Source organism: Equus asinus, chromosome 3, assembly GCF_041296235.1.
Source record: "Equus asinus isolate D_3611 breed Donkey chromosome 3, EquAss-T2T_v2, whole genome shotgun sequence".
Lineage (NCBI taxonomy): Eukaryota > Metazoa > Chordata > Mammalia > Perissodactyla > Equidae > Equus > Equus asinus.
Genome location: NC_091792.1, coordinates 51,589,959 through 51,878,316, shown reverse-complemented (window position 1 = coordinate 51,878,316; position 288,358 = coordinate 51,589,959). Strand labels below are relative to the sequence as shown.

At 35.4% G+C, this 288,358-nt stretch overlaps 1 protein-coding gene across 4 annotated transcripts; it reads right to left on the bottom strand.

Annotated features, from left to right (window-relative positions):
• Window positions 1-64,305: 64,305 nt before the first annotated feature.
• On the bottom strand, window positions 64,306-256,502 carry TLL1 (tolloid like 1). Of its 4 annotated transcripts, none has more exons than XM_044767001.2 (22): window positions 255,826-255,964; window positions 223,843-223,948; window positions 170,258-170,368; window positions 167,112-167,192; window positions 165,439-165,591; window positions 164,781-164,898; window positions 159,196-159,374; window positions 153,392-153,497; window positions 146,800-146,924; window positions 135,542-135,657; window positions 120,701-120,803; window positions 118,125-118,241; window positions 116,814-116,959; window positions 106,361-106,556; window positions 104,618-104,743; window positions 102,428-102,588; window positions 99,051-99,231; window positions 91,185-91,310; window positions 88,484-88,611; window positions 75,950-76,163; window positions 68,681-68,931; window positions 64,306-67,480 (listed from the first exon to the last, which is right to left on the bottom strand). In XM_044767001.2, the coding sequence occupies exons 2-22, from the start codon at window positions 223,862-223,864 to the stop codon at window positions 67,346-67,348; spliced, it is 2,895 nt and encodes a 964-aa protein (XP_044622936.1). In that variant the 5' UTR covers window positions 223,865-223,948; window positions 255,826-255,964; the 3' UTR covers window positions 64,306-67,345. The 4 variants fall into 4 exon arrangements, with proteins under 4 accessions (XP_044622936.1, XP_070361131.1, XP_014706929.2 ...); XM_070505030.1 differs by lacking the exon at window positions 255,826-255,964 and adding an exon at window positions 254,662-254,986; XM_014851443.3 differs by lacking the exon at window positions 223,843-223,948 and having other exon boundaries at window positions 255,826-256,502.
• Window positions 256,503-288,358: the final 31,856 nt, after the last annotated feature.

Sequence of the window (288,358 nt, the reverse complement as noted above, 5' to 3'; positions counted from 1 at the left end):
TCTGTTCCTCTACATAAACACGTTACTAGAAATCAATTCCTGAGACCTTTCCTCCTACAACTCTTTATTAGCGATGACTACAGGATGATATAGTTACAAATAGATAATACTTTCTTGCCTTTGAATGACTTTTTGTGTGTTTTTGACAAATGAATCTCGATTAGTAAGTAGTTATTACTGAGATTAACACTATTGAAGATGCAGTAAGATGTCTGACTTGCATGACTTCATTATTCTTGTGCTTTACCAACCTCATTCATTATCAACTTTTAAAGATTTTTCTTTCCAGTTAAGGAAAATTATTTCACATGACACAAAATATAACATTTCTTAACCTAAGTTAGATAAGTCGCGCTAAGACGTAGAATTAACACCACCACCTGATGTGTGGGGGGAAAATGTGAAAGCTAACATATGAGACAAGGGTCTCACACTTGCTTCCTTTTACACAGCTGGCTATCCACAGGCACAAGAGCATGAACCAAACTGATGGATCTGAGCCTTTCCTGGTAGTAAATTGAATCACAGATGACTGTAAAATTTACATCAGTGTATATACACTGATGACTTTTTTTAAAAAACTACGTTAGAACAATTGATTATGGATTTATAAGAATTTCAAAAGCATGAACAGACTGGAGAATAACTTATCCTAAATAAAGGGAAATTATATTTAAGGAGTGAAAGAAACCAAATTATTCAACGTAAAAAGTTATTTGTAAGCAACGTGTTAAAATTTGGAGAATTAAAATTACAGTTCTAGCAGTATATCAGCCTAGACAGTTTAAAGGGTGCTAATTTTGCAACAAAGTAAACAATATCCTCGAATAAAGTTTTTTACTGCATTCTCAGGCTCATAGGAAGTAAGAGAGAGAGAGAATGTGAACTGGAGCTTGACCTGAACTTCAAGCTGTCAGCCAAAAGGAGTAGGTTTACCCTGAGAAAGGAAGGCAGAAGCCAGATGAGGGAACTGAGCCTGACCCTGAAAAAGGACTAAAATCACACCAGGTTGGTAGCATCCTCTTACAAGCAAAAGCATACACAAATTCTCCATATCATAAATTTAGGTCCTCAGGTTTTTCACTAAGAACCGACAAATGTGAAAATTCCATTTCCAGCAATGAGGATTATTTTGTTGCAAAAAATGAACTCTCTTGCAGGTAACAATCACAAACTCTGGGAAAAGTGCAAAGCAATTTTCTGAAGGAAGTGTGGAGGGACTAAAACAAGGCAGAAACTGGAGAGGGGAGTCAACACCAGAAATAAAGTTCCAGTGCTTTCTTCTTTTGATGGCTCTTTCATTCAGGGCAGAGCCCAGTCTTACTGGCTTGAAAAATCAGAGGACAGAGTTCAGGGCTACCATAGCAGCTGGAAGCAGAGGAGAAAATTTCAGAAATGACACAGACACAGAGGGAAATGTAAGCATGCAGATCGAATCTCCCCAAATTTCTGAACGACCCTTGCGTACACATGTATGGAGCAGATCGAGCAGCTCAGTTAAGGGTAAAATTGAACAGAAATTTTCACAGCTGCCAAACTCAGAGGAGACAGATTTTGGATTTCTAATTCAGCCAAATTAACAGCTTAAAAAAAATCAACACGCTTAAGAAGAACGGAACCAATCCATAGCCACTACATGTAACACTCAAAATGTCCAGAATATAATACCAAATTACTATTCACAAAATGAAACAGGAAAATGATACCCATACTCAAGAGACAAGGAAATCAATGGAAATCAACTTCAAGATGGCCCAGTGGCTGGAATTAGTAGACAAGGATTTTAAAGCAGCTATTTTATATACATTTATATATATTTAAGTACATAAAATAAAATATGTTCATAATGAATGAATATGCAGAAAATATAAGGCAAAATAAAAACTATATTTAAAAGTGAAAATTCAAGACAAAATAAGCAATATTTGAAATAAAAATTCTATTGAATCAGGTTAAGAGCAAACTGAGTTCAACAAGAACAAGTCAGTGTACTTGAAGATAGTTCAATAAAAATAGTACAATCTGAAGAGAGAGAACAAGGTTAAAAAAATAAAATAATTGACAGATAGTTCATTATCAGACAAGACTAGCCTGTTCATCACACAGAGGGTTCTGGATAAACCCCATCAAGGCAGACAGCAGGTTAAGGAGTTAGCTAATATTCCCATTTCCTCCAGTTGGCTCTGAACTCTGTGATTGCAATGATTTTATTTAAAATGTCATGACTTAACAGATTATCAATAAATATAAATGACATATTCCAAAGTCAAACAGAAGTGTTTTTCTTATCTTCATTGCTCTTCCTCTACTCATATCAGGAATGAATTTTGAAATTCATTTGTCAAAAATTACTGTGTCACTTATGGAAAAGAGCCATTACATGTGAACTATCAAAGCTCTTATCTTAGTGATTTACCACATTACCTTTGAAGAGATAACCCTTCTTCTCCAAAACTAGGATTGACTTAATCTTTTAAAATAGGAACCACTTTTCCTTGTAGCCTAGTGTTTTCCAGTAATTTATAACCTTTTTCTTAAAAGGAACTGCTGTAAACAGTTCCTTTATTTTTACTTTTTACTTTTTTAATTTTTAAAATTTTTTTTTCTTTTTTAAAGATTGGCACCTGAGCTAACAACTGTTGCCAATCTTCTCTCTTTTTTTTTCTTTCTGCTTTTTTCTCCCCAAATCCCCCCAGTACATAGTTGTATATTTTTTTTTTAGTTGTGGGTCCTTCTAGTTGTGGCATGTGGGACGCCGCCTCAGCGTGGCCTGATGAGTGGTGCCATGTCTGCGTCCAGGATCCGAACCAGTGAAACCCTAGGCTGCCGCAGCGGAGCACGTGAAATTAACCACTCAGCCGCAGAGCCGGTCCCCTTTTATTTATTTTTTTAAAGATTGGCACCTGAGCTAACATCTGTTCCCGGTCTTTTCCTTCTTTCTTTCTTCTTCTTCTCCCCAAAGCCCCCCCAGTACATAGTTGTATATTCTAGTTGTAGGTCCTTCCGGTTGTGTAATTTATAATCTTATCTAGAAGAGATATTTAGTTTTGCTATTCAGAATGACTGATACATCAATTTTGGTCAATTATTTCCATTCTAAATAATTTAAGCTGTAAATCTCTGGAATGAATACTTCTTCCCCAGCTCCCAGATCTGCGAGGGTCTGCAAGGTTTGTAAAGTCCCCTGATGTTTGCCTCTTGTGTAGTTTCCACATCATTGTAACAAAACTAAGAAATTAATCTAATTAAAATCTAGTTCAGATGTGGGAAGTATTCCTAAATTTGGCAGACACTTGAAGAATTTGTTTAGAGAGAAAATTTAAAAAATGAAAATGAAACATTTAAGATCTTTCCAAGTAATATATCTTAAATAAATTCACTAAAACATAAAATATGGTTGGCTTAACAATTACTACTTGCCAATTTTTCTCTAAATGGCGTATAAAAATTAACTGTGTAACTTTTTCAGTTTTATTGATGAGGTCATTCAAGTCCAGAGAAGTTTAGTAACCTGCCGGGGATCACACAGCTAATTAAGGCCAGTACCAGAATCTGAATTCAGGCACTCTAACCTCAAAGGCTGAGCTACTTCACATCCTAATAGGCTCCTTTTGGTACTAATGCATGAGGACATGACATTGGATCGTAGGTAGAATAATGTTTGCATATTTCCTTCAAAAAATAATTTCACCGTGTGCCTTCCCACAATTCCTGAGTAGGAATCTAAGCCTCTTGTTTACTTTAATCTTGATTGCTCTCACTTTTGACAGATGTTTGTTGAGATCTCTCAGAAAACACACATGAGCTTTACAGTTTTGTTATCAGCATAATTTTCTGTTCATCCTGGTTATAAAATTTGCAGCTTTTTCCATGACTTTTTAAGGCCTCTTAGAGGAAAGCACATAGATGATTAGAAACTTAACATGGAGTGAAGTTCAGGCGTGATCAGACAGAAGCTAACCAGGATATTGATAAAATTATTTTTAAGTTGGATCCCATTGTCTCTGCTGGTAGTTGAGTTTTATCTGGCAATTCTGAAGATAATAAATTGAATAAGGGAATTTGAGGCAAATTAATTAGAAGAGTATATTTTATATTTATCTTACACATTTATGCTCTATTTTTATCATTTCTTGATATCAGATTTTTTTTAAATACTTAGTTCTTTTTATTTTCAAATGGTACGTTCAGATGTATTTATTTTGGTTGTTCTCTTCTTTCACCTTGCCTCTTATCTGGAATATGAGGGAAAGCAAGAAATACAGCACAAAAAAGGAGAATGAGGTTAAAAAAAGAAAGCCAACGAATCCAGCACTTCTCTGTCTTTCATTCTGTAACAATGTCTCTCTTCAGCTTCCAGCAGTGGGCACAAAGTGCACCACCCACCAAAGTGAACCACAGAGCCCCAAAGAGGAGGAACATACAAATGAAGTGAAGTAGAAAGACAGAAATCCCTTACGGATTTTCATTCCTATAAAAGGAAAGTGACATATTTGAGTGAATTCCATTGAGGTTCTTATAAGTGTTCAGAACTTTGGAATCCGTCTCTAGTATGTAAATCCATTCAATAAACAGACATACGGGAAAAATCAGATAAATGGATAATTTATAATAGCAAATAATTAAGATCATTTTACTTCCCTTTGGAACATACCTTATGTTATATTTATATACCGTATGCCGCTGTGTTGCAAATTCACATTTTTAAACAAAATGAAGTCATCACACTATACAGAACAGTGGAGGGAAGCAAAAACAATATCTAACTTCTTTCTGGTGTACCTCAAACTCATCCTTTTCCCTCTGCCTACAGGGATAGCTCCTGGAAAGGGTAAGGTTGAAAACCTTCAGAATGCCAATTGGGCTATTCTGTACCATCTCCCTCTCTTCTCGACAACGGTCTCTTTTATATCACTGAATTTCTTATATTACTGGAGAAAAATAAAGTGGAAACATAAAATCCAGAATAGAAAGGACTTCAGAGAATAGTTGAACTTTAATATTCTATTAAAAATTCCTATCATGGCCTGGCGGGTCATGTAACTGACTGATGCAGTAGGATTGTGGGAAAATAGAGAGCTCACGTTCCATCTGAAGGAGTCAATTCACTGCTGAAGTCCTGGCAATCAACTGGCTTGAAGAATACCAAATCAATAATGCTAAATCTTCATATTTTTCAATTAAAACTATAAATCCATAATTTTATATGAAGTGTTTCAAGTATTTTAAACTAGTTTAATTTATTTCAACAATATCAACACTGAGGATCAGAAAAAAACACGTGGGGGAAGTATAACTGTCCTCAAGATTCCCAATTTGTGGGGCCAGCGCTGTGGTGTAGCAGTTAGGTTTGCACACTCCACTTCAGGGGCCCAGGGTTCACTGGTTCAGATCCTGGGTATGGACCTACACACCACTTATCAAGCCACACTGTGGCAGCATCCCACATATAAAATAGAGGAAGATGGGCACAGATGTTAGCCCAGGGCTGATCTTCCTCAGCAAAAAGAGAAGGATTGGTGGCAGATATTAGCTCAGGGTTAATCGTCCTCAAAAAAAAAAAACAAAAAAAAAAAAATAAAGCTAAAAAGATTGCCAATTTGTGGGGCTGGCCCCGTGGCTGAGTGGTTAAATTCGTGGGCTCTGCTGCAGGCGGCCCAGTGTTTCCTTGGTTCAAATCCTTGGCGTGGACATGGCACTGCTCATCAAACCACACTGAGGCAGAGTCCCACATGCCACAACTAGAAGGACCCACAACGAAGAATATACAACTATGTACCGGGAGGGCTTTGGGGAGAAAAAGGAAAAAATAAAATCTTTAAAAAAAAAAAAAAAAAGATTACCAGTTTGTGAACTCTGTTCCATGTCTTTACACTTATTTTATAGATGACGAAACTGATTCCAAAGAGACAAAGAGACACACTGAGTTCAAATAGTGGGTTAGATGGAGAGCTGAAATAAGAATCTCAGTATTCCTCACCCCCGATTTTAGTATCTTTTCTTATACCTTATCGCATGACCTACTTGTTCTCTGCAGCACATCATCAGAAACATGACACATGCATAAAGGCTTAGAATAAAATACTAACTCCTTACAATAGCTTAGTAGCTGAGAGTACAGGCTCTGCTGTCAAAATAACTTAATCTTTCCTTCAGCAGCACCGGCTTCCATTAGCTCATGCTAGGGAAGTTACTTAAACTCTCTGTAACCCAGTTCCCTCATCTATAAAGTAGGGAAAAAAATGCTATCCTGTTCATTGAGTTGTTGTGAAAATTCAGTGATGGACATGTAAAGTGTTTATAAAACTGCCTGGCATATATTAAATCTCAAGAAATGTTCTCTCTTATGATTATCCAGTTCATCATCATCATCATTGTCACAAACTCTCCATGATCTCAATCCTGAAATGCTCCAGAACTGATCTGCTGTGACTTTATTCTAATTTATGACACTCATGCTGCAAAGCCCTTCTCAATTACAGCGTTTATTTCCTCTTTAAAGTATATGATATTTGCTGTTCTCTAGCTTATAATACTTGGCTCACTGCCTCGCTTCGTTCACGGCTAGGTTCGAATGTCACCTTCACTTTCATGCCTTCCAAGACTACCTGTGTTAAACTAATTCCACTATGTGATGCCCCAACATTTGGCTTTTCCTTTCTTAATGAAACTTCAAATTCCTGAGATTATTTAATATGCTTATTTCTATACTTTTTTTTGTCACTCTCCATCCCTTCACCCTTCAATGCAATCTCCATGAAAACGGTAATATTGTTTGTCTTGTTCATTACCGTAGCCCCAATGCCTAGAACCCTGCAGAGAATATAACAGGCATTCAATAAACAATTTGCTGAATGAATTAACAAGGGAATGAATGATTGAACAAATAAGTGCTAAATGAAAACTTGCTGATAGAAGCAAACGAATGGCAAAAACCCTAGAAAAATTTAGCCCCTAAGCAAGTCATACTTCTATGAGAGGCTGAATCTGCCGGATAGTGACCATGTGGCTCCAGATACAAGGCATAGGTGACTTTTGTTTCAAGATATTCTGGGGTTGATATTGCTTTCTGCCAAAGACAAATATTTAAATATAGTTTTCTGATCCACAAGCTTTCTCAAAGATCCACAGTATAAATGAGACAATATAAACAAAAAATATACGTAAGTTTAAAAATATTTGCTACACAATGCTTTCTTGAATGCTGTAACTTATATTAAATCTGCTCTTTATTCACCAAGTTTTCAAGGATGTTTGGCATTTTTAGCTATATTTGAAAGTGATTAGCGCTAATTGCATTTCATAATATTGGTATTGTTAACAAGGCCTTGACAAATACCTCTTTATTTTTTCTATTCTTTTTATTTTCCCTTTTATTCTTCCACAAAAATATTGCTTTTTACAGAAGAAAAATAGTAATCACAGTAACTTTAAACAACAGGAACTATATCATAGCAAGTCAGAGAGTACATGGCAAGTACCATCTCAGTAAAAGAGTCTGTGACTGAATAATTTTCGTCTGTAGAATGTTCTGTCTATAAGACAGAACAGGCTATGACATCATGCCCGAAGGCCATTTGTTTGAAAGCAAAAGAGCAATGCTGACATCTAGTGTTCATGAGTTATAAGACAAGGGTTGATGCCTTCCTTTAGCAGCATGAATTCTAAGAACCTGAATCACAATGAGGAGAAAGACAATGACATCTGGGCTACAGACAAGTGAAATGATCAGCTTCAATTCACAGCCCAACCTCTGAGTCATCTAACAGAGTGTTTATATTCGTGAGAAAGACCAGAGTTTGAAATGACTGTTTATTGCTGACAATAAAATAACTAGATTTCCATAATCACTTTGTGTGGATTCAGACTTCCTGCCAAGTGAAGACAGCCAGTCACTGAAAAAAAGAGAAAGAGAACCTAAGGAAATGGTGGCAGAAGCTGTGATATGCACATTCATTTAAAAGCCCTGGCGTGGTAGACAGCCCTAGGATGCTAACTGCTGATGCCAGTGAGGATAAAATACTACAAAAGCCCACAAACGCTGACTGTGGGTACTCCTCTACTCATTGCAGCTGGCTCCCAACTCTACCCTTCAAAGGATTAAAGAACTTGTCTTAGGAGCCATACTTGCTGTGGGAAAACCCTCAAGCAGAAGTTTGCCCTACCTTCCAGACCCTATCCCATAGTAGCACATTCCCACAAAATTCCAGAATTTGTCAGGAGGCATTTGGATATTGTCATCGACTGTAACTATCTTGGTCAGCCAACAGAGAGAAACCACTGGCCAGGTTATCATGTAAACGAGGCCACGAGACTGCATAATCTGAAGATACTCAGCAACATCTGTTTCACCCATTTTAAATATTTCTAGAGACAGCTACAAAAAAATATTGTGATTTAAGGAGAAAAATGTCTCTAAATTTATTTCCTCTAGCTCTGGTTTTATTGAGGGGTATATCTACCGTGGGTATCAGATGTCATTAAGGGTACCAGAAGGAGGCTCCAGAACCAGAGCTATGCCCCACTGCCTCGAAAATACATGTAAATCCTCATATTAGTCTATACTGACCTTGAAAATATAGAGAGAGAATTTCCACTCTAACTTAGGCAGCTATAAACCAAATGACAAATGAGACCTATGCATGGAAAACAAATAGCAAATTGCTCTGTGGTAGGGAAAGTTTTACATGTTTCCTTAATAATTCGACTTATTTGATCATAATGAACATGGGTAATTTTTGGCTCATGAACATTTTTTTCCTTGAAATCTACTGTGTCTTCCATGGTTGCAATTTAACAATTGAAGGAACAACTCTTACCTTATGAATCAGATAACATGGTAAGGTGATCTTTACCAATTGCTCACAAAAGTTTTCTTAAGGAATTCCTCCTAACAGTTTGGTGTATCTACAGAGCTACAGCATCTCTGATCAAAAGGTATATAAAATATGTATCTGGGAAGAAAAGTATGATTTAGTATTCAATCCAATACCCGCCATCATATACTTTGGATCATCAACAAGCAGTCGTATGCCACTTAAGAACTTAGAGTTTGGAGACAGACTGCCTGGTTCAAAATTTGCTTTTACCATTTACTAACACATTATCAATATTTGATCTTGCTGCGTCTCAGTTTCCTCATCTGTTGTCTTAGTCAATTTGAGCTGCTAAACAAAGTACCACAATTTGGGCTGCTATAACAGTGTACCACAGACTGTGTGGCTTATAGATAACAGAAATTTATTTCTCATCATTCTGGAGGCTGGAAGTGCAAGATCAGGGTGCCAGCATGGTGGGTTCTGGTGAGAGCTCTCTTCCAGGTTGCAGACTGCAAACTTTTCCTTGTATCCTCACATGGCAGAGATTGGAAAGAGGAAGCAAGCTCTCTGGTGACTCTTATAAGGACACTAATCCCATTCATGAGGGCTCTATCTTCAGGAACTCATCTAATTCTTATTACTTCCCAAAGATCTTACCTCCTAATACCATCACATTGGAGGAAAGTGTCACAACATATGAAGTTTGAGGGGACACAAACATTCAGGTCATAAAATCTGTAAAAGAGAAGAATCGTAGGGTCTTCCTCATGAGTGGAGAAGAATAATTAATTCTTGTAATCCATGAAAAATAATCCCTGATATGTAGTAAGTCTCAATAAATATTATCTAATATATTTTCTTCAATTTTTAAAAATAAATGCCTGGCACACAGAATGTTCTCAATAAATCTTAACAGCCATTATTTCCGAGACCTTCTTTGGGTAATAAAATATAAACAGTTACAACGATTATGTGTTTTCATGGAAAAGGAGCATGAAAATAGAAAATCTCCAAGGAGAATATGACTTAAAGTATAACTGTGGCCCTGAGGATAGAGGAACAAGATGCTGCAGGCTTCGGCTGCTCTACCAATAAAGTCTTGGAAAGAGGTATTTATCGTCTCAATCAAAGAGATACATCCATCTAGCATATTCTTTTACAGAATAAGGCATGAGGGACAGTATGTGAACACCCAGAACAATCTACTAGAGAAACAAACATCCCACTAGGCAATAAACAGCTAGGCAGGTCACCTGATAAAGCACATTTTAGAAGCAAGAAGTTACTGGGAAAATTTCAAAGATAGGAAGACCACACACACACACACACACACACATGCACATGCAAAGTACAAGCATAGAGTTTACTATTTGCAAGGCTCCTTTGGCACATGTGTGTTAAGTAAAGTTTAAGTGGGGATGTAGGATAAGGAAGTTCTTAAAACTAAGCAAATTTTCCATAAAAGAGCAGAAAATATTGAGATAAAAATACCCAAAATATTAAAACCTAGGTGAAATTATTTTTTAGGACTCAAGAGAAATATAACATTAAGTGCCTGCATTGCATTTACATTTATATGTGATTTCACAAGCAAATTCGGTGATGTTGAAAAAAGAAATAGAGTCAAGGGTAAGAGGAAGACACAGACTTAACCAGGAATTCTTAGTGAAAAACACAGGGTTTCTCTATAAAACTCCACTGCAACCTCTTTTCTCACCTCATTAAAATGAAGCTAACAGCGAAACACATGCAGCATAATGACTACATCCTATTTGCACAGGTTCAAAGATTCTGTTTTGTAATTTGTGTTCTATCTCCGATTAGCCGAGAGTTGACAGAATCAAACAATAAATTAATGAAAAGCTCAGGCTGAGTCTCTTTATTTATGCTGAACAATGCCTAGTACCTTTCTGGACAAAATTAACTACCTAATAATGTTTGACGACAAATGCAGAGAAAATGTACAATTCCATCTCTAAAATAAATATAGTGATGATGCACTTTTTAAAAAAGGGTTTACATTAAAGCATTTATAAGTAAAATTTTATGTTTGAATATTAATGGAAACTACCTATTTTATTTTTCATACCTGGAAATAAGAACAGCTCCTTGTTTCATTTTCAATTTTAAATCAGACACACAGCCATTTTTATAGTCCACCAGGAATAGGAGGTTTAAAAATGATAGCATGTTATGTATCAGTACTTTCACTTTGAGAACAGCTAAATGATAAAGATGTCGATTTCTGGTCCTCCCTTAGGAAAGTTTGTCAAGCAAGTCTGAGTGGTCAGCATGTATTTGCAAAGGCTTATCACAGAACATGCAAACCAATGGATGGGGGAATTTGCTCGTAGAAACTTGTCATTACCCTTGTTATGAGTTAAATGTGTCCCTGTAAATATATGTTCAGGTTCTAAGCTCTAGCACCTCAAAAGCAACCTTACTTGGAAATAAGATAATTGCATACATAATTAAGATGAGGTCATACCACAGTAGGGTGGGCCCTTAATCTGATACACCTGGTGTCCTCATAAGAAAAGGAGAAAAGACGCACACATATACACACATGCACCACCCCACAATGTGACAAAGATGGCAGAGTTTGAAGTGCTGCAGCTGCAAGCCAAGGAATGCCATGGGTTGCCAGCAAACAACCAGAAGCTTGGAAGAAGCAAGGAAGGATTCTATCCTACAGGTTTTAGAGGAATTCTGGCTTTACCAACCCCTTAATTTTGGACTTTCAGCCTCCAGAGCTATAAGATAAGAAATTTCTGTTCTTTTAAGCCACTTCATTTGTGGTATTTTGTTATGGCAGCTCCAGGAAACTAATAAAACCCTTAACATTAAAAGATTTAAAACTTGGAAGACCCCAAAGAACTTTTTTTGGGGGGGGGGCGGGGGTGAGGAAGATTGGCCCTGAGCCAACATCTGTTGCCAATCTTCCTTTTTTGGCTTGAGAAGATTGTCACTGAGCTAACATCTGTGCCAATCTTCCTCCATTTTATATGTGGGATGCCACCACAGCCCGGCCTGATGAGTAGTGTGTAGGTGCATGCCTGGGATCCAAACCTGTGAACCCCAGGCCACTGAAGAGGAAAGTGCGACTTTAACTGCTATGCCATCAGGCTGGCCTCCCAAAGGACTTCTTTTTTTTTTTTTTTTGAGGAAGACTAGCCCTAGGCTAACATCTACTGCCAATCCTCCTCTTTTTCCTGAGGAAGACTGGCCCTGAGCTAACATCCATGCCCATCTTCCTCTACTTTATTTGCAGGATGCCTACCATAGCATGGCTTGCCAAGCAGTGTCATGTCCATACCTGGCATCCAAACAGGCTGTAACCCTGGGCCGCCAAGCAGAACGTGCGAACTTAACCACTGCACCACTGGGCTGGCCTCCCAAAGGACTTCTTATGAAACAATAATAATACAAGAAGAATTATTCTTATGAAACAATACTAGAGGTATTATTAATAAACAATAATAATACAAGAAGAAAATCTACACCTAAAGAAAAACTAAGACTAAAAATTGGTGTGAAAGTCAGACTGCCAGAGAAGAGTGATATTTAGTGACAAGATCCAAGTTCAGTGGAAGTCATGGATGCCTCTTTAATATGTGTAATTAGGTCACTGAATCCATGTGTTCATTAAGAATATAGGACTGGAAGTCTTCAGCCCTTGTTTACAACATATTCACCTCAGTTATTAAGCAATGATATTTGATTTTACTTTCATGTAGATTGCTTAATTTGATAGAAGAATAATCTAATACAAAGATGGTATGTCTAAAAATATTTCCATGTTTGAATAATAACTTACATTTATTGAATTTTCACTATGCGCTATGTACTTTCCCAAGAGCTCTGCTCACAATATTTACTTCAGTTCTCTCAACAACCCTCACAGGTAGGTGTATTAACATCATTCCCATTTTCCTGAGGGCAAACTGAAGCACTGAAGATCCAAACAAAATGCTCAAGGTCACACAACTAACAAATCTCAGAGGTGGCATCTGAGCATAGTCCCTAAGGGCCTGGGGTCTTGATGCCTGTATTATATTCCTCCTTATTTGGAAACAATTTTATATAAACCTGCTTTCCAGCCACTTATTATAAATTGCAAACCACATCAATGAAGCAGAAAAGGACCTGTGCATCTGTTTTAACTAATAAACTAATAAAATTTTGTTCTTCTAAATCTGAGAGAGCAAGTTGAAACATAAACTAAAACAAAAAAACTTAAGGTAATCTCTTTGGTTTTCACATCAGAAAATTAAGAAAGGGAACAGCTAAATGACTTACACATCTAGTACATTATATAACTCATGTCCCATGTCCAGCACTTCCACTCGCTGATCTTGGAGGCAGGCAGAGCTGGGTTTTAATACTGGATCTTAGTTGTAGGATATTGATCTAATTAATTAATTAATTAATTAACTTGTTCCTCACTTTTTCATTTATAAAATGGGGATAATAACACCTACCTTGCAGTGCTGTTACAGATATATGCTATCAATGGAAAACCCTCGTTATGCTATATGCACATCATGAATGTTCAACAAATGGTAGGTAGTAATTATGGTCCTGCTGAAGGGGTCCTGGTATCATTAAAAAAAATCCTTTTGAGAACAAGAATATATCATTCTTTTATCAGACCAATCGAAACAAAATACATAGTGGAAGAAATAACAGAGTAAATAAAGCAATAAAGTGGTGACTATTTACCCCGTTGACTAAATTAGCAGCTGCATACAAATTTTGTATTTTATAATTATGTGGGTTAAGGTAATATAGAGAGAGATATTTATTAGCCAGTTCATCTCACTCGTCTTTTGTTCTCTCAGTTTTTTATTTTTCCCTCTTTTCTCCCACAAGTTAAATAGAAAAATAGAATTCACATATATAGCTCAGGGCCAGTCTTCCCCAGCAAAAAGAGGAGGATTGGCAGTAGTTAGCTCAGGGCTAATCTTCCTCAAAAAAAAAATATTCTCTCTGTAAAAAGAAATTCATGTTTTTTCTTGATGTAAAGTATACAATCTAGCATTTAAGATAAGATGTTCAGTTTTTTTCTGTTTGACTTTTTGTATACAAATTCAAAAATGAAAAAGAAGTCACATTTATAGCAGCTTTTCTCATAATCACCAAAATCTGGAAACAATCATCCCCCAACAGGCAAAAGGAAAAACAATGGAATCCTGCTCAGCAATAAAATGGAGTGAACTGTTGACACGTGCAACAAGAGATGAATCTCAAAGGCATCATGCTAAGTCAAAGAAGCCAGACTCAAAAAGCTACTGTATGCTCCCATTCCTTCTGGAAAAGCAAAACCATAGTGATGGAGAGCAAATCAATTAGGGTTTGCTGGTGTTAGGCAGGGGAGGAGATCACTGCAAAGGGACATGAAAGAACTTTCTGGGGTGATGGAACTGGTCCACATCGTGACACAGTGGTGGCTGCATGACTCTTTATGTTCATCAAACTCAATGAACTCTACATCTCAAGAGGATGAATTTTACTCTAGTCACTATAATTCAATAAACCTAATCTTTAAGAAAAAATGAATTGCACAAAATATATACCCTGGTGAGTTGTTATAGGATACATACTGCTGTAATTACCCCCTAGGCCAAAAAGTAGAACTTTCTGATCAAATACCAGCAAGTCCAGAACCCCACCCTCACCTCGCAATGCTCCAAACCAATCACAGCCTCCTCGCTCCCTCCAAATGTAAATTCTAACTGACTTTTTTTAATTAGTAGATTTTATTTTTTAGACCAGTTTCAGGTTTACAGAAAAACTGAATGGAAATTGGAGTTCCCATATACACCCTCAGCCCCTCCCCACACATAGTTTCCCTTGTTATTAATATCCTGACGATAGATACTGCTAACCACACTAATGATGCAATTGGCGTGTTCCTCTGACCTCTGTATTTCCTGCAAATATATAGCTGGATTCAGAGACTGAATTAGATATTTGTTCTATCCCTTTGGCAAGACTATTGGTGATGGTGCATTCTTTCAGCAGGTGGCACACAACGTCTGTTTCTTACACTTTATTGATGTTAGCAGCCATTGTTTCTCAAAGCTTAGATCCATTGATCTATTGAAGGTTTCAAAGTGGTGATATACTAATTCTACCATTTTGCTTACATACATTAGCTGGAATAATTTTATAAGGTGATGCTTTGTATCGGTAGAATAGTTAATATAGAAAAAAAGGATAAATGCTTGATTCTTTCTGTTTATACAACATAGCCGGTTTTCAAAATAATGACTTGATTACTTGTCTTCTCAGAAGGTTATCATTTATTGATGATTTTTAACTTCATTAAAAATTCATGGATGTAAATATATTTTATGAGTTGCAATTCATTACAATTTTTATCACTAATGAAACTCAAATTGATTCAGTTTTAGCCAGTGAGTACATCTTCAAACCAATTCCTAACTTTTTTTGAGATGACCTTAGTTGTCTGATACCTCCCTGATTATCTGATTTAGCAAGATGTTCCAAGTTTATCTTACTTACACATTTCCTGCCAAGAGCTGGAATCAGAACGAGCCACTTCAAAAATTTTTGGTCTCTTTTAATGGAAAATAGTATTTAAGCTCACAATTGGCATTCTAAGGATGCTCTTTACTCTTCGGTAGGCCATTATTTCTAGGTCTTCTCAGTGGACAGAGTTAGAAAATAACTCATGAGCTCTTACTTTTATTTCCAATTCAAGTTTAGCACTATAACATCTTCTACTTAACATCTTCTATATTATGTGTATCTTCTTTTATTCACACCAAGAATCCTCATTAAGAACAAAGAGAGTGCCAAGTTAGAATATCCCTATGCATTCATCTGCTTTAAACTGTAGTACATACAGAACAGTATTCTAATACTAACACTGTTTTGATTAATGAAAATAGTTAAATCTTGAATACGCTATCCTGATTTTTAGTGTTTATTTTATATTCCCCGTCATCAGATATATTGCTATTATGTATTACTGTCTCTCCCTTTCATCCCTCATTCATTCTTAATTCTACAAGTAACTATCTAGTGAGGCAGTGCTAACCCCCATCATGATTTGATGACTCTCTGCTCATTTTGGTTACCGGAAGCTCATTTTCTAGTAGATTCCCTAGAAAAGTCACATTTGAAAAATACTCTGAATTACTGCGTGTCAACAGTTATTGCATGCTAACACGACTTTATCTTTTTCCAATAGGGATCAGTTTTGCTGGATATAAATTTTTTTTGCTCCCATTTTCTTTACTTGAGAATCTGAAATATATTACTCCATTTTTTTCTCTCATAAAATATGGTTGAAAAATCTGATGCTAATTTTATTTTGGTTTTCCTATAAATCACGTATTCTTTGTACTTAGACACCCACAGGATGTCTTTCTATATATTCTTTCAATATGCTATTTCACATCCTTTTTTTTTTCCGGGACAAATTCCTTCCCCTAATGAAAGATTTCCTTTGGGTTTTTTTTTTTTTTTTTTTGGTTCTCTTATTTTGGTTTTCTTGTCGAGATTACCTGTCTCTATCTCTTGGATCTTCTCTGCCAATTTTTAATACTTGACACTTTTTCTTGAATCCTTTGTATCACCTTCTTTATTTCATTTTGAATTTTAAAAGTTCTCCTTTTCACCTTTTGTTGCTTTGAAGAACTTTTTTTTAAAAATTTTGTTCTTGGGTTTCTTCTACTGCAGTCTTAATTTCTAAATTTTTTTCATTTCTAATCTTTTCTTGAGTTTTATTATCTCATTTCTGAGTTTGTAATTCTGATCTATGTTATGCTTTCATATTCTGTATCTTTTTTTAGTATCTCAGTTTGTTTTGAATTGTTTGGGGAGATTTTCTTTTTACAACTTCTCTTTTATATTTTTCTATTATAGTAGCCTAAATTGAGTTTTGTCTTTGATTTTTTAAAAATCTTTTATGTTGTTTCTCTCCGTGTGAATTTCTTTTTTCTGAATCTTAGAGGGAGGTTTGGTTCAGACAGCTTTTCCAGCTTCACAAAGCTCCCTCCTCTGTTGTATTCATGTAGTGTTAAAAAATATGATGTATCGTTTTCTGACATTCCCTGGCTCTGTAACCTGCTCCTACTTTTAACTGGACCTTCTGCTTCCTTTGTCCTCTCCTCCATGTGGAGGCCCTGCTCTGGAAGTAACGTATGGTGGCTCAGTGTCACCAGTTCAGAGCAGCTAGATTACTCCTGTCCCTTTAGATATTACTAAGAGCCCCTTGCATTTACCCACTAACACAGTAGCCAAAATCCCTCCTGGTCTCATCAGCTCTTCTAAAGTTAGACCGCTTATAACGCAGTGAATATTCATTAGACACTTAGGGATTCTCTGCTTCTCATCTTCTGTCAGATGCCTAATTGTTTCCATTGGCTTTTTCTAGAGCAGATGCTAAAAACATATAGGTCTTGGGGTTGTTAGTGGTTTTCCCTCCCGTTAGTATTTTGGGATATCCTGTCACCTAGCTTCATTGTAAATATTCTCCATATGTTTTTGGAGTTTGTTCTCTAGTTACGCTGCATATTTTAAGTGAGCATTTAGGTAGATCCAAAATTATATGGCCGATGCCACTGTGCTTTTATCGGTTTCTCTCAGATTTGATTTTAACAGTGTTAATTCATTTTTTTCCCCCAAATCCCCTTTGGGTTGTCTGTTTAATTTTACTTCATCTCAATGTTTATGCAGAGGTTAAATCATGTTTGACAGGGTTTGCACTTAGGCAGTTTGGTAAGACATCGAATTCTGTGTAAGTGTGTGAGAGCTCAGATCTTATCTCCAGCTAAATAGTTTCACGTTTTCTTCCATTTCTAGTGTGGACCTACCAAAGTGTGTACCCTGAATTAGCATCACTGTGGTCTTTATTATACATGTAAATTCTTACTTCTCTGTGTTATCTTCCTCTTATTTTGAATGCAATTGTTTCTATTAGAAAAAGTCAGGCTCTTTGGCAGCATTTTTTAACTTTTTTGAAGTCATCTGCAAGTCTAGTCTTTAAGTTTTGCTCTACAATTTGCACATAACTGACATTTTCACTTTCATATTTATTTGTCACATAGTGAAGCTGTCATCATAAGGCATAAATAAAAAAATCTAAGAAAAAATGTGAAGAAATAAAGATGGAGAAGATTGACATTAAAAGGAAAAGATAAAGTAAGAAAACAAGAAAAACTTATGAATAAGAGAAGAAATTTTGTGGACTGGTCCTGGTGGCCTAGTGGTTAAATTCAGCACCCTCCACTTTGGCAGCTTGGATTCCGTTCCCGGGTGCAGACCTACACTGCTCTGTAAGCAGTCATGCTGTACTGGCAGCACACATACTAAAAAATAGAGGAAGAGTGGCACAGACGTTAGCTCAGGATGAATCTTCCTCAGCAAAAAGAAGAGAAATTTCGTGATTTTATTAGTGTTACATTGATGATTACATGATAAATCAGTAATCCTGCTTTTGCACAAACAGTACTATTTCCCATAAAACACATCCATAAACGTTTAATAATTGCTTATTGTAGAGTATAACTTATTTACTCAGCTGATAAATTTAGGACAAAAATTTCCTCAAGGAGAAAACCATCCCTAATGTGATATTTCATTTGTACTGACATAGAAAAGTTCTAAAACTCCAGGGAGGTTTCTAATTTATGCAAACATCTGTAATGGCTATCATATGCTTTATCACAATCCTCTAGTTGCAAATCTTCCACCTCTTCTACTTGTCTTTGATTATTTCCACTTGTCTCAGAAATTACTCCCTTAGTGCATTCCTCTAAGAGTTATTATGCAACCTGACTGCTTCACTGATTCCTTGAAAAATTCTCTGTGGTTTACTTTGTGTTATAAACTTGTCTTCCTGGAAGAAGTATAACTGTACACGATTTCTGGGAGAGAGAAGCAGTGTACAAATGATAAGACAAATTGACAAAAAGCTGAAGACTTGCAAATGAACAGAAAAACCCCAATTTGGGTGCATGTTTAAATATACTTCTCCAGATCACTACATAATTCAGCATTATTCAATAGTTTTCTTGTTTTAAGTTTTACATGGTTGGATTTGTTTAGGTAAATTAGACCCTTGTTTATTTATAGTCCCAAGTTAATCATGTTTTGTTTCTCTTAATTTATTCCAAGTGAATCAAAATAAATGCACATATTTTGGCAGAGATAAGATGCTCCTGTTGCTGTCTCCTCATTCTCTCATACAGTTAAGAATTTCCAGACCGTTTATGCTTTAAATGCTCATGATACTATGTCATGACTCACCCCATGTCTACCAAAGGCTTGAGAAGTCAAATTGAGAAAGAGGTTATTATTAGATCATAATTAGAACTTCTGCAAATAATATTGGAATAATCCCAACACATGTTATAAAGCTGTTTACCACAGACACTAATGGAAGACTTCCATTTCATCCATTAACACAAGGATTCTTATCCCCCTATACTGTGAACCCCATCTCCCTACATATCTGAAGTTACGGTTGGACCACATGAACTCCGAATTGGCCTTCAGCAAAATATTCTACATCTTGAAGATATTCTCTCAACATCTCTATCTCTATCTGAAACCAGTTTACTCCTGGAGGGCATAATTTACCCTGCAATACTGTCAACATATGGCACAGTTTTTATCCTCCCATACTGCTATAACAGAGTGAAAGTGGATAATATCCAAACTTATTGAACAATCGCTATGTGTTAGGCATATACATCAATTTGACTCACTTAATCCTTAAATCAACCCTATGAGATAGAAATATCATTTCCACTTTACCAAGGAGGAAAGTGAGATCCTAAGAAGTTATGTTACTTATCCAAGGTCATCACATTTACTAAGTGGTAGAAGTTAATTGGGTTCCAAGATCATGCTGTTAATCACTTTGATTTGATACCTCCCCAAGATAATAGATATCCTCATTGAACTTCATTGCATATTCCAGAACATTTACTTTCCTCTTTTTTTCAAAAAACATAGCTCCTTGAAGCCCAAACCACTAGACAATATCACTCCCTCTCTTTGTTAAAGTCAACTATTTATCTCCTTGTCACTCTTCTTCATTTGATTCAGTACTACACTGATAGTTCTTTTCAGCAACATTCACATCATCATTCTGGGTGATTTCTATATCTGTGTAAAAGATCAATTCCAGAGCCACTCAATGGCCATTCCATGGCCTATCATTCCTGATTTCTGCACATCTCCCATTCTGACTGTAGCTTCCTATCTTCCCAGCTTGCTTGTTCTAGTAATCCAGTGGAACAATTCCTTGATTCCGTAAACATCTCTAATCCATTAACCTTAACTTTCTGATTTCACACCATCTGACTCTCTACCTGACCTTTAGCACTAACTGGGAATCCTACTACATTTTCCTAGTCAATTCACGCTTCCATTCTTCATGATGATTATTTCATTATTATCCTCTCTATTCAAATTTTCAACACCCACTCTTCTTTCTCGCTTTCACAAGATGACTTTGCCTCTTATTTCACTGGGGAAATAGAATCACTCAGCATAGACTTCCCCATCTTCCCATCACCACATGCAAGAACTTGTCTACATTTATACTCATTTATTTTCATTTTCTTACTGTTGAAAGACAGATTGTGCATTTAACTTATTCTTATCTAAGGCCAACTCTTTTTTATTTGTGCACCAGACTTTCCCATCTCTTTTCAGTCACTCAACTAAGGCTTCTGTGTCCACTAGTCTGTCCACTGAATCTGTTCTGACTAGGATCCAGTAACTTTTATCTTTCCAGTCCCAATGGTCAGACTTCTGTCTTTCCTGTCCCACTAGGTTCAGTCCCAATGGTCAGTCACTTGATTCTACCTCTCTGTAGCACTGGGCACAGTAAATTAATCCTTTCTTTTAAAGCACTTACTTCTCACACACTCTACCATGCTGATTTTCCTCTTTCTTCAAAATTTCTCAATATCCTTTTCTGGATTTTAAGGTAAACAGGGCATATTATTAAGAAGAGTAGAAGAATCAGAAAATATTTCAAAAATCATGTAAATATTACATACCCACATTTTGTTTACTGTTTAGCAAGACAACTATTTTTAAGAAGCTGAAGCTACAGGTGAGCATTTTCACCGAAATGCCATATATACCAAAATGGGAGAAAGTTTCCCCATCACTAGTGATTAATTTAGAAATCACCCATGAACTCAAGACATGTATAAAATTTCCCAGAGATTTTGTTGAACTACTGTCAGACATATAATATTTAGGTTTCATAATGTGTACAGGAAAAAAGTTAGAAACCATTTTCATGGGGGCTGCAGGGAAAACAAAATGCCATCACTCTTTAGACAACCATGGAAAATTTTATTATTCCATGTACTTAAGCTTCCAAGAATTTAAGTGAAAATCTGTGGGAAATATGCAGCGTCTGCCTAGAGGAAATGTGAAAGAGATGGAGGACGCTTATCCAAAATATTTGAAAAGTTTAAACCTTACTCCATCATAGTTGAAAAGCACCTTCCCCATTGCAAAGTTCATTTAAAATATTCTGCACTTATTTCTAGGATCCATTATTGAAGACTCCTTTTAAGTAGATGGATAAAAACCCACGCTCCCAAAGCCGCACTATTTTAGTTAAAGAAAGCTTTTGCTGTTCAGTCAAGGTGTAATATTTAAAAATTAGATTTGATTTTGAAAAGCTATAAACATAAAAGAGATTCTTCCTTTTCTCCTCATCTTCCTTGAACTTGTGTATTTCTCCTCCTGGGAGCTGGCCTCACACTGAAAAACCCTGGTAGGGCAGAGAGAAGTTGTGTCAGCAGCTTTCTTGGCCACCCACACACTGACACAGCGTGGCTGTGTATTAAATCCATGTTTAATAATTCATTCCCAAGACAAACTCGTGAGCCAAACCGACAAAGGAGGAGCACATATTAATGCCATAGGCAGATTGCTCTTGAGTAAAGCATCAAGGTCAGCTCGTTATTGCTAACTTTGTTTTCTCTTTTCTGGGAAAAATTCACTGTGATACTAATTGCTTTTTAAATTACACAAAGAGTTGTCCAACCATTGAGATCGAAACTGTGCCTGCTCAGATTCTCTTGCATGAGCTGATGCAAAACCATAGTGTTTTCCATTTTTATATAGAACGTAAAAATTAGAGGTAACTACTGCATTAGGCTGTAATGCTGTGTGTTGTCTACACCGCCTTATTTGAACTGATATTACATCTGCCTGGCAACAGCAGCGTTTTCTACTGTACATCATGTACACTCTTTGCTCCATTCACTTGTCTCCCCTACAGACACACCCCATGCAGGCTTAGCTAATTAGATTTGCATCATTGTTCCAGAAACTTTTAAGCTTCCTCTATTAAATAGTTGCATCTAACTAGTTGAAAGAGGCTAAGTTATTTTAGATATGTCAATGTGCCCGGGCCACATATCCTGTGCCATACAGTGTAACTTGTGACCGAGCTAGAAAAGGCGGTTCCCCTCCAACATTCATTGTTTGAAGTATATTATGTCTTTTCTCTCTCTAATTTTGAGTACTTATAAAGGTAAAAATTAATATTTTCAATTCTAAGAGAGATTCTATACTTCAGTCAATTAATCCCGAATGTATTATTTTCTTTGAACAATTTGCTAAGAAATGGTTTTTTTCCTATTGCTATACAACTTCACCAACACTTGGTATTGTAGACTTTAATATTTGATATATATAGGTATGAAATCTTGTAATTTAAATATTCATTTCCCCAAGTACTAATGGTATTGAGTGTCTTTTAAAATGAGTGCAAGCTATTTGAATTTGGCCCTTTTGTGAAATGCCTGTATATATATTTTGCTCATTTTTTCCATTGGCAGTTTTACTGTTTTTGAGTTCTTTAGATGTTCTGAATATGCATCCTTTGTTGTTTCTATGTGTTGCAAATATCTTCTCCTAGTTTTTGGCTTGTCCTTTGGTTTACTTTATGATATCTTTTGATGAGCAGAAATTCCAATTTTATTTAGTACAATTTATCAAACTTTTAAAAAATGATTGTGGCGCTGGCCTAGTGGCATGGTGGTTGGGTTCACACACTCAGTGGCCTGGGGTTTGCAGGTTTGGCTCCTGGGCGCAGACCTGTGCACCACTGGTTGAGCTAGGCTGTGGTGATGTCCCACATGAGTAGATCCCTGTTTCTGCTTTTTATTTTTATCGCGTTAGTCCACTTAGCTCTGTAACAATGACACACATTTTAAATACTACAGTTTTTTAACATCTTGTTTTTTTCTAAATCCCTCAAATATTCTACTTGAGGAGCATGCTAGCAAATTTTGGATCCTCACTTTCTCTATGCATTTTAGAATCCACTTATCAAGTTCCATATTTGATATATAACATTATATTAGTTTCAAGTGTACAAGATAGTGGTTTGAGAGAGAGAGAGAAATGGTCATCACAATAGTTCTAGTTAATACAATTATCATTAATAATACTCTATTATATATTTGAAGGTTGCTAATGGAGTAAATCTTAAAAGTTCTCATCACAAGAAAAAAAAATTTGTAACAATGGGTAATGATCAATGTTAACTAGAAATAATTTTTAATACAATTTCTTTGACTTAACACTAACTCTACATTTCATACTAAAGGAAAATTTCTTTAAAAAAAGAGAAAATGATATAAAAATGAACATAATCATATTTTAAAAGACTCCATTTTTTACGCAGTCTAGTACTTTTAACAGAATTCTAATGCAATTTCTTAAACTATTTTGTGAAACACAAAACACTTTGAAATGAGAACAAGATGTTCCAGGGAGAAGTGTTCCCTGACTAAATAATGTAGGAAAATTGCCTACGCTCTATACATTACCTAAAGAGTCACAATGCATATAGTTATATTAAATTCTGATTTGATCCATAGAGAAGAAACAAATTAACTGTTGATTCTAAAGCAATTGACTGCGGGACTTTTCCTTAGAAAACCTATTAACATCTATTAAGATATAATTTAGCCAACAGTCTAATGAGATAAGAATATAAGCAGTCAATTCTTTTTCCTTTTAAAATAAATAATAATTAATTTCTAATGACTTAGTAGTAAATTGAGAGGAATTTATAGAAAACTATTTCTTCAGACCCTCAATAACCAATAAAAAATATTTCAAAAGTATTTTAAATAGGCCTGTGGAAGTAGATGAGTGCTTAGATGACAGACCAATACTGTGACCAATAAACACTATCTTGTATAAAGTAGAAAAAAATAAAAACTAGTGTACCAAAAGATTTTCATATAGTTATCTCATTTCTTTCACACACCAAACAATTTTAGGTTCTCTAACCCTAATCTGTGCATATACCAATCATTTAGTAATAGTTTTTGGAGATAAAGTCACCACAATGTTTTTCCTTACAAAGTTTGCTTTCCAGGAGTCAGGGGTTTCTCAAGACATGCGGTCAAGTGACTCTCAGGCTGGAATTCTACCGGTTGGCAGTGACCATCTCTCTTTGATAGTCAAGACTCTCCTTTCTAGGGGCCAATCCAAGTAGCCTCCAGGCTTCATTTGGCCTGCCTCCTTCTTGGGTCTAGTTAGAGTGTGGTCTGCTAAGAACTTTATCTGTATATTTTGGAGACCTGGGCCAGATCAGGATTTGAGCTTCATGTATTATCCCACTCCTCTTATTCTTCCCCAACCCAATGAGCGTTAATGGTGTTCCTCTGAATACTCTTTCCCTTTACGCCCTTGTTGGGATATCCATCCCTTAATGGAGTCACTTATTAAGAAATCAAGTCTGGTTTATGCAAGGCATCCAATCCCATTTTAACACTAACCAAATTGCTTTTTACTTTTATTTTATTCTTTGAGTCATTTCACTGAAGTTTGGAAAAGCACAAGATATAAGCACATATGTCCATAACATCTTGAGCTAGAAATATATTCCATTTAATAGCTGCTTTTATTTGTTTTGGTTTTACAAATGAATGATTTAGCTTTGTTTGTTTCCAGGAAGTGTGAGTAGTCACAACTATCAAATACCCTGCATCTGTTAGCAATGAAACCGAAGGTTATAGTCACATTCCTACTATGAATACTAAAAGCTAAGGTATGAATCACCTCAAAAATCCTGAAAATATATAAATATTTACCATGGATGTGTTTTTAAGTGACAAAATACTATATAATAGTCATAACAAATCTGAAGAACTCAGAAATGTGCAATATAAATTTTGAACCTCTTCCCCATCTCCTGTCCCGTTCACGGTAAACAACAACTGTTCATGCACCAGTTTAGTATTATTCCCGTTTTTTTCTATTTCTCATATCTATCCATTTATCACAGGAGTTTTCCTGTTTATTTTTTAAAATTGCATTCTCCTCTACATATAGCTGAGTATCACATAGAAGACTGTGAAAAGCTTGCTATTGTTTTCTAGCTGCTTCTTCACTCTAATGAATCGGAAGCGTTTTATTGTGGTAGTAGATATAAGCATTTTTTATTATTTAGACTGTTGCATATCATTTTTTGGACAGACTATTTTACTTATTTATGAATATTTAGCTCATTTTCATAGTTTGTCTAAAAATTTCTGCAAAAGGAATCGTTTTTCACCTTTTTGAGGATATCTTTATTAGATAGAATCATAGAAGTGACAATGTTGGTTAATTGGCATGCAAATTTTATATTTTGCAAGGAATTGCTAAATTGCTCCCCCCAAAAAAATGGACCAATTTACACTCCCGTCAACAATTGGTGCTGATTTCTCCCTCCACACAGCCACCTCCAGTGGATGTCACCAATCTATTTTACATTTTGCATCAGTCAAAATAATGTCAGGGTGTCACAAAAAGTTAAATAAATGCATAATTCCTAAATCCCAGTGGTTTAACACAACCAAAATTTTGTCTACCAACAAAATTCTCTCTTCTAATCTTATAACTAAGCCATCCGGAACCAATGTTATCGAAGGTTGCTGCAACAGGAGAAAAGACACTATTTTTAAACATCTAAATCCAATAGTGACACATATTACTTCCTCTTGCCACCCATTGGCACTCATCACCTGCCCCATCTAATTGCAAGGGGTTTGGGAAACATAACACTCTGATGTGCTGAGAAGAAGGGAGCAATGATTATGAGTGAGTACCAGAAGTTATTATCTTACTGTTACTAATGTAGTGTGTGAAAAATGGTGGCTCATTATAGTTTTAGTTTTCTTTCTCTCTTGTGATCTTTCCACCTTGTTGTTGCTTTTTAAATTAAACACTTTAATTTTCATTATCAATTTATAGGAGCTCACAATGTATTCTGCATAATAACTTTTCATTCTATATATTACAAATGTTTTCTCTCAGGCTTTCTACTCTTAATTGTAATTGCAACATGTTTAATAAATGACCTTCCCTCTGAAAATCATCAGTTTTAAATCAGTGACACGCTATCCCATTTGGGTCTTTTATTAACACAAACCAAATCTCTTTCAAGTTACAAGGCTAAAGAGACATACACATTTAAATGTGTCATATTTCATGTGTAAAAGTGAAGATAGTGATACTGCATTATTTCAGCATAGCTTTTGGGTTATTTTTCTAATCTTCCCACCAGTATCTTTTTTTTTTAACCAAAGCTCAGAATTCTTGAGATACTGCCCATGATTGGGGTCTGTCATTCTAAGATATGAAAAGCACAAGAAGAGGCCTCATGAAGAAAACCAGGCCCGAAAGTCTAATAAATAAGAATAATGCCTCACACACAGCAGTTCTGAACAAGCCAGAAAGGGCTGTTAGCAGAGTTACACTAATACTTCAAAACATACACAAATGATGCAAAGACGTATTTGGAGGGACATTTCCAAATTTGGAAAATTAGCAAAACGAGCAAGTAAACAATGGTTTTGAAATCAATAACTCAGACTCAGAGTCCAGGAAATCCATATACAAATGACAGTATCAAGCAGACCTTGTAAACTCGCTCAAGGCAAGGGCTACCTGTTTGTGGCCCTAGATTATGCTCCCTCCTGAGGGGAAGTGAAAAGAGCTTCGACAGGCCTAATTTTGATTGGCTTGAATAACCACTAACCACAAAACGTATAAAACTGCCAACTTTCTCCATATGCTTTTAAATTTCTTTACCCTTCAGACAAATCTTTCTTTAAAACAAGAAATAATGGTCCTTTTCCAAGTGAGCATTTCTGGTCTTTTGAAAACAAGAATGGCTATTAGAGGAGAAGGTTCTGAAGGAGAAACTTCTTATCACAGCTGCCACAGTAGATGCCAACATGGCAATTCCTCCTCCAGGAAATGTGCCACAAAGCATTGTGCAGACACGCTCACTCTCTTGGGTAACCTGAAACAGACATCCTATCAGAGCCCACAAATGATGACAAATACAACAGGATAGTGAACACACTTTACATACCACTACAGCTATGGCTGTTTTATCATCACTTCGGTAGTGAAATACGTTTCTCCAGACTCCAAATCACGTTAGCCATAAACTATGTTCCAGGCTGGAACCTGGAAGATAGTGTTGTGACTGGGCGCAATGTGTTTAAGCCAAGTGTCAAAAGATTCGGGGTTACTCAGTTGTAAACAAGACAGAAATCCAATCGCTTTATGATTAACATAGTAATTTAATCCCAAAAAGGTTTTCTATTTTTAAACCATCCTTTTCAAGGCATTCACCCAGGACATAGAATTTACAATCCCTGCTTTTTGTAACTCACTGTCCATCGTACTACCTGATGCCAAAAGTTTCCTGACGTGAGGATGAAAACTTAAATGCGAAAGACTGAATCCAAAAATTACTGAGATGACGGCATACCAAAATGTAATTCAAAATTGAAGTTTCCCACAAATTCAAGTTCTCTTTTTTTCAGTAACATTACAAACTGAGAGTTTCGAAGGTTATTTTTTTCCTTGTATGCATCAGTGTCTTATATGGACTAACTGGGTGGCTTGGTCATCTCTGGGGACAGAGGTATGGTCCTGAAGGAGAGTAGAAAGGCCTCTGAGACTCGGGCCCTGTCATTCCCCACCCTACCACACCATCACACTGCTGTAGTGAGTAACAAGCACTAAATGACATTACTTGTTTACATTATACTCCGTCACAGTCACAAATTCCATTTACTCAGGGGTCATCAGTATGACACAAATAAGTGGAAAGGGCCAGATGAAACACAATGGGGAGAGTGGTTAGGTATGAGATGAATTATCCCAGAGCATACCTGCACTGACTAAAGACTAATTTTGAAAAGAAATTTAATAGCATGTCAGTTAAAAATAACAAAATATACATAAATGTTTCTGAACAACATCTGTTAAAATGTGTCCTTCTCAAAGATGATGCTAAGCCATAATGTGTCTTTGTACCCTAGGGTCTAGTGCAGAATCTAGTACTGAGTTTTGTGATGATTATTTGTTTAATTGAATTGAATCATTGCTCTTGAAAGAGCTGTGATTAGAGAGGGCTTTCAGGCTCCCATCTTATCCCCTCCCAACCTTTCTGAAGCCAGATGGGGACAGTGGGAAGGTTTAGAGACACTATTGGACAAGCAGGGCACATGGGCATGGCTGTGTCGTGGAAGAAAGAAAGCAAAACAGCAGGAAAACTGAACATCTCCCTCTGGACCTCCAGAAGCCTCTGGGATGCCCTCCTGGGATATCTCTTCCTTGCTCAGTGCCCTACAATTGCTCCATCAAAAAAATCAAAGGCTATTTGAACTTAAAATGAATAATCTGTTAACTCAAAATATATGGGCTAGTGATAGAACTTTAATAAATGATCTAAAGCTATATGAAAAGTGGAAAATACTACCAGAATTATTAAAACCACTCTATGGAGATGAACTCTTACAAGAACTACATATAAACAGAGACATGGTCCAGGAATTCAGTTGTACTACAGTCAGAAAAGAATGTAGAGGCTATTTAGTCCTATCTGGCTCTTTTACAGATAGAACGACTCAGATCCAAAAGAGTCATGTCCTTTTCACAAGACACATAGTATCTCAACAACAGAGCCAGCACTATAAGTCAAGTACTGTGATTCTTAATATAATCCTGGTGCCTTCTACCACATCATACATGCTCCTGGTCAAAGCAAATCTATCACAGTAGACCACTCCATTTCAACAGTGGCAGGAAGACAGGGAAGCAAAAGACAGCCTGCAAAAAAAGGAAAGGCCACTCTCCTGAGGTCTCAGGGTTAGGGGGAGAGCAAGAGAAATATTATGGTCTTGTGGAGAATCAAATACACCTCAAATGTGTCAGGGTGCAACAAAGCTGTAGTAAATGTCATTCTATTAAAAAGAATAAATCCAGCAGTCAGTGCCATAGCATAGTGGTTGAGTTCGGCATGCTCTGCTCCAGCAGCCAGGGTTCACGGGCCCTGCTTTGGGGATTTGGATCCAAGATGCAGACCTACACCACTCTTCAGCCATGCTATGGCAGCAACCCGCATACAAAATAGAGGAAGATTAGCACAGATGTTAGCTCAGGGCTAAACTTCATCAAGCAAAAAAAAGAGGAAGATTGGCAACAGATGTTAGCTCAGAGAGAATTTTCCTCACCAAGAAAAAAAAAAGAATAAATCTAGTAATTCAAAAGAAAAAACTATAATTGGCATATCCACCTTCTTAGCAAAGTTCCAAATCAAGCTATGATTTATTCAAGTTAACATTTTCAAAAGTTCACTAGGTTCTGCCCTATACAAAGCATTATGAGTAGGTTAACAAAGAAAAAATAAGAATTGAAAGGCCAATAGCTTTTGTACAGAATGACACAAATTCCACTAAAATCTAGTTTATTTCAAAGAATTTCCATTTGAAATAAATACTGACACCTTGTTTCCCTCATTTTGAAAAGTTTTATATAATTTTGCTTATACTTTGAGCTTTCTTTCCTGTCTTTGCAGTGATATATATGTATATGGATAGCTTCCACAAAGTATTTCTTATTTAATTAAGTGGTGTCCTGCCCATATCAAAGAGGCCCACAAGATACTCACATTCCACACCTGGTTCCATGACATCAAGCCAAGCTTTTTACCAATTACAAGTTGGGAAAGGCTGAGATCATTTCAGCCTCAAGACAACCTCTAGTCAGTTCCTTTACCACATAGAATTGTGTGGTTCAGATGAATGCCACAGATGTCCTGATATTTGGGAGGGAATCAGCTACCAGATGGTTCAATTGGCCTTTTTCCCTTCTAATGAGGTAGGATGACTGATTTGTGTATCAGGATGAATCCACATCTTCACAGGAGAATCCTCTGGCTTGCCCTGCCCAGGCATAGCTTCCATCTTTTGGTTCTTACTTCATGCATTCCTGGTGTGCCTCCACCTGAAGGTCCACCTGCGTGGCTGGTGATGCCTTGGGATCCCACCTTTGCGAACAAGTGACCCCTGCCTTCACTTTTATTGTGCTAAGGGCTTCTGAAAAACACTTGTCCATCTCTCAGGACTGACTGACTCCTGTTCAACTGTTGTTCACATAAAAGCATAAAAAGCCACTTCTGCCTTCAAAGTTCTAATTTGGATATTTGCTCCACCACCAAGATCTGTACATGCACCTATGAGGGCTCCACCACCATGGCTCTCCTATGTGTAGAGCTTTGGGGAGTATGGGGTTGTTTCTACCCCCTTTCTTCTAGGGCATCCACTGCCTCAAAGGCCAGGTATGGGCCTAAAGTACCAGCCACATCCGTTTTCAGAAACACTCTTGTCCTTCCACAATACCCAAATTAGTTAATCTGTTCTGTCATTAAACTAGTATCTATTTAATGCTATTGTGTGTCAGTCATTGCTTATGCTGGAAACATGACTGTAAACATGACATTGTCCTATCCCTCAGGGAGTTCATTGTCTCAGAATGAACTTCTTGTATCTTCCCAAGGCTGATAATCTTTAACATGTCCCTGTCCTTCACCTAATATCTATCTAGTCCTTCTCATTCTATTACTTCCTGACTTCCTCTAAACAGGAGAAAACATTCATTTTCTTGGTCTATAATTTCCTTCTTGAAATTATGTCTTCCACCTTAGAGAAACTATCCAGCTGACGCCTTGTAAGGAACAATCCTATGGAAAAAAGTGATCCACCTCGCTGGCCAAGAAAAATTAGAGCAGGGTTAAAATAATAAATCTTGTGGTAAGCTTTATTACTTTATCTTCCCTGGAAATTTGGCAAGTAGGCAGAGCTGATTGGCAGAGAGACTCAGGAAGGAAAACCCAGAAAGACACAGCTAACCATGCAGAGATGTGCAGGAGAGTGACAGATTTCCTACATCCAGTACCAGACCTTGTGAGGCTCCAAGTTCTGTAGAATCAATCTGCTTTCTTATAAGAATCCTCTTTAAATTACTCTTTAGTAACCAGGAGTGGGTTTCTGTTTCCTGCCACCAAGTGATGCTCAACAAAATCCTTTGCTTTCCAAGCTCAAAAAGCGCCACCATCATTCAGGCCACCATCATCTCTTACAGGGCCTACTGCAATAGTGTTCTTAGTAGTTTCTGGTCTAATACACTCCTAACATGGTCTATAGTGGTATCAGGCTAAAATTTATACTATTCATGGCACGCTTTGCTACAATCTTCGAAATGCCCTCATTGTCTACAAAATGAAGTCTATATGCCTTAGTATACCATTCCAGGCTCTGTATAATCTGCACCCACCCTAAGTGGGCTGGCTTTTCCTACATTCACAACAATCCTCGGTTGAATACTTGCCATTTTCCTGAAACCACATTAATTGATGTGCACATTTACCTCACGTTTTATCTTTTTCCATGAATCCTCTTCTTTCCATAGGCAATTATCTACATCTGATCATCCTTCATGGTCCAACTCAACTGATACTGCCTTGATGAATACTTTGACAATTAACATTTTCATTATTTTCCTCGCACCCCACAAGACTAAAAATTGATATTTCATTTTTACAACATCCCAAGAAAGTTTAATCAACCCTGCAAACCTCAATGAAAGTACTATATTCATAATCATAGTGTCCAATAACAAAGATAGTATTCAAGTAAGATCAGATTCCACTGTTTGCTCTTCCCACTATAATAATTTTCCCAGTGTTACCTGTTACCATGAAAGTTTTCTTTTCTAGGTCAATAATTGTCATATCATGCCATGAATAATATACATACATTTATTAAAAAGATCAAGAAGTGATCAATAACTTAAGAGAAATTTAAATTTTTATTTCCCCAGGATCTAGAATAATTTCACATAGTTTAGATTTTAATAACTGTTTTTGAAGTACAGAGACACAATCCAAGTCCTAAAGCTTACATTCATAAGACAATAGCCACAGGTCTGTTTTTGTTTTTTATCAAAGGAGAAAAGGTTTTGGGAAAAGAGCAAAGTCATGTTAGGACTCAAAGATGGTTGATTACAATCGACTCATAAAGGAATGTTTAAGAAGCTATTCTTTCGAAATTCACTCTTTCTCAAGATTTATTTTTAACCCTAAGAAGAAAGGATTAATTTTAGATCAAAATCCACAGAAAAACACAAGGGTTTTTTTGTGACATAATCCAATTACTTTTTGACATTAAGTGCAAATATATTCTTAGAAAAATCTCTAGTTTATGACTTGATATGTTTCTCAAAACAGTAAAAAAATATATAAAATTTCAATCTAAAATCAATTCTGTTAAATTGTCTAGTGACTAATTCAAGTATGTATTAAATTTACATCATATGAGAACAGTCTTTTTACAGAATTAAATGAATTAATGGAATTGTGTACTGGGTAAACCTGAACTTAATACTGATTCAGGAAAACTTAGGCATTAGTTCCTTATGATTTGCACATGAAATTTGAAATCAACTATACAGTCCTAAGCCAGGAGGGCTGGTGGGGAAATGTTCATTTGAAACCTTTTTAAAATATAACATGATACACAAAGAATGAGACCTCTGTTAAAGTATCTTATTTCTTTTGATGATAAAAAAGATCTTTTTCCCATATATTTAATCTTCTAATTCTTATTTATCCTCATATGAGAGTCAGGATTTACTTTGAACAATTTTTCTTAAAGTATGTTCTGTAGTACAGTAATCAAGTAGATGTAAAACCGTTGCTTAATATATCTCTCTCTTGAAGACTCATAATACATAAATTATAATAAAAACTCTGTGGAGAATTACAATAAAGTAGACTAATATTATTTAGCTCATTTAGTAAACTTTTTTGAACATAGCAACTATTATTTGATATGGTATTTTTTGGTAACAGTGGGAACAGTTTCCCTTGGCACATCTTTGGGAATATCTTGTTGTGCTGAGGGAATCCCTGTAGTCCTTGTAATTCTGTATGAAACACAGAAGAACACCCCTGCAGAAGCTATTCAGTTTTCCAGGTAAGAGAATGCCCTAAACGGAGAACATGGAACAATAGCTGAAGGAAGATATATTTGTCCCTCTCTGAAGGGGTCTTCAATGAAAAAGTGGGCTATGGTGAAACAGACCAAGAACGCCATATATATCACCAATAGGGAGATCACTATATCAATAGGGCCGTCAGGAGCAGACTGAACCAGCTGGACCCAAAGTAACACCAAGGACATGAAGCCCCATGGCTCATGTAGCCTCCCCACCCCACCTGCATAATTTACTCCTTAAACACCTGGACCTAGACAAGGAAAGCGTGAAGGAGATGACTCAGAGCCCACTGGGAAGCCCTTCCTTCTTACTACCAGCTGACAAATCAATCCTAAGGCTAGCAGATGTGACGATATAAAATCCATTTGAGGTCAGATTTTTATTGGACATTTTATAACAAAGTTATCACAAAAATTTGAGATCTTCTCAAGTAGTCTTTGTGAGATAAGAAATAGGGATTTGACATAGCACGGTGGGGAGTACTGACCGGAAAAAAGAGGAATTTTATATTGATGTCACACTGATTTGAAAATCCTCAAAAAAATATGTCTTTCTCCTCCACTACTCCTTGAAAGGCTGTGTTGTAAGTCATTTATCATTTATCTCAACCTCAAGTGTATAGTACAGGCTTCAGTTGTGAGGGTTAAATGAAGAATGTGTAGCAGAGAAATTAGTAAAATAACATAAAATCCAAAATCTATATATCCAAAAACTTTCATGGTTAAATTCTCCTACGTATGTATATTACCTATATTTCTTCAAGTTAAACAATGAACAAATATACAAAAATATGTATATTACAGAAAGAGAATATCCTAGTTATGGTTTTAAAGATGGGTCTAAGTGGGTAGAATATCTGAGTAGAAGATCAGTAGGAACAGTCTTTTAATAGTGAATCATTTCTTTTCTTACAGCCAAAGTCACGGATTTTACCAGTTTTTCTAAAGATTGGCACCTGAGCTAACATAAGTTGCCAATCTTCCTTTTTTCTTTTTTCCTGATTTTTCTCCCCAAATCCCCCCAGTTCATAGTTGTATATTTTAGTTTTGGGTCCTTGTAGTTGTGGCATGTGGGACACTGCCTCAACACGGCCTAATGAGCAGTGCCATGTCCTCGCCCAGGATCAGAACCCTGGGCCGCCGAAGGGGAGCGCACGAACTTAACCACTTGGCCATGGGGCCGGCCCCTAGTTTTTCAATATGACAATATTCACATGACTGTATGATGTTTTCAAACCACTTACTTAATTTCTTATATACATGTGTGACTAAATTAGGATCTAGGAAGAAGCCTTCATATATATACATATATTTGTCCTGGTAGATATGTAGTCTTAAACAAATGACAAGAAAGGATGGTGAGAAAAGTAAAGTTTCATGCAAAAGTCAATGAGTGTTGCTAGATGTTTGCCTTAAAATGCATGGCCTATCTGGTATAGTATTGCTTTTTATTTGAAAAGTCACTTTTTAGAAGGTGGGGTAGGTTGCACCTCTGGGAAGGTGGAGCAATAGTATATAATCGTATCCATTTATTTTAACATAGGTAATAGCATAATAGAAAGAGGGCCTCCCGAAGAAAAGACTTCCAACAATTCTAGAGAAACTAAAGCTGCAGATAAAGGTCCTTATGGGACGTCACACACATCATGCCCAGTAGCTTGATATTTACCTTACAGGAAATAGGGATCAAACAAAATAATTTGAGATGGAATTGCATGGTCAGATTTTAGTTTTAAATTAATCCCTTCAGTTGCTCAAAGGGCTGTGGAATCTAGAAGCATGGTCTCAATGCAAGGAGACTATTTAGGAAACTGCTGCCATAATCCAAACAAAAGATGATGAGAATTGAGACCAGGGCTGTTTTAGTAAAGATGAAAAACTAGGGACTGATTAAAAAACTGTTTAGGGAGTCAAATGAACAGTCCATGGTGATTTGATTAAAGGCGGAATATGAGAAAGGGGTGAAAAACAAAGAGAACTCCTAGGTTTGTAGTGTGGGTGACTGGCTGGATGAAAATGAGATGATCTGGGTTAGAGCACAGAAGAAACAGGGGATTCAAGAAGCAAGTGACAGCACAACAACTTTTAGTGAAAGATTTGACTTTAACGAGACATGAAGCATCAATTCAAAACTGAAGAAGACGTAATTCCTATAACTTGACAGTTATGTGCCTTTAAATTAAAGCACGTCTCAATGATAGAGTACAAATTAGTTCTACTTCCTGTGTAGTTCAGAGAAACATGACACAAAGGAGCCTGACAAACCACTCACCCTGACTCTAGCTCTGAAATGATATAATAATGTAAGCAAACAATCGGTTTTGTATTGCTCTGGTTTTTCATTGATGATTTTTGTGAGTACTAGGGATATAACTGAGTAAAATGTCAATCATATATAATTCCATGTTCTCCTTTTCAATATACGTCAGACCTTAAAACTAGTTTTGTGTATAACAGATGTTATAACTTTAGGCTTTTATAGGTTGAAAGAATCTTTCTATTACTAAATGATTGTTGGCATATCGAGAAAGCCAGTGGGTAGCTGTAATTCACTTTGGATCTCAACACTTCCTAATGACGAGCTGATAGCCTCAAGCTCTCAGGAGTTCTGATAGCATGAGAACAAAAGGGAGGAGGTAGCAACCCCAAAAAGGCAATAGAGGAAATAATCTGAACATTGCCTCTGGTAACCGATAATTCTAACACATAATGTAACATCTTCCGATCTCATTTAACTTGAAAGAGCTTGAGAACGTCTCATTTCTTCTAACAGGAACAGGTGGGCACAGATTATTCCCATCTAAAACATTTCATGCAACAGCTTCCTTGTTCCCACATGGCTTGCACATTCTTCTACTGTTTGTTCATATATTTTATAAAATGTCCAAAAGAATACTAACACCAAATATTAAGAGTTGCTTCAGGGAAAGGTCGTTCATTCTACCTGCTTCTGATTTTATGGGTATTATTAATATCACAGAGCTCCTAAGGCCTAGTCCCTGTGCTCATCAAAATAAACAAATGTTTCACTGTTATACTACAGAGGGTATGCTTGGATAATGGGATTTGTGATTTTTTTCTCCATTAATTTTAATTCAAGCCTACAAAGTCACATCAGCCAATAAATAAGTATACTGTAATAAATTCCCTCTAAATAAGTATAACGCACTTCAAATTTGGTTTTCAAATAGGGTGTAGCATTTTCCCAATTCTTAAAAATTTATTTTAGTGTCTTTTAATATTTTTCAAAATAAATCTTTCAGTCAATTTTTAAATTATTATGTTAAAACGCCCATCTATTTTTCATAATGATATTTTCTTGGGGAAAGAAATATCCAGAGAATAGTACAGAGTGGTTTGTCAAACTAGAATGACGTTGACTCCCTTTTCTATAGAGTGTAAATTACTTAATTCCACAACTGAGGGAGTCCAGCATCCCTGATGTCACATTCACACATCTCTATCTTGGGAGAGATTCTGCCCTCAAACACGACTTCGAACAATAAGATTTCAGTGAGATATGTCCTCCGCGTAGACAAGGAGGTGCTCTATTTACTCTTTGTGCTTGTAATGGCCAATTCTCACCAAAAAAAATAATAAAAGAAAGAAAACATACAAAAATGTATATAGTTACAATTATTTGCATGTCCATTAGTTTTTCTTTGTTTGCTTCATTTGGCTCAGCTACAGGAAAAAAACATCATGAGATGAAGGCAGAAAAACTAGATGTCTTTCTGAATTGCCACAATCTTCCCTCTCCATCCCATTTACCTAACTCAGAGCTTGAAATTGCTTGTGTTCCTCTGCGTCTTACATCTGCTCACGAAGTAACAAGACTTCTTTAGGCAAAATGGCAGGAATGCTTAGCAAGACACTTTCCTCTCTATCTGCCAGGCTTTTTGGCTTTGATTGCCTGTATTCTCCAAAATCAAACTTATTTAAAATATTCAATGAACCACACGGCATCATTGTCCAGTTCTTGTATTCTTACTTTTAGACGTATGTACACCTTAAAGAAATTTAGTCTGTACATGAATCAAGAAGCACCAGAGAAAAATATGCTGTAAGGTGACCCATGTTGAATTCTTTCCAAGGGGCCCAGCTCTATAATTGTTGGAAAAAGTACTTCCCAAGATGGTCTGATCCATGACAGGTCCACAGTGGATCTTGAAAACGTTCCAATAACTCCTCCAAAGCACTTTTTAAGAGAGCTGTAGGTAGCCAAGCATATTATGAGGATTTTTAAGCTTATTTTCTCTGAAGCAAGAAATGAACATGTGCCACGAGCACAGAGGATTTAAATCAAACTGCAACAAACGGAACCAGCCCTAAAACAGACTGTGTGAGTTTTCTCCTCCTCAGGAGTGGGGAAAAGAAAGAACCAAATAAATGCCATAGAATCAACTTGAGAGACGCGTGTTATTCCCTGGCATCTTTCTCACAGAGCTTATTTTGTTTGGGAGAAATTACACTGAGGTGTGGCTGTTCTCCACATCCTTCCTCAGTCTTACAAACTGTTATTGCTAATAGAAAGAAGCTAGTGATTCCTAACCCGACTAGCTGTGCCAGAAATGAAATAAAGTGGATGTGTTGCAAAACTTTGTATCTCTGCTATAACTCATAATTTTTATGAAACTCGTCTGTTGAAAAGTGGTAGTTTTTCTAGTTATTTGGCCATCAAACGTAACTTTGCATCTAAAAAATTTAAATTAAATTAATTTATTTTGTATTTGAAAATTTCAAACATCTATAACTGCCTACTATTGAAACCTGCCAGTATGTATAGCCTCATACTAGAGAATGGGTCCTGCTCTGGATTAAAACCAGGTCTCTAATCCCTAGGGAAGAAATATATGCCAAACTCATTTTAAAAACACATGCAATGTAACGCTGAATTGGATTTGTAATAACTTTTTACATAGATTTATGAACCAGCTAACAGACAGGAATAATAAGATTTCAGATATTTTACTCTAAAGTATTCAGTTATCCCACACTTTAATACAGTAGCAAATAATATATATATAAAATGTACTATGCTTTGTGAAGCAGCAACCTCAAAATTTTTTTTACTTGAACCCTGACCAATATTAATTTTAAGATGTACTTATTTAAAACTATGTGTAGCTCTGTGCCAATTTAATATCTCAAGTAGAGTTAGAGAGAAATACTTAGCATGTCTGGCCCCACATACCATCTGCTGTGTCAGAGAAGCCTTCTATCCATATAATTTCCCTGTTTTCCTTATTGTCTTTCTTTACTATCTTCTCTTCAATAACAGCCTGGTGTCTAACCTCAACACTTCAGATCACAATGTTCCATCCTTTACGAATGCCTCTCTTTTACTTAGGAACCTATTCTATTCCTTTTTATGATTTAAACACTTGCTCAAACCCTATGACCACTCAGTCTGAAAAAATTGCTCCTTTCTCCTCATTTTTATATTGTTTGTTATCTGTGCACCAGCCAGAGACAGCAATCCTACACTACCTGCTGTTTCTTCCACTTTTCTGTTATACAGTCAGTTAGCTTTCTGGTCTCTTATTTTTAATATTTTCATCCCATTTCATAAGCTCCTTGAATATAATCTGTGTCTTTAATTTCATTCTGTCCTCTAAACTACGCTGCAGAAGGCCTTGCAGATATTAGCTTCCAATAAATAATTGTTGCCTTGGTTTGAATGACAGTATATTTCTACTAAAATTCTGAGCTCGGTGTTTTTCTACAGAAATTGCAACAAAACTATTACTTCGACAAAATGTCAACAAATCTGATATTTGTTTTGTAATACATCATTGCTTCTGTGAGGCCAGCCAAATAATGTGTCATATTTACACAATAATGTTCTATTTGTTTGACATCACATATCTTTGAAGGATTTTTTAAAAAAATCTGTGCCTCATTTCAGGGGATTCATTTGGGGAGATGAAACTGGTAAGAACCCATCCAAATGCACTGGCTAAGAACAGAGCTATAGTGTTAGCACCCACACATTGGCGCTCACACAATTACAAGAATAAGTCTCCAAAGAAACTAATGCCAGACTTCATTGTAATTCTAGCAAATGGTTTTAATTTCTTAAAAGATTGATAGTAACAAAAGTTAGTGGCCAAGATATATCTGGGGAAGACAGTAAAATGTACCACTTAAGCAGTTTTTAAGAGTTACAAATTGTTCTTAGTGGACAAGGACAAGCAAGTACACAACTTAACTATATGGCAATTTTTAAGCAGCATCAATTGTACAGAAAAATGTTTAATTCTGCTGTCTATAATAGTTACAAATATAGTTTGTATTTATATATGAACAAGGCAGAAATTAACTCAGAAACTTCATTTATTAATATCAATATTGTTAATACTTAGGTTTACTGAAGTTTTGGTATACCCCAAATACTTTGCTTCAGATTTCACGCAAATTATCTCATTTTATTCTTCCTAAATTTTGAAAGAAAAGTTGCAATCGTTAGTCTCATTATATAAATGACAAAGTTGAGACCTAAATAGTGGAACTGAATTGAATTGCAGATTGTCTGACTCTAAAACACTTGTGTCTAATCACCAAACTCTACGCAAGATTGACCATATTTTCTTCATAAGAGTTAAAAAATGATGTTATAAAGTCCTTCAGGAGCTGAAATTAACACTGAGCGCATCCATATTATATCATACACTTTTTATTGTTTTAGTGCTTAATATATTTCTGTCCAATTAAGACAGCTCTATATTTACTTACATCTTGCCAAATGAGAGGGAATGTAGTGATAATGACGTGTTTCACTTTTAAAATTAATCCTTATTGTAGTCATTACAGTTTTGCTTTGGTCAGGAAACATTTTATTTCACTGGTGGCACATGATGATCATCTGTTCTCAGTGGAATTACGTATTGACAGTTGCTAAAAGACAAGAAAACTGGGGAGAAGTAAGGGAGTGACACGTTCAATATGGGTGAAAAAAGTGAGCTTTAAGTTTCAAATTTTTGTTAAGTAAATATAAAAGGAGGCTCTGAAAGAGAGATGGACCGCACACACTCACACTAGTTTTATCCTCATCAAAGTCCACAGGAATTAAGCCACGCTCCCTCCATGTAGAACAAAATGGATAAATGTCATGAGCTTTCTTACTTAAATTGTTGGGAACTCACTCTCTTATAAAAGAAAGAAAAATATGTTCAAATCTATTCAAGTTTAATTGTGTAAATAGCAATTGCTGTAACAATAGCAATCATTACATTGGATTAGACTTCTCTTGCTCATATAAAAGATCTTATAAACTTCAGATCCAACAAGAGAAAAGTTAGAACTGAATTTCTTTAGACTCTTCCAAGATCAAAATAATACATAGGTCTTATTCTGCAAACTCATATTTTTCCTTGTCAGTATCTTGGTCTACTGTTTCCCTTTGCATGTGGAAGGAGCCCAGAAGCTTATATTTTGGCAAATGGCCCAATGTTAAAGAAGAGTTCTTACCACAATATTAATAACAGGCAGAATAGTATAAGCAGAGCATATATCTTCTTTTCTTTCATCTCCTAGCCGCTTTGGATCTCAAGTGAGCAGTGAAGGAAATGTGGCACAGAATTGAGGCAGATTCCAGGAAATTGATTATGTAAACAAGGCCTTTATAATGGGTCCAAGAACTTGGCAAAATGTTCACAAGACTTCAAATGAGCCGTGGACTTTTCATTCAGTAGATATATAATCATGACATGCGTACTAAACGTTGAAGAAAGTGAGAAGTTGATGTTTAGAGAATTAGAGCCCCTTTATGCTTTAATATTGAAGTAAATGCTCAACTAGAATGATCTCATTTGAAAATATTTTGAAATGATGGAAATATAATAGCTGCAATACCTTAATGTTTCAGAAAGTCAATAAAGCAAAGAGCTAAAGTAGCAGAGTGAGAAGAACTTTAAATTGAGAGCTATGACCTTGGGCAAGTCACTTAGAAATCTAATTGCCTCTTCCTTTCTCTAAAATGAAATGGCCAAACTGAATTATCTGTGAGCGCCTTAAACCTCTAAAATGACATAGTTCTAAGAAGAAATACACATATGAAAAAGTGTTCCTGATATAAGCACCTTTGAGGAAAAAGATTTTATTTTATATATTCTGAGAGGTGACATACAGAAATGACAGGAAAGTGAAGCAATTAATAGGGAAAATAGTTACTTGAATATGAGAGACACAGCGGATAGAAATACCCAAAACAAAAGCTAACTTCTTGAAAAATTTAATAATAAATTTTGCCAGTTTTGCAATGATCAACTCTTATAATAAGAAAAATTTCACTGTATAATAGTGAAATTACTAAAATATCATTCATTCAACAAATATGTATTGAACACCTACTTTTCCACAAAGTAGATGCCAGGTCATTCACTGTAGGTGCTGAGAATATAGCAATGAAAAGACAAAACTTCCTGGCCTCATGACTCCTCACCACGTCTGATATTTTTGCTGTAGACATCTTTGCCACAAGCATTTTTACTGCCAACATGTTCGCCACATATCTAATTCATTGTAATACAGCAGTTTTGCCATAAAAGATAAAATAACTGGTTGACAGTTCGGTTTCAACTAGAAAATACGGTGATAAAACTTACTGGAAGTGTGAAATAAGAGAGTGTAGAGCCAGGTCACATACTAACCTAGAAAATGGTAGTATATCAGTTTGTAAATCTTTCAGTGAGCACAGTCATTCCTCCCACCTGTCAAAACCAAAAGTTTACCAAGCTACAGCAAATACAAAAGAGGTGGCTAGTCATTCACAACTGTCTTCAAGAGCATAACTTATGGATTCTTTAGCTAATTTACGTACATCTTGTTCTCTAATGTCATCAATACCAAATTTGTCATGCAACATTAGAAATTGGAGGCAAAAGAAGAATCAATCGCCTTAGATCATTCCTCAATCCTTCCCCCCCCCAAAAAAATGGTTATGTCATTCCTGATGAGTATAAGTTTCTTGAAAATGGTGAAAATTTGTTGCTATTGATAGTGGAGAACATGCTATGGACAGAATTTTGGTATTTGGCACAGGATCTGGCTTAGACGATTACATGAAATATAAGGACTGGGCATGTGATGGAAGATTTAAAAGTAGTCCAGATATGTACTGTGTCTTTCATCGTATCCTTTTTAATGCCCCTCTTTTATTTTATTTTCATTTTATCTTTTACGGCAAAATTGCCTTATGGCCAATTAGTTATGCAGCAAAAATGTTTGCAACAAAAATGCTTGCAGCAAAGATGTGTATGGCAAAACACTTACGGTGAAATTACCTAGAACCGAATCTCACATTCTAACGCTACAGAGACACGTACAAACACGTATTTAGGGCACAATGTAGTTAAGTTTCAGAAAGATACTGCATCCAAGACAGATAATCCAACGGTAACAACAAAATAAATAGTACTGATCTGTACTTTTAGAATTCCCATAATCCTTCTTAAAATTCCCCTTTTTCTCCCTTCCAATCCCCTCAAGCATCAACACTCTTCTAATCTCTCATTCTATAAACCCTTCCCTCTTGGTTCTATATTCCAACCTATTCCATTTCCTAGCACAGGTGAATTCTTTTCTTTCTTCCCCTCTCAACCCTTTTTTCCAGCACTGCTTTTACAGTAAGGAATCTATGGTTTTAATAAAAATGATATGATTTAACATATGATTCATTCCCAAGCTTCTTATTTTGATTTACCTATTGCTTGACTGGACTTTTTTCAGGAATATTTACTAAGCGATACATTTCCTGAGTTGCTTCTTATTTCAGAATGCGCTCTTATATTTGAGTGATAAATTGATCATAATTTCAATAACTATCCACCTTTTCTCAGGAATTTATATTCATTTATTCAGGAAGTATTTATCGAGCACATACCATAAGCCATAAACTGCCACAGGTGCTGTGGATACAGCAGTGAATATGTGAGGTCTGGTGCCTACTCTCCTGGATCTTTATCTAGATGATCAATCCAGACACATATCCATTCTCTTGGCATTGATGGTTACTGTGAAGATGTTTAAGGCTGAACTAACTTTTCGTTTTTGAAATTTCTTGCTTTATTCAGATTCAATGGCTGAATAATTATAGTTTACGTTTAACGATGTTTCCTAGCTTTACTGAGATAAGATTCAGTCTGCAATTTCAGTTTGCAAATTCAGTCATTTCTTCATTTCAGGAAAAATTTTTTATGCTATATCATTTAATATAGTCCCTTTTATTTGGGTTTTCTATTTTTGAGACACCAATTATTTTATGTCAGATTATCTCATCTGTGTTCCCTATTATGGTCTCTTTTTCCTTTAATCTTTTTTTAACTTTCTCTCCGCCTTTTCTGTGATTATCTCAATATTTTCTTCTGTTTCAGGAACCTAATGTTCAGCTGGGCCTATTCTCCTCTGTAAGATTTCCTTTGTTCTGTAGAATGCTATTTTGGTTGTATGGGATTTTGCCAGATCATTTCTTGTTATATCGCTCATGCTGAACTACAGGAGCTCTGTCCAGAATCTCTAATTATTCTTACAGAGTGTGCCAGAATTTTAAATTTTATGTGACTCCATTTCCAGATTATCAGAGAACTGTTAGTTTTGTCTGGCTGCAACAGTTTGAGGGCTAAATATTATATTACATTCATTGGGAGAAAACAGAGAGAGCCGAACTGGAACTCTTTGATTACTCTTTGTGGAATGGGGCTCTGCTCCCTGTTCTGATACTGAACAGTTCCCTTCCCAATGAAAGATGTGTTCTAGTTCCAGGATGGGAGTAGCCTAGCAGTTTGTGGGGCTCCTTTCTTCTGGATCCCTGACGCTAACACTTCTATATAAAAAGTCAGCTCTGCTTGTTTATAAAAAGGCAAACTTACTTTTACATGTACACTTTCACCTGTCTCTACAAAACTGACATTTCTACCAAAAATAGAAGAGGAATTAGATAAGCGTAAACTTCAAGCCTGCCTCTTTCCAAGTTTGGAAGCATTTTTGAAAATTCTTTTATCAAGTCATCACAACTGCCTGGGGCAAGAGTGAAAATGAGGTAAGGAAACGTTCAAGTGTCCTGTAATTCTCTCTACCTATAAATCCCATAGGTCACAGATTAACACCTCTACCCAGGTGGGAATCCTGAACAATGAAAACAGGAAAGCCTTAAAAATTAGAGCTAAATAAAGCCTTAGACCTACCTACGAGCTAGTCCTACCTACTAAGCTGTGACTTTGTAGATGAATATGGTAACTTCGGTCAGGATGAGACTTCATTCTGAGCTGGAAGTTAGTGTATCTGGGGTCAACGACAACAACTTAGCTCTAAAGAGACACAGAATCAGGATGTCCGTTTAGTTTTGCACATGCTTTTGTGCGAATGTCACTGGGCAGCTCACCAAGTTTTTCTGTATCCTGTGAGTTATATAGACAGCCAACTAGAGAGCGCTTTAATCACCTAGAAGCTGCTAGAGAAGGTGAGACACCAGCTACTAGGAATTGTCACAACTAACAGTAAGGAAAACTGCTGAGAGCTTGTGTGCACTTCAACAGACCTTGGAGCTGAGGGAAAAAGAAACAGCCAATATTTGAAACAGTTGTTAAAAGATGTTCTCCCAACTAGGGACTCTCAAAGGTGGCAGGCCTCGGGGTCAACTGACTTAACATCACCCAGTAATGGATGAAGACGTGACATCAGGGAAGAGTATAATTTATTGATTTTTTCAAAATACCCATTATTCTGGAGAGAAAATAAGATGTTTCCTCTGGGAAACTTAATGAATTTCAAGGCTTTCTGACTCTGGGGATGGTGTCAACCCAATTATAGAGATTTTGATCTTGAACTCATCCATCATATCCTAATGTAGAACATAACCTAGGAAAATAAAGGCACTTTAAAATAAAGAGTCCAATTAAATAAATCTGCAGACTGTCAGGGAGTCTATCTCTGTGTCAATTTGAGATGGACTTTGGAAGGTAATGCAGGTCAGTCTCCTCAGTTTTCAAAACATGATGTCAAGTCAGCCTCCTGTGCATCTGGAATTTAAATCACGTGGATACATCTATAATCAACAGGGACAGAAGAACTGAACTTCAGGCACTTGTCAGAGGATTCCACTGTAAACAGACCGTGATGCAACACTTGCCCACGGCTTACTTGAGAAAGCTGATATAGGTCAGACACAATCTAAGGACATGTTAAGTCTTTACTCCTTGAGTTTCTCCAAACTCTTTCCCTGTGTTAAGCAAAATGTCAGGTTTTAGAAGGAAAAAGGTCTGGATCACATTATCTTAATTCCCTGTAGAAAGAATTTTAGTAAGCTAAGATTTCAATGTTATATTCTCCATCTTGCTCAGGGTCATAATTTAAGGAAGTCCCATATGAAAAGGAATTACTTCCCGTTTTGCAAGGCTGAATTGAAGACTCAAGATATCTTCAATTAAAATATTCACAATCCATTTTTTTGTAGAATTCAAGGACAATAAAATGTTTGTTTGTCTAGGTCAGGTTCTATAATGTTGTATGTAAGGGCATACTTTGGAAACTGAAAGACCTGGTTCGAATTCGAGTTCTTCCACTTAATGGGTGTGTGATATTCAGCAGATTAGTTCATAGGTGAAATCAGATGATCAGAGTAGTGGCCTCATAGGGCAAGGGTTAAATAATAAACATTAATCAGTTAATATATGTAAGGAGCTTAGATGACTGGCATATAGTGAGCTATCACAAAAGGGCAGGGAAGACACGACAATAACTTGCACTAGGTTAGAACAGAGATGGAGAGAAGCAGACAGATTGCAAGAGATTTAGAAAGTAATAATGACAAGACTTGGTACTGAATTGGATACGAAATTCAAGCCAAAAGAAGGATTTCTAATATTACACCTACATTTAGGACATACACAAATGGAGGTGAAATGATATGATACATGAAACAGAGTACATTGAATCTTGACTTCAGTTTGCACATATCGAGTTTGAGGCATTTGTGAAACAGCTGGTTGGCGATTTGATATTCAGACGGGGAACATAACGAAGCGGTCTAAACTCGTTATATAAATGTGGAAGTTATCAGCTCCACATGAGGATGGGAGGCTAGAGAAAAACTTTCAAATGAAAACACATCTAAGACTGAGACCTGAGGAACTCCTAAGGGCATTATAACATTATCCCAGGAATACACTAATTCATATACTAGTACAAACCAATACGTCCTCCTTGTATTTCTTTAAGTCAACTCTAAAAATTCACATTAATAGAAAGTAGGGATGGCGGACATAGATAATCCCAATTGAAAGAAGCAAGACAAAATGTTTCAAAACATGTCATAATATAGATTTGATATGTGTACTTTTAATAATTATATCCAATATTACGAAATTGTGTACTTGATGATTAACTGTGACAATATCAGAATTGTATTACTGACCATTCTCCCTTGTACCAAGTGACCTCACAATTTGGTGAGTTTGTTATGAAAGAAGACTTTCCTCACTATTCACAATTGAGTTTCACCTGTATTATAGCCAAGTACGAAATTTTAAAATACATTCTGACTTCTTTAACACACTTCTCAAGCTTATTTGCACACACATCTTAAATAAACTTTGATATGTTAACCACCATAAGATTAATCCAGCAATGGATCTTCAATGCATGTAAGTCCTCAGGAAAAAAAGAAAATGGTACTACATTAAATGAATATCCTAAGCAAAATAGCTAAATTATAGTCTGTGAAAGATTATGGAAGATTGAGAATGAATGCGGTAATTAGTACTTTTTACTTTAAATGTGACACAGCTTTCCCATTTGCAAAAACTGGGTAATATAATAGTATTTATCTCATAGGATTCTACTGAGGATTAAAGAAATTAACATAATTAAAAATCTTAAAATAGTGCCTGGCACATGTGAAAAGTTTAATAAATGTTAATATAAAAATTATATGATGGAGGATTATGGCATACTTTTCAGTAAACTAATGCATACTATTAAGGAAATAATATTTTTAAAATTCTTATTCAACTAGAGATTAATTCTAGAAAGAAAAATAATCAAGGAAAAGATTGGTTCCAATTCACCAATAGTTGGAGATAACGTTGAATTTTTCTGAAAATAAAATATTAAGTTGAAAGTAAATTATCATGAGGAATTTACATAAAATTTGAAATATGTTTGGACAACTAAATACAATGAGTGATCATCAATGCAATAATTAATTGAGGAAGAAAACTAACTGCAATAGGCTACAGGTATATGAGCTGTTATAATAGGGATAAATTATTATACCTAACATAAATGTAGATAGATGGATGGCAGATGGATAGGTAACGAGATAAATAGATACATATATGTATAGGTATGCAGGTATAGGTATAGTTAAAGATACAGATACAGGTATAGGTATTTTCCTAGGGATAATCAACTATTTTAATGGGGATAATTGGGAAAATTTGAACATTGACGATATAAAATAAGAGCACTGTGCCAGTATTAAATATTCTGAATGACATAATAGTACTATGATAATTGTGGGAGAAATGTTTTTGTTCTAAGGAGATAAAAGCTGAAGTGTCTAGGGATAATGTGTCATGATGTCTGTAACTTACTTTTGGATTACACACACACAGACACATACACACACACACACAAAGAGAAACCGAGTGTGATAAAATGTTAACATTTAGTGACTGTAACAATAGAGCAAAGCAAAGTAAAACATAATAAAGCAAAATAAACAGCACAATTTTATTCCAAAAACTGTACTAGTCAATTATGCCTTATTATTTTATTAAATCATTTGTATTAACACCCTTTAATATATATTACATGTCCATATCTTTTCTATTAGAATGTAAACTTTTTCTGTCTATACATTACATTCTCTAGTACAATACATTGCAAACAATAGGAGCTTAAGGAATACTCATTTTTGTTCATTACTCTCTGTCACATCAACAACCATTTAAAAGAGATTAGCTTAGGATTTCATCAGATACATAAAGATCTAGAATACTGTGGTAGACACTGCTGTTGCTGTGCCCAAATCCTCTTGGATCTCTTTTAGCCATTCTGCTAGCACTTCTTGCCTCTGTGTGCTTTTGCCTCCAATGGTCCATAGCTGCACTTATCTTCCAAGAGCTGGCCTTCAGCTATGAACCCACTTTGTCCACAAGTAAAGCTAGAAAATCCAGAACCAGAAGTGCCTGGAAGTTTACCTCCTCACCACAGTCACCTTAGGTTAATGACTAATCAGTGGGCCAGTATGAATATCCAGTTTCCTTGACTCAAGTGAGAACCACTCTGAAATGTAACTTACGTTCCACAACTTCTCTAAAATCAGACCCACTCCTGGGCCTCTTTCCTTTCCCTGTTTAGCTTCTCCTACTCTCTTTCCTGGGTTTCTCATACATCACTTGTATCCAAACCCTTGTCTCAGGCTCTGCATCATTGTAAGGTAAATACATTTCATTGAAGATATTACCTTTTTCTCGTACTTTTGTACCAAATTTAGCACTTATATATCCCCTGAGTAGATTGTAAATTAGTATTCTTCCCAGATACCATTTTTTTCCAAAACAGTGTATATATTTGGACCTTTCTTCTCTCACTTTAAGTTTTATTTTAGCAAAACACTGCCTCCAAAAGAAATACAAATTCATACTCAAAAGCCTTAAACAAGACAACCTCTTAAAAAGGTAGCAGATGGAGAAATTATAATTTAAAAAATGTACAGCAAAAGTTAAAGTAGATGCTCTTTACTCATGTATCTTCCAAAAGTCCTGTACCTCATTGAAATTCTCTTATTCTCAAACGCTCTTTTCCATCTCTGCCCACAAAACCAATATTCAATAGTTCTGCTGTCTCAGCCCTCCCCTTACTCTTCTTTTCCTCCCAACTTCTAGATATTTTCTTTTACTGCATGCACACAAACCCACATGCCCACAGATATAATACTTATATATATACATATATATATGCATTCATTTATATTTTATTTAATTATATTTATATATACTGATTTTGATGCAGTATTTGTTTAGTTTTAATAATATAATGCACATTTTAATTTCCAACCTTAATAGCCTAGAATTATAGCTTCGTGCTGAAAATTTGCTACCCCTTATAGGAAAAAGAGATGTAATCAAAGTTAGCTATTTTTCTGTCTCTTAGATACAGATTTTTGTTTAAACCTAACTCAGAGGAAAAAATTTAATCTGCTTAAAAAGATACATAAAATAAAGCAAAGTCAATAAAATATTAATTGGTAAGAAAAATAAAAGCGAATATGTGGAAGAGACATGAAATGGAAGATGGAAAAGAGCTAATTTTTTATAGAGAAAGAAAGGGCAAATTAATCACGGACATGGGAGAGGAAGGGAAGATGGGAATAGCATGAATTCTCCATTGGACTCTGCCTATCATTTTCCTTCCCAAGTTGCCAGGAGGAACGCTATTGCAAAACACATTGCTCCTTCAGTGACATCATTTTAAAATGAGCATTTCTAAATCTTTTCTTTTAATTAAATTGGCATAACTCAAGAAAAGAGACCATGGAAATGGATTAATAGCTTAAAACAAATCATACTAATATACTGGTGTCACCAAGCATGTAAGATTAAACACCTGCCTCTTAATCAAGGAATGTAAAAGTTGTAGAATATGTAAAACTAATGTATTTTAACCATTTTTGAATTAAACACTAGTCCATAATATCATACCCTGAAAGATTATAGCAATTGAAAAAATATGGTATCTGTTAAGGAAAATTTTACAAAAATACTAAAATATTCTAAACATCATTATATTATTTGAAAATTAAAATTTGACTGATAATAGCTTTAAACATATATGTTCCTTGGGTAAATCATTTCAAGACGTTGTCTTAAAAGAAGATTAGAGAAATGCTAAGAATTATACAGAAGCAACCAGCAAAAAAAACCCAAACAAAGAAGAAAACAAGCAATTGCCTGAAAGCGATCCCCTTTCTTGCTTCCTCCCTCCACCCACTACTGCCCCCAGCTGTTTTGGCCTTAGCCCTGATATTTTTCAAGGTTAAGTTGCTTTCTTGCTATAGTAATTACATTGCTTATTTTCAGGATTTGTTTTTTTTTTGGTCTTTTATAATATTAAAGACAGCTGGAATTAAATGTTCTTATAACAAGAAACAGTACTCAGCTGCAAATTGTCTGATAACAAATTCAGTATTTCTCTTGTTTCTATTCAGCTCAGAAACATCATAAGGAGCATTATAAGAAAAGGTGGGAAAAAAACTAGGAAACACTAGGATGTTGGCTTTAGTTCTATTCTGGATGGCAACGGCATATTTTTACTACTAAAAAACTCTTTTGTTAACTCTAAGAAGTAAATAGGAAAGGAAATTAAGAAACCTACCACTATGACTTTTTCCAGGTCCAATATATGGTAAACATTTATAATTAGACCAACTGTAAGCAATGCCTTCTCACATCTTTCTATTTTATTTTCATTTTTTCCTGGGTGTATGCCACAAAAGATGCCTTCATCAGGTAACTTCTAGTTCAAATACAGTTAATGTCCCAATTGAAATAAAAAGAAAAGTGCCAATTACTGAAAGGAAATCTGACAATTTCTAATTTAGCAGTTCTTTTTGTTTTGAGGTCCTTTAGAAAATTTAAGGTGATATTACAGTACTCAAAGTCACAAATTTAAAAAATCAAAACAAGATTTCACTAATTTTTCCAAAAATAAACACATATTTTCTTTAATTTATGCATATTGTTTTCAAACTTATTGAAATTCTTGTTTCCCCTAATAATTTTGTTGTAATTTTTAAGTGAAAAAATTATGCAGGTTAGAAAAGGAGGCTAACCTTTTACAGCTAAATGCATAGAATCATATCATATTAATGTGATTTTTCCTTCAATATAAATATTCGTTATATCATGGTGATGTACACGTGTTTCTTAATATTAATTGCTCATTATTGGAGAGTTTTGTTATAGATGAGAAAATAATTTTTTGAAATACACTATTTATCCCACAAATATTTTTGATTATTGTATAGCATGATTAACACAGCATATTGAACATAAGAGAAAACCTAATAATTTTGTATTCTCTCCCATGAAAATAATAAAATATGACAAGAAAAATTAAGTAAGAATGGGATCATAGGAATCAAAGACACGAGATACTATGGTAGATAGCCTCTAAGGAAACTTCCAACAATCTCTGCCCATGTGGTCCCTCTTGAGTGTGGGCTGGACCTAGTGACTAACTTCTAACGAATATAATAGAGCAAAGTGATGCTTCTGAGATTAGGTTATAACAAGGCTATAATTGATGTCTTGACTGTATTCTTCACTCTCTTGCTCACTCTCTCTGAGAGAAGACAGCTAGCATGTTGTGAGCTGCTCTACGGAAAGATGCACATGGCTAAGAACTGAAGAAGGCTCCTGGCCAGCATCCAGTGAGTAACTGAATCTTGCCAACAACCACATGAGTGAGCCTGGAAGTGGCTTCCACCCTAGTTGAGCTTTCAGATGAGATCACAGACTCAGTAAACACGTTGACTGGAGTCTTGTGAGAGACCTTGAGGCACAGGCACTCTGATAGCCTCACCTCGTTCCTGATCCACAGCAACTGGGAAATAACAAACCTTTGCTGTTTTAAGCCTCCTCATTTTAGGATAATTTGTTACACAGCAATTGATAACTAACATAGATGCCAACTGCAAGTGTATTGAATATGGTGGATAGATGTTTTTGTCCAATATCTGTTTAAAGTTTTAGGATAGACTCATGCATAGTTACCTCTATGTGATACCCTAAGACAAAGTTCATTTGGTCAATTTAATAAAACTCATTTGCTCTCAAAAGTATTGGTTGCTTCCTTTTTTATCACTGAGAACCTTTTTTCTGTCGTAGTTTACCACCTCTGGACACTATTTCATTCACAGTCCTTTTCCTTCATTTTGAGTCCCTGCAAACTGAGAATTCATTCAATACAATTCAATATAAATTAACAGATTAGTTCTAAAATCTATGATAAAATAGTTTCAGGTTGCTGAAGGTTAAATTAAAATAGGGATGGATTATCTGTTCATTCCAAATGTCCTACTTCTTCAGTTTTGTGAGGTTTCCACTGAGATCCTGATCTATTTTATTTTATGCAGGAATATTAAGGGAACAAAAATATCTATTTTTGGAAAAAATAAGTGAAAGTAAAATATGTTAAAATTTATCTTCATTCTTCTCTATTGAATAGATCCTTTTGCAGTTACTGATTAAATGGGGCTTGATAAGATAGCTCTTTTTAAAGGATAAAAAACTTTCTTTGAATTTACACAGATTAAAGACAGTTAAGAAAAATATTTACTTAGAAATGGAAATGTATGTTTTGCTCGTTATCACTAAAAATCAAATTTATTAGCATTGTTGTAAAGTGAGCTTAGAATCTTGTCATAAATTTGTGCTTTATGACCTAAAAAAATGAGGGAACAAATAAAAGCAAGAGAGAAAAGATCTTTTTTATTTTACAAAAGTGATTTTACAGTTCTGTAAATTGAACTGAATTAAACGTTTATGAAGATAAAAGGACAACATTTTCCTTGTTCATTATTATAAGTGGTAAGTCCATTCCTGTATTAGCTATGCTGTTTATTAATTTCATGTTAGTGCTCCTCAGAAAATATCCCAGATCTTATAGTGACAAATACTCATTTTCTGAATTTTAATTTTTAGTACATTGGGCGGTTCGGATCAATTTTATTCAGTCCCATTTCAATTCAATTCAATTGAATTCAACCAATAAATAGTGGAGGTCTTTTATTGTGTTGTTCTTGTAAGTGCAGAAGAAAATCCAACAATGAATACAATCTATTTCCTGTTTTCAAGAATCTCAAAACCTGGCACAGGAAAAAAAAATTCAGTATAAGACACAAATGCAATCAGCATTACAAGTAATTTGATGGCACTCAGAGAAATGCACTCAGTGTAATTTTCAAAACCGCTACTGTAGTGCTTCCAAAAGCACATTACCTAATAACAAACTTTACATATTCAAACCACAATATAGTGCTAAATCGATTTATTTTGCCTCTCTTCGAAATTACCTGAAGAAAACTATAGTATAAAATGAACATTATCTTTATTATTCATAGATAATGAAATATTTCTGCTAACAGAAAAATTTTATATTTTCTGATGTTTGGAACATTTTCTCATATTTTATTTAAGTTTAATTTTGATTGAACTCATTAAAAATCAGCAGAAAAACATGTGGGAAAAAAAGATCTATAGAATTCTCAATTTCATAATGCCATTTCCTTAAAATTAAGATAATCCTGTGCACAAACCTAAAACTAATGATTCAAATGCATTTTCACTTTTGGCCTCCCACTTGAATTTTCAGCATCTGATATATGATTAACAGATCCTACTAAAACAGAGATGTTAAGTGTATTTCTTGTTAATCTTCTCCCACTGGCAATTATGAGATTTTTCTATGATTTATTCTTATTTTGTATCTTAATAACTAGATTGTTTGTTGTCCTTTCTCCTCTAGCATATGATAATACCTTTAGTGCAAGGATTTCTTAAAATTTTCTGAAAAAACGATTGCTTTCTCAAAATTTCCAGTTTTGCTACAGTCTATTCAGGAATTAGACATTTGAATTATCGATTTAGCATTTTCTCTCAAGTATATTTTGACAAAGATTAATATTCAATCTCCGCTTAGATTCATAATCTCTCACCCTGGATCAAGAATGGGCTAATACTTGGGGCCGGCCAAGGGGTGAGTGGTTAAGTTTGCGCACTCCGCTTTGTCAGCTCAGAGTTTCACTGGTTCGGATCCTTGGCGTGGACGTGACACCACTCGTCAGGTCAAGTTGAGGTTGTGTCCCTCATGCCACCACTACAAGGACCTACAACTAAAATATGCAGCTATGTACTTGGGGGATTTGGGGGAGAAAAAGCAGAAAAAGAAGAAGATTGGCAACAGTTCTTAGCTCAGGCGCCAATCTTTAAAAAGAAAAAGAAAAAGAATGAGCTTATACCTGGACAGGAAAAGCAGAACATAGAATGCGGGCTCATCTCTAAAAGGTGATTTTCTCTCTGAGCATTTGGCCCCTCAAATCCTGCCTCCCTTGGTAGCTCTCAGATATCCTCAAAAGAGAATTATTTTCTTTTAAAAAATGTCACCCTATTTATGTGAAAAATAGCATTGGGATTTTGATAGGGATTGCACTGAATCTGTAGATCGCTTTGAGTAGCATGGACATTCTAACAACACTAGGTCTTCCAACGCATGAACTCAAAATATCTTTCCATTTATTGTGTCTTCCTCTATTTCTTTCACCAGTCTTGGAGTTTTCAGTGTACAGATCTTTCACTTTCTTGGTTAAATTTATTCCTAGCTATTTTATTCTTTTTGATATAATTGTAAGAGGGCTCTCTTTTTTTTTTTTTTTTTTGCTCCTACCTTGGTTTGGCCCCCTGATCTGGAGGGCCTGGGCGGTGTGGGAGGCAGCTCCTGAGAGACTCACCACCTCGAGGTCTGCAGCCCCACCACTGGCCCACCCACCCAGCTGCTCCCCCCACCTCCCTTAGGTGCCTTGTATGGCCCCAACCCAGCCCTCACCCTCAGCCCACGCACCCATGCCAGGCTCGCCTGTGCCCTTGGGAGTGGAATTAGTCCTTAGGCGCTGTCAGATAGGTGAGTAAAGAAAGGGCATCTTGTGTTTCCTCTCTAGGATTCTATGAGGTCCTGTTTCGGCCGTTGCCGGACCCCATGGACCATTCCATTCAGAACGTGCTGTGTGACTGGGAGGGGCTCTTCCATGTCCTCCCCGACTCATTGCACCTTCATGTCTTTGCATCTGCATTCCCTCTGAGGGAAGGGTCCTCTAGACACTTTACTAGACGCAGTGCCTCCCTCAAGGAGCTTAGAGTCCACTCAGTCAATAGGTGTTTATTCCATGCCTCTGGGGTTTTGTGTGCAGATAAGGCAGAGGGTGACCGAGGGGAGCACCGAGTAATATGGGTTCACATAAGAGAGGCCTCTACCTGGAGCAGTGGGGGAGAGGGGGGTAGTCAGGGAAAATTTCCTGCAGGAGCATGGGATTGTTTTCTTAATTTCTCTTTCTGATAGTTTGTTGTTGGTGTATACTGATTTTTGCATATTAATTTCATATCCTGCAACTTTACTGAAATCATTTATTAGTTCTAACAACTTTCTGGTGCAGTATTTAGGATTTTCTGTATATAATATATCATCTGAAGATAGGAACAATTTTACTTCTTTTTTTCCTGTGTGGACGCCTTTTATTTCTTTTTCTTTCCTAATTGCTCTGGCTAGGACTTCCAATACTAGGTTTAATGAAAATGGCAAGAGTAGGCATACTTGTCCTGTTCCTGATCTTAAAGAAGAATCTGTCAGTATTTCACCATTGAGTATAATGTTAGCTGTGGGATTGTCATATATGGCCTTTACCATATTAAGGTACATTCCCTCTATATCTAGTTTGTTAAGAGTTTTTATCATGAAAGGATATTGAAATTTGTCAAGTATCTTTTCTTCATCTATTGAGATGATCATATAATTTTTATCCTTCATTTTGTTAATATGGTTTATCGTATTGATTGATTTACAAATGTTGAACCAGCCTTGCAATCTGGAATAAATCCCACTTGTTCATGGTGTCCAATCCTTATAATGTTTTGTTTAATTTGGTTTGCTGATATTTTGTTGAGGATTTTTGCATCTATGTTCATGGGGGAAATTGACATTTACTTTCCTTTTCTTGTAGTATCCTCATGTGTCTTTGGTATCAGAGTAAGGCTAGTCTTGTAAAAGAAGGTTGGAAATGTTCCTTCCTCTTCTGTTTTTGGAAGAGTTTAAGAAGGATTGGTATTACTTCTTCTTTAACTGTTAGTAGAATTCACCAGGGAAGCCATCTAGTCCTGGACTTTTCTTTGTTGGGAGATTTTTGATTGCTAAATGGATCTCCTTACTACTAATTGTTCTGTTCAGTTTTCCTATTTCTTCATGATTCAGTAGGTTGCATATTTCAAGGAATTTATCCATTTCTTCTAGGCTGTCCAATTTGTTGGCATGTAATGTTGATAGAAGTCTCGTATGATCTTGTATTTGTGTGGTGTCACTTGTAATATTTCTTCCTTCATTTATAATTTTATTTATTTGAGTCTTCTCTCTCCCTTTTTTTTTTGGCAAGGCTAGCAAAGGTTGTCTATTTTATCTTTAAAAAAATCTAGCTTAGCTTCATTTGTCTTTTCTATTATCTTTTTAGTCTCTATTTCCCTTATTTCTTCTCTGATCTTTTTTTATTTCCTTCCTTCTGCTAACTTTGGGCTTAGTTTGCTCTTTTTCTAGTTCCTTGAGGTGTAAAGTCAGGTTGTTTATTTGAGATCTCTTTTTTCTTAATGTAGGTGTTTAGCACTGTAAACTTCTCTCTTAGAATTACTTTTGCTGTGTCCCATAGTTTTGGTGTGTTATGTTCTCGTTTTCATTTGTCTCAAGATGTTTTTAAATTTCTCTTTTTATTTCTTCTTTGACCCACTGTTTGTTCAGAAGCATGTTGTTTAATCTCCACATTTATGAATTTTCCAATTTTATTTTTGTAATTGATTTCTAGTTTCATAACATTATAGTTGGAAATGACATTGGATGATTTGAATCTTAAATTTATTAAGACTTGTTTTGTGGCCTACCATATGATCTCTCATGGAGAATGTTCCATATGTGCTTGAGAAGAATGTATAGTCTGCACCTGTTGGATGGAATGTTCCATACATATCTGTTGGATCCATTTGGTCTAACATGCAGTTTAAGTCCAATGTCTCCTTATTGATTTTATGTCTGCAGGATTTATCCCTTGTTGAAAGTGGGATGTTGAATTTCTCTATTATTGTATTGCTATTTATCCCTTCAGATCTATTAATATTTTTGCTTTATATACTTAGGTGTTCCTATATTAGGTACATGAATATTTATAGTTGTTATATACTCTTGATGAATTGATCCCTTTATAATTGTATAATGATCTTCTTTGTCTCTTGCTACAGTCTTTGGCTTAAAGTCTATTTTATGTGATCTAAATATAGGTACACCTGCTTTGGTTTCCACTTGCATAGGAGATCTTTTCTCATCCTTTCACTTTCAATCTTTGTATATCCTTAAACCTGAGGTAAGTCTCTTGTTGGCAAGATATGAGTGAGTCTTGTTTTTTTTTTTATCTATTCAACTACTACGTCTTTTAATTTGAGAATTTACTCCATTTACATTTAAAGTAATTGTTTATATTTACTACTGCCATTTTGTTAACAGTTTTCTAGTGGTTTTCTAATCTTTTTCCCTTCCTTCCTCTCTTATTCTCTTCTTTTGTTACTTGAAGATTTTCTGTAGTGGTATACCTTCACTCCTTTCTCTTTACTTTTTGTGTAATCTACTATAGGCTTTTGCTTTGTGGTTACCATGAGGTTTGCATAAGACATCTTGTATTTATAACAGTATTTTAAGCTGATAATTTAATTGTGAACACATGGTATCACATTTCTGGAATCTAAAAAAGTGAAACAAACTCATAGAAACAGAGAGTAGAAAAGTGGTTGCTAGGGGCTAGGTGGTGGGGTAAATAGGGAGAGGTTGATAAAAGGGTACAAACTTTCAGTTATAGGACTAATCAGGTCTGAGAATCTCAATGAATAGCATGGTGACTATAATTGATAACACTGTAGTGTGTAATTGAAATTTGCTGAGAGTACAATTTAAATGTTCTCACCAAAAAAAAAAAAAACCCTAAATATGTGAGGGGGTAGATGTTGTAACACACTCAGTGGGGGAAATTCTTTCACAATGTATGTATATATCAAAGCATCACATTGTACACTTTAAATATCTTACAATTTATTAATCAATTATACCTCAGTAAAGTTGAAAAAATGTCACCCTACTTTTCTGTTTGTTCTTCATGGAGCATATTATTTTGCAGCAAGCTACTTTATCATAACTCTAAATAGAGTTCAATACAATTTAGTCAAACTATAAATCATCTACTTAATGGGAAATCAATGGCTTTTCTGTTTTCAAGGAAGACAATTTTGACTATATTAGTCTTCAAAATTACAAAATAAAGAGCAAAATAGGAATATGAACTATGATTGTTTTTTAAACTTAGAGTTATATATCAACTCCTTCTCACATATATTTCCTTTATCACAGACACCGTGTGCTCTTGGAAAACTTACTTAATTTATTTTACATTCAGGACCCCTATCTGTAAAATTGGAGTGATAATACTTATCTCATAGGGCTATTGTGCACTCTATAAATGCTGAATCTGAACTGAAAATCTACATAGATGCACATCAATTATGCGATCATATTTAAGAATCTTTGAAAACATGCTTTTGAATAATAGGCTTATCTATGTTGATCTCCTTCTTCAGGAGGAGCTAGAGGGGCAAAAAAGAAAGAGAAGGAGAAGATTGTCACATCTAGATGGGAATTTTTGTATAACATATAGTATGTATAACTTTTCACTTTTAAAATGTAGTCAAGTATTTAGTTCTTATGATTTTGGATTTATTGAAAAATTTTAAAGGTCATGAAATGTGTTATATATCATATGCATTTAGATTCTCATATTCTGTCATTTTTTATGTACCAGTTGTCTATTTATTGCATCTCAATTCCAAATACATTTTTCAATGCCTGCTGTGACAAACGGAGCTGGTCTGTTTGCAGATCTGTCCTTAGCTAGCCTGACGCTAAGCTTTGTCAGGATGTAGCACGAGAGGATGTTCTTGGGGGAAGAGGTTCTTCTTCCTAGGTCTAGTGTGCTCCTCTCAGCAAACTCCTGCAGCCTGCACAGCTTCTCTAGTGCCCAGCTCCTGCAGTTTAGGTGGCTTCTCTAAAACCAGGCAAGAGTGTAAGAGTCTTTCTATATCAAGGAATAAAATTTCTGTCAATGGGTAAGGACATCTTCAAGTACTAGATATGGTCAAATACCTATCCAAAGTGTTTGCACTGTTACATTCCTTCCAGTAGTGTGTAAGAGTTCCTGTGCTACACATCCTTGCAAAGACCTGATAGTGGTTAAGACTTTAATTTTTACAAATGCAATGGATTTAAGATAATATAGCACTTTTTAAATTTGAATTTTCCAAGTAATAGCAATGTCAAACGTGTTCATCTGTACATTGGCCATTCTGATTTCCTCTTCTATTAATTGCCTATACATATCCTTTGCACATTTACCTAATGCGTGGGTTGGCTCTCTTTTTCTGTAAAGGGACAAATCATATCATAATGTCCTCAACTCTTTAACTGTTCTTGCCGAAAGGCTAACAGTGTTTTTTGTATATCGTTCTTAGCTCATGGGCTGTACACAAACAGGCAGCGAGCTGAATTTGCCCCACAAGATATAGTTTGCCAGCTCCTGATCTATTGGGCTGTTTGTACCTTATTGAATTTTAAGATTGCTATATATAATCTGGGTTCTAAGCCTTCATCAGATATGTAGATTGCAAATATCTTATATTTTAATAGCTCTCTTACTAAGACCCTAGCATGCTCACTTATCATCATAGATTACATTCTTTAATGATTTTGGCAATTTTATATATTTTGAAGCTCTGCTCTGACATTCATCCAAATGCACATTTAAAAAATTTTAATGTATTATTTTTTCATTGGTGAAAGAATAATGTATTATTTCATCTTTCATTTCTATCATTGTGGAGTCACTCATTTTATCCCAAATGACCTTTCATGCCTTAAGATTTCTTTTATTAAATATTACTATAGAAAAATCAGCTATCTTTAGTTTAGAATTTACCTGATGTGACTTTTTTATTTTCAACTTTTCTGGTACTATGTTTTATAATCCTTTCTACAAGCTTATAGATGAATTCTTAATCCAATCTGACTATATCTTTCCTTAAATTGGAAATTTTAGTGCACTTCAATTTATTGTGATTAACAGTATATTTGTTTTATTTCCTCACTCATAAAATGGAGACAATATAACTCATAGTTGTTCTTAGAATTAAATGAGTTAATATGTCAGACATTTAGAAAAATAGTTGGCAGATATACGTTTTAAAATTTAAATATTACATATTATTGTTTTTACCATGGTTAGATGTTATATAACCTACTTATATTGGTTAGAAGTTATATATCCTGCTCCTATTCTTGTGGTTACCCTTATAACATTGCCATGTACATTTAACAAAATATGAAGTTAATCCTCTTCTCAAACACTGTAAGGAACTTAGAACCCCTCAACTTTATCTATCTTGAGTTTTACATATTATTATTGTCTTATATTTAATTCTGCTTTCTTCTCAAATGAGTCATTATTTTTAATAGTATTAATATCTTTAAAATTGGAACATAATTACCAATTCTTTGATAACTATTCCTTCTTGTTTATCACTTACTGTTGTTTTCATTTTTCTTCCAGAAGAAAATCTCTTAGATGTTTTTACAATGAATATCTGTTAGTGGTAAACTCTCAGTTTTTACTAATCTGAAATTGACTTAATTTAGTTTCCATTTGTAAATAGTAGTTTAACAGGGTGTAAAAATTTATGTTGACAATTAAGATGTTTCTCTTTAGCTTTGTTATGCAATTTCAGTACTATGTGTATGGGTGTAGCTTTCTTTTTATTTATTTCATTTAGAAACTTATTGTGTTTCCTGAATGTGAGGATACAGGTCTTCCAAAAGTTCTATGGAATGTCAGAAACTATGTATTGAATATTTCATTTTCTATATTCTCTTCTTTAATTCCTAATAACATGCATCAAACATTAACATTCTATTTCACTTCTCTTAAAATATATTTTTTCATCTCTGTCTGTCTCTGCTACATCTGTGTGATTCTTAAACTCTCCCAGTTGATTATTTATATCATCAGCTATATCTAACCTGAATTTTAAATTTCAATTACTGTATTCTTTTTTCATTTCTACGAATTCAATTCTTTTTAAAAATCTGCTCAGTATTTTGATAGTATCTATACCTTTTCCACCTATTTTTTCTTTCCTTTCTTTAACAATTTTACTCTACATAGGATAATTCCAGTATCTAAATATCTAGAGTCTAATTCAGCTACTTGTCATCTTGGATTACTCTTACCTGAACATTTTATAATTTTTTATTGTGACATCATTTTCTGTGAAGCATTTCCTGTGGAGAAACTACATTGCCTGGGGACCAGTTTTTGCTTCTAGAGAGCTTTTTAATATGAGTATGCTCTCAAAAGGGCTAGGTATCCAAGGCACATTACCAATATTTGAAAAATAGTTGCTGTCTTGGAGAGGGAGGGAACCAAATAGCAAAGCAGTGAGGCATTTCCCTGTCCCACAAGTCACGCTACAATTGCAAAGCTTCCCTTTTCCACCAGTTAGGCCAGCATTGATTGAAGATTATAGGTTTCAAGTATCTTAATGTACATCCTAACTAGAATTAGAATTTCTCAAGCACTACTGGTGCTGGTATTAGGTAATGCTTTTCATAAATTATATTGTCTAGATTTATTTGTTAAATAATTATATGAATAAATATCAGAATTTTGATATGCTATACCACTCCCACTACCCATCTTGAGAACGAATAATTAATATTTATAAGTTGAAAATACAAGTGATTAATGCAAAAAAAAGCCAATTTATAGTACAACTGAAATTGTAAGAAACACAAATGCAAGCAGGAAGACAGTGGAAAACCAAGGATAAGGAAAGGATGCCTCTGTTAATGCTTTCCTCAAAATACAAACCACGCCATTTGGAATAATGCCCCTAAACGGTAATAAAATACACATGTGCATGTTTTATATTGCAATTATGACTTTCTGTGATTGGTTTAATTAATATTTAACTCTCCAACTAGAATTTAACCTTTATGAGAGCAAAGATTGTGATTTTTTTCACTTATTAAATTCTTAATACTTAGCATAGTGCTTGGCATATTAGTAGGCATTAAGCAAATATTTGATAAATAAACAAATAGAGTGAATAAACTACATGGTTTTACTTTCTTTTTTGGTTTGAAAATGACAAAACTTATTATGAGGGACCCTTTATTCCCAGGAAATTCAAACACAACTAACAGACATTCTGTTGTGTAAACGGATTTGAACAAATTTATTAGATCCCTGTGGAAAATTTTCCTGGAATTTATTTTAATTTTTAATTATAGCCCTCTAAGGAATGTCCACTAAATATTCTTTTAGGGTAGGTTTACATATTTAAGCCTTATTATCTTTAATCTTTTCACTTTATTTGTCTTTTGGGGGCAATCTTCCTGTTTAAATAATTTTAATGGCATTCTTTGAAATGAACCCCTCCCCACCACCTGTACCCTATCACCACTATTTTAGCAGCCAGCTATCATTTTTTGAGTCACTGATTCCAGCTTTAAAATATCTTGAGAGAATATAGATTCAGTTTTACGTTTTGGTTGAAAATTATATTTTTTACTAAATTTCCATAGTTAACTCTCTAAAATTTCCTAATAGAGCTTTTGATTGATATGAGATTTTTCAGTTCTTGGATTTGATGTGCAGTTAAATATTGTGACTAATATCACCTTCTGATATCATCTAATAGATGTAGCAATGTTGGATATGTTTTTTTAAAATATAATTTGCAAAGTATACTGAAGCATTGAGCATGTGTGAAAATATTATAAATTAGTTTGAGTAACCTTAGTTGCTATTTTTATTTCAGATGCACGTATACACTACAAATTTGATAGTTCAGCAGAAATGAAATGCTGTGTAAGTAATTTTCCAGCTATATGGACAATATAGATAGGCAGAGCAGGGTAAGGGCAGAGGGACTGGTGAAACCCTTAGCTTGTATTCATATAGAAAAGGCACATAACACAAGTAATTTCATTATTTACTCAATATTTCCACTCTGGCGGCAAAGGCAAGATAATTCTTGGCTGCCTGGACCTTTTATCTACACATCTTTGGCTGCATATTGGCTTCTCAGGCCTTCTCTTTTCATTTGCTTTAACCCAAATACATTTCCACCAACAAGTCCTCTAAAGTTAGGAGTTGATATTTACTGTATTAATTTTTTATTTAAAATATTGGATGAGAGGGAGGTAATATATAGTGAGACACACTCAGGGCCCTATAATTTCTTTGGAATCATCCTGCATCAGTGCGTGCCCCAGGTCGATGTCATAGTGTGGACTAGAGTCACAAGGTGAGCCTGGATTCAGGTTGAATATACTGAGGGTGAGTGAAAGGCAAGCAGATTGAAGGCTGGACAATGAAAAAAGCAGATGCCCAAAGAAAGCAGGGAGACAAATAATTATATCTCACAATGTGTCAGAGTCAGTCTTTCCATCAATCATTTCCTAAGCTAATGATAAAATTTCTCAATTTCTCAATTTTATAGCAATAACTCTAAAAGATTAAAAGCTAAATAATCATTGGCAACCATTTACTATGCATTGAAGCATAAAAACTTTGAATCCATTCACAAACCAGCTCTTTTCTATTTTTCTTATAAAATAGAAGGCATTACTGCAATTCAAGTTATAAATCTTCAGGAGGTAATTATTATTCCTGTTTTCCTCCTTCCATGCCAGATTTAACAAATGGTATTACAGGTTTTCCAAAGCAAGTCTTATTCCCATTACCACTAAATAAAATTTCCAAACATTTTGATAGTTAAGGAAAAGTTATTTTTAATGCCACATATGGCTATAGTTACTAAATCTAAGCAAGTATGTAATTTAACGTTTCTTTTAAAAAATAACTTTTACCCTTATGAAGAATAAGAATTAATCATCAGATGCTTTCAGATTCTCTACATGGGAGAATAAAATTTCATATTTGAGGCTTACTATCAAAAATACAGTGTAATAGAAACCAAATAAAGAGACTAAGATATTTAAAAACAAAATTGGACAGAATTTGAATCTTATACTGTGGCATATTAAACTTAGTCCTAGACAGTAAAAATCCATCCAATACAGGCAGGGGACATTTGGGGACTTTGGAAATATAATTGCTGTTTCTCATACATTTCTTTAAAAATGCTGTTTTGTGCAGTTACATTAAGTCATGACCTCCTTAATAAACTAGATTGACATTCAAAATTGATTTTTAAAAATAATTTAATAAAACCATATTAAGTGGGAGCAGTTTCTTGTGTGTAGGGTCAGTGAAGATTGTATAGGAGTTAGAACTTTGGCAAATACAGAACACAACCAATATACTGACGTAGGGGTTGAAAATAATTTACAAAATTAATTTAATAAAATGCCTAAAACAGTAACTAACAATTATTAACAAAATAACAACAAAGTATCCGTATTTGCATTTAACAACACATTTCAGCCAAAGTTGAATTAATATAAAAATAATGTGCAGTGAACCAATATCTGACATAAGATACAATAAAAATTAATGTTCACATTGAGGACCTAAAGTTATGACAACACCTCTACTGCCTTCTAAATACCCTTTTAAGTTCTCGGTTGTGTTGAACACAGCTCTTTGTGGCCTAATAAGATGTCAACCAAAATACCCAGAGGATTTCTAAAAGCACACAACATTTCCCATAGCACGCCGGATAAAATAATTTAACACATTTATTTCAACAAAGGCCTGTGGTTACTAACACCGAACTATAGAGTAGTTTTTTGTTTTTTAATTTCTAGTACTAATTGTGGTTCTTAAAGGTATCTACAGTTCATATTTGACTTGTCATGCTGCTCCTTAAAGGAACAATATGTTTATGCTGAAAGTTTGACTGTAATTCACCCCTAAAATTTATTTTATGTGGAAAAGGTTCATCATAAAAAAATAGCTACTACTTATATATGTCAAGATTGATTCAACTACATTTTGTAGAACAAGCACAGATTTTGATATCAGACGAGCTGGGTTTCAACATCTAACTTTACACTGTGACCCTGGGAACATTCCATACCTTCTTGGAGCCTCACTTCCTGAACTACAAAATGAGAACCTCACCACAGTTCTCAAAGGGTAGCATAAAGTTTAAAAAGAGCGAGTGCATGTGCCTAGTCCTGGGCTAGGCATAATGTAGTACACCAGGTGTTAATGGTTTTTCTCCTCTCTTTCCCATTCCTGATATATTTTGGCTAATTGGAGATTAGTGAAAAAATATAGAAGTTGTTACTGGAATAAATCAGCTCCACTAAAAAGCTCATTATATTGCAGGCAATAGTTATGCATTTCCAAAGTAACATTCAATAAGATCAAAATAATGGTTTTGAAAATGTATTTACATATTAATAATTAATATGCAAGAAAAGATTTTTCAGGGGAACAAGGACAAAAGAAACAAATACGCAACATCTGTGTGCATAGGTTAATTTTGTAAAAATGAAGAAAAATACCCCATTTTGTTAAACGTTGGATGCTCATGGACAGGCCACAGAAACAAAGCTACTTCATACAGCAATCTGCATCATCAAAAAATATCAAAATAGAGTTTCTCTAAAGGAAAGAGCCTTTTTAATGGGGTTAATAATAATTAGAAGTTCCCATTATTTGTCCATAAAACTTCCTAGAAAGGTGCTACTTCAAACAGGATTCTAGTAGAACTTGGCACATAAATTTTAACTTTTCAACCACCCACTACTTTTCACCTTCTTGTAGCTTCACTCACTCAGACAATCTCTCATATACATACATTAATATTAAAAACACACGTGGCTTTAAAGCAGAAAATTCATTTTCTACAACAAAAGCAGGTCATCATATTTATACCCAATGTTCTCAGTCATGAAAATAGATTTTCGTCATAGGGCTGCTAATTAACTTACACTATTAGGTTCAGCATTTCCAAAGGTATGTCTCTAGGAGGATCTGTTTGATCATGTGCAAGAATTCTAAGGCATTATAAGTAGTTGTTCCACAGGACAAGTGCTGCCCTTGATATACTCTTGATACATTTAACAAGTCTTTAGTCTTCAAATGCCACCAGCCAGACATAAGGAGACATTCATAGTCTACAGGTGGTTGGCTCAAAGGTCAAAAACTTTGTTTAAAAAAAATGTTAATGGAATAGCACCATAGAAAGTCTTTCAGACACAAATCCTGTTTTTCTACATTACATTTTTTTTTTAACTGAATCCCAGGAAGAGAAAAAAAAGAAAAGAGGTCTTTCAATTCTTACAAGGCCTACTTCCACTTCATTTCATCTCATTTTTTTTAAATACAACATTAAACCATGACAACATCAACAATAACAACTACAACAGATCAACAATAAAAGAAAGACAATAGCAGCAGTGATAACTTGAGTATGAACCATCCAGGCAGTCACTTAGAAGAATCCTGTTCACACCTGTTGGGAGTTTTCCCATAAAGTTCATAAGACATCACAAGGCTTCTTGGATTTGGTGTGAAAAGGCAGCACTTCCACAGAAAGAACTGAGTTTACCAATCAACTGGGCATTTTCCAGCACTTAAATAAATGATGTCAAGAGTTTAACTGCAATAATAGACACTATTGACATTTCAAACTTGTCAAAATGTCAGTAAAATGAAGTGGTCTCAAGATCATTTGTGTTTCAAAGAGGTTAATCTGGCCTGCAAGTGAAAATAATGAAGCTGAAATATTCCAGTTTCCAAACATTGGACACAATCACATTTAAAGTACTAACCATCCTCAAAAGACACTCATTTCACAACATCTTATATGGATCTGGTTTACATTGTATCCAAGTTACTGAGCCAAAGCAATTATCCCAAGATATAAGGAGAGGGTTTTCCAGTTTATGACTTGCAAGATCATTTTCTTTCTCCCAGATCTTGAAAAACTGTCAAAAAGAACACTCTGCAGGGTCACAGACCCTGAGCTGAACTGTCTCAATTGTGAGGCATCTATGTCAAGCTGGGATCAAAAGCTTGTGGAGTCTTCCTTGAAGCTTGTGATGCCCTTTTACCAGCTTTATTTATACTGTCAAACACGAGTTCAAATATCCTGGTACTGCTGATCAGAGTTAGCTGGAAACTTCTCTTTTAGTACAGAGATACTTCTGGTCTTATAGTTTCTTCTGTTCAAACTCATTATATAAAACATTTGTGCTAATATCTTCATTTAAAAAAAATACGTCTTCTCTCCATTATGCATATTCCTTTATGTTCCGACAGAGGTTTTGATGTTATTTTTTGGTATGTGTGGTATCTGGATATCTAATGCTTTTGTATCTTATATGAAATCCTTTCTTGTTGATTGTGTCATCAGTGTGAAAATGAATTAAAACTGTGTCCCCAATTGAATAGATCTCTTCTGGTGGCTGAAGATAAAACAAAAAACAAGCAAATAAACAAGAGCATAAGTCACTTTTTCTTCACTGTAATTCATGTTTGGGAATTTGGGGGGGGGAGCGGTATATAATTTAATCCTCCCAACAACCTTGAAAAGTGGCTATGAGTGACTTCATTTTACAGATGAGAAAACTTGAGTTTCACAGATGTAAATGACATGCTCAAGCTCACATGGCGAGGCAGTGAAGTGGCTTGCCTTTAAACATACTTAAATCTGTTTCCAAGTTCTGGAACTTGGTGTTTTCTCCTAAAGTTTTAAGCCAAGTTCCTTTGATTTACAAATAAATAAAGTGGGGTTCACAAAGGATAAAGAGATATTAAGTTTGTTCAGAAGCTGTTCAGAGGCAGAGCCACTTCCAGAATCCAAATTGTTCATTCCTTCTTGTTTTAATAAATTAAGTACGAAGGTTTTATTTTGTTTTGTTTTATTTCAGTTGCTATTTGCACGGGAGTTCAATAGTATTATTTAAGCAAGAGATCCTGATAGACATTCAAGCAAATGGGACTAATGTCTTCAAAACAAAATGTGTACTGAGAAGACCATTTGATATTAATGCAGTGAGTCTTGGGAAGTAACGCATTGAGAAAGCCTTAAGCTTTTTCTTATTTCTCAGGGTGGCACACTTTAACCTGTATCTGGAACTCTGTCCCATTTGCAAGTGGCACACTGCAATAGAACAACATTCCTGCAGCGCTGGCTGAGCCCACACACCAGTGGTGGACCCTCCCACTCTCACCAAGTATATTTGTTGAGAAGGGAATGTCAATGCGAAGAGAGTGCATATTCTTTTAGGAAGGTGATAACATTGCCAAAGATGTGTAAGTTATATTATATATATATATTTTTTATTATTATATTAAGTTATATTATTAAATATTTAAAGACATTGCACAATAAAAATGTGAATAAAAAAGTTAGAAGGTGGACAGTAATAAGAAATTATAACTACTGAATTCATCTGTTTTGTTTGACATTATCGAGCAAATTGACTTGAGATGGAGAAAAGGTAAGGGAAGAAGTAGCATGTTGTAATTTGTCAAGCTATTAATAATACCAGGTAACTTTTTTGTAAAAACATTGCCAATCTGTATATGTTACACATATCAATCACAAATCAATAGGCATTTTTTCTATCATGTCTATTTTATCCTGTTGGTATTGTATTTACCCCCGATCCACAGAATCGACCAAGGCCCACTGCTGTTGAATCGAGACCGTCAAAGAGCTCAACATAGTCATAGCCACAGTCAGCTTCTTCTTCCACTTCAAAAATCTGGAAGGATAACTCGAGTCGAGAGCCCCGTTCTGACACTAGCAGCCATTCACAGTCGACTTGTCCTGGGTAGTTGTTATCACCAAATTGAGCATGTGAGTACAGATCTCTGGGTTTTGATTCTGCTTTCAGTCGGCCACCACACTCTGCCCAGGAAAGAAAAATGAAAGAAGTAAGCTCGATAAGGCTTAACAGGTGCAATTTCAATTTCAGTGGAGTTTAACCATTTTCTAACTTCTGTATTCATTGCTATCATCAGGTATGTTTACCATAATTGCTGAGTCAGATGGTGTAATGGATACTGGCACAGGCCCTGGACACACTGCAGGGTTGGAATCTCAGCTCCAACACCTACTAGCTCAGCGACTTTGGATGAGTGTCATCACTTCTCTGATCCATAGTTTTCTCAAGGGTAAAATGCAGATGACAATAATAGCACCAATCTCAGTGGGTTTTGAGGACTTAATCAATATATGAAAATCACTTAAAACAGTGCCTGCCATACAATAACTCTCAATAAATAATTTTAATTGTTATTCCTCTTATTGTTTTTAGTCCCAAATAACTATCTTCATGGAGAAAAATTCAATGTCTTAAACTGAGTTTAATCTTAATAATTTAAGAGCCTAGAATCCAAAGCAATAACTTTAAAACCAAAAATATATATAAAACCCCTGTGTGTGTGTTTGCATTATCTAGAATTCTCTATATAGAATATATAAAATAGTATTACTTTACTTACGTAGAATATTTATCTAACTTGGTTAGGAAAAACATAGACACATCATTAATTATAGTTACCTTTACAATTCCAGGACCTATTCAGTTACATTTTGTTTTTGTAATAAATAAAAAATTTTAAATGCTCTTTTTACAGCTTGTTTTTCAGAGAAATATCAATAAATGTATGCTCCACCAGTTACTGCCTATGTCACTAGAGGTAAATATGACAGATAAATAAATGAGTGTGCATAAAAATTTAAAGTTAGTGTAATTTAAAGAATAAAAGTTTCCAAAAAATTTGCTCAGGAACTCTTTGCAGTTAGAGCCCCAAAACTTTATAATAACTAGAGATTAAATAAAGGCGGAAGAAGTCCAACACACATGCAAACGTGGCTGGGAGTGGGAGGCGACAAAGAACAGAATAAAGAACGAAAAGTATTAGGAGAAAGTAGAGTTTCTTTCTGTCCCTGTTTGTGAAGGACTGAGAGGTTCTGGGAAGTAGGAATTTCAGTACTAAAACCAGGAAAGTCTCAGGAAAACTGGAATGATTAGGAAGGGACAAAAATTCACTGTGGAAAGATATGGACAAACTAAGGCACCGAATATCAAAACACGACTGTAACACTCTCGTGGTCGTTTGGGAGCAGACAGGCCTTGGCAGCACCCTGTAAAGATGGATTAGGAGCTAAATTCTTACTTGGATTTTTCAGATTTGTATGTGGTTTACCCACACTGTGGTTTGGCGATTTTAAATAACTAAATATTTCTGAATTCCCAGATATGGAACTCCATTCAGATATATCTGAATTCGTGGGCTCAACAAACCCTATGCACATAGTCAGAGACAACTGCACATTCAGAGACCTTTGTGTGACTAACGTATGAAAGAATTTCCCACTAGGGTTCTGGTCATGAGAATGGCTTCCCCATGGGGCTGTGTTACATGATGAATCTAAAGGTCGCTCTGTCTTCTAGATGTAGGTGTGGCATCTTGCACAATCTAGTGATAGAGGTGCCACTGTTGCAAATGCAAATATTCGAAGATACACATGTGCTGGAACCACCATGGAAGGCTGGATACCAATCAGTCTGGGATATCGTCTCTTGAGTCCTGCGGACTGGAAGCCAAGCAGCTTCCTTTTTCCACCATAATGCTTCTCTTATTTCACTAACTCCATGAATTTCTGTCTTCTCCCTGTGACTCAACAACTCAGCCAAACTGCCTGGGTCCAAATTTGAGCTCTGCCCTTCATCAGCTGTGGGACTTTGTCCTACACTTCATTTCTAAAATAGGAATCACACATAATACTCACATCATAGGGTCTAGATGTAGAGTGAATGGGTTAATATATGTAAATGCTTGAAAGGTGCCTGGCACATAGGAAAAACCATATAAGTGTAAACTATCATTACTGTTATTATTTTCCAAAGAGACTATCTAAATACCATCATCTGTACTTCTGGGGATCCACTCAAGTATGAAATGAAAAGCCAGAAAAACTGAAAAACAATTTAAAACACTATTAATCCGCTATCAGAAGGGAAAAAATTTCTTTTTTGAAGGCCAAGAACGTATTTTGTGAAAAATATTTGAATTCAATATACAAATATATAAACCAGTGCAGTCCCACTTACAGATTTTTAGAAGTTCTATCTATTCTCAAAGTTTGACATAATTGACAGATCTTTTTTCTTTTCAGCTTTTGAAAAACTGTCGGTGCTTGTATGACTTTTCTTCCACAGCCCAGAAAAGGCTGAAGGGGGGTGGACTGTGCGATATGGAAGAGGCATAGGGTTCTGTGTGCCTGCCTTGCACAGACAAAGTAGCCAAACAAAGACCAGGAGCCAGAAGAGACAATTCTCTGCCAGCCCAGCTTGGAAAAAAAATCAGGGAGGAAATGAAGTAGTGAACAAAATGGGAAAAGAGATTTCACAAAGCGTTTGTGAATCTGAAAGGACAGTAAGGCAACATTATTCAATTTTAGTGAAGGCTTCTAGAAAATGGCATACGTTCAAAAACAAATGACTTAAATTATGTTTAAGGATGACTTAAAATGTTTCAAAAAGTTCCCCTGTTTTCGTTGATCTGTTTCAGTGCATAACTGCATTCCTATGGGTCACTGCTCAAACTGATAAATCTGGAATTAATTTTCCAACCGTGGGAAAAAAAAGAGAGAATTTACTCTGCAGGATAAATATTTTCAGGATGAACATTTGAATATTATATGCACAAGAGGTGTCATTTTAATATACCCTCAGAGAAATTTCATGAGCAGAAAATAATAGGCAGCGTGAGGGCAAGGGTTTATGAGTATTTTTGAGAATTCTAGTGGCTATTCTTCAAAATATGGTTCAATATATCATTTAACATGGTCCCTTTAAAATAAAATTTTTAAATTGAGTAAATGCATTTCCTGCAAATATCCCTATTCATTTACCAAGTCAGGAAAATATAAAAGCAGCAGTTCAGCACGTCAGCATATCATTTTTAAGTCAACTGTTGGAAATACCTCACAAGCTACTGGAGCATCTTCTACAGAATTCTGGGAAATGGAAAATGAAGCTGAATATGAAAGGTAAGAAGAAGGGAAGAGAAGCCCGGGGGTTGCCTTCATTTTAATTTGGAAAGACACGTTTGTTTATTTCCTGGTAATGTGTTAAGTTCTCGGAAAGGTCCTGTAATTTGACCCATAAATGCTTTTAGTGGGCATTCTAATTTAATTGAGTTAGATCAAAATAATTTCCTTTTTAAGGAGCTTAATAATACATTATTTGATTTTTAAACATCATTGACAGATAGTGTGATGCTTTATGCTGCAGAAAAGAAGTTTTACCAGACAATGCCATGTTTTTAAATATTATTTTCTATCCATGTTTCATCTCTTCTTCTGTATTTTAGCTGTATCCTCTAAGTGAATACACAGGATATATTTTTAGCTGAAAGATTTGCTTCCTTCAATTAGTTTATTTAAGGCTGGAGGAATACCATTCATTACCTGATTGAAATAAATTTGGATCTCCATGAATTTGGATCTACTGTCAGGGGAAAAAAGGACTCTCTCCAATAAAGTCATTTCCCCATGGATTTGGACAGTATTACTTATGAAAAAGTAGCCATAATCACCTGGTTTCAAAATTCATTATGTTGGAAACTTTTAAAATTATATACGGAATTATAAATTCTGTATTATAAAATTAAAATTGTATATAGAAATATAAATTTACTGAAGCAAATTAAAATGTTTACTTCAGGGCCCATCAATAATAGCCACATGTATTCTAGAAAGCAGTAAATAATGCATCAGCAATTTATAAATGTAGCAAAAGTTGACAGATGTGGCACTGGACTTGGCTATCTTGTCAGTAGAAACTGAAAATTGGAACTTAAAAAACTTCTGAAAATCAGAAGTTTAACTTATCAGACCGTTAAGCTGTCCACAGGCAGGAATTTCTTCTATTTTCCCATAAATTCCCACAAATTCGTAATTTTTCCCTAGAAATTGCTAATGCCTTATAGTATCTATCCAAAGCACATGCCAAATAAATATCTGATGAAAGACTATGGAATAAACTTGATAAGGAGAAAGTTTTGAGGAGAAATAAGTAGTAGGCAGTTCATAAGAATATTTCAGCATGTATGGCTACTAGAAAGTAACAGTAAGAAATAAATTTACCCCAAAATTCTAAGACAGTTGGTTAAGTGATGGCAAAAATTTATACATGAAGAGAAAAAACCCCACAAACAAACAGATAATGCCAAAACTTTTGACAAGAACAAATGAGCAAGAGTTGGGAAGCCAGGATTCTAATTCCAACTGTTATTTTTTGTGCTACTTTGGTCGTTATTTAAGTTTTAGTCTCAGAATCCTCATTTTTGAGATGATAGAGCTGGATTAAACAATATCACGGCACATTTTGCATGACAAAATTGCATTGAGGTTGCTCATGAGGGTATTTGAATGGAGGTGACCTTAATAGGGAAATAAAATGAGCCTAGTCAGTTAGACACTTTGAACAGAGGATTTGTTCAAAACTTATCTAAGGAAGCATTCAGTCTCTATCTATTGCTTCAAATAACAGTGACCTAGTTTTGTATTGGTTTTCTTCCTAATCCAAAATTGGTACATTAAGAGAAAATATACTATAGTGGAAGGTGTACGAGAGTACATGAGCCTTGCAGACAGAATTAGGATAAAATCTAGGCTTTGATATAATTTTGGAAGTCTTTGTAAATTAACTAATTATCTAGATTTTCAATTTCTTTATTTGGAAAATGAAGACACTAACACCTTCATCATACAGTTCTTTTGAACATTCAATGTTTGTAAAGTGTATATAAAGTATACGTGTGCCTAAAATTAAGTGTATGCTATATATACCATTGGATGTCTTTTATAGTATAATTAGATCCAACCAATGGATTCTTCATGGTAATATAAACACTGCAAATAGGGTCCATGAGCAGAAGCCATGCAAATTAAGGAGTCATGGAGTTTTACAGCTGTAAGAAGCCTTGAGGTTATTATTTCACAGAGGAAGAAACTGAGACCCAAAGAAATTATCTTTTTCAAAGGTAATGGCACAGTTGGATCAAAAACACAGATGTACCAACACAATGGATCATAATATAATCTTAATCCTTCCACTCATGAAGGGTAAAAAGAGAAGCTTTTTTCCCATAAAAGGAAATTTTTATTACACTAAAAATGGATAATTTATATATAGGTAATTTTAAATACTAGAGCATCAACTATTTCAAGAGGTTTTTTTTTTTTCTTTCCTTTTTTTCTTTTTGATTGGCACCTGAGCTAACATCTTTGTCATTCTCCTTTTTTTTTCTCTTCTTCTTCTCCCCAAAGCCCCCACAGTACATAGTTGTATATTCTAGTTGTGTGCACCTATGGTTGTGCTGTGTGGGACACCACCTCAACATGGCCTGATGAGTGGTGCCATGTCTGCGCCCAGGATCTGAACCGGCGAAACCCTGGGCTGCTCAAGCACAGCGCGTAAACTTAACCACTCGGCCCCGGGCCGGCCCTCAGGAGTTTTGACCGCATATTTTCACACTGAATTCTTAGAACCGGTGATAGGATATTAAAAAATATATACATATATATGCCATGAACTCTGTGATGGCATGTGAACTCTGTGATGGCATGTGAACTCTGTGATGAGAAAAATATCAATGAAATAATAGGATTCCAAATTTTCCACCTTCAATACATGACTAGTTATCAGGAAGATATTTAAAGAGTAAATGTCACATGTATGGAAAATCCTTCATTAATGTGAAATTTCTATGGTATAGGAAGGTTTTTCTCAAACCAAAATACTTATATTAATCATGGAAAATAATTAATGAGTATTATTGACAAGTCCAATCATTAATTACTACTATGAATCAGCTCAATATCCTGACAAGTAATATCCACTCTCTCACAATATGAAGCTAAGGTTCATAATAAAATATACTAGAGTGAAAAATAATATTGGGCAATGGAATAATTAAAATTTTGACTTCTAAAACAAAATGAAACAAAAGGAAAACAAAAGCAATCAGCAGGAAACCATGAGAAAAATGACTGCATTAAAATTGTTTCAGGGATGAATCCATAGACTATCCTACTATGTTTTACACCAAGATGTTCTCTCCAGTGGCTTAATAGTCTATGCGTTGGGAATGCCACTAGATGTCACCATAAGCCAAATGACTCTAGTAAATAACTGAACAAAATAAAAAACTGAACCAAAAAACGACATTTCCTATATATTTATGGAACATATTACTAAAATATAAAATTATAAAAAATGTTATTCAACATTTTGCTGAAATTTTTCCATATTTTTCTAAATTATATTTATTTCTTAAAGACTTCCAGAATACCTATAATATGTAAGAGTCATACTAAGGAACAAGATCAGGGAAAAGATGGTGTTGCATACCAAATAAAAGGGGGGAAAAATGACGCTCGGTAAAACAGAGGGATAATTCTCAAATTTGATTTACAAAAATAGATATATTAATGCAAAAGCTAGCTAAACTGGGTAAGGTGTTAGAGAAAACATTTTTTGAATACCTAACTATAGATTTCTGTCTGTTAAATACAACATATTAATCAAACTGCTAAAGTTAATATGAAATACATTATACAAATATTTAGAAATAGTTCCAAGTGATCACACTGCATTGAACAAGAATTAGACCGAAGTATTAGGTTTCTTTCTAAATGTTTAACAACTACAAAGATATTTAGGCAGGCTGCTACATGGTTCTCACAGTGCATTAGAATCAGAATACAGAAATACTTCACACAGTGCTTCAGCGAGATTTCTTCTGCTGAACCTGGAGATTCATTTATTATCCCGTATGGAATCCACTGTGTTCACTCGAAGAGAAACCTGGATCTTTTGAAAAGAGAAGCATGGCCTTAATTTACTGACCTGTAGAATGTGTAGCTTGAAAGCCTTTTCTTTGAACAGATGCATCAGAAACAAACCGAACAAACATTTTATTGCCAGTAGCCACAAGGGGCTCTGGTATCTTGTTGCCACATAGTCGTCCAAGGATTGGCGATTTTTCCGTTTCTCCATCAAATACTTCCAAGTGATCATAAGCACATTCTTGATGCTGCTCAATCTCAAACTCACTAAAAGCCTATTAAAAAAAGAAAGAAAAAAGAAGGAAAGAAAAGGAAAAACAAAAAGCCGCATATCACTCAAATGGGTTCTTCTCTTTGGAGCAGAAATCCAGATCACTAAAATATGTTCAGGCATACAAATGATTTAATTCATAGTGTACATTATTGAAAGGGGTGTAAAATCAATAGAATGTAAAATCTGTGGAAAAACATAATGAGGGGAACAAGTAATAACTCCATGTGAAATTCTACCATTCAGCTATTGCAACTAATTCTATTATTGCAATTAAATCTACTCCAGAATTTAGATGAATTACAATAACAAAGTGATATTTTAGTCTGAATTTAATTCTGAATTTTTTCTGAATACATCAGAAAATTTTAAGCAATTATATTAAAAGATTGATTCCTTCTGGTTTTGATGATGATAAACTATCAAACATCCCCCTACCTTTGGACACTTAAGCTATGAAGAAAACTTCATAAAAATACTTATTTTATTTTCATAAAAGTTAAATGCAGTAAATCTTAATAGAATAACTAAAACAAAGGGAATTTTCACTATATATTTCTTTATTTAAATCTTATAACTCATTTTATTAGAGAACACTAATATGACTTTAGGATAGATTTTTTTAATTTGCTTTTCAGACATATGGTACACTTACTTTAATATTTTGGGTCCTGCAAAGTTTAGTATGTTTTGTCATTTAAAGTCATTCTAATTTACCTGTGTAATAATTTTTATGGTAAGTCTTAACAAATTCTTAAAGTAAAAATTCTTTAAATGCATAACAGTTTAATATCACAAAGGAAAGTTTAATTGAGATGGACTGAAAATAACATTTGTCCAAACTGTTGATAATTCCAGGAATTCTAGGTTATTTGCCATTGCCAATTAAGGCCTTTTCCTTTCCCCAGAAAAACCACCATATAGTGAAGAAATAAACCATCACTACTACTTAAGTCTATAGAGCAAAGCTAAAAATATATAAAGAAAATAAACCTGAAGAAATATAAAATATACTTGAAAATTCATTAATTTTGCTCCATCTCTGAAGCATAAGGTAATTGCACAAGAACTTTTTACAAACATGTTTTCTTTAATGCAATTTTGTGAACTGATCATAATTCTCAGTTTAATGAAGACACATTTTGTCATGTTGGAAGAAAAAAAGTGACTAAAAATCGTTCTCCTTTAGTGCTCGCCACAATTGTATACTCCATACCACACCACGGTGTACTATCACTTCTGACTTTGGAGGAGTAAGGAAAGAAAAGAAAGAACCAATTTATATTAATTAGGGAGTTGGAGAAAGGAATGAAAAGTACTTAAAAGAAGAAACAAAAGAAAAGAAAGAAGACTGATCTCTCACATCTTATTCCACTTCACCCTTCTTAAGAAGTATAGATTAAAATGTTATAACCAATAAGCATTAAAGAATCGTTATTTCTTAAAATCATCATAGGTAAAAAGGAATGTTCACTTCATTCAACCAAAGATACTGAATAGTCCAAACAAAAGTAAATACGGCACAAAGAATTTCATGAGAAACTAAAAACAGTATGGGAAAATATAATGAACAAAGAGACTTTAGCAGAGTTTACTTATCCTAAAGCACAGCATTCAAAGTAGGAGATCACTGATGGAGTTTGTTGCTTATTAATCACCGTAATCCAGTGGGATAGAGTAGAGCAGACACAGTGCAAGGGACACACAAGACTCTGAATGGATGGCTCGCTGGATGTCTGGATAAGTCTGTTCATTCATTTACCTACCTACCTGTGCCATGTTTATGGCCAACCCCAGGGATGGAAATGCTGTATACGTGGCAGATGGAAACTTCTGGTTTGCTGCTCTCATGAGATGGTACTCAGTCAGCTTCTATTATCATTGTGTACACACATGACAGTCTTAAGATCAGTTTATAACTATTAGGAAACCACTAAGAGAAAATTGCCTTAACTGTACCCAGAGTCCTTTATTAAATATGAAACCAAGCTTCTGAATTATAAGATCAATATTATTTCAAGAGGAAAATAACAATAACTGGAAACCATTGCATGTTGAGTCATTGTCTCTTTTGAATGCGATTTAGAGTCATTCATCTATAAATATAAAGAGCACAGACACCTACTGTGTAGAAGAGAAAATTCTAAGAATAATGGGAGTAATGGCATTCTAAAGCATATCCTTCAAGTGAAAGTTGAAAATGAGATCAGAATTTACAGACCACACATGTTCAGTCCATTGATTGGTCCATTGAAAACTAAGTGAATGAGATAACTAAATGACTACTTCACTCCCTAATGAAATGCAGGATGTCTGGAGTAAATCATAACATCTGTTTTACAGAACAGAGCAACACCACACAAAGTGGCATTGAGCTGGTGGGCTGACACCTGGTCTGGAGCCAACTGACTCCAGCTTTTTATCAAATTACTAATGGAAGCAGACTGACTCTGTAAGAGTCAAATTAGGCAAAGGTTTTGTAGCTGACATATTCTCAAGCAATGCAAACAACTCTCATTCATTAAGGTATTAATGAATTTTCCTCTTGGAATTGGTAGCAGCTTCTTAGGTCAACAGCAAAGATTGGGTGGTCTTTCCCAGAAGTCAGCCTACGCCAAATGCTCCACTGCACACAGGCTAAAGTGTGACTAACTCACATGCTGAGATCTCATAAATCTGGCCCTTAATATCATAGAGACATGCACATAGAGAGACCTCCATGTATAGTGACTTTGAATCAATAAAAGATATGTCTAAGCCATAGAAAGGTATTATAAGAGCCCATGGGAAATTAGAAGATCTTTAAAAATACTTTTTAGAGTTCCCAAAGTGAAGTGAGATACACAATTTATTACTTTATTCTATGACACATGCTAAGCCATGAATCTCTATATCTAAACGATGCAGAATGTGAAAATTTCCAGCCACCAGGAACAAATACCACAGAAATATGCCCTCCCACCTCACCCCCGCAGAAGACACTTAGGTTCCCAAAAAGTCCTTCAACTTCACAATGAGGACAGGACAACTAGCAAAGCTGATGTATGGAGCTTTAAGGAACTCCGATTTCTGCTGAAACATTGCCTTCTCTTTTAGGACTTTTAAATATTTTTCTTAAGCATTTACGCTAAGACTTTATGGACATTTTGGTCTTCAAACATTTAAACCTTACTCATTCCATGATTATATTTCTATGACTTTAAAGTTTCTAATTTAGGTTTTAGAAAGACCAGAAAAGCAAATAACAGTGAGCTCTAGCCAGAAATCCTAATGTATTTCCCACAACGCAAACTAAGAGATTAAGGAGTCTCATTCAAAAGAAATGAAATTGAACTCTCATTTTAGGCTGCAGAAAGAATAACTGTGTTTCTGGAACACCCAAGCAAGCCTAATCTACCTAGCTGGCCACCAGCCAGGCTTCCATATGCAGCCCCCTCATAGGAACATATGTAAAGGTGGTTTTATTGAAAATGCAGGCACTGGTTAAAGGATAAGGAAATTTGGAGTCACTATGTATATTCACAAAGGACAAGATAATAAAATGATAGAGCTTAATGCGGAAATAAAATTTACCATTTAAAGTAAGAGAATTAAAGAGACTGATGCAATTCGAGCAGCTGTGAGATAAGATTCAGAGCTCCCTAGTCCTAGCCATCCTTTGCCTTTTCCTGTCTTTGGTAAGAACTGTCATTTGGTTTCCCACAAGATATTGGAAGGATTAGAGGCCACTGGAAAAAATGGCACAGTGGAATACAAACCCCAGTCTTCTGATTCAAAAGACCTTTTCTTTCCCATGAGTCCTCTATAACTGCGATCAAATATAGTTTTTATGGATTTATGGTGGAGAATTATGTAACACTTGTGGGTATTTTTGTTTTCAAAATATCCCATATATGAAGCTGTAAACTGCATCTATATAACTTGGCAAAACTCTAGGATATGATAAATCAAATAAAAATGACATAAGTACATTAGCTTATTGCTGTATGTTCCTGTGCTTGGAACTTTCATTTTGTTTGTTTGTTTTATTTTATTTTGGTTTTGATGGAGAGTGGTTCAAAATAAGAAAAAAGTACCAAAAATTTAATGATCAGTTGAGTCTCTCAGAACCAAGACAGGATGAAGCCAAGAATAATAGATCCTTCTCCTTATTCATTCAGAACTTTATCCCTTTTCAAGTAAGAAGACTTTTTCCAAGTATCTTTTGACCAAGGGTTTTTTTACTTCAAAGCTATTATCGTGCAGTCAGCATCTCATAATTAAACACACATACACACTGAAACCAAAGCAAATGGATTAGTTTCCTATTGCTGCTGTAGCAAATTACCACAAACTAAGTGGCTGAAAGCAACACAAACTTATTGTCCTAGATCTGTGGAAGTCAGCAGTCTAAAATGGTCTGTGTTACTTCTAGAGGTCTTGGTTGAGAATCTATTTCCTTGCTTTTTCCCAGCTTCTAAAGGCTGCGCTTATCAAGCCAACAGCATAGCATCTTCTCTCCTCTCTGACCTCCTGCCTTCCTCTTATGTAATCACCCTTGTGATACCATCAAGCCCACTGAGATATTCCAGAATAATCTCCCCATTTCAACATCCTTAATTTAACCACAGTTCCTTTTGCCGGGTAAGGTAATATATACACAGGTTCTGGGGACTAGGACATGGGCATCTTTGGGGGGTGGAGAGTATTATTCTGCCTCCCATAGAAAGTAAGGCCAAATGTTTTCACTCCGATTTTCAGGAAAAATGAGCACAAACCCTTAGGACTTCAGGATTTCAAACTCTTCTACCCCTGACCTTCTTAGCTTGGATCAACGAACTAAATCCCTCAGGGAAAATATGGTGTGCAGCCTGTTTTTATAATTAAACTTTTATTGGAACACAACTAGATCCATTCATTTGTGTGTTGTCTATGGCTGCTTTAACACTAAAATGGCAGAATTAAATTGTGACAGAGATCACACAGTCTACAAAATCTATAATGTTTACTATCTGGCCCTTTAAAGGAAAAGTTTCCTGACAAGAAATCCTTAGTTACATTTTCAATTGTTAGAACTGAATTTCAAATTCATAAGGCTACCCCAAAACTTGATCATGGTTGAGTTATTCAATAAAATGGCGTATGATGTTTATTATTAATCATTACCATAATTATGATTACTATTTGGATATCATAACATATACATACACACATCATAACATATACATCAATGTTTATTGGCATTTAATAAGCACTATGCCAAATATGTTCTATATGAGTTCATTTAGTACACACACAAAATTCATGAGTATTAACTCCAATTTCCAGACGAAGAAATCAAGGCATTAAAAGGATACCTTCCCAAGATAACGTGGCTAGTAAGTAGAAGTGCTAAGATCTAGACTCAAATCTTTTTGGGTTTAAAATATATGTTCCTAATCCCTCCATAGTTCTCTGAGTTTTCTTTTTAACTTTGTCCTACTAAGATGATTGTTTTCCATTTAAATTATTATATATGTGCACATACACATTTATAGATTATACACCTACAGCAATTATAGATCTATTTCCTCTCTGATGCAGGATGCTCTAAAGAAAAAATAAGATTAAATGTAGAGACAGAATGCCTGAGTTTGAATGTATTAAGACCCTACTAGCTTTATAAACTTGCCAAGTCACCTAAACTGCCTAAGACTGCCTCCTTATCTAGAAGTGTCATTTATGATATCAACTTAAGATGATATACATGATACCACTTTGAAACCGTTAGGCACTATGCACACATTAGTTCTCAGTGCTGTTTAGCCCAAGCACAGTTTTGTGAGATACAAGAAGTGCCCAGTCAAGCTACATTTTACTATTTGGAGACTACTTTGAAGAAATGGAAAACTAAAGAACATCTATATATTTTTTGTAGAATTACATATGAGAGAGTGCCTATTTTAGAATTTTTTAAAGGACAGTCCTCGGCTCTCTGGATCCCAGTTCTCTAGCTTACTACATTTATATGAAGATAGTAATCCTGAGTTTTATAAAGATCACAGCATATATCAGAAAAGGTATATGCAAGAATACAAAAAAATCCTCAAGAACCAATACACTTGCTCATAAATGCACCTCTACTTAATCTTCATATTTACCTTTATAAGAGGAAATTCATGATGTAGGGACAAAAATTAATGAGTATGTTTATTATGTAATATAGACATAATTTAAATCATTATTATATTCAAACTGCTGTTTTATATTACTGGATGGTATTTACTGTGGCCTTAATAAAATCACCTTTAAATACTTCCTGTTTATGTACTAGGTAGTATACTACAACCCAATGGTATTTTACCTACACATTCCAGAATTTACCTAGAGCAAACTTAGGTCAGGAGATTATAAGCAATAACTCATTTGTGCTATCTTTACTTCCCTGACTATGTCCAGTCTCGCGTATTCAAATGCGTGTGTGGGATTAAAGATGGCTACATATTCTTTGTTACTCCTCCCATTGAGAGATGTTCAATTCTCTTCCCCTTCAATCTTGGCCAGGCTTTGTGATTTGCTTTAACAACAGAACGTGCAGGGGTCACGTGTAGGGGCTTCTGAGGCATTCCCTCGGACATGTTGAAATACTCTATGGGGACTCAGAACTGCCACGTGAAGAGTATGGCTCCCCTGAGACCACCATGCTGGAAGGGTCACATGTAGGTGCTCTGACTCTTCCAGCTGAATCAGCCTTCGAGTCCTCCCCACCAGCATGACAGACACACAAACCAGAACATTCCCCAGGTGACTATCACTGGCTGATTTCAATCAATGCCGTGGGCAACAGAAGAACTGCCAGCAAAGGACTACTCAAATCATGACTCCTTTCTCCTCAAACCATGGGATATAATAAAATGGTGCTTCTTTTGAGCCATGAGATTTTGGTTTAGTTTATTATGAAGCCATACATAACTAGAATAGTGCATAAAAGAGAATAACTGCATTATAATGCCAAAAGTCTTCAATTTCTGTACATCTGTAATAAACTGAACAATACTGATAGTTCAGGCCTTACATTATTGTTCAGTAATATACATTAGATATAGGTATTCACACTGTGAACTGACTATAACTATGGTAAATAAATACTATGTACAAGAATGCTGGTATCTCACAAAAGGCACTGAATTTTATTGTAATTCCTCTTAGTCTGTAATTGCAAGATTATCTAAATAACCTTAATATTTGTAGTGTTAAACCAATTAACTAAAATAATAGTTATCTCAGACATAGTGAAAGAAAGCTTGCTTATAACTCCAAGCCACTACTTGCATGTCACACAACACAACCTGTAACAAATTAAAGGAATATTTAGGTTAGAAAGAACAGTAAGCCTTTCAAAATTCATAAACAAGGTGGGTTTCTTTTTTCTATATCTCATGAAAATGTCTTCAGGGACAATTTCCTCTTCTTGGTTCTATATGAATAGGTAAAACATTTATAAATGTTTCCTTATTTTTCCATACAGCCTATGGTAGGAGGAGTAACAATCTATCAGTTGTCAAGAAAGTTTCATGGTGTGCACAGGAACACCAAATGTTTTCCTTGCCTTTCCTCTTTGCCCCGGCCCATTAAGAGACTAGCTTGTAACTAAGTATCTATCAGAAGCTCTTGGCCTAAGGGGATTAAGAATTCATAATTTTCCAAGTCTCCTTGGAATCCATTTTCTAAATTCAGTTTGGGCTCAAGTTATTACAAGAAAATTAAGGATCCTAAATAAACCAAGCAAAATGCATTTATTTTAATCAATGTATCATCTTGATGAAATCTCCTTTATAATAAATGTCAAAGGTAGGTGACATAGGTAGGTGACTGAATAGTTTGAACTGGTATAGTAAACAGCATTGGCCAAGTGTCCATTGGCTGATATCTGCAATTGATAGTGATTACAATTTTAAAGTTGATAAGATTAGTTAACAGTTATATTATAAGCACGAAGACAATCATAGTGAACATAAGCAACAATATCAAAATAGTAAGAGTTAAAAAATATGGAACTAAAATATCATGTGAATTTGGTAGCTGATCTGTTGTGACACACTTGCTACTGATCCTGATCCTTCAAGTGATATTGAGAGTTAGGTTTCATATGAACATGATTAATGGGATATGAGAGTGGAATAAAATATGTATTTTCACAAGTATTCCAGATAATTCTGATAAATGCTAATATTTGAGAAAACTTGGCTTAGACTGTAGCTACTTCGACAAAGATCAAAAAATCAAATATTAAAACAAAGATCAAAATTTGCATTAAAGCTCTCATTTTCCTTTAGAAAATACTTTCTTAGGATACCAGTAAATATGACCACTGTTGAACAGACATGCTTTATTCCCTGATCCTCAAGTGGAATATTTGCATGAAAAATGAAGTCTGAAATTTGTGAAGGAACAGATCGTCCTAGAATTGAAAGGAGTGTTCAGTAAGCTGAAAGGTATATAATTGAGAACAAATAAAGTATTGCCATTTTTCAAATTGAGGTATATCAGGAGTTCTATTTCCCCTTGGACATAGAAAGCTGGAACTAGTGTCGCTTCTACCCTAAAAAGAAAAATCCATGTAAACTGAAAAAAATCACAACCTCGCTGAAAACATCAAAGAGCTGAAGTCCCTAGTCAACCAAGCAGTTATCAAATCCACTGAATCTCAAGTCCCTCAAAGGAGAGATGAGACACAAGCACCTGCTCAACAGTGACTACAGGAGGAAGAGATGCTGGGTGCCATAAAACTAAGTAAGAAGCATTCAGCTTTAATTTTTGATGGATTGGTGAAGGTCAAGTATGGACTAGGGTAAGAGTATAGAACTCCTGGCAGCTGCAGCCACAGGGGGAGTTTGCACCTACTCACAGACTCTTCTCCTTGGACCTCAATCTCCTGCTCATGAGAAATATTGTGGGCAGAGCAGGAGATGCTCAAGTGCCTTTCTTAGTGTTGAAGTCTTGGAGGGGGGAAGTGGTCACGGCTGTGAGAAAAGCATGAAGCCCTGCTGCAACCCTTCTCTGGAAAACAAAGCCTTAAGCCTCTGGGGAGGAGCAGAAAACCCTGTCACCACTAGGACAAAGGTACAGACCAACTGTAGCCAGTGGAAAGGTTAAAAAAAATCACTTCTACCCTTGGGAACGTCCTGGACATAGGATTCTGTACTACTAACACTAGAGATCTTCTACAACTGGGAGAAGGAAAAGAAACTCTCCTGCGGAAGACCAAACAAAGCTGTAAGATGGAGTTTGGCTGCCACAGAGAGAAGAGGCAGGATCATGGAGAAAGGCAACCTCTAAGATCTAAACACAACACACAGAGCCTGTCTAAGGTGGAGGTTGTACTAAAACAATAGAGAGCTCCTTGCCCTCACCACCAGACAAGCATGCACTAAGAACAAGCATTTGCAGTCTACCACTGAGGGAGAGAAAAAAGTGCAGGGAGGGACAAAACTCATGGTGGAGATGAACGAGGAACCTAAAAATGAAGGAGAAACATCGAGAAAATGCCTCTGAAATCCCAGCCTCCAATCTAAGAAAAAAGAATTTGAAGCCAATGGTGTGCTACAGGTAATCATAGAAATGAGAAAACCCAAATGCAACTTAACTACTGACTGGGTTCGCTCAACAACACCCTCTGCCACACACACACCTACACCAATAGCCTAACAGAAGAGATGTGTCCACTCCCAGACATAAAGTCTCTACATTTATACACACAATGTTTGGTATTTAATCAAAAATTACATGACACATAAAAAAGCAAGGAAAAAGCAACATGGTGTTAAGAGAGAAAATAATCAACAGAATAGATTTAAACACAACCCCTATGTTTAAACTATCAAATGGAATTTTAAAGTAACTATGATTAATTGGCTAAAGAGTCTAGTGAAAATACAGAAAACACGCAAGAGCAGATGGGAAACTTCAACAGACAGATGGTGTTATGGACTGAATTGTGTCCTCCTCAAATCCAGATATTGAAGCCCTAACCCTCAATGTGACTACATTTGGAGACAGGTCCTTTAGGGAGGTAATTAAGGTAAATGAGATCACAAGGGTGAGGCCCTAATCTCACAGGGCTAGTGTCCTTATAAGAAGATGAAGAGACATCAGCACTCTCTCTCTTTCCAGGGACACAGAGGAAAGGTCATGTGAGGACACAGCAATGAAGCAGCCATCTACAAGCCAGGAGAAGAGGCCTCCCCAGACACCAATTCTGACTTCTTGATCTTGGACTTCTAGCCTCCAGAACTGTGAGAAAATACATTTTTGTTGTTTTAGCCACTCAGTTTGTGGTATTCTGTTATGGCAGCCTGAGCGAACTAATACAAATGGGAACTACAATAACAAGTCAAATGGAAAAGCTAGAAATAAAAAACATGATAAGAAAAGCAAAAGAATGCCTTTAACAAGTTCATTGGTAGACTCAAAACAGCTGAAAAAACAATTACTGAACTTGAAGATAAGTCCAAAGAAGTTACTCAAAGTTAAATTCGAAGAGTGACAAAAAGTGACAGAGCATCCAAGAGTTATGGGATAATATAACACAATCTAGTACACACATGATTTGAATCCCAGGAGAAGTGAGACAATAGTAGAGAAGAATTTTGTGAAGAAATAATGGTCAAGAATTTTCAAAAATTCATGACAGACACCACAATACAGATGGAAGAAATTCAGGGACTTCCAAGAATAATAAAGTACTAAACAGACGTACACACGTGCACACACACACACACTTAGTATATTATATTCAAATCACTGATAAAATAAAAATGTTGAATGCAGCCATATGAAAACAGAATCATTGCTTCCACAAGACTAAAACTAAGATTTACAACAGACTTATTAGAAACTATGAAAGCCAGGAAATAATGGTGGCAGATGTTTAAAGTGCTGACAGGAAAATAAAATTTTCATCCTAGAATTCTATAGCCAATGAAAATATCTTTAAAAAGTGATAGTGCACAGATTTACTCTACAAAAAATATAAAAGGAAATTCTTCAGAGAGACAGGATATGATACCAAAGTTTGAATCTGCACACACACAAAAAAATGTCTTTAGGAAAATCCATTTTCCCAACTCCATTAGCTGACTGCTCATTGTAAAGAAGTCTGCCTCTACATCTCAGTGCATAAGCTTCAGATAATGATCCTCTCAATCAGGACCTTGGACAGGACTGGGAGCAATCAAGTACCTACAGTGCTGTCATCTTAGCATCTAGCATCCTTCCAAAGAGTGGCTGAAACGAATTGATTCTCTGTTTGGAAAGTCATTGACTGATATTTTACAAATGTGTTGATTGGAAGGAACTCATAATAGGAATATGAATGTCTTGATGACTGTCTCTAATTTTATTATAATGCTGCATATGAATAAGGCCTCTTTATTGGCCAAAAAAAAAAAAAAATCCCTGAAGGGAAAGGTTTGAACAGAATTTTAAAGTTAACTTTATGGCTAGACTGGTCCCGTAAACTACCATAGACTGGTAGCCTCATTTTTAAGGCAATTTCTTGTCCTTTACTATGGTGCCACTAGACTATCCTGGGCCTTGCTAGCTGGCATTCCCTTCTGCTTCTGACAACAGGATATAGCAGAAAATTGTTAAAATTTCTACATTCCTATGACTTTCTTTCTTTAAATTCTCCTCTTCAAGTATTCTGTATCCTATAATGGAATTTAATATATACTATCAGATGACCAGGACAGAATGCAAGACACAAAGAACACAGGAAAGAGGACAAACGTTATATTCATATTTGAATTTGGGAGAAGTCTAAGGATATCAGTATCCATCTAAAGAGAGAAATTATATTATGCAAAGATAATATTCCACAAACCACAGGACAAAATTAATTTTAGTATAGAAATATATATGCTTTGGATATGAGGCATATAGAATTGACACAACAGTAGAATTTGCTATACTATATTTAATTAAATACTTATTTAATTGCTTTCTTGCTGAATTTCTGATAAATTTTGTTCCGTTATTTATTTTCTCCATTTGGAAACATCATTTCCAAGAATAAAGTAGGAAGTAGAGCCTACTGTTTTGCAGTAACTTTGGTAACACCTTTTAAAGCATCCAGGATAAGAACACGATACAAGACTACACGGCTACCATTACCATCACCTTGATCTAGGAAATTGGATTTATTTAGTGTTAGTAGGAAAGCACAAGAAAGAAAATATTTTCATCTGCCTACTAATTCAATTCAATTCAATTCAATTCAATAAACATCCATTTTATTTCCATGTGCTAGCCATGAAAGACAGGGGCAGTCAGCTTAATAGAAAGAAGAAAAATGTGCTCACTTACTAATTTGACTCGATGGCCAGGAGTGGCACTGATTTCCCATGTGCATTCCTTCCTGCTTGGGTACTTGTCTGGCCAGTTGGGACTGGTGATGAAGCCACTTGGACTGTGAATCTTCTGTTCACACTCAGCTGTGCCAGTAACGATAATATCAATCAGTGTGGAAATCTAGCCGAGGACTGCGCCAGCAAGAAAGCAGTCTATTTACCCGCTATCATGCTGAAAGATTTTCCTGAATACTAACTAATCATCACTCTGGTCTCTGTTATCATATTCATCTGCTTTGGCAAACATGTTGCTGAGCATAATCAGGCGATGTTTGTTTTCTTGCTCACATGAAATTAAGTGTTTACAATGAATTATATAAATGCCTAAAAGAAAATGAACTACTTCAAACTGCTGGATCTGTAAGCTCAGATTTTAAAAGAGCAACATATATTGACAATCAAGGATATCAACACTTGGTATGTGCAAAATATTAAATGCAATGCCACAAACAAAAATCAATGGACTATGCCATTTTCAAATCATTTTTTTTATTAACAGAAACATCACTTAAAGCTAATTAACATCATTAACCGTATGAATCATGTATTTACATTTTCTCTCTCCCTTAAAGTATACACTTGAATACCTAAACCATCCTTTTAGCTGCTAAAGTAGATTAACCTTAATTTCATCAACATAAAATGAAGCACTAAGGGGCAAAATAAGCGAACAGTTACCAGCCATGGAGATAGCTTCTGAACTAATTTCAAAGAATATCTCATTCAATTGACATGAAATTTCTTTTAGGTTTTTCACAATTCAAATAACTTCGTCTTAGAGGGGACCAGTCCATATTGTTAATGTCAAACTTTAAAAATATTTAATAGTCTCAGGCTGTGTTAATTCTATGTGATGTGAGAAGCAGCACCCTACACATCCTGGTTTAGACTGGGAATTATTTGTTATGGATTGTGTATCCCATTCTGAAATACAATTAGGCTCTCAAATTTTCCAAGAAATCTCTTTGGGTAAAATTCTTCATCATATGGACTTAAACACCTATTACACTGCGGGGCTGCACAATAAGGGTAAGATGCCCAACATTATTGTACTGTTGTTGCATTCATACTACTAGATTTTATCTTAATTGTTGAAGTTTCCACAGCAAGATTTGGATTTGTAATAGAGGAATACTAAAAGAGATGAAATTCAGCTCCTTTCAAACAATATAGGATCGTGTAGCACAGCAACAGCCTTAAACAGATCCTGTCTCGACAAGGGTTTTCTAAATTCCATTATCTCTGTCCTTGCGTTGCCATATGAAATGTGGAGCCTCCAGGATCTGGCAAAAAGCCTATGAGACAGCCAAGAAGCTCGCTGCTAAACTGTAGAAAGTGCCCCTATGATAGCAAAGGTAAAAGAGAATCCAACCCCTTTGCTAGCAGTAAAATGAACTTTATTAGGGGTACCTGGATACAGTTCTGCCTAAAAGGAAGTTTCCTATAAAATCCTTTCTTGAAAATATTCACTGAAGTGAACAGACTTAGGATATCTAAATTGATTTGCTACATCTGAGCCAGGAGCTACATGCATACTCTGCAAAAGTTGTCTCTTTTTTTCTCTGAATTCTTTCCATATTTGCAAAATAACTGGGCCTATTCCCCAGCCTGTTGATTTAATAGAACACCAAGTTACAAATATCAGAATCCTCATGAGTTTATGCTCAAACATGAAAGTAAGTAAAGAAAAAGATCCTGCTTGCATATGATTCTGGGCAACGTCATTAGCTCAGTGAAAAAAAGAGAAAACAATCCTGAGACGTGACCATATTTGAATAGAACATAATGAAACAAGGTCAATTCATGACATTCTGTACTATTTGAATATGCATACAAAGAGTTGCTATCTAATTGTGGTTATAGGCAAGTACTTACCAACACGCATGTGCTAATGACTAAAGTTACAAAATATGCCTTAGTAATTCTTTCAAAATAGGCATAAATCCAAGTTAAGTAGAAAATTCAAGATCAGACCCTCAAAGGAAGAAGACAGAACTGAATAACTATTTCTTGTTCCCATCTAGCTTATACTGGCTAAGGAGATTAAGATAATTTTTTAAATAAAATCTTGGAATATTGTAAGGCTTTGGGGCCAAGAACTGGTAGGCTACTATTGTGCTACTAGTATGCTTTTTTCTTGGCCCAAACCATGACTTGAAACTTTAAGTGGCACAGTATCTACCACTTTCAAATGTCTTCCCTCTGGTAGGCATTTGAGTTGATACTCCTGGTATTTAAAGTGGCATCACTCATATAGCACATATATGAGATATTTTGGGGAGGGAAATTAAACCAAATGCAAAGCATTTAGCAGAAGTTAAGTTTAAATATGGAGACCGCTATAAGGTCTGTTCTATAAAGACCTGGTGATAATGTAGTGCTTTTCTGGTTGCCAGATGGCATCATAGCAGCTTCTATGTCTGTTATACAAAGTTATTCTAATGCCACCCATGTGTGAAGTGCAGAACCTTTAGGTAATATGAGGTTTCCAATGGTATGCCTTGGATCTTTAAACACTGCATATATATATTTTTGGACATTTGAATAGTCAACAATGATATCACTCATTGATATGATTAACTCTACCTGGAAGCAGTGCTTTACCCAAACTTCATGAAACTCTAGACGTTGTCGAGAAAAGAACACTCCCCTCATACCTTCCTTGCAGTCATGTTTATTTTCATGCAGCACAAATCCATTACGGCACTGACACACATAGCTTCCCATTGTGTTGACACACTCGTGTTGACAGCCGCCGTTATCCTTAGAGCACTCGTCTTTGTCTAGCAAAGAGATACCCCCATAGGTTAGTAAGTAGCTTTAAAAACAAAAAACATCACAGGAGAGTCATTTAGTCGTGGTTAACACTGGCAAAGGGTAAACTAAGTCACAGCTTTTCCTGTTCCCAGCATAAAAACCAGAGAAAAAATTGATAGTGTCTTAGTTCTACCCATTCCTTGTTTAGCTTGGAGCCTTGTACCATGAATTGAGTTTCTAAAACAATTTGTGCTAGGATGACACAGTTCTCTTTCACTCCTATGCTGGAGTAGGAGTTTTGAGTAGGAGAAAGGAAATGAATGAACCTTCGTGAAACTAATCCTAAACACTTATGGCTGATTTTAAAAAAATAAACTTAAAATTGTGAGTAGTTTGAATAAATGAGAGAAATGGAAATCCTTCAGTATATCAACCATGGTATATAGACAGAGGCTAAACAAGGTTCTAAGATTTATATGTAATCACTTTAAAAAAAATCACTCAGTATAACTACTGTAGTGGATTTTTTTCATTAACTTTGCAGTTATGCTTAGCATAACGAATCTGGAGATTTCATAATATTCCAAGACAGAAAAAGGAATCGTTAGACTATCCTAAAGAAGAAACTTAATTTATGTAACTTAAATCTACTCCAGCAGACCAGTTTATTACTAAGTAATTCCCTCAAAGGGCTTTGAGTGTGCTAGAAGTAAAGATTAGAATAGGAAATAAGAGCTTTAAGAAATAGCCAACAAACTCAGAACAGGGGAAAAAGCCAAACTAGATTAGCAGGCAGTCAATCCAGTGAGAGGCATCAGCCACCGTATTATATTACTCAGCTTGTCATTCCATGGCTGGCTCGTCCATTAAAGTCAAAACTGGCAGATTGCTCCTGACACACATGTATGATGACACCTCACTCAGACTTTCATCACTCCCACAGCAGAGAGAAGAAAAAGGACACATGACAGTCATATCAGAGGTGAGGCTGAATTTAAAATTTACACTGTCAACAGATTTTTCTAGTGAGAATTTGTGAGCTCGTGGAGGCACACTAATAGCAAATGCTATTTTTGCTTTCTTATTAAATCAATATTACTCTATGGAGATGGGTTTAGGAAAGACATTTTTATCAAAGGATCTAATAGCAATGTTTAAGGATCCATCTATTTTTCCCCTTTTGGAGAGTGATTATATGACATAACACACACAAGCTCCTGGGATATATTCAAGCATTGGCAATATCAGAATATCCCAAACACATACAGGCAGTCCCGAAGGGCTAAAGAATATATCTGAATCAATATATCTGTGATTTATGTGTTCTCTACCTACCCTTAACACTTCTATTATACTTTTAAACTTACTATGGAGCCTAAGCAAAAAAAAAAAAAGTAGAATAAAGAAAATTATTCTCCAAAAGAGCATCAAACACCAAAATGTAAAAGAAATCAGAAGTTAATACAGAATTTGCCTTGTAAAATTAATTTTAGAGATATTTACAATAATTTGCAAGCCCTGTTCCCTTAACTGTATCAGCAGTGAAAATTACAGTGTATGAGTTATGAATGACCTACTCAGAATGGGTGGATAGTAAACCACGCTTCCTACCACCGTGGTGTCAGTTACCTGCATTTTCTAATTCAAGACAGCCAAGCAGTAAATGATTTAAATTTCTTGTTTTAATGCAACTTTCCAGAGGCTCTTTACTTAAGATGCTTCAGAAAAATACTTCCCCATGCATAGATGTAGAAATACATTTCATCTTTGTTAAATGGAAAGAGTCAATTTAAAAAATTTCTGGTGCCAGGATTACTTGCTCTGAAACAGACACATATTTCCTATGAAAATGTTTACATAATGATCGTTTGGTGTACTTAAAACATGATAGAATGATGGTTAGTTGTACTATTGATCAACCAGACTCTTGAGAGTTGGTTGGAAATCTAACAACCGTAAGCAAAGAAGTTTAGAGAAAACTAGTTCACATTTGCAACTGACTGGTAAACAGATTAACTGCTCAGTGACAAGCCCTATAGTGGCAGGGACTGCCAGAATTGTCCTTTTATTTGGACCTCTTTGGATTGCCATACATGAGAGATCTAAAGTTGTTAAAATAAAACATGAACACAAGTATTATTGTTAAGTTTTTAAATCCACAGTCATTTTATAATAAAAAAATTCAATACTTGAAATGTTTCTAACATTTAAACTTCATTCTACTGGAAATCTCAAGTCACTAGCTTATATATCCAAGAAAAATAATTTTCTTACGATTTGATATAATCTGACCTGTGGTAATCATAACTAAAGAGAAATAAAGTTAAAAGTGAAACCAATCATATTTGAATTGTAGTTTTTTGCAGCCGATTATTCATATTTCTACTGTGCTGGAAAAATAATAATCTAAAAATAATTTTTAGAAGAAGAAGAGGAGGAGAAGCAGGAGGAAGAAGATTTTATATAGAAATTACTATCTAAGTATCTCTTATTTTCAGTTTCCCACATGATGGTGTTTCCTGCCTTCATCCCCACATGAAATGTTGCCTAATAAAATCTGTCATGTGACAATTTGATAATACACTACAGGAATACATATATGGTTAATCTAAAGTTTAGTGAGAATTCAAAACTGAACTAATCAAAATAGTAACTAAAAGCAGCAAAGTTATCATGCCCAGCAAAGTAGCATTTAAAACTGTGCCTCCACGTGTCAAATAGTCATATGAAAACAGAAAATTTCAGTAAACGCTGGAATATTTAAAATTATCCAGACATTTTACATCATGTAAACAAAGAAAGCTACTTATCTAACTTGCATTTGAAGTTGTCTAGGGAGTAATGAATACAGTGTGGTTATTTTTTAAATATTTGTTTGATGATGTTGATGGGAAATAATAACATCATAAAAGATGAGTCCACAAATATATTCTGGACTTCTTAAGCATGTCATCAAACTAAGGGAAAAAGCTATTGGCAAACATGACCATGTTTTCACTTTCCTTCTCTTTCTTTTCTTAGGACACAAACTACAAATATTTTGAGCAATAAAAATCCAAAGAAAGAGAGAAGGGAGGAGGATGCAGGTAAGTTTTAAATATTTCTCAGAATGTCTGCATAATAAATTCAATAACAAAATTTTATCAATAATTCATTTGAAATTTTCTAGCATTTTCATACTACAGGCACAAATTTTTTAAAGTAGTTTTTATTAGTGAAAGAAACAAATGTTTTGTTGAGTAGAAATAAAAACATTTATTTTCTGCAGATGGAAATCAGCCTCCTTCTTTGGAATGGACGCATCTACTTTCCATTCCTTCATGTTAGATGAAGGAAAGGTCCATTATTAGGGAAAAAGGAGGTGGCATTTTCCCATCAGAGGCCTGCAGAGTATCTCTGGGACTATCAGAGGCCATCAGTCTAGGAATTATACATACTGGAGGGAAGTGAAGTGGTAACCTGTATCAAGTTCTTGCAAGATTCAAAAATAAAAATTTTCTCTTTGCAGAAAGCTTCCTTGTCTGTAGGAAAAAGAAGTAAAGAGTCCATGCACCAGAACAGAAACATATATAAGCAGATATACTCACAATAAATGCTTAAATGTAAAATAAACCGACCCATGCACAATCGTGCATACACTCATGCACATACACTCCCACGCATGCGCGCACACATACACAGCACACACAGCTTTCAACACAAAACTATTGAACAGATAATCACCTTCAAAAAAGCGCTATTAAGCTCTACAGAGAGCTATGACAGACAATTTGCTCTTTCTATAAACATGCAAATATTTAAATATTAATAGTGAAGACTTGGAAGCAAGATTCAAAATCATATAGGTAAGTTTTAACTGTGTTACTATTTGAAATTAATCAGACTAATATTTAAAGTTTTGTTAGAATAATATCAGGTTGAATTTCTTCTAAAAATATCTATGACCATTCCATGAGAGAAATGGTGTACAGGAGGAACAATGGAAAGAAATAGCCACACACAAAGAAAGGTGGACAAGGCGAGGAGTATGTCCGTTGAATCACTTGAATTTAGAGGTAGAAAAATTGCACAAATCATTTTATCTGACTCCTAAACTTGTTACAGACAGAAATAAACTGGGAGTCAGGAAATCTGGGTTTTTCCTCCAGTTCTGCCACTGAGAAAGTCACTAGGTCCATCAGTAATAGATCATATTCCTATTAAAGTTATCCGTGAGGGAGTCTGCTATTAAATGAGATTTATTCTTCAAATTCTCTATTCTCACTATTACAGAAGTCATAATTGAGTCTTAAGGTTGTCTAAAGAAGGAAGAATATCTATGCTCAACTCTCATCGCCTAAAATCATTTGCTATTATTATTTCCTAATAATGAATGCTGCAATTACATTTTTAAAGCATGTCAAGTTTCCCAAATGTTGCTATTCTTACATACATAAACACCTACTAACATTTCTCTAAGTTTAATTCATTTAAGAAAAATAATTTGTTCTGAGTAGAATACAGTTAACTTTGCTTCACCACTCAAAATAAATAAACTACATCATGTATACTTGTGCAGATGTACACTGTTGTCCAAATACAACATCATATAAAATTAAGTTTGGTTTTACTATAATATAAAGTAAGCCATTATTGTAATCTAATAACAAACCTCATTCAATCCAAGAAAATAACGGTAATATATTGTTGGACGAGATATCTTCTATGTCATTATATTTTAAATTAGCTAAAATATTGAATAGATACATAACTCTTTATAATATTCAAATGGCCTTAGTTTGATATTCCTAATTTCCTTATTTGCTTTAATATTACTTCATCAAATGCTTTTAAAAGATACCCTAGAATGAAGATAGTACATCAAATTTGATTTTTTGTAGAGAAACTTGTAGATTTTCTGCTGTATAATACAATAACTTCCAAATTATTAAGCCATAGCATTTTCATAACCAATCTATAATATTCAATCAGAATTGATATGATAGTTGCTTACTACTACACACATGGAAGTGACAGAAACCACCGATGTTAGTTATTCTGCTAATAAGTTCTCAGTTATCCTTTCAATTCCATTTCTGAAGTCTGCAAAGTGCTTATTTAAAATCAGAGACTATGTGAAAAAAAAAAGTAAAATCTCTATATGATTATTTTACTAAACAATTATATTTTGGCAATAATGCTATAAATAATTTATTTCACTGTATATATTAAAAGTCTAAATATATTTTCTTTTTTCCTTAAGGTATCACTTAGCTTCAAGACAGCTAGAATTTCTTTTTAAACACCTTTCCTTTCCAAATGACATGGAATCACTATTATCAAATATTGTTTCTTATTATTATTGAATTCCTTGATAACTGTTCTTGGAAATATAATGTTTTTTTTCTTCCCTTTTCCTGAGCAAACATCTTCTCCACTAACAGAAACTCCCAGAAAATTGTGTGAAATAGAGCAAATTACTTATTCAGAACTACAGTATTTGAAATATGAATCTGACAAACTGACAAAACTTTAGAATGCACCTAGAAGAAAATACTGAAAGTTTATACTTGATTATTATCTTGAACTTTACAAAATAATAATTTAATAAGGAAGTGAAAAGTGTATCTGTTGTTTCTCAGGTCACAAATATGTGGAGATAACTAATGCCATTTGCAAAGGACGTGATCAGCTCTGATGATTAGGACAAACTACAACAAACTAGGGTTAAATTCGTTGTGACACTAAGCAATTTACCTAACTCCTCACCCGCTTCATCTGTCAAATGAATACAACAGTGAGCCTATTATAGCCTTATTTGGATTATAAAAGAGATCATGTATACTTGCATAATAAGTTGTCAAAAATAGCATCTATCATATAACAGTTTGGGATTTAGCTTCCCCTTGAACTTCATTGTTCAGTTTACTTAACGACTGGTGCTCCGTCGAACAATCTAGGCTAGACTCTTTCAAAATGAAGTACTGTCACTTATTTGATTTATTATTTTTTTAAAAAGCACTGATAAATACTAAAAATTGAGATGATTTACTATGAGCATCAGTATCAGTGAACATGATTTATAGCAAATTAGATATGATGAGCTCAAGTACTACCAAGGTTCTCAGTAAATTTCACAGAGCACAGCTACGTGGAGCTAAGAATAAAGACTGTGTACTCTCACGCTCTGGAGAGCAGCAGCATCTATCTGTGCCTTCATATCTGTAGTATAAGAATTAAAGCAGCATGCCCCATATCGCAATAGCATTGTTCTAAAGATACAAACAAATAACTTGTCTTTACGATTTGGAAAGTTTTGCCTGATCAAAAATATCAGAGAGGGAATTTTAAATTTTCTGGGTAACTTTAAATTTAATCATATTTTGTCATCTGTATCTGTAGCATGTATCTTTTTTAAAAGAATTATTAAATAAAATGTACGACTAAAGTAAGGTAAAAAGGATCTTGAATATTACTAATATTATGATAAAATTTATTCACTTTATAATTTTAATTTTTAAAATAAATAGGTGGTTCTAAGATAAGAAGCTTTATCTCCGACCAATGATCACCTAAAATTTGTAAAATATATGATATTTACAAAATAGTGAAGTCTAAGAAAGTCTTCCTTTCACTGAAATAGGATGTTAAAATTCTACTTTGAATAACATAAATCTTAAATGAATGCCTGAGAAGAATTTTTAAGAGGCAATTAAATCTGAGAGAAGGAAAGGAATGAGAACAAGAGAGCCAAGATCCATTGTATTTTGAAGGTACTTTTGTGTATGACTTGGCCCTCAATGGAGCTTGTGAACCATTAACTTCAATTACACTGGAAACCCCAAACAAACCCTGGGCATTGTAAATCTCATTAATTTTAAACACATGGGGACTGGAATAAATGGACTTTGAATTAACTCAATCCAAATTACCTAATATTAAAACATAATTGGAATTCAGTTGCTTTAAATTGCTTGCCAGTCTGAAAAATAGAATAGATAACTATACTATGGTTTATTACAATTTTATCTATTTTTGAAGTTTCAGTAATAATATTTTTATAAAGCATGATTCTGAAATTGGGAAAATAAGGGAATTTCACCGATGATTCTATATATTTTCTTAAAATTTGGGGACCTTTTACCAAATTTCAGCTGTTTAAGGGGGAAATTTTACTTTGAGTTGGTTAAAGTAAGCCTTAAATTCCAAACACAGAAGTGTCAAGTACTCATATAATACATTATTTTTAGTAAAATTATAATTTTCTAGGTCTCTTATTGCAATCATTTCTATAATGATGAGGCAAAGTATGACTTTAATATTAGCTTAACAATAAGAATGAAAATATAATAATAATAAGTGACATGTTGCTAAATAGTAAGAATAAAAACACATTGCTAAAATGAGAACTCATATTCCCAAAACAAAAATAATTTTGAAAATATCTGCCACTTTTTGCAAGTCTAGTATCATTATTGCCATTTACTTGTAAAGAGTAAAGTCATTGTACAAAGATATAAAAATTTTGTGTTGTTTGTAGTAGCTTTTATAATATTTGATTAGAGTTCATATAAGATCTAAGTGCTGGAGAGCTACATTTCATCAGGGCCCCTATTATTAATATCCTAATTTTAGGTAAAGCTTGTTAAACCTAGGTAAATGGGCGTGCATTCTATACACTTCCAAGTTACATTTACAGAAAACTATAAAGAACAGATAACATGCAATTGAAGCCCAGCCCCCTTGAAAATCTATAATGTACACTCACAGCACGTGAACACTGATACCTGAGAAGAAGTGTGCTTTGAAGCCCTTCTTGGATACGGTATTGTCAGATTTGAATTCAATTCTCATATTGTTGAACTGGGAGGTGATCACTTCAGGCACTTCGGCACCACAAAATTTGCCATGCAATTTAGACTCAGAGGAAAGACCACTCCAAATCTCCACATAATCGTATTTGCAAACCTAGAAAAGACATGATTCCTGCAGTCACTGTATTTGAAAGTATCAGATGATTGACATTTATTTGTGAACAATGTATCATGGTTTTCCCTCCTTACTCCTGAGGTAATCAAACTGTAATTAACAGATAAAGAAAAAAAAAGTCAAGAAAAGAGTTCAGATATGAGACAGAAGTCAGGAAAGACAGATTAGAGAATAATTTTGCTCTTCATATTTCCAAGAGATGCACATACAAATATATGCTTGCTTATATGTACTTACAATAAACATCTTTTCTAGAAAACAAACACAAAGAGATAAGGAGAACTGAAATGAATATTTGTTGAGATGATGGTGCTGGTGGTCACAAGAAGAGTAGCAATCCTGCCCTTTTTCCCTACATTTTGAATTTTCACTGGGAACTGTGAGAGAACTTGTCATGTATCACTGTCTTATTTAATGCTGACAATTATATGAAATTTGTATATTTAGTCTATAAAACAACCATTAGAAATAAAATGATTCTTTCTATTGTAGAGATGAGACAGTCGAGGTTCAGAAATTTTCATATAACTTGTCCAAAGTTACACTTATACATGGCAGCGTGGTGACTAATAACATGGAGTTTGGCCTGGTCCAGGGCTGCCTGCCCAAAATATACATTCTAATCAGATCAGCACCATTAGGAGCTTTCCAAAGGAGACAGACACTTGGTACATAATAAAAGGTTTCTTCAACTTTCAAACTTATCCAAAGGACTGATATTTATTAATTTCTTTGAGTATCTTGGTATCGTGAAGTTACTCTGTAGTATTGCTATAGGACTGCAAACAAAAAAGGACCTCTATTCAGTGAAATGGAGGCAAGATTTATACTAAAATGAGGTGGACTCACTCTGATTTATATGCAATGCTCTAACACTAAAATGGAAGAAGCTAAGTGAATGCCAGGTATTTTTAAGCAATTTGACGGCCATTAACAGATGTTTCCATAACATACTTTTCCAGAGTTCCGAGGAGGCACATTCTAAAGGACGCATCTTGCATAAATGACCTTATTACATAAATGTGTAATTAGCAAGGTTTAACAATGCATCTGATTGAACCCTGGGGCATGATCTGTACTTTGCAATATGTCAACTCAAATTACTGGTTCTTGTGATATTAATTAGGTGACAAATAAGCAAAATGTTTCTGGAAAGAATGAAGTGTTTTCTATCTACTTTGTTACAACTGCAACTTTTGTTTAGACAGGGCTCCAACATAGGACAAGAGAATGTTTCCAAGGCTAGAGTTGTTTGACATTATCTTTCCTTTTGGATATTAATATAATGAACAAAATAATGAAATTTTAACTTAACCCAGTATTCCATAAGTCCAGTTTTGTTCATGGTTTTATTTTAAATAGCCAATACATCAAACCATGAAAATGCACAGAATTTTGTGGCAGCTTTCCACACAGAAACATCATTATAAATTTAAGAATTCTGGGATATGTTACAGAGTTTATAAAGGTCTTTCTATGAATAAGGACCACTAAGTACCATGAGAAAAGTGCTTTCAGAACACAATGCCCCATTTATATAAAACCATCTACCCTTCTTTCCTCATGAATACAAATTTCTAGCCTTCTTAGCAATAACTATCAATTAATGAACCAAAATGTCATATCTGCCACCACTAATAGCTTTAGGGAAAACTGAGAGACTAGAAGTCATTCAACACTAAGTTCACATCAAATCTTAGAATTGATAGGAAATCCTCATTCTCAAAAGTAAGAATGAAAGCTTTTCTAAAAATACTATAAAAATTATTTTCGTCATTTAAGTATTTCCCCAAATTTCAGATAATTATTAAAGGAAAATGATGTTTCACGTGGATAAACTATGTCAGAGATATAAATAGCAGTCTTTCTCATCATAAAACTTTTCACACAATGTAAAGATCTCAAAAGGTCCATTGAGCTCTAAACTTCTACAACTCTCTGAAATACATAAGTACATCACATTTCAGACTTTAATTTCCTTTAAGGAAACATGAAAGTCAGCAACTTCATTTCACCTCAAAGCCACTAATAAGTCTAAAAAATGCACTGAAGTGCCTTGACTACTACAGGCAGAATTAAGAGAAAAAAAATGAAAGTAATTCAAAGGAGAGAGGGAAAAGTAAGAGGGAAAAAAAGAAGCAGTGAAGATACACACATAAAGACAAAATTATGGTATAAAACCTGCATATATTACCAACAATTATTGGCCCAGGAGCACAGATATATTATATTTCTGTTCTTTCACTTCTTTGCAAGTGTTCAACAGAAATATGCCAAAGACAAAATAAATTTTATGAGTTAATTTTATCATATTTAGAAGTTTATAATCATGTTCATTTAAAAATAAACACAAAAATAGAGGTTGAGAGAAAGAATGTGGGAGATAGAGAAAGAAAAAAAAAGAAAAGAAAGTAAGAAAGCTCAAATAACACATTTGTTACATTTTCTCTGCAATTAAACCAATATTGACCAATCTTACAAAGGACACAGTTCTGAAAGTTCCCATTTCTAGGCTTGACATTCCATTTGAATTCTGTGTGCATGTACTAGCACAAAGGAATTTTCAAATAAATGATTTCATTTGTTTAAATGTGGCCACCTGACAGAAGACTGGACCTTTACCATGGTAAGTTATATTTTGCAAAGGAAAGATAGTGTCAACCAAGTGCACCTTTTATTATAAATAAGGTTAAAAAAATCAATCTTTCCTTATTGGTGAATCATGAGCATATTGACTATAATGAAAAACTACTTATAAAAGGAAAATATACCCATTTCTACAAGTAAAATATACCAGTTTCTTCCAAGTGGATATTTTTGTTATGACTCAACCAGTGAATTTAGGTTTATTTTTTCTAGAAAAGTCTATGTGACATGGAGCTGATCCTAATTTTTTCACAGTTCTTTAATAAATCAAGAAAGTGCTGTATATTAATACACTGAGGAAAAACTCCCTCCAGGTAATTTTCAACCTCCCAGAAAATCTAAAATATCATCCAGTGCCTGCAAGAATTATAAGCAGTTGCAGAAATGAGCAGCAGAGCAAAGAAAGGCTATCACATCTATACTATTGTACTACTGAAATATATTCTTTTTTTCTTTATATTTTTAGTTTACTAGTTTGCCTTCAGGGATTCCCAAAACATACAAAAAATTATAGTTATTGTTCACTTACTTCATTGCCCTCCAATTCAAAAAACTCAAACTTCACAGAAATTCTGTACTGGGTCGGTGCAACCACTTGCCACACACAGTTTTTATTAGGAGGGTACTCCTTGGGCCAGCCCGGGGTGGTTATGGTGCCATTAAGTTTGGTGAGAAGTCCGCCACAAGCCGCTGGAAGGAAAGAAAAGGAAAAGGTTTTCTTCTAAGAAAGTCATCTCCCTCTCAGCACCTTTCTATTGACAACCAAACATCTCAGCATCAAATTGCAACCATCTTCCGGATTTTTCCAATTCCAGACAGCTGCAGTCTTTGTTCCTTAATCTTTAGTACAACTATTTTAATCATCTAGTCCCATTTATAAAGTGTCATTTTGTAGCTTTGGAGCCAAGCAAATAATGGCTGTACTACAACGTTTTAGAGCCCTTTAATTCGGGTGAGCAATATAAACAAAACTGGGTGTCAGTTTTCTTATCTTTTAAATGGGTATAATAATATCTACACCATATGGTGGTTGTGAGAATTAATGAAAAGGTGTAAGTAAAGTACAATACAGTAAGACCAAAATCAATTGTTTATTTTCTTAAACTCTTTTTTTCTAAAACAAGCAAGTATTCCTGAGCTGGCAGGAAGATAAATGATAGTAAGTAGGACATATTTGTTATTCCCAAAACTCCATTTAACAACTGGTTCTCTTTCTCTTTTGGATGATCTATTTAAAAGAAGTATTATTTATGTTATCCCTCTTCCTTATTGATAGTAAAATTAGCAATATCTGGGTATCCAAAGCAAGTTAAGTGAAAACAATATATAGTGTACACAGTTTGTAATGAATTCCTAGGGAGTCAAGAGTTACCTAAAGTAACTGGTCTCTACTTTAATTGCCTTTGTGTATATATGTGCATATGTTATATATATGTATATGTGTGTGTATATATATATATAAAACTATATATATGCATGTAAAAATATATATGCATATGAAAGAACTCTACCTGTACTTTCCACATTTACTATTTTTTGGTACATTATTATAGAGTAAAATATTTATTTCTAGGAGCCACATAGAAATAATAGTCATGTTACTTTATTGTTGTCTGGTATACAATATCTTCTCTTTCAAAAATAGTGAGCAGATTAGTAGTTTCTAGGCAGGATGGAGACTTTTGCCAAACAGTATTTAAACTTTTAAGAAGAAAGAGGGAGTCTCTGATTTTCTTTTAATAGGTAAGCAGGGGTGTGGTATTTATTCATTAAGCAAATAATTTTGTCGCCTTTGCCACTTATATGTCCTCTATTACAGATACAGTAGAGAACAAAGTGCTTATTTTAGGAGAACTTACATTTTTGTGAGAAACACAAAAAGTAAAGTAATAAATATATAAATATAAACAATGTTAAATTGCTACAAGTTCTATGAAGATGATTTTGGCAGAAATTTTCAGAGGGGAATAAAGGAAAAATAGACTGGAAAAAGGAAGATCAGCCCATTCATTTTGTCTGTAATTTGTGTGTGAAGTCTATAACAGGGTGGAGCAGAGGAAAAAAAAAAAAGGGTCAGCTTTAAATTCTAAAGGAAGAGATCATAGAACAGAGTAACAAAGGATTGAACATGAACTCTCAGAATGGACAGAGGAAATCTAGATAAACAGGACAACATAACTTTGTTGGTTTAATGAATCACTTATTAAGACAACACATATTTAGCTCCTGCTTTATCTCTGACTGTGGTAGATGCTAGAGATACAAAGACAATTCAGATTTAGGACTCCTCGCTTTAATAAGGGAGATGTGCCCCTAATTTATGTTAAGAAAAAGATAAAAACAAATGATGGATGGATGGATACATGGATGGATAGATAAAAATCTAGGTCTAGTAGAGATAAAAATAGAAATAGGTATATATAGATGAAATAGATATATAGATAGATTGATATAGATATATAGATAGATAGAGATAGAGATATAACAAAGTGTCCTAGTAAACAAAGGAGGAAATGACTGATTCTATAACGGGAACCCAGGCATGGTTTCACATTAGCTTTAACTACAAATTGAATCTTACTAGTTGAGGAAAGAAGTTATTACAGCGGAAAGGAAAGGAAAGAGGGAGGCAGAAAGAGGGTGAAAGAGAATGAGACTATAAGAATGAAAGGAAAGGGGCACAGGGTTTCAGGCAGGGAACAGGCACAACCAGTCATACCTTCACAGGTCCTTTTGTCAGGTCCCAGCTCATAGCCAGGCTCACACCCGCACTGATAACTGCCCAGTGTGTTCAGACATCGCTGCTCACAGCCTCCACGGTCAGGTTTGGCACACTCATCCTCCTCTATAAAGATGGCGAGAGTTAGAGAACAACTGAAGTATTTTGTTTTTATTTACTAAGGTGTAAAATTTTTTGAAAATATGGTGCTTAATGGCCCTGAATAAAACTGAGACAAGTGATTTCTTCAACAAAGGAGCAGGAACAATTTGTAAGCCCTTGATGGATGACGTGCAAGAATTCGTGTCATGACAATTTTTATACGGACACATTGATATATAACAATTCCATATTTTTGTAAACACACAAACTATTTTACTCATATGTGGAAACATGAAAAACTATATAAAATATATATATGAAAAATATATACTATTTAAAAAAACGTGTATGACAAGGTAGTCCATAATTTCACTCTTCAGGAATAACCCATTGTGTGCTAGGAAAATAGTAATTATTCCCTGAAGAAATTATGCATTGGCAAAAGACTAAGCATTTTGATAACCAAGTATATAAACATCACATGAGAGACGCTTGACAGTATGTTTCTTCTATTGTAAAACATAACACGTAGAGAAAATGGAAAGCAAGTAAATGTACATTTTAGTGAATACTTTGAATAAATACAGTAAAAGTGCCAATGTTCTCTGCCTTTCAATTCAAATGGTGAATAATTATTCACCATAGCTCTGTGGGAAAATCCATTGTACTGTTGTTCTTTAAATAATGAAAATATTTAGTTATTATTCACACTAAATTTTTGTTTGTTTGTTTTTGTTTTTTTCTTGTGTGTGAGGAAGATTGGCCCTGAGATAACATCTGTGCCAAACCTCCTCTGTTTTAGGTTGGATGCCACCACCCTGTGGCTTGACAAGCATTGCTAGGTCTGTGCCCAGGATTCAAACCTGAGAACTTGGGTCACCAAAGCAGAGCATGCAAATTCAACCACAACACCACCAGGCCAGCCTTAACTATGCTAAATTTTGACATACACAACTGAATCCATCATTTATTCTATAAAAATCAGTGTAGAGAAAATTTTGTTTTCTCTTCCCATAAAAGAAATTTTTTCTACCCTGACTCATTTAAGTGCCTACAAATTTTCTAAATGCAAATTTGATGCTATGATTTGTACTAAAATAGCTTTCTTTTTACTTCAGTAATACACACCAAATATGGGACACATAAACTAAAATTTGGTTATGGAATTCAAAACTAAAGCTGATGAGTACTAATTCTTTACCAAAAAGACATTTTAGGTACTAGAATATTCTGCTAAGGAGGCCACAAATTATTTCCAATGTGGTGGAACACTATTCTCTAAGGGATGGTTTTGAAATGCTGCCACCTGGAAATAAATTGATGAATTACATGTTAGTAAATCCCCTTCTGATTACCAGTCTTATGTTGATTATATTGCAAATATTTTCTCCCTAGATTTTTCTACTTTGATGATTTCATTAAAAAAACACGGTATAATATCCTAATGTGGTTCTTACCTGGTGCTGCAAAGTTACAAATTCCAGTATTTTACCAATAACCTTTTCCATCAGAAACCATCAAAATATCCTTATGAACAGTACACACTTTAACTTTCAATGTAACTTTGGGTTCTTCCCTAACTAAAAGCTAAATACTACATTTATCCTTGACAAGGAAATTTCACACTTTATTTCAAATTACCTCTAAAAAAATTGGCAGCAAACCCTGCTTTGTTCACAGTTCCATCAGAAACAAACTTCATCCACAAGGTATTGGAGGTAGATTTGATATCTTCAGGTTTATCATAACCACAGAAACGCCCTATCAAAGGGCTATTTTCACTGGTTCCATCTCGAACTTCCAGGTAGTCATAGGCACAGTTGTCATGTCTTTCAATCTGCAATTGTAAAAATATGTGAAGTTATAGCTCACTAATAGATAAAACAATTTCTATAGAAAAAATATTATGTATTCCCAGTGCCATAGTACTGACATGGTCATATAACAAATTATACCAAATGAGAGTATTTCTCATGAGTGTGCATGGTAATATCTACACTTCTACACTGCTCCTGAATAAAGGACATATTTTTCTGGTAGACACAGAAAGAGAGAAAAAAAATCTATGGAACACTGCATCCCCATGCATCAGGATCAAGAGAAGTTAACTGCCTCGTAAAAGAAAATAAAAAAAGTTGTAATTCTTTGGAAAATAGAGCTAAGACTAAAATATACAGACCTAAAATTATCATTAAAAATCTAGGCCAGATATTCTATAAGTAATGTGTAACTTGTTCTGAAACACAGTTATAAAAATTGTTCATAGTTCATCAACAAAACCATTATTTTATTCATAGATTATCACTAAAAATCTAGGCCAGATATGCTATAAGCAATGTATAACTTGTTATGAAACATAGTTATAAAAATTGTTCATAGTTCATCAACAAAAGCATTATTTTATTCATAGAGAAGCTGAATTCAAATTCTATCAACAAGTATTGCACTCTTTTAGGTTATTAATCTCTTTTTGAAGGAAAATATGATAATACAGGATTCCATTTTTTCCTAGTCTATGAAATTCATTACCTGTGGTTAGCATAGCTGTATGTAGAAAGATTACTATATTAAGAATCAGCACTGGCTATCCTTTCTCAATGTAACACGGCTTGTTTATATGAGTCCTTTTACCTCAACACACTCCTCTCAACCCATATAACCTGGAGGAACTTAATCTCTTTCCTTAAACAACTGAATGGAAATATTAGCTCAGGCTATTAGCCTATAAAACTTTATGAAGAACTGCATGTTCACAGACCTATGTTTTGACCCTGAACTTCTAAAAACAACAAACCAACATTTACAAATTGTTTTAAAAATTATGACAATTCTTAAATAAAATTCTTGCTTTTTATTTTTCCACAGAAAATGGGCACTAGCCCTGAAGTCTTAATAGAATCAACTACTTATTAGATATTTGAAGCTGGAAAGCATGACATCTAAAATTACTAAACCATGAAAAGTATCACATCTGGTCAACTATCGTTCAACATACAGTTCACTAACTTACAGAATTCTCCCTCACAAGACAAATATCAGGCAACACGGTCATTCCATGGAACTACAACCTAAATGCACAAAACTGCTGGTGTAGTTGCTTGAAGAATGTGTTTCCTGATTTGTTGATACACTAACAGTGACAGTCTTCAAATTAGGTAGCATAAGGACAAAGAGAAAAAATAGATTTTGAAGGACAGATTTGGTTAGAACTAAGCAGCACATTTGCTGCTTCCATTTTCCAAATCACAAATCAAGCTTCATTCATTCCTTTAATAAATATTCAGAGGCTAGTCTATGCTGGGCATGTTTCTCACTGCTTGTTATGCATCATCCAGCAAAAGAGCTAAGAGCCTGACCCTTCTGGAGCCTACATGCTACTGAAGGGGAGAGAGCAAAAGACAACAAAGAGGATAAATAATTACATCATAAAATATTAGAAAGTAACACATTCTATGGAAAAATGTAAAGTGAAACAAGATAAGAAGTATGAGCAGTAGGGGTCGGGGGAGTGAAGATTATGGTTTTAAATTATACTATCAGTAGGTGCTCACTGAGTTTGATTCACAAATCTAGATTTTTTCCTAAAAATGTACTCTCTTTGTGTGTAGAATTATGGAAAATGATGGGAAAATATTTAATATAAAGAATATCTCATTTTTAAGCACAATTTTAGGACTGTAGCTGTTTAAATAGAGAGATAGTGAGGGAGCGGTAGCAGTGCTACTGGTAACTTAGCCCAGGGATGACAAGGCCAACCTGACTAGCTATATAGATGCCCTTTTCTTTAAGTCTTTAATATACTCCCTTCGAAATCAGAGTTCTCTATAAATATGAGAACATTTCCAGATGGCAAAAGGCTCTTCTTTAGTCAACAGACATGTAAAATAATATCTAAAACGCTCAAGGTGTAGGGCTTGACAAAAGAATAAGTAACACTGAACTAGTGACAAAACTGTAGGGAAAATAACAAAAGGTGTCAGCAAGCTGTTCTACCCTCACCTGCTTAGAGCATCACAGAACGACCTGCTCCTGACTCATGAACCATATTGGAAGAGGGGGGAAAAGGAATGAGTTAGAAGAGGAAAAGAAACGAGGGCACACAATGAAGAAAGAAGCTGCTTGTAGTAGAAGGTCAATTAATAGAAATAAAATTACATTGCTTCATATTAGAAGCCATGAAAGAATAAAAATTAAGGTCAATTAAAAAGGGTTTTTAAATGAGTATTTTGAGGAGATTACTGTTTTTAAAAATTATAGTACTAACAAGAAAGAAAACAAGATAGACACTATTGAAAATGAAACAAAAAATTTCTATTTCTTCAGTGACTAAAAATAAATAGGATAATGATATCTCCCTGTAAATAAAACTCACTCTGTTCTTTTAAAAGACATACACCAGATCACTTTAAATCTTAATTTATAGTATATTCACTGGTCTCTTAGTAAAACTTGGATGTTTGAATATTTTATATGACACACAAAGTATAAATATTTCATAGGTAAAATGCATAAAAATAAACTTTAGGAATAATTTCTCCAGTAACTATATAAGAATTACATATTACTTACATATTGAATATCATGCACCCGATATTAGGGGCAACACAATAGAAGTCTACAATGTATTCTCACATAGTAAATGACACAGTTGTTGAATTGCTTAGAAAATAAAATGTGCCTCATATATATGAATTTATGATATTCAGAAACACATTATCCTTTCATAACAACAATTCTAGATATCTTATCAATGACCTCCATGATCCTTGTTTACATATTTTTCCAGTTTAATTGCATTAATCCTAATTGCAATGCCAGCATAAGCAATCTGCTCCATCGGTGTTAATTACAATTATACGTCTTCAACAACATCTACATAGGAGTAATGACAGCACAAATCAAAGTTTACGTTATTGTGTTTATGTCATTTGTGTAACATTTTCTCCAGCTATATCAATTAATCATACATCAGTTAGTATACAGAATGGATAGAAAGAAATATGGTTGAAACTAAAAAGTGGATCAAGTCCACCAGTCTTATGCCTGTAACCCTAAACTCCCTGAGGGACAGAACACCAAAGTCAATGATTTACAAAAACGAAAAAAGCAAGAGCAGTTTCTTTCTGAGTTAAATCATGAACATAGTTCATAGAGCTGGGACCTGAATGCAGTGTCATGCACAATTACAAGTACATATAATAAATACGTTTTGATAATGATGCTGACTTATTACAGACTTTAAGGTAATCAGAGCATAAACCACATATGAATGTGGCAAATTTATCGTAATGTAAACAGACCTAATATGTACATAGACAATATGATGAAAGTGATAGTAAGCACTGAATATTTTTTAGAAAACTGATGCTTAAATGATATTGGAAGTAGATCCAAATATTCAAAGGATGAAGAAGCACAAAGATTAGCCAGAAGAGATTAATATTACATTTCATTACTAAATGGGGGCTCACGCCTTTATTAGCGGGTTAGAGAGGAAGCATGGAAAAGTTAAGTGGTTTCTATTTAGCAAGAACTCAAATCAATTAAATGTAACCTAAAGTGGTCAGCCTCTCATCCTAAAACTACCAACCAGTGTAGAGCTTATGGTCAGTGCATGTAGGTGAACTCTCACCCCGAAAAAAGCCCAGCCCCAGAGGAAGGGACCAGGCTTAGGACCCATTCACACATCTTGCTTTCATTTTATAACTAAATTTCCAAATAAATATAACATTGTAAAAACATCTACTGCAGTTCCTCGTTATTTGTAAAAAGCTTTGAAAACTCTAGATTTCTAGATAATAGTTTCCATTAAAACTCTCCCATATTCCCTGCAAAATTAAAAACAGAATTATTATGGGATCCAACAATGCCACTTCTAGGTATATATCCAAAAAATTGAAAGCAGGCTCCCAAAGAGATATTTGTACATCCACGTTCACAGCAGCATTAGTCACAATAGCCAAAATATGGGTGCAATCCAAATGTCCATCAGGAGATGAATGGATAAACAAAATGTGCTATATATATACAATGGAACATTATTCAGCCTTAAAAAAGGAAGGCAGCCCTTTCATGTGCTACAACATGAATGAACCTTGAGCATATTACACGGAGTGAAATAAGCCAGTCACAAAAAAGACAAATACGTTATGATTCCACTTACAGGAGGTACCTAGAGTAGTCAAATTCATAGAGACAGAAAGAAGGGTTAGGGGACAAAAGGAAGTTGTTGTTTGTTAAGTATAGAGTTTCAGTTTTACAAGATGAAAAGAGTTCTAGAGATTCGTTGCACAACTATGTGAATGTACTTAACACTTAAGTGAACTGCACACTTAAAAACGGCTAAGACGGTAAATTTTATGTTATGTCTACTTTACCATAATAATAACAAAAACCTCTCCCATGACTCTGAGAATGTAGTTTCAAAATATAATTAATGCAATCAACTGCATAAATGATTAAACATTTTGAGATAATATAATTTAAAAGCGTATACACTCAGAACAATGCTGAAGTCATCAATTTGTGCTTTGGGGGAAAATGTTAAAGAAAAGCACGACTAATAAAACAATGTAAATTAGCACTTATCATTAAAAATAAATTGATTTTAATAATGGGAAAAATCTAGTGAAGTCTAAGAAATAATGTTATCAACAAAAGAAATTTTGAATAAAAAAGAGAAAAGCTAACTATGCAGAGCATTAAAATTTACTATCATTTTTAATATCTTATTTAATATTATTTTACTATTACTATTTAATGTTTAATTAATATTAATACATAGATAATTGCAGCTCAAAAAAGGAGGATGAAAACCAAGTATGTTCAACCATGTGAAAATCAAAATCATGAGTCTAGGTTAGGTCTATTTTTATGTGACGCAAGGTTTTTAAATTCCTCCACTTGAGAAGCCAGCCAGGTGGCATAGTGGTTGAGTTCACACACTCCACTTCAGTGGCTTGGGGTTCACGAGTTCAGATCCCAGGCTCAGACCTGCACACCACTCATTGGGCCAGGCTGTGGCAGCAGCCCACATACAAAGTAGAGGAAGACTGGCACAGATGTTAGCTCAGGGACAATCTTCCTCACCAAAAAAAAAATTAAAAATAATTCTGCCACTTGATTTTTTCCCTTCATGACACAATTATTTTCAACTCATTCACATATTTAATAAATATTTATTGAAAGCCTACTATAGTCAGATAATATAGACTTGACCATGTAAAATTTGGTGAATAAAACAGACATGTCCCTGACTGATTGACATATGTTGATTAAACAATACAAATAGACGAATATACAAACGAAGACAATTATGAAAGGAAAGAATTGAATGCTATGAGAGAAAACTGATGCCTTTCTTTGCTATCAGGACCTGGGCGAAAGAGTGCACGAGCCGTGGAATTGCTTTCAATCACAGTGCTACCAATCATGAATTGTGTGACCTTGGGCAAATTTATTTAAACTAAGAAGTGTAAACCTTTCAGAGAAGAATTATAACCTAAATCATAATTCTGAAGAGCAACTTAATTCTCTTTTGTAGTCATTAACCAATATATATTCTTAGCCAAATATCCAAAAACAGTACATGGCAAGCATAAAGACGTTAGCTAGTTAAGATCTCCTAGTCTTGGCTTCTTAGTTCATTCACAAAGTCTAGTCTACTTAACTTAAACTAATATAAAATATTTACAGTAATTAAAGGATTACTTTTGTCAGGCAATCCACAAAGTACCAAGATAAAAACTTTTGTACATGGTTTAGAATGTTGCAGTTTGCAGTAACAATGGGTAAGACAATTAAACATCTATGATTTTATACTTCACCAGGGAAGGATAACCAAACCAGAGTGTGTAGAAATGTTGACAAGTACCTCAAACTTAATCCCATTTAAATTAATGTATGTGGGGATTTCAGCGTAAACATAAGTAAGCTCTGGATTTATTTCACTTCTTTTCTGCTTTATTGGCATTTCTTTGAAGTTGTTACTATAAACATTTCCAGTTCCCCCAACTTTTTTTCTTCTGTATTTCTGCATCCTGAAAGTGCTAAGGTGAAATATAGGTTTTCTTTACAAAAAATGCTGCTGCTGAATAGAAGACAAGCTCTCCAAAATGATTCTAGACATGATCTACATACATGAACAAACTCATTTCAGTATTCGTCTTAAGAAGCAATGCACCAGTTACTGCTACAGAAGAAAAAGCTTCCCAAATGGTATGATTACAGAAGGATCAGGACTCTATGACCCTCCAAATAGTGTCTTTCCTGCTCAAAGATACCTGCAATTCATTAACAAAGGCGCTTGTCCACATTTTCTTTCTGCTCTTACGTTGAAATCTATGTAGCATTAGGAAAGCTAAAGTCATGACATAAATTCACAGAAAGGTAAAAATAATGGTCAGCTAGTAAGTTCTTTATACTAGTAGATTTCGATAGAATGAAGGACAAGTCTATCTTAAGGACACTTTTATCTGAAAAGGGAGAGAGTAATATAGAGAATAAAAAGTTACAAGAAACCATTTTTGAAAAAAGGCAAAGACTGATATCAATGAATAAAAGCTGTTTTGTCAGACAAAACCACAAAACATTGAGAATTGCTGAGGACTTTTTAAATTATACATTTTCAATATAAAATGTATAAGCTGCATATTGAAAATATATTATGTGAACAAAAAAAAGTTATATAAACAGATAACTCAGTAAATGAAACAAACCACCTAATGACCACTAGAACAAATTAAAAAATATATACAGCCGATTCTTGGTATCCTCAGTCATTATGTTCTATAAAGTCACTGAAAACACTGAATTAACGAATACTGATTCATTGCTCCTGAGGGAATACAGGATTAGGTTCCTGTGAGCTTCTGGTCACGAAATTTTTGTCAACCAATCAATACATAATCTTCTTTAATGTGTGTTTCCATTTAAAGACACTATAATATATTTTGTCAATTTATTAACACTGAGCTCATGGCCAACAGCACTATAAACCACGCCTGAATGATGCTTATCTAACACATATTTTCTCCATAAGGCACACCACAGCTGGGAATGTGCATGTCAGATGAAATATACTGCTGTGCTGTACATGTCTGTGAATGACCCAGAAAGCAACTTGAGTATTGATATGGGGGTTGAAAATAAATTTTCCCAAGTAGACAATACAGAGTCTGCAAATAATAAAGATTACCGTACCTGGGTTTTAACGCTGGTTTAGCACTCACTTGTGTGATACTAGGTTAATGGCATAAGTTCAATTCCCTTATCTAGAAGTGTTAGATGGTGTATTAGGAGACCTCTAAATTCCCTGTCACTTGTGAATTTCTTGGAACCCCAGATCCCTAGTCTAAATTTAGCCATACCGCATCGAGGTCCTACATAATCTCAACCTTTCTTTCCTATCCAGGCTTGTTTCCCTCTTCATGGAAACTTACATACCTTTGATAAAGAAAGGATATATTAATTTCCACCCACCAATCATCATGTACACACACACTTACTTACATTTAACTCATCCATCCATTCATCCCTCCCATTATCAAATATTAAGCATGCATCTAGTGGTACTGGAGATACAGTAATCAACAAGACAGGTAAGATCTCTACCCTTTAGAGATCATATTTGATGAGAGAGACAGAGAATAATCATGTAAACAAACAGATCCATGACAAAAATTCCAGTAGTCATAAGTGAAATGAACTAAAATAAAACAGAATAATGGTTTATAGACAATTGCACGTAAGAAAATATTTTAAATAGAGTTACCAGGCAAGGACTTTTTAAGGAGGTGATGATTAAGCAGACATTTGAAAAAAATAGGAGAGGAAGAAAAGCAAAGCTCTAGAGGTAGAGGAATATCCATGGCAAATGCTGTGATGTGGGAGTAAAATTGGCGTTTTTGAGGAAGAAACAGAAGACCAGAGGGGTTGGCACAGAGAGTGAAAGGAGCTTGGGACCAAATCGTAGGTTGCCTTGGTCCATGATAACTGAGTCTGGATTTATTTTAGGTGTGATGGAAAACCCCTGAAAGAATGTATGCAGAGTGGTGTCATGATCTAACTTACATTGTAAGAGTACCATTCTAGCCGTTTGGTGGAGATGGGGATATGTTGGGTAAAAGGAGAGACTGGAGGTTCTCACCAAGTTCCAAGCGAAGGGGCAGTAGTGGAGCAGAGTCATGGCCAGAAAGTAGGTATAAAGTGGCCATGTATGGGGTATATTTTGAAGAGAAAGCAAGTGGAATATGCTGACAGATTGGCCTTGGGACTTAAGAGAAAAAGCGGAATTAGGGATATGCTTGAGTAAACAGTGACACACGCAAATAGTAAGAACTGAAATAGGGAAGGCTGAAGAAGAGTGGGTTAGTGAGTAAGAGAAGACAATTAAGGTTTGGTTTTACCTATTGAAAGATGAGAGTCCTATTTGACATTCAACTATGTCCAGTGTATAAATGAAGGAGGAAGAAAGATAAGGAAATAAAGCAAAATGAAGAAAGGACAGGAACTAGAGATAATAAATAAAATGTACTGTCAGCCAAACTATGACATGACTTCGCCCCAATCCCAAAGCTTAGTAATAATGTATTTATTCACTCGGTCAATAAGTATTTATTAAGTGACGACACTGTGTTAGGCAAGGTTCTAAATGCCTGTGATGTAAATCTTTCCTATTTGTCCTTACGCTAACCTATTTTTTGAAGTATAGCACTGTTACTATATTGATATGACAAGAAAAAAATTCTGCATCTCAGAAATTGTATCCCAGTTTTTAGATGCATGGAATGAATGCATTCTCTGACATCACGTCTGCAATAGGAGAATTTCATAAAACATCGAATTATACATCGAAAGACAGTTCATCTCTTAATTTTGGCAATATCACAAAACACAAGTAATGTGGTTATTAGGCAGATAATTTTCCAATGAACCAGTTGTTTTGGTCTAAACAGTGGATGAATCCCACCCAATTTTAGCTTACTGCTAACAATAAAGCAGTCTATTTGAATCATGTTTGCAATCTTATTGATCCATTAAAATAAGAAAATTCAAATGTGAATCAAATTGCAGAACCACGGTTTTCAAAGCTGCAAAGTGTTTAGGAGCATAAACACCATGATCACGTCAGAAAAGATAAATTTTTCATGATAAAAAGAAATATGTCTTGGAAATTAAATGGGATGTGCGAAAGGGTAGAGATAAGTACTAAAAAATATATTACACAGATTGCACGTGGGGGTGTGAGATTCTCTGGATTATGAGTAATGCCTGGGTAATCCTAGTGCTCTTCATGTGGGGATAGAGACACCACCACGGTCACCGCACTTAGTGACTTCCTGGACCAACTGCCACCATCTTATCACTTCTTCCCACTTCGCTTTGGGCTCTCAACTAGACTAGTTCTTTGACTTAAACATACTCTGGAGTTCCTGAAAAATGCCCCCATCCCTAACTCAGCCCCTCCAACCGCACAAAAATGACTCATTAGCCAGCTTGATAGTTTGGAACCCTGACTTTGCTTCAGAATTCTGTCTGGCCTTTGCTTTATTCTGCCCTCATCTAATAACGCACTGTTGGTGCCAATCTCCTCCCTGACAAATATTTTTCCGAAAGTCAAAAGCTCCTAAGAACACTTAAATCCCTATTTCTGATATAAACAATCTTCTGTGTAACGGTAAAAAGGTGAAAAATGGATTTTCCCCACTAACAACAACAAAAAGATGGTCTACCTTTTAGCCTCTTAGTTTAGACGAGAAATAAAAATTCTATTATTTAATGGACCCTTCACGCAGTCTTGTGAAACAAGTCTGTGCATTTGTCAAAAGAAACTATTGTCAGTACTTCAAACACTCTAATTCAAATAGTGCAGATAATGTAAACTCACTTTAATCTTCTTGAAAATGTCTGCAACAAGAGGAAAGAAAAACAAAACTCTTTTGCTCTTGATGTTACATTTTATAGGCAACCCTGTGCTTCTTTGCTGATTAAAAAGCTGATTCTCTGGTTCTTTGCTTATTTAATGAGGATCCTCTTAAATGTCACTGTCATTTATGGAGGATGTGCTCTGAAAAGGTTGCCTAAAAGACTTTACCTCAAAGGCCTGAAAGGTCAATCCGACATAGTAGTCTTCTGACACTGTTATTTTCCAAACACACTCCTTCATTGGTCTGTAGTCATCAGGATAATTAGGAGACTGAATCTGTCCTTCATTTTTACGTATCTCCCCTCCGCAGATTGCTGAAGAAAGCAAAAATAAACAGATAAACCTAGTTATGCCATTTCATTTTCCGTTTCTTCTAAGATAACATTTCAGTTCAGCGCCTGTAGCTGAGAACATAAAGACCAGGTTATAAAAATCAAAGTTGGCTGGTTGTACTGCTGTAAATATTCAGACGGTAAAAAAGCCTAGTCACTTTAACTATAAATATTAGATAATCAGCACAGGAATATATGATTTTTTATCACTGTTAATTCACATCTTTATTTTTTTTAAAGCTTTTTTTTTTAACTTTTAAAAACCTTTCAAGATTTTTGACAATTTATTCTATGTGAGTGTGTTCTGTGATTTCCTAAACTGCATCTTTCGGTCTTTTGACCTCAGGTGAAATAGCTGAGTGGTGGAGAGGCTTCAGAGAACTCTCTGGGCCTCTGGCAGTGGGCTAGCGTCATGTGCTCAACATCTGTGGCTCCATCGAAAGAATCCTCTTCACCGCCATACAGTTAATCTCTAAAACAAAGTGCTTCTGTTTACTTAAAAGTTTAAGAGAAGCAGAAATCTTCTGTCTTCTAAATCACCTAAACTCCTGTGCTAGCAGAGGCAGGAGCAAGAACGGTGCCTTCCACCCACAATCTGCCAAGAAGGGAGATGTTTTTAAAGCCAGGAAGCACAATGCCAGCTCATTGTTTGAGAGAAGTATAGAACAAAGCATCTAGTAAATTCTTCCTTGAATGCTGACTCTCTCATTTAGACAAAGCATGCTCCAGAAATGTACACAATTACTTTCTGTGCAGTTTCCTAGAACAGAGTATTTCAGCAGTACCGGCATCAAGTAGACACAAATTCAGTACAGAGGAAAATGATAATTTCTTCATAATAATGTAATATTATCATGAAAAAATTAATTGACATTTAAGAACTCTTGTGCCGGTTTTTGTTGTTTCCACACATCCTTGAGTACATTTACATGTTACTACATCACTGGCCTCAGAAAACAGGTTATTCTTGCAATTTAAATTTATCAAGTATATTTATGAAAATCATCCTCATGAATATTATAATACAGATTTAGAAAACTTCATAATTAAAATACAGTTACAATATCATTCTAATGAAATTGAGAGCAAGGGCATCTCTGTTAAGAGATCTAAGAGGAAGTAATCTCAAAAACTCAATGGGACTTGCCTTCATAGACAGCTGCGAAGCCTTTTCCCACCCAGTTACTACTGCTGCGAAACTCAATCCACATTCTGCTGTCCGTAGAGGTAAGAACTTCAGGCACTTTGTCCCCACAGAATCTACCTAAAAGAAATAAAAAAATAAAGAGAGACCCCTAAATATGACTCTACATTCTAATTGTTTTCCACACTAGCTAAAATTATACACATAAAACCTGATTTGGTTCCTATCTCTTTCTCTAGTAACGAGAGCCAAAACTATGCCTTCATATTTACTTAGCAAAGGTAGATACACAAAACAATGTCTTCATATATATTTATAAAATACTGGAACACAGCATCTTCAAATTAACCAACTGATGTATCATTATGTGGAGAATTAAGAAATGGCTAGCTCAAAAGATATTTGTAAAAGGGCTCATGATACATCAATGGGGGAATATTATTCTATTAAAAACAGACAAAAAGTACAAGTGATCCTGAGAAACTATTTCAAATTGTCAGTTTGGTCATTAGGAGGAGAGTCACTTGGTTAAGGAGGTGTCTCAGCTCAAAGTGGAATTCTTGTCAAGTCCGATTCAATGACAACCCGTCAGGGAAGCTCACAGGCTGCTCCAAAGATCTTATGTGATTGCACACATTCCATCTCATTTCTATAAAGTTATAATCTGTAGTGTAGTCAGCAGAATGACAAACAGTATCAGAAGAATTAAGGATGAGTTCTGATTTTTTTCTAATTGTATATGCACAGGCAAGTATAATAGCAAATAAATAGAACAATACATGTATTCCTTTCTTTCTTCCATCAAACTTCCATAAATATTTATTGTTTACTGTATGTCTGTCACTTTGCTCTAAGCTTTCATATGATGACAAAATGATTAAATATGACAATGCACATGATATCATTCTAAAAACGATAATACATGGTCATCCCTTTTTGTATGCCCCTGGCAATGATGTCATACATAGTTTTAGTATATGAAAAATGGTGGGCAACTTAGAACAAATTCATACTAACAGCTAACAGGAGAAGAAATGTCTTCCTAAATGGCAAAGTAAGTTAGGGGCATGTAGCAGAGAGCAGTGTTTCTTAAACTGTGATGTGCATATGAACTCCAGGGAGTCTGTTAAAATACAGTCTCTAATTCAGAAGGTATGCAGTAGGGTCTGAGTTTCTAGATTTCTAACAACCTGCCAAGTGATTCTGATGCTGCCAGTCTGACGGCTACACTTTGAGAAGCAAGGTTTAAGAGGTGATAGTGGGAAAAGCTTTTCACATGAAAATCACGATCAGACTGAACCAGTCTGGCGGACCATTATACAATAGACAAAGTAACGTTGATGGTGCTCTAAAAGGAAGTGTTCTCTAAAAGAGTAGCTTTAGATTTGAGTCTTCAATATGAGTTTAAAGAAGTGTTTTCTTTGGAATGCACATACGTCTACAGTCATGCTCACTTAACGATAGTGACATGTTCTGAGAAACGCATCGTTAGGCAATTCGTCATTGTATGAACATCATAGAGTATATTTACACAAACCTAAACGGTATAACCTACTACACACCTAGACTACATGGTACTAATCTTATGGGACCACCATTGTATATGTGGCCTTTTGTTGACCAAAACATCATTATGCAGCATGTGACTGTATTTCAAATTGCTTCAGTTAGGCTAAGAAACTAAATGTTCAAGACAATGTTTTCCCCAACCTGACCTATCACATTAGTTTAATCTTTATTTTTTCTCATTTTTAAATATTTCTACAGATCTCTTGGACTTATTAAGGCTGCTATCATTCTTAACACAATAGTGTCCATTCAACAGGTTTTAGATGTTAAGAAAGAAGATCTGTACAGCACATAAACAAAACTGAGCAAAGCTCCTTGTAAAAACAAACAAAAAGTCACAATCTTGAAAAAAAAATCCATACAGAGTAGATGCTTACATGCTCACAACAGCTCTCACCTTTAAGTAAAACAGAGGGCAACAGTAAAGTGCCTCATGCAAGTTAACGGTGTGGTCTGTGGTTAAATGTTGGCAGCAGACTTTCGTGAGCACCAAATCTGAGCTACAATTTATGACACAAACTACAAATGCCTCTTCTCAGCCATGAAAAACTCTCTGAGAGGCAAAACTGTGACGTCTAAGAGCTAATACGCTTCGCTTAGGAAGCCAGCTCCCAAATGTGGATCAAACAGCTCGCATTCTACGGCCTTAGCAAAAACACAAACCAAGACACACACACATAATTTACCTGGTTTTCTCATTAAAACTATGATTTTCAAATTAAAAATACAGAAACATTGTGATTAGTAGACACTATAAGCATAATACATGTGAAAACTATTCTTAATTGTTATGTTCAGATCCAAGTGCCACTTCATAATTTAAGCTAGTTTAAGTCAATCAATCAATCTATGTGTCTGTGAGTATTTTTCCGTGGCTGAAAAAAGCATAATAAAAATTAAAATGTAGGTCATATAAAGTTTTAACTCTAAGATGACTCTTAAAAGAATCAATTATCCTTTGACAGGACAAGCTATACCCATAGCCACATAGGAGGTAGATAAGCTCTTACCAAGGAGAGGTGATTTCCTCCAGTACCCATCTCTGACTTCAATGTAGTCATACCAGCACAAACTACTTTTGTACAGGTCCATTGTAGTAAAATTTAAAACAATCTGCAAAATGAACCAAAACAACACACAGAGTAAAAATGATTATAACTGCACATAGTGCTTTGATTCCCAGAGGTTGGAAACCCAGGGCTACTGTGAAAACAGATTCATAGTTAAGTTTTTTTCTTATTCATTCCCCTACTATTTTTCTTAATAAACATCCCCCGAAAACCTAATTTTCTCATTCTCATTAATGTTTAACAATATAGAAGCACAATGTTGAGTTAAACTAAACATTTTAGCAATTAAACCAAAGTTTCTGTAAAGTTATACGAACAATTGTGAAACAGACATCTTTATTCAAATAGTTTATTTTAACTTTTCTAAGATAAATATGACTTAAACCATGAAAAATTCTGATTTTGCCATGAATGTCTTCTTTTTAATAATTTATTTCAAAGACGACCGGTCAAGACATCTATAATTATGTTAAAAATAACCATCGTGTGCCATATTCCAAGAATATAATATCATTGTGTATGTTGAAATGTTTTAAATACAGCCCTAGAATTCAAATTTGTCCATGTAACTATAATCAAAGGCAGATGTCACTATGCTTCTCCAGATCCAAGAACATATATTAAGAGATCTTTCAAGTTAGAAGATCTTGAACATGACCTTTTATTCTGTACTTTGTTTTGCAATGATGCTGCTTTTTGTTAAGATAATTCACAAACAACTCTAGGAAAGACAGTTTTCTTACTTTATAAGAACACTTTGCTTTTCAAATAATTAACTCTTTGTTTTTTACTTTGGTACACCAAAAGTAGAGTCAAACTAACATGAGAAATGTATGTTTCTGATGTGGTCAAATTCATTTGGAAACTATTTTTTATATTCAAAACTTATTCTAACTCTATTCTGCTGAAAATATCTAAGATGCTTAAGGCATACAGTGAACCTGTTCTTTACTCTAGAAACTGAAATGGATTTTGGCCAAAAGCAACAAATTGTGAATATTTGAGATGCTTCTAATATAAAAGTACAGCTTGTAACAATATTTAAAGAATCCCTTTGTGACAGTATAAAAGTCTGAATGTAAGACAACTTTCAAGGAATGACTAAAATAAATAAATGTATATATGTGTGTGTGTGCGCGTATATATATATATAAAAAATCAATCAATCCTGAAGTCAAATTCCAGAAAAGTATTACCATTTTTGTGTTAGAAAACATATACTTCTCCCCTTTCTTGAGTACAATTTTTCATTTTTAACAGAAAAGTATGAATTATGGCAAATCAATCCTTAACTAGCTTACTTCTTCCCAGATTGAAGATACAGCATAACAGTAAATATTTCTCATGGCATCTTGTATCTCAGCAGGGCAATGATCACTGATGAAATTGTACACCAAAATTGGTTACGATTTCCCATATAAGTAATTATTTTACAGAGATAGAAACTAGAAATTTATCTAACCATAATGAAAGTCACTTGTACCTTACAGAAGTATTATGTCACTATTAAATTTAATATTTTTCAGTTTCTTCAAACATGTACCTTCTTGATTACAAAGAGATGAAAATACCGAGGATGTGAAAATAGAGACATAGGTTTTTTTAATGTGATACAGTACGTGTGGCATAATTTGGTTGTGTTTAATAAAATTGTTCATTTATTTTTGTCTACCTTATTGATAGATTTTGTTTTTTCCTTTGTTCTTCTTTTCTTTCCCCTAATTTTATCATTCCAAATATTTTCCAAAATGTTTACAAAATTTCCAAAATATCCAAGGACAAAGGACTGATCATGTTTTTCTTTCTTTTTCAGTAATCCTCCACACTTGATTGTCAAAATGCATAGATTCTGAACTATTTTTATGAAGTTCTCAATACATTTTCTCCTCCATCTCTGAATACCAATGCAACATGAGGTTACTCCTAGGACAAAATTGGGAGATAATTTCTGGTTTTTCTCCTTAATTTTGTGTTTACCTTAAGTCTGCTACAAATGGGGAACACTACCACTGCCTGATATTAAGTTTCATTCTGCATTTGTATTCTCCCTACAGCAACCACCAGGTTTAAACTTTATATGATCATACAAGAACTCATTTATTGTAGCAGAGATGGCAAAACTAGAATACAGACACAAACTGTAGACCCCAAGGTTCATTTTGTGGCTTCCTTCTTGGCTTTAAAGGGGAGTTTTGTAATGGTGTGCAAATAGTTTCAACTTCCTCCTCGATGAGGGAAAAAAATCAGCTAAATTGGAAGTGTGTGTATCATCAAATTTATTCAAAATTGAAACAATGTGGTTGGATTGCTAACAAATAGTTAATATTTGAAGTCTTGGCACGCGTGCACACACACACACACACACGCACACACACGGTTGGAAGAGGGATAACTCTAAACAGAAAAGTTTCCTATCTTGTTTTTAATCTTCTATTTTAAACGCCAAGCACTGTGGAGGAATAAAACTGGCCTACGTTAATATAAAACACAGAGTCCTTTAGAAGCAGAAAATGTAATAAAGATAGATTTTCTAAAATCAAATCTTAGGCTCTGATGAAGTAAAACGCTGGTCTTTGGCTAGGTTGCTAGCAGAATCCATACTTGAATTACCAATCAAGAGCACTTGGAAAATATTTGGTTGTTTTACATCATGCTATTTTATGTAAATATGTTGCAACTTTTTTCAAAGAATGATGAAATAAAAGCTACCTAACACAATTATATAAATGTTTTATTTCTGATGGTAAGTATCAATTTACCAGTTATCAATTTAAAATTAATCAAGCTCCCTTGAAAAGTGGGACTGTGGGAGACACAAAGAAGAATTCTAAGATTTCTTGTGATCTGTTAGGAGTCTTAGTTGTTATTCTGCAAAGTTAAATTGACACAACTGTTGTGAAGTTTGCTTATTAAAGACTTTGTTGTACAGTGCTGCAGACGGAAGAATCTTGAAGAAAGGCAGATGAACAGTCAAGGGACCGGATATCTACAAGTCTCCAGAGAAAGATATAATCAGTGCACTTTTGTCAGCACATTTAAGACATTACTGACTACTTAAACTAATTCCATGAGCACCACAGAAAGACCGATTACAATAATATTTATACCTTATAAAGTGCTGAAGATGGGGAAGATACAAAGCTTGTCAATTACACTGATCTTATTAAATGGCTCTTTAGGAAGAGAAGTTAGAATCAAAAGCAGTAAAATAAAACAGGTTTCCAGGCTCCAGCCAAAAGAAGCTTGGACAAGCCTAATAAACTCTTTAGAGAGACCACAGTTTTCTTCTCAGAAATAAGACTAAGGGAGAGAAGATCAGGGATCAGTAAACTAAACCCCTGGGCCAAGTCCAGCCTGAAGCCAGTTTTTGTAAAGAAAATTTTGTTGGAACCCTTCCTTTACATATTGTCTATGATTATTTTTGTGATAAAATGGTAGAATTTAGTATTTGAAATAAACTGTACATCCTGCAAAGCCAAAAATATTTACTGTATGTCCTTTCCAGAAAATATTGCCAACTCCTGGAATCATTGATCTTTAAGGTTTTGTTCAGCTCTGAATTGCATCATGCTAAAGGGAAAAATTGCATCTTTTCCTACACCTAGAAGCCATTCATGTTTGGAAGTCAGAAAGCCTGGGTTCAAATTCTAACTTCTCAGTTTGCTGGTTTACTCAAACTTTGAGTCTGAATAAATTTTCTTACTGTAAAAGAGAGGTCATCATATCCGCCAGATCGCAATAGAATTACATCAGAAGTATTGAACTGGATAATGTGTAGAAAAACACTCAGCTAATCTAAAAGCATTGTTAAGATTCTCATGTATTACTATTTCCATGGTGCATACTCTCACAGTATAAATCCTGAGAACAATTATGAAATAAACAGAAGTATTAATCCAATTTGCTTAATCCAACTATGCTGGGATACATAAAAACATCAGCTTAATTTTAAAGTTACAGAGGAAAATCAACATGTTAAAATAAGGGATTCTTACACCTTTCAGAATGGCTATTACCAAAAGACAACAAATAAAAAGTATTTGTGGGGAGGTGGAAAAAGGGAACCCTTGTGCACTGTCGATGGGAAAGTAAATTGGTGCAGTCACTATGGAACACAGTATGGAGGCTCCTCAAAAAATTAAAAATAGAACTACCACAGGATCAAGCAATTCCATTACTGGGCATCTATCCAAAAAAAATGGAAACACTAATTGGAAAAGATATATGCACCCCTATGTTCACTGCAGCCTTATTTACAAAAGCCAAGATATAGAAACAACCTAAGTATCCGTCCATCAATGGATGAATGGATAAAGAAGATGTGGTGCATATATACAATGGAATACTACTTAGCCACAACAAAGAATGAATTCTTGCCATTTGCGACAACATGGATGGACCCAGAGGGTACCACGCTAAGTGATATAAGCCAGACAGAGAAAGATAAATACCACTTGATTTTACTTATATGTGGAATCTAAAAAACAAAACAAATGAACAGGCAAAACCCAGATTCATAGACACAGAAAACAAATTGGTGATTGCCAGAGAAGATGGGGGGGTTAGGAGAGAGGTGAAACGGGTGAAGGGGATTAAGAAGTACACATTTCCACTTATAAAATAAATAAGTCATGGGCATGTAATGTACAGTGTGGGGAATATAGTCAATAATATTATATTAACTTTGTAATGTGACAGACACTAAATAGATTTACTGTGGTGACCATTTTGCAATGTACAGAGATGACGGATCACTATGCTGTACATCTGAAACTAATATAGCACTGTATGTTAATTATATCTCAACAAAAAAAATCTAAAGAACAGACAGAACTTAGGGCCTTGGTTCAAGTCCTTGCCTTACAACAGACTGATTGTATGACTCTGGCAGATCCCTACTTCTATCAGGGATTAACCACATGACACGTGAAAAACGAGTTGGATCACGCTGTGAAAACAATTTTTCCGCTTAAACTTATATGATAACATCTGGACTTTGAAATTTTGATTTGTCACGCCAACTACTCACAGGAACATTTTTTATACCTCCCTTTCCTTAATCCCCACTCCACTCCAATATCTAATCATTTGCCACCTTCTATAGGTCATACTCTGCAATGCCCCTAAAAACGCTCTTCTTCCTTCCTCATTCTCAGTGCTCTTCACATTTCTCTGAATTAACTGCACTCACTTCACAAGATGTGCCATTGTTTTCAGTTTTGTTCTTCACCAGCTCATCCTACACTCTACATCCACTTTAATCCCAGGAAAGTTGGGCTCCCATGATGGCATTGGTGCCTTCACACCCAATTCAATATAAATTTCCAAGCGTGGGCATCAAAGACTCTAGGATCATAACCCACATTTGTTGCCTCTTCTTTCACTATCTCAAACACAGAATTTTCATCCCTCCCACCCCTGAGTTCTTGCTGTTGTGCCCTGACAAGCACTCCAATTTCAGCATTCTTTCATTTAAAGTGTACATGATTCTACCTGGGATTCTGGTTTCCTCTTCCTTAATTCTTGAAACTCTTCATATCTCTCAAAATTTATACCAAATGCTATCTTGTCTTCATTCATTTCCAGATTTCCCAACTAGATGTGGGCTCTCTTATCTCTGCAAATCCACAACAAGTTGTATCGTGCCTTCTTCAGTGATTTTTCAGAGTTTAGCTATATCACTGGGCTTTGCCCTTGCTATAAGTTAAGATTCCTGATAGCGAAGATTTCTTTCACACAGCAGAAGCTACATCTATTTTAATGGAATCAAAGATTTATCTACATAGTAATTGCTAAATTTAAGCAGTGCCTTTGGCAATATAAACATTATATTGTGAATTGACTCCACGTGTGTAAACCATTAGATGAGTGGTTAAAAAGAAATTTTTGCAAAATGAAAGTAGTCAGATGCTAGCTTTTAAATAGGTTATATAGGAAAAGAAAAAATATTAACTTTATTTAAGTTAATTGCCCTTGTTAAAGGGTCAATCAGTTCTAAAGGATGGCAGAATTGATATGGTATGCTTCTATCAGCTCAACACAGTCGCATTCTCAGCTGCACATTCTAGACTGTTATCAGCACGCTCAGGGCAACATCAAGAACAGCCGCAGATTGGACAGGAAGCTGTCTTTACCTTGAGAGGCTCAATTCTAGGAAGACATACATGAGGACTGACAATCAATTTTTATATTGTGGTAAAATATACATAACATAAAATTTGCCATTCTAACGATTCTAAGCGTACAGTTCTGTGGCGTTAAGGGTATTCACATTGATAACGTTCCAACAACAATCTTATTTTTTTAAAGAATTTTTACTGCGTAAAATAATATGTGCTTATTGTTGAAAATAAAAGGAAGACGAACAAATAAAACCTATTCGTAAACCCACCAGGAAGAAATAAGCATTGTTTTGGTATATATTCTTGTATAATTTTATTTCTAACATATGTAATTTAAAAATTAGATCTTTTCATGCCTATGATTTTTAACCTGCTTATTAAATTTCTAAATATACTGAAAACACAGTCCTTTAGTTCCAAGTCTTTTTAAAAAAATTATTGTCTGTAACAAGGGTGCCCATGATATTTTTAGATAATAACTCATGTGATTATCTTCAGAGAACTAAATTAGTGAGTTTTCTCATTTTATACTATTTTATTCCTTCTTAACAAACACAATTTGATAAAGAAATTATCAAATAAGGCTTTCATTTTTACACTGATGATTCTGGATGTTTGTGTAATATAGACAATTCAATTCTTCAAAAAAATCAATCAATCAATTTTTCTTTTGGTTTCAAAATTTACTTTGTTTCCAATTTTTCATTATTATAAATAACTATCTTTGCACATACTCAGATAACTGCTCTAGGATAAATTTCTCTAGGATAAATGTACAGGTACATTTTTCAAAAAGTAGTACAGATTGCCAAAGTTCTTCAGAAAGGCTATTTCAATTTTTAGTTCCAGGAGTTGTGTACCCTCATGATTATTTGATATTATTATGCTATTCCTTCTTTGTCAGTTTGCTAGGTGAAATACAACACATCATTGTTGGTTCAAATAGCATTTATTTGATAAAGAGCGAGAGTAAACAATTTCATATATTTATTAAATATCTATTTGCATTGATACTTCAGTCAATATTCTGCTTCCTTAGCATTTGCTAATGTGGTGTTAATCTTTACTTATTAATTTATAACAACTCTTCATATACACATAATACCAATGTTTGCTCATCGGTTTGTGCTACAATATTTTTCATTTTGATTTTTATTTGTGATTTTGTATTTTTATTAAAAAGATTTATATTATGCAAAAAATTCTAATAAATTATTTTACATTTTCTTATTTTCAAATTATGTACCTAAAACATCTTTTCCAAAATAAAAAACAAATCACTTATGTTCTCTACAGAAAAATATGCAGTATGAAGTAAAAGTTTAATTTTTTCCAAATACTTAAAAATGGTTCCATTATTATTCATTAAAAAAAATCTTTCCCCATTTATTTGAAAAATCATTTTTATAAATAAGTATATGACAAAAGTCTTCCATGTTCTCAGGCATAATTCTGGCCAATTTTAGTTTGTTCCATTGATTCAGAAGCCTATTTTGACATAACCACAGAATTTGAATTACTAAAGCTTCATAATGTTTTTCTACTATCTTACAGTGCAAGCCACCCCTCTTCACTAACTCCTTTGAAATTTGCCTTGGTTATTCCAACCATTTTATATTCGAAGTAAATTGCAGAAAAAAATTGATCTGGGTACAAAACAAAAAATCTGTTGGAAATATATTTGCAATTACATTTAATATGGGAAACACTGACAATATTTATAACACATCCTGAAACATGATAGGTATCCTTTAACCTGCTACATGATATGTCATTCTATTTTAGTCCCACAAAGTCTTCGGTTTTCTAAAATCTATTATAGTTTAATATATCTGTTTTTATTTGATCACCTCTAGTCCCATTTTTCAGTTGATTCTTTGGAATTTTTAAGAAGAGAAAATATATCCTCTGCCACTAAAGAAAAATATAATGATTAGCTCTGCAAAATGGAATCTGTGTGATGTTAGGTATATTATTCAATTCTTTCTTAAATTCAATTTCTTCACTCGTAAAACAGAGATAAATATACTACTAAACTCAACAGGGTGTGAGAAATTAAGCCCAGTACCTGGTAGAGTGTAAGCACTCAATAAATATTAGTTTCGTCTAACTTTGGATTGAAAAAAAATCCCTCTAGTTTCACCAGATTATCACTACACATATATATTGAATTCTAGTGTTACCAGCATATGGAAATTTTTAGAGTTATTTTTTCCATTTTGATACTATTATTTGACAAATTAACAGATTTTATAACATTGAACTACACTCAAATTACTGAATCAAAATACTTGCAAAGTTTATAAGTTATACAGCTTGATTTGATTTGATTATATTTATATATAACAGTCATATGTTTGAGTATGTAAAGCACTTTATAATTTTTTCATGTGTGTTGTATGAGCTGTGCCTGTCAGAATTTGACAAGTTTTTTAAAATAAATGAAGAGGCTACACATTGTTTTACGATGCACTTAAAAATACGTTTGATTGCATGGGGAGTATCTGAGCTTTTACAATTTGAAAAAACTGCCTTGAGAAATCATCTCAAATAGCGTCACTTTGAAATAACTTTTTTTGTCAACTTATTTTATATGACTATTGACTTATTAAATTTTTAGTGCTCAATGGAATCAGTTTTGATAACTTTAATTTCTAGGATTTCACATTAAGAAATACTTCAAATGAAATTTTTTCTGCAAGTGTTGATTTTTAATAAAGTTGAATATATAGCCGATTATATCCAGTAAAACTATAGTATCATGAATTCAAGAAAAAAAATCCACATTTCAAACAGACAAAATATCACCAAAAAAATGCCAATTTGAAAAAATAATTTAAAGTGTAAACTATAGGCAAGACAAAATAAGCCTTGATGGAAGTCTGAGATGCGAGAAAGAATACGGAATAAAAATATTTGGTAAATCTTCAACAAATGCTGTTGGGGAAAATGGATCTCCATGTGCAAGAGAATGAAGTTAGGCCCTTATCTTAAGCATACACAACAATTAACCCAACAATGAATTAAATAAGACTCCAAACTATAAAACTCCTAGAGAAAAACATAGGGGAAAAGCTTCAAGATACTGGATCTGGCAATGATTTCTTGGATATGGCACCAAAAGCACAGAAAACAAAAGCAAAAATATCTAAGTGGTACCACATCAAACTGAAAAGGTTTTACAAAGCAAAGGAAACAATCAACAGAGTGAAATGGTAACTACAGAAAAGAAGAAAATATTTGCAAATCATATATTTCATAAGGAGTTAGTATCCAAAATATATAAGGAACTCCTACAAGTCAATAACAAAAAACCAAATAATCCAATTTAAAAATGGGCAAAGAACTCGAATAGACATTTCCCCAAAGAAGGTATACAAATGGACAATAGGTATATGAAAAGATGCTCAACATCACTAACTATCAGAGACATGCAAGCCAAAACCATAATGAGATATCACCTTATACCCATTAAGATGGTGACTATCAAAAACTCAGAAAATAACATATGTTGGAGAAGGTGTGGAGAAATTAGAACTGTTTGCATTATTGGAGGGACCGTAAAATGGTGCAGTATGGAAGTTCCTCAAAAAATTAACAATAGAACAAATAATTCAACAGTCCTGCTTCCAGGTACGTAGCCACAAGAACTGAAAGCAATGTGTTGAGGAGATATTTGCATACCCATATTCGTAGCAGCACTATTCAACATAGCCAAAAGGTGGAAGTAACTCAATGTCCATCCATAGATGAACGGATAAACAAAAGATGGTACATACATACAACAGAATATAATTCAGCCTTAAAAAGCAGGAAATTCTATCACTTGCTGCAACACGGTAAAACTTGAGGCCACTATGCACAGTGAAATAAGGCAGTCACAAAAGAACAAAGACCATATGAGTCCACTTATATGACGTATCTACAGTAGTCAAATTCATAGAAACAGAAAGTAGAATGGTGGTTGGCAGGGGCTGAGAGGAGGGGGAAAATGGAGAGCTGTTGCTTAATGGATGTAGAGTTTTGGTTTTTCAAGATGAAAAATTTCTAGAGATTTTCACAACAGTGTGAATGTACTCAACACTACTGAACTGTACATTTAAAAATGGTTAAGACAGTAAATTTTATGTGACATGTTTTGATCTCAATAAAAAAATATCTGGTAAATATCTGCATATAGTTAAATAAATGTTAAGTGCCAAAAACAATAATACTAACTCTTTGTGTCAGGAAGCTTGAACAAAAATACAAAACAATAGCATATAGGATGAAGATAACGTGGGCCGGCCGGGTGGCATAGTGGTCAAGTTTGTGCACTCTCCATCAGGGTCCCAGGGTTCACAGGTTTGGATCCCGGGCGCAGACCTACACACTGCTCATCAAGCCATGCTGTGGTGCTATCCCACATACAAAACAGAGGAAGATTGGCAGAGATGTTAGCTCAATAACAATCTTCCTCAAGCAAAAAGAGGAAGATTGGCGGCTGGCCAAGTGGCACAGTGGTTAAGTTCATGCTCCCCACTTCAGGGGCCAGGGATTTGCTGGCTCGGATCCTGGGCTTGGACTTATGCACTGCTTGTCAAGCCATGCTGTGGCAGGCATTCCACATATAAAGTAGAGGAACATGGGCATGGATGTTAGCTCAGGAGCAGTCTTCCTCAGTAAAAAGAGGAAGATTGGCAGCGGATGTTAGCTCGGGGCTAATCTTCCTCAAAAAAAAAAAAAGAAGAGGAAGATTGGCAATGGATGTTATAGCTCAGGGCCAATCTTCCTCACCAAAAGAAAAAAGATGAAGATAATATGAATTCGAATCTTTTTTTAGGATCTTTTCAAGGTTTAGAGGGAGGATAAAGATACTAATTAAATATGACTATTAAGAAAGCAGGCTGGTAGAGGAGCTAGCCTGGTGGTGTAGTGGTTAAGTTTGCATGCTCTGCTTCAGCAGCCCAAAGTTTTCCAGTTTGGATCCCGGGTACGGACCTACACACCACTTATCAAGTCATGCTGTGGCAGACATTCCACATTCAAAACAGAGGAAGATGGGCACGAATGTTAGCAAACGAATGTTAACTCAGAGCCAATCTTCCTCAAAAAAAAAAAAAAGAAAGAAAGAAAGTAGGCTGGTAGAAAAAGATTACTAAATAATAGACTACACATTTAAAACTTTCACACCAGTAGAGAGATGGAAAATAAGAAGGCAAAAGGTAGAACAAAGTGGGATATAGAGACTGCAAATAAGAAGTAAAAATACATCAGTAATCACAATAAATGTAAATGCAATAAGCACTCTAGTTAAAGACAAAATTTGCCATCATGGATTGAACAAAAAAGATAAAGTATTTGTTGTTTAAAATGGACATGCCTGAGACACAAAATCACAGAATCATTGAATGTCTAAAGCAAGACGAAGACATACCAGGCAAAAATATTAAGCAAAAGAAAATGTAGCTTTATTGATATTAGAAGAAATAGAGTGTTAACCTAAACCATGACTAGAGATGAGGAGATTCATTCTATGATAATATAGCGTAAAAATATATTTTAAAAGTGTAAAGAGAAATTAACAAATCTACCACTAGTGACAAATATTAACACGTTTTTCTGACTATTTTATAGATGATGCATTTAAGAACAAAAATACAGAGAATATATAAACAGCACAATTAAAAAGACTAACGTCTATATAGAGAACTTTGCACCCAATCATTGGCCACTTCCAAGATCATATTGCCAGCCTCAAGCTATTTCAAAAATTGACATGATATAGCCTATAGTCTCTCACCAAAAAGTGACTCAAGGAGAAATTAATAATTAAAGGAAGACTGGAAAAACAACATATGTTTGCAAATAAGAAAACACATGTTACTAAAAAGCATGTGGGTTGAAAAGAAATAAAACTGTAGAAGATAATTAGATAATTAGAATTGAAAAATAACAAAAATGCTATATGTCAAGCTGGTGAAATTCAGATTTAGCAGCTCTTAGAAGAAAATTTATAGTCTTAAATATTTGTAGTGGACAAGAAAAGATGCTTTAAATTAATGAGTTACGCTTCCAACTGAAAAAGCAGAAAGTAAGAGCAGGTTGAACTCAAATGCTAAAAAAGAAAAAATAATAAACACACGAGAAAGAAAGGTGAGTTAATATTGTTCTTGGCCACTTAATACAATTTATTTGCTCATCATACATAATATTAAGAAAAATAAGAGAAAAGATGATAGATTTCTTGATTTCTTCCTATTTGCAACATTTTAGAAAATACAGTTTTATTGGTAATCAAACATACAACAAAAGTGAATTAACTTTGGATACTAAGTATGGGTAAAAGGATAAAAGATCAAAGATAGGATAAAGGCAACATTTTTTTCTCAGATACTATCTTGCTCTTAGGAGCTATCTTAATTTGATTAATCTTGTTTGAAAATTTTTCCTATTCTATAATATTTTCTTTTCAAAAATGTGCATAGTTTTAAACTTGCTCTGAAGTTTTATCATCTTTTATATTTTGTTCTTCAGTACCTCTTTAAGAATGATTTTCATAATATATTTACAGAGACTTATTTGAAGAATTGAAACAAAAATTAATCAAAACCTATAATTACATTACAATACAGACTTATAATTCTTAAATTAAAAATAACTACATAAAGAATTACATATGCATTCAGGTATTCCAAGTCAGTTGTAACTTTTTATGTATAAAATCTAAGTTACACAAGTGTTTCACTCAGTTTTCATTGTGAGTACTGCAACACCCTGGACAGCTCCACCCCACAATTCTCTTAACAACATTCAATTATCAGGAATAGCAAACTTTCCTTAACTGCAATTGCATTCCCACCAAAAAACTCAAAGTGTATGTGAGTCATTCCAGGTGACTTGGTTAAAAGCAAACGACAAAAGTCATTTAATAACTAGTAGAAAATAAAGATTAATATCAGTACTATCTTGGTCTGGGAAGACTTTTAAGGTTAGCCTTCAAGAAAGAATCCAGAAATTAACAGATTCATTCATCTCTTAATAATTTTAAATTCTAAAACCAAACAAACTTAATATGAGAAAGACAATTTCATGTCTTCTTTTTCAATCCTTGTATATTTAATTCTGGTTTCTTGCTTTACTGTGCTAAGACTTCACCAAAATGTTGAAAATGAAGTAGTGTGGGGTATATGTTTGGTTTTTTACCTATCTCAAAAGAAATACTTTCACAATTTCCCCAATAATAATGATATTTGCAGTAATTTTTTGATTCTCTTTCCAAGATTAAGAAAGAATTTTTCTATTCCTAGTTTGCTCAGCGTTTGTTGCTGTTAAATCATTAATAGATCTTTTCTTAATTTAATTGAGATTCTCATTTAATGGTGTTTGTATGTATGTACACATTGTATATACACACATACTTATATACACAAACGTACATAAATAATATGTAATATATATATACACATATACACACATACTTACATACATATAAACACATATATATCTGCATTTGGTTTGGCAACTTTGGGGTGATTTTGCATCCATATTCAAGTGTGAGTCTTGGTTTAAATTTTCTTTTCTTAAAGCATTCTTGTTAAGATTACTATCAAGTTTTCGCAAGCCATATAAATAGGAGAGGATACCTTCTTTTTCATTCTCTGGAATTTTTTATATAAGATTATACTTATCTCTTATTTGGTTTTTGGGTAGAACTCACTGATTAAGCCATCTGAGCCTGGATTTTCATCGTTAAGAAAAATCTAGTAATTCAATTAAATAGTAATTTGACTTCTTTGTGGTTATAGGATTATTCAAGCTTTTTGTTTCTTCTTGAGTAAGAACATAGTAAATAATATTTTGTAGTAAGTTGCCCATTTCATTTACATTTTTTAAGTTATTAGCATAATGTTCAACATATTCTTTTATTCTCATTTTTGTGTCTAAAGAATCTATGGTTATAATAACCTTTTTATTCTAAATATTACATAATTGTGCTTTCTCTGTTACTTCTTTTTCTTGATCTCTTTTCACTATTTTTCTAAGTTGTTTCAAAGTAACAACTTTGCTCATGCTTTGTATCATGTTATTTTCACGTTGTTAAAGTTATATTTCATTTATTACCTCCTCCTTCATGTACCTTTCCAATTATTTTACCGCACTTTTTTCTAGTGTCTCTATACAGATGTCTACCTCATAAGTTTTGGGTTTCCTAATATGAGCATTTAAGTCTGAATTTCCTTCTAAGTACTGCTTTAGTTGCATCTTACAGGCTTGTTATTCAATATTTTTGTTATATTATAATTGAAAATAATTTATAATTTTCATTATAATTTCTTCTTGGCTGAATTGAGTATTTGATGTATATTTCCTAATTTTAAAATGTGTGGGATTTTTCTAGTTGTCTTTCTGACACTGATTTTTAACTCAATTTCATTGTGTCTGAGAACATAATCTGTATTACTTCAACTCTTTTAGAGCCTTTGCCATTTCTTTTAAAATTATACCAGTCAAAATATTCCCAGAATCTGAGCAATTACCATTATAAACTTTCTGAAATTTTTGAGTCTCTTATTTGAGAAATCAAACAAGAATAAAAATAAAGCAAATTATATTAGAAAGAAGATGAACCTTTGCACTTATATGAGACTAAAAGAGAACTCTTGATGGTATAAACTACCTTCTCCCCTGGGGTCACAGACACTCTCCAGATGCAGTGTGTATAAGAAGGGTAGCCATTTGGAAATCCTGGGGAGGAAAGGTTGCCATTGGATTCTTGTAGGGTTTCTCCACATGCTGAAAAGAAAAAAAGATACACGCATTCGATTTTTTTAAGAAGATGGCATCCATATTTCCTGAAAAAGATAAGATCTCATTCTTTGATTTTTATGAAAGACATGGATATCATAAATAAAGCCTTGAGTCTTTTGGTGTTGGACAAGAGTATATATTTATATTTTACAAAGATTTTTTCTTTCTAAAATTTCTAAAAATTTCTTTTTATGTCTCCCTTACCAGAATTTCAATATGTTTAATGGCATCACTAGAGCTAACCATAAAACAACATTATGAGATAAATAATCAGGCATTCACAAAATTCCTCCTCATTGATACATTTCTAATTCATTCCCAAAAAGCCAGTAGCCAATGAATAGGTTACCCTTATTCAGATTCAGGCCAGTGAGTACTTAGTTGATGGGGCTCTGGGACCATTTGAAATATTCCATTAAAATATTTGGTGTAAATTGAGGCTAAGTTTAACCGTGAATATCATATGAAAGTTGAAACAAAAGAAATCTTAAATAATAACTAAAATATAATCAATAAGGGGTACCAAAATGTCATACGCAATGAAAATTTTTCTTAAAATAAGCCAAAAACAATTGAGAGAGAAAAACATCATGCAAGCTTCAAAATTTCCAACAAGATGTGGACATTTATTTACTCTCTCATTTCTGTTGATCATAAGTAGAAATTGCTGGAAAAGCAATTATATTTTCCTCTTACTAAGCGTGTCTAATTTCTTGGAAGTAATTATCAGTCATCTGAAATAGCAAATTATCAGCTGCACAGCCTCAAGATCTGTGTGATTGATGTCTCTAGGGCCACTTCAACAAAGGCACAGACAGAGTGTAATTAGTGCGTTGGTTCAGCCAAGGTTAGTGGTCAGAATCATTCTATAATGGGTTTTCCTGTTGCTTTTGTAAGACGTGATATGCACCGCATGAACCTAGGCTGGTTTAAGTATCCTTAATTCAGAATAATTCCTCTGCTGCAGCCGGTCATCGTTATAAACTTCACTCAACAATTTGAAGGAACAGTTCCTTCCCTCTGAAGGAGATTAAGTCAAATTGAGATGTTATCATAATATGGAGCCATAGCTGCCAGCAGGTGAACTCTCATCTCATCAAATCCTCAAAAAATTACAAATGGTTCTGTATATCTTGAGTTAAATGAAGAAAGAAAGATGATGACTTTGAAAACAAAATAGAGCTGTAAAAACAGTCTGATACTATATAAATATTTATTTAGAAACATAGATATGTTTGCACAACAAAATAAATTTAAAGTAGGAGTAAGCAATGTTTATTCTGATGAGTAGGCAGATAAAAGCAACTTTAGAACAAAATGAAAATGCTCAAGGTCAAAAATACATAATTCAGTACTTTCCATGAAACATCTAGGGCATTTGATAAATGTAACATTATAAGAACTCTTAGAAAAACAAAAATGTGTTAAGATTTTATTAATGCTAACAATGTGCTTCTAAATAGGATCAGTTTAGATGCAAAATAATCATTTGTGAGTTGAATGTGTTTCAATGAAAAAATCTATAATTCTCAGCAGTTTAAAAATAAATTCTGCAATGATGGAAAACTACAATAAACCACATAGAATGCTGGTACTGGATTTCCTAAAGTGGAACCAAAATAATTAAATATATTTAATCCACAGATGTACATAAACAATACTGTTCTGATAAGATAAAAAAATCTATCTAAAATTAAAAAAAAAAACAGAACACAGCATATAATTCAAATATTAAATAAATCTATTCTATGGCACCTGTTTATAATGCAAGACATACAAATAGCTATAGTCAAGGTGTGGCAGTCCTTTGTGCATTTTCCTCAGTAAGTGTGGTTGTCCCAGGCTACCTGAACCATACTACGGGAGATCCTTCATCACTTTTCGTGGCCATTTGTTGATTAAAGCTCAGATAGAAAAAGTAAAGTTTATTACTAAAAGACCTAAAAGAAAATTGCAAGGAAAAAGTGGCACTACTAAGTTTAAATGCACAGTCTGTCCATTTACTCAGCAAGGTATGTGGATGAGAAAACACAAGTTTGAATCATGGCATTAACACCTATTAATTATGCCATACAACTAAGTCTCAAAGCTTCAGCCTCAGTTTCTTTCCTGTAAAGTGGCTATCTTACTAACACATACTTATCAAAGTTGCTTCGTAGGGGTCAAATGTTATTATGCCCTGCGTCCTCTTTCTTTAACCCTTAGATACCTTTTCCACAGATAGAAAGAACATTGTCTAAAGTGTCTCAATGTGTCCTTGAACTACAAAACTCAGTCATATTTAGAAGAAGAAAAATAAAGAAATATACAGAGGCAAATTATTATTATCACTATTGTAATCAAAATTACTGTAAAACAGAACACAATGCAGAAGTTAAACTACTACTTCTGTAGGAAGATGACATGATCTTATATGTATAAAACCATAAAGATTGCACCACACAAAAAAACTGTTAGAACTAATAAACAAATTCAGCAAAGTTGCAGGATACAAAATCAACACACAAAAATCATTTGGGTTTCTATACACCAATAACAAACAATTTCAAAAGGAAATTAAGTAAACAACCCCATTTATAATAGCAACAAAAAGAATAAAATACTTGAGAATAAACTTAACCAATGAGGCAAAAGATTTATATATTGAGAACTACAAAACATTGCTGAAAGAAATGAAAGAAGACACAAATCAACCAAAAGTCATCCCGTGTTCATTGAGTGGAAGACTTAGTATTCTTAAAATACCCATACTACTGAAAGCAATCTACAGATTCAACATAGTCCCTATCAAAATCCCAGTGGCATTTCCTGCAGAAATAGAAAAAACAAAATCCTAAAATTCATACAGAACCATAAAACCTGAATAGCTGAAACAATCTTAAGACAGAAGATGCTAGAGGCCTCACACTTCCTGACTTCAAAACATACTACAAAGCTACAGTAATCAAAATAGTTTGATACTGGCTTAAGAAAGGCATATAGACCAATGGAAGAGAAGAGAGAACCCCAAAATAATCTCACGCTTGTACAGTCAACTCATCTTCAACAAGGGTGCCCAGACTACACAATGCGGAAAAAACAGTCTCTTCAACAAATGGTGTTGGGGAAACTAGCTATAGATGCACACAAAAGAATGAAATTGGACCCTTATCTTATACTGTACACAAAAATCAACTCAAAATGAATTAAAGACTTAAAAATGTAAAACTTCTAGGAGAAAAAATATGTGAAAAGCTTCATGACAGTAGTCTTGGTGATGATTTCTTGGGTATGACACAAAAGCAAAGGCAATAAAAACAAAAATAGACAAGGGGGATGACATCAAACTAAAAAGCTTCTGCACAGCAAAGGAAGCAATCAAGGGAGTGAAAGGTAACTATCAGGAGGGAAGAAGATGTTTGCAAATCATATACCTCATAAAGAGTTAGTACCCAAAATACATAAATAACTCCTAAAAGTTAATAACAGAAAACCAAATAACCCAATTTAAAAATGGGCAAAGGGGGACCAGCCCCGTGGCTGAGTGGTTAAGTTCGCGTGCTCCACTGCAGGTGGCCCAGTGTTTCATCGGTTCGAATCCTGGGTGCGGACGTGGTACCATTCATCAAGCCATGCTGAGGCGGCGTCCCACATGCCACAACTAGAAGGACCCACAACTAAGAATATACAACTATGTACCAGGGGGTTTTGGGGAGGAAAAGGAAAAAAAATAAAATCTTATTAAAAAAATGGACAAAGGACTTGAATAGACATTTCTCCAAAGAAGACATACAAATGGCTAACAAGTATATGAAAAATTGCTCAGATCACTAATCATCAGGACAATGCAAATCAAAATGAAAATAAGATATCACCGCACACCTGTTAGGATAGTCACTAGCAAAAAAAGAAAAAAAACAACAACAACAAAAACCACCCCAGGAAATAGCAAGTGTTAGCAATGATATGGAGAAATTGGAAGCTTTGTGCACCACTGGTAGAAATGTAAAATGGTGCAGCCACTAAGGCAAACAGTGTGGAGTTTCCTCAAAAATTATAAATATAACTACTAAATGATCCAGCAATCCCACTTCTCATTATTTATTCAAAGTAACTGAAAACAGGATTTTTAAGAGACATTTGTACTCACGTGTTCATTGCAGCATTTTTCACAATAGCTAAGAGACAGAAACAACCTAAATGCCCAGAAGCGGATGAATGGATAAGTAAAATGTATACATACAATGGAATATTATTCAGCGTTAAAACAGAATAAAATCTGCCATATGCTACAACATAGATGACCTTTGAGGACATTATGCTAAGTGAAATAAGTTACAGAAGGACGAATAGCACATGATTCCACTTACAGGAGATTTCTAAAGAAGTCAAACTCATGGAAGTGGAAAGTAGAATGGTGGTTGCCAGGGGCTGGGGGAAGGGGGAAAAGAAGAGTCATTGTTCAGTGGTATTGAGTTCCAGTCATGCAAGATGAAAAAATTCCAGAAATCTGCTGTACAGCAATGTGCATATAGTTAACAATACTGTACTGTGCAATTAAAAATTTGTTAATCTCATTTTTATGTTTTTTAACGAAATAAAAAATAATTAATAATAAAAAAGAAGTTAAGCTTCTAAATACTCTATCATATGATCCAGCTCACTTTTGAATCAGATAATTTGCATATATCTTCATTCTTCCAGAATATAAAATTGTGTTTAAAATGAATAAATGGTACTTGGACTGTGTGTTTTTGAGCAATTATTACAAACTCTTGTCCTTTTAATAACATGGCTATTAAATACCAAAGGTTGAGAACTTTCCTTTCTCCATATTTTATATGATCATATTTATAATTTTACTCATACTAAAGAAAACCTAGGTAGATATACAGAATAATTTGTATTAAATAAGTCTCTTCCCAAAAAGTCTTGAGAAACTCTAGAGTGAGGAAAAAATAAAACTGTATCTAATCATCTTGTCCTACCTAGTTAACTTATTATTAATTAGATGGCTCCCTTAAACTTTTAAAAATGATAAATAAATCATAGGTTTAAAAAGATTTTAAGATAAGGAAATGTTAAAAGAAACCCTATGGCTCCTTTAAAATTTCAAATATAATATATAAAATAAAATTTTAAAATGATTTTAGGATAAGGAAATGTTACAAGTAATCCTAAGTCACTGAGTGATAAAGGAGAGATTAATTACTGAAATATTTTAAAATACCCTTCAGCCGTAACTACCTAACCATGTCCGAACGAACCATCCCTTAAGATGAAGCACAAGTACCAGCCCCTAGAAGCTTTCCTCATGCAGTGTGCAGCTCAGGTTAAGCACCCCTCAGAACTGCCTTAGCATCCTTTACTCACGGGACTTACTTCCTCATCAAGTGACACTGTCTGTTTGGTCTCCCGGAACCTGGGCTATTTATGTGTATGGTTTGTGATTCCTTCTCTGTGGCCATAACACCTGCTGCAGTGTCTTTCACGTATTAAAGCTGACTCATTCATTCACACACTCACTATTTGCTGAGCACCTAATTTAAACTGGATTTAGAATATCATGATGAAAAAGCCCAATGACAATCCTAAATCCTAAGTACTCTAGTATAGGAAAAGATGAGTGAACTGACAATTATAGGAGTAAGACACAAAGACCAGGATCAAATTTACCACCATGGGGTCCTGGGAGACCAGGGAGTTCTAAAGCAGGAGGTCACATAGGAGCTGAATACTGAATATGAGCTAGGATTTAGCCTGGAGGCAGTTAGGAGTGTTGTGGCTGGAGGAAGAGGCAGCAGGCAAGCATACCATGGTGCCAGGGGCTGAATGAAGTAGAGGTGAGAAACTAGGCTGTAGGCGAAATACCTAGAGAAGAGGCAGACAGGAGACAGGGGAAAATCCTGAAGGAGATATACTGAAAACAGAATAGCCCTTACCCTAAAAATAAGCAAAGATTTGCACATTAAAAAGTCACTTGAACAGCAGTGTGGCCAGAGAACCAAAGAGCTATAAAGAATGGAGGCAAGAGGTTAACTAAGAGGCATTTTAGCAATCTGGACAAAAGACAAGGATCCCTGGAGTAGCAGATTCACTGCAAGAATGTGAGATACCACGAAGGAAGCAGGAATGAGGCAGACAGAGGAGTGAAATGAGAATGCCCTCCACAGCTCTGGCTTGGCCGACCTACCGGATGATCTATGTGTGGCACTATCCACTGAACTAGGTAATGTTTTCAGAGAGATGAATAAGTGAATCCATAAATAAAACAGGAAAAAAATGGCTAAACTATTATTTTTTGCACTTGGGCAATATGCAAAGTTATTTAAAATTTAGCCAAGAATTATATACACACAAGCACATATAGTACAGATATTCTACCTGGAATCTCAGAGAACTATATCAGGAACCAAAAGATTAACACTTTAGGTAACCAAAATGAAGCTTATATTGATTTTAAAGATAAATTTAATGAAACAAGTGTTTAAAGCAATGTAAAGTTTCCAGTATTCAAACTCCATGTGTGCTGAAACTGGTCTACCATCCCTACAACTCTACACAAATGTGCATCCATAGACATGGGCATTCTGTATGCACTGGATGTATACCAAAACTAAGAACACTTAAATTTGTGAACATAGATTGTACATGTGTTCATGTGTGAATACACATAAGCTTTTATATAACAAGGAAAATTCTAATCCTCAGAAGCCCCTTTACTTTTAGATATCAATTTATTTTACATTTTTCCTAAATTTAACATGTTACCTGGTGTGTTTAAGATTTACTGAGAGAATATTAGGGTTGATAGCTGGTACAAGTACTAAGTAGTCATAAGCAAAAAGGTCATGGGACTACAGGAAAAACAAATTAAGAGAAAATACAAATAAAGACCAGTGACTGTATCAGGAAAAGAGTTAAATTAAGCAGTTTAAAAATAAAAAGGGAGGGCCGGCCTGGTGGCACAGCCGTTAAGTTCGTACATTCCACTTCAGTGGCTTGGGATCTCCAGTTTGGATCCCGGGTGTAGACATAGCACCGTTTGGGAAGCCATGCTGTGGCAGGTGTCCCACACATAAAGTAGAGGAAGATGTGCACAGATGTTAGTTTACGGCCAGTCTTCCACAGCAAAAAAGAGGAGGATTAGCAGCAGATGTTAGCTCAGGGCTAATCTTCCTCATATAAAAAGGGAAAATAATCCTAACATTAGGTCAAAGTAGAGGAGAATACGTTTAGAAGATGAGAGTCACAAGAAAAAGAAGGTCCCCAAAAAGAGAGCAAGAGAACAAATTAATCACTTATGAAAAGAAGAAGATACATTACAGCTCGTACACATTAGAGAAGATCTCCTTTACAAGCCAACTGCTAATTATTGAGTCAAAGGAAAGATGAAGAGTTGTAATGATGCCCCATTCTCCGCCCCCATGTGGACATTTCTTGTTCTGACAGTATAGGATGCAAGGGATTATGATGTAGGCAAGTAGCATTAGTGGGTGTCCTTTAAGATGCCTTAATATTAGAAAGGTTGGAAGCCATTGGGAGGACATAGGAGTGGCCTTTGGGCAACAGTGTCCAGAAACCTACTCAATCCCAGGGCTGAGCAGCTCTCGCTTTCTTTCCCTTCTCTTTCCTTTCAGGCCTAGGTGGTCTGGCAACGGATGACTGGCTTGCATCAGTAGAGCGCAGAGCTGTAAAGGATCATATTCTTTCTTTATATAACAATGCATAAGACTTTTCTTGCCTGCTTCTAGAAGTATTTCTAAAAGCATGAGCAGGAAATGGCAATGAAAACAATTCTAAACTAAAAGAAACTTATCCTCATTCTATCACCTTAAAAACACAACTTTACTCCTGTATGGAGCTCTTTCATGATGAGCATGCACTGACTGTACGATAAGTAATTGTGGTTTCACATACAAACCTAATCTATATTTTTGACCTATATAAGTAGATAAATATAATAATGGATTACGAGTTATTTATCAGCTAAAAAGTCCTACAAAAATTAGTTTATACTGCTTTAAGGGAACTAAAATGTATATACATTTTTAATGCTGTTCATCTTCTGATAGATAAAAACACATTTCCTATATTATTAAAGGTGGAGCAAGAGTATTTACAGTCTCCTTATTATTACCTGCCTATTACAAACTTGCCCTTTTGGACTCAGGGCCCCACTTATCATAGACTATAAAAGCCACAACCTTGTATACTTAAGTGTGAACCAGGTCAGTATTCCTTTCAAGATTAAACTCTGAGGAATAGCTCTATAAAATGCAGATCTACTAGAGCTTTGAGAATAAACCAATAAGGAGTAAAAGTTGGAGTAAAAGCAGCCAAAAGCCTCTGACTGGCTCTATTCACCAGCAATTTCTAACAATAACAACAAAAAAACAATGACAAACTCCAAAGGAATATGCAGGTTTATAACCCTCTCTTCTCTGTACTAAAACCAAGACACAACGAGATCTCATTTTATAAACTCTTACTCACTTCCTAGGTCATTCTCAGATAAATCATCCTATTTACACTCTGTGTACAGTTATGGATCTTCAACACTATTCCACAGAAGTACTCGGAGTTACTGGTAAACCTACTGCATCAGGGTAGCTTAATTTTATTTGGTCTACGGAAAGCCTATTTATATAAATATCATTAGTACTCTCCATTGTGAAGAAAGGAAGAACTTTAAATACATAACCACATGTAGCATAAATCTAACAGCTTCAAAGAAAGACACATACACACACACACACACACACACACAAACACACACACACACAGAGTGGCTGAGAGGGAGAGAGGAAGAAACCAAAAAGAGAGAGAGACAGAAAAAGAAAGGGAGGGAGTTTGGGGAGGGCATGAAGTCCAAGATAGCAAAAAAGTCATTCTCAAAGACTTTTGGAACTGGAAGTTGACATATCTTTATTTTTTTAAATATACCCATATCTTTTAGCTTTCCCTTCCTCCACGCAACTTACAAGCTGTAATACAGCAATTGGTTTTTATATTGCTTTAGAAACACAAGGTATCTTTCTCATTGATGATAGTGCCTTCATGATAGTGGTTTTAGTGTATTAACAAAGCAATGTACACATTAACTATTACTATATTTCAAGCAAGAAAATAGCAAAACTATACTTACTAATTATTTTCCTATTAATAACTTAAATTTTCAAGAACCCTAGGCTGACAATTAAATTACAGTGTCCTAAGTGTGATTACTTCCTGATTCCTATTGATTGACTTTCCACAATTCTGTGTGCAAATGCATCTTTAGTGTGCTTTGCAAGTGTCAGGTATTTACATATATATTTAGAGAGACAATCAAAATGGTTTTATATGTCAAACTAAATAACTATCCATTTATTTAGCAGCTATTTATCACATAATCTTACCCCAAATTTTCTATTTTGAAAGTCAAAAGTATAATATATCCAAATTAGCCAAGGATCATCCAGGTCTTTTGTCATAGTGGGTCCATTTGCTTATAATTTCATCTATCCTATGGAAATTTAGATTTAAAAAAATGCCACACATGCATGTGTATTTTACATACAAACATAAAACATTTTAAAAGGTATTTATGCAAGTGTGAATCCAACTTAAATAAATATTCATAAAATAAGTAAACTGATATACATTAAATTGAATTATTTTTTGATATATGGAAAAATTAGATAGAAGTATGTTTATGTACAAAAGAAAACATTTTAAAACTTACTCTCAATATTGAATCACTAACATGTAAAAGGTTTTAAATACAATTTTAAATTTAAAAAACCTCAAATGTCCTTCTGAAAACCTAGTAGAACTGAATTACAAAAAAACTAATTGTTACAACAAAATTGGAAAAACATAATTTTGTACAATTTTCCTTAGGAAATTTTATCTTAAGGGGGAGAAAACCCCTTCTCTCCACAGAAGTTTCAACAGAATCCATCACGTTGAATCAATGAATTTGATGCCAATACCTACACGGAATTGTGAACGTCCTAGCTATTTCCTGTGATTATCCAACTGACTCACTTTTTCTCGCATGCACTTGAGTGTTGATCTGCTCAACAAAAGGGTTTTATACCACATGTCAATGAGCAAGTATTACATTTTTGTGAATGAATTAGCTAGCCCTCTCTTGTACTATATAAAGAAAGTTTCCTGGACTGACACCAATGATCACATTGGTAAACTTAATTAATATAACTTCTCAATAATTAATATATATAAATAAATTTTAAACATAAAAATGTAAAACTTCAATATACTCATAATATCCCTGATTTTCGGTAAAAATTACTAGAATAACAGGTGATTAAAACTTTTATAGTTATTTCACCACTTGCAATCTTAGTATCTTGAACAATATTTCCAAAAGTGAATTCTACAGGTAAGTATTAGGTAAAAGGAAGTTTCCATGGAAAAAAAATTAGGGAAAAGCTGTGTTAAGCAAAATTAGACATGTTTCTCGACATAGGATATTTCAAATCATTTTGAGTATATGGGAGGTATATAGAGTATGCAGCATTTCCAATTGGAAGCAGACTCTTTTTCTTTCTTGGACCAATAGGACACTAGTGTTCCCTTGCAACATTCTTATTAAGACATTTCATTAATCTTTTTCTCACGACTTTATCCAGAAGCAAAACATACAGTAGCTCACTAGCAACATGGTTAAAACTTATTTTTTGCAATGAAGTTACAAATTCCAATTAATAAAAGCTGTATACCATTAATGATGGTACTTGAAAGAAAAGATCATTCGGGATTCAGTTCTGAAGCTGAAATAAAGGATTTTTTTTTTTTATATTGTCAAGGAAACTCAGCATTTGACTACGAAATCATGCAACTATTTGATAATAACCATCAACCAACCGTACTTTTTTGCTCTTTTACTCATTAAATTAAAAGAAATAAAACATACTTTTCCCTATACTTGAAATTTGACTTCTAGCAATTTGTTTTTAATTATAGCAGTGGGTGTTCCAGAGTTCTCTCCTATTTCATTTTATGATTATGACTTTGAACTGAATACGTCACTTGCCAGCATGGAGGGAGACAAGTAAGCAGCTGAGTAAATTGTGGCTTATTCATCTGGAATAGCAGTACCAGGCACAATTATGCTTCTGCATTTGTATGGTGCAATACCTGGACATCTATACAGCTTTCTTGCCTGTGCAATATCTCCTTTGCTTAAACGGGTTCGCTGACCAATTGCCGGACGTATGCCATTATCATCACGTGAGGGGAGAATGGTATCCAGAAACATCCCCCTGCAAAAAATCAGAAGCAAGCCACACATAAGTCACCCAATTAAGACATATATATCTGTTATAAATATAAGGTTATTTTTTTCAAACTCAAGTCAATCAAAGGGGAGATACACCAGTGCTGATATTTAAATAGTGTGTCAGACTTTCAAAACACTTTCATTAAAGTAGAAAAATAATTGTTTGTTAAATGTGTATACCTAGTATAAAGTCAATGACGACATGCACTTTTTCCTCAGAAATGTATATGTTTTTAAAAATCTAGAATTCTATACAGTCCCCCACCAAGTACACTATAGCTTTTGTTTTGGCCTCTCAAGCAGATCTAAGAACCACTTAGATTACCAAGTCGTAAAACAGTTCTTCTTCACAGAGATAAATATCTTGAGATTACTAAAATTGTAAAAGTCAAAGTATGCAAAAGCTAATATTTTTGAATTAAACTACTAATTTAACCTAAGTATTGTATGAGTCCATCTATTACAGTATATGTTAAAAGAACAAGGAAAAATAGAGTGTCAAATTCTAGACAGGACATTTTAAAGCAAAACGGTTTTGTGATACACACACATGCACATACACATATATATAGTATAAAATTTTCATGGTAAAATTAATAAGCAAGAAAACTAAGGAATGCCCTAATAATGTTAATTTATAGATATTGAATTGCTTTTCACCCAAGGCTGTGATAGAAACTATTTTTCTTAATATGCATGACTAAAAATTCTGAATATAGCGCACTAAACATACAGTCTAATTTTTGAACGAATATCATCATTTATAGCTCTAAAGGAGGTACTGAGCTTAAAGGTTAAATGGACTGAGAGACTACTGCAAGTGGTGAGAAGGATGGAGTGTGTATATGAGGATTTTCAAAGTAAGAGAAACTTCCTATAAATGTAGTTTAAGAAATACAATTGTAAAAAAACTCTTAAATTTGGAGGAATGATGGGACACTCCTTCCCAAAATTTATAAATGAACAAATTGTATTTAAACTGCAGGTTAGAAGAATAACATTTTCAGCTCCTTCCTTTAAGAAATATTTACTAAGCTCTGTTATCTGACTGGATTTATAGCAGTAAATAAAAGAAACAAAAATTCCTCCCCTTATGATTCTCACATTCTAATGGAGGGAGAAAGACATTAAACAAAGATTGATAACTGAGATAGTGACAGATACTATGGAGAAAAATAAAGACGAGAAGATGGCTATTGATTGTCCAGTGATGGGGTAGCTTTTAAATAGAGTGATCAAAGAAAAACTCACTTGCAAGTTGACATTTCAGCCAAACATGAAGAAAGTGAAGGTCAGGGCAATGTGGGTAACTGGGAGTAGAGAGTTCCAGAGAGAGAGAACAAGAAATACAACCACCCAGAGATGGGAAGACCCCTAAAGTGTTTGAGTGCCAGAGAATTTAACTTTAGCCTGAGGAAAACTGTTACTATCTGGAAGATGGTAAACAGAGGAGTGACGTGATCTATGAGCAATTTATAACTACTCTCCCCAGCTTCTGGGTAAGGGTAGTATTGCTCTATAGATAAAACCTGGATAACAAATAGAGAAAGGAACTCTTTAAAACCAAATCTAAGTAACTATAGAACTACTTAATACACTACCTGAGATAAGGGAGGGAGGTGGGAACTAACGATTTATGGGAATTGACCATCAAAAGTAAAGCTTGCACATACTTAATAAGATGCAACTCCAGCTAGGCCAAGGCAGTTGAAGAGGAAGTTGAGCTACAGGGTAGCATTGAGAAAAGCCATTCTTCAACTGTGCTGCATGAATCAACAGATACATTAAGCAGGTAAGTCCAAATTAACGAAGTATTACAATTTTTGCAGTACTTCAGGACTAACATAGTCACTATATTTTATTTCTATATCTAAAAACAAATTTGTAGTCTTTGAAAAATTTTGGTTTTTCCAATTTTCAAAAGAAATTCAATTTAAAAAGGTCAAGGACATCTTGGAATAGATATATTCAAACACATACAGTGGAATGATGGATTTTGGCTCCTTCTGCCTACTGAAGTAACATCCCTTCCATTCGGAAGGGGTCAGTCATCCAATCTTTTCTTATTTCTTTGTGGTCAAGAAGTTAACAATTCAAAATAAAATAAAATAAAATAAAATAAAAGAAGTTAACAATTCTCTCCCTCCACATCCAGGCCATTAAGCAATTGCAGGCTCTTCCTGAACTTTCTCAGTGAGGCACTATCAATAGGCCAGAGACAGATGATAGACGGGTTCGCTTACTAATCTTCATTTATTTTATCTATATTGGAAGAGTGAATTAGCTATGCCTTTTAAGAAACAATAAAATTTTACAATTTTTTATTAATGAAAAATGGGCAGACCCAGTTTGCAAGCATTTACATTGCAAATTACCTAGGCATATGAAGCCCCCATATATCCAGCACTGTTCTTCCCACAAATAAGGACCTAAATCTGTTGATGGGCAGCACTGACGAAAACAACTAAAACTTTTATAGACCCTCTGGATTCAGAATAGAAGAAACCATAAAACTTCAAATGCTTACATTAACGGAATGAAAGACAAAAACCACATGTTCATCTAGCTTATGCAGAAAAAGCATTTGACAAATATCAACACTCTTTCAGATAAAAACACTCAACAAACTAGGATTAGAAGGAAACTACTTCAAGATAAAAGATCATATATGAAAAGCATACAGCTAACAACATAGTCAATGGTGAAAAACTGAAAACTTTCTAACATCAGGAAAAAGGCTAGGATGCTTGCTCTCAACACTTCTATTCAACATAGTCCTGGAAGTCGTAGTTGGAGCAATTAGGCAAAAAAAAAAAAAAAAGAAGAAGTAAAAGACATCCAAATTGAAAAGAAAGAAATAAAATCATCTCTGTTTGCAGATGACATGATCTTAAGTAAAAAAAAAACCACAGAGAGTCTACAAAAAACTGTCAGGACTAATAAACAAATTCAGCAAAGCTGCAGGATACAAAACCAACATGCAAAAATCAGTTGCATTTCTATACAATAATAATGAACAATTCAAAAGAAAATTAAGAAAACAGCTCCATTTAAAATAGCATAAAAAAAACTACTCTGGAATAAACTTAACCAAAGAGGTGAAAGACGTGTATGCTGAAAACTACAAAACACTGTTGAAAGAAATCAAAGATGATACAAATAGATAAAAGGACAATAATTATGTATGAATTGAATGATTTAATTTGTTAAAATGTCCACACTAATCAAAACAATCTATAGATTCAATACAACCCTTACCAAAATCCCAATGGCATTTATTACAGAAATAGAAAAAACAGTTCTAAAATTCATATGGATTCTCACAGGATCTTGACAGCCAAAAAAAGTTTGAAAAAAAAGAACAAAGTTGGAGGACTCACACTTCTTGATTTCAAAGCATATTACAAAACTAAGGTAATCAACATAGTGTGATACTGGCATAAAGACAGGGCTACAGACCAATGTAATAGAATAGGGATCCCAGAAATAAACCCTAGTGTATACAGCAAATGACCTTCCACAAAGTTGCCAAGATCACTGAGGGGGAAAAGACAATCTTTTCAACAAATTATGTTGGAAAAACTGGATATCCATGTGCAAAAGAATGAAGTCAAACCCTTATCTAAGCTATATACAAAAATTAACTCAAAATGGATTAAAGACCTAAATATAAGACCCAAAATTATATAACTCCTAGAAGAAAACAGAGGAAAGCCTTTATGACATTGGATCTGGCAATGATTTCTTGGATATGACTCCAAAAGCACAGACAACAAAAGTGAAAATAGGTAAGTGGGACTACATCAAACTAAAAAGCTTCTTCACAGCAAAGGACACAATCAACAGAGTGAAAAGGAGAGAAAATATGTTCAAAATATACATCTGATAAGGGGCCAGAATATACAAAGAAATCCTACAACTCAACTGTAAAAAGTAGAATAATCTGATTAAAAAATGGGCAAAGAACTTGAATATACATTTCTCCAGAGATGATGTACAAATGGCCAACAAGCATATGAAAAGTGCTCAACATTATTAATCAGCAGAGAAATGCAAATCAAAACCACAATGAGACATCATGTCACACCCACCAGGAGGGCTACTATCAAACCACTCCCCCAAACCAGAAAATAACACACATTGGTGAGGATACAAAGAAAGGAAACCCTTGCTCACTGCTGGAGTTGTAAAATGGTGCAGTTACTACAGAAAACTAAAAATAGAGCTATCATATGATCCAGCAATCCTACTTCTGGGTATACATCCAAAAGAATTAAAAACAGGGTCTGGAAGAGATATTTGTACACCAAGGTTCATAGCAGCACTATTCAAAATAGCCAAGAGGTAGAAACAACTGAAATGTCCAACAACAGATGAATGGATAAACAAAACATGATACATACATACAGTGAAATATTATTCAGCCTTAAAAAGGAATGAAATTCTGACACACGCTACAACATGAACCTTGAGGACATTATGCTAAGTGAAATAAGCCAATCACAAAAAGACAACTACTGTATGATTCTACTTATATGAGGTATCTAAAGTAGCCCAACTTCATAGAAAAAGAAAGTGGAATGGTGGTTACCAGGAGCTGCAGGGTGGGAAAAACAGAGTTGCTATTTAATGGGTGTAGGATTTCAGTTCTGCATGATGAAAAAGTTCTGGAGATAGGTTTCACAACAATGTGAATGTATTCACTACTACTGAACCATACACTTAAAAATAGTTAAGATAGTAAATTTGACGCTGTTTTTTTAACTACAAAAAAAAAAAAATCCTTCAAATACTTTGGAGGTAGTGGCTGAGAAGTGTGCCAAATATTTCCTCTCCTGAAATTCACTTATTTAAAAATATGTATGAGTTAATAAATATCCTCTTTAAAATCAAAACAATAAAATAATGTGAAATTAATTAATTCCTCTAACAGGGAGACATGGTTATTTTCACTATAGAATATAAACTTTTTAGAAAAGTAAATAGAATAATTTTGAAACACTAAGAAAAAATAATAGTTCGAGGCTGGTTGGCATGTACCACCAAGGTAACCACAGGGAGTGACGGACTGCAAGCTTCAAGAGCAGAGCAGCTTATGGAAAAGCAACAATTTAAACACACAAAAGGAGCACAGAATAAGGGGAAATATATATTCGAAACTTTGGCACAGATTCATTATCTATCAAGGATAGGAAAAATAAATTCTTTTCTCCACTCTCCAGTACCTCCTCTGTTTCAAAGAATCAAAACTCAGTTTATTTCTAAATAATATAATCAGCAGCATAAGAGAGGCATCTTGGCTGAACTGAGACCCAAATCCCCATTTGTTACAAGTTTCTGTGGAAAACTCAATTCCAAATATTGACCTAAAGACAAAGTTTCATAATTCTTTAAGATAAATTTCAGGCCAAATTGATGAGTGTATTTCTACCAAAACTTAAATTTAACTCTAGAAACAGTAAATATTTGGGTAGTTATTATATTTGAACAAATATGTGTATATTATATATACTTCAGAAGAAAATAATTTTTAAAATAGTTAACACTCAATTTTTTAATAATAAAGTTTAGCCTTAAAAAAAGCATAATTTAAAAATGTATCCAAGTATTAGGAGTTCTTTACACATCTTTTTTTACTTTTTACCAAGAATTTCTTTTTAAAAATTGGAATTAATTTGAGTTTTTTATCTTCTTCCTGACCCTACCTTTAGAAACAGGTGTTAATGATTTATGAAATGGACATGGGTGGGCAAAAAGAATGAGCTGGAATGAACATATGAGTGTAAAATGGGCATAAAATGGGAAAAAGGGATGATTTCAATGGTTTAACAGCTCCAAATTCCTTACCTGGGGAACTATTTGCTTGATGACATCATCTTTAGAGTGAAGTAGATCAAAACTCAAATTTATTACACTCTCAAAAAATAACATTCAGTCATTGATTAAATAATTTTAAGGTTAATGAAAGGTGAAGCTCTAAATTATATGAAGTAAAACATTTTCCTAACAGTTTCTCTGGGAAATAATTTAGTATAGCAATTTTTGAGTATAACTAGCACTTAAGCAATAAGAGAGTATAACATTCCAACTCAACAATTCACTTGCAAATGCCTAATTTTCATTAAGTAATGTTTTGCCAATTTAACAGGTTGATTGGTTTGGTGATCATTTTAATTGAACTTTTTTATGATTTAGGAATATAAAACAGTTTAAATAATTCATACCATTTTAAATTTTACTTTGAATATATGTATTTGATAGGATATGTGAAAATATGTTTTTAAAATCTCAAATGCCTGGTGTTGGTTATAAATGCCAATCAAATATTTTTCGTACTTTATGGCAGCAACATTTGAAAGTGGTTCTAGTTCTCATGTTAAACATAGTTTTGTGAGGAGTCACACAGAGGAAAGGAATTAAAAGTCAAAAGGTATAACCTGAGACTCCAACCTTGAGAAGGTGTTCCTGGCATAGTGCATGATGCTGTCAAAATCATATCGTTCTCCAAGGGAGTTCACTTCTCCAGGCTCCATCTTCAGAAAATTGTACTCTTGACCTAAGCATCAGGCACAGACAACGTTTCAGAAGCCTTTTAACAGACAGAAAAGAGAGCAGAACAGCCCTTCCTAGGCCTGCATTTGCTTTTTATTGAATGGCTGATCTTCATGCTGGTTGTATTTACGTATTAACACCCAGGTACGCACCAAGGTAACATCCTGTGCCACTGTGTTCACCTTAACATCATGTTGAAAGAGTGATACTGAATTTCATTAATAAGTTAATCTCAGCAAACAGGTAGATTACCAAAAGCATACTCTGGATTTGTTTCCTATATATACTCTTTCATCTTCTCATATTTGATTTCTTTAAAATCTTACTGCTTTTTTCACTACTGTAGGAATGATTATAAAAAGTTACATTTTTATCAAATGAGTTTCCCACCTTTCTCTGATGACTATATTTTCCAAGATCAGCAAAAATTATCTTTCTATTTTCTTTAGATTCCTTCTATGAAACACTAGGAAAATATATAAAAACAATATTTGTACGTACACATAACCCTGCAGGCATTAGCTATGGGACTTTGTTACTAAAGTTAAAGCAACAGCAGCAAACTTCACTCAAAACTGAGACAAGATTCTGTGGGATGAAAAGGAGCCTCTACCTGGAGGCCGTTTTGATCAGAAGAATATGCTTTAGAACTTAATTTTTTTTTAACTTGTCACAACTGTTACTTTAACTTCCGGACATCTTCATGTTAATAGGTTCCTCAACCGCCTGTTTTGTATCTGTACTGTAATATTATTTCCTGAAATCTGAAAATAACAGAGTTAAATATGCAGATTTACACCAATAGTTCCAGCAGCAGAGAATTTCCTCACATAGAGTTTATGTTTCAGGAACTCAGTTTTCACAATCTCGGCAGCCAAAGACGGCTGCTTTCATGGCTCATTTACGTAACTTAAAAAGCTCTGAAACATCAGACCATAAAGGTGAGCTACTAGGATTCAAAATTCAAAGTTGGAGTTCAAAATGGAACTATTACAACATTCATCTAACTAGATTTTTATTTCAATTGCCGTATTACTACTAAATATAAAAATATCACTTTAATAGAAAGTTTTCCAAAAGGCAATACAGAAATTGAGTGATGCCATGGAGTACATCTCTCTTACATGTAACAAAGAAATCTGGTGGAGCCAGGACAGTAGTGTAGTGGTTAAGTTCATGTGCTCCACTTCCACAGCCCAGGGTTCATGGGTTCGGATCCCAGGCGCAGACCTGCACACTGTTCATTAAGCTGTGTTGTGGTGGCATCCCACATACAAAATAGAGGAAGATTGGCACAGATGTTAGCTCATGGCCAATCTTCCTCACCAAGAAAGAAAGAGAGAGAAAGAGAGAGAGAGACAGAGAGAGAGAGAGAGAAAGAGAGAAAGAAAGAGAGAGAGAGAGAAAGAAAGAAAGAAAGAAAGAAAGAAAGAAAGAAAGAAAGAAAGAAAGAAAGAAAGGAAGGAAGGAAGGAAGGAAGGAAGGAAGGAAGGAAGGAAGGAAGGAAGGAAGGAAGAAGGAAGGAAGGAAGGAAGGAAGGAAGGAAGGAAGGAAAGAAAGAAAGAAAGAAAGAAGGAAAGAAAGAAAGAAAGAAAGAAAGGAGGGAGGGAGGGAGGAGAGGAAGTAAGGAAGGAAGGAAGGAAGGAAGGAAGAAAGAAGGAAAGAAAGAAGGAAAGAAAGAAAAAGAAAGAAAGAAAGAACAAGAAAAAGAAAGAAGGAAAGAAAAAGACGGACAGAAAGAAAGAAAGAAATCTGGTATACTTGAGTATTAAGGTTGAGAGAATCAGCTTGAAGTTACGGAACCCAAGTGCCAGAGTAAAGTGTTTTAGTCCATCTTTCAATGAATTCACACAACAAATAGCTTTTAATACGCTGATCAGACCATATAGTGAAATACATGCTCCACAAATCTCTTGTGTGTGTCTGAATTACAACCATTCTCAGGAAATACCCTGTGTTATCTTCAATCTCTGATAGAAGCGACAGTTAAAACTCTCCTTCATAAGGAATTTTAAGTGTATGTTAACATATCCAATTCTAAGGTGAGATTTTCATAAAGCTGCGGAGCTGACTTTACAGATATTAATCTAGAACCCAGTGGAGGTTTCAACTTCAAGCACAATATGAGAACATATTCTCTAATTAAAGCAAAAAGTTTCATAAAAATTTCTGAAAGTGGAACATTAAGCAACTTCAGTAATACATTTTGATGCATATCACTGAGCATTTAACTGTATATGATACAGTGTTTTGTGATAGTTAAAAAGAACATGGCCATACATCGTCCAAATAAAGAAAATTAGACCAATTTCATGATAGAAGGGAAGAGGATCAGATACAGAGCACCAGGGGAACCCACCCTAAACGACAAAAAAAATGATGAGCCTCCTTCTTGAAGGTATATTCTAAGAAGGATTAAAGTAATCCAACCCTTATACCAATTTGGTTCCTACCACAGTCACTAATTTTGCATATAAATGCAAAGCTACAGTCGGCACTTATTAGACATTGCCCTTGAATAGCACCTGATCTGAAGTTTCTGAACCAGGGCAAGTGATAAAATTTGTTGAAGATTAATCTCCAATATGAGCTCTTGCACACTAGGATTTCCCTGCTATAGAACTGCTGAATACTCAGGAAATCTCATCCAATAAATTACTTTTTTCTATTGGCCTGAATGTTGAGTCTACAAAAGTACAGATAGCCAAAATTTGCGTAGCAATGTGCTAAGTATTATACATTTACATACTACATATCCATTTCTTGCTTGTTTTAGCTGCATATTTATGTTGAATCACAGTCTATTTTTAAGAGTAAGAATCATTCTTGAAAGTTACTTCCTTTACGAGTCATTTTGTCCACATAATAGAGGAAACTTAATAACTGTGGTTAACAGCAAACTTCTCTCTTAACTGATAGTTGAAATAATTTTCAGAAATACTATTTCCTCTTTATTCCTCTCCTAATGACATAAAGTATAAGATGAACCTTGAGAGCTAGCTCAGGAGTTAGAGTCTTCTATTCTGTGACTATGCATTTTCTTTAATTCTCTTCTATATTCAATACTACAGATGAAGGTAGTCCCCCCTTATCCCTGGGGGATATGGTCCAAGACTCCCAGCAGATGCCTGAAACCATGGATGGTACTGAACCCTATATATAGTATTTTCTCCCCTATATGTACATATCTATGATAAAGTTGAATTTATAAATTAAGCACAGTAAGAGACTAAGAATGACAACTAATAATGAAATACAACAATTATAACAATATATGAATAAGTTAATGTGGCTTTTAGCAACCTCAACATACAATTTTTTTTCTTTCCTTATTAAGTCAAGAACTTTTACCTTTTCACTTGAAGGAAGCACTTTATGGCTTCTCTTTGGCATATCCAAATTGGCAGCATCACTACTCTAGGGGCTTTAAGGCCATCATTAAGTAATAAAAGGGTTATTTGAACACAAGCACTGTGATGCTACAATAGTCAGAAGGCTACTGAGTGACTAACGGTGGGTAGTGTACACAGTGTGGATACGCTGGACAAAAGGATGATTTACCTCCCTGGCAAAAGGGAGTGGGACAGTGTGAGACATCATCATGCTACTCAAAAGGGCACACAGTTTAAAATTTACGGATTATTTCTGGAATTTTCCATTCAATAGTTTTAGAACATGGTTGACCGAGGGTAGCTGAAACCACGGAAAGATAAACCCGGGATAAGGAAGGACTACTTACTTCATCATTCTAGCAAAGGTCTCTTCCCTGGGACATCCCATTCAGTGATTTTTAACCTACTTCCTAGACCAAACTTTCTTAGTCTTTTGGGGGATTTGCTGCAAAATGTTGCATAAATATTGGTGTTCCTGACTTTCTATCTTCAATCTTACTTTCTTCTCCCTCCAGCATTTCCCTAGACAGTCAAATCCACTATCAAATTTTTGTTTCCAGACATATTCTAAAGTCTAGACTCACCTTTCCTTTCTCTACTAAACATCTCCACTCGGATCATCCAAAGGATTCTCAAACTCAAGGATATGCTAAATGAAATCGTTATTTGTCTTTCTCCCTCTCAAAAATATATTGCTTTATCCATATTTCTTATTTCCATGGATGGTGCCACCATTCATCCTGCTGCCTAAAAACAAAACGTTGAAGATTTTCCCTCACATAATCATGTTCCTCTTAAAATATTTTTGAAAGATTATTCCCTCTTTTTCCTCTTGATCTTCACCACCCTGAAGACTTAGTCATCTCATAAACTACTTATTTCAGCTTCTAATATGTTTTCCTGACTTCAGGTCCATCCTCCCCACCCCCACCTCCCCATTTCCAGTTAGTGATCCCTACAGCTGAACAAATTCTTCTTTTTTTAAAATCTGAACTTGCTCCGCTTTCAATCCTTCAATTATTCCCCAGTAGTTAGAAGATAAAATCTAAATTTCCTAGCTTCATATAGAAGATCTCTATGATCTAACCTCCCGAGGTAAGTGCCAACTAATCTCACTTGTAATTTACAAGGTAGCCATAATGGGCAAATAAAAAAGGTTCAATTTTCCATAATTGTAGCTTTGATCATGATGTTTTTTTCAGCTTAGAAATTCCATCACTCTTCTGTGCTCTTAGAACGCTTCTACTTTACTTCTAAATTTCAGTTCCTTTGTAACATCTCCCTCAACTCACCAAGGCGCATTTTGTCACATCTTGCTTGGACTAATGGTATTCTCAAGAAATGACTACTGTTGCTTTTCTCACTCACGTGCAATCATCTGCATATACGGACATACTCTACATTAAGCTTTGCAATTTTCATGACAGTATCTCCAGTGTCTAATAGCGCCTCAATAAATAATTGATAACAAATATAGGATGAGCAAATAAATACATCAACGCCATTAATTACAGGAAATTCTAAGGAATTCAATGTTTGTAACTTAAAACTGGTCATGAATAAAGAAATAAGGACACACTTTCCTTTGTATATTCTTGAAATACACACTACATTGTACGACAATTCCAACCAATGAGATTTTTCTTTTGGAAATTGAAATGTACTGATCTGTGTGAATTTATGAAAGTTAAAATAAAAAGCTATAAAGTGAGGCTATTATCGCACATCAACTGTCAAGGGAAATTAAATTTTAATTGTATATTATATTTCAACCACTGAAAAAATTCTTAAGAATTTGTCTTTAGGGTAGTCAGGTTTAATAGTCAAAGAAACTATGTAGACTATCCTGAAAATGACACTTCTCTGGAATTTTCTCCAGAAATTGTCCCTGGTATAACATAGATTCCTACTGTAGCAGCATGTTTCATGGCAAATGCTGAACCCTTTCTAAATCCCTACAACATAAATTATAGAACTAGGTATAGAAAATGCTCTTAAAAAAGAAATATTTAATAATATTAATCTATGATTCAATAGCCTACACCCATTCTTAGAAAGCACAGAAGTTTTTATACAAAAACAGCTGAATCTTAAGGAAAAAAAGCAAGCCTAAAAAATATTAAGATCATTCACTATGTAGGAAAAATGAAAAATATAATATCATCATGGGTATTTTTTAATCAAGCAAACTGTTGATCTATAATATCAAAAAAATCAGTTCACTTTTTGTAAGTTAAATGCTAAATAGCATAATTATAATTAAAAGATATTCAGTCAACCTTAAATCCAACACATCCTGAAGCCTCTCACCTGGTTGGATGTTTTCTCTTATTATGGTTACATGGTTATCTCGATCTGGTCGTGTGTGTTCATGCCAAAAGCCTATCACATGGCCCAATTCATGAACAACAATTCCAAATTTATCACAGTTCTTGCCAATAGAGATCGCCTGAGGTCCATTTCCCCGCCGACCTACATAGGAGCAGCATCTGGAATAAAGTAGAAAGTGGAGATGGTGATGAACAGGGTGATGCTGGATGAATTACAATATGGTGAAACTTTTGTAAAGAATCATGATGAACTATAAAGTCCAACACATTCAGAAGCAGAGCAGCCTTTCGTTAACAAATACGGCTAATTTCTAGTGTCCTGGTAAATTTATGTACAATAAAAGTCTTCAAATAATCAGTTAAAGTGCTTTTGTACTAATTCATATATTAGAAGATATGCCTTAAATCATTTTTAGAAGTATGCAGAAGATAAATCAGAAAATGAAATACTTATGATGAATAATGTGCTATAATACATACAGTTAAACTCAAGACATCAACTCACATTTTTTTTATTGAGGCAACATTGGTTTATAACATTATACAGATTTCAAGTGTACATCATTATATTTCAATTTCTGTGTAGAGTATATCATGTTCACCACTCAAAGACTAATTACCCTCCATCGCCATACACATGTGCCCCGTCACCCATTTTGCCCTCCTCCCTCTCTGCCTCCCCTCTGGTAACCACCAATCTAATCTCTGTATCTACGTGTTTGTTTGTTGCTGCTGCTGTTGTTTTTATCTTCTACTTATGAGTGAAATCATACAGTATTTGACTTTCTCTGTCTGACATTTCATTTAGCATAATACCCTCAAGGTCCATCAATGTCGCAAATGGCAACATTTCATCATCTTTATAGCTAACTGTATTCCATTGTGTATATATACCACATAACTCACATTTATTTCTAATATAATTTTTTATCCTCACAGTCCATGTAAATTATTTAGGTAATTACTTTATCAATATGGTTATCTGGCAATAATCCACTATTTCAGTATTCAATATAAAAACAAAGTTTATTTTTCCTCTTTGAGAAAAAGCAGAATTAAATTTATTTAAGAAAGATGTTGGTTAATCAAAAAAGAAATTACTTTTCCTGCTCATGGGAATTTTTTTTTTTTAAGAAGAAAACTTCTAAAAGAAGAAGTCAATTCAGGAAAATTAGTTTCAAAAGGTGAATTATCTAGCGTTAATGGTTAACTAGTGAAGAAAAATTGACAACTGGTGGAATTATGAGATTTATAGGATTGCATCGAATGGTTGGGCTAATATTTAAGTGTGATATTCTATTTCACCTTCTGAAAGAATCTCTTGGACCAACAGAATATGAAATATGCAGAGTATCTTTCTGCAGATTTTCCTCAATTTACTGATATTTATAGATATTAATTGATGTTTTCTACCCACAATATAGAAGTTCCATGTATTCATTTTGCATGTGTGCATACATGGATGTGTGTGAGCATGCATAAGAAAATGCACACACACGTGCAAGGGTGGGCACATGGGGATATTCACTTAAAATACCTTTTAAATGGTATAATAGTATAGTAACTACAATTACAATTATAAATAAAATTATATCTACAACTTCAGTAATTAAGTTTTACAGTAAAATAGCTTATCTATAGGACCATCCGCAATAGATGGCCACAAAGGGCAGTAAATAATGGGTCTCAAATAGTTGGGAATCACGGTGCACCAGACACCAACACCTTTTCTAATTTACTAAATTAAAAGAGAAAATTGCCAAAAATTAATTTCCCAAATGATTAAAAGCAATTTCAATTTTCAAAGTACATTTGATTATCCTTTTGATTGTCAACAAATAAAAATATTTGTCATTCTAAGTATTTTTGTAGGCTTTAAATGCCTAAGCATTTTAACCTATACCATGCCAGTTAGAAGTATTCAGTTTATTACTTATGAATCTATTATAACAGTTAATTAAGCTTAATAAATCAATAATAGAAAAGAAGAGAGAGGTAACTGGAAGGGAAGAAATCAGGGAATTGTGCTTTTGCCTCCAGGTAGATTTTTTTTTAAATAGCATGTTTTAACCCATACATAGATAGTTAATCCATACAAAGACAACTATTTACTAGATATGCAAATAGTAAAGTATTAGATGTGGAAAAACACAAAATTTGCAAATTTGAGAAATTTAAACTGAATCGTTTGCTACCACGAAGCAATAGTAATGAAACTGAACTATCTGATGATTATACAGCAACTGAATTACCCAAACTGAGTCATTCTTGCTGGTTATATTCAGAGAAGAAAGTCTTTGCAAATCAAACTCTGGGAGACAGTCAAGGAATATGGTCAATTTATTTAATCTAAAACACCTTTTTAAGCATAATTTCACCCATAGAAACTTCCAATAACTAAAATGGGGTTTCATAATTCAAAAATATTTTTGTATAAAGCAAAAATACATTTCACATTGACTTTTACAATGGTCTTGTGAAAGAAGAAAAATGTGGTGGTTTGATCTCTGACATACTACAGATCTAGAGACAGAAGAATTCTAGATGATCAGATGAATAAATAACTAAATATATGCACTCAGAAGTGGAATGACAGGGGCAATATGCACAGAGTACAAAACCGTCATTTAAACATGTCTACGTATTATCTTAGTTTCTAATATCCTCCAAGTTTGGCAGAATAAAACTAGCAAAATGGAAAACTTTAACAAGAGCCAAATTAATAAAAGAAAATGAGTATAAATATGAATTTGCTACAAACAGAAATTGAGCAATAACATAACAAGTGATCAGTACTTTGGACATATTTGTTTTTACAAAATTGAAGGGTGGGAAAGAGGAAAGAAGTATTGATTTGAATACATTATGTATTTAGAAATATGTAAGCTGAGCTATATCCATTCCTTGTAGACAACTAGAAGGAAGGAAGGGCAGTTTAGATTCAGACCTTTTAAATATTAAACAGATATAAAGAACCAGGAGGCATTTCAAATGTAACCCAAACTTATCAACTTTAAATTAGAGTGATTTAGAAGGAAATATTACTTGAGTAAGTCATAACTAAAAAATTCGGGCAATATCCAAAAACTATAGAAAGGTAATAATGTATAATTTTTCCTAATGTCACTCAGATAGGGCCCAAATTAGAAACCATTACTTTTTAAATTACTTTTTATTGAAATAAAATTAACATATAACATTACATTAGTTTTAGGTGTACAAAATAATGATTTGCTATTTGTGTATATTGCAAAATGATCACCACAATGAGTCTAGCTAACATCTATCACCACATAGTTACAAAATTTTTTTTCTTATGATGAGAAATTTTAAACTCTATTCTCTTAGCAACTTTCAAATACACAATACAGTATCATTAACTACAGTCACCATGCCGTACATTACATCTTCATGACTTATTTTATAACTAGAAGTTTGTACCTTTTGACCACCTTCACACATTTCCTCCACCGACCACCCCTGCCTCTGGCAGCCACCAAGCTGTTCTCTGTATCTATGAGTTTGGTTTTTTTAAGATTCCACACTTAAGTGAGATCATACGGTATTTGTCTTTCTCTGTCAGACTTATTTCACTTAGCATAACACCCTCAAGTAAGGTGCATCCATGTTGTCGCAAATGGCAAGATTTCCTTCTTTGTTATGGCTGAATAATATTTCATTGTATGAATATTCAATAATATTTCATTTCACTTCATTCAATATTTCATTTCACTTATAGTACATTTCTTTATCCCTTTATTCATCAATGGACAATTAGGTTGCTCTCACGTCTTGCCTGTTGTAAATAATGCTGCATTGAACATGAGGGTGAATATATCTTTTCAAGTTAGTGTTTTCATTTCCTTCAGATAAATACCCTATAGCGGAATTGCTAGAACATATAGCAGTTCTATTTTAATCTTTTCAGGAACGCCCATACTGTTTCCATAGTGGCTGCACCAATTTACATTCCCTCCAACAGTGTACAAAAGCTCCCTTTTATCCACATCCTCAACAACACTTGTTATTTCTTGACTTTTTGATAAAACCCATTACTTTTTAAATTAAGTGTTGTAGGAAAATATGGTAGAACAAAGCCAGATGACTTAATCCCTCCCTCCAATACCTATTCAAATATATAAATTTTCCCCCAAAAAATACATGTCATTAGGGCAAGAACAATTTCCTCCAAAGGAATTAAGCATTTATTTTTACTCCCCTTTATGAACTATACTACAGGGTATTCAAATAGCTATAGCTGATGAGAGAAAATGCTTCTTTATAGAAGAATTTTACCTAATAAATGTAGGAGAAATACAAGAACAGCACTGGAAACTCACTATTTTGCAACTATGGGACTATTACAATGGATAGACATGGCTACCACCACCTGAATGCACTGATCATTCGTAGCATCACTAAAGTGGTGGGTCCAGACACACGTACTTCCTGATGTGATGCAAGGTAAAGCAGACAGCACACCTTTTAAGTATTCTTAGCAAAGAAACAAAAGTTCAAGCTGAATTTAATAACGTATTTAAATATAAGTTCCAATTAACTAGAGAGACAGGGAAGAGACGTTTGAAAACTTTCACAGTAAAAAGTCTCTTATGGTCTCCAGCATTGCTTGGTGGACTGCTATTACTGTAACTTGGCTAGATTATGGGATTTGCGGAGAGATTTGGTGGCAGAAGAAACTACGGATGGAAGTTGTGGTAAGTTCATGGCATTCCTTAAATGTTATATGAAAGAATTTGGATTTGATACTCAGGCTAGCATTGCCCAAAATGTGTTCTGGGATACTGATGTAAATTCTTCACTTTTAAAAGGGCAAGATGGATATCCACTTTTTAAATAAGTTTAGAAGACACTGTACTCTATATTCCTTTCAATTGGTTCAATATTAATCATGTTCATCAGCAGATTGCTGTAGAAATACCTACTGAAATCTAACAGCAATTTCACAACTTACGTAAAGGTTGTTTTAGAAAGAATATTTTTTATCATCCTGTAAGAAGCAAATCTAGAAAACACCACTATAGGAGGAAACACTGAAAAACCTCAAAAAGTGTGGTAACTTGCTCTGACCAGTAGTTTTTGAAGAGAATTCTAACAGCAGTGAATTGGTGAGGAAAGACAGGAGAGCAATTGGAATAGACCAAGTGTGAGATGACAAAGACATGAATGGACCAAGGCAATGACATAGGATAGAGATGGAAGCCAAAAGACAAAGTGAATATCAAGAGAAACTTACTGCATAGATTTCAGAGGCAACACAACAGGATTTCTAGACAGTGATACTGAAGTTTCTAACCCAGGTGAGTGGGATGTTGGCAATGCCACTGTTATACTTAGAATACAAGGAAAAGTAGCTGAGGTCGTGGAGGAATACACTTGGGGTAAATGCACAAAAATCTGTGATCAAAGACTATATTTAGTGAAAATATAATATTTTCTTATGTAAAATTCACATCTTCTCATGGGCAAAATACTAAGCAATAAATGAATCTTACTTACGGATTTTTTTACTCTTCCAAACTTAAGTCATTCCCTGGTTCTACTTACCCACAAGGCCTATACGTGAATACAATGTAACTCTCTTCATCACTTCTTTCAATGAAAGTCACACATGTGTGCTTTTCCCAGTGCCTCATGGCCTGCTTGAACATGGCTCGCTGGCTGCCTGGAAAAATGGCATGACGTTAATAACAGTCTGCCCTGGGGAGGAGTGCTGAAGGCTGGCTCCTCCATCCCAAGTCCAGCGGGGCAGTTCAGATGCCATCACTATCATCAACCAAAGAATACTAGCCGAGAGCACCACAAATGTGTCATTGTTAAGAATAGACACTCAGCTTATAATCACAAGGTTCAAGCTCACTATCTCTACAAATATGTGGGTACAAGGCTCTATAAACGGGACTTACATTCTTCCCGTCAGTTGAACAGAAATCAGGTTCCAGATTTAATGGGCACATTTGAAATTCAGTCTAAACACCAGAATAGTATTGTAGACTCTTAGAACTGAAGATTAAAAATATTTTTCAATTGCAAAGACATTCTAAAGTAACAACGGAGGTGAGTGGAGTATTTCTCAAGTTTGATAGAATGCTGTTCTATATATTAATATTCTATAAAAATATACACTGTATGATATGATGTATCATGTAAGATAATTCTATGGCAATTATTATGTATCAGAATAGATATTCTGGGAATATCTTACCAGTGAAGTTGCCTCCTATAACATAAGGAATAACGCCTCCAGGCCATATTCTTTCAGTTCTTGATGTAGCAGCTCTGGGAACTCGATTTTTCTCATTTTGCCCTGAGAATTTTAGAGGTACTTTTCCCTTAACTGTGTTGTTTTGCTCCAAGCCTGCAGTGACATTTAAAACATTCTGTGAAACAGAAGTCCTCGGTCAGGGAATCATTTACCTCTTAAAGGACAAAAGTTAAAATGTCTTATTTACATATTTGTATAAATATGCCTGAAGTCAAAATGCACTAAAGAACAACTTCACTTATGTTACATACTTGAAAAAACATTAAAATATTTAAGTATTTCACATCAAAATATTATTTCTTAACACTCTATGAGCAAATTTTGATCAATTTCCATACAAGAGCTTACAGCGAATATTAAGTCAGGCAGACATGTAGGCCACAGAAAAATTATTTTATGTATTCTAATCTACTAGATCACTACCAATCCACACCAGATGATAAAATAGAAGTTGTTTACAAAGTCTCATGATATTCAAAACTCTTCTCACTCCTGCTAAATTCCTAATCCTTTAAATCAGGATTGATATTCTATAGTATGGCCTAAAGTTATAACTATTACATTGTAGAGAGAGCAAAACAAAATAAGGTTAAAACAGATACGGTCTCAGCCTTCTGGGACAATGGGCTATCTCCATTCCAGTTCTGGATTCACACCCAGGCAGACAGCATGATTTAGAGATCAGTAAACAAAGTGAGCAAGCCAACATAAAATGCAGTCTATTCTGGGGCGACTTTTGAGTCTGTAGTCATTAATTTTCTTAGTGGTCTTTCATAATATTTTTGTTACTAATTTTGATTTTCCTAAACTTGCATGACTATTCTTTCTTATTCACCTATCACTGTTGATACAAATATCCAACCACTAGAATATACCTCAGACACAACAAATATTGAATGTATGCCCCTAGTCTCATGTCCCTAGCATGTCTATCTTTTTAATGTCCTAGAACAAAGCACCTTTGCTGGGGAAATTATTCCTTGAAAGTATATGCTTTCAAATATTTAATTAATAATCTATTAATTTAAGAAATGTTAGGATATAAACTTGGAAGAGAAGAATTAACAAAAAAACTCTAAAGTCTACAAATAGTGGTGAATAAATTCAATACTATAAATATTAACTAATTATGAAACCAGAGGCGGTTTTTCTGAATGCTTTTCTCTACATATTTTTGGAAGAGTCAAAAACATTTTAAACTATTTTTTAATCCAACGTATCAGTTTGTTAGTTTGCTTTAAGTGGATCTTATTTCAAAACAAATAGCCATGATATTTTTTGATTTGATTAAAATTGATGTAGTTCCATGCCTGATAAAAGCACCTGAGAGTAACACCAAATTTACTGGAAATAAATATCAACAATAAAATAAACAAATGATACATTTTTATAAGGAGAAGTTGAAAATAAGTTAAAGAAACATTTCAATTGTCCCAAATTAAGTTCTAAAAAACTTAATACAATACCAGCTAACAAAATGAAAATGAATAAAAGATTCTTTCTCAGTGTACATCCTTTACATACTTTGCATCATAATGGCAAACTGAACTGCTATGAGTATAATATTTACTGTACATCAAGTCAAGCGTCTGCAACTTTAAACATTGATATACCAGAGCCAATTCTTCTTATCCTGTCTATAAGTTGGTAGAGGGCCCCTCGTTTCTTTGACATACCATGGTCTCCAAGTCCACCTTAAAGAATAAAAGAAAATAGTTAAGTTAAACTCACTGTATTGTAAAGTTCTTGTAAATAAACAATAATAATAGGCTAAATTCATTTCTCTTTGGACATCTCCTTTTATATGGTCTTAGTGTGTTAGAATCACGAATATCCATGAATTTTTTGAAGAGGATAAAAATTCTACAACAGGGGCCGGCCCCGTGGCCTACTGGTTAAGTTCGCACACTCCACTGCAGGCGGCCCAGTGTTTCATCGGTTCGAATCCTGGGGGCGGACACGGCACTGCTCATCGAGCCACGCTGAGGCAGTGTCCCACATGCCACAACTAAGAATATACAACTATGTACCAGGGGGCTTTAGGGAGAAAAAGGAAAAAAATAAAATCTTTAAAAAAAAGAAATTCTACAACAAATTTCGTTAACTAAAAATAAGGGGGTGTGGGAGATCCAGAGAGCAATCTAAATGACTTTATTTGGACATTACGGCAATTGAGTCATCCATTGATAATTTGAAACATTTTTCTTCACTGTGACCTTGACACCATATGGTGTTATGTAGGATGACAGCAAGTTGTCCTGCCCTGTTGATTGCATTCCAGCTATTTCCCCAATGCAAACTGAATATTTTCAGACACCAAATCAGCAAATGGTAATAAAAACATTAGAAAAGCAAAAGCATAGTGAGAATTTTGCTCCAAAGCTCTGATCAATTTTGAAATATTTCTAAAAGCATTTCATATTTCATAATATATTCAAATAAATTTTGAAAATTAGTTTCTATAACTTATAAAACCCAATAACACAGAAAAAAGTCACAAGGTAAGAATCCAAAAGAATGTTCAGCTGCAAAACACACTTACACTACATACTTTGCAAAATTTGTAAAAATAGATGAAAAGAATTTTATAGCTCAAAAGGTAGAGGAGAGGGTTGGGATAAGAAAATATGTCTTCTTGCAATTTTATCAACGAAGACTAGAAAAGGTAGATTCCTGCCATAAGTGAGAAAGCAGAGCACTTGACAAAAATTCACGTCCTCTGATTCTCACTTCAGGGCTTTAATAAAATGTTCTCCCTATTTTCCCTTCTCTTGAATGTTTAATAGACAAATAATAAAGAGGTATCTTGAGTAAACAACCTATATAGCCACTAACGACATCTGAACAAGTGCAGATGAGTTTGTACGACTAAGCATGTCTGCAGTTCATAAGTGTCTCTGGGCTAAAACAATGAAAGAGGACTAGAAAGCCATGAACACAACAAACTCTTCTTGAACTTCGTACTATTTCCTTCCAATAACTTTTTTTCCCTTTGAAATTAAAACTGAAACTTAATTATCTAGATTGAAGCTAATAAAAAACAAAAACAATAATAAACATTATTACCATAAAAGCCTCTTATAGGAAAAATCAATTAAGTCCTTATAAGGCAAATAAGTTAGAGTGCTTGTTCACTGACTAATAATCTGCTTAATTATTTGCATTACATGGTCACATTTTTGCTGTGCCCCTTGAGAAAAATTTTTGAAATTTTTTTCATTGAACATTTTAGAAAGATGAGGTAACACGTAAATGTATTCATTCCTAAGCAGTTACAAGACACGTTTTTAAAGAATGGGTTTTATGTGTTTGAAATAACCATTATGTAACAATTATATTTCATTTTAGATAGGGCTGAAATACATATAAATAATTTACAAGGAGGCTAATTATGAGAAAAAAGAAACGTTTTAGTTAATATGAAGGTAATTATAGTGATAGGAGTAATTATAGAATTGAAACAAACAATGTTTCAAGACTATCAAAGACTAATGTTTTCAATAATGTGATATTTAGGAATTTTGAATAATTTTTATAGTAACTGAAACAAAACTCTGTGTAGGAAGTCCATTCAAATAGAAAAAAACTCTTAAGGTAACTAGTTATTTCACACATTCTAAAAACAAAATGAAAATATGAAAACTACAGAAATATTTCTGGGAAAGAATATATATTTTAAAATAAGGAAATGAGAAACGTAGTCAATCTGGCACAAGCTAACATGAAAAGGAAAAGATAGAGTAAGAAAACAATAAAATAAAGGATACTTTTACATTGTCTGAAATTAACTAAACAGTACAAATTACTTTGGAACGTGTGTACTTTTCATATATATATTTAGAATGTTTTTTACGATTGACAGTATAATCTGTTTTATGCTATTTATCTAAAATAATGGCATTTTTTCTTCCAACTATTACTATTTCAGAGCATAACCATAAATGAAACGCTAAAATTTACTACTACTAAAAAATTTTAGATTACAGAAAATGAGTGTCCTCAAAACAATGGGGGGGGATGATGGATTAAACAAATGATGTGAATAAAGCTTGAAGCTAAGGAAAATTTTAATAAAACTGAAAAAGTCACATGATAAATCCAGGATTTTGCCAAGCTCTATCATTGCTTGCTTGTCCAAAATACATTGTCTCTGTATCAGTGTTAAGTGTGAGGGAGTAAATGGAGAGTCTGTCAACTAATGTCTCCTACAGGAATGTACTAGCTCTGATTATATTGCAAAGCAAACTTTTCTTCCCATATTTGGTGTCTGTTTCAGAAAACACTGTCACTACATATAACAAAGGCCAAAGCATACTATTTTTTAAGTAATGTGTGTTATTATTGTAGGCAAATTCCTTACATTTTATTATCTTATATAAATTTCTTAGACGTGATAATGGTATTTTGATTATATAGAAAAATGTCCTTATTCTTACAAAGTGCATACTAACCTACCTAACATAAAGTGCCATGTTGTCAGCAATTAATTTCAAAATGTTGTTTTATACACATTTATGGATGTATGTGTACACACACAGAGGCCTGGTACATGGTAAACACTCCAACATGTTTGTTAAATAAATTAATTAATAAAATGAAAACTGTGAACAAATTCTAAATTTCAAAATAGGCTTATTTGTGTCCAGGAAATCAAAGTTGATCAGCGGGACACTAAAAATGATCCAAAGAATACTTCCAGCATTTCAAGAGTATGTTTTCTCCAAAATGAACACAAATTGAATCAAATAACCAACTGTACCTGTGGTATGTCCAAGTTTTCCAAAGGGGTTCTGTGTAAGGTCAATTGTCCTATCAATTTGAAAGATATTTAAGTCTTCTTCATCTAAGGCAATATCACCCCAAAACACAGCTAAAAGAGAAAGCTTCAATTAAAATGCAAAATATTTAAGAGCAAAATCAATGCAAACAAAGCTAATTAGAAAAATATTGTTAAAAATATGGAAATGTGGTCCATATAGATACAGACAGATATTTCAGAAAGTAATTGTAACTGAGTATGTGGGGCATGTTACAGTATCATATGAGCCACCTGGAAAGGGTATGACCCACATTTCTTTACTTTGATGTCTGAGGCGAGGGGGGCAGTCGTTTCTTTGAATGAAATGGTCACCGATTTATGGGGGGTTCTAAGGAAGGAGGATACAGCAATCATGGCTATTTGTAAATAAGTGAAAATCTGCCAAGAACTTCTGCATGTACGGTGGATGCTTGTGACCAGTAGCAGGTCTCCACTGACAGTAGGAGAGGAAGTAGCAACTAAGCCATGTGCTATAATAACTTTGTAAAAGAAGATGCAATTCGGACAAAAGAATATTGTGCTGTTACAGGCACTTCTTCAACACATTTTTATACAATTATAATGCACTTTCTCTGAAGATGATATTGCCTCTGAGTCTCTATAAAATGTATACATAACCACCAAAAGTAATACTTAAGTCAATCTTTATTTAGGCAATGACTAGGTGCTAGGTCTTTGATCTCTAATGACAAATAAGGCATTGTTCATATTTTCAGGGGCTTCAAAATCATTACCCTAAATCCTGGAAACACTCTGACTCTACCTTTTATACCCAGCCTTTTATGCTACTTAATAAGTCAAAGCTCTATAAACCACTGTGAAAAACTGGGAGAATTTATTCATAACCAGTATGTGAATTTCTCTTTTAAGGTTGGAAATATACATTAGCATAACCAAAAGATGGCCTCATTGTTTATTTGAGTCCAAAACTAGTCTAAATCAATCCCTTAGTACTGTCAGATGTCAAAATATGAAAAGTTTAGGAAACACAGCACACTTAAGAGAGAGAATAAATAATCATGAGACAGTAAAACATTGAGAAATCCCTTGAAAATTCTGGGATATTTGTGTCTTGATACAGGTTTACAAACTTTCTTTTTTAAAATTGCCTTCAGATATTTCTTCTGCAAAACCAAAAAAAGAGAGGAGGAAAATACGTTAAAAATGTAGGAAGTGACAAAATTCATGCTTTTCAAATCACTTTTACTGGATTCAAATCTTAAGAATTTAACCTCTAAAGAACAAGTTAATAAAATTAGTTAATTTATGAAATTTAAACTTCCATCCTGAAAGGTATACAAGGCTTTAGGCTTTGAGCAAAGGTTGATCATATAAAATATTCGCCCAGTTTAGTGCCCTCATACAAAACTGACATAAGATAAGCAGTTAGGTTTACGTGTAAATCCAGAAAGTTAGACAATAGAAATTAGTCCAAGGTAGGTTATCAGTTCAATATAAGAAAAAATCTTCATTAGAATTAGAATTCTCTCATTCGCCCCTCTCTTCTGCCCTTCTGTCATAGAATGGCAGTCTGTAAAAGCAAAGAGATGCCTACTATGTTTTATTATCACAGGGACAAAGTAATGAAAAGCCTGTAGAAGAGTTTACTGGCTAGGATGCTGGTCTCGAAGCCTGAAATTGAATCCAGACTCTAATCAACTTCACACACATGCAGCAGAAACCACTGATGCCCGCTTCCCTGAAAGCCAGACATCCCGAGAACTAGATGGCCTGCTTAAATAAAATATTTGTCAATTATATAAAAGGCTTGTTAGTTTTCAGAAATATAAATTTTGGACTGTTTCTTTTTTTTTCCAAGATTTTACGCTACTCTAAGGTATTTACCAAGTTTGCTAGTTATTTAAAATTTCCAGTATGTGTATTTACTATGCAAATAGTTGTGGGCACTGACTGGCAGTGACTCCCAGCTTGGCCCTTCCTTTCTGGCTCTGTGCTGGGGGCAATAAGAGACACTAAAACAGTGATTCTCTAACATTCATCATAGGAATCACAGCGGATCTGGTTAAAATGGAGGCTCTGATTTAGCAGGTTTGAAGGGAGGCCTCAGAGCCTACACTTTAACAAGCTTTATTATTACAAGTAATTATCATTGTCATCATCTTTATTAGCACTTTTTTTCTGCTAAAATAAACTTTTACTCCTCTGTGAATGATCTGGTTGACTTGAAAACTGAGGCATTTCACCAAACAAAATGTAGTTTGTCGGTACTGTGCTTATATAATAAAAGTAGTATGAATAAAATAAAATTCAGATGTTTGTTATATTTTTAATTTCCTTAATGACTTTTCACATACAATAGGATTCACGTCTTGATGGATTATCAAACACAGATCAGCAGTCCAAGGATATAACACTTCACAGAAGCAAAAACATTACTTCTTGGGAGAAGAAAACTCCAGATAACTCGAAAACTGTTCTCAAGTACATAGTCCCATTTTTTTTTCATTTATTGTTATGTTTTTCTGAACTAATAGCTTCAGATAGATTGGTGGTTCTGAATATGATTGCTTCAGGAGAAAACCAAATGTCTCTTTTTGTTTTACTATTTTTTGAGGAAGATTAGCCCTGAGCTAACTACTGCCAATCCTCCTCTTTTTGCTGAGGAAGACTGGCCCTGAGCTAACATCTGTGCCCATCTTCCTCTACTTTTTTTATATTTGGGACGCCTACCACAGCATGGCTTGCCAAGCAGTGCCATGTCCGCACCCAGGATCCGAACCCGCGAACCAGGGGCCGCCAAGAAGCTGAATGTGTGAACATAACCATTGAGCCATCGGGCTGGCCCCCCAAATATTTCTTTGAGAGCAAACTCAAAACTAATGTGAGTCACTAAGCCAATTCACTTATGTGCAGACTTTGATACACTGTAGGTCATGTACGTCTTTAAATCTTGATATTATCAACAGAAAAAAAAATAGACATCTTAGAATTTTCAACCTATCATATAGTTTAAATGCACAATTTTTTCTTTATATTTTACACATTTAAAGGTTTCTTTAATTCATCTTCCACTTAAATCTAAGTGTCCTATTTCTGCATGCTAAAATATTTTACTTCTGCATTGGACCATGTAAGCTGGACCATGATAATTTATATTAACATGGACTTAGAATTTGCATTATAATTTAATATATATTTGTCATTTAGGCTCTGATTTATTTGTAATTCTCAAGTCCACTTTACAGTTTTTTGCTTTTCTTTCTATACATTATTTTCTATTTATTTTGCATCAAAAAACAAAAATTAGAGAGAAACAGTTTTAAAGTATGAATTATCACTCATTAGCCCCATTTAATACAGTGATTTGAAGTTAATGATGTCAGAACTAAAAGCACTATGGGATACCGGTTACAGATGACAATACTAGAGAAAAGCACAAGTGCAATTAGAATATTTACTACTGTTTGGAATTCTGCTTGAATTCCTCTGGTCAAAAATGGAGGTGGAGCTAACCAATTGGCCAAAATAAAATGTCAAGAACAACAATTATGAAACTACGTGGAAAACCACGGGTTTTGTTTTTCTTGTGAAGGCTATTTGCATTCATCATACTACAAAAACAATTTTTTTAATCAGAGACCAAGACAGAGTGCTTTTATTGTAGTAGGCAGAGGAAATATATTTTATAAAAGAGCGTATGAGGAGAAGAAGCAATCCAAGATTGTGATTCCCTACACTCGAATTTTAAGTGATGTCTCTTCCACCCACTTCCCGATTCCCGAATGATCTTTAGCCCTTCGGTTCTGAAGCTGGGGTCCAGGGACCAGCTTTAAGGAGGCTTCAAGTCCGTGATTTCCTAAAAGCTGTAAGCAAAAAATACATATGAGTTTATAAACACAGTCACCACACGTTCTGCAGGGGCGACATCCACAGTAGATTGTCAAAAGGGATCACATAAAGTAAAGAACCACTACTTTTGCCAAAAGCAAAGACTTTCAGTCCACTTGGGAGAAAATGCTTGGCAAACAAACTACCCTCAAGAAAATAAATATATTTACTCGAATTAATGTTAAGTCATCTGACAGCTGGCTACTAATTGACAGCACACTGGAATAGATAAAATGACAGAGTCTCCTCAGGCATTACCCACAGAAAATCCTCTCAGAAACCCCCTCTCTCCAGCTAACCCAGTTAGGTGTCTCCTCTGTTTCCATGTCCCGCCTGTGGGTCTCTCAGTAATAGGTCAACACATAAGATCTCATAATATGTTTCTAATCACCTGATTCCTCAACCTAGTTTTGCAAACACTAACCACAGAAAGCACGTGTTGCTCATCTTTAAACCCTCACTGCCAGAGTGCCTGACATAAACTAGGTCCTCAATATATGCTTTGAGGCACAAAAAAAAGGTGAATGAGAAAACATCATGGATTGGGGTACAAATTGTGTATAACAAAAATGAGGCTAGGCATACTACATACTTCACAAATTTGCCTTAAGAAACAAAATACTAGATATTTGACCATTCCAAGGAATGAATATTTGGAATCCTTTCTGTCTAGAGTGGATTACTGCTATCTACTTCAAAAAAAAAACAAGTAAAAGGCAGCTGCCTTTTTTTATTCCAGTCATATATATTATTAAGTGTAGTTATGGGAAATGAGTCCTTTTTCTCTGAACACCACACTGATATGCTCAGGAAATACATGACTGAACTAACAGATCAGTTATCTTGAGATTTATGGGATTTGGAGAGATAGCTCAAAGATTCAACAATAGCCAAGAGCACTTGCTTATTACACTTTTTCCATATACAGTTTAAACTTTCTGCTTTTATTGATATTGGATTTAGGGAGGAAGCATGATGTCATATGAAGGCCTGACAAGGCTGCTTTGGCTGCTCTCGCCCACAATAAAGGCCTAGTGAAACTTTCCTCAGACAAGGGCAACAGTGAAGACTCAAAAGTCAACTATTTTCACATGACTGACAACCACCATGCAAATTCCCAAGGAAAAGTAACATTTGGCAAAAGTTCTAATACATACATTTTGGAGACAATGTTACACTACTTAAAAGAGAAAATAATTTTCCGACGGCATTTCATATTCACAGAATAAATTTCTCCTCCAAAATGACGCACATGAAAGTTAATTTAAGTTCCAAGTTTGAGAAAAAATTATCTAAAATTTTTAAAGCTCTTGATACAATACAAAAAAAAGTCAAGATATATTTTTATATAGACACTCAGAAATACTCTTTGAAAAAGATAAGGATAAGAATTTTTTTCATGTAGTACATTTCTTTCTTAAACTTCTAATAATAAAAAAGTATTTGCAGTCGAATTATTTTAGCCGTTTTTCATAAGCAAGCATACCATGCAAAGCTTTATTTATATTATTTTGTTTTTTTCAAAGATCTGAATTTTCACTTCTACCATATACTATCACATAAACTGAACAAAGTCATCTGATCCACTATTAAAAAGTGCGCATACAGGGAAGTGCAAACGATGAGTTAAATAAAATGGTTTATTCATCTTTCCCACATAAACTGGATTGAAAGGTACCTCTGGGGAACATGACTATCATCTGGCCACTTTAAAACAAGATGCTTTTATCTACCAAGAACAGATTTTTTAGAGAAAGGAGTTGCGGTGCAATATAAAAAACTAGATACTTTTTGGATCATTGATAATTTAAAAAAAAAAGAAACTGTCCAAACATACTCCAATTTAGAGGTCCCTTCAAAGAACAGAGTACTGCTGCTCGAGTTCAACAGCCTTCTTCAAATGTTTCCTGAACCAGAAAATATGATATAATCTCAATACAAAATCAAATGTTCAATCTGAAACGCAAAACAAATAAACATATGCATATACATATACATACACACCATGCTAGAGCAAGGAATATTCTTCCAGAACATGGAGTCATTTAATGCTAAAGTCATTTCTCATGACATTACTGAGTTTCCAGATGAATCTAGATTGATTGATAGATACTGAACACAGAAGACATGCAGCAAGTTTTTTTTTAATTCTTTTTTTTTCTATTTCAAATGCAATTTTACATTATGGACATGATTAAATGCTAAATTTTCAAATAAATATATCTTTCAAGTCAGAAAACAAAATGTTTCCCATAACAAAAGATTCATTGAAATACAATATCAATCTGCATTTATAGCCCACAATGCCCATGGATAGGATTTCTCAGGACATTTTTAAAATATCACCCATACCACAAATATTCATTTTGAACTCTTTGTCTCAAAAGAGAAAACATTGACAGAAAAGAACTTTGATCAAGAAATGTAAAAACAAATATTGAAAAGCTTTTTGCGTATGGCTTAATATTTTCTGTCACAAGCTTTAATAAAATGAATTATTGTAGTTCATAAGCTTTTAAAAACTGCCATTCTCATACTGCTTAAGTAATAAATATATAATCAACCACCATCAAATTTGGTTTATTTATATTTCCCACATCATACATCTTGTAACAACAAACACTTGCTTTTTTCTCCCCCTAGGCTTGTAATTATTTACATTTGTGAACAGTGTAGGAGTCAACTCTGATACTTCTTTATTAATTAAGTTTGTTTACTTTCTAAATATTGACTCCAGCTCTTGGAATAAATCTTGATATCTTCCTGGAAGTAAGACTGTTCATGCAAATTTGCTATTTTCTATATTCTAGCTATGTCTTACCCAGTGGCTGGTCACCTCTTCATATAAACAGAAGAATATTTTTTCCCACTTTTTTCCATTTTTATTTAGTCTACTGCTATGATATGCTAAGAGAGAAAATGCTGCATTCCAACCTTTCTGGTTATTATTCATCTTTGTAAAAGATTTCCTCTTGGGCACAAGTCAAAGGCTGGAGTCTTTTTCCTTTGGTTAATATCCCCCACCGCAGAACCCACAAAACAACATGTGCTCAGTGAAATAAACTTTACAACATTTAAAAACTCATTGACATTCTAAAAGCTTGACTCCATGCACTGATTTCTTTTCTTCTCTTCATAGTCTGAGAGATCTTAAACAATCGGGAAGGTAATTAAAAGGAACTTTATTTACTACAAAACAAGCAAAAAATTGAAAGATCTGCGAAATATCTTAATATTATTTTCAATGTTTTAAACTTCTACTTAAAAATTCCATACATTGTCAGTAAATCATACGAATATCAAATGGGTGGCACTTAATATTAATAAAGTACCCCTATCAACATTATCTCATTTGAGCCTTGGAAAATTCTAGGATATTGATTCATACTACTAATCTGCTGATAGAATTTACTTTTTAAAAAGCTTACCATTCCTTACTGCCTATCCTATTATAATATCCACCCTTTACTTGATATGGAAGTTTATTATCACTGACTTCAGGTCATTTGCTAGAGTTACAGGATTCTGAGTTGGAAGCATTGTCTATCTAAACATTTCAATTTGAGGTCACGCTGGTGACCCGTCTTAACCAAATGAAGGTCTCATATGGGAAACGAAGGAATAGGTGGTCATTTTCCGTTAAGATTTGCAGAAACAAGGATGTTACCTGCACTGGCATATAGAAATAATATACTTTACTGAAAAATGGAAGTGATCTACAAAGGAAGTATTTACTACAGGAAAATGGAGTTCAACATAATTTTAATTCTGGAAGGGACAAAAGGACCAAAAGCTCTGCTTGTTATCAACTTGCAATATTAACGTTACTGAGTAAACTGTTAGTAATGTTTCAAGCCTTGAGATAATAAAGTAGAACAAAATCAATGTTGAAATAGAAAAGAAATAGACGCATATTAAGTAAATAAAATCTTTATAAATACCAGGGAATAATTGTCCTTAACTTTGTCATTTTTTAAATTTAAATATTTAGAACTGGCATAAGTTTTAGCTAGTAGATATAAATTGGAAAATTGGCCATTAAATCCTCCAATTTCTCTGTAATATTACTGATGAGTTAATTTTTAAAAAGGAATAACTTAGAAGTTTAAAAAACTACCAAATGATCGGTATCATGAACAAAAGGTATATACTTAATATTGAGCAAAATAATGCAGTTGAAAAAATACATATTAATTTATTTTAATAAAGTCATTGGAGGCTTATAAAAAACCAACATCTAAAACATGAAAAGAAAGTTCATAAATAATGAAGCCCCCCAAAAAGAATAATACATTTAAACACTAATGTTTAAAATCTATTTTTTCTGGAATTTCAATAGTAGTTTCTCGTGAAGAAGCAAATGAATGACCTTTACAGCCACAGCCTCAGAGAAAAAAGTAATTCAAGTGTGCAGCCAATTGTGATGATGGACTGTCACTCAGAGATACTCAGGATTAGGTGTCATTAGAGCTAAAAGCACAGAACTGGTAAAACCCAATAGTCTGAGCAGTTGCTAGGGCGATGTGACTAATTCTGGCAGTGAAATCTATTTTTAACATTCCTTACAGTGATTCAAAGTAGCCCTCGAGTCCTTCAGCCTAATGTAATTTTTTGAATGATAAAATAGGAAAATAGAAAGCTAAATAGTCAATTTAAAAGTCTCTTTGAATGGTTGCTAAAAGTGCCTACCTTATGTGCTAAATTAATTTTTTCCATCTTTATTGAGATACAATTGACACATAACATTGTGTAAGTTTAAGGTGTACAATGTAGTGATTTTATACATGTATATAATGCAAAATGATTATCATGATAGCATTAGATAACACATCCATCACCTCACATAGTTATAGATTCTTTTGTGTGATGAGGACTTTTAAAATCTACTCTCTTAGCAATTTTCAAATATGCAATACACTATTGTTAACTATAGTCACCATGCTGTGATGTATTAAATTATTAAACCCTAAGGAAAGGGATTCTGTCTTATTTATTTTTTAATTCCCAGTACCTAGCACAATATCAAGTATAAAACAGAAGTTCAAAAAATAATAATAATAAAATGATCTTACAATTTTTAATATAATAAAAATTATATACACACATTTCCTATGTCTAACCAATAAAAAGCCTAGAAAAAGTAGATGGCCAACAAAGTGGTAATAAACACTACTAGCATCCAGAAAAATTTCCCAGTAAATAAATCAAAATTCTTTGAAAACAATGACTGATTCGAAGGTAGGAAATGAATAAGATGAGCCTGGAATACATTATAATACCAGAGAGCAACAAAGCTGCCAAAGATTGAAGCATCGTGTTAAGGAATTCAGAAAGAATTCAATGAGCTCCCACTGGCCAAAAATGGGCAATTTGAGCATTGATAAGGATAATAAGTGATTGGATTGAAACACATTATCAAATCTGTTTAAGTTCATTAGTTCACTAATAATACTAAAAAAGCAATTGAAGACCTTCAGAGTATGCTAGGAAGTCAACTCATTTATTTTACAAACATATGTATTAACAAGAAAGAGATTTTTAAAAATCTATTTTAAATTAAATTTTTAAATTAAAATTTAAAATGTCGTTGCCTGACAAATAGTGAGATTGGGTATTCGTAGGTACATACTTAGAACTCCTCCTCTTTTGTGAATGTTCTGTGCCCATTCTTTGGGATGATTTTCTTTGGAAGGTCGTCCTATGTTTATTAATTGTAGGTGTCCCTTATATACTCTGGATACTAATTTTCTCCCATTACAGTAGTTTCTGGTTCATAGTGGGTGCAGTTTATTAAGTGTACTCAGTTTAAATAAATGCATCTAATTTTAACACAATAAATTTTGTAACCCTTTTCCTTTATATTTTGTTCTTTTGAGTCATATCTAAGCAACAAATCTTTTTCTGAAGTCACAAAAAGAGTTTCCTATATTTCCTCAAAATTCTAAAATCTACTTTTCACTTGTATGTCTTTAGTCCACACTGAACTGTTTTCTCTGTAAAGAATGGCCATCCTTTTCCAAATATCTACAGTGCCACCTCTGTCATATATCTAGACTCTTTATTCTGTTTCACCACTATATTAGTCTTTAATACCCTGGTCTATTGATAATAATCCCTTTATGATGAATCTTTATATCTAATAGGATTAATTTCTTTCCTGTTTTCAAAATTTTCTCAGTTCTTAGCAATATGATTTTCCATATGAATTTTACAAGCAGATAGTCAAGCTACAGGAAAAATTCTACTGAGATCTTGATTAGAATTGCATTAACTTTATAAATTCATGCAGAAAAATTTTCATTTTAAAAATATTTAGTTTTCACACTCATGATCCTGCACGTTTCACCTTATTTTAGCTTTATTTGCTTCTTCCCATAAAGGTATAACTTTTTCTTCATAAAGATCTTATATATGCCTTGTTGAATTTATTTCTAGGTAAACATTCATATTTTGTTGCTATAATAAATACTAATGTTTTAAATTATATTTTCTAGGTGTTCCTTGTATGTAAGAAAATAATTTTTACCTTTAGATCTCATACTCATCAGATATGTTGGACATTTCCATTGGCTCCAATAGATCTCTTACATTTCCTATGAAGACAGTTCTATCACCTGAAAGTAGTAAGTTGTGTTCATACTTTCCAGTTCCAGTGCGTCTGCATACATGACGTGTGTGTGCAAATTTCTTTTTTTGTTTTGTACAATTCCTAAAACCGTAATATTGAAAATAAGCAGTGATAGCAGGAATGTTGGTCTTACCACTTTTAAAGGGAAGCCTTCCAATATTTTAGCCCTGTCTATGCTTTTAGCTAAAGGGTTTTGGCAGATACTTTGTCAGGTCATAGAAGCCCTTATGTTCCTATTTGAATTTTAGGGTTTTGATTGATAAAGAGATTGGCCAATAATATCTTTTCTCTTATTTTTATTGTCTAGTTTTAGAATTAGAGTTACAGTAACCTCATAAAATGAGCTGGCAGACATTATTTCTTTTCTAGTCACTCAGACAATTTGTATAAAAATAGGATTATTTGTTCCTTAAACAGTTGGCAGAAATTATTTATATAGTGTCTGGGCATGGTATTATACTTAAGGGTAGTTTTTTTTTTTCTTTCTGTAGCCTAGATGTTTCCTGTCTCCACGGCCCCTATAAATACAGAGCAGGATGGGAGGGGGTGTCACTACTAGAGTCTTTTCTATGGTGCTTTTTTTGTTTTTCTTTTTTTTTCTGGCACCTGAGCTAACATCTGTTGCCAATCTTCTTTATTTCTCCTTCTTCTTCTCCCCAAAGCCCCCCAGTACATAGTTGTATATCTAGTTGTAGGTCCTTCTGGTTGTGCTATGTGGGACGCCGCCTCAGCATGGCCCAATGAGCAGTGCCATGTCTGTGCCCAGGATCCGAACGAGCGAAACGCTGGGCTGCCCAGGTGGTGCACACAAAGTCAACCACTTGACCATGTGGCCAGCCCCACTATGGCATTTTTTTAGAGGATGCTTTGATGAGCTTCCCAGATCCCACCTCTTGTTTGCGAAGAATTTATTCCCAGATATGGAAAGGTTGTTGACTGAAAGACTTCAGCTGTCAACCCTCTTGGCTGAAGACCTGCCTCATTCATAGCCAAACCCACTTCCTGCAGGTAGCCAGCATCCAATGACTGGTAGAGGAGGGTACATAAAGTATAGTCCCCTCAACCCAACTTGAGACATCTCTGATGGGTCATGCTATCATGAGAGCTCCACATTTGTCTGAGACCTTCACTGAGACTACTTTACAGCCCAGTATCTTCCTCTGCTCAATCTTGTTTCCTTCCCTTCCCTTTCACAAGTGGTATGATCCAATAATTCTCTCTGATAAACCCCCACATGCTAATCTCCACCACAGTCTGCTTCCCCAGCAACCTGACCTGTGGCAGTTAGTGCCAATCTTGGTACACATATGTAGGCACTAAAATGAGATTTTGGCAGGAGATTTTTCCCTGGCAATGAGAACTCCATCATTGGTTGTAGGTGAAACACAAATAGCCTCTGGCATAAGACAATAGTATAACTGCTACATCTTTCTCCCGTAGTGATGGTAGACTATAAAAGGGAATGCCAGGGTAATGTATACGGTTTTGTGCAATATAGGGGAAAGAGTAAATCTAAGGACAGCAAATTAGGTGACTAATGCTAAACTCCACTGATGTTTGTTAAAAGTTAACGAAAGACTGAGAGCAATTAATCAGTAATTGCAAGCTATGGGTGAAAGCCAGAAAGCCTTGTCATTAGCATATAAAAATGCTCTCCTCTCCTACAGCCTGAAGGCAGAGAAAGTTAAAGATGAGGTCCAGGCCCAAGTCCTAAGAGTTACAGATCTCTAAGGAAGGACTATCCTCCCAATCTCAGGAGGTCAGCTATACATAAATTAGGTTCTACCTGCGAAACAATGGTACCCCAACACAGGGGATGAAGAAATATGGGTTAATGCCCCTGAAAATCTTGAATCTCCAGATTTCGCTGAAAGTTCTGAGTCTGAAGAGGTGGCCTACTCCACCTTTTTAGGACAAATGCTCTCCCTTTATTTAAAGATGATGCAGTGACCCTATCCTGAGAGACAACACGCTCCCCTCAAGATCTGCGCTCATCTCCCTTTATGGCCACTAACCCAATAACAAGGGTTAAATCACAATATAACCTGACCAAGGTGAGATGGGCTTAAAACGGGAAGCAAGGGACTATATCCAAAAGGATCTACAGAACCTAGTGTACTTGTACCTGGAGGAGCCCAGAGAGTACTCAAATCTGAGGGTGGGACATAAGGCTATATAAGAAAGGATCTATTCACTTGGAAGCACTCTCCTGGGACACAGGTTTTGATACTCTTGGAAGAACATGGGAATATGATGCAAACATGCTATTAGGATAAAGCACTGAGTAAGAGAGAATTACCAGAATTGTTATTTCAGAGGGATTAAAAGACTCAGACAAGTAAGTGTGCTTGAATGGACATACCATGCTCAGCCAGAAAACCCACCAGATGAGGATACGATCGAAGGGCCCTGAAGATACACCTTTTACCAAGGCTAGAAGGAACACACTGGAGAAAGAAGAACCAATATCACTAAGAAGTGATAATCCTCTGAAAGCCAAAACTGATGGCAGAAGATGGTGTCACAGAACAGGGCTCGCTGACAACAATGGGTATGACAGAATCCCCAAAAAATAGAGGTTATAGGATAATGTGCAATTGCCATAAGCCAGGTGGAGGCAATTACCATAATGCATGGCAAAGCTATAGACCCTCAGAGAGTTATGAGATAGTTGGTAGAACATGGTATCCAAGGGTCAAAATAGATGGGTAGCCAACCAAAGGTATTATTCAATGTGTACAACCAAAAATATGAAAGCTGAATGATCAAAAGATTGAGAGTGGTTACCTCCGACATCCCAAAAAATACCTTACTGGGCTTCAGGATACAAGCCAGTTTTCATACCTGGAACCCATATATACTGAAGAAGTGATCAGGTTCCAAGAGGAAGGATCCCATAACATCAAGAAAAGAATATAAGATAATGATTCTTCAGTCCTTCCACAGAGGCATGTAGCTATTTCCTAGTATAACCATACACAAACATTTTGAGGACTGTTGGAAACAGAGCATGAGAGAAAGAAGTAGCCCCTTAAAATTGGATAAAAAGAGAACACCTAAAATTAACAAATTCTTAAAGGCTGAGTGTGGACTAGTATCACAATAAAAAGCCAAGAGGGAGAAAGAGAAGTGGCCCTATTACTGTCACTCTCAGTTGCCCACATCCCCACAGCTCTAGACTCTGAGCACTTAGAAATCCTGGTCCACAAAGAAAGAGCTTTTCCACCAGAAGATAAGGCAAGAATCCCTCTGAACTTTAAACTATGATGTCATCTGGGCACTCTGGGCTCTTTGTGCCAAAGGACCAGCAGGTAAGATAAGGTGTCACCATCCTGACAGGGTAATTAATCCTAAGCATCAGAGGAATTGGAGCTGCTGCTACACAACGGGGAAAGGAAGAACATGTTTGTTGACAGGCAACCCCCTTGGGCACCTCATGATACTTTCTTGATCAATTTCGACCATAATGCGGCAGACATAACCTGAGGCGGGCATGGTATGTAGTGGCTTAGATGCTCAGGGATGTGGGTGTGGGTGACACCACTAGATAAGATAAGCCATCTAGACTAGCCAAGGAGAATCTAATACTGCCATCCCACAGGGTGTGACGTTGGGAACAAAAAAAAACCTCAAGAATTCAAATTTCTGTTGCACAAGATAGATGTGGATCATCAGTTAACCAACACGATTTTATGTATAATATTTATTCTTTAAAATAGAATAATTACAATCACTTAAATAATGTGTTAATTACATTTTTAAGAAGTATACTCTAGAATACAAATTTTGAATAGGTAAAAAAGTAAAGGTAAATTGTCTTAGAGGCCAGACACACATGTTCAAAAGAATAACACCTATTTTAAATGTTAGCCTTCTTGTGCCTCCTACGAAGAAAAAAGATTTAAACCCAACCTCCTCCTACAGCTTTCACTTACCCGAGAGAATAAAGATTGAGCATGGAAAGTAATATTCTCTAATATACTTTAAATGTTTCAAAGAATTTACCTGCTTAAGAATATTATATTTAGTCATATTTCTGTCACTGTAGGATCCACTGTAGTGGATTCCCACTCGGTCTTCTATGACCTTGGAAAAACTCATTAAAAGTCCAATGTTTACCTCCTATAAGGTCATGAGACATTCAGAATCTTTCTTAGCCTGTGTATTTAATGTTAATGAATTCCCTTAGAGTTATGCAGAATGAAAATCTGTGTGGGACCTATAGATTCCCGTAAAATTACACATACAGCGTCACACAGAGTAAAACTCTATCTAGGAATAACAACTTCTCATAAACTTTCTATGATAAGAATGTGCCCTAGTGAAAATAAAATATACAAAACAAGATTGTTCAAAGCATCTGTTAATGTTTTCAGCATTTTAATATGAAAGAGTCCTTCTAAGAACAGTGATTAATAATTCTCAATTTTGCTCTATAGTGTACTTTCATGACATCAGGAATGCCACACATCCATGAAAGGAAGAGAAAAGGCGACCCTGAGTAACTTCTATTAGGTCATCTCTAAAATAATGACAAAAAGACAACCAATTTACGACACTCTCTGATATCATAAGTTTAATCCATTCAAGGATGTTTTCCATATATTTTTCTCAGAACTTGGTTTAGAACTAGAATTGTTGAATTTGGGGCCTGTTTGAATATATGCAACATATATGCAGTATTTTTTAAAAATGTGCACATCTAAATACTTTATGATGTTACAAATAAAATTTATAAAAACTCTACTGAATAAAATTTATAGACAATCTTGATGTTTAATGGCTTAGGGTCCTGAACTCCTTCTAAATGAATGTCCACTGAAACATGATAATAAAGGTAAAAGTACATATGCAATGATAAAATAAGACTAGTCAAGCATTTCAATATAATTAAACACAAACATACTGAGAATAATTGAAGACATTTCACCAACCATTAAGGCACAAATTAAAATTTTCAACTAAACTCAGGTTTTCTGACTAGATAGAATACAGTTTAATATTGGCAAGGCAAAATTTCCAAGTTCAAAGAAGAAGGTCCCATGAGTATCAAAAACCTCCCATAAAATATTGGAAATGAATCAGAAATAAAAACATTGCTTAAAATACCCAGCGGTATAAACTTAAGGGAGAAAGCAATTCTCAAAATATGTTTTGAGTTTTGCTAAACATGGAACATCTCAATGTGAAATTTAATTTTGCCAAGCTCAAAATACTTCCAGGTTCTCCAAGGCTTAACATATACACATTTATATTCTTTGTTTTCACCACCTAGGCAGCAATGAAAGTGGTTTCCAAAACCACAATTGATGCTTCTTAGACCCAAGGTATCACAGTTCCCTATGCAGCTCATCCTAATTATTGCTACAGTCACACAGAGGGAAAAGCTCTGACTTTTAATTGAAGAGATGAACTATAACAATTCCAATCTCATGGTGTGAAAAAATGACATTTTGGTAGAAAACATTACAATTTGAATCTTTCTTCTTAAAAAATACTGTCAAAACAAAACTCATTGTCTTCCCCTTTTAAGCTATCAATGTGGTTAAATTTAGGATTAGTTTTTTTTATGGGAGATAGCCAATACCTCCATGTTCATTAAAAAATCATGTGTTTAACACAACTATTTTAGCAAATAATGGTCCTCTAAAACAGAGCCCAAAAGAGTAAGGACTGAGCCTAACATTGATAACCTTTCCCCTAAAGAGTAGTGAAAAAACAGTGTTTTTCACCATTCATTTGCTTGGTCTATGTTCCAATGTAGAGAACTGATGAATTAGTAAGCCGGGGTAAGAATTCAGAATTGGAACAGGGCACAGAAAAAGTGTACTTTGAAATCTTCTGGCCTAGAAGCAGTTCATTTACTATCAGAAGCACATAGGCCTGTAGGTTAACTATTTAATGGCTACTAAGGTAATACTTCTTCAAAAACAGTCAAAACAACCTCAGAAATTTAAATACATGCTTCTTGTTTAGAAGTTCTACGTTGTGAAAGAAAAGACGACACATACAAATAAATTAAAATTCTTGTTCTGCAAACAGAATCCTGAGACTAAATACAAGCAAAGCACTCATACACAGCTTTTCTCTGATGTTTACAACTTAGAGAATGGATGCAAAAAGTGCAATAAGGCATGCAGTTATTTCTCATAATAACTCTGTGAGGTTGGTACACCCCTTTTACAGATAAGATAACTGAAGTTCAGTGAGGTAAACAAACTTGTCTAAGTTAGTTTTAGTGAGGGTGGAATTCAAACTCAGACATTTTATCATTATGTCATATTAACTTATGAACAAACCTTAAATAGAAACCAGACTAATTATAATCAGATAAAGGACAAACTCAACATAAATTCTATCCATTACCTTTAAAACTGTTTTCCTTTCCAGTGATATCTTAGTACTGTCTTTGCCTCCTCCCTCTTCTCTGTCCCACATTTAGAGTGAATCATCACATTCTGTTGACTCTGCCCTTCTACACACGCCCAGTAACTTTTCTGTCTTTTCTAATGTTTCTGTCAGCATGCCAAGCCAGGCTCTCATCACCTCCTAGCTGAACTAATTAGTAGTTTTCATATTGGCCTCTTGTATGCCACTCCACCACAGTAACCTTTCTGGAACACTTTTAACATTACTCTTCTGCACAAATGTTCAACGAATAGTCCCATCTTCCCTGGTACTATTTCTCAAAGTGTGAGTGTTGGATTATACACATAAGAATTAGTGAGGAGTTAGAAAAAATGTTGATATCTGGTCTTGAACTCCAATCCACTGGAATATACTCTCCGAAGATAGGGCCCATAAATCTGTATTTTAACTAGCTCCCTGGATGATACTTATTAGCCCAAAGTTGAGAGTCCCCCGCTCCTCAAAGTCTGGCTTCATCCTTGGCTCCAGTCTCGTCAGCCTTCTTCTCATTGTCCCATGACCCCAGGCTTTGTTCTACCACTATGTCTTCATTCAAGCTGTTTGCTGTTGCTTCCTCTCCTCTCACCCTTGTACTTCCTAAGTTCAAATCCACATCTTTCATGCTGCCACTCTAAATACGGTGATGTTTCTTAGTATTCCAGGCAAGTGAACATTCCACATCAAATTCTTAAATGGCAACATAATAAAATATATACGTGCCTATCTTCATGAAAAGTGAATAGCTGATATTCTTTCTCAGTGACTCATAGCAGGCACTACGAACACAGATTCTTGGAAATTTCAGGAATACACATCTACATTGACATAAAGGTCACGGTGTCCTCCTCCCTTGGTTGTATGGGGTCACTTCTCCAGCTATTAGTACACTTACTTCCAAAATCTTTGCTCAGTTCTCTTCTAGTTCTCAGAAGCGATATGATGTGGGTCAGTAAAGCTGATAAGTAGGTTTATTAAAAATCTTATGCTAAGAAAGAATCAATAAGACTCTGGTAGAAATTCCAAGAAATAAAATGCCCAAATAACATAGGGTTTGGTGACACAGATTTCTGTTGCATATTGGAGCCCTTCATTTACTGCAAGATTTAAACTCCACTCTCTAGAGTTGAAAAAACTCTAAATCTGACTTCAGAGTAAATGGGTGTTAAGACAATCTTTTGTAAAGGGTTTTGATTATTTTAATGTAACACAGACCAAAGTCATGGAGTAAATATGCAATTTTAGAATTCTCAATGACCTGAACACAAACAACCAGGTAATATTAACCAACATAGTTTTCACATATTAAAAATGAAAACTATAAATGCCCCCAAATTATGTAAAGATAATTGAGATGGAGGGATTTATTTATATTTGATCAAACTTTCAGAAAGTCCCTTTAATACCCACACCACAAGACTTTGAGGTAGGAATTACAACGTATGAGAAGACTAAAGACAGGAGAGATTTAGCGAATCATCAGAGTCACAACTAATCAGCATCAAGGCCAGAACTGGGGCCTAAATCTGTGTGACAACTTTCAAGTTAGAGCTCTGGGGGGCATTGTACCCAAACAACGCACACTCACAGAGACACAGAGACACACAGAGATTCTGACGCCCTAAAGCTTCTATATCACAATGTTGCTCTCATAACATTGTGTTCACAATCATTCTCATAATTAACTTACCATGTGTAACAAGCACTAAAATTAGTATAGTGCAAGTATTGGTTCACAAGGACTTACTAAGTAGTCAGGTTATTTTCCTCAGATTTTAAAAAACTGATCAAGAAAATTGAGGCTTGGAGAAAGTCAGCCCGCAAATCACTGAACAGATTCAAATTCAGGCAGTCTGATTACAGAACCCAAATATTTAACTACAATTCCTTTTCTAATATCTTTCTTTTATGGCACTTAATTCATTTTAATGTATATGCTAAGATATGTCTCCTCACTAGGTTGTAAAATCTTTAATGGGAGTCTACCATATTTAGCTTAAAATCTTGAGATTCTGGCACACACCGTCTAGCATATAGAAATTTCTCATTAGGTGTTAGTGACAATACAAATCTCTCAAAGATATCACTTAACATACATTATTTCAGTAATCAGTGATATTTCTAATAATGTTCTCCTGCACTGGTATCTCCTTCTTTCATTTCTCCCAACCACATTTCTTCACTTCATCTCTTGTCATGCTGAATGCACAGCTGCTGTGAATTTGTAAACCTCAGAGCCATCACCATGGAGACCCATCCTCTCCCACCAGGTGTAGATTGAGACAGTTATCTCTTGAGCTTCCACCCTCACTCCTCACAGTTTATGATAAATCATAGCCAACTATGATCCTTCCAGTCTTCTGACAATATTATGCATTTTTCACTTCACCTGGATTATCTCTTCTTGTTTGTTTATTTTTCTCCAATCCTCACTAGAAAAATCTTAACACTACAGAATCAAAATGAATTCCCTCAACTATAAGGAGAATAGAATCTCCCCCTTACCCTGGCAAAGAAAGAAAATATGACATATGACAAATATAAAAAAGTGATACTATCATGATACGAAGAAACTAATCCAAATATGTGCTCATTTAACAGTCTTTGTAATATTGAATTATAAAAACCTAGAGTCTCAGATATCTGTCTTTCTTTTGCTGTCACACAACAATACTGTGCTGGGCTGGACTGTTTTTCCTCCCAGGACTATGATTAAGCTACTGCTCATAATTTGTGCCATTTATCTTTTTATGAGTCCACCAACATGTTCCAGATCCTTAAAAAATCTTCCTTTTGGGGAATGCACTTGGTCCAAGTGTATTTACCCCTCTTACTCCTTTCAAATGTGCAGGTATCCCGAGTATTTCAGACAAATAGTTATAGTCGATCTTACTTGACATTCTTAGAATCTTCCTCTCCCCATATCCTTTGGCATCCGCCAGTGTTATTGGGCAATGTTGTGTGGCCCAGTGCAACACTCTTAAACAAATCCAATGGTGAATATTGGAAAGAAGCTGGTAACTATTTGAGGAATTAAAGTAATAAACATCCACAAGAAGATTTAATAAAAATAAATTTGAGTTTAAAAGTAAAAACCATAAGGTAGTATCCAATTAAGAATTCTGGCCCCCAAGGTTTGAAATAGATAAATTAGGCAAGCATCCGTGTTTGATAACAAAGATCACTTCAAGAAAAGTAAAAATAAAAGGAATGTTATAACTCTTTATTACAAGAAACTCTGCCACAGGATGCCTTCTTAGGCCTAGGACTTCACAGTGATTCTCCAGTGGCATTTATTTCAATTACAAAAGGCTAGCATACACACTCCATTTCAGAAACACCTTCTCCCTAATAAAGTTACAAAAAGAGATTTAAGGGAAATTATGCTCTAGTGTTAAATAAAGAGAGGTGTATCAATGGCATTGTGTCCTTGACTAAACCGAGTGAAATTCACTCTCTTCATTTGTACAAAAAATTTGACAACAAGCAAATGGCTGACCTATCTCAAAGGTGTTTTTGATAACAAATAAATACCACTGCAGTTAACATCTCTGCAAATGGAAAGGAACAACAACAGAACCAGCTGGGGGCTGCAGCATGAGGTGATATATAAATAGATGCTCCACGGAGAGAACACAGTGTGGAGGGGCAGGTAGAAGTGAGCTCCTGGTGCTGCAGCATTGGCACAGTCAACCAGACTCCAGATGGAGAAGGGAAGCTTGGGGGAGCCAAAGTATGTGAGAAGCACAAGCTGTCCATCTGGCAGTACCTCATGGTTCCTGAAAACTGCAGGTTGGGCAAGAACCTGAGCAATGACAGTAAATAACAAAGGACAAATACTATATAGATTCACATGGACCTGCCTCCCATGCTTGATCTTCTGTCACCCAAAGCCATGGTTTAGTGTCAAAACGTAGAAGTCACTCATCCTTTCAGCATGACACTGGTAATCATGATGTCAAACCTAATACTTCTAATACTATGCCTTGACAAGACAACTGCTTTTAACATCTTATTTTGACCTTCATTTTAACTTTACGTTCTTTAGACATGTTAAGTCTGTTTGAAAGATTTTCAAAAAGAAAAAGATTGAATCTACCAGCATTATAATTGAGTAAACATGAATAAGTGAAGTTAGAAATTAAGCAAATATGTCAGCAAGGAAATCTATATATCTCAAGTCTTCTTTTTCTTTTTAAGCTCATTCTTGTTCTTCAGTGGGGGACACTATGTCCACTACAATTTGGAAGATTAAAAAAACTACTTTTTTTTCCTTTAAATTATTGGATCTATTTGCTTTTTGAAAATATTGATTTTTTCTTACCACTGATATACATTATGGGGAGTTAACATAGGTATTTTGGCAGAGTCAATTCTATTGTGCCTTCCATTGACTATTAATAAATTAGAATCATGAAAACAGTAATCATGTACATCCTTAGAAGGCACTCAATATTCTGGAACTCTCATCCTTCAATTCTTTATTACTTGTATTTTGCAGACCCTTCAACCCTTCCATTCTCATCAGTATTCATAAGAAATCTACAAGATGCAAGGGCAATGATTAAGTGAGGGTCACAGGTCACAAAATAACGAGCAATATCTAAAACTCGGGCCTTTAAGTCTTTGCGCAATGATCCCATTTCACCTCCTCATTATTCAAATCACTGTTAAAAATATTGAAGTTAACGCACAATTTATAATTCACTCCAACTTTTCTTCAAAACTAAAATATTGTGGCATTTAAATGTTTTCTTGAGATTGTATGAAAATTTTGGAAACATTCACTTAATCTTTAAGATTTTATAATTTTAATAGGCCAACCATATGGACAAAATAACAAAATATTATAAATTGTTACTATAAAATAAAATATTATAGAAATTTAGTATAACCTTTTGGCATTTTTCGTATTTAGAAGAGCATAATTTCACATTTTTCTTGACTTGGCCAAAATTGTAGAGTCCATTAGAAAAATTTGATAAGCAAGAAATTCTCCATTTTGAATCAAATGAGAAATATTTTACTACAAGTACTACTTGTAACCACAAAAATTATCCTTTTCTTTCTACCTGTTCAGAGCTACCTGGACATAAAATACGACAGAGCAGTTGTTCAGATTTAGAACAAAAATGTAAAAATAAGCACAATGCTATATAAAGTATGGTACAAAATAGATGACTAGCTCTAGCACTGCGCTCTTTAAGATCAACAACAGTGCTCTAAAAAGAACGAAGATGGGGGCCAGCTCAGTGGTGTAGTGGTTAGGTTTGCGTGCTGGGCTTCAGCGGCCTGGGGTTCATGGGTTTGGATCCTGGGCGAGGATCTACGCACTGCTCCTCAAGCCATGCTGTGGAGGCATCCCACATATAAAATAAAGGAAGATTGGCAAGATATTAGCTTAGGGACAATCCTGCTCAAGCAAAAAGACGAAGATTGGCAACAGATGTTAGCTCAGGGCCAATCTTCCTCACCAAAAAACAAAAACAAAGAATGAAGATGCATGAACAACTGAAACTAGGTTGACTTGGCAGAAATGGACCAATGAGTATAAAAAGAGTTACAATTCTTTCTGGAGTATAGTAAAGTGCTTGTATATGTCACCTAAAGAAACGTCACTCCACTATAGAACACAGTGGCTAAGTAGAGAGTTTATGGAAGCACTCAATGCTAAAAGAGGAACTATCTTTGGCACCAGTGCTTCCAAAACCTGAAGTCATAGACAACGTAGTCAAAATTCTCCACATACGCACTGCATCACTAGGGTAATGCACGTAATTAGCCCTTCCTTTTCGACATGACACATCCTCTTGAGATTCCTTCTCTCTTTCAAAGGTCATCTAACACCTTCTTGAATGTAGCTAATGAAGCCTGGCATTAACTGTCCATGGGCCAGTTGTGACTAAGGCAGACCTTATGTCAGTGGCCCCATTCCTGCCTACAGGCTAAGTCTGGGATTCCCCTTGGTGCAATAAGAGGAACGTGTTTGGGCACTGCACCATAGCCTGACCAGTCTTGATTTGCTCATTATTCTGCCAGCTCCAAAGTCTTGCCCTAAATTCCAGCCCTCCTGCACCTGAAGTTTCCTCTTGGAATAATTTTAACTGAAATTTGATTTCTTTAATATATCTATACTATTCGGGTTACCATTTCTTCTCGGATGAGTTTTGGCAGTCTGTGTCTTTAAAGGGATCGCTCCATTTCATCAGAGCTGTCCAATTTATGTGCATAGAAGGTTTTTTGTAGTTTTCTATTTTAATAATTCTAGAATCAGTAATTACATCCTCTTTTTCATTGCTGATGTTCATAATTTGTGTGTTCGCTCTTTTTCACCTGCAATCTGCCTATCAGTTTATTAATTTTATTGATTCTTTTTTCAAAGAGTTAGCTTTTGTTTCATTGCTTTTTCTCTAATACTTATCTCTTTTCAATTTAAGAGATTTCTGCCCTGAACCTTATGATCTCCCTCCTTTTGCTTGCTTTATGCTTTGTTTTCTCTAGCTTTTATAGATTCTGAAGATAGAAGCTCAAGTTATTGATTTGAGAACTTTTTTCTTTTCTAAAATAAGCATCTAATGTTACAAATTCTCCCCTAAATCTGCTTTAGCAACATCATAAATATTTTGATATGTTGTATACTTACATTCTTTCAATTCAAAATGTTTCCTAATTTCCTTTGATATTTCTTTTTTGATCCATGAATTATTTATTGGTATTTTATATTATTTAGTATTTCCAAATGTTTGGAGATTTTCCATCTATCCTTCTGTTATCTATTTCCATTTAATTCCATTATAGTCAAAAAACACAGCTTGAATAATTTTACTTTTTTAATTTAATAAGGTTTATTTTATGACCCACAATATGGTCTATCTTGGTGAATGTTCCACGTACACTTGAAAAGAATGTATATTCTGCTGTTGTTGAGTAGAATGCTCTGTAAATATCATCAGGTCAAATTGATTGATTATGTTGCTCAAAGTTTCTATATACATTTGTTCACTTCCTGTCTATTTGTTATACCAATTAGTAAAAGGGAATGTTGAAGTCTCCAAATATAATTGTAGATGTCTCTATTTCTTTCAGTTCTTTTGTTTTTTTGCTCCACATGTTTTGAAACTTCATTCTAAAATACCTACACAAATTGTTATGTCTTGGTTAGTTGACCATTTCATCATTATATAATATTCCTCTTTGTCCCTGGCAATTTTCCTTGTTCTGAAGTCGTCTTTGTCTGATATTAGTATAGCCACTGTAGTTTTTGTTTTTATTCAAGTTTGTGTGGTATATCTTTTTCCAGCCTTTTATTTTTAACCTACTAATATCATTATGTTTCAAGTGAGTTTCCTGGTCGACAGCATATAATTGGGCCTTGTTTTTATATCTAATCTGATAATCTCAGTCTTTTAATGCTGTAGTTAGACCATTTATATTTATTATAATTATTGATTTCATTGGATTTATGTCTGTCATTTTAGTATTACTTTTATGCTTCTTCCTTATGTTTTGTTGTATTAGTTTTCTATCACTGCTGTAGCAAATTAGCATAAATAGTGTGGCTTAAAATAACACACATTCAATATATCACAGCTTCCACAGGCCACAAGTCCGGGCACAGTGGGGCTCAAACAGTTCCTCTGCTTAGAGCTTCACCAGGCTGAAGTTGAGTTGTTGGTAGAACTATGTTCCTTCATGAAGGCTCTGGGGAAAAATCAGCTTTCAACCTCTTTCAGGTTGTTGGAAGAATTCAGTTCCTTTCAGCAATAGAGATGAGGTCCCCATTTCTTTGCTGGACATTAGCTGAGAACCTCTCTCAGCTCCTTAATGTTACCTGCATTCCTCATCACCTTGCTCTCCAATTGAGGTGGAGAGCTTCTAACACTCACATCTCTCTGACTTCTCCTTTTGCTGAGTCTCTGTAACTCTTTTACCTTCCTCTTCTGCTTTTAAGGACTCATGTGATTACATTGAGCCAATCCAGATAAACCAGGATAATCTCCCTATTTTAAGATCAGCTGGTTACATCTCAATTACATCTGGAATGTCCCTTCACCCCAATACTCAGATTAGCTTGATTGAATAACCAGAAGAGGAAAATCTTGGGGGAACATCTTTAGAATTATGTCTACCACAGGCTGCCCTCAGGCCCCCAAAGGTTCAGGTCCCTCACAAATGCAAAATACTTTCACATTCCTCCCACTGTTCCCAAAAGTTTAATCCAATTATAGCATCAGCTTAAAGCATAAAAATCTCATCTAAACCTCATCTGCTCAAAAGTCCAAAGTCTCATCTAAATCAAACGGGGATGAGTAATCTATTAAATAGAACTTCTGGGAACAATTTCTGTCTATCTGTGGACCTGTGAAATTAAAGACATATGTTATCTGCCCCAATATACAACTGTGAGAAAGGCATAGGATGTCAGTTACAAACACGCTGGTTCCAACAGGGAAAAATGGAAAGTAAAAAACAGTCACAGATCCAAAGCAGTTTCAATATCCAGACAGGAAAAATACATTAGGTTTCAAAGCTGGGAAAAATCCTCTTTGGCTCTTGATTCTGCCTTCTAGGATCTGAGTTCCACTCTTTGAGCTCATTACTCTGCCCTCTGATTCATCCTTCCATTTTCTCTGAAAGGTAGCATCTATTTGCAGCTGAGTAGTTTTATCAATAGTTTTATCCACCAGTAGAATTTGGGAGATCAAACAGACTTCTTTCATTTCATATTCTCTGCCCCTTCTGTCAAAGATGGCAGTGTTTCTACCAGTATGAAATTCTCTAAAACTTTGTGAGGTTTGTGTGAATTTCATAGGGTTTCACTCCATTAGACAAGATGCCCCTCTACAGATCTTTATGAAATAATCTCTCTTCTAGCTTTTTCTTCTGCTGAGATGGCTGAAGTAACCTTTGGATTCCTAGAAGCCCCCTGGTTTGAATGATAGGATCTGCAAATCACACCCTGAATTTCTTCAAAGAGCCTTTTGTGCACCTGAATACTTGGATCTTTTGATCTTTCTGAAGTTTCAGAAAGAATTGTAGAGTCACACCCTTAGCCTTTTTCTCCAAAGCATCCTTTACTGACAATAAATCTCTTAATTTTAGAGTCTTTTCCCATCTCGGTGGGCTGAAAACTTCCAAAATCATTAAGGCCTTGTTCTTTTTTGTTTAACAGTTTTTCCCTCGATTTATCTTTCTCTTCTCACATTTTACTATAAGTGGCAAAAAGAAGCCAGGCACTATGGACTGAATGTGTGTGTACCCTAAAATTCATATGTTGAAGCCCTAACCCCCAGTGTGGCTGTATCTGGAGTAAGGAAGTAATTAAAGGTAAATGGGGTCATAAAGGTAGGGTCCTGACCCAATAGGATTAGTGTCCTCATAAGAGGAGACACCAGAGAGCTCACTCCTTCTCTCTCTGTAAGAGCACAAAAGGAAATCATGTACGCATACAGCAAGATGGCAGCTGCCCACAAGCCAAGGTAAGAGCCCTCAGAATGAAACCTACCCAGCCAGCACCTTGATCTTGGGCTTCCAGCTTCCACAACAGTGAGAAATAAATTTCTGTTGTTTAAACCATCCAATCTATGGTATTTTGTTATGGCAGCTTGAGCAGATCAATACCTTCAAACATTTTGCTTAAAAATCTCAAGTAAATACCCACGCTCATCACTTGCAAGTTCTGTTTGCGACATAACTACAGGACACAATTTCAGCAAGTGCTCTGCCACTACACAGCAATGATCCCCATTCCTCCAGTTTCCAAGAAAATGTTCCTCATTCCCTTCTAAGCCCTCACCAGAAGCATCTGTAATATGCATATTCTACAAGTATTGTGTTCAAGGCAGTCTAGGCTCTTTCTATCATGTTCCTCAAAATTCTTCCAGCCTCCGCTCACAGCCTGATTCCAAAGCCATTTTTACATTTTTAAGTATTTGCTACAGCATCACCCTACAGCCAGGTACCAAAATCTATATTAATTTGTGTTGCTGCTGTAACAAATTATGACAAATTTTGTGGCTTAATACAATACCATGTGTCTCACAGTTGCTGTAGATCAGAAGTCAAGGCACTGCATTGCTCAGCTGGCTCCCCTGCTTAGTCTGACGAGGCTGAAGTTGAGGCGTCAGCAAGGCCAGTTCCTTTCTGGAGGCTCTGGACAAGAGTCAGCTTCCAAGCTCACTCAGCTTGTTGGCACAATTCATTTCCTTGGGGCTACAGGACAGAGGTCCCTGAGGTCCCCTTTTCCTTGCGAGCCTCTTTCAGCTCCTTAAGGCCACATGCCTTCCTCTTCACCTTGTACTTCAAGCAACAGTAGGTTGAGTTGTTCTTGTAAGACATTCTTCTCACACTTCAAATCTCTCTGACTTCTTCTGCAACATCTCTCTGACCGACTCTTCTGCCTTCTGCTTTCAAGAGCTAACGCGCTTACAGTGGGCTCTCCTGAACAATCCTAGACAATCTCCTCATTTCAAGGGCAACTGTTTAATAACCTGAATTTCATCTGCAAAGTCCCCTCACCAGCAGTACCCGGATTAGTGTGTGACTGAGTAACCTCTGGGAAAATCTTGGGGGGAAATCTTTAGAATCTGCCCACTACATTTGTGTTCTCATTTTCCTTCCCTGCCCTCTTTCGAAAGATTTGAATATTTTTTAGAATTCCATTTATATTTTCTCTTTGCTTTTTGACTATAATATTTTTTTTTGATGAGGAAGATTGTCCCTTAGCTAACATCTGTGCCTATCTTCCTCTATTTTCTATGTGGGATGGCGCCATAACACGGCTTGATGAGTGGTGTGTAAGTCTGGGCCCAGGATCCAAACTTGCAAATCACGGGCCATCAAAGGAGAGTGAGTGAACTTAACTGCTATGCCAACGGGCCAGCCTCTATAATCTTTTATAGAGTCTTTTACACAGACTTCACATAATCTTTCCAGTTGTTCTAAAGCTTGCAGCATACAGTTCACACTTTATACCATCAACTTAGAATTAATAATTTTATCCCTTCAAGCAAAAAAATAAACTTTACATCTATACAGATCCTTTACCATCCCCCTATATTAGGTTGTCATATGTAACACGTTAAAAGCACTATCACACAATTTTCTCTGCTCTCTGCTGAATCACTAACAGTTCCCTCTCTACTAGATGACTCTCATCAACACACAAACTTGCTCCAAATCCTACAATTCGTTTTAAGGTCCTCCCTTGATCCCAAATGTCCCTAGTGCTACTATACCCTTCTCTGCTGACTGTTCGGAGCAATTTTAAAGTTGTCTATACATGGTGCCTTTAGCTCCACCTCTCCTCTTTAACCAACTCCCACCCAACTTCTATCCTCACAACAACACTAAAACTTCTGTTGCTAAGATTAGAATATTTCAGGTGGCTTATTCCAATATCTTGGAAGCATCGAGCAAGGCAGACCACTATCTTCTCTCAGCATCTCACCATGCTAGTTTTCCTCCTACATTATTTGCTATTCCTTCTCAGTCTATTTGCTGATTCTGCAAAATTCTGCCTCCTAAATGTTAGGGTTTCTCAAGCTTCCTCCCTGGACTTGCTTCCTTCTCAACACTGCCACCCAGTTAATTAAATCTGGTTCTGTGTATCTGAATAATAGTTACATATCAAAGATTGCCAAATTCATTTTTTTAGTAAAAACCTCTCTTCTTGGTTTGAAACTCACATATCCACTGCCACATATCCACTTGACATCTTTACTTAGATCTTAGGCATCATCAACACAGCATGTCCAAAATCTTTTGCTCCCCCACCCCAAACTTGTAACACCAATGCCAGAATTACACATCTGCATAAACTGCACCAACATTATCTTCTCTCAATTTACATTTTCTTTTTTTTCCACTCTACTACCACCAACATCTTCCCTAGATGCTGCACAAGCCTCTTACTGGGTTGACCCAGTTTTACTCCAGTCTCCAAGAGGAGTGAATCTGAACTCCTTTAAATGTAGACTTTTCATCTCTTACTTATGGTAGAGAAGGCAAAAAAGAAAAAAGAAAAGAAAAGAAAATATATGTATAATCAAGTAAATGTTATGACAGACAACATAGGCAAAGGAGGAAGTTGGAGTTGATGTAGAAGGCCTCACTGAGAAGGTAATATTTAAACTGAGACCTGAATTATGAGAATGAGTCGGCTAACGAGCAAAGAAGATTTGAAGCTAAGAGAAAAGCATGTGCAAAGGCCCTGAGTCCAGAAAGAGTGTCCTGTGTTAGAAGAAGTGAAATATAGCCATGGAAACTGAAGCATTCTGAATCAGAAAAGAAGGGCCTGCAATAAATTTGAAGAGCAAATAACGGCCAAGTCAGGCAGAGCCTTGAGAGACCAAATGAGGAATCTGGATTTTATAAGTACATTGGACAGCTTTTGAGGCTGTTTAAGCAACAGAGTGACACAATTTGATGTACAAAAATAACTTTAATGTGATGCATTTTAAAACATCTCTCCATAAGATATAGCCTAAAACCAAGCATGAGGATCACCAATAATAAGAGCATCTCCAAATACCAAATGTCCTCCAACGGGCATTTTATCCTTTTGTTATGAAGTTATATCAGAAGACAGCTTATTCTCAAAGAGCTGAGTCCATAAAGCCTGAAACAAGAATCTATTTGAAACTTCTAAAAATATATACACACAAGCATAAAGAGGTCAATCCCCAAAAGGAAAGTGGAATAGCTAAACCCAATAATATTATGATGGGCAGAAGCCAATATACATTGTGCATATGCAGCAGCAATAAAAAAAATTACTATAAATGTTCAACTCTAATAAAATACACAGCAAAAAGCCAGCAATAAAAAATAACTCAAATCTACTTTAGCAGCTTTATTTACATAGTGCATGCATTTTCTTTTTCATGACTTTGCCTTAAAAACGGCTTTAAATGATGAGGTCAGTAGTAAGTATTTTGCTTCACATTTTCCAAAGAGTACATGTGGCTTAGGAAGACTATAGGAAACAATTTCTAAATAACCACAGCTAGAACTCAGATTCATGGCTAACTTAATACTTACTGGCATAAGTATTTTAAAGGTTCAATTTTAAGGAGATAAGCAATTTTCTTTTAAAGAAAATCTTCTCTACTACAAGCATTTAATCTATTAAGAAAAATCATATTAGGAATATCTAAGAGAAACAAAAAAAAAGTAAAATACTACCAAGAGAGAAGAGCTTATGATCTTTATGATCTTTTAAAATTTGAAATTTCCAAAGTTCCCTTAGAAGATTTCTAACAACATAAATAAAACTGATATTACAGTGCACACACTAATAAAGTAAGTTTTCTTTTTTGATCAAGGAGAGTTCTAAGAAAATTAAGATTTTGCTTTTTTGTATGAAAGCTTAAAATTTGTTTCAAAAATAAGTTTTTAAATTTTTAAATAATTAGATTGGAAAGAAGAAAAGTCCATTTAAGCAATTATTCTATTTGCGTGAGCTAGCAATCTTTTCTTACATGCTGAGTATAGGAAATGAGTAATAGACTTAATTTTGTAGTGCAGTTAATTTTGGTTTAAAGTACCCAGATAAATATTGCAAATTTAAAGAGGAATAAAGGAAACTGAAATATTCTATTCATCTTTGATAACTGAAGGAATTTTTTTCTGATCTTTCAAACCGTTAAATGAAATACTCTATCAGAGAAAATATCTTTCTGACATGAAAATACATGGTGCTTAAGAAGATCCAGAACCAGTAATATACTACATGGTTTGGTGCTCTGAGAAAGCCCATGTAGTGAATAATCCAGAACACTAATAATTTGTAATTGCAAAAACAGCTCTCACTTATCAAGTAAGCTTCCAATGGCATGTATACACTTATATATTATCTCAATTCTCCCACTTATCCTATCATGATGGAAATGGTATTGAACCCATTTGTACAAGTGAAGAAGCAAAAGTTAAAAGAAGTAATTTATTCAAAGTATACAGCCTATAATTTAAAAAGTATTTATATTATTCTCTCAATTGCTACTCTCTCCTGAAAGGTACTCAGCTAGATTCAGGTAATAGAAAAGCAGGATGGAATTTCTGCCTCAGTCTAATTGTGGAGACAAACAAATAAAGCAATAACTACAATGCAAAGTGAAAAGATAAAACATAAAGGATGTCATGGGAGCCCCGCATCATTTTTTTAACTCAGCCACAGGTGGACAGAGAGGGAAGACCTTCTGCGAGAAGTAGCGCTAGGGCTCAAACTGAGTCTTCAAGGAGGATGAAGAGTTAGACAGGAGAGGAAACAGGGAGGGTGGTGGGAAGAACCTCAGATGAAAGTGCATTACAAAGCACAGAAAGATATCAAATGGCCAGATACATTTCAGCAACTGCAAATGCCAATGTTGTTGCTAGCACAAGGCTTGTAGAGAGAAATGGCCAAAAATAAAACTAGAAAAGGTATTAGCAGATGTCCCTGATGAAGAAACTATGACATATTATCTTGGGAATGCTACTGAGTCTTTCTCTCTGCTTTCATTTCCTAATCTGTAAAATGGGTTAATAGTGTCCACAGTTTTTGTAAGGAATAAATGGGTTAATAACCAAAACTTAAAAGAATGACCAGAACACATATTCAAATATTTGCTATTATTAGCTAACAGAAGAAAAGTACATGAGCCCTAGCCAAGACTTAGGTATCCTAGCCAAGACTTAACCTCAGATCAGAGGAACTCTAACGCCACTGATTGTAACAATACCTAAAGTCTAGTGGCTTAAAATATATATATATATATATATATATATATATATATATATATATATATAAATGCAACAACACAAATCAAACAACAAATGCTTTTCCTCATTTTTTTTACTTAAGAGCTCCCAAATCTTAAAAATCCCAAAGTTAAAAAAAAGAAAGCCAAGGTGACAAGCAAGGGCAAAATAACAGGAAAGAGTCTGAAAATAATAACGATGTTTTATGATCTCGAAAAATAAAAGCTAGAAAATAAAAGAATAGAAAAAATTAATGGAAGAAAGAAAGGAAGGAAGGAAGGAAGAGAGAGAGAGAGAAAGAGAAAGAAAGAAAGAGAAAGAGAAAGAAAGAGAGAAAGAAAGGAAATCAAAGCTAATAAAAGCTGGCTATTGGTTATAGCATTTACTCCCTATATGTAGAAGTACCTTGCTTGGACAATTATTTCCTATTTTTAACTTAATTTTAAGTTCTTTTTACAAGTGGATGTACTTCAAACTTAAATACACTTTCATCTTGGCATTGGGCTATAAAAATCTCAATAATTTAAGGTATGATGCTAAGTTAGACCAAATGCTAAATTTCGCCAACAACGAATTATTAAAATATGTCTTAGCCTCATCATTCATTGAACACTTTGTCCTCTGTTTCTCTCCTCATAAATTCTAAGCTGTGCTATAATTGCTTGCACTCTTGTTTCATCCATTCATGGTATACGTTCTCTTCATGCTTTCAAACAATTTTTTGTCTTCAATTTATCTCTACTTTTCTCCTGAAATTTAATTCTTGCAGCATTATTAGAACAATCTCAATTTACTCTGTAGGACCTCAGAGGAATTACCCCTTCTCAAGGCCTCTCTTTTATAAACTGGTAAAGAAGGAGTAGAATCCTTCTCTGCATTATTACAACAGCAAAGTTCTACTCAGTAAATGCTTTATGTTCAGAAGTAAAGAACATAGAACAAAAGTCATAAAAAAAAAATCATGTCTTTCAAACTTAAGTACTGAGAAGACAACCATTTTAAGTTTTTATATAACCTTGACACAATTACAAAGCTCTGTAGATACAGAAAATGTGTCTTATTTTCAGATCTAAATGATGTAAAGTGATCATGATATCTCTGATATAACACAATCATGTTGAATTCAGAGTTATTCTGTAAATAGAATAGCAAAATAAGAAATTCGAAGAAAAAAGATAGAGCACATATATACTTTTCCAGCTAAGAAGCAGGCTATAGAACTCCCGGAAGAAATAATCCAATAAATGGTGAATGTTTACAAAATGCAAAAAAGTCTGGCCCCATCAAATACCGTACTCAGCTTGGAAATTATATAACAAAGGTTGGCCATGTGCATTCTGCTCTTTAATAAAATAGATGATATAAGTGAAAGGTCATATATCCACATCATGTCTTTCCTAATAATAACACAGACAGGAATATCTAGGTGGGTAAACAATTTCACGGTATTTTGCTTGGAACAATTTCTACTTTGTGCATGTGCATATTAATGAGAAATCTTATTTTTTTGAACAAATTAAAAAATAAATTTCTGGGGCCAGCCCAGTGGCATAGTGGTTAAGTTCACACACTCCACTTGGGTGGCCCGGGGTTCACAGGTTCAGATCCCAGGCACAGACCTAGCACCAGCTGTCAAACCACGCTGTGATGGCACCCCACATAAAATAGAGGAAGACTGGCACAGATGTTAGCTCAGTGGTAATCTTCCTCACAAAAAAAACACCAAACAAAAATTCTCTTCTCCATAGAACAAATTTATCCATCATAAAATTATCAATCTCTTTGGTTCTTTTTATACCTTGTGTGTGTGTGCATATTATATATATATACTGTGTGTGTGTGAGTTTATGTGTAGAGAGAGAGACCTTTTTTCTACAATTCTTAGGAATTTCAACTTCCTTACATCAGTCTGAGGGAATTTACACCAGCAGATTTCTTTAGTTATGCAAATGTATGGTGTATATTTCTTATTAGAATAAGGGAAAAAAAGAACTAAAATTGCATTTGAGCAGCAGTAATGGAAAGAAAACATTGAATGCAATCACATACAATTTTAAAGAAAGAACTAAATGGATTGATTAAATTTCCAATTAAATATGTAGGCTGTAGCTAAAAGTAATTCTAAAATGTCAAGCCTGATTGCATAGAAAAATTATAGTGTCCTGGAGTAGAAAAGTGAAGAGGAGAAGCTGGTTTGGGAAGGAAGATACCTTTGATTTTACTACTTGACTTTTATTAAAATGGGTAGAACACATACACGAAAATGCTCAGTAAGAAGATGGATATACAGATCTGTGGTTTGGTTAAAGCTAGATGTGATAGTCCAAGTGCTCAATGACGGAAAGAGAGAAGAGTGATAATCATACAACTCTGAATTATATCCATTTTTAAGAGGTAATATGGATGAAAGTGGCACCATAGAATAGACAGAAGAATAAGGAAGATATAAGACAGTAATGAAAACCAGGAAAGTCGGAGGAAAAGGAATTCTAGCAAGAGTAGTACATTAATTTTGTCAAATACTGAAAAAGACTGCAGTTTATGTACAAAAAGACTATAGGGATATATAAAGATATAGCTGTAGACTTTTCATTTCAAGTTGGATGTGTAAAGACACTTCCATACTCCCCTACTCTCAAAATCCTCCCCTAAATAATGAATGGAACAAGAAAGCAAAGTCCAGACACCATCCTGAATGAAACTAGGAAAGAGCTGTAGCCCAAATAGTGAGGAGATAGAGAGTAAGTGACTTAGCAGAATGGAAGAAGATAAAGTTTACAGAAATAATGAAGAGGAAACAAGCCAATTTGCCCTGTAGAATCCTAGAACGGTTCAAGTATGGAGAGCTCTAAAGCTGAGATGAGGCTGGGACTGAAAACAGGTGGGTCATCTGAAAATCTACTTAAAGAATACTTGGATCCCCAGACCCTTCCACATCCGGATCTGTCAAGCTACCCAGAAGAAAGAAGTTTTATAGATTCTGGAGAAACGGAACCAATCAGATGCCAGATTTAGGGACAGTAAGCACAGAACAAACCCAGCATGAGGAGTGACATTCAAAACAAAAGGCCTAAGTGATATTCTGCGTAGCCATCAGTGAGCTCCACAGCCCTCATTTCCTGTCCAAAATTTATAAGACTAGCAGTTATATAATCAGGAAGGACACTGGTGGCTCTTTTTTTGGAGGTAGCAAAGCACACCAAGAAACATATTTACAGATAATTTTGGGGTTACCAGTGAATGACTCAGTCTACAGTGAAGCCCAAAAGCCTACAAGACCTACCCATGCACACAGTTTCCAATCAGCTTTTCAGCACTTCACACTTAATACAATTTGATAATTAAGAACCATCAGACACCTAAGAAACATGTCCAACTTGAAAAAAGAAAAAGAAAGAGGAACGGGAACACTGAGGAAATACAGGAAAAAACTCAAGAAACAATAAACAATATCCATAGACAGATAAAGCGACATTGCAGCCATGAAACAAGAACAAGATATTAGGAACAATTTTAAATATAGCTTAAATTAAAATACTAGAAGAGTAGGTACAAAAGCTTTCTACAAGTTGAGGAAACCTACAAGAAAGTAGAAAAAAAGGCAGAGATTTTAAGGGGAAATTCTAGGAACAGAAAACAGAGTAGTGGTTGCCAGGAGATGAAGGCAGAGAAAGGGGATCGACTGCACAGGAGCACAGGGAATTTTTGCAGTATTGCGGTGGCAGTTAAATGACTGCATGCTTGTCAACAGACTGAACTGTAAACTTAAAAAAGGTGACTTTTATTGTATGTAAATTATATATTTTTAAAAAGACATAGAGATGGTGTCTTAGTCCTTTTGAGCTGCTATAACAGAATATCACAGGGTAGGTGGCTTATAAACAACAGATATTTATTTCTCACAGTTCTGGAGGCTGGAAGTCCAAGATCAAGGTGCCAACAAATTCAGCATCTGATAAGAGCCCGTTTCCTGGTTTATAGACAGCCATCTTTGTGCTGCGTCCTCACATAGCAGAAGGGGCAGAGGAGCTCTCTGGGGCCTCTTTCATAAGGGCACTAATCCCATTCATGAGGGTTCCACTCTCATGAGCTAATCACCTTCCAAATGCCCCCACTTCTAAATATCATCACACTGGGGATTAGGATTTGAATATATGAATTTTGGGGACACAAACATTCAGTCTATAGCAGATGGAAACTAGGAAAACAAAGGGAAAAATAATTAGGAAATTAATCTAGGAAGCCAAGCATTCAACTAACAAAAACTGCAAAATGGGAGAATTAAGAAAAAGGAGGAGAGAAAATTCAAGAAATAATGGAAGAAAATTTCCCCAAACTGAAGAACCAGACTCTCTACATAAAAATGTTTCACCTACTGCCTCATCCAATAAATGAAGACTTACACTAAGACAAATGCTTGAGAAATTTCAGAACACCGGGTATGAAAAGAGTCAGAAAAATGAGAAACATACAACGAAACAGGAATCAGAACGGCTTCTGAATTCTTTCATAATATTAGATGCTAAAAAACACTGAGGCAATACTTTCAAAATAATTATAGGAAATTATAGGCACTCTATGATTTTACTTCCAGTTCCTAAAAGAAACAAAACAAATAATAAAAATTATAATTCAAAAAAGTTCCTAAAATATATTTGAAATTATGTTTTAAGAAAACACAACAGTGTAGCTATAGGTGTTAACCCATAACTACCAACCCCAATACACAATCTAGTAAAATTCTGGACTTGAAAGAAAAAGAAAAATCCTGTGCACATCTACATAAAAGGAGCACATGACATATAAGGAAAACAAAATAATTTTCTTTGAGAGCAGTGCTTTATTTCAGAAATATGGAGAGTACAATTAAGATGCTCAAAAAAGTGACAATGTGAGCCAAAGATTCTTACCCAAGAAAACTAACTTTCAATATAAAGAGTATCAACTGTTATCTACAGGAAAGAACTCAGAGAATGTGGTTACTATTAGTCCATCTCAAGGAATTTACTAGAGAACAAACTCCAGACAACCATAATGACTAGAGGGACATCAAAAGAAGAACTCGTGTGGGGCATTAAATAAATAGTTACTTGAAGAACAAAGAGAAATGAAGGTTAGAAGGAAGAAAATATTGTATGTTACAGCTATAAGCTCTGACAAAAAAAAAATGGAGGTTAATAGACGTATCAAATGCAAAGACATTTTGTTTTTTTGTTTTCAGTAATCAGAATTGGTAATAATTGTCTGTTAAAAGAAACAACAGCCCAAAATGGAGTCACTTGCGCTAAGCAAACCAAGACTTAATACCTAATCTAATTGCAGTTACAACCTTCTTGAGTATGTAGTATTAACCAGTCAGTGTGGAATTTTCTAGTCAGCTCCAATGAGGTAATCCTTTCCATCTCCCAAAGGAAAATGAGATAATCTGACACACAGACCCCTTCCGTCCCCCATAGGTAGGTTACCTAAGCCTGAAATAATCTTTTTTGTTTATGACTTGTCTTTAAAAATATTTTTCTTTCTGTAGCCCCTGGGAGCTCCTCGCTACTTCCTGGATGGGATGCTGCTCAATTCATGACCTGTTCAACAAAGCCTATTAGATCTTGAAAATTTCCTCGGTTGAACTTTTGTTATTTAACAAGTCCTAATAATTGTCATTCTGAGAATGTTGTGTGTGATATGCAGGACAGAATAATTACGGAATATTCTAACATTCTCGTACCCCTGAAAACCAACATGAAATAAAGAGATTAAGTAAAAACCCAGTGATCCAAAATTTGAATTGGCAGAATCTGAATGAACTCATCAGGTATTTTATCTTCAAAAAATGTATACTATTTCCTAGTTTTTCCAGAGAAGAAGCCAAGAAACAATGATAAATGATAGATGAAGGGATTTTGGAGCATGAAGAAGGAAGGAAGAAGAACAGAATGAGCAGAAATCTGGGTGGATACAATCGACTATCCTCCTTATGAGTTTTATAAATCATATTTGATGATTGAAACAAAAATTATAACATCATCTGATACTCAAAGACAATAGCATTTTTCCCAGCTTCATTGAGATATAATTGACATGTAACACTGTGTAACTTTAAAGTGTACAATTTGTTGACTTGATGCACCTATACATTGCAAAATGATTACCAGCAGAGCACTAACGAACTCCTCCCTCACGTCACTTAACTACACATTTCTTCTTTGTGGTGAGAACATTTAAGATCCACTCTCTTAGCAAACTTCAAGTATACAGTACAGTATTATTAACTATAATCACCACGCCGTGAAGTAGATTCCCAGAACTCATTCATCTTAAAACTGGAAGTTTATACTATTTGACCATCTCCCCATTTCCCCCTTCCCCAGCCCCAGGTAACCATCATTCTACTGTCTGTTTCTATGAGTTTGGTTTTTTTAGGTTCCACATATAAGTGATATCATACGGTATTTAAGACAGTGATGTTTAAATGTGAGGAAAGTAAAGAGACTTACATACAAGGGAGATTTTCATACTTCATTTAAAGTACTAAAATGTTGATACCGGCAAACTGTAATAAGTCACATATGTATATTATAATACCCAGAGCAACCACTAAGAAAGCTATCCAAAAAAAACAAGCAAAAACACTACAGATAAGCAAGACAGATTTCTAAGTGGATTAAACATCAACTATGTTTAAATTAGTCAGTTCATAATGATTTTTCTTTTTTTTTTTTTGCTCAGGAAGATTGCCCTGAGCTAACATCTGTGCCAATCCTCCTCTATTTTTTTGTACGTGGGACATCTCCACAGCATGGCTAGTGAGAGGAGTAGGTCCATGCTTAGGATCTGAACCCATGAATCCAGGCTGCAGAAGTGGAGCACATGGAACTCTAACCACGCATCCACCAGGCCAGGATCCCATAATGATTTTTGAAAAGACTAATTGGTCCTTTTTAAAGGATGACAAGGAATGAAACTGTTGCCTTTAAATATTTATTGTGTAAATAAAGGGAAAGAATCAAACATTTATCCTGCCTTTCCTATATGAACTATATCTCTGGGTAACCAAAAAGTGGAAGAAGGGAGTATTTCTTTATAAAATTATTTTATGTAAATGAAAAAGAATGATAGAATATCATCATTTTGCAACTCTCAAGGAATTAATAATCATTATAAGCATTAAGTATCAACAGCTGCTAATACAAAAAAAGTTAAAACCAGGCACGATGTGCATCCTGATAAAAGAACACAGCACCACCAGAGGGATCCAGCTCAAGTCTGATTAGACGTCTGGATCCAACTACCACGTACAGGAAATACAGATGGCAGAGGAACAGGTTAAATGTGCCACGAGTCTCCAAATCAGCACAACCTAGCCTATGGTAAACTATACCAGTTAAAGGGTACAAGTTCTTCTTCACATAGATAACAAGGAAAGGAAAGAGATTGAAGGGGAACCTATAGATTAAAGGAGACTTGAAAGATAGACCACATTTTTAAACAGGTCAGACTAAACTACAGGGTCTAGGAATGGACTCAGCTGATAAAACCATAAGGAAAAGTGGGTATTACAAAAATCAGGATAGTGGTTACATTGGGACAATGGGACAGGCTTATGACAGGGCCGGGGCACATGGACAGCTTCTGGGGCCAGGGGAAATGTTCTATTTCTTGACTTGGGTGGTGGTGCAAGGATATTCTCCTTATAATTCATTAGCTATATGCTTGTTTTGTCTAATTTCCTATATCTGAGTTTTATTTTATAAAACTAAGGTCTAAAAAGGTTAAAAACTTAGATCCTGTGCATTAAGTTAGTACTACATTAAATTTATATATCGCTAAAGCAAAAGAGATTGACGTCAGACAGGTAATGTTGACTCAGCGTAACTTCATCGTGCGTGCCTAAGGTAACTAAGCATTAAACTTTACTTATTTGTCACAAGATCTTTTCTCACAGAGGTATTTCTAATGATCTATTTATTGAAGTTTAGTAAGTTGAAAAGGCACGGGTGTTGATTCCTGACAGGCCCAAATTTTAATCTCAATCCCACTTTTTTTTACTTTTGTGACCTACCTTTTGGATTTCCAGTTTCCTTATCTGCAAAATGGGAATGGCTACTGATACTATTGTTTTTTAAAGTTGGAAAATTTGTGTATAAAGTACCAGAAACAGTTCAGGCACTCAAGAAATATCATCTGCTATTTTAATTATAGAAATTCATTTTAAAATTCTAATGTCCACGCAGAATCACAAACTCCAAAACACTGACTGTTCCATAACAAAGGAAACACAGAATTTTGGTCCAGATTAATTAATCTTAACATTTTTATTCCATTTCCCATGACTAGCTTCCATATATTTTGAACCAATAAGAATGCCACTGCTGTCTTTTTATTACAGGATCCTGTGGCCCTGTGACAAACATTAAAAGGTACTAGATTCCTGGAGGCCACTAGCAAGGGGACCATGCTGTCAGGAGACTGGCTAGAGGTGATCCTGGAGTCTGTTGGCATGAGATCAATCAAGGCAGGCAGTGAGGAAAGCACGTGGTACAGAGCAGGGAGAAAGACTCTGTTCCTTTACCTCTTGCCTTTTCTTTTCAAGCGAGCCTCTTTTTCACTGTCTTCAGGTCCCTGGAACTTTCTCCTCAAGCTAGATGTGAGGTCTTTGTGTCCGATTTATGAGCACCACTTTCTGTACCTTTTAAAGGACACTGGAATCATGACCTGACACAGAGGCCTCATTCCCTAACTTCTAGATGCTAAGACTAGTGCAGTCAGTTTAAGTCTCATATCAGAGGTTACAGAAAGGATATTCTGAAAACATCAGGTATTTTTTTAAAAGTTTTCCTCTATGATAAAAGAGTGTTTCTCAGCAGGCACTCTGCACTTAAAAAGGGAGGACAAATGCCACCATGAGAAGGAGGTGGATATGACCTGGAGGAATTTCCAGCAGAACAGAAAGGAGAAATAAAAGCAGCCCACAGAAATTTGAAAGACAAGAGGAGCAGTAGGGGAATCAGTCATCACGAGTGTCCCAGCTCCCACACCATGTGTGGGAACAGCAAAGGGGACGGGGAGGGCCGGATCAGGCATGCAGAGAGAAAAGGTAAATGCAGAGAGCGTTTGAAACTGCTGGAGACAAGTGCCCATCGAGTGGACCTCCCCCAGCGTGGGGCAGTGACTTCGGGACAAAATGCCAGTGGAAGTTAGTACTCCCAAGCCCTCCTCGACCCCCAGGAGGCAAGGAAGGCATTCAAGATGTTTCTCCGTGCCCTGTGCAGGATGCAAAGGTAGCTGATGAGGCTGGGTAAGACTTCCAAGAGAGTTACTGCAACAGAGTCAAGTGCTCCTGAAATTAAAACCTGAAGGACAGACTGCCAGGATGGAACGGACCGCCAACCTCAGGATTTTCAACAGTGCTGACAATCTGAGGGCTTTGCAGCAGTAGGCACACAAGTTCATGCTACCTGATTTCCACAGTGAACAGCAGTGGGCACAACAGCAGAGCTGTGACCCCTCTCCCCCTAGCAGAGGCCAGTGAGAACCCGGGGACAACACACAGATCGGAGGTGTCCTCTCTCCGAAGACCATGACGTCACATAACAACCCTCCCTCCCCATCCCCATGCACCCAGATAACATCTCAGGGAGTATATTAGGAAAAACTGATCAGACAGTGAGGTGAACTTACTGAACAACTGTGCAAAAGGAGACTGCGATAACTTTATTTGGTGCTTTAAGTACTCCCACCACAATCAACACGACCACTGGCATTCAATGAAAGCTTGAAAAATAAGACAAAGAAAAGAAAAAAGCTAGGGTTTTGTTTCCAGTTTGGTTTTTTGATTTTTGGGGGTTTTGGCACATAGAGCACATATAAACTTGAGTTTTATACAAGAATTTTTTGAGAAAGTTCATAAACTTAAAGCTGCTTTAACATTCCAATCAGAAGTGGTAAAAGTACGCAGATAACATAAGTGTCCTACTGTACAGTTGATAAGAGCAGTATTATATCTATCCAACATTTACACTGCAGCTTTCCCAGCTCTTTTGCATACATACATCAAACAATTCAACATCGTAATTTATCCTATAGTTCAGCAAAGCTTATCATCTCGGAGAAATTTAAATTGTCAAATCAATGCATACAAAATGGAAGACTTTTTTTTCACAGAGTCAACGAAACAAGGAACACATTACTGATTTTAATGTAGTAAAATGAATTATTAATGTATTAATAATTAATAATTTTATAAATAATATATAATTATTATAGAATTATAATTTATTTATGTAATATAATTATATTTATAATTATTATTAAATTGTTAATGTATTGACGTTTTAAAATATTTTTCTGCTGCTTAAAAAATGAGCAGAAGATCTAAATGGGGCCAGCCCAGTGGCATAGTGGTTAAGTTTCTCACCTTCGGCAGCCCAGGGTTTGCGAGTTAGGATTCCAGGCGGGGACCTACACACCACTCATCAAACCATGCTATGGCAGCATTGCACATACAAAATAGAGGAAGACTGGCATAGATGTTAGCTCAGTGACAATCTTCCTCAAGCAAAAAAAAGGAAGATTGGCAACAGATGTTAGCTCAGGGCCAATCTTCCTTGGCAAAAAAAAAAAAAAAAAAAAAGAGGGGGTAGAAGATCTAAATAGACAATTTCCCAAAGAAGGCCAACAAGTACATGAAAAGATGCTCACTATCATTAATCATCAGGAAAATGCAAATCAAACTACAATGAGAGGATGGCCTGGTGACATAGTGGTTAAGTTCGAACCCTCTACTTTGGCAGCCCATGGTTCATGAGTTCAGATCCTGGGCATGGACCTACACACCACTCATCAAGCCACGCTGTGGTGCCATCCCATATACAAAGTAGAGGAAGACTGGCACTGATGTTAGCTCAGGGACCACCTTTCTCAAGCAAAAAGAGGAAGATTGGCAACAGATGTTAGCTCAGGGCCAATCTTCCTCACACAAAAGAAAACAAATAAACAAAACTACAATGAGATATCACCTCACACCTCTTAGAATGGCTGTTATCAAAAAGACTGGAAATAACAAGTGTTGGTGAAAATGTGGAGAAAAGGGAATCGCGCACTGTTGATGGGAATGTAAATTAGTGCAACCTCTATGGAAAACAGTATGGAGGTTTCTCAAAAACTTAAAAATAGACTATCATATGATCCAGCAATTCCACTTCTAGGTATTTATCTGAAGAAAACAAAAACACTAATTTGAAAAGATGTCTACACCTCCCTGTCCATTGTAGCATTATTTACAACAGCCAAGATATGGAAACAACCTAAGTGTCCATCAATGGATGAATGCATAAAGAAATGGTGGTGTATATATACAAACAAATATTATTCAGCCATAAAAAACAATGAAATCTTGCCATTTTCAATAACATGGATGGACCTTGAGGGCATTATGCTCAGTGAAATATGTCAGACAGAGAAAGACAAATACTATATGATCTCTCCTATATGTGGAATATTAAAAAAAAAAAAGCAAAAACAGAAAAAAAAAAAAACCAAGCTCATATACAGAGAACAGATTAGTGGTTGAAAGCGGTGGGGGTTGAGGGTGGGAGCAATGGGTGAACTGTGTTTTTGGGGTTTTTTTTAATTTAAATAAAATGAATAAACTCTTTTAAAAAAGAAAAAAAAAATTTAGAAATAAACACTCACTTGGTGGCAGGTATTTAGGGTACTGCCAGTGTAACAGGACATTAAATGAGACACTTTCTGTGTCAGTTTCAGCTGAAGTTTCAAAATCTGCAAATGAAATAAAAGGTGCCAACCACCCCTTCTTTCTAAAGTGAGATGCTAGAGCACTTAGGTAGGACTTGCAAAGGAGGTCTCTAGAGACCAGCTTGCGATCCTGAAGTCATCATCTATCTTAAAATAGGCACTTATTTAAGCTTACAATATTGAAAAAGAAAAGCTAAAACCTTAGAATGAGATGGGACTCTAAATCTGTTTAATAACAACAGATTACAAACAAAATCTAAAGAACAGGAAGAAATCCAGATGACAAATGTCAAATGTCAAAACATCCAGTTAAATCCAGTATTAACCTGCCATTCTCAGTCTTCATTTCTGGCCTTATGGCTGAGCTCTATCTTTCTAGCCATGCATGGTTATTGCAGATGCTTATGAGCATCTCCAATATGAAAGGTTTATAAATTATCCCTATTTATTAATCTGCCCTTTTGTCTTGATGCAAACAGCTGTCTAGATAGAAATTTATAAAGAGGATGACAATCAAGGATAGGCAACGTTTTCTGTTAGGGAGACTCACTTTCTACCCACAAAAAATACTTCAGCTGAAAATTTCCCAGTATAAAGAAACAATCAGGAAGAGACAGTGGTTCAAGGTACAGGTTAAGTAACATCTTCAGAGTTAAAAGCATATGTTAACATGCCAAATAGCTGAAACAGCAGTACTATGAGTTCAAGAAAAAGGAGTGGGTGGGTAGGGTGGGGCGATTCTCAAGAGTGTGGACTAACTAGGGAAATTCCTGATTTCAAACGCCTCTGTGGCATTCTTTGCCTTTGTTTCTCACCTTTTTTCATTGAATCCTTTGTGTTTTCCCAAGACAAATTCCAGAGTCGGCAGAGTTAAAGTGGGGTGAAATACTGGATGGCAAACACCTCACCACCTGCTCCACAACATCCGACCCTTCTCTGACTTTTGCGCAAAGCTAAGTCCCAATTGGTGCCTCCACTGGCAGTTAAACTCTATCAGTGACTCCTGACATTCTTACTCATCAGCTTAGCATAGCTTCTGCTTTGCTACTAAAAGGCACACAGAGGACTCTATTCTCTGCTGATCAATTATCCAGCCACCTGCTAAGAACTTGTCTCCACCTCAGGCCTCTTCCTCTTTCCATAAATGTTGTAGCTCAGAATGAACCGCTGAGTGGAGAACCACCCTGTGCAGAATATGAAGCCAGCCATTGCAGCCTCCAGTATGAGCACACTGGAAGGCATGAACTTCACAGAAGAGAAAAATACACCCAACAGCAATCTAACTGTACAAAAAATTTAAATTAAGCTTAGAAGAAGCTTAAGAAAATTAAATTAAGCCCAGAACTGAAAAGTACCACACTACGATTCAAGACAATTCTCCTATGTTATTAAAACCCTTCTCTGTCATTCAGTCATGGAATAGAGATGGTGCCTTGGCTTCACCATCTCAAGACATTTAACTATTCTTTTGTATCAATAAACCCATGAAATAAGTTATAAATTATATTTTATTAGTCATTTTTCTTACAAGTTAAATTCTTCAACTGTATTCACAGCTAAAAAATGTCATCTATAAAATAAGGATAATAATTATCCTACTTCAAAGGGTTACTGAAGAAAGAAATTAAAAAGTACTTAGAACAGTGTCTGACAGAGAACAAGCACTTTCTAAACGTATGCTATTGTTACTGCTGTTTATTCATTTCCCTGTTGACATACTATCAAGATCAACTTATAGTCACTATACTACTTTACGCATATTTTTTTCCTTGAGTGTTTATAGATCATAAGAAACATATTTCCTTTTACATATTATTTCAACATTTGCACTTTAAAAGAATTTCTCAGGTATTATAAAGCAAATAAAGTGAAAAGAAAGTATTTGGGGTTGCCACTTGTTCAAAAGAAAAGAATTTCATTTGTCTAGGTGAATAATCACCCTGAGAGATTTATCTAAATTGCAGAAATTAGTTTTTGTTTACAAAAGGTATTTTTTTAAAGCGAGGGTCAGCAAACTTTTTCTGTAAGGAGCCAGATAGTAAATATTTTATTTTAGTCCTTGTGGGCCATAAATTCTCTGTTGCCAACTATTTAACCCCGCCATTGTAATGCAAAAGCAGCCACAGACTACACATGAATGAATGAGTGTGGCTATTTCCGTAAAATTTTATCTACTCTAGCTCTAAAGCATGCAGTAAGTGATTATTCATGTAGAAAACAAAATTTAATAGCCAATAAAAGAAAATGCACCTATTGCATAATGAACAGTCTTTAATAACTCGAAACATTTTAAATGATCATATATCACACTTACTATTGCTTATCCGTGCATTCCTCATAGAGTCCCTCTGCCACCACCACTGCTGGTCTATACATACCAAACAGTGACATGCTGGCCTTGAACACGTTTATTTGCACCTCCTCTTCCTCTTACCATGCTGATGAAGACAGCTGAACTCCAGTGATTTCTGGGAAAATGCACCCAGGCCTTGATTTCTGAACATTCCCCCTTAGCTCAATCCAGATTTAAAAGGATTGACTTTAAAGTGGCCAAATTAGCAAAGCTGTACTGATTCAACTCCAGCCAAGTCAGCTCTTTTCTGGGATATTTATTAGGTTAAGTGAGGTTGTGACAAACGCATAATGAGCAGTTAATCGTGAATTTTATATTCTGATAAAAAAAAAAAGAGTTTGTCAAATACTTGGAATTTTATCATACAAACAGGGAACTAACTGATATCAAGGGTGGAAAAATACTTATTTGTGTTATAGAACCTTTTTCTTCCCAAGTACTCCACAGACATTACTTCATAAGTCCTGAGCAATGAACAGCAGGTATTATTAGATTTATTTCTAGCAGGAGAAGTTCAGACATCAAGAAATAAAGTATCACAGAGTCAGCTACTTGGCTGGAAATAGAAGACAGATTTCCTGAACTCGCATCAAGTCACTGTGATATCTACTGCATAACTTCTTTTTATATCTGGATATTTCTGAAGGAAAGCAACAGAAAAAGTTGTTCCACTTAAACTCCCTTCCCTTGACAAAAGTCAGACTTGCTGAGGGAAAACTCATGCAAAATTTGTCTACTTCTTTAAAGAGGATATAAAGATGAATTTCCCTGAGAATACTCTCCTTTCTTTTTATGACATCCTCTGAGGAAAGATACTGAATTTCACAGCTGCAGAAGAAAACTGAGTGGGATGGGGGCTCAAGCCAAGCTGAGAACCACTTGTTCAGCAATGCTGACCAGAATTTGATCACCCTACGCCAAACATCGGTGCTGTCTGTCGTCCATTTGAGCCAGGAGCCTCGGCACTGTTTCTGCCATCATGTTCTCTACTTGCCTTAGAAGGGCTGAATGCGACGGCACTGCACTTGGTTCCCCTCATTTGTGAATTAAATCAGCAGCTTTAATTACCCAAGTCCATTGCCCCAAAGGCGTTATTAAAATTCAAAATTATTTCAAGGGAACCTAATGGGGAAAAAAAAAAACAGGCAATTTTTTGTTTTAATTGAATTTGTTGTTCCTGACTTTTCTGCACCACAAGCCACAGCATTAACAATGAAGCAGCAGATTAGGCACAAGTTAAGACGAGTAAAGTAGGAGAGCCCAGAGCCTGAAGGAATCCTCAGACTATAATTGAGGCTGTCTGTACTTGTGATGCACACGTCGGAAATGAATGAGTGGCGAAAGTGTAAGGGCAAGCGCTAAGTGATAATATTTACTTTTCACAACTTTAAGATTCTTTTGCAAATTTATCATATTTTAAGGTAATACAAGAAGAGTATTTTTATTCAATGATGTTCCAGCCATACTGAAACTTTTGGTAAAGAACATACCAGGGCTTTCATAAGTGTAAGTTTTTGCCTATGCCATTCTTTTTGCCTGGAATGTCCTTCCTTCCCTTTTGACAAGTCGCTCCTCTTCTCCAACAGCCACGTCAGAGTCTGTCTTCTCTCTGAAGGCTTACCCAGCTCTCCTTATCACAGGTAGTGGCTGTCTCCCCTGTTCTGTAGAACTTTAATCACACTTTTATTAGAACGCTTATCACAGTGCACGGTCCCTTCTGTTTATGTGTCTGTCTCCCCAGTTAAATCACAGGCATTTGGAAATTGGGGATTTCATCTTCTGGTCTTCTGTATGGTTTCACTCGTAGCACCCAGCACATCTATTTGACACAGAGGAGGTGCTCATGTGAGGCTGAATAAATGGTTTAGCCGAATTATTTTGACATTGTTGGGCTAGAACCTTAGATCCCATTGCAGTTCCAAGTTTTAGAGATAAAGAAATGAAAGAGTTGAAGTGACATGTCCAAGGTCACACAGCTACAGAACAGGCCTCCTGACTGCCTCTCCGCTCTGTTGGGAAATGACTTTGAAAAGATTGCATTTAGCACACAACAGAGAGCCACACCAACTTACACATACTTATTTAAGTAAGGGGGATGGAAAAAGAAGGAAGGAAAAGGAAAAAGGAAGACAAAGAAGAAGGAAAACTGCAAATCCTAGATCAGGGTTTCTCAACCTTGGCACTATCGACATCTCGGACTGGATGGCTCTTCGTTGTGGGGGCTGTCCCGTGTATTGTGGGATGTTTAGCATCATCTCGGGTCTCTACTCACTAGACACCAGTAGCAACCCACTCCTGAGTTGTGACAACTAAAAAGGTCTCTAGACATTGCCAAATGTCCCACATGGGCAAAATTGCTCCTAGTTGAGAATGACTGCCCCAGGCGAACAATCTCAGAGGAGGTCATCTACATTACTTCAAGCAAGGTACCAATAAATTAGCATGTATAGTACACTGGCTTCAAGCCAATGCTCTCATATTAAGCATAGAAGCCAGAAGCCGAAATGTTTAATCCTCTTACATTTTTATTAATCCATTTTATTAAAAACAATGATGCTGTCACTTGGTCTATGGCTGCTAATGCAACAGCTAGAGCAGAAGAAAAAACTAGCTAAAACTTCCATTTCTAAAGGGAATTAAACACACTTAACATGTTCTAGAGATAATCTTAATAATTTCTACTTTAGCTTTACTTTAAACTTGCTTAAAGTTCCATCCTCAGTATCAAATATAAGAACCGCAAATTCAATATTTCTACCAAACACAGTCTAAGGAAACCAAAATTAGTGAAAGAGTAAGCAAACACCCTTTGAAAATACTGATTTTAGTATATATTTTCCAAAAATCATGCCTTCTTTCATGGTATACACAAGTTTCTAATTGACATTTTTATATACTTGCATTTTTTTTAATGCTTAAAGCTAGCTCTAGTATGCAGAGTCCTGCTCTAGTTTCTAAATATGTAGCACAACATCAAATTCACATTTCCAAACTGTAATATCAAACATGAAGGAGCTGTGATTGATCAAAAAAAAAAGAGAACATAAACTTAGTATGCTCCATTCATCTGGTGCAATAAAACCTTATCACAACTTAACAAGTAGAATCCAAAAATGCAGCACTTCAATTGTATCAATGACGAGGTTCCATTACTGCAGCTTAATGAAATGACAAACTTGGCCAGTACCGCTAGCTGGCTGGGAGTTCTTGGGGTCTAGCTTCCAACTCCTGGCTTTGGCATGAAAGCACTGGGTGGAAGCTGTCCACTCTGACTTAAATATCAAAGAAGACAATGCATGGCATTAATGCCAGCTGTGATGTCCAGAACAACAGGTATCCCTGAAACTCAGGTGATTTCATCACTAGATTGTGCAAATTGGACCCAAAAGATACTCAAAACTCACCCCTTTGCCTTCTTCTTCCTGAAACAAAGTGGCCTCCCATTTCTCACCCTATGTCACCCTCCTCTGTGGTCTTCCTGTCCCCATAAGATAAGAACTTTAGCCAGAGGACAGAAGCAAATTGCCAGTCACACTGTATGCAAATTCCAATTCTTGTGGCGATTTTAAATGCTCAAGTTTTTAAATGCATTTAAGAGGAATATCACAGCTTTAAGTATGAAGTTTTTAACCTGAAACCTTTCCCATCCTGCTTGCTATCTCCTCAATAAGGTCTTAAAATCTGAATTAATATGTTAAAAAAGAGAGGGAGAGAGATCAATCTACACACACACACACACTTGACATTTTACTTCTACTGCAATCCATAGCTTCCCAAGCTATCTGGGAATTGGGGGTGCTACAAGGTTGACAAATCATAATTACTGCTACCAACTCTTCGACACATGATAATATTCAAAATGTAATCTTTCATTTAAGTTGCATTATTTTCCTACCCCAAAGCCTCATTAAATAGCATAGAAACAATTTTTATGTTTCAATAATTTTCCAATAATTAATATCCCATGATTAGGATATTACTTTATTTAAAACTTTGAAAGCTGACAGATAAAATGTTGATAATCTGCTAGTTCCAAAAAGTCAGCAATTTCTGATTATTGACTAAGACTGCAAAAAACTTTTGCTGTATTTTGGGGACTTGATGATATATAAGGCATCATCCTTTTAGGGGAAAATTTCCCATTTTTCCCATTACCCTGGGCTTGGAGGCAGGGCTACTGCATACGATGGTACTATTTATACATTTGCAACAATTCCTGGGTGGCAAGTGGGAGTCTAAACCCAGCCTAGTCTCAGTGCCAAGCCACACCTGGAAGAAAAAAGTGCCTTGTAATTCTTCTTCTCAGAGAGGGTACAGTTTTGTAATTTATCCAAAGACAAGCACAAGCTAGTTAATGATATCCCTGCCTGAGAGACAGAGGTACGCTACAGCAGCTCGGGAATCACTCACAAGGGGAAGACCAGGCAAAGGAAGGAATCTCATGCAACTTGAGGTGACCCTCTCAAATCCTGTGCTCACTACCAGAGCTTAACCCTCAGAGAAGAGGAGCCTCTGTCAAAGATCACATTCCAAGATCTCCAGTTTTTAGACACACAGAAATTCTGAAAATCATAAGACAATGTGCACAAATAGCCTAAGTTACTGAAGTACTGTTCTGTTTTTCAGCTTTTCTATATTTATCACTATCAGTCTCTTTACGCAACAGGGAAAATCTGAAAATTCGATGTGGCACATGGATCTCTGAATTAAAATTACTTACGATCCACATGTTTGAGGAAAAACACTCTGAGATGTCCCATTGTCAAGCCAGGGTTTGTAAGTCTAAAAAATCATTCTAAAATCTTGGGGTGGGAAATGGAAAACAAGGAAGGAAAGGAAGAGAAGGAGACAAGAGAAGAAGGGCAGGGAAGGAAAAGGATGATTATAGTAAAGAAATGAAGGAAAGGAAACAATGGAGAAAAAGCAAGCTCAATGTTTTGCTTTCGGTTAATTACAGAACAGTAAACAATGTTCATGCAAATATTGAGATTTCTAAACCACTCTTTCCACTACAGGTTTTGAAAACAAACAAGCAATGACAAAAAAAATCACAGCAAGTATTTGATGCTAAGAAGTTTCAAAACAGATACTCCTCTTAAGTTTATGATGTTTAAATTATGAATGCCAACATAAATAAGTTCCTTACCTCCTGTTACCCATCCATTCATTTTTGGCCTTTTTCTCCCTTTCCAGTGTTCTTGGCATAGGTCACTTGGTGTGCACTGTTGCCCTGGCTTCCAGAGCCCCCGTAGGCTTTTCTGAAATCAGCCCTGACAAGCCACAGCAACCCTGGTAAAATGAGATCTCTCTGTCTTTCTCTCTCATCCAACAGCCCTCCTCTCATCTCCAACCTAAAAATCCACCTTTGACTGCTACCCTTCTTATGTAATTCATGTTTCTTTGTATTTCTTCTCAAATTCTGCTTACTTTCCCTTTCACGCATGACAGTACCCAGGGGGATTGGTTCCAGGATCTCCCGGATACCAAAATCCACAGATGCTCAAGTCACTCATATAAAATGGGGTCGTATTTGCATATAACCTACACACTTCCTCCTGTAACCTTTAAATAATCTCTAGATTACTTATAATTCCTAATACAATGCAAATGCTACATAAATAGTTGTTATACTGTATTGTTTAGGGAATAATGACAGAAAAGCCAAATCTGTACACATTCAATACAAACGCAACTATCGTAGGCCTTTCCGTCCATGGTGGGTTGAATTCATAGATGGAGAACCCACAGATATGGAGGGCCAACTGTACTTCTTCTGTTTCTGCTCTTCTATGAGTTTTCATTCTAAACATGTGATGAGATTTAAAACAATTTTTTTAAATTGTATATGGAGTGACAGATAGAACTAAAGAGTTTCAAACCACAGAACAGCCTCAGCTGAAGTATGACTATACACACCTGTCAACACTACCTGTGGTTTTATTACCCACTGGGGACCAAAGACTGCTCTGTTCTTTCTGGTCCAGCAGCTTAGAGCCTCACTTTGTCTTACTACAAAACATCAAGGGAAAGACGTCAAAAAACTTTATGCAATAGCTGCCAGCATGTCTAAGTGATATAATACGGATAAAGAAGAGGATCCACAGGGTACAAAACTTAAGGTCAGGAGACAAGCAGGAAAGTCCCACCACCCTTGGAAAAGTAAGGACGGGGGAGGAAACAGAATGGAGAAAGGGACCAAGGGAAGCAAGAGAAGTCCGAGAAAGAACAGAGGAGAGAGAGGAAGGAGGGCTGATAAAGACAGTCTGTTTCCAGGACACACCATGGTAACTCAAGCTGCTTTTCACAAATATTTTGATGTTGTTATTCCATGTATTTCAGCCAGCCATATATTAATTACTTTGTTTCTTGCTTTTTTTTTGATAAGTCATATAAGGAGACAACCTTCTCTAAAGTGCATAAAACATCCAGATTATTTTAGATGTTTTGTTATAAGCATTGCACTCAAAAGATTAACAAATATTCTACAGCCTGGCACAGTTAACAAACTACTTTCACATATACAATCTCATTTGGTCCCCCCGGCAACCTAGGAGAGTAGACAGAGCAGGTAATCAGACCTGATGCTCAGAAAACTTAAATGACACTCTAGTAAACTGGGAAATAGAAACTTAAAATATACCTGGGGTTTTTTGCTATATGTACCATGCTGTTTCCAGTACTCACTATTTTAATATGTTATAGGATGGATTCAACTAAGGAAAGTAGAAATATGTAAAACATTAATTTGTATATCAGTAGTTCAAATTTATTTATCTGAGTTGGATCCAAGCCATTAGACAGAAAAAGAGAAACCAATTTCAATCTTTATTTACTGCAGGATTTTGTTTTCCCTTCTATGTAGTCATGTATTACAATTTTACACACAAGAGTTCAGCTGTACAAGAGGAATTATCTTCTCATGATCTTCAAATGCTGTTACCATATAACTTATAAACAGCTAGAAAAACTATTTGAAAAGACTTAGATCCTCAGGACTTGATGAGAATAAAACTTGATGGCATTGTAATATTTTCTATTCTTTCATCATTTTCCCCTCTTATCTCTGTTCTTAATGAACATTCCATCTTAATACAAGCATCCTATTATAACTTCATTATTTTGCCCTGAAGGAAAAACCCAATCCCAGTTTGCTATAACTTATCACAAATAAACATTCTTTTTACCATTTCTACTAACCACTTGTTCACACACCAAGTATTTTCCAATACAATTTACTGAGTTATGACCTTTGGAAGTTCCTACATGGTTGAGAATTCATGAAGTAACATCACTGAAAAGACATAAATCTGTACTGAGCAACAATGCTCACCAACAATGCTCAAGCTATAGCAGAATTGAAACTATTCTCAAAGACAGAAATTTTGCAGCTTTGCCTACTAATACGTTTATGTCTGATAAATAAAGCTCTGCTCAGCTTTAAAATCCAAGAAAATCTTAAATTAGACTTTCTAAATTTTCTCTAAACTATAATTGACTCAAATTTTCAAAGTAACTCCAATCTCCTCAAAGTAATATTTTCACAGAATTGAAAATATCAATGGGTAATCCTATGGAAATAAAGAATTGAACGCATCATATCTTTGTACTATGCTTTTCACCAGAGATACATAACTTATTATTTGAGCAACACTTCTGAAGTTTTATTTGAGATCAATGGTAATATTTTGGGGTAGGATGATAACATAAAACACGCACTAAAAATAATCATTTATACGGCTGGCTTCATACAAACCTAAATCACTGAAGGGATTCAGCCCCCAAAATTAGGAAGTCACTTACATTGACTCTGACCTCCCATCATGAGAAGTCCAGGTGCTTCTTCTTGAACTTCAAGGGCTCGGGCAGCCCAGGCATTGCCCCAACACTGCTTAGAGCAGTGGTCAGTCTGGAAGTAAAGAAGCACAGTAGTATCCCAGAGTGAGTGTTTTAAACCAGGCCTTCAAGAGGCGCTAACACTGCATCCATGTTTGGCCACATGCCATTTGAGACCATAACATTATCCCACCACAGCAAAAACTGGTGATGAAAACCTAGAATAAACTGTATTTATCCTAAGGATATATCATGAGAGGGTTATAACACAATTTCCCATATTGCCATTTATTTAGAAATTAACTTTAATGGCATGATAATATTATAACTTCATATTTTAAAAGACTCCAGAACACACAGAAAGCTAATTAACTGTACAGAATATATGAATTATATTGGTGTCTGTAAATAGGAACAAAATCATAAGAATTGATATCATAAAATAGGTAAAAAATTATTTTAAATGAGCTTTAATTACAGAATATATTTATTTTTGTTTATTCTACCATCTTTAAAATAAACTTAACATATGTCCCATAACTAAAACTAGTCTAATACACATATTCCATTACTACTGAAAAAAGTGGAATATAATTTAATGAACACATAGTGCACAAAACTTAGAGTAACCAATAAGAAGTGCCACTGCACTTTCTCCTGGCCACAAAGAACTCTATTTATGGAGCAGCTTGACCAGTCCAGTTCGGGGTATGGGGGCTAAGCCAGCATCTTCACTCACTCCCCTGTGTTTCAGGAAATACAAGTGTATGATCTCCCTGAAGCTCACCCACCAACACAAGGCCTGACTACATCTGATAGGTCTCCCCCAAGGGTAGACCACACAAACTCATAATAAAAACACAGTATGGAGTAACCAAAGGAAAGCAGTGTGGGAGAGTAGAAAAACCACTGATTTAAGAGGAGACTAAGATTCTGTTTCAAGGCTGAAGGTGAATAGCTCTATGACTTCACCAAGATCCAGTGCAAGTCTCTGTTTCCTTTCTAAATATTGGCAAATATATATACATATATACACACACACAGATGGATGATTCTGACATTGATATCACGGTAGGATCATCAGGGGAGCTTTTGAAAACTAGAGCTATTCAGGCCCAATTCACAGAGATTCTAATTTACTACATCTGGAGTATGACTAAATATCAGTATTTTTTTAAAACTCCCCAAAATAAGGATTAAAAACCACAAATCTAGAATTCTAGATGATCTCAGAGCTTCCTTCCAACCCTCTACATTTTATGATTCTGTACCATAAGCTCATTTCATCACTTTTGGAAACTATGAAATATCACATTATTTAACAAGGGATTTCAGGGGTCGGCTCTGTGGCCAAGTGGTTAAGTCCACACACTCCGCTTCAGCGGCCCAGGGTTTCCCCGGTTGGGATCCTGGACGCAGACATGGCACCGCTCATCTGGCAACGGTGAAGCGGCATCTCATATAGCACAACCAGAAGGACCTACAACTAGAATATACAACTATGTACTGGGGGGCTTTGAGGGGAAGAAGAAGGAGAAAAAAAAAAGAAGAAGTTTGGAAACAGATGTTAGTTCAGGTGCCAATCTTAAAAAAAATTAAAAAATAAAAAGGGATTTCAAATGATAGATAGAGAAAGCATTATCCAATACTGAACTATAGTAAATATAACATTGACATTTTTTTCTCCTTCAAATGATAAGCAATTATCTTATATGTTTATGTATGCTGGGGTGGATAAAATATACTTACACAATAACTTTCAAGCTAACATTTTCATTCGTCTGAAATTGTGCCCACAATTAACACCAATACCTTTACCCACTTAATGTGAAAAAGTAGCATCTTTACATTGCAATTTTTAAAAGTTGCACTAATAACCAAAATTTTAATTGCTCACTCTTTTAGAATTCCACGTTTCTTAATTTTGAGTTGTACAAGTCTACAATTCTATAGTTCTTAACGTTCTGAAATTCTAGAGAGGAAACTGAAAAGCAGGACTCAACACTAAAACCTGAAAGCAAGAGTCTTTCAAAGGACAACAGAGTTAGAGAATAAATAAACCCAATCTTAACTAAAATGTGCTTTGTTGATGACTCATGCTTTTGTGCAAACAACTGTAAGAATTACAGTGTGCACACTTTATTGACAGGACAAGGGAAGATGTAAATCCTATAAATATTCAGGAGCACTAACCCCTTGTAAAAGTGAAAGTCAGCTATAAATAAAAAGTAAATGAAACAAAATATAAATATAAAATGTTACAAATATAAGTTATTCGCTAGCAAATTCTAAAGTTACCACTAATGAAAGTAGTAATAATTGATTTTATTAAATACTATGAGCTGTAGAGTACCATTATTACCCTGATTTTATACCCAAGGAAAAAGGCTCAGAGAATTTGAGTAACTTCCCCAAGTTCTCACACTTAGAAACATCACGATCAGAATTTAAACTTAAGGCAGCCTAGACTCCAGAGATTCTTACCTTCTAAATGTTGTAGAAGAGTCTAAGAGTAAAGGAGAAGTCATTTTTAGGTAGTCCTTCATTATGACTTATACCGAACACCAGAGGCAAAGCCATTTTTTCCCCCAGAAAAGACATCAGGAGAATCTAAGTAGAGTTCATAGACCTTTTCTAAAGCAGTTACCTTCACTTCTATACTTTCAAGGAGTACATTGATCAAGAAACACTGTATGCATTTATTTATATGTGAATGGAAAACAGAACAGAAAGTTGGCCCAGAAATACCATAGAATATATAAATTCACAATCAATTCTAAGGTATTAAACTACAAGAGGCACAAAAACTGCCTCAACACCACAAGCATGAAAAAGAAACCAAAAAAGCAGGGAAAAAGGATATCTTCCTCAAAGTAGGAGTTTCAATAATCCTGCAGAATGCCTCTTTTTCATCTTTCATAACACTCTTGATTTTTCTGACGCTTAAGTAAAGAAATATTGCTCGAATTTGAATGTAAAGACGAGCAGCAGAACCAGCTCTTTGAAGACTTTTTATTCTAGTACCTGCTCTGCCAATGACTTAATCTTATTCTCCTTGAGCCTTTCTTTCCTCATTTATAAAAATGAGAGGATTGAACTATCTTGGTGAGTTTTCTCTTAAATAATTTATTAAGAAAATTTTCAAACATACAGAAAAGTTGAAAGAATCATACAGTAAGCAGCCATATACCCTCCACCTACATTCTACCATTAACATGTTACACCTGCTCCCTTGTGTATCCACCCATCAGTCCACCTTATTTTGGGTGCGCTTCCAAGTAAATTGCAGACATCAGTACACCTCCCCCTAAATACTTCCGCATGCTATAACTGAGTTCATAACTGTTTACAGTTTTTTATATAAAATTGAAATATAATAAAACACACAAATCTTAAGTATACAATCACTTAGTTTTAATAAATACACGCACTTAAACTCCTACCAAGATACGAAACATGATATTGGTGAGTTCCGGAGTTTGTTTTCTAAATATCAGAAGCCAAGACGTGAAACAGGTAAAAGTAGAGTAGCTCTATTAAAAATAAGCATGGGTGAAGATTTTCACCCTCAGTGGGTCCCTCTGCACGGCCTCAGGTTCCAAAAGCTGGGGGCTCCTCAAAGAGATGAAAATCATCCCAACAGATGCTCTCCAAGACCCCTTCCAGCTCAACACAGCCAGTGCCTCTGAATACAGACGAAAGTAGTTAGACTACTCTGACATTCTCTGTCTTTCACCAAACATGAAACAAGGCCAATTTCTCAATGCTTGAAAGTTTCACTGGTAAATTATAATTGGTTTAATTGTTTATTGTGCTTCAGGCAATCCTGTATTTGCATCATGGATACTCATCTTTTTAAAGTGATTTTGAATAGCAATTAGTATTTTTCCAAATGGCCAAATTCTAGACAGAAATTGAAATGCACCCTTCATACATCCCGGCCAGTCCCAAATACAACACTAATTTGGGTAAGTATTTACAGTCACAACTGGAGTTTTCTATATGTAGAGGGTTACAATTCCCACTGAGCTCATTCAGTCTCCGTCTCTCTTCTCCCTCACTCTCTTTGTCTGACCTTAACATAATGTGCACCTTCTGAGTAAACAAACGCTTTACAGGAAGACAGGAGGGGTTCGCTCTGCTCCTCCCCATTGTGTAACTTTAGGCAAGTCTCCCAGATTCCTGGGCCTCAGTTTTCTAGTTAGTAATATTGAGGGAGGGGTGACTAAATAATCCTCAGCATTAATAACTTCAATCATTTGAACATTTAACACAAAATTCACTTCAAAAGAGCCATTTTCCTGCAGGCAATTAAGTACCTGGCAAAGAAAGATATAAACCTATAGTTCATTCCATCACTCAATCATCTTAAGCATTCAATCCACATAAATCCACAAGATTTAACTCAAACTGCAGAAGCAGACTTAATCCTGTTCTCAGTAGTTAAGTAGTTCTGTCTTTATTTCTCTGACACTTTTTCTTTTTCCCCCCTTTTTTTTGTCAGACCATCTTCTTTAAAAGGAAATTCCAGTTTGGGCTATTATTACTTAACGTGTTTCCTAGAACCCCAAAAAGGCCAAGAAATCACTTGCCATACAACACGTTTGTGTGAAAGAGGGCCTTATCTATGATGAACAGCTCCTCCTCTCCTCTGTGCTTCTAGTTACTCATGTTTGAGCTGGACTATTAATCATCAATATTGCCTACGATAAAGATGATATAAAAAGATATACTCCAAAGTAAACTCAAGTAAACCAGAATCAGTAGACTGGGTAAAAAATTATGATAGGAATCGTTCAAACTATGAGCATACTCATTGCTCAGGACTCCCAGGAGACAATTCTCCAAGGGGCTCTTAGGAGCCTATCTTGCGATAAGTACTGATGTCCTTTGTTCTAGACTATCTTCTCAAGGATTTTTGTGTAGGGAACAGCTGAGGCAGATAGGGCAGAGGGCAGATTTGTTGCTGAGCAGTAAAACATCTCTCTCCAGGGTAAAGTTTGGACAGGTTTGCTTACAGTCCATTATAAAAGAGTTCCCTAAGCTCGGAATCCCGGGTTGTAACACGAATCCTCTATATATTAGTACCATCGGTCCAGCCCACTCCACGGCACCCCTAAAGGACCCAGGGAGCAAGATTAACTCACACAACAGGAATTTTATACTGTTTGCTGTGCTGGGTGTAATAAAGGTCCTTGTCTCTGAAACAAAAGCTTCTACCAGCATCTGTGAAACTGTGGCAGGCTAACCCCACAGCCTGCAAGTGGTCTGCGAGAACGGACTGCAAGAATCTTATACGATTCACCGTTCTTCACAAGGACGTTGTCATCCTCCATGCTCGTTATCCAGGTGCATCCCTCTATCTCAGTGGAAGGACCACTCAGTCTCTCTCAGGTAACACTGAACTGGCTTGAACATCAAACCTTCGGATAACTTTCCTGAAGAAGTCAGAGCACTCATGGGCTTGAATAGAAGCAGTATAAATTGCATTTCATAGGATAAAAATTACAAATATTTAGAAACGAAAATCTGGGGAAAATAGCACAAATAAGTTCAAGACTTCTCCCAATCTGCATAAATACAGCATTTTTAGTAGAGCCTGCTGTTCTCTGGGGTAGCAAAGGAAAACAAACTCTACGAACATTTTACAGATGGTAGAAGATGAAAGCCAACCAGAAAACACTATCTAATGAAGGTAACAAATATAAAAAATAAACATTCCTGACAAGCGTTTAAACATCATTTCTCATTGGTGCTATAAGCAACTACAAGTGAAGAACGAGAGGATTACAGAGATTAATGACATGGACTTCTTAGAGTTTGGGAACTTCCCCAGTGTATGCTGTAAATAATTATAAACTAAAATATGTGCTTTACATAGAACCTCAGTTTAAATGGCTACTATGAGACAGCTATTATTTTGCACAACTGCAAATTAAGGGTAAGATGCAGAAGGGAAAGCTCAATGATATGGGAATCTATTTTGGAACACAGTATTAACATATTTTCAACTAGACTTTCATATCTAGGCAGGATCAGCCCTCCCTTGAATTTCTCAGGTGAATAAATTATATACCACTTTATTTGCTTTAAGCAGTCCTGTGTAATTAAGCCCTAGTTCAAAAAGTAATCTGCATGTGTTGTCTCAGAGAGGAAAATAACATGAAGTGCAGAACAAGAACACTCAGCTCTGAAAAGGCTTTTTTTCACACAATAAAAATAGACAATAGACAGCAGCATGAGGGTATAAACTGTGCTTAGGGCATAAACTCCAGCACCTAGTAAGACTCTTAGCATTGAGTAGACACTTATTAAATATTCACTAAGTAAATTAACATAAATAACTTTAATTTCATTGAATATTTTAATCATAATGAACTCAGCATGTACTAACGGGACAAAAAAATCAACGATCTGAATTTGTTATTCAAATAAGAAAAGTATCCATTGGGAAATATCGTTTCAAAAACTGTTTGGAACAAACATGTAATTACTTCACAGTTCATGTGGTATGACGATGATTTTTTAAACAATATAAACTCCAATGCATAAAATGTTTTATATTTGATTAAAGAAGGAAAAAGAGGAAAAAAAACCAACATAAAAGGTTTTTTTTTTGTTGTTATACAGTAAAATGAGCACTTCTACAGGGAATATAATTCTAAGTGTAATTTACTATGATGTGCTTAACACAACCATAAGTATAAACAGGCACATTTTTCTGGAGATTAGAATGGCTTCCTATTATAATTCTCAAAAATAAAGTTTCTAATGCCATGAGGAATGATAGCTAATTTCCTAACTTCCCACAGCTGGTGAAGAACCCAGTTCATCGAACCAGGAGAAAATCTACAAAGGTACCTGCTTCAGGTGAAGAGATCACATGGGCAGAAATTCCCAGTCTGGCAATGCATGAAACAACCCTTTCAACAGAGAAATCCAGGTCACAGTTCAAGCAACTGGTTTTGCACTTCCGATCTATACTGCGGAATCTATAATTTTAAAAATTTCTCCAGGTGACTCTGATGTTCTGAAAAGTTTGAGAGCTGTGCACACAGGTCACAGAAAGTAAGTAGGAAAAAAAGAACAGTAGACAAACCAAATCACGTTTTGGAACAGAATCAGGAGGCAGCAGAGGAGTGGGTCAGATCTGGGAGGGCTCCATGTCTGACAATTAAAAAAGAAATGAAAGTCAGAGACTCAAGCTGGAGCTCTGAATAAAACAATGAGGTAGGACCAGGAAGACAGTCAGGAAACTAGCTGTAGGGGCCCCTCGACTGTTTAACAAGACAACAGTGCTGCCAACAGAAAGTCTATCATCTTATTTTCTGAATTCAGAGGTAACATTTTTAAGAACAACTTTGACTTAAATTTTCCTGTAGAGAAAAGAAATACCGTCATATCAAACACACCCATAAATTGTAAGATATTTGTATTTCAGAAAGCAAGGCATTTTATGACTGAAGAATATGTGGGTAGGGTTCTATCATGGGAGGCACAGAAAGGAGGTATGAGCAGGTTACCTAGTTAACTTTAAAATTAACTTGAAAGGACATCAGAAATAAGAAAAACCAGGCAAACTCTGGTTTTCCCACTTTGTAAACTAAAATAAATCATTACTTCTTCACATCACGGAAGATGTACACCCCAAAAAGACTGAGAGCAGATGTGCTTAGTCATTTAGATTTCAGGCTTAGGACTCGGGCTTGGGTTTCATCACTTAGCAGCTGCGTGAACGAGTTAATCTTGATAAGCCCCAATGTCCTCATATGTAAAACTGGATGATGGGAGATAACAAAAGTAACTATTTCAAGTGATTGGTATGGTTATGAACTACTTAGTACTGATGCAATGTACAATTTCAGCATTACAGTGTACCAGGGCATTTCAGTCACCTGATTTTCTTGAACACATTCGTTCAAAGATTCCCTTCTATATGGTAGTGAGGAAAGCGCCTCACGTCTAAAACTTTGTGGCTCTCCATAGGATCACAGGATACTAGAGTTGGAATTGGTTTTACGGACTGTGGCCAAACTCCCTAATTTTATAGGAGAAACTAAGATTTAGAGATCAAATGGAATGATCTACATGTTTTTACCAATGTCTAGAAATGGCTTAATTGAATTTTATCTTATAGTTTTTTCTTTTATTTTTTGATGAAACTAAGGAAAGTAACACATGCTCATTAGAAACAAATCAAACAGTGCTAAGGAGGAAGGTAAAAGGCTGCTGTTGTTGCCCCTACAGGCTCAGTCTGCTCCCCAGAGGTAACTCCTTGACAGGTGTCCTCTCAGACCTTTTCAACGTGCTTACACACCCCTTCCTACAGGAGAGTCATGCTCTTAGCCACACACTAAGCTCTGAGAAACTGGTTTCAAGGCTTTCAAAAAAGTAAACAGCCAGAATTGGTATCCAAATTTCCTGATTCTCAGTCCGGTGCTTTCTTCACCACACCATGATTCCTTGTGTCCTTGTAGAGCCTGTCACTGTTTGTGTTCTAACTGTTCTTCTCTTATTATGCTTAACATCAATTCCTTTTCTCTACTTTGCTCTGGTGTCTAATGAGTTCCTGCTCACGAAATATATCACTCTAGAAATTGAGCAAGATCTTTGACAGCAGAGACTACAGTAAGTATTGAAAATTAACCTGACATTAATAACCAAAAAAATTGTGCCATCACTTGTAAATACACAAGCAACCCACTCACCTTCTCCGGTCTTAGTTTCTTTACGTTAAAAATGAAAGCAATGACTCTCTGATACTTACTTCTCACTTTGCTATTGGGGCAATTAAACAAACATTGTTTCATCCAAAAAATGAAAACATTTATTCACGTTAGCATTTTATGATGGATGTTTCTTACCTAACACACCATTAGGCCCATAGCACAGTCTGGAAAAAAAATCCAAGTTTCTTTTAAGTTACATTTCAACCGCCCTTACAGCTTTTCCCACACTCAGCAGCCTTTTTTCAGCTTATTCTAAAGCAACTGCATTAGTATCAAGCTCCTTACTTGTCGCTCCTCATCTTCAAGAATTCAGAATGCTGGAGTATTCCAGAAATAAGTCCTGAGACCTCTTCTCTTCTTATCCACAGTTGTTCCCTGGGGATGTCACTCCATCTAACCACTATAAATACCATCTGCATTCTGATGATTACTAGATTCATCTCCCCAACCCAGACTCTCTACTGAACTCTAAACTCACCTGCCCAACTGCCTATTTGATATCACCATTTGGATGTCTAACTGGCATCTCCACTCCACAGTCTGAAACTCATCTCTGACCTGTTCATCTCTCAGTGTTTCCCATCTCATTAAACCATAATTTTATTCTTCCAGTTGCTCAAGCTTTAAACTTTAGAGCCATTCTTGACTCTCTCTTTCCCTCTCAAAACCCCCACATTCCACTCACCAGCATATCCAGTTGGCTCTATCTTCAGAACGTACCCAGAATCTAAACACTTGCCTCCAACCTCATTACGAATGCCCTGGTTTGTGCCACAACCGTGTCTGGCCTGGATTATTGCGATGGCTTACTCATCTTCTCTTGCCCTGCTCACACCTCAAATCTACTCTCAGGCATTTAAGGAGCTTCAGAATCTAGAGCCTCTCTACCTCCTAGCCTAATTTCCAACTTCCTTTACCTGAGTTCCAGGCAGACTGACTGTAGTTTAGTGCTTTCCACTCTTCTCTTTAAGGAGTGGTACAATATAAAACTTAGAGGACTCCAGGTTGGAAGACCTGGGTACGAATAACACCACCACCAATTACCAGTTGTGTACACGTGGCCATTTAAGCCCCCTTAGTCTCAAACTACTTTTAAAATGAGAATAGCCATACTAGTTGTAAAATCAGATTACATATGTGAAAGTATTTTGAAAAGAAAATCAAGTGCTATAGAAATATTCAGTATTCATTATAACCTAATCCTTCTCATCTACTTAAAACCCAACTAGCACTTCTTTGTAAAGCATTTTCAAGGTGAACTAGTAAAAGAATATCTCTTTCTTTTCAAGTCTTATAACATTGCTTGTTTCAAAGATTTATTATCAACTTACACTACTGTCCTGAACAGGTATTTCAATATTGTAACACTATTTAACTTCTCACAAGTTTGTAAAATGACTTATGTGAAGCAGACCTTACTTGGCATTTTTTATTACAGTCATCTGAATCCTTATTCTATTACTCCTGACCAGACAATAATCTCTTTACAGGACAAAACATTCTCTACAAGATACAATTCCTCACAGATCCCTGTCCAAGATACAATTCCTCACAGATCCCTGTCACAGGTGTCCAGTAAAAGAAAACACACACATTTTTATAGCTGATGAGGCTATCTGGATGCAATGAACAGCGACTGCTTTAACGTCTCACAATGAATAAAACTCCAGCTTCCCATATTGAAAGAAATATCTATTATGGCCCTTAAAGGGAAAGGACATTATGGCTTGAGTTCAAAAACAGATAAAATTGTGGCATGACGGTCTTTTAATAAAAGCCCAACTATGACGTACTCTTAAATATTATTTCATGCTAAACTCTGGTCACAAGTATAATATTCAAAAGGAGAAAGTTACCAAACTGTATGTTTGTATAATTTTTAAACTTTTTTGAGACCACTGTGTCAAGAATCCAAACTCAAATCATTTCAAGAAAAATAAGCAAGCTGACAGAATCTATTGAGCCTGTTTTGTTTCACATGTTTTAGTTGCAAACAAATTACCCAAATAAATGCTTATGGATTTCTCTACTACAATGATGCAGAAAATATAAAACAGGTTTGAGGAAAATTCAAAATTATGAAACGAAAATTTTGGAAATCATTTTGATTCCTTGGTGGGACAGTTCCATGGATATGGCAATGAACCACAAAAAAAAAAAAAAAAAAAAGGACAAAACGGGGAAGCTGACAGAAGAAGCCCGAGTCTACCATCCTGTAAAATTACTACACTGAGATACAGGCCTGATTCAAAGAGGTCATTGACTAAGGGTGAATAAAACTAAATTTAAAACAAAATTGGCTAGTCAAATAATTATCCTTTCATGGATAAGCCTGAAGAAACTGCAATAATGACTCTAAAACTAATTAAATATATCTCATCTTCTTTCTTGTAATTTAAATAATTCCCTGCTTTTCACCGAAATCGGTTGGCTGTCCACCACAAATGCACCATGTATTCTGTGTGCTGCCCTTTTACTTTTTCATTCTGTATTTCCTTTATTTCTTCAATTGGAGCACAGTATGGAGAGCTATTGAAAGCCAAGATTTGGAGTAAAGCCACCTTTGTTTGAATCCTGACCCTACCACTTAGCTTTGAGACTTAGGACAAATTACTTAAATACTCTGTGCCTTGGTTTCCTCAATTAAACAGGTATTTTAACAGTATCTCCTTCATACGGTTTTTATGAGTATTAAATTAATATTTTTACTTAATGTACTAAAACAATTTGGCACACAGTAAATGCTATAGGTATTTGCTATTATTAATTTTAATTAACTACACAGGCCAGCAAACATTTCCTTAAAGAGTCAGAAAGTAAATAATTTAGCATTGCAAGATGTCCACACTAACTCCAGTGGTTGCACCTACTCAACTCTACTGTTATATCATGGAAGCAGCCATAGACAATGCATAAAAAAAGGAGCATGGCTGCATTTCAATAAAACTTTTTTCCTTTTTTGACGAATAAGATTGGCCCTGAGCTAACACCTATTGCCAATCTTCCTCTATTTTGTATGTGGGACGCCACCACAGCATGGCTCAATGAACAGTGTGTAGGTCCACACGTGGGATCCGAATCTGTGAAACCCAGGTGGCTGAAGAGGAACGTGTGAGCTTAACCACTACACCACTGGGCCAGCCCCTCAATAAAACTTTTTTTTTTTGGTGAGGCAGATTGGCCTAGAGCTAACATCTGTTGCCAATTTTCCTCTTTTTGCCTGAGGAAGATTTGCCCTGAGGTAACATCTGTGCCAATCTTCCTCTATTTTCTATGTGGGATGGCAGTACTGTTGGCTTGATGAATGGTGTGCAGGTCTATGCCCAGGATCCAAACCCACAAACCCCAGACTGCCAAAGCAAAGCGCATGAACTTAACCATTATGCCACCAGGCCGGCCCCTCAATAAAACTTTTTTCATAAAACTTTTATTTGTAAAAAGAAGTCAGCAGTTTGCTGACTCCTGAACTATGTTTGGAAAAACTGCTCCTATCCTAGAAATGCACTGTGGCATTATTACTCTAAAAAGACAAGCAGAGTCATTCCTAGAACACAATGAGGGTATCTGCCTCACTGGGCATCTGTGGGGTCTCTCATTGGTGAGTGACTGGGGAATGAGTCAGAAAACTGCTTTGATTAGGAATCATAAGGTTGATTTTAACACAGTCAGATACTCTCTTCACTTCAACCCCTAATCCTAACCATTTCTAACATTTATCACTCTAATTCTATGCCCCCTTCCAAGTTGTATTTGATGCTAATTTTAACCCAATCTCATCTCTGTAAAAGTAGGTATGCATGTGTTTAAGTCCAGGGGGAAAGGAGTGCAAGCAGAGTATGCCAGTGAACAGGAAGACAATAGTGAGAGGAAGATAACAAGGCAAATAAGGCCCTGGAGCTAAGAACTGAATGGGGGTATGGAAAGTCACAGTAAATTGGGAGAAGTTAGTATATCAACTATATTCTTTGTGAAATGAGACATAAGACAGAGCAGAAGGAAAGTTTTAAACAATGAAAGACATTTAAACAGTGAAGAAAAAATCTTTGTTTACCAAGGTGGTTACCATTTCCCATGCTCTTTATTCATTTGGGAGATTCAGACTGTCATCTGTTGTCATTTGCCATCTACTTGAAGGACTTCTTCTAACATTTCTTTTAGGGTAAGTTGGATAGTGATGAATTCTTTCAGCTTTTACATGTCTGAAAGGTATTTCACCTACATTTTTGAAAGACATTTTCACTGGGTAAAGAATTCGAAGTTGACAATGTTTTTGTTTCAGGACTTTGAAGACGTTGCTCAACTGCCTACTAGCTTGCATTGCTTATGATGAGAAATCTGCTGTCATTCTTATCTTTGCGCTCCATATGTAATTCCTTGGATGTTCCTCAGTAATGCATCCTTTTCTCTCGCTTCTTTAATACTTTCTCTTTATCACTGGATTTAAGAAATATGATTATGATGTGACATAATGCCATTTTCTTCATGTTTCTTGTACTTGCAGTTTGTTGACAAGATTGCATCTACAGATTTATTATTCTCATCAGATTTAGAAATTTTCAGCCATTACTTCCTCAAATCATTTCCTAGGCTTTGTTCCGCTATCACCACCCCCTTCCCCCATTTATCTCTCCTCCTTCAGGGACTCCAATTATTTGCATATTAAGCCACTTGATGCTGTCCCACAGTTCACTGATGCTCTGTTCATGCTTTTAAAACCTTTTGTCTGTGTCCATTTACCATAGTTTCTTGTATTGTGTTCAAGTTTACTAACCTTTTCTTTTGCAATGTATAATCAGTTGGTAATACCATCCAGTGTATTTTTAATCTCAGACTTTGGATATTCCATCTCCAGAAATTTGATTTGGGTCTTTTTTATATCCTTCATGTCTCCATATAACATGTCAAATCTTCTAGCTTCTTGAACATATGAAATATTATAATTATTTTAATGTTTTTGTGTACTAGTACTGTCATCTGTACCTTTTCTGAGACACATTTATGTGATTTTTCTCCTCATTGTGAATCCCATTTTCATGGTTCTTTGCAAGCCCACTTGAGTTTTGAGCTACTTTTTATTATAAAGACAGTATAACATTACATAAAGTTTGGGGAAATTGAAAAAAACCTAATTTATAACCCTATTATTCTAATACCTTTCCTTTTTACATTTTCTAATCTACATCCATCTATATGTGGCATACTTTACATAATAAGACTATCATTATTATTGCCCACAAACATTCAGATATAAAAAAGGAGGGGAAGTATACACATATCTAGCACACTTTTAAAAAAAGGCTGAAGTTCTCACTAGGCCTTGTCCACATACATAGCTCATTTTCTCATTTTTACAGTTCTAATCAAAGTATGCAGACAAATTAATATTTCTATGCTGTCATTTAATGTTATAAAAATCTTTAATCTCCCCATATAGTCTTTGTCATTATTTTTTCTCTGAAATATTTTAAGGCTTGAAAAATTACACAGTAATTTATGCTTATTTTACAAGTAAAACAAATTATATGAAAGAAAAAATTATATAGTCTCCACACCCTACTCCAATTCCATTTCTTCAGATATAAATACTAACAGCCTGGTATGGATCCTTCTGTGTATCCTTCCTTTTTCTTTTTCTTTCTCTATCTTTCATATGTAAACAACATATAAACAAATATATGCTTTTTCTTTGTGGGTTTTTTTGGAAACTTGATTTTTTTTTCATTTATTATACCATGAATATCTCTCTAGATCAACAGATATACGCTTAACTAATTCTTTTTAATACCTTCATTATATTCTCTAGTAAGGATATAACATATGTTAGTCAACCATTTTCTTAATGACAAACATGCTCATTGTTTCCAGTTTGTTCCCCTCTTAAAACAATGCTCCAATACGGATTTCATGCCAGGTGCAATATGGGTTGAATTTTAACTTCTTGGATGCTGGATATGTTTATATTCCTATAAATATTCTTCAGTTTTGTTCTGGGAAGCAGTTATTTGGATCCCTTCTGGTCTTCTTTTCCAAGCTTGGTTAGGTAGGACCGGAACAGTGTTTAGTCTAGAGCTAAGTTTTTCCCAATACTGTGGAAAAACTCTTCTCAGTATTCTGATGCCCAGTGAATTATGAAGTTTTTCCACTCTGCTAGAGGAAAACGGAACACTATTTCCTGCTCTGTGAGCTCCAAGGATTTCTTCCTCCTACCCTTTGGGTAGTTATTTCCTGAGCCTTGGGTGGTCTCCTTACATGCATGGACTAATCAGTAGTCAGCTGAACATTCTGGTTGAAGACTCTGCTGAACAGAAGATGAGAATTCTCTGCAGGTCTCCAGAATTCCTTCTCTGTGCAGCTCTCTTCTCTCCGGAACCCTGCCCTGCAAACTCTAGCCACCTTGGAATCTCTGGATTTCCAGGTCCATCTCCTCAACACAGGGAGACTTCTGGTCTCTGCCTGGATTCTCCAACCCTGATCTATAGATAGTAAGCTGGAGCAATCATAAGGCTCACCTCATTTATTTCCTGTCTCCCAAAGACTACTGTCTGTTGTCACTTGATGCTCAATGTCTTGGGAACTACTGTTCAATATATTTTGTGAAGTTTCTTTGTTGCTTCAGGCACATGATAAATCTGGTCCACGTTACTCCATTCCAACCAGAAGTAGAAGTTCACATAGCTTGAATTTATTAGGATTCCATTCAGTTCCATATGAAGAAATACGATCATTCAATTTGGATCCAATTTTCTTTAAGGAGTGAACACCTATGTAAAAAACCTTACTAAAGAATCAGTTTAGAAAGTATTATAATTCTAGGTAAGTTTCTAAGGCCATCAAGTGATAGTCTTACTCAAAAGTTCAGCACTAGTTTACATGCTCACTAATGACTCAAAATGACAAGCACACATTGGAGTTATGAGAAGAAGTGGAGTTGATGGAAACAGCTACCATTGTGAAGATGCAATCTCCAAAAGTAAGGTCAGAATTTCCTTAGAGAAGAAAAGTCTCCATAACCACTCTCCAGATCAAGGCTAACTAAGAATGACTGAGCGTAATGCAGAGGCACCAATATGAGGAACACAAAAGTTTAAGGACAAGAGAAGCACTGGGGCACCCAAACCATGAGCTGCCCAAAAGCAAAGCTCTGAAGTAGCCTAAGGTTATCCTCAGAGCTGCTTTTTCTACCTCCTTAGTTTTCCATGTTCCTAGTATATTTATGAAACAGGCCTGATCCTTCCCGTTAATGATTTTCAAGTTAATGACTTAATATTTACCCAACAAAGAGTATTTGTGTTTTAAAAGAAAAGAGGTATAGAGAGAGCAATGCTTTATTCAAAGAAATCATTAATGGCATATTTTTCAGGAAACCATAATGAATTAGTGAATAACATACTGTGGGGCAGTGAATGACCTTTCTAATTCACCTCCATTCACACTCACAAGTCACCGCCCCAACTCGATCTATCTGCATCACATGCTCCAAGATAGGTTAAGTGTGATAATTGGGATTGGTTAGCACTTCAGAACAGCATTGCAGCACCTCTAATATGAGGAGTTTGGGGTTATAATCTCTAAATGTACATTCAGAGCTACATTTCTACAAATTGAAGAAGAAGATCTCTTTTGAGGCCCTGTAACTGAAAGGGAATATAAGAAATTTTGAATAAGCATAGATGTTAATTGAGGTTAAAGTTCTATCATCAGAAGTTTGAATAATCATGTGAGAACAAGTTAAAGAAATTCTACTTATTTTAAATAGAAAAAGAAAAACCTTATTAATGGTTTTAAAACAATTGAAGAGATTGAATGATGATGAGTTGCTTCTCTATCTTTTCAAAATCAATAAAACAAAATACATTAAGTATCAAAAGATGCAGAAACACATCCCTCATCTACTTCACTGGTAAATTTAAGAAAAGCATAATCCTAGTTCTTTCCACAAGGTTAAAAAGTAGTCAAATCTGCCTGAAGGCAGGAGGTCAGTGCAGGTAATTGGTGCAGCGTCTCCTTGCAAATCACAATGGCTACTTTGAGTTACATATGGAAGTTCTTCCCCTGAAATTTGAATTGAATCCTTTCAAGTGAAGGGCAGAAAAATGTTTATGTTTACAACGAAGTGCTTACATATAATTCCTGAAACTTCCAGAGTTATTGGGCATACCTAGGACTGAATGACTATCTTGAAAAGTCAGCTAAAACAAATGGTGGTTTGACCATTATGAAATTCCCATGTTAACCAAATTAGACATATGGTATATTCCCATAGAAGACCTTAAGGTTATATTTAATATATGAGCTTCAAATAAAGCCATTTAATTGCCATAATTTTTAAGTTCTATAAGGCAATACCCTGATGATGTTTAACATTTTTCTTTTGCTTGAGGAAGGCTCGCCCTGAGCTAACATCTGTGCCAGTCTTCCTTTACTTTGTATGGGGGTCACCACCACAGCATGGCTGATGAGTGATGTAGGTCTGCTCCCAGGATCTGAACCCCCAAACCCAGGCCACTGCAGCAGAGAGTGCTGAACTTAACCACTAGGCCATGGGGCCCAGCCCCTGATGTTTAACATTTGAAAGGCCTTTTTAACATGTAAAGTCCTTTTTAAAGACTGCTACTTCTGCCAAGATGCTAGACTCAGTATTGGCCTGGGCTTCCTGCATAACTAAATATGTTAGATAAAATATTTTAAAAATCTCCCTGAATGTATGAAAGGAGGAGTAAAAACATTTTCATGGCTGAGTGAAGGAGGGGATCCAGAGAGATAAGCAAAAGACTAATGCCAGGAAGGTCTAGCTGGAAAGTCTAAAAGATAACTCCCCCAAAATCTGGAACTCCCAAATCTGGGACTCCTAAGTATAAGGAAGAAGGAAAATTAAGTTCCTACCACCCCAGGTAACTATACGAAAACTGATTTTCTGGAAGCTTGAGACTAAGTAGGAGGAGAAAAGCAAATATCCTCTGAAATCTCATAAGCAAAACTCATTCCCAAAGTAGGTTTGCATTCTAAATTGATATTATCAATGGTAGCCCAATAACTCAAGCAGAGAATTTAGTTTAAACTTCTCCTGAACTGTTAGTACTCCCAGACAATCAACAGAGGCAAAGAAAAATCCTTTCAAATTCATTAAAGGAACAAATAACTCCAATCCTCCACAAACTATTCCAGAGGATTTAAGAAGCTAATACAACCTCGACACCAAAACCCAACAAGCACCCTAAAAGAAGAAGAGTTTCAGGCTACTTTAACTAATGAACAGAGGAACAAAAATTCCAAACTAATTATCAATAAACTGAATCCAAGGATGGAATCAAGAATAATAGTTTATGCTCAAATTGTATTCATCCTAGGAATGCAAAGTGAGGGAATACTAGTAAATCAATTATTCTTCCTTTTTTTTTTGAGAAAGATTAGCCCTAACATCTGCTGCCAGTCCTCGTCTTTTTGCTGAGGAAGATGGGCCCTGACCTAACATCAGTGCCCATTTTCCTCTACTTTATAGGTGGGATGGCTGCCACAGCGTAGCTTCACAAGCAGTGCATCAGTCCGCACCCAGGATCCAAACCAGCGGCCACCGGGCCACTGAAGAGGAATGTGCGAACTTAACCACTGCACCACCAGGTCAGCCCCGTAAATGAATTATTCTAATTCATCATATTCAAAGGTGTAACAAGGATAACTATATCATTTCAGCAAATGCAGAATTCCTTAATCTGGTAAAAGGTATGTGTTTTGTTGTTGTTTTTTTTTAAAAAAAAGTCACCAAATAGTATAATTGATAAACAATAGAAAGCATTCTCTTTAAAACTGGGACCAGAATAAGCTAGCCCTCAGTCATAACTTGTACACAACATTGGAAGATTATCAGCACAGTAAGGCAACAAAAATTAAATTAAATTAAAAGCATAGGGATTGTATAGGAAGAAACAAAACTACATGATTATTGCAGATAATTTGATTGCCGAGGTGAAGAATATGCAGATAAATCATTTAAATTAATGAGAAACCGTTAAGGATGCTGAATAGAAAGTAAATATTCCAAAAATCAAATCCATTTCTACACAACAGCAACAAATGGCTTAAAAAAGAATTCTTATAAAAAGGTATATTTATGTCATCAAAAAATAGAAAATATATACATGAATAAATCTATCAAAACATGCAGAAAAACTTTCCAGATAAAAATGTCAAAAATTTATTCAACAGTATCAAAGAAGTCCTAAACAAATGCAGATATATACCATGTTCATGGATTAGAAAATTCAATATCATAAAAATAATTCTCTCTAAACTAACCCATAGAATCAATGCAATTCTAATCTAAATCCAAACAGCTATATTTGAAATTTGATTCAAAGTTAATACAGAACACAAATATAACCAATACACTCCAGAAGAACAACAACATGAGAGGATCTGTGATAAGAAACATCGAGAATTATCTGCAACTCATGGGATCTCAAAACTACCTTTATTTTCTTTACAAAACACAAACTGTTTTTATTTTATGTTTCTTACTTTGGTTATCTGTATCACTGTCTCTCCAGTCACTGAAGTATGTGGCCATGGAGGCATCATCTTTGACTACTCCTTTTCTGCTACAAAGCCATCCAGTTGGTGACTGGTCTCTTATATCCAACCCCTATACTCTATAACTACTGACACAGTCCAAATGCAAGCACTCATCAACACTTACCTCTACTATAACTCTAACAAGTCTCCTTCCTCCCACTTGCTCTTTACTTCCTACACCAACTACATGAGACCATCCTTTACATCCTCACTGACCTTTGCAAAATATAGCTGTAATCAAGCCAATGATCTACTTTAAATTTTCAGTAAGGCCCCTTCCCACTGCCAAGAGGATCAAGTTCACACCCCTTAACTGGGTATTAAAGATCCTTTTCCTTGCACTTTCCACAACCATTTCTTGCCAAAGCACAAACCCTCTGCTCTGCCCATATTAGACTATTTATCACTTCCTATACTTTCATAAAATTCCATGAATCTTCACAGCTTCAGCTTTTATCTTAGTTATTTGACTCTCAAGTTTTGCACCACCTTTTCTCTAGCAAAAAAAATTACATGACTTCAAGATCCAGCTCAAATGACACCTTCTCTGAGAAGCCTTCTATCCCAAACATAATTAATGCATTCTTTCCTCTGTGCTACCACAGTATTTTGTTTACTGCACATTTATATTGATAATTGAAACATATTCTTCCTGTTTTTTCTGTTAGACACTGAAATCCTCACAGGATGGCAACATATCTTATTTGCATCTTCCAAGCATATTCCTGAAACATATCAGGTGCAAAATATAGTTTGTATTAATTTACCTCTGTACAGTGCATGACAGTTTACCAAGACCTTGTGCATTTAACACTTAGATGTTTTATAGACTAAGCAACACTATCCCTATATCACAAATGAGAGAATTTAATTTCAGAAATGTTAAGTAAGCAGTCCAAGATCATATAATTAAACATAGACATGCCAAGACTTGCACCTACCTCTCCTGATCCAACATCCAGCACTCTTCGAATTCAACTACATTACGTAGATTCATGTCATTAATTTCCATTGGAGTTCTTTCTTTATTATTATAAAGCATCAAGAATGAAAACTTCCTTTGGCAATGATTTGCTTGAGAATTTGAGACTCCTCATTTAAAAAAAAACTATACTATACATAAAATAAGTTAACTTATGATGAGAAGAGTAGCTCCTTACTAGAAAATTCAGATAAACTGAAGTTTTGTGAAGTTGAGTTTTATGGCAATAATTAACAATATATATACACTTTTGCCAAGCGGAAGAATGTTTTCAAGGATAGATATAAGTGATTAGTTGACATAAGAATGTATCTTTTAATGTGCCACGTATGTAGTAAAATGCCTTAAGCTGGAAAATCTTTCCTGCAGTTTCCTTGCCTGTAGCTCTCGTTCTCTCCCTTATGAGTATTGACCTCAATATTGAAAGAATTGGACTCTCCCCATTCACTGGCCATTTTCTGCTCATCCAACATGAAAATCCTCTCTCCTATAAAAGACAACCAACTGAGCAACATTCACTTCTGATGGTAATATAAGACTAACATGTGCTGATAAGAAGAAAGGCGATGTCCACATACCTTACTCCTGTTTGGGCAAATTTTTTGACTGATGAACTGGGGTGAAAAAAGAGGGACAGGAAATTATGCATGAATTGCTTCCAAGGCTAATTTTGGCAAAGTTAAGTCTCAGAACTGCACAGTCTATTGAAGCTGTAGCCTGGTGGATGTCATGCTTTGGCTGGAGTCATGAGAAATCTGAGGTCTTAGCATGAGTGACCATAGGAGAGGTGTAAACATTTCCCCTTTCCTCTCAATGGACAGTGTAGGCCATTGGTCTTGCAATTTCCTGGTACTACTTAGAGGAGCTCTTGCTTCCAATGTCAGAGACACCAGTACTCAGAAAGCTTTAGTGCTTGAATAGCCTTAGAGACTTCCAAGCCTCAGAGACTGAGGCCCAGAAAAATCAAGGGACGTCCCCAAGGTTACACACAAATACTGCGGCAGAGCTAGTAATGGAATTTACATTTCTTGACTACTAGTCCAGTTTGTTTTCCAACTGCCATATCACTACCCACATAGAATTATTTAAAAAAAGCAAAATTTATATTTGCTTTTCAAAACCACAGTAGAATGGCGCAAGTAAAGAGATTAGACATTCACTTCATTTGTTTTATCATTTGTTTTTGCTTCTCCCAACCTGTAAACAAAGAAAAGGTCAACCATGTGCCTTTAAATGTATTTAAGGAAAAAGATATAGTGTGGAGGGCAGAAATGTACTCTAGTAGATAATGTGGGAAAACATCACAAAAAGAAGTCGAAATTTTAAATCAAACTATTTGAGAAAAAATAAATGGAAATCATGATTGTTTTTATGGAGTACTTGCAAATAATTTCATAAGTAATTACTGGTTACATCCCATCCAAGTCCATTGCCAAATAACAAAGTCTGGAAAGTACTCATTTAAAAGATGGTATGCTCTCCACAAAGCTTTATTCATCATATATCATGAGTAAAGAAAATTCCAGGAAAAATTTAACAGAATATATTTTCCGATTACCATAATTTATAATATTATCCATGTTCAAGTGCTAAATTGAAATAACTTTAGCACATAATTATGTGATTAGTATTATTTGAATTATTAGTATTATTTGTATAAAAATTATATTAGTATTATTTATATAAAATTTGTAGAAAAAATTAGTATTATTTGAATAATTATGTGATTAGTATTCAAATAACTATTTATACATAAACTATCATCTACCTACAAATGGTTAAGTTAAGACTACACCTGGTCAGGCATTGTATCATATTTCATACTTCTGTAACCCCAAGGATAAATCCACATTTCATTGACAATAAGGTTCAATAAAGGTTTGACAAATTTATGAATACTTGTAGCTTAGAGCCATGTGCTTGAGCTTAGCTCCATGTAAACATATGATTGTGAGTATGTAAGTTCTTCAAGTTAATCCAGATGGCAAATAAAATCTGAACCAGAAATTACTGAAAGACTATATAGCCAAGATTCTATTCACACATTAGTCAATGTGAATTGAAAATTGTCAATACATTTTGAGTGTATTAGGCAATTGAGTAAATAGCCAAGAGAACAAAACACAAAAAATATTTATATTGGTTACCTCTGATATCTTTCCAAAAAAAAGGTCTATTTGGGAGTTTAACCTCTCAATTGCAATGTTTAGAGGACTTGAGACATAAATGCATGTTTATATATGGCAACAAAAAGATGTTCATCCCACAAATGTTTTTATAAAGATCATCTTCCCACAAATAAGTAGTTGCAACTAAAAACAAAAAATCTTCTACTCCCTATATATTTATGCTACTGCAAATAAAAATTATACGGTGTTTACTATATTCCAGGCAAAGTGATTTTTACTTTACATTGATTTAATTCTTGTAATAATGCCATGAGGACATTAACGTTATCTCCATTTTATAGATCAAAAAACTGATGCGTAACAGGGATAAATAACTTGCCAAAAACCACACACAGTTACTACATGGTGGGTCTATGTCCATCAAACTGCAAAGACCAAGGTTTTAATAGATGCACTATTCTGCCTCCCTGAAATCTTAAAAAAACAATTTTTGAAGCCAACCCCAATTTGCAAAAATGTACCTATACAAAAAAAGAAATCAAGACTAGAAGAAGATGAAGAGAGAAACGTCATGGCAACACATGGAATCCAGAGTTCTGGATTCAAATTCTGATTCCATCACTGGGTGACAAAAGGCAAGTTATCTTAAAACACTAAGCCACTGGTGCCATTCAATATAGAAATAAGATATATTATAGGATACTTATGAAGCATGCAGTTTTGTGTCTGAAGCCATATTCAACCACTGAGCTATAATGCATATACTAGAGATCTGTTCTTATTGTAAAAATTTGAATCCTGGGACACACTGGCGGTGTACACTATAACCAATATCTTCTTTCTGTGTTTTAACTCTTGGTCACTAGTTCACCCAGCAACCTGCTCACAAATCTCTTTCCCCATAGAAACATAAAGTGAGACAAGGCCCCTGATTTAGGTCATTAACTTCCGTTACCCACTCCAGATGGCAAATCTCAATTATTCCTCCCCTGATGACTACCTGCAGTCTATACTCCACCCAGGTCTGGATAGATACTATTTCTTCTCCCGGGACTAAAACATATATATATAAGAAAAACGTCCCCTTGTTCTTAGGTTTAGAAAAGAAGGAGACAGAAAAGGGAAGCCTGTTTTACCAGATTTTGTTCTCACCCATTTGTTAGAGAACAAGCAGGAGAAGGAACTCTTCCTCCCAGAAAACATAACTCGCTAAAAACTATGATTTCTTCAAAGAAACTGTACTATAATACATATTACACATAGTATATATTTTGCATGAGACTACTCTTAGGAACCCAGACCGGAGTTTCAAGAAGTTTAACCCTATGATCTCTAAAAGCTTTCAAGCTTTTGACCTTAAGGCTTATAGACAAGTTGGGATTGAAAAAACTAAAGTTATTTAAGTAATTCTCACAGCATATTTGTTTTCTCAAAGGCATTCACACATCATTTACATACATAATGTACACTGTAAACCACTTTCCTGAATCGCCTGCATTTGAAAGGATGTTCTTCACACTCTTTATGGGCTCATAATCACGAATTCAATGAATACTCAGAGAGCAAATCTAAAGTGTGAAACAATTTAACACGCACTACACAAAATGTCAGAGCCTGTGCCAAGAACGGGACACTAATGACTGAATTCTACTCAAATCCAATTCAACTCCTGCCTTACTTAACATGGAAAGCCTGCTGTCACAATTTATACACTTGGAGCAACACACAGCAGTGTCCCCCTACACTATTTAGCATTTTCATTTGTCTCATACCTAATTGGGACATTTCATTTGTAACTTTCCACTCTTAGAAAATTCTCTTTTAGGGGGCCGGCCCAGTGGCACAGCAGTTAAGTTCGCATGTTCCGCTTTGGCACCCCAGGGTTCACGGGTTCAGATCGCAGGTGCGGACATGGCACCAATTGGCAAGCCATGCTGTGGTAGGCGTCCACATATAAAGTAGAGGAAGATGGGCACAGATGTTAGCTCAGGGCCAGTCTTCCTCAGAAAAAAGAGGAGGACTGGCAGCAGTTAGCTGAGGGCTAATCTTCCTCAAAAAAAAAATAAAATTATCTTTTAAAGGGACTAGGGTCTGCGCTGAAGTCCATGCAATTGAAATTATTGGCCTTCCTCTGACAATACTGCATATGGATTATAAAATGCAAGAATGTTGAAGACAGGATGCACGCTCACTAAAGAAAATAACAATGATGGATGCCCACTGCACAAATACAGTCAGTTCAATTGCCTTTCTTAATACATTTGTATTCTGGAGAATCAGTGTAGGGGATTTAGAAAAAGAAAGACCTCTGGAACACAGAACCTCGGTTCAAGTTCTCACAACTTAACAACTGTGATGACAGCCCAGCCACTGAACCTTTCTGAATCTCAGTTTCCTCATGTGTCCAAAACAAGAAACAATAGTGTTAATTGATGGGGATATGGTGAAGACAGGAGACCATTTAAAATATTTACTGTAAAAATACAAACCATGTTATTTTGACATGAGTCATGAAGGCACTTCCTAGATATGTGAGGTATGTGGGATCCAAGAATTTTCTCTCTTGAAAGTTCTCCATTTGGCTGTTTTCTAGTTATGCATGACGTTCTTCCCTGGGGTATTTTAAAGGTTCAACTTTCATGCAATGAGGTATACTTAATAACACAATAACCTGAGTACAAAATACCACAAACCCTCAACTACTAGGCATTTGTGGTCAAAACGATCAAGGCAGAGAATGGAGCTCCATTCTTTCAGGATAGTCGATCCAAAGAACTGATGCCAAGGTGGTTCCCAACGCTGTACAAGAACTGAGATTATCCTAATAAACACTTCAAATCCACTCATGGCCAAAGAAGGAAGCTCAAAAGACGCTGATATCAGCAACCAGGCCAGGGGCCATTCAAGGTACCCCTGTGGTACACAGTCCATGTGCTGACAGTTTAACATAGATGAACAATGTAAGGAATGAAGAAACTATTCCACTCTCTTACCCCTCCACCTCTGCCTCCCCCACCACACAAATTAAACATCATCAATAGGAAGTTCAACAACACAGAAGACATCAAATGCTGATATAAATATATGGTTGCCTCTCCATCTCCATACTTACTCCCACGATTTATAAAATCATGTAGTGTATTAAAAACTGTTGAAATGTCCTTTTTAAACACTGAAGTGAATGCTTTGAGTAGCAAACTAATACGTTAATTAGATTTTGTTTGGGAGAAACAATATACTTTGGAAGCACTTTTGACCTACTTAAAGTATAGCTTCAACTTTTTAGAATTATCATTCAAGGAAGTTTGCATTTTTTCTAATACGATCAATAACAAATGTTTTAGCTTAAACTATACATGTAAATTGCAGGAGAAGAGCTGAGTAAGACAAACACCTCCTTGGTTCACTTTCTGGATTTCATTAACACCTAATTTACAATACTTCTTAATACAAATATATAGTTGAGCTCTTTAGAACGGCTTGACAGGATTAGCACACATTTTGTAAGGAGCTGATAAAACAAGCATTCCATTAGCCAGCCCACAATGTCCCAAAATCTAATAGTCAATATCCCATTTTCAGGGCTGACACTGGCAAGAACTAAATAAATAAGCAAGGGATTCCTTCCTCCTCCTTTCTGGGAAAGAATACATTCTATTTAATTCATTCCATAGCTTTGAGGCTATAAAATTTTTTTATATATATATTCCTCCTCAAGTATCATTATTCAATAGATAACTAAAGGAAATAAACCACTAAAACCATATTGCTAAATCATTCTACTGTATCCAGGGTTGAGGAGAGGACTCTCCCCTCCTTAATTTAGGAAGGATAAATCCACAATTAATTCCAGATCTTGGAAAATGAAAGAACTTGTAAGAGGCCTCAAAATTCCCCCAGTAGAGGAAATCCTACATCCCCAGGAATCTTGCCAGGCACCTGAGCCCTGGCCTAGCCCAGGCCTAGCTGTGGGCTCAAGATGCTGCAGGGGGCTTTCCTGTAGTTCAGGGGAACAGCACAGCCCCCTTCCCCCCACCTCCCCAGACACCAGATGGTCCCAGCAGGATGTGCAAGGCCTCATTTTAAATGGATTATTTGCCTCTATCTTTTCTAAGCATTCTTAGAAAAGCTTAAGGAGGGTCCCAGTTTTAAGTATTTTAAGCAGATGGGTCTAAGGTACTATTAGAAACAACAGATAATATTCTAAAAAGAAAAAAAATGATGGTAAATCGCTTACACTCAATACTACCTATTTGAGTTCTAGAAAAATTTAAGGGCTCACCTCTTTCCAGTAAACTCAGTGCTTGAGAGGCCTAAGGAATTATTAATCTGACTAATATCCTTAAAGATAACAAAGACTATGATGGCAACTACAGGCAAGTTGAGTCTAAATTTTAAATTAAGGAAAGTTATAAAGGCTAAGATATACAAAAATAGGATTCATGCATATACAATGGGGGAAGGCAATATGGTTTCTGTAAAAGAAAGTATGCATGAACTATATTAGACTTCTACAGAAAAGTGAGCAATCATGAGAGCAAGAGGAAAAACTGTGGAATTATATATCAACTTTTTCAAAAAGCTGTCACTAGGCTCTTAAACACTTTTAACTGTTTCACTGTGGACTAAGGAGGCCTAAACAGAGAAGGTAGGGCTCAAAGAGCACCTACCAGAATGGAAACTATAAGAATTCCATGAATTTTTACACAAGCAACCTCAGAGAAAGGATTCCAGCTAGATTTTGAATTTGCAAATGACACTACCTTCGACAGAGACAAAAAATGGGAAGACCTCAAGAGATCTCAGGATCTCTTGTATATGCAAACAAAGAAACCAAAGAGAGTTTTAGAGCTGGCTTAGTCTCAGGGAATATGTTTAAGAAAAAATAATCTATCTTATTCATATCTAATAACAGGAACTGCCATTTGTGGGCCAAAAATGGATGTGGGCCCCCACGACAAGGGCTAAAGAATTACCATTGGCAAATGAAGAAGAGAATTCAAGTATACAGAATATAATGCCTTATCCATTCCTTTTGCAAAAATTGCATTTTGGCCACTTCCAAGTTGGCACCACAGACAGGAAGAGAAAAAAAAAAAGATCTGAGGAATGAAAACTAAAACAGAAGAGACTGGCTAAGAGAAACGGCTCTATGAAATGCATTTTTAACATGAGGGTTTGGCAACCTTGAGAGGTGCTGACCAAGAAATATATGTTTGGATATTTAATATCATGATGGCATAAAGTAGACATGGTGTTGAACATCAAATTCTAAAATGTCATGTCTAGGAGGCTGTCAATGAAGCTGAAAAATTCAACATTGAGGACCAAAAGAATGATAAGGTCTTACTGAAAAAACAGTGAAAATTATCCTAAGAATTAGTATACCAGGGCACCAGGACATTGGTTAAAAGAAAAGCAGGAAGAAGAATCCTTTAGGATGCCAAAAGCCTATTTCCACATAAACAGTCTTGCATATGCTACCCAAAAGGCAAATTTAATCCTGCAAGTCACTAACCTTTAACATGCTTGGATTTTTTCCAAGAAAACGAGTCATTTACTCAGAAGATGAAGTCTTTTTTTCAGGGTGCTCACACTTGTCTAAGAGGATAAGGATACCTTCTGGACTAACACTTTACCTCACCAGTGTTATCATCTTCTACCCATCATTCAAAATAATAATTTCTTCAATCTCCCTTATTAGATGTTATATATTTAACTGCCTGAGCTTTCCTAATATCCCCTTAAATACAAAAAGAGAAACGAAGGAAGAAAGGGAGGGAGGAGGAAAAGGAGGGAAGGAGAGGGGGAGAGGAGGGGGGGGTTGGGGGGAGGGTATTTGTGAATACACACATAGTTCATTTATCAGGTCTCTGCTTTTCCAGGTAATCTCTAGACAAATGTGAGAGATTAACTGGCACACTGAATTTGCCTCGGCTCTTCACAGACATTAATACTCAGATTAACACCTATTGGTACAGTATAACAAGGACATAGGACACCTCAGCCTCCGTTTGGGAATGACTTTCTGCAGCATCAGCTGCCCAATGGCCCTCAGGACCCTTCTGAACTAGAGAGAGTAAGAGAAATCTGAGTGCAAATTCAGATGACCGTACTCAGAGGAAGAAAGATAATCAGACGTTTCTTTGAATTATCTGCATCTCTGTGTCTATCTATTTACATAGAGTGATTAATTACCTATATTCCATCCTAATGGATATGGCTATATAAATCTAGATGCAGCTCTGCATCTACTTTCTCTTATATCAAAAATGTTTTTCTAAATCAAAATTCAATTAAATTAACACAAAACTTCCTTTTTGTTTTATAGTTTCATGAAATTGAAATCAGTTGATAAGTATACAAGTTATATTGTTTCACAAATATATTAAGGATGGCACAATGTTTAACAAGTTATAATTAAGAATACTTCTCCTTGGTAACATCTGCTCTTGGTTAGAACAGAAATGTGTAGATAAGGAACGAAGATCAATATTAATAATCTATAGATATTGAGAATATACTAGATACCTAATAGTGGTAATCCATCCATGTGATAAACATTAAAAATCAGTTATGACCTCTGTCCTCAAGGACTTTATATTCTAATTGGGTTTGGAAAAGATGAAACTATGTTCTTAGTCATTCACTCATGTCAGATATCAAAGTAACCGCATTTCTATTGTCTAGACTCCAGGTAAATCTGGACGAATTTCTATTGTTTGCATTTCAAGAAAGGCCTCCAAAAGGCCAACTAAGACTGCAGTGTAGTGGTTTAATGCAGCCAGACTCTCCAGCCAGGAGACCTGGAATCAAGTTCTGGGTAATCTTAACAAACGTGTGGAACCTCACCAAGCATCTGTTTTCCTATCTCTGTACCGGGAAAATTAACATATTCTACCATATTGGGCTGCTGTGCTGAGCTGAAATAATGTACTCAAAAGTGCTCTGAAACCATAAAGTTATGTTAGTCATTATGACATCAAGCCACTGTGGAGTTGGAGGATCATTAGGACTCCTTTAAGAGGAGTTCACAAAGGGCACTTTATGTCAAGGCCCTGCCCTCCCCTGTGGTCGTTGGAAAGGGCAGATCAAAGGAACCCCAGAGTCTGGAGAGCACCCTCTCCTGCTTTTGCGTAGCTGTATTTCACATAGCCGTCCTCATGTTTCTCATTTTAGTGACCTTTTTTTGACTCTTGTTTGGGATTTCAATGTACTATTTAATTTTTTTCCTGTTATTACAAATTTTATTTGTCTTATACAGTGCCAAAAGGGAGGCACTTAAGATTCTGCCACTCTTCGGCCAAGAGGGTAAGTTAAAGCCTTTCATTTCACTAAATTAAAAAAAGCAGAGTTGATAATTTAAAAAGTGATCTCAGATTTTGGGCATACTTCTCAACCAAAGAAACTTGGGCCATTCTTCTCTTTCACTGCGCACACACACACATAGAGGCATGACTCTTTACTTACTCAAGGACAGGGAAGAAAATAAGATTACAGTAATGATCCATTCAAAGTTGTTTTAGTTGTTTGAACTTTAACAGCTATGTTCAAAAATAAACCAGTATTAAAGGAAAAACAAAAGTACATGCCCACGTAGGTTCACAGAACCTGCTTCTGGACAATTTCTAACAGAAGATAAGCCTGAAACAACATAACTTCTGAAAATATGTTAGCTAATTTTTTATGCCTCTTATAAATATTCATATTTTAAGTTAATGATTTTTAAAAGTCAGAAACCTTTAATTTGTCTAGAAAACTACTTTTATTTTCCTGAAATCGGACCAATGTACACACGTGCCCTGGTTTTCTCATTTTGATAGCTGGTTGAGTCTTTCACACAACAGAGCATCAGAGTAGATGTTTTCCTAGACAATCTTTAGAAGAAAATAGTTCATTTCTACCTTACGTAAAACAAGAAAGCTCACAACTTTCACCCAAACATTATTCAAAACAAATTTCTCAATAGAAAGTATGCGTAGCGAGTTGTATAGTCCTGAATTCTGGCTGCCCTGCACTAGACACCCACCACAGCAGAACACCGTCTTGTCTTCTACCCCATCAGGAAAGGCCAAGAAACCGTGGCCTTCACACACTGAGTGTTAACGGTGACAGGAGGAAATATAAGCAAAATTGAATTGTCGGAATTCCGAGTTCCAGACTGACCAGTTTCTGCTAAGCTACTGGGTTTTGAATAAGTAACTGCAGTAAGGTGCACCAAGAAGGATCTGGTAACGCCAGCACAACTCACGTGCCCTCCTTGTCAGAACAACGTGCCATCAAAGGTACAAATTTAAAAAGGGGATTTCCAGCATCTTCCTTCATTTGTATACACCTCTCCTTCCTTCAAGCCCAGAAGAGGCTGAATAAGATTTACCTAGCTTTGGACGGGAAGCAGTCGCAGTGACAGACCGACCAACTGGAGAGGCATGGGTACTTTTGGTATTCTGCCCATTCCCTTCCTCTTTGCTCCGCCAAAGCCCAACTTCTTGAGATGGGACAGAACATGCCTTCAGCTTACAAACAACTCTACAAAGTCGGCCCAACAACCCCTGTAACCTTCCTTCCGAAGTTAGTCGAGAGTCCACACTGAATTCGGGTCACCTCAATCTCAAATCAGCAGAGCATGAACCAGGAGCTCCCGGAGCCCCGCCGGAGCCGGAGCGCGCGCTGGCGCCTTGGGGCGCTGCGCTCACGTGGTCGCCGGCCGCGGCGCGTGCGGCTCCGACCTCAGGCGGCGGGAGGGAAGCGCCGCCCCGCGAGGGAGGAGAGACCCGCAGAGGCACCGGACGCGCCGAGGGGAGGGGCGGGTCCCAGGGCGATCCGGGACCTGGGGAGGAGAAGCTGAGCTCCAGGCAGGGCCGGTCCCACTGCAGTTCCCGGGGGTGTACGCAGGAGGGAAGACACAAGTTTGAATGGGGTAGCAACCTGAAATTTTTTCTCTAAGGTTTATTTTAAATGGGCAACTGCGTTTGAATTCTAGCTAGCGTGAGAGCTTCCAAGGTCGTCACAGTCCCCTCCTTGCCTGGAACCCAAACTTGAAACCCCAGGCAAAAGAGGAAGCAAAGGTGTCCCGAGGTAGCAATTCCATCCCCACCCACCTTTTGGGGAACTCTGCCCACTCGGTCTCAGGCGAGCTCTGGGGAACCGCGCCCTGGAACAAAGAGGAGATGTTGTCCCCTCTAGATGCAGAAAGCCCACTGAGTGTTGGGATTTAAAACCTACAGCAGCCAGCTGTGTTTACGGCTTGTTTCGTTTTGCTGGGGGATGGGAGAGGAATCAGCACTCTACGACGTTTTTCCCAAACTGGGAGACGGGAGCTTGGCATCCGATCCCACTAGCACAGAACTCCAGTCAACTCGGGCCGCGGCGGCTGCCACTTGGGGGTGGGGAGGAGAGGGAAAGGAGGGGAAGAGAAGGAGGGGCGGCCGAGGGGCCGGCGAGGGAAGGAAGGAAACAGGTGAGCTCCCACCGCCACTCATCGGAAATCCAGCGCCGCGGTCCCCGGCGCGCCACCGTCCCGACCTGGAGAGGCACTTACCGGCTTTACACGGGTCCTTGTAATCTATCGTCTCCGCTCTATCCTCTTCGTTCCCATCAAAAGTGTAATCATAATCGAAGCCGGCGCAGACCCACAGCTCCCCGTAGAAAACAATCCCCGAGGCCACCAGCCACACGAGCATCCTCGGGGAAAGCGTTTCCAGCCCCATCCTCCTCCCCTAGAGGAAAAGGAGGGGACGGGACCCGGAGGTGAGGCGTCCGCGGTCCGCGTTGATGTGCGGGGCGAGGGGGACCGGTGCTCCTCTCCCTACCGGGAGGCTCCTCGGCGGGACCGGGGTGTTCAGGTGTCCAGAGACATACGGGTGCCGTCGGGACAGTAGAGAGGGCAAGAACTGCCTGTTACCCCCAGTTGCAGGGAGAAGTTGGCTAGGGGCCCGCGGGTGGGCGGAGGGCAGGTAAGGAGCTCGGCTCCCGGAGGCGGGGAGGGGCAGCCGCGGGCAAACTCGCCTCTCGCGGAGCGGGCGCTCGCAGCCTGCCAGGTCGTCCTTCTGGCGGCCGAACTTCCCGCGGCCGCGGCTCGGCGAGCGGCGCCCCGCGGGCTCAGCTGCCACCGGAGCTCCGGCTCCCGCGCCGCGCCCCCGTCGCTGCCAGGACCCGGCGGTGGAGCACGAACCGCCGCCGCCTGCGCCCGCCGCCGCCGCTCCGGGAAGATGAATCCGGTCTGCACATCAGCACATCTGAACTGAAAGGGGAGACCGAGGAAGGGGGTGGGGGGCAGGCATGTCTACGCCGCGAGACCTTAAAAGCCTGCAGAAGCCAGCAAAGCCAGGAGAGCAAAAGTGTGAGGATGTGGGGATGCACTGTTCGCCTTTTTCCCCCCAGGCTGTCTTTTTACCCTCTTCCTAACTTGGAAAAAAAAAAATCTTCGCAGCATCTAACCCAATCACTTGCATCCTGCTTACTTATTCATACAATCAGGGTCAGGATCCGGGCCACAGCCTCCTCTCTGACTTCTTTTGATAGCCTTATACAAACAAACAGACACGAGCGCGCTGACAATTCCATTTATATTTTACTAAAGATAAAAATGGATATATTATGTATCTGCGTCCGCGAACAGAAATTAATAGATGATGTACGTGTCAGTAAAGAGTGCCAGACCGGGGGTGGCGCGAGGGATCGTGATAACTTAGCAGCAAATCTCTACTTCCCCTCCCCCCAAATAAACAGCGAATGTGTGTTTCTTTCCTTTGCTGCTGTTTAACCTTAGTGCAGCCCAGGAATGGAGGAAAAGTGTCTGAGCCTCCGCGACTTAGGTAAGGAAATAGACTGCTTTCAAAGTCCCCCAACCGACAAAGTTTTGGTAAGAACTAAGATCCTCAGAACTGCAATTAAAAAAGAAAAATCCGAAATCAAGTTACAGATTGCCGCAGCAGGAAACGCTAAGACCTTGCTGATGGGCTGGCGCTATGGCTCACGTGGGCGCAGGAAGGGAAGTTGGAAAGAATACTCGGGAAGCAAATTTTCTGTGACAGTTCTGGCGCCCATGCCCAGAGTTGCTCAGTATCCTTCGGCGTCAGTTGTTTGACTTCGGAGGGGAGTGTGTAAAACCTGGCAGCAGGATCAGCGAGGTAAACCACATGTCGGTCTAGCAGACGCAAGACAAACACAGGTTGTGGGAAATTGGGAAGGAAAAAAAAAAAATCAGAGGAAATCTCTGCAAAACCCCTGTTGTGAGCAATTCAGAGGTTTCCCCACATCTGCAAGTAGTTTCCAAAATAGGTGAGAGGATTTCTCCCCCAGATTTCCAAGGGACTGGTGACTGGAAGCCTTCCTTTTTCCGACTAAATCTTGAACTGTCACTTTAGCGGGGACTTGTAAAAAATTTTCTGTTGCCTTTACATCTCATTTAACGTTTAAATTCCCCCCCTTTTGCAATTTGCCATCAACATACAGTCTCATCTAGAGAGAAATATGAAGGTAACCACACACACGCCTTTGACAGGTAGATCCAGTCTTCCGTTTGGGGATTTGACCAGGTTCCATGTTTGTTAAAGAAAAATTAGAGGCTAATCTTGCAGAAGTATCAACTATTTCCAACTTAACCTAACAGTAAAAGCATGGGAGGACTAAATAGAACTGACTGATTCCATGTTCCTGGCAAAACTGAGGTTTTTTCAGAGGCCGCTACAGTGATGGGGCCTCCCCGCTCGAGCAGATCTCAAACTTTTCGCCCCAGGTCACAGAACAGAGAGCAGATTTGAAAAGAACACGTTCAATAAGCAGGTGGAGTATTCGGTTTTGAAATCTCTTGCTGAGTCATTCTCAAATTCTTTTACCCATCCAAAAAAAATGTTTGCATAATTAATAATGGTGTTACTCTAGTGCAGGGCTAAACAAGAATGCATTCTGCTTAGCCCATCTAAAAGCCCAGAAAATACGATTTTCCTTTAGAGGATCCTTGCTCTTGAGCTGCTGACAGTTTCCCCACTCTCTACCCCAAGACTTTTAAAATGTCGTTGTTAGCAGAAATGATTGCAAGCATCTCCTTAGAATTTTTTTATCATATGTAAGTTTGCAAGAGTTTGTGCTTGGAGTTTGCCTAAATATCACTTACTTTGCAGGGACAAGTATGTTTCATTCATTTGTCCTGAAAAAAATAGTACCATATAGGGACATCTGTCTCCTTATATAGTGACACCTATTATGTTTTCCTTACAGAATTTATCACTGCATAGTTTTACAGTTTTATAAATTTGTAATTCAGAGTTAGAATGATTGACATAATATAACTTCAAATTAAAATATAGAAATGTTTCTTTATAGCTAAAATACTTGCAGAGAATATTTATTGATATCACAATATGCCAGGCCTCAACCCGTTTTATTTTTAAATATTATGTTAAAATATTTATTAAATCTAACTCTGTTTATGATAATAAAATACCTATCAATAAACTTTATTTCTATAGTTGCTATGATTGCAAACTAAAAATAGATTTTGGTCTGTCCAAGAACAAAAACATGAATTTGCAAAAAATCGTAAAAATCAAGAATATGCACGTGAGAAGGGAGTTGAGTATTCTGTTAGAATGTAGCCACACACACGTGCAGTATGTGAATCCAGTCTCCTCAGGAAGATAAAAAGAAGAGATTGACTCCTAAAGGAAGTAAGACATGTGCTGAAGTAACCTTGCCTTCTAGCTGGCGACTGCCACTGACTGCCATTGGCACCTGCAGCAGGATCCCACCAGCATCCAGCAATCCTAGGGAATAAAGCCACCCAAGATAGCCGAAGCAAGAGGTACACTCTACGTCTATTGGTATATCCTGCTTACTATCACAGTAATTACAATAAACTTGCCTTGAGATAATGTCAATTAGAAATGTCTGTTTTGGGGGCAGGCCCAGTGGTGCAGCAGTTAAGTGCGCACGTTCCACTTTGGCAGCCCTGGGTTCACCGGTTCAGATCCCAGGTGCAGACATGGCACTGCTTGGCAAGCCATGCTGTGATATGGGTCCCACATATAAAGTAGAGGAAGACCGGCATGGATGTTAACTCAGGGCCAGTCTTCCTCAGCAAAAAGAGGAGGACTGTCAGCAGTTAGCTCAGGGCTACTCTTCCTCAAAAAAAAAAAAGGAAATTTCTATTTTCTAATTCAGTCCATTTGTGAAAAGTTAGTTGTAATTGATTTTTGTTGTGAAAACAAGTAATACATGAATGTATTCCTCTCATGTTCTTTGTAAAAAAAATAATAATAATAATTCAGAGGTGTATGGATTCAAATGTGTTTCCCTTTTGCCCTTGGTCTCACTCCCCTCCTCTGAAGCAAACACTGTTAACCTGTTAACCAAATAGTGTGTATATAGATTGAGTCCTGTGAAATTGTCTCATCTGTAGGTCAAAAACAGCAAATTTTGGCAATTTCCTATGGTTCCACCTATTACTTCCAGGCTTTGTAAAAACTGTGTTGCATTAATGCTACTGTTCTTCTGAATTAATTATCTCAGTCAAATATTTTCAAATAAAGAGATGATTCTCTAGGCCTCAGTGGCCTTTGATTTCCTTTTCTTCTCTTTTTTTAAAATCTTACATTCTACAATTTTTTAATATCACTTTATTTCACATATCACCACTGCAGGATGTTCCCAACTCTTCATAATTAGGATGACACTGCGTTCAGTCAAAATCTGTGCTTATTGCTCTTTCCTTAGTGTCAAATACAGTGTCAGAGACAGGATGAAGAAGCAAACAGAGGTCATATTTGCTTCACAAGAAAAGTGTTAAGGGGTTTGTTTGTTTGTTTGTTACAAAAAAGACGCACACTTCTCCAGGAAACAGAAAAAAGACAAGAGCCTTCCTTCTGGATGGATTCTGGTCTGACTATGGGCTACTCACCTGGGAGTCTCTGGTCATTCCTTGGTACTAGGTTGCTGTACTAGCCTCATCTCTAGCATACCCAGGCTGGGGGGAACAGAGACCCCTTTGCTTTTTATGGCTTTTAGCTACTCCAGACCCTTTAACTGTCCCTTTCACCCCATTCTGATGTGACCCTCTACAGCATACATATTACTTTATTTTACCATCTTTCCTTTAGGTTCTCTCTCAGCCCTGAGCAGTTCTGTATAGGATCTGCAAATTCTAGTTCAGTGTCCCAAAGTATGATACTTAACCCACTGCTGCTACATGAGATCATTTTAGGTACTATAGTGATAAACTTTTAAAAGATATTAATAGTGACATGTATGTGTGTGTATTAGAAAAAGTAGTTATTAACAAATTTGCAATTGCATATATATTTCTTATAATGATGCTTAGATTAAAAAACAAGTTAGTTGATTTATGATATTAAGTCAATAATAAAGGCAGCATGTGACGGTTAACTGGTGATTGGTAACGTTGATCTAATTCAGTTCCCATGTCCTCTTACCCCACGCTGTCTGTGGACAACAACCTTTTCCCCCTTCCATCACACCTGTACCACATCTCCCTTCTCTTACCTGCTTACCACCCATGCTCATTTCCAGTAGCACAATGCAGAAAGGCTATATTTGGACATAGAAGCTGCATGTATTTACTGTTAGCACTTTTGGTCTATTCACTTGTTTAAGCATCATTTGCTGTATAAACCTCAGGAAGAGCCACTGACTTGTTTGTTCAGAAACCGCATATTATTGCCTAACAGCATCTGGAAATGATTGTCTTCTTCATTCAGGCATCTCCTTCAGGCATCAGCTTTGCCAAAGGGAAATAGAGGGAAAGGAATGGAGTAAGAGGGGGATCGTCTCATTTCCCACCTGGTGGAACTCATAGGTTTGAGTCTACCAATAGTATTCAATTGTGTAACCTCTGCACCTGTACTGAGTGTTCACTGTTGTCCCCTGAACGCCTAGCTATGGAAACATAAGAGTATGGAGCTTGGAAATACTCCCTCAATCCAAATTCCAGCTGTCTACTTACTAGCTTGGTAATTTTGGAACCACTTTTATAATTTCATGTGTCCTCATTTTATTCATCCATAAAATAGGGATAATCTTAGGGGTGATAATATTTCATAGAGCTGTTATAAGGATTAAGTTAGTTAACATATATGATTTGTTTACAGTTCCTAGTATATTGTGAACTTTTGATATCTGTTTGCTATTATCATCTTGAGTAAATTCTAAAAAAGTCAAAATATTTCCAACCCCCAGGTGTAAGCACATTAAAAAGGTGGTTATTGTTATTAATTGGCATTTTCCTTGTGATCTATGGGAAAACCCTGTACATTGTGAGCTTTCTCACTGTCAGACAAGAAATTCAGCATATACACACACACACACACCTGGTTAAAAATTAAATAAAGCTAAGACAGTTTTATTTGAAAAATTCTACTAATATAAAACCTATCGAATTGAAATACAGTCATGTGTCACTTAATGACAGGGATATGTTCTGAGAAACGCATCCTTAGGCAATTTCCTCATTGTGCGAACATCATAGAGTATACTTACACAAACCTAGATGGTACAGCCTACGACACACTTAGCCTATATGGTGCTAGTCTTATGGGGCCACCGTCGTATATGCAGTCCGTTGTGAACCGAAAAGTCATTACGCCACGCATAACTGTAAAGATTTAGGTGATGTTACTGGTATTGCTTATAAATTCCCTGATAATATATGTCTGTGACTGAAATTTAGAATGCCTCTCATCTGGACATTTTCTGCCCCCTTAATTTAGCTAATTTGATGCTGTGTTCACATTTTCATATTATGAGCATAAGGTAGGTCTTCCAGTTTTTCCTATGCAATTTCCTTATGAAATGAAATTTGTACATCATTTCGTTCTATTTACTTCATGAACACTAGAAACTAGACACTAAAGCCTTTGATAAAGCATACTATAAACTTCCAATGCAATGAGAATAACTTGATTTTAAAAAATTAAATAAGGAAGTAGCACTTCTTGTGAGAAAGAAATGCCGTAACTCCATATGGCCCATTATCCGGTCAATCACTTGCCAACATTTTTCTAACCTTATGCTATTTCAAAGACAGGGAGTAAGAGTTGGAATGAATGAGTCATTCGTGAACGTATACTGTCACTTTATAATCTTTGACCCTCCACTGGCTCCTTCAGCTGGCCTCTCTTTGGGAGTCTGCAGTTCTGCTAAGCTTGCTGACAAGCACTGGGCAGTGGAGAACTTCATGTCTGACGACGGCCAAGAGCCTCTAGCCCCCGCTAAAGCCCACTCTTCAGTCGAGAATCTGGTCAAGCCTCACTTTGAAATGTTTCTTTCCTGAGTTTCCGGATTATATTCTAGGCAGAAGTGCCTCTACTCTGTCTCACATTCAAGTCATTGATCTCACGGAGGCCACATCTTTCCCATGCACATTTTTTCCATGATAGAGGCCACATCTTTTCCATGGATGAATCCTAGAAAGTACTTCTCACATACTAGTGCAAAATAACTTTTTTTACTGGAAAAGATGGAATTGAATCCCTTTCAACAATCTAAGTAATATTCTTATATTCCATCACTGGAAACATTTAATGCTAGAATAAAAGTGGAAATTAATTTCAAAAATTTATGTATTTCATATAAAAATAGAATTTGGGATCAGAAAATGTCTTTGAATCCTTGTTATTCTACTTGTTATATGTCTTTGGGCACTTAGTTTGATTTTTCTCACCTCTAAAATTAAATGCTTACCTCATATGATTATTTTGCAATGCAAATACATCAGGTGTATAAATCACTTAGCATGGAGCCTAGCATTTGACGGGAGCTCAGTGGCTATGAAGTCCTCCCCTCTCTGCCCACAAATACAAATATTTATGAGAACACCAACAATCAAATCAAAGACTCTGAAAGGAAATTTGTAATAAGTATTTGTAAAATGACTGGGAAAAACAAGATTTCTCCTCCCCAGATAAGAAGAAAATATGAAGGGAGACTGAAAAAGGAGAATGCTTTTATTCATAACAGGACTCATTTACTTCAGGATTTCATCTCTCCTTTCCATTCTCTACCCGTAAATAACTAAATGTCCAGATGGTAGTAATGCCTCATAGCTAACTTTATTAATTTACCTTCTCAAAATAAATTTCTGACAGCCTGGATTTATCAAAGCCAACATCTTTTAGTAATCAGTAAATAAAAACACAACGTGGTGAAATGAGTTAAATTGAAAAAGCTGACATTGTCTACTAACTTCTTGACTAAGTTGCTCGGTAATTGGTTGGAATATATTTAAAACTTGTGCGACTTCAGTTTTTATGATGCATTGTAAAAATCACTAAGTTATTTTATAACTTATTTAACTCTATTCATAATATGCAGCTGCAGTTGAACACTAGTTTTTCTGTGACTATTTCTAAACTCTCCATTATGCTCTGGGTCTGGTTCCAGGGCCAAGCCAAATTTATTTTGTAAGCTGCACTAGGCTTTCAGGTGGCAATAATTAATGACCTTGGCCTTTATCTTCAGGCATTATAACTCACTTTGGGTCGCTTTTCCAACCACTAAAGCAACGGTTTTGCACTATAAAACCAACTTCCAATCAATAGGAAGCATCTAAGGTGGGCTTATTTATATATTTATTGCTTTTCATCTTCAAAGCACTCTAGCAACATTAACTAATGGTCCCTAAAATAGGTGAACATGGTTCGTTCGAGGCTAGCAGCACTAACTCTAAAACTCTGAGATGTTGAAGTGGCTACAACTCAGACAGAACAATTTCCTTCATGTTTTTCCTCTTCCTCATCCCCTGGAGAAAGCTTTCATTCAGATTTATTCTATGTCTGACAACCCCACCCCACCAAAATGATCTTGTCAACAGAGCAGAGCACAGTTGGGTCAGGATGTCAACCGTCTGAACAGTGGATTCCGATTGTCTCTCACAGGTCAGTAGAGCGGTGGACTCTCCACATTGCTTTTGCCAGGGTACACAGGAGAGCTGGGTGATCAAAAGCTAATTACTCAGACAGGTTTTGAAATCACCCCTCATCCTCAATTATCTAGCTATTTCAGATGAGAAGGGGTGTGGTGTTTTAATTTTTTGCTGGCGGGCAAGTGCTGACATTTCTGGAGAATTTCCTCCGTTTTTCTACTTTAGTTAGCATGTATTCGATAGAACATTACACCCAGTGCTTTCCAAATTATTACCACTCCTCTAAAAACACCACCATCTGTGAGTTGAGGTCACAGTTCATTTGGAAGGCTGTGCTTAGTATCTCACTCTTCACCATTAAGCGTTCTAGTTGTAACAGAGATGGAAAGGGTTGCTATCATTTTTTCTCTCTCTCGCTGTTCTTTACAAGGATTTAAAAAAGGTCGGCTCATTCATATGGGTTCCAACATCAACATAAAAAGTCATTTAATCCCATTGCTAGAACAGTTTCTAAGTACAGCTCCCTTTTAAAATAAAACACTGTAACAATTTCAAAAAGGAATAACAAAAAATTGAAACATTTCTAAACAACCTGTAAAAATGAGCTGGTTCTCCTTTGTTTCTTGCTCTATAACAACAATTGCTATGAGAAATGGAAATTGCCCTGTGTTTGGCTTTAAAACCAGTGCAAAGTTTATGGCTTACTCTCTTGAAATCATCAGACCACATACAGAGAACCTGAAGCTGTTTGCTTTTAATTAATAGTAAAACAGGAAAGTAATTAGTAGAACAATTAATTCAATATGTAGTGGAACCTTTTATTAGCCATTTTTATTCTAATAACCTAGAATATAAATACCTCAGTTCACAGGGCATGCTCTCAAAGGATAAATAAAATTATCAGGAAAGAAGATGCTCGTCATAAAATAGAGTATGTGCAAGTTAATGACATTAACTCTACAAAAACCGTAATATCAGAGTAGACCAGTTACTGACTTGGGCTCTTCCTTACCCCTAAAAATTAACTTGCTCCTAACTAAATCGATATTTACTGTTTTGACTTCAGCATCTGAATTATTTTTAATAAATAATTTCCCAAAATAATAAACATCAAAATGAACAATGTGATGATAAATTTTAATTTAGCTCCACAGAACTTATTTCATTGCAAAATTAGTTGTTTCTTCGTTCAAATGTCAAGTACTTGAGGCTAAAGTGATGACAATTTTTTTTTGATCCGTAGGATTTCCTGTGGCTTCTGACGTTCTGTCAAAGATGAAATCTGTTTTTCCCCAATTATCATATATTTTTCCATAAAATTATTCCTTTAAATGTGTCACAATTCAGGGTAAATTTTCAGAAAGATTTCTCCATTTAAAAGCTCTCCTGAGGATTTATAACTGGAACTTTTGTACAGTTGTAAGAGATTTTTGTATATATTTTAAGCATATTTTGTTTTATTAATGTCCTAGTTAATGTGATGGGGAAAACATCAAAAGTATGAGTTCCACATTAGAGTTTGAGTATTGAAAGTACTGTATATAAGGAAAGTTGAAAATTAAGATTACCAAAGGAACATTTGCAGGTAGAATCTACTAAAATGTATTAAATAAAGGACAGGACATATTACCTCCTTTTCTGGCAATATGATTCAAACTTAAAGAAATATTGATTTGGTAAGTGTTGAATTTACAGCATTGGTTGTGATACTAATTAAATATCTCTAACACTTCATAAATTAGAGAAAATACAATAATAATCTAAGTCATCAGACACCCTTAAGTATATTGAAGCGCTTGGTCTGGCAAATGGTATACCAATCCTTCAGATGCGGTTTTTCTACTAGGCCTTCAAAGGTCACATAGCATGGAAGCTCTTAGTCTCCAAGACAGAAAGAGTGCAGAGGTCGGGCACTAATTGGTCTTCATGTGTTTTTGACTATGGTGTTCTAGTCGACTCGGAGTGTACAAAGAGGATGCTTTATACAGACTGCCGTCGGCAACTGTGTCCTTGTTGGCTGGTCAGTTTTTTGACATCCTGCGACCTCTAGTGAGAACCAGGAGCTGTTAGCCAACATAAATTTCCTCGCCCAGTCTGAGTCCCTATAGGAAATGCAGAGAAAGAAAAAAACCTCAGCAAGGACCATAGGATACTTTTTCTTTTGTTCACCTCACAGCATTGAGTCAGGTTTGAGAGGGAGAAAATAGTAAAAAGTATGGACCTTTAGAAAATTTTCCTGAAATTTTATGGAAATTTCATTACAGTCATTAGGGTACCTTCAGTTACAACACTAAAGAAAATAAAAATGCATACGAATGAAAGGAGAAACAGTGACGAGTCCAACAACAACATAAGATGAGTAACAAGGGAGGAAAGAAAGTAATGTGCCTCTTCTATATATTACAAATAAATAAAAGTGGACAGTTACTTGACATTTGTTTTGCAGCAACCATTTTTGCAAGTTATATGCTTAAATTTTAGAATGATACAGTTATACTATATTTTGATTAATCCTATAAAGCATAGTATTATTCCCTGAAATTAGGAAATTAAACAATTAAGTGCATTTCAATGCAAAACATAAATACACAAATAAGTACATAAGGTATGAATGAGAACACCATGGCCTTAACTCTGAAAGCACATAGCATAGCACCCGGCATGCTGCTCATTCTGAAAGGTTTAGCTATAATAACTATAACTTTGATAAAGACACCTCGTTGTTTGAGGTCAATATATATTACTAACAGCATAATAAAGGCACAGAAAGATGAATGACAGCTCGTCACCACCCTGACTAAAGGTACAATCCAATAGAGTGGAGACGGGTATAACGTGATAGAATACGATAAATACTTTACATGATGAACAATTGAAAATTACAGGTGTTTGATGAAAACTTATCACTTTCACTTTAGGAAATGAGGGAAGAATTTTTATAGGGGCGTTGGACCCAAATAGGGACTATGAGGGAGAAGGAATTAGGAATAAGCAAGCACCTTCCTGCTTCCTTTCACGCTCGCTGAATTCTGTTCATCTTCCTGGGCCTTATTTTAGCCTTTACTTAATCTGTAATTCAAAGATGGAAAATATTCTCCCTTTAGATCTTACCTTGGGTAATAATCTCATATTGCTTCCCAAATTTCGTATATTATAACTTTCTGTATTTGAATCTTTCTGTTGTTAATAACAGCAAACATATTAATGCATTGTTTACATCAGGGCATTTGGTATAAATAATACACAGTTAAAATGGGTTTTACACTTAAACATTTATATATGGTTATTTAATGTTTCGAAGTTATGGTTGCTATGGGAATTATAAAATTTATGGTCACTTAAAAAAATTAGAAGGGTTGGCCCCGTAGCCTTGTGGTTAAGTTCAATGCACTCTGTTCTGGTGGCCCAGGTTCACTTGTAGAGCTAAACCACTCATCAGTGGCCATGTTGTGGTAGTGACCCACCTATAAAACAGAGGAATATTGGCAACAAATGTTACCTCAGGGCTAATCTTCCTCAGCAAAAAAATCCAAAAAACCCCTGGAACCCTCCATATCTCTTTAGTGCTATAACATTTAAGGATGTTCCAAGAGACATGAGTTCAATCAAAAATTCTTCTTGAAATAAAAAGGTAAAATGCCTTGATCAAATAAACATCTTTTGGAGATATATTTTATATATAACATATTTTATATTTGTTATTTTATAATGTATACATATACCCTCCCAGCGTAAATAAATGTATTTAATTTAATTGCATCTCAAACTTTTTTGACAATCTCTTAAAACTTCTGTTCTAGGGTCATTTTTGAGAAATATGCCTATAAATATTTATGTATAGCAATATTTTATATTCACATACACATATAATGTATATAATGTTTAACTATGATTACATAATTCTAAATTAGATATGTATATGTATGTAGTCATTACTATAAATTTAACTTTTCTGAGATTTGAGTGAGAGGGTGATTCTCATTATGTCCTAAGAATTCCATTGGATTACTCTACCCGTATAATGACAAAATATTTCCTTATCTAGTCAATTAATAAAGCACAAAATTAATTGATTAAATTTAGCCATATTGTATCTTATTTCCTCTGATCATCTTTTCTCTCTCTCTTTCTTTCTTTTAGGTGGGAATTTAGTCTAAATAGCTCTAGAACTATTCTTATGGATCCAGCTTCCTAAAATTCTTATAAATTGGTTTTTAAATTAAGGAATATTATAAAAAAGAGTAGGAATTTACATGATTTTTTTCCTGCACCATATTTGGCAATACTGGGCTACTCTCAGATTTTGTAATTAGTAATTTTGAAAAAGTAATTTCAATTAATCAACTAATATAATTCACTAAACACTATATATAGAATGAGATGATATAGTCAGAGAATGTATATTAATTTTTAAAACATCAGCTATTTGCCTCTTTTAATGATACTTTGTTAGTATGAGTCATCAGAATCAAAGTGATTGAAATAAATGACCACAGATAGCGTCCAATTGCCTCATTTCTAAAATAATTGAAACTGTTATTTTCTTAGAGATCTGCATGAGTGGCAGGGAGCCAATAAGAATCTTACTTGCAGTCACTTTCTTTGAGTTTAGCCTGAATTTTCCCTATAAGTTTCTGATTCAGGACCTAAGCTAGATGACTGAGCTTCAGCAGTCACAAATTCTTCATAATGTGCATAAGTGTTAGGACTGCAGAAAGTACTTGAGGTACATGGCAGCCTGTCATTGGGAAAAGTATTGCTTAGTATGTCTCCACATTGAAAAAGAAAGAAATAAAGGCATTTTCTTCTACATAATGGAGGGAAGAGAACTGAGCAACAACATCCAGATCACTCTGCTAGCTCCCACGTGGCTGTCGTCTCACATCATCAACAGGCTTGGTCACTCAGAAGCTCTCTAACTACTCAGAGAAAAGTTAGTAACAGGTTTAATGTTATTCAAAGATAATGTGGTAGAATTGCTGTTGGTGGTGCTGGTGTTGGTGTTGTTTCATTGCCCTCTGAAGAACCCATGCCACAAAGTAAACCAATGCTAGGAAGTAAATTCAATTTTTTTTTTTTTCCAACTCAATTCAAACAGCATTCTGTTAAGCACTCCAGGGAATAAAATGGAAAAGACGTGATTTCTTACCTGAAGCAAGGTATACTTTCATAATGTGAAAATATTCACAGCTCATTATTTGGCTGCCATGGAAATTCAAAAAGGCTACACCACCATAAAATGATGACTAAAGGAGTAGTAAGTATAAATCTTTTGAATGTTGTACAATATTTTCTATTTCTGTTTTATTCATCCTTTCATGAACGCACTGCTGGATAGAATAGGCTCTAAATAACTACTTCTTTAGTGATTAAAGAATAGTGAGTAAACACTAATTTATAATTCTTATATCACATGCTAGGTAGCCCATCTCTCTTCTTGAATAATTTTACCATCTGCTTTGTTGGTTAGTTGAATTGGGAGGTGCACTCAACTTTACAATGCCGGTAAATTGGAGAAAGATTTTGCTTCTTTTAAACTGTTGAAGAGTATCCACCCAAAAGCATTAGCTATTTTTATGTATTATATACCCATTTTGCTACAAGAAAAATCATATGCTCAGACACTTTGGATGCCTAGATTAGACTTTTTATCACTGAAAATTATGATTTTTCTCTGCTAACTTTTAGGAATATTTCTGAGTGTGGAACACTCTAAACTTTAGAGGCTAGCAGTATGCAACCTAAATATTTTAAAGACTCTAGTCTCAGCTCAGCTGACTCTTTTTTATATTTTCAGATTTTTTCCATCTGGTACATCTGGAACAGGGATTAGAGTGACTTTTCCATCAGTGGAAGTTCCTTTGTAGAAAGATGATATTCCATCTTCTAAGATGCTTGATTCTTCTGTGGATATTCAGGTTTTTACTATATCTTGAATCAAATTTGATAATTTCATTTTTCTTGGAAAATTATGATCTCCTTCGTTTGTTTGATCAAGATTTTCAAATTTATAAACTGATGTAAACACAGCATTTTACTATAACTTTTGGTTTTGTTATTGTACAACTCATACTCTTTTCACTTCCAATTTTATGCGTTTCCAATTTAGCTTTTATTTACTTATTAGACTAGTCAAAAAGATTTTTTAAGTTAATTTATCTTTTTCTTTACTAATTCTGTCTTCATTTTTTATTTTATTGAAGTTGTTTTTTTTTAAACTCTTAAAAATCCTCAGTACATTTATTTCTACTTCTTTAAGCATGAGAAGATTTATGATGAATTAGCATACCATTTGGAGTTCAGTTGCAGGAGCAAAAACTGTTCTATCTATTTTAAGCAGAAAGAAATTTGGCGGGGAATTGTATGCTTAGAGAGTTGTTGGAAGGCTTGAAGAAGCAGGCTTGATTCAAATCTGGCAGGAATGACCCCAGAAGAAGACCACAAAACTAGCCTGCCAAGGGAGGCACCACATTTAATACAATCAGAAAGGAAGGAATTGGGAAGCCATCACTGGAAATGTTGACTTCAAGAACACACCCCCTTAGCTTTGATCCAGAAATCAGGAAGTCGTTGTCACCGCCACACCTATTTCTGATGCAACACTGAAACACTGCTGCAGAAAACCCAACTTCTCTACCGCAGTGCCCACTCGGAGAAACTGCCTCAGCAGCAGGAAATTGCTTCTCCCAGTTTTCATCTTCTATGTTAGTGCCAAACATAGTCACCATTAGCCCCATGTGGCTATTGAGCATTTGAAATGTAGTTAGTCAAAATGGAGATGTACTCTAAGTTTAAAATACACACCAGTTTTCAAGGACTAGATGGGAAAAAAGAATGCAAAATATCTCAATTTTTTTAACATTGATTACGTGTTGAAATGATTATATTTTGAATATATTGGGTAAAATAAATTCATTATTAAAAATTAATTTCATCTGGTTTCTTTTCACTTTTTGTAATGTGGCTACTAGAAGATTTAATATTGCATATATGGCTCACATTAAATTTCTGTTGGACAGTGCTGTTCTAGAACTCTCAAGAGTGTATCTCTTAGAAGAACCAATTTCACATCCAAAAATTTAGTTGCCTGGAAGTCGTGTAAAAGTAGGTTTTATGGGGCCGGCCTGATGGGGCCGTGGTTAAGTTCATGTGCTCAGCTTCAGCAGCCCGGGGTTCACCAGTTCTGATCCTGGGCTCGGACCTACACACTACTCATCAGGCCATGCTGTGGACCGTCCAACATAGAAGAACTAGAAGGATTTACAACTAGGGTATACACCTATGTACTGGGGCTTTGGGGAGGAAAACAGAGGAGGAAGACTGGCAACAGATGTTAGCTCAGGGCCAATATTCTTCACCAAAAAGCATTAAAAAAGTAGGTTTTAGCTTTCTAGTTCTTCCATTCAGAAAGGCCCCCAGTTGGAAGCCAAAATGGATGTTGAGCAAACTAAGTCACTATATCTGCCATGTGAAGTATTTTTTGATAAAAATCTCAGGCAATGTCTCATAGGTTTGAAATTTATTTTTCTTATTGTGATGATTTTTCACAGTACATAGTTTTATTCTACTTTTATAGTATTTCACTCAAAAATTACTTAGAAGATTTATTTTTTAAATTTCAAAGTACTTGAATTTTTGTTTTCTTTTTTTATCAATTTATTATTAATGCTTATTTCTTTTTATTGTTTATGTTGTGATCAAAGAAGGTAGTCTTGCACATTTTTTGCTGTTTAGAATTATTAAAAAAATTTTTTGTGGCCAAAATATAACCAGTTTTTGCAAAAGCTCCATAGGCATGAGAAAGAAACAGGTTTTCTCTGCTGTAGCATAAGAAACTTAATTTGTATATGTTAACATCTTTATTTTTATTAGTGAAACTGTCACTACTTTTGCTTTTTATTTTTCTGTGGTTGTTATTGTTGTTGCATTTTGTTTTGTTTTTGGCCTGACAGATCTGCTAAAGATAAGGATGTTTAAAAGTCTCCAACTTTGCTAAAAATAACTTACAATTAGGAGATAAAGTAAAACATTTAACAAATGAGCAAAATATAGGCTGATGTAGGATAAATGTAATCTAAAAGATAAAAATAGGAACATGAAAAGTGCAATGTGAGGAAACATTTTGTCTGTGGATATTGGGAAAAGACACCATATAAGATAAGACATTTTATGTGATTCTTAAGATATGAATAGGATTTGCAGTTATAGAAGAGGGGAAGGGGTTACAGCTCATGGGAACAAATAAGCCAAGGTTGCTCTTGTGACTACATGGTGAATGTTTGCTAAAGCTAATGATATGAGTTGCCTGGAATATAAGTTACCTATTGGAAAGAAGAGGAAAGGAACCAGACAAGAAACATAGTACAGGTTGTGCAATTGTTCACGTTATAGGCAATGAGGAGTGATTCAAGATTTTGAGAGATTAATAATACAGTTGATGGTTTGGGAAGATTAATCTGGTGTAGTTTTCAGGAATCATTCAAAAGTGGAGGGTGTGGAAGAATATATTGCCACAGTTCATGTCACAGTGATGACAATGGGAATGTCAGTCCATTGAATAGAGTATTAAGCACTCCATTAAGTAAATCAATTACTATAAAGGGTAATTCCTAGAATTTGATAAACCAGATTAATTTTATTTTCCAGTTGAGAGGGACAATAAAAGAAAAAGAAGAGTCAATCTTGACACAAAGAGTTGTACCTCGAATGAGCAGAGATGCCACAAACAGAAATATAAAGTCAGGAAGATGGGTAAACTCCCAAATTTATATCTCTGTTGTGCTCAAGACTCATATATCCCATTGCCAATCTCTATCAGGATACTTCTTATACATCTCAAAGTTGGCATGTTCAAATCAAGTTCCTAAACCCAAACAGGTCTTCCCCACCCTGATTCTATCCCACACAGCAGCCATATTTCTCATCTCAATGAATTTTCTGTCTTACATATTAAAATTCCTTTGAAAATATTTTCTTAATAGCTACATAATATTCTACCTTATGGAAGCAGCAGAATTACTTTCATTGTTTCACAATTGTTGGACATTTAGACTTATCCTCAATTTCATGGTGCTTCAATGAACATTCTTCCTTAAACTATTTTTCTTATTATTTCCTTAGAATTTATTCCTTAGCCTAATTCAATATGAAAAAAAATCAAGTAGTGAAATTAATGTTGAAAAGTATGATCATTATTTAAGCTCATATTACATATTATCTTTTCAGAAGGTTTTTCCATGTTTATATTCTATCAGCAATATATGAGAGTGTGTATTCTCACCACATACCTACCCAATAGTGAATAGAATCTCTTTTAATATTTGACAGTTTTAATGTGCAAAAAAGTATTATTGAATTAACTAAAATTTAACTGGTATTAAATACTAGTGATGTTGAACATTTTTTTCTCACACTTATTAAACATTTATATTAGTTTTTCTGGGAATGACTTTTTCTAATCCTTTCCTAGTTTTCAACTGGACTTTCTTGGAGTTTTTTTGTGGATTTTTTTTCATAATCACTGTAAATATTTTTCCCAAGTTTGTCATGAGGGGGAGCACAATATATGACCCCACAGTATACCACTTTGGCATGTGAATTATTTTGAGCTGAAGGCAATCAAGAGACCCAGAAGACTCAAGAAAAACTTTTAACTACCTAAAAGAATTTAGATAGGAGGCTTTGTCCGGAAAGAGAGTTATTACCAGAGATAACTTTTTATCTGAATGACCTATCTGTAGGGCAGGGAAAACATCTAATTGATCTAATTATTGAAGTTTGCCCTTCTTATACTCCTGTGAATTACCCTCCTCCTCTTTGAAGCCCCAGGCCCTTATCCCATGCCTTAGCACAAAATGGCACGTAAGCCTCACCTGCCCGACTTATCCTTGGGTCTCATTGTTTTTGTGCGGCCCCCATACATACGTAATTAAATTAATTTTTCTCCTGTTAATCTCTCGGATGTCGATTTGATTATTAGACCAGCCAAAGAACCTATAAGGGTAGAGAAGAAATTTTTCCTCCCCAACAGTCATTTTCTTCTTAATTTATGTGACATATTTGTGAAACACAGAAATTTCTACGTTTTATGGTCTTAATTCAATCACTCTTTACTTTGTGATTTCATTTTCATTTTTGGTCTCTTCACTCATATCTAAAGATCAGATGATAGATGCAATTTACTTTCTGGAGTTTTGTTTTGTTTTGTTTTGTTTTTGGTGAAGAAGATTGTCCCTGAGCTAGCATCTGTTACTAGTCTTTCTCTTATTGCTTGAGGAAGATTGTCCCTGAGCTAACATCTGTGTCAATATTCCTCTATTTTATATGTAGGATGCTACCACAGCATGGTTTGATGAGCGGGTGTATAGGTCTACGACTGGAATCTGAACCTGTGAACCCCAGGCTGCTAAAGTGGAGCATGTGAACTTAACCACTACACCACCGGGCTGGCCTCTACTTTCTGTATTCTTTATGTATATTTTTCCTGGTTTAATAAACTTGAAAATCGATTTTCCCAACACCATTTTATTGACTAATTCTTCCTTTCACAATAGTTTGTGATACTGGTGTACTTATAAACAATAGATTTTATTCTTTTAAAGTGTTTGCCTATATAGTGCTAGATCTACATTGTTCTAATTGTTTTGGCTTTATATTATATACACTTAATATGTCATACAGTATATATTATGGAATATACATTTTATTTGGCATATAATTATTTGCTAATATAGTTCTCTTTTAGTCCTCCTGGTCAAAATGCTCTCAGCTAATTTTGCTTGTGAACCGCTGTGATGGGTAATTTCACTGACTGGGCCACAGGGTGCCCTGGTATTTGGTTGAACATTATTCTGCATGTGTCCATGAGGATGTTTCTGAACAAGATTAACATTTGAATTGGTACACTGAGTAAAGCAGATTGCCCTCCCCAGGGTGGGTGGGCCTATTGGTTCCATTTCTCTGGAAAACAGTGATTTATACAACTTCTAAAAAGCTTAAGCAAATAAAACTCCAATGAAGATTTTTTTTGGACTTTTAAAAATCATATAAAATGTACAAATGAATTAGGAGATAATTGACATCCCTATACTAACCCATGTTTTTAGTCAGGACCATGTTTCTTATATCCATTTATGTCTGTTTTATCTCTCAATAAAATTTTGCACTTTTTCTTCATAAAGCTACTGAACTTTCATTATTAAAGTTATGCTTAGGTATTATTTATTGCAAATAAAAGGGATGTTTTCTATTGGAATAACTGGTAGGGTATAGAGCTTTAAATTAGAATCAGTGGACTCTGATTGTTCGTGACTGTAGAAGCCTGATTTCTTCTTGTGACAACTAGGCACTTAGATATTGGTTTAACAAAGGATGTAGTTTTTGCCTTCTTTTGGCTTATGCTCATTAAAGAGGGTAGTGAGTTTTTCTTACATAAAAAATGTTCACTGGACTAAGTTCACATCACACTTTAATTTGGGAGGAATAGTTCTTCTACAACATGGAGTTGAAGAGCCAACAGAAAAAGGACGAGGGCAGTCTATGCTTCTCCCTGGCCTCCAGTAATATATTTGCGAACACTCAGCTCTCCCAGAAAGGGGAAGATAGCTCACCTTCCTCACTAGAAACACTACACAAACAGAGGAGGAAAAAGAATAAACATGTTTGTTTGTTTTTCATTGAAAGAATCTTTCACATGTCATCAGTTGACATCAGCAGATAGGTCCACAGCAACTGGGCTGGTAAAATAGGCTTCACCCCTGACTATTAAAATAATCAAATCATTTTGATTTGACACCCAACAATGAAGTTTATTGAAAGGACCAAAAAGAGCCTTTTTATTATAAGCGAAATATCCTTTTTTAAATACACCACATCAAACTTAAGTTGTCTTTTTTTTTTTTTACATATCTAGATAGTTGGAATTTAAAATATTGATACCAATCAATGACATATATACCAATTAAACTTGGATATTTGCACAGATTCTCTGTAGGTGTCAGCATTGCTTTGTAATAGCCCTATGTACAGAACTGTGTTTACATCATGTCCTAGGATATAACTTTTATGTTGAATTCAGATTTAAAATAGGAAGAACCAATTTAAAACTTTAAGACATCTCCTGGACCATTCTTTATTTTTAACACAAGTTGTGACTGAATGATTAAATTCCACTTGGTTAAAAAACATGTATATTTTTCATTCTTGCTTTATGTATGAATAACTACTTTCAAGGTTTTACATGACATTCTCTGGGTTTAAAAATAAGATACTTTGAAAATACATTCTATAATATTATTAGAACCTAATTATATTTAGCTTATTTAGAAATGATATTCCATTATTTGTTGTTGAAAGAGCACTTAACATATCATTCTATGGCATGATTCGAATTACAGACAGCACTGCATCACCATGTACGTTCCATTTTTCCTAAGGTTCCAGGGAAAAAAGGTCTTAGAATATGATGCGCAGGATGCTATACCAAAGCAAAGCCCCTTCCATTAGTGTTGTAGAAACAGCTACAACTAAAACAGGATACATAAAATTGTGTAGCAGGAAATGGTTCAAACTAATTATGTTCAGATTTTTTAATGGAACAAATTACTAGAATTCAGCCTAGAAAGCACTTATTTAAAAAGAAGTAATGTATATAAAATTTATGTTTACATCTAGAGGGGGTCTATTCTTGGGGCAATTTCTCATTCTTTATGTTTCAATAGAGATTTTATTAACACTTAGAATATTCAAGGCTCTAGAGATTCGGCAATTAGTAAGATCCTAAAGTGGTGAAATCTGATTTCACAAATACTTTATGCATCTAAACTGCTAGGGGCAGCCTCCGTGAGTAGGTGCTTTCTTAGTATCTACATAGCTCTCATTCTCTACAGCATTGTGGTAACAGAAGCATGTAGAATTACTGTGGAGGAGATAAGGTTTATAAGAGACTCAAATCGCTTGAATTATGTTCAAGTTTGTCATCTCAAAAACAAGATTACATGTGTTTATAATTGCAAATGACTATATATGTAAATTGCAAATGATTATTATAATTGTAAATGGTACAGAGAAAATCAGGGTCTTAGAAAGCATACAACCAGGTGTAACTATTCGGTATGGAAAACATTTCAAGCAAGACAAAGAGACAACAAACCTTTCTGTTCACTATGTTGCTTTAAATGGTACTCTAGTAACTAGCAAAGGGACTAACTTCGTTCTCCTATATGAGATGGTGCGATGATATGTTGGTAAATACTATCCATTTTTTCTCCAGTAGGTGATGCCAAAATAATTTTGTAATCTGTTTTGCACCTCCTTTTTAGGCAGACGTTCTTTGGAACATCTGAAATAGAGGAGTTCAGGTATGAAAAAAATCAGGAGCAGTTTCTCTTTAAATACCACACAACATATGAAATCTCAGTGGTAGCTGGCAGAGATACCTTTGAAAAGAGAAAAAAGAAAATCAGAAATTTCTTCTTTATCTCTCCAGAAAGTGAATCCTTGTTAACCAACTTTGATTATTTTCCCGTGTAAAAGTGAAGTAAAAATGCAACTGAAACACACTACTTACAAAATGCCACTCTGTGCGGCTGACTGCCATCATGAAGATGTTTAGAGGGAAACTATTGAACAGGTGCACTCCTTACAAGTCAAAAATCCAAACCAAAAATTTTACTACCATTATTCATTTGAATGCAGTAAATCTTTGATACATTTCAATGAAAGTCATTCTCGCCCATAAATACTTAACAAGTTCAAGAGGATAATTATTATAAAGATTAATGGCCAAATGACAGCAAAATGGTTTTGGTGGTTTGAATCACCGGGACAGAAGTATAGAGTATCAGAGCTGGAAAGGACCTATAGTGCAGTCAAATCCATTTCTTTCATTTTTATGGAGGAGAAAACTGAAGGCCAGAGAGGCTTAATCATTTGCCCAGAGTTGCTTGGAACAAGTTCCACCGCACCATGTCTCCTTGCTGTGATTTCAATACTCTTTTCATTCATCTGTGAAACCTAGAATAGATCGATTTTGGACTTCAAGTGTCTAAACAGAGTCAGACTATGCCACTTCATGCAACTGGTTCAGGTTTTTAAACTACCTTATTCAATTAAAACTCAAAGTAAATCTATGTATTTACTCCTTGTCCTAGATCAAATAAGTTACTTTGGAAAATTTTTCTTTAGTGAATGAAATTCCACAGTTTCACATAAAAGCAACCTTAAAAATTAAGGTGGGCAATTAGGGGAAATAACGAAATTTAGTCTAATCCTTTACGCTTATAGCATGTGTACCATAATACTATTTTCATCACAAATTTCCTTTTTCCTAAAGAATTTCTCAGTATCATAGTTGTAACTACTCGAGTCTTTAGACTAGATGTTAATTATAAACACCCTTCCACAAAACAGAAACATAATGGAATTTCTATATGTTGATCCACACATATATTTTTATTGGAATTTCCAATGTTCTGCGGGTACTTAAAATGAGAACTACGTCCTAAAAATACTCCATTGATAGATCTATATTTAGATCATCATTTCGCATCATATTTGCAAAACATACACCAGACTTTGTCTGTGGTATTTTTTTTAGACCATATCATCATTGTCTGCTGAACACAACTTTTGAAATGTTGTTATTAAAACTTGGATAAAACTCTATCACTTTTTCCTCCTGGAAGCAAATCTCAATGTTGACCGAATTTCACAAGTTGAACTGGTTTATGTTTACATTGAGTCACAAATAATTGGATGCTACTGTTGAGGTTCCGTAGGATGCATATTCTATGATAATAAAATCTTTCCCCACAGCAAATATATTCTTAGGATGACCACGCATCCTTGTTTCCCTGAGTCAGTCCTGGTTTATTCCTATTGCTCCAGAATATTAATAGTAACCCTGTCACTCTCAAAATTATCTCAGTTTGGATGATAATTGATATGATCGCTATAGCAATGATGCAAAAGGGAAAAATACAGTATTTGCCGTCCTCCTAATATACAAGAGAATTAAAATATGGAGGAAACGCTGCTTAAAGTTTACTGCATGAGTCTGATGCTGCTGCTGTAATTTAAAACTAACGCCCTTATCACCTCTGCCTCGTGGCTTCATTACTGTCCATAGTCATGGTGAGGTTACTTTGACGGTCAACATGCTATTTGTTCCACAAAGGCATCAATTTAGCCTTAAAAATGGTTACATTGGATTGCAAGGTCAATGTTGCTAATAATCTTTATCTTTTCTCTCTGAAAAGTTCTGACTCTTTTCCTAAAATCTATATGCTGTGGTTTCTGACCTTTCTTCATTACCACAGAACACAAAGCTATTCTGCTTTCTCCTTTTTTCCTTATCATCAAAGAACATCTGAGGGAGTTCTGAGTTGAAAGAGCTTTCAAACATTGGCCAGAGTCTTCAGACAGTACAGTCGGCAGAAAGAGCAGTAGAAAGACCTCGTTTACATCAGCCTCTGTGACAGGAATACTTAAAAATTAGTAATATATTAATTCTTATATAGCATGTTATTTAAGGTTATAATCGTGAATGATTTAACTTGTGGTTTAGAGATGATCGAAGTTGATATTAAAGAATAACTCATAGAGACATAGGCAAGGACGCACTGTTTTACTGGCAATGTAGGAGAAAAAATGGTATCTCTATGGCTGCTGGATACTATGACTGCTGATAATAATTATAATTATGATTTGCTAATTGAGCTCTGACAAAGAGGAAGTTTTTCTTCTTTTGTGACTGTGGTGTACATCGTAGCAATCACAGTAGTCCTGGCACAAAAGGTAATGAACAAAAAATTCATTTTCCTTTGGGTAGTCCAAAGGCTCTTACACCTAGAAGTTCCCTGGATTGCTACAGAGTAATAGTGTTTTTTAGTATATGTAACGTGATGTGTGGTGTGTGTTCTATATGTGTATATGTATATGTGATGTGTGTGTATAGTTTGTGGTTGTGTGTGGCTGTGTGCATGTGGGAAAGAAAGAAAAAGAAAAAGCAGCTTTTAACCATGTTCAATCTCTGGAATGGCTCTTGCCAACCTAACCATCACGGCAGCTCACGGGGCAAGCAATGATTTAAGAGAAAAGAAAATTCCCTTCTTAACTAGAAGACACAATGTTTAGGACAGAGAAATTAACCCATTTAAAATGGTAAAGTAATGTATAATAATATATCCTTAGACAAGAAAAAAAGAATCTATGTATAATTTTTCTTATTGTTTAAGAAAATTCATGATTAAAACATTTCATTTGAGTGACACCATGTTAATCCAACACAAAAGGCTCAATTACAGGCCTGCATGATTTTTCAGAGATCAATTGGAAACATAAAAAATTAAATTCCTTACAATTAATACTGTATTATAAACAAAATATCAACTGTTTCTCAAGTCATAACAAATGTAATTAAGTCAAACATTAGAGACCAGATGAATAAATGAAAATTAGAGATTAAATGAGGCAATAAGCTTGTAGGATGTCACAGCTCAAAGAAATATTGTTGAGATTCAGCCTCCCTAAGTTCAAAGAGGATAAACAAGAAGATTAAAAACAAGCAAACAAAAACTTGTCATTGAATGGCCCATAACATTACCTTCATTGTTTGGCCCAGAAATTATGGCATCAGATAAATAACCCGGCATCTTGCAAGTGTAGCCTTTTTTGAGATTGTGGTCCCAATACTGCACCACTTTTATTATTCTTTAACTGTGACAAAGTATTTTAAACTCTCAACCGGACTATGAAAAAGAATATTAAAGTGCAAGCTGTAATCTGGCAAAACGTCTAGATCAGATAAGGCACAAAAAAACTAAGGCAAGATATTTATAGTACTAACTAAGAGATTATTGAGTACAAGCTATATAGTCGGCCTTCCCTTGCAGCTCCGTATGGTCTCCTTGGGAGCCAGGAAGTCCTGACGTACTTGGGTACAGCCATCGACCTTCACCTTAAATTCCTGAGATTCACACAGCTTCTCCCAGGATTTACCCCTTTCTGGTCTGCTTGCTGAACCCCCCTGACAGTGGACCCCAGTGTCTCACCACACTCCAGGGAGAAATCCTGACATCATTTTTTCCTCCCTTGAGACCTCTCAGACACTTTAATGTTTCTTGATTGTATGGAGTCCTTGAGGGCATGTCACTGCTTAGCTCAGGAGGGGTAGATACTATGAACTTATTTCCAGAATTTTCCCCAAGCAAGGCACTTTAAGATTAAATTTTTCTAGACAATTAGATAATCAATTTTATATATATTCCATATATCTATTGGCATCAAACAACTCTACTGCAAATAAAATGAACAGTACCTTAATCTTAACAGGCTGGTAAGAAAAGATCAGAAAGCTCCTTCCGATATTTAAAAGAAGTAGGAATTTTTCTCATCATATAGACCTTGGTTATATTAATATACATATCAACATTTATTATATTAATTGTACGTGTACATTACATTAATATGTATATCAACATAGTATTTTATATATATTTATATATTGAAAAACATTACCTATCAGAATTTGTTGTGACTTAATAGCCTGATATAAGAAAGACAATCTTGTTTTAATTTAACCTAATAAACATAAAAGAATCTATTCTCTTCTATGCAAGAAAAAACCACCAGAATTTTCAACAAGATAAATTGCTGTTTTCTCTGTTTTGCAGTTTTATTTAGTCCATTTTGAGAAAGTGGGGCCTCCTCAAATTATAGTACTCATCTTCCACATGTATGGCTAAGTTCTCGCTGAGAAAAAACTTTCTATCTAATTAATATGAATATCTAATAGGAAACTTCAATTTATCTTCACAATTTATAAACTTTTGTAGATTATAGTAGGAATACACTGTTTTCTGGTCATGAAAACTGCCTAATTACTTGCAAGAATTGATGCTGGAAAAACTGATTGGAAGAACTGATACTGACGATTCCTCCAAAATTGGCAAGTTCAAAGCCAGGAGCTTCTACCCTAGTTAAAGTCAATGACACATTCATTGTAAATGTGCGCCTCTGTGTATAGAGAGAGACAGGGAGAGAGAGTCAGAGAGAGAGAGAAAGAGATGCAGAGAGACAGAGAGAGAAACAAAGACACAGAGAGACACAGTTTTGGCATAATAGAGACACATTTTCAAAACTGTTGCTTTTTTATTTGTATATGAGAAACTAGAGATTCATAAATTGATAAAAAAAACATTTGGGGTTTTTGAAAAAGTACAAGGGATTCCAATTCTAAATTAACTGAAATTTTCCTGGCAAAAAGTTTTCTCAAAAGAGTCATCACTAATTAAGATTTTTTGAGGGAATATTATTTTGCTTATTTTTTGTGTTTGTTTATTAAAGCTTTAAGGGTCATCTTAAGGAAGCACAGCCTGGATGAAAACAATTTATAATAATGCCACATATTCAGAAGGCACGCAATAAACACTGACTAATGATGATGAATCCACACCGTATGATTCCAAGCTCCAGCGTCTCATGCTGAATTTGATTGAATTACTGAAAGAAGAATGTCACCTATACCTCTTTCTTGTTTTATTCTTTTGTCTAACCTATACAATATACAGGACTTTTAAGGAATATTAGCAAGTCTAACATGGCTAATCCACCCCTGCAGATTTGAAAGTGTATATGTTCATGTGTATGCATGCTGATGTGAGTGTGTGTCTGTGTGCGTGTGTTGCAAAAAGAAGAACCTGTCAAGGAGAGTTGTGTGGCTGACGTAGAGAAGACAGCCAGTTGTTCTTCAGGCAATTTTCACTAACTTCCCTATGCTCCTCTAGAGTTTCCAAGAGGATATTTTTATTCTGAGATCAATGATTACATTTCGGGCTAGGACGATCTAATAACAAAACACGATCCCAAGGAAGGTACATCCTTTAAAAAATATTTTGCAAAGCATATTGAATTCATTCCTTTATTTTTTCCCTCAAATAGTGAAAACCCATAGATGATTTAAGCCAGGTGAAATCCTAGCCCACATTTAGCCATGGATGACTTGAAAATACTGGGTTTACCCTGTAGACAGGGCCAGTGCTAACGGACTGTTTATGAGGGAGAGGCAGGTCAGGCATGAGAGAAGACAAATGAGAAGCGCCACAGAGTTTGACACAAAAAATCTCATGTACCAGTTACATCCACTCTTCCCATCTCCATTTGCACAAACCATTTTTTTTTTAAATTAGACTTTATCTAATAACGTTGAGGATCGATCAATACTGCAACAGAAAAACTCTGGGTTTTTTTTACAAACGTGATTGGAGACCTAAAGCCCAAATTGAGTTGACACCACAAAGTACAAGCTCCTGATGCTATTGTAAAGAAAAGCAATTAATTTAAAATTATTTTCTATCTTACTCTCTACAGCAAAATGTCAAGTTTTATCAAATGTTAGATGTCACTTCTTTAAATCCATGGTCTTGAGTTTTACTGTTTTGTTAAAGGTTTTCAGTCTAACCTAGGTTGTTGGTATGAATTAATTGTTAATTTACCTTATGATTTGACAAGTATTTCTATGTCTTACTACTTAAGAAAAAATATAAATTGTTTCAATATCTCTTTTTTAAAAAATACCAAGTAATCGTAGCAGTAATTCATGCAGAATATATTTTATTGATCAATAACAGTTTTGTGTTTTTTTTAAGTTCAAGCCATTTCCTTTTAGGCTGAAAGTATTGATCTTTTTTTTTTTTTAATAAAACCTAGTGCTTTCATTTCAGTTTTATTCTTTACTACCTTTTATAAATGGCCATGCCCAAGTTAATATATCAATGTGCTATTTAGATTGTATATACAGGATCTGGGATTTCACAGAGACATGAATTAAAGTTATTATAGGAGATAGAATTTAAAGTTCCTAATAATCCCCAAATTTTAATACAATTTTATCATATCTCTTCTCTGGATTGTACCTATGTTTCAGAAGTTTGCTGATAAGTAAGAAAGAAGTATATTCGTAGAAAACTGTGTTGCTTGGAACTTCTAAATAAATAAATTCTTGTTATATTTCTAGAAAGCTTAAACACTGAAATCTAAGATAAATTTACAGTCAAGTCCTTCTCTTTTTTTCCCACTGTGTGTTCGTAAAATAGAACAAGTTATTTTTACCATCTTATAATTCTGATATATTTTTGATATTTCAAAATCTCAAATTTGACATTCCACAGACAGAAGCATTTTTGTCTACAGGGTGAGAATAAATAAGGAAATGTATATTTCAGAACCTTGCCTTCAAGAAAAAGCAATTTCCAGAGCATTTGCTTATTTAGTTCCATCTGATTATATTAGAGTGTTCCCTGGGAAAGGGAAATCATTAAAATGGTGTATCTCAGAAGTCTCCATATATATTTTAATACTTTTACTTGTTGGTATATTGTTTCAATTAAAAATTTTTATGCACAAACTGTATCGAACTCTTGCAAGCCACATTTTTCTGCGCCATTCTATCTGAAAATGTGTCATCTTAAATCAGTGTCTTTGGGAGCTTTTAGAGTACAAATTTGCTTGTGTGTTTGCCTGTGCTGCTACAGAAACACTGTTCCATGAGGTTACATAAGATGCTCTCCCTCAAGGCCATGTAGCATCCTATGGTTTCAATTCAAAATAATGTACCTCTTAAAGTCCTGAATTTAGTTATAATATCCCCAATACTTTTTTGCTAAGAGAGAATGTGTTTCACCTTGTAAAACAAAATTTAAATATTTTTATTCTTAGACAGGACATAGCCTTTTACAAAATCAAAAAAAAAAGAAAATAACCCTAGGTTACTGTGTCTGTCAGAGAAATATTGAGCTGTGCTCCCATCTACTGTAAAGCCTGGATAGAATTTCCCTGAGCTGCTATAAATATTTCAGAGATCCTAGGAGTAAAATATCTCTAAGTCTGATGAGATTGCCGATCACTTTTAGCCAGGTTAAAACAGATGCCAAATTACAGCCTTAGTTTTCGCTATGGGGATAATCCTAATAATTTCAATAGTAACTACAATAGTCATAGCTACCACTTAGTAAGTGCTTAGACACTAAGCTAAATCTCATTTAATCTATACAACAGCACCATTAGGTGGGTATTAAAATCTTCCCATTTTCTGGATAAGAAAACTGAGGTTTACAGAGGTTGACTAACAGCCCTAATCATAACAACTATAAATGGTGGAGCCATGATCCTATCTTGTCCATTCTAGAGGACACTTTTACCACCACCCTATATTGCCTATGTCCCTCATTGTAAGAAGGTTTTAAATTAATCTACAATCCAAAATTATTATTATTATGTTTTTTGGTGAAGAAGAATGGCCCTGAGCTAACATCTGTTGCCAATCTTCCTCTATTTCGTATGTGGGACACTGACACAGCATGGCTTCATGAGTGGTGTGTAGGTCCATGCCTGGGGTCCAAACCCACAAACCTGGAGCTGCTGAAGCAGAGTGTGCAAACTTAACCACTGTGTCACTGGGCTGGCCCCCAGTCCAAAATTATTATTTTTTTTGAGGAAGATTAGTCCTGAGCTAACATCCACGTCCATCTTCCTCTACTTTTTTATATGTGGTATATGCCACAGCACGGCTTGACAGTCAGTGCATATGTCCGCACCTGGGATCCAAATTGGCGAATCCCGGGCTGCCAAAGTGGAAGGTGCACGCTTAACCACTGTGCCACTGGGCCGGCCCCCCAAAATTATTTTTGAAAAAATTCTGAATAAGTGAAAGAAGATACACTGAGAGTTGTCAGTATCTCCTGTGATTGGGCGTGGAAGCTCAAGAGAGATTAGGCAAGCTTTTATGCTTAAATATAATTTAAAGTGGAGGTTTTGGAAAGGAGAAAGGAAGAAATTTTCATTTACAATGAAGCTGTTCTAGAAGGACCACCTTAAACCCCCATTTGCTGATGCTGTGAATGGATGACTGAGTGTGTGAGTATGTGTGTATTTAGGCTACTCAGTGAGCAACCAACCTCAGAAATTTGGCTCTGATCCATCCTGGGCTGCCAATAGAGACCTGGCCGGAGAATGAACTCCATTAATTACAGTGCAGAGTCAAACATGATTTTATTCATAGAGCCAGACAAAAGTCAGAAAACATGCATGATCTCTTTCACATTAAAGAAAAGGGATGCACAGAAGCTAAAATCTGCTGTTTAGACAATTGTTTAAATTTTATTGAGAAATGGTCCAAAACCGTCCATGTATGAAAGCGTTACTCAAGCAATGTTTGTATAATACAAATAAATTAGTATGTAATACAAATAAATCTTTGAATTTTAATTAGCTGTAATCTGGTGGAAGTCAAAAAAGGGCAATAATAGGGTGCAGGAAGGTATATAGGAAGGGAAGCCAATGGGATGTACACAAAAGGACAGGACATTCTGAATAGACGAGACCTTGAGGCTGAAATGAGGGAGTAAGTGCTTCTCTGGCGTTCAAGGGCAGGGGCAGGTAAGACAAAGGCCTGGAAATACTATTAATATCAAACCAGAAATGAATTATAAAAATATCCATCAAAGTTTTTATGCTTCTAAAAAAGAAAATTTTAAATGTTTTTGAAATAGCAAATATCAAATTAAAAAAAAATGGTGCCCATGTTTTGCTATTGCTCCAAGCGTAGGACTGTTTATTGTGTAATCCAGGATAAAGCAGCACTAGTTTAGGGAACTCTGAAGATATAGAATGTCCTGGAGGATAGCATGCATGCTGTTAGTGGCACAGATGTCATGCTACCCAGGAGTGGAGTTTGCCCATAACAGAGGATGTCGCTTCTATGAGAAAAAGTGGGATAGAGTCTGAATTGTTTGATTCTAAATGATAAGGTGTTTGGTCCTGGTTCACAATGAGGCTGGTATATGAGATGTGGAAGAGGGTGTATTTGTGTATATAAGTAGTCCTGAGAATATGAGGAGAAGTCAGACCATGATTCAAAAGATATATTGTGGGTTCTTTCTATCCCCTCAATAATAACTTTCATTCCTATTATACTAATGTTTCTTGTGGCTTGGTTTGCTAAAATGAAGTTTAGCGAGCCTAAACCAATGCAGTTTTTTCCTTAAAAAAATTATTTCACCACTACAAGTCACACCTGAAAAAATACAGAGGGAAAAAAGTGTTAAATTAGTTTAATAGCATTTTCAATATGAATGTTTTTTTCCAGAATTGATTTTTAATTATAAACTTTTACACAAAGAAAAAGAGAGGTTTGAGTTTTACAAGAAACCTCGTAAATTCTCCTGTGGCAATTCTCCTGGAGATTCTCCTGTGGCATATTTACAGATTTAAATACATCATGGACAGCCAGTATGACTTGTACAGGAGACCTGAACTTTTCTTTAATTTACTGTACTGATCCTTTTTTGCAACTTGGTTCTAACCTGGTACAGGAAAATAGATTAGGGCTTTGTGCTTTTTGTAGCTTGTATAACAATTTTACAATGTGAATAGAATAAAATAAATGCATATAAAATGGAGAAGATCCATGATCCAATGAACACATATGATATTATGAGTTTGGTTTTTCTTCTTAGAGTGGTAACTAACCAGGAACTCTACAAGATTGTCAATAAAGCACCCAGCATTACATGATCTGCTGTAGTGAGAAATCTGACACCTTCTTTCTGTCCTAGAAATAATTGAGTTTAGAATAAAAACAGCTCAAGACAGCTAAACTGTCACTCTTCATGAGGACATTTATTCTTCCTTGACAGTGATGGAAGAGTATTCAGAGATGTAGAGTGACCTTGTGTGACATTGACCTAAGGTGAATTAATAGTCAGAAATAAAAGAAATCTCAGCAAAATATTAGCAGAGAAGGTTCTCTTTTTCTTTTGTTGTTTTTCGGGGGAGTAAGGATAGGGGAAGAGTCAAAATTTTGTGAAATATCCATTTAAAAGGGAAACAACATAAATAGGATCTGAATCTAGTTTTAGTGAGTGCTTCATGAATACGATTGTACAAAGCATGAACAATAAGCCAACATAGGCCTGTATATTTAGAATCTGTTTTACTTAGAAAGAGAGAGAAGATATGGCATCAGATCATCATATACTTTGCTATTTTACATTTATTTGCGTTTACTCTCCCTTCTAGTTGCTTACACTGATGAGGGATGTTAATCCAGGAGCAAGATTTTTCATTCACAAAGAAAGTTGCATCATCTCCCAACGATTTCAGAGTTGTCCAGAGAAATAATCTAAAGATTTATTCAGCA

What these genes read in the sequence shown, in the direction of transcription:
- TLL1 (XM_014851443.3), bottom strand. Translation starts at nt 255,994, where the DNA reads ATGGGGCTGGAAACGCTTTCCCCGAGGATGCTCGTGTGGCTGGTGGCC. An exon ending in CAAGGACCCGTGTAAAGCCG is followed by an intron (nt 170,369 to 255,825) that starts GTAAGTGCCTCT and finishes TTTCTCTTTTAG; the next exon opens with CTGTGTTTTGGGGTGATATT. An exon ending in TATAGGAGGCAACTTCACTG is followed by an intron (nt 164,899 to 165,438) that starts GTAAGATATTCC and finishes CCATTTTTCCAG; the next exon opens with GCAGCCAGCGAGCCATGTTC.